This window comes from Crotalus tigris, unplaced genomic scaffold, assembly GCF_016545835.1.
Source record: "Crotalus tigris isolate CLP2741 ecotype Arizona unplaced genomic scaffold, ASM1654583v1 scf7180000017987.690289119674:8195010, whole genome shotgun sequence".
NCBI classification, from domain to species: domain Eukaryota; kingdom Metazoa; phylum Chordata; class Lepidosauria; order Squamata; family Viperidae; genus Crotalus; species Crotalus tigris.
In genome coordinates, this window is record NW_024096758.1 from 5,925,504 (window position 1) to 6,153,289 (window position 227,786).

At 39.1% G+C, this 227,786-nt stretch overlaps 6 protein-coding genes across 9 annotated transcripts; 4 read left to right on the forward strand and 2 right to left on the reverse strand.

Moving 5' to 3' along the window:
* Positions 1-5,691: 5,691 nt before the first annotated feature.
* Positions 5,692-39,600, forward strand: SLC13A5 (solute carrier family 13 member 5). The gene is made up of 12 exons (XM_039346183.1): positions 5,692-6,058; positions 11,783-11,911; positions 12,729-12,865; positions 13,558-13,772; positions 19,925-20,087; positions 20,415-20,537; positions 22,476-22,688; positions 23,418-23,539; positions 24,272-24,390; positions 28,948-29,109; positions 36,021-36,158; positions 37,512-39,600. Exons 1-12 carry the CDS (start codon positions 5,945-5,947, stop codon positions 37,638-37,640), a joined length of 1,764 nt encoding a protein of 587 aa, XP_039202117.1. The 5' UTR covers positions 5,692-5,944; the 3' UTR covers positions 37,641-39,600.
* Positions 39,601-43,194: 3,594 nt separating this feature from the next.
* Positions 43,195-56,840, reverse strand: LOC120309199 (adenylyltransferase and sulfurtransferase MOCS3-like). The gene is made up of 3 exons (XM_039346184.1): positions 56,375-56,840; positions 45,368-45,476; positions 43,195-44,085 (listed from the first exon to the last, which is right to left on the reverse strand). Exons 1-3 carry the CDS (start codon positions 56,543-56,545, stop codon positions 43,799-43,801), a joined length of 567 nt encoding a protein of 188 aa, XP_039202118.1. The 5' UTR covers positions 56,546-56,840; the 3' UTR covers positions 43,195-43,798.
* A 2,957-nt stretch (positions 56,841-59,797) lies between these two features.
* On the forward strand, positions 59,798-62,874 carry MED31 (mediator complex subunit 31). The gene is made up of 4 exons (XM_039346185.1): positions 59,798-59,905; positions 60,911-60,988; positions 61,433-61,529; positions 62,380-62,874. Exons 1-4 carry the CDS (start codon positions 59,896-59,898, stop codon positions 62,579-62,581), a joined length of 387 nt encoding a protein of 128 aa, XP_039202119.1. The 5' UTR covers positions 59,798-59,895; the 3' UTR covers positions 62,582-62,874.
* A 3,041-nt stretch (positions 62,875-65,915) lies between these two features.
* TXNDC17 (thioredoxin domain containing 17) lies at positions 65,916-69,050 on the reverse strand. The gene is made up of 4 exons (XM_039346191.1): positions 68,858-69,050; positions 68,198-68,279; positions 66,864-66,939; positions 65,916-66,327 (listed from the first exon to the last, which is right to left on the reverse strand). The coding sequence occupies exons 1-4, from the start codon at positions 69,003-69,005 to the stop codon at positions 66,259-66,261; spliced, it is 375 nt and encodes a 124-aa protein (XP_039202125.1). The 5' UTR covers positions 69,006-69,050; the 3' UTR covers positions 65,916-66,258.
* Positions 69,051-69,185: 135 nt separating this feature from the next.
* KIAA0753 (KIAA0753 ortholog) lies at positions 69,186-85,866 on the forward strand. 4 transcript variants are annotated; one of them, XM_039346187.1, is made up of 16 exons: positions 69,186-70,352; positions 70,501-70,632; positions 71,632-72,208; positions 73,421-73,527; positions 73,793-73,855; positions 74,432-74,650; positions 75,493-75,661; positions 76,132-76,352; positions 76,565-76,734; positions 77,400-77,486; positions 78,861-78,939; positions 80,263-80,397; positions 81,228-81,306; positions 81,642-81,762; positions 82,737-82,949; positions 84,516-85,866. In XM_039346187.1, the coding sequence occupies exons 2-16, from the start codon at positions 70,540-70,542 to the stop codon at positions 84,631-84,633; spliced, it is 2,451 nt and encodes an 816-aa protein (XP_039202121.1). In that variant the 5' UTR covers positions 69,186-70,352; positions 70,501-70,539; the 3' UTR covers positions 84,634-85,866. The 4 variants fall into 4 exon arrangements, with proteins under 4 accessions (XP_039202121.1, XP_039202124.1, XP_039202122.1 ...); XM_039346190.1 differs by having other exon boundaries at positions 69,186-69,313; XM_039346188.1 differs by having other exon boundaries at positions 69,186-69,301; positions 70,095-70,632.
* A 13,550-nt stretch (positions 85,867-99,416) lies between these two features.
* Positions 99,417-227,180, forward strand: PITPNM3 (PITPNM family member 3). Its single transcript, XM_039346192.1, has 20 exons — positions 99,417-100,255; positions 154,649-154,735; positions 165,741-165,848; positions 181,156-181,203; positions 188,613-188,689; positions 189,520-189,755; positions 198,146-198,335; positions 200,624-200,743; positions 202,538-202,719; positions 203,547-203,719; positions 206,082-206,252; positions 206,984-207,169; positions 207,458-207,606; positions 207,978-208,094; positions 209,521-209,637; positions 210,681-210,829; positions 212,501-212,650; positions 218,028-218,211; positions 218,501-218,629; positions 219,664-227,180. Exons 1-20 carry the CDS (start codon positions 100,222-100,224, stop codon positions 219,970-219,972), a joined length of 2,916 nt encoding a protein of 971 aa, XP_039202126.1. The 5' UTR covers positions 99,417-100,221; the 3' UTR covers positions 219,973-227,180.
* Positions 227,181-227,786: the final 606 nt, after the last annotated feature.

Below are 227,786 nucleotides of genomic sequence, written 5' to 3' on the forward strand. Positions count from 1 at the left end.
CCCTCCAAACCGGCAGGAGAAAGACTGCCTACATTCGTATAGCCATCAGAAACTGCTGACAATGGAAGACAATAAGCACTAACAAGCAACCTTTCAGCAATATGGATGAAACTGGAGGAGACTCTATCCTCTCTTTATGACTTTAAGACTTCTTCCTGGAAAAAACTACCCAAAGCACCTCCCCGATGAGAGAGGGAAGGGGAATTTCCACCCCATTCCCTTAGGAAAAGAAAAGCGGCAAACTAATTACTTGGGGGAAACAGAGAAAATTACAAGATTAATTTGGAATTAATACACATATATGCAGTGGTGGGATTCAGCCAGTTCTCACTACTTCAGCAGAACCAGTAGCTAATTTTTTGTTGCCCAGGCCTAGAATGGACTTCTGGAAGTGGCATCCACACAGAGAATTGGTTGTTCACATATTTGAATCCCACATCTGCATATATGGCTTGGGGACTAAAAATGCTTTTGAGACTTTTTTTTAAAAAAAGATTTAAAAAGCTTATAAATTTGGATTTAAAAAGCTGGAAAATGTACTAATGACATCTAGTGGTGAATTACGGCACTACAATTTGTTATGCCTAAAGGAAACTTAGCCCAGATTTAGATAAGACTCTTACTGTCTGTCCTTGGAAACTTTCACTTTTGAAGACTGCAGCTGGGGAAAAAAAAACTTTTGGGCTGCTTATTGGTGTGGCAGAGATGATGAACTATTTTGAAACTGGCTTGCCTGAACTACGAATATAAATATTAACTGACTTTCAGACCTGGATTGTGGAACTATTTCCCTGCAGGAAAAATACACTTTATTGCTTGAGATGATGGAATACTTTGGATTACAAATCTTTGATTGATGAACAGTTTTTATTTTAAAGGCCACCTTCAAAAAATGAAATGGATGTCCCATTCTCAGCTTTAAATGGTAAAAAACCATCTCTAACACCTGTCCCCAAAATCTTCAGTTTGACATACCACCAAGAAAATATGGATGAAGATCAGAAATTCTCTCCATGTTAAAATCAATACAGGAGACTATTGCTTTAGCTCATGATGAGACTAGAAATAACACAAAGGGGATAAAAGAACAATTTTCTAATCTAAATTTACACACCCAGAACATGACTACAAAGAAGGAACTAGCAACCCAGAAAATAGAAGGAAAACTAGAGGAAGCAGATCCAAAGATTGAGGACCTAAAGGAAGGAACTAACTGATAGATTCAGACAACTGAAGAACTAGAAGATGGGGCGATAACATCGGAAATGGAAAAGACATCTTGCCAATCAAGAATTCAGGATATATATGACGAAAAGGAAGAAGAACTGATTGAATGGAAGATAGAGCTGTTAGGAGAACTGTGGGGAACTGGAGAAGGAGGGAGGCTGTTTAATGAATATCAATGGGTTCATTCTTCCAAAAATACTTTAACGAAATGGTCTTTCTTATTCCAAACAACATACACAAAAACAGAGGAAAAATTATTTGATGATTCAAATGCATTGATTTGGAAAGTTAGTTGGCAAAAGGAAAAAAGCCAGAATAAGACTGAAGAAAATAGAGGTTTTGATCCATTAGATGGGATATTATATTATTAACTAGATGTTTGAATATGATGGAGAATAGATAATTGCTAGAAATAGAAGTACTATCATAACTAGAAAGATAAGATTTGTAATTAGAATATTAGATTTTGGTATGAGAAGGGAAACAGGAAAATGCTAAGAAGTTTGAATATGGAAAGTTTTTGGTTACCCAAATATAACTTACTTTGAAATTATAAACAATAGAGACATTTTGAACACTGATGGGAAATTAAAATTTTTAAAAAAGCAAAATCAGGATACTGATTGGACATATGGATATTAAGTGCAAATGCAATTAAGATATGTTTTGGTTAGAAAAGTTATCTAAAACTGACCTTATTAATATTACGAGTAAAATGTAACAAAGATGTTGATATTCAATTGTATATTTATTAATAACAAAAAGAATTGTATTTGCCTAGTGTGGGAAAACAGGTACTACCAGAAGAAGATTTGATGGTGTAATATTGGATCTAGATTGAAGAAGTTAATATATATACCACTGAATTCCTAGGGGACCCAGACAACACGTTGTCTATTAAGTATTTGATTGTAAAACTAGAAAATTAATAAAATATTTATATGAAAAAAGAAATCAATCAATCAAACAAACAAACAAATAAATATAGGGGAGGGTGGTGAAGCTAAGGAAAGGAAGCAGGATGCTTCTGTACCCCAGAGCAGAACCACCTACAGGACAGAAAGAAAATTATTATTTTTTATCCAGGTCTGACCTCTTGATGGTGGGGAGGAGGCAGGAGTTCAGGTACAGGTGAAAATTAAGCCACCGTCTAGGCAACTTCCCAGCAGAGATCAGAAGGGGATTAAGGACGCTACTTGACACAAGTTATTCACCACCTTCCCTCCAGCTATGTGGAGAAGCCAGTTTTTCTGGTAACTATTGATGCCCGTATCTTTGATAACTCCCACATTGAGGGCATACATGTACACAAAGTGTTTCCTAGGGAGTCAGCCTGTGCCCTGAGTGAGCCACCCAGAGTTACTGATAGCCCTGTCACTTCTTGGCTTTCAAGCAAGAACAGCCAGACCTCTGAGCTCTCTAGTGCAACGGTCCCCAAGTAGAGAGTGCGAGGGAAATACATTTCTGATATATCTCCTCCTGGTAGATGGGAGCTTTTGTGCATAGTTCAGAAGGGTTCATGTATCTCATCTTCTCAAACATTTCACTGAGCTGACAGCTGTTTCATTAAAAACCCGGATCTTGGCTTGCAAAAAATCAGATTCTTCTGGCATCTAATTCAGTATCTCCAACCTTGCATAGCACCAGCTTTTTTCTTCAGCTGGGATTGATTGCACCAGGGTTTTTTGATGGCTACGCAGGTGTTTTCCTAATTACCTGTGATCCCTGCCAAAAAAAATAAAATAAAATCATAATTTACCTAAAGCTGCCTTACATCAAACCAGATCATTAATCCTTTTTCCATATTTCCTGGGGCTCAGAGGGGGATTCCCCATTTTTATAGGACATCAATTGTTTTCTTCCTCCTATTCTATAAAGAATATTGAAAGTTTGAAAGCTGTATTGCGTTGAAGTGCTGAAAGCATTATTAATCTTTCTTCACTTTTCACAATTTCTTTTCAGGGTATGCAGAAAAAGAAGAAGAAACTGTAAGGAAGAGAAAAGGAAATTAGCTAAATCTTGTTTTCTCCATTTTGTTTTTGCTCAAATTGATAAACAGTTTATCATATAAGTAAGCAATATGTAATACTGCATGCTGTATACAAGGCTGTTAAAAGAACAAGCATATGGAATATGGTGTAAATGTTCATACATGTACAAAATCATACAATCAATAAATATATGCACAATACTATATGCACAGTACTATAATATTTATTTCCTTCCCCATTAACTTATTGACATGATTTGCACTTACATGGCATCTTTTTCAGAGATTTGAAGGCTTTAATAAAACAGTTATATATAAAAAAGTGTTTGGCTATGGTTCTTTACCAGTCAGCCTATATAGTCAAGTGAGTTTGGAAGGATTTAAGGTTCACCCCCCCCCAATCCCATCAACCAAAGCTGTAGGAAATGGTGCAGAGAGATCCTAACCCTTCCCAATGTCTTCAATAGCTCTGATGGTGCAGAGTAGGATCACCATCTCTAGGCTGCAAACATCTTTAGGACCAGATGGCAGTAAAGCCATCACATTTCTTGTAGTCCTTTGCTTCCATGTTTAGTGGTTGTCCAAAAGTTTCTGACAAATGGCTGTAGCCAAGCCAAGGACCCCAAGAGTTATAGCAGAACATCCACACAGAAAAAAGGAAGAATTGACTAAGAATATGAGGGAACATGCAAACACTTAGCAGTTTTCCAATATCTAAGGGGCTCCCACACAGAAGCACCTGAAGGACAAGAAGCAACAGATGGAAACTAATTAGAGAGAATCAACCTAGAACACGGGTGTCAAACTGCTGACCTGTGGGCCAGTTTCATCATACCGAAGCCGCGCCCACCCCATTGCTGGTAATGTAAAAAGAATTGCGATACATCGCAACACGTCATGTGATGTGGCGAGTTTGACACCCGTGATCTAAAACTAAGAAGAAATTTCCTGACAGTTAGAACAATTAATCAGTAGAACCACCTGCCTCCAGAAGCTGTGAATGCTCCAATATTGGAAGTTTTTAAGAAGAGACTGGACAGCCATTTGTCTGAAATGGTATAGGGTTCCCTGCCTGAGCAGAGGTTGGATTAGAAGACCTCCAAGGTTCTTTCCAACTGTTATTATCATTATCATTATTAAAAAGAATGATTATAATGAGCCAACTCCAAGCCTCTGAAACATGTGGATTCTGGAGACTCTCAGCTGGTACAGAACGTGGGCTTCATCAATTTCATCGGCTCCAGAGACAGAAGCCCAGGTGTGTGGCTTTATTGCAGAGGCAGTGGCCCTGCAAAATGTGGATGACTGGGCACTGATCTAACAATCCTGATTCATAATTCCTTCCATCTTTAAGTTTTGTTTATTATTTATTTATCACATTTAGAAACCACCCATCTTCCTCATAGAGCAGGAGTGTCAAACTGCCAGTCACGTGGAAGCCGCGCCCACCTCATTGCTGGCAATGGCAAAACTGGCCCGATATGTTGTGCAACATCACGTAACATCATGAGTTTGACATGCCTGTCATAGAGGGATTCTGAGTCACGTACAAATAAAAACTTTTTGGGAAAAAATTAGTGTGGTCTTATTCTAGTTCTACCGAAGAGGAAGAGAAAGGGCAATGTGGTGGTAGAGGGAACAGAGGAGAGAAACTTAAGAGGACAGAGAGAAAACCAAGAGAGCAGGAAGGAATATCCTTCCCAGAGAAAAGCTGTACCCCACTAGGACCAGTTCAAAATGTAGGGCGAGGTGGCAGATGCACCTGCTGAGCTGAAGACTTCTGAGCAGGAGGAATTAATACAGGTAGTCCTCAACCGACAATTGGGCCCAAAATTTATGTTGTTAAGTGAGACATTTGTTAAGTGAGTTTTGCCCAGTTTACGACCTTTCTTGCCACAATTGTTAAGGGAATCACTGCAGTTCTCAAATTAGTGACATGGTTGTTAAACGAATCCGGTTTCCCTGCTGACTTTGCTTGTCAGAAGGTTGCAAAAGGAGATCACATGACTCCGGGACACTGAAACTGTCATAAATGTGAGTCAGTTGTCAAGCATCTGAACGTAAATCACATGACCATGGGGAGGCTGCGACAGTCATAAGTGTGAAAAATGGTCACCAGTAACTTTGTTCGGTGTCCTTGTAACTTTGAACAGTCACTAAATGAACTGTTGTAACTCGAGGACTACCTGTTCAAGACTGAGAAGCACGAGCGACCGTGGGCCCCTTTGGGAACATTCATTGGCCGGCTGGAGAGAAGGCCTCCTCCGAACGCATCCAGCCTGCAGTTGCGGCTGGTGCTGCCACCACGTGCGGCGCCCCCCCCCCCCGCTCGACGTTCTTCAGCTGTTCGGCCGTTTGTAGCGGCGACAGGCGGCCCGGCTGGGGAAATTCCATGTCTCCAGGACCGGCGAGGAACGTATGGAACTTTCCAGCCGTCGCCCTGGAAAGATTCGGGAAAAGCGGCAAGGCGGCAGGATATACAGCCGCGGGCGTCTGCTTCGAAGGGGAGCCGTTCAGACATTACGAGCGGGGCCCGCTGCCCATAGGAGAAGAGAAGGGTCCTGGCGGAGGTGGGAAGCGCAGCCTCCCGAGAGCGAGCCAGCGGGGGCCGGGCAGAGGGAGGGACCGGGGCCGGCGCCCAGGAGGAGCGCCGTTTAAAAGGCCCGGTCCGCAACCGGGAGGCTCTCTCGCCCGCCCCGTCTAAGCTGCTCCCCGCTTCTCCCGGCTATGGCTCCTGCGCTGCCGCCGTTCCTGCGCTCCCTGCTACGCTACAAGGACTTCGTCACGCTCTTCGGCACGCCGCTCGTCCTGCTGCCGCTGCCGCTTCTGATCGCCACCCCGGTAGGTCCGCGGTCGTTGCCGGAGGGAGGGAGGGAGGGAAGGAGGATCGGCGTTCGCCGGTGCCGGGGTCCCGTGCCGGAGACCCGAGAGCTCAGCGCCCTCTGCTCCCCTCCGAAACGCCCAGGCTGTTGGGACTCTCTCGGGACGGTTCTTCGACCCTTCCGACGATCCAGGGTTAATAGCGGGACCGGATACCGCCCGCCCGCGAGAAAGGGGCTCTTTCCTTAAACCAAATGGCCGTTGGCTTCTTGGCGGACGGGGATGACAGTTCTGAAGTGGACGAGAGAGGAGGGAGCGCCACCATCTCTCGGAAGAAACAAAGAAGAAGCGAGTGAACCTCTTCTTAACTCTTTTGCCGACGGTTTGCTGGAGAAACAGCGCAGACACCTTCTCCCCTCCTGGAGAAAAACGAAAGCTCGTGTAAAGTTGTTAAGGCAACCGGGACTGATGAACCTCCTTATTCCGCGAGTGGCCTCTTAAAAGTTGTGATAGATACACAGAGCTTCCAATGACAGCTACAGTCTATTTAAAAATACCTAGTTATGTGGTGAAAAGGGAGAGAGATATTTTTCCACCTTGTGTAGACCTAGTGTTAACACATAGGGAAGACACATTTTTGTTACCAGTAGCAATTGTTAAGAGGCAAAGAGGCATAATAAAAAAAGCTGGAGTTAAAGTAAGCATTGCAGAATACATTAGGTCTGTTCAGACAGCAGTCAAAGGAGCTAAGCACGGAACCTCTCTATACAAGAGCAGTCAGCTTCTGAGTACCTGAAGCTGGGCACTAAATCACTGGGGAATGTATCTTCTTCCTACCCTGAGTGTGAAATGCTTGGATCACTGAACAGGTTTGATAACAAATCTTTTAAGTCTGAGTGATCCAGCAGGAAGTCAGTGGATTTGGGTCTCTGTAGGCTCATATCTAATGACAGTAATAACATAAAGCTTTTCAGAGTATACCTCAGCCTTCTGTCATTCTTGTCCTGGTTTGGAATATTTAAAACGTCAGAAAAAGAGCAGAACTTCATTCAGAGATCCATTTTGGCTCTTCCTTATGCCCTAGTCCTCCACTTACAACAGTTCATTTAGTGACCATTTGAAGTTACAGTGGCACTGGAAAAAATTACATATGACTCTTTTTCATGCTTACGACCGTTTGCAGCATCACCAGGGTCATGTGGTCAAAATTCAGCTGCTTGGCAACTGACTCATATTTATGATGGTTGCAGTATCTTGCATTGGCGTGTCCCCTTTTGCAACTTCTGACAAGCAAAGTCAGTGGGGAAACCATTCACTTAACGAGGTTACTAGCCTATCACCTGCAGCGATTCACTTAACAACTGTGGCAAGAAAGGTCGTAAAATGGGGCAGAACGTACTTAACCATCTCACTTAGCGACAGAAATTTTGAGCTCACTTGTAGTTGCAAGCTGAGGACTATCTGTATCAGGTTGACAACCATTGTCAGGTGTTTTTATTTCTGGGCATCTGGAGGAAGTTTAGCTTTGGCCGGGCAAAGTTGCATCCTGTTTCAGCTCAGCAAAGGGTTCAAGGGGATTGAAAATGTCCTCCCCAAGGGATGGTTACCTCATTTAATGGGATAATAAGGCTTCTCAACTTTTAGCAGCTCCAAATGTGTGTGGACTTCAACTGGCTGGCTGGGGAATTCTGGGACATACAAGATGGAGAAACACTGGGACAGGGAAAGAGAGATATGTCAAGGATGACCAGTTTGGAGCAATTGGATAGAAGCCTTTTTCTCTTTTCTTACAGTATTAGAACTGACGTAAGGAAAAGATTGAAACACTAAATTCATAAATATTTGCCAAATTAAATCTTGTGCTCAGAGGCAGTCTACATCTAAATGCATGCTGTGTGGCTGGGGGTGGGGGCGGACAGGGGGTTGGGGGGCAGGGAAATAGACAAACAAGCAACAGGAGAGTTTGTCTATCTACAGCAATCCCAGGACAAGCCCTCTACATAAACACCGTGGTACCCTCTCCCCTAAGGCACACTTTAATGTCTGGATGTTGACATATTTCAAAAAAAGATTGTGATGCTGAGAATCAGGAAGGCATGTTTGTTTTTTTAAGTAATTCTGAGAAGTGGGAAAAGGTAGGTGGAGGTGATCGGCCAAATACTGAAATATTTACCAAAGTGAAAATTTTGGCCAAGCTCTTTGCACCATTGAAATGAAGTGTCGGTCTTATTAGGATTGCTTAAGCCAGGAGTCTTTAAACTTGGCCCTTTTATGACTTGTGAACTTCAACTCCCAGAAGTCCTCCATGCTGGCTGAGGAATTCTGGGAGCTGAAGTCCACAAGCCATAAAAGGACCAAGTTTGAAGACCCCTGGCTTAAGCAAAGAGCAGACTTCCAAATTCACACTGGCCCATTTGGGAACTCGGTGGGACTGTTATACTGGCCACCAGAGGAGAGAAAGACAGGTGGGCCACAACTTTACCAATCCCTCCAGACTGCAGCTTGGCTGCTTTGGCACATGGGGAAGGCTAATACAAAATATCCCGCCCATGAGTCCTTTGAGCGTCTGAATCTTCTGGTGATATTTTGCCTCTCACTCCACTGTGCAATACAGGTAGTCTTCAACTTAGGACCACAACTGACCCCAAAATTTCTGTTACTAAGTGAGACATTTTTCCCCATTTTACAACCTTTCTTGCCACAGTTGTTAAGGGAATCACTGCAGTTGATAAGTTAGTAACCTTGTTGTTAAGTGAACCTGGCTTCCCCTATTGACTTTGCTTGTCAGAAGGTCGCAAAAGTTGATCACAGGACCTTGGGACACAGCAACGGTCATAAGTATGAACCAGGTGCCAAGCATCTGAATTTTGATTACATGATCATGGGGATGCTTCAAAGGTCTTAACTATGAAAAATGGTCATATATCACTTTTTTCACTTTGAACGATCACTAAACAAAATGTTGTAAGTTGAGGATTACCTGTATTCGGTATTGGGTTGTGTTTGTTTCCTTAATAACTACCGTATTTTCCGCTGTATAAGACTATTTTCTAAAGCGCAGAAATCGGCGCCGAAGTCGGGGGTCGTCTTATATGCCAAGTTGTCTTATACGCCAGAAATTATGGTAGTTTCCGGTGGATAAGACAACTTTCTAGGCATGGAAATTGGCACCGAAGTCGGGGGTCGTCTTATATACCGAGTCGTCTTATACACCGGAAATTACGGTACTTCCAACTCTGCTACTCTACTCTACTCTACTCTACTCTACTCTACTCTACTCTACTCTACTCTACTCTACTCTACTCTACTACTTTGTGTTGCTGCAGAAAGCTGGTTTTTCTCATTCAAGTTACAACCATACATTTTTTTACAAGACAAATATGTGTTTCTTCCTTAATTTTTCTCAACATTGGCTTGTTTATTTCTAAGCCTCACTTGTCTCTTTGACCTCTAAATTAATTATTTGCTCTAAATAAGTAAGGAGTCTGTTTCTTCTAAGGGTGAGTAGGTGCAAGGGATTGAGATGCACAGAGATCTTCTTCTGCATGTGCACGTAGATCTTAGTGTACTCTTCTCCGGTACATGCAGAGGAAGCTGTTAACTGAATAATCTTCTAAATCAGCACTTCCCAAACTTTTTCCTTCATTACCCAAAACCACTTATCAGAAAGTCCTTTTTACCGCTTATCAGAAAGTCTTATTTAAATGTCCCTGTTGTGATTGGGTAATGGGTCCATGTGTCATTATTCAAAGAAAATACACTTTTACCCAACTTTGGGTAATTTACTTAGGTTTGAGAAGCACTGTTCTAGGTAGTGAAGTATAGATAAGATCTGCAAACATTTTACAAAGAAATCTTGAGAATCATTTGACATTTTCAGTTGACACTGTACAATGATTGAAATTTGCAGAACATATAGACCTTAAATCTGATTAACAATTGGATTGTTGGACCTATGTCTGTCCAAGAGAATCTGGAAATATAGGTAATCAGTTTGGTATCTTCCAAATATTTGTGGAAGTCCACATCCCTTTGCCATTGACTGGGGAATTTTAGTGTCAAGATACCTGAAGGGCATATGGTTGCTTGTCTACAGTGCAAGCAAAACAGAATTGAATAGAAGTGTCATAATATCTATTTTTTGCTTTAGTGGCAAAATTATGGAAGTCTATTTTGCACATGCAGAAACACCCAACCTTCCCCTCCAAGACAAACATTACATAGTAATTTCTAGACAAACATTAGGGCTGTTGGTTTGTAACAAATGTCTTATGTTACCTTAAAGGCAAATTACATTCTTTATCTTTAAGTTACTTTAAAGGCTGTGTGGCTATTACACAATAAATCTTTCCTCCCATTAGGCATGATAGGGTTAATATAAAATTCTAGTGCATTGGTGAAAATCACTTGTTTAGTCCAGAGAGAAATTTGCAAGTCTGGTAGGGCATGAATCCACTTGTTGCCCACAAGTAAGGCTTTATACCTGGTCATTTTGGACACAGGCAAATTAACAAGTATGAGCCATTGGCACCCAAGAGCTTTTAAGCACCACTTATACCCACTCAATTAGTCTTCCCACAAGAAAATTGACTTCACAAATTCCAGACTAGTTTACTCTCTCATCGGCAGTTTAATTTGGCATGTGTATGCAACATTACTTTAGTTGCTGAGCACTTAAATTGTGATTTAGCATCTTCATTCTGATTACAGGCAGGAACTTGTAGAGGTGGGGGAATCCCTTCTCTCCATGCACCAGAAATGGCTGATGAAATTTCTAGAGGAATAATCAGTTCTGTTCCTGATAGATGAGGATATCAGGACCGCTAATGGCTCCTGAAAAGTGACAGATTGCTTTATTTGCTTCTAGTACAACATCACAACCATGGCAACTTAAAGATATATGGATTTCAACTCCCAGAATTCCATACTCAGAAGGAAGTCCATACATCTTTAAGTTGCCAAGATTGAGAAACACTTCAAGTAGCTCTTAAGGGAACTAACTTATTTATCCTAGTCCAGTGATGGAGAACCTTTTAGAGACCTAGTGCCCAAACTGCAACCCAAAACCCATTTATGCATCATCGGGTGCCAGGTGGGTAATGGTAGACTGGGCGGGACTAAAAATTTCAATCAATTCCAACTTTGCAAGATCTTTTTTTTTTTTCCGTGAGAAGTTGAAATTGACTGATTGATTGAACCTTTTTTTTTTTTTTGCACAGGGCGGCAGAGGCCTAAAGCGAAAAGGTTTTATAAACCCAGCTGAAGGCCTAGGACTGGGGCGATGGCGCGCTTGCCCACAGAGAGGGCTCTGAGTGCCACCTCTGGCACCCGTGCCATTGGTTTGCCACCACTGTCCTAGTCTAAGAAGTTAGAGCAACTAAAACAGTGTCCCAAAAGCTCTCTCTCTCTCTCTCTCTCTCTCTCTCTCTCTCTCTCTCTCTCTCACACACACACACACACACACACATCAATTCTTTCTTTAGGGCAGGAATGTCCAATATCTTTTGGCTTGAAAGCAAACCAGGATTTGTGCATCATGTCATGAGCAGAAATAGACAAAGGCTGAAAAATGACTTGTGGATCAGGAATGTTGTGCTGGTGAGTTTTATGCCATAGGCTGCACTTTTTGCATCTGGGAATACATCCTAGATGCTCTTATGTCATAGCTTGTGATCCAGAGTTTAAAATGCTATAGATATTTATGTCAGCCTTTGTGTGTCTGAATGTATGCTTCCTTGCCCACAGGAGGCCAGATGTGGCTATGTGATCATTCTCATGGCTGTGTACTGGTGCACTGAGGTGATTCCTTTGGCTGTTACATCTCTCTTGCCAGTCATTTTATTCCCATTGTTTGGCATCCTGGAATCAAAAAAGGTAGGAGCAAAAGCAGTGATGGTAAAACTCTTTCCTTTATCACAGAGCTTTAGTTTGCACTTTCCTGATGAAATCAAGAACTGAATTTAGACAAACAAAATCCCATAATCTTCATCCGGCTGAAGGAAGTTGAGAAATATTGACTGTGTTCACACAAGACACTAAACCCTAAATGTGGATTAACAGAACACAACTGCTATGTTCAGTTGTTTGTTATGTTCAAGTAATATGTTATTCTTAAATCAGTAAATCATCACCACTTTAAAAAGTGGACTGATTCACACAGTATGCTAGGATGAGGGCTGGGGTGCCAACAAAATGCTGAAACAAGAATATTCAGCCTTATTTTAATCCAGTCTACTTTGTACAAATACAGCTGTCATGTACAGTTAGAAGTGAATAGGAAAAAAAGAGCAGAGGTGATAAGGGTGTCTGGACTAGTTTTGTACCATAGATTCTATAATGTTGGATCCCAAAATTGTCTATGAGTGTCCTAGAGATGTTTTTTAAAAAAAAGACAACTGGACTTTCTCCGTATTTTCTTTGAAAACGTTTCATTTCTCATCCAAGTGGTTTCTTTACTTCTGAACTATTCTGAAGAATAAAAAAGTTTCTTGGATGAGAAGCAAAACGGTCAAAAGTCCAGTTGCCTTTTGGAAAAAGCAGCTTTGGTTCCTACTTCTATATTAAAGCTTTCTTCCTTCTAACTCTAGAGGCAAGCTGTACCCTTACTGCTAAAGGGACGTGCATTCTGCTTGTGTCCATATGCTCATTGCCAGTGAGAATGCTACATTTGCCATCCTCTGTCCCTCTCCAGGTATGCATGCAGTACTTAAAGGACACAAATATGCTCTTTATTGGGGGCCTGATTGTGGCTGTGGCTGTAGAGCATTGGAACCTGCACAAGCGGATTGCGCTCAGGGTGTTGCTAATTGTTGGAGTGAAACCTGCACTGTAAGTAGTAACTCTTCTCTCCCTTCTCTCCCAAAGTTAGGCCAGGCTGGATTGAAGGCTATTAGGCAAAAATGGCACATTCATGTCTGGCGATTCTCCCCTTCTCCCCTCTTGAATATGCAGATGCTGGTTGTACTCAATCAGTCTTCTCCTTCTTGTGCCATATCCATTATCGGACGTTGGTGATCATGTTGGCGATCTTGTTTTTATCAGCAGCCGCACGAAAAAGTGCTGCTGAGTTTTGTCCAAACCAGTCCCTTAGATTTTGAAGCCACGATGTTCTTCTGCCTGGACCTCGTTTGCCTTCAATCTTTCCCTGGAGGATTAAACGGAGTATGCCGTATTTTTCTGGGTGTCGCATCACATGTCCGAAATATTCTAATTTTCGTTTTTTAATTGTTTTGATGATTTCCCTTGGCTTTCCCAGGTGGCTTATCACCTCCTCATTTCTGATCTTGTCAACCCAGCTTATACATAACACGTAACTCAATCAGTGCAAGGGGGAAATCCGTAGGTTTTCAGTCTGATCCCAAGGAGTTAATCCTCACTCAACAGATCAATAAGCTAACAGAGGCTCTAGCTCTTGGCAGCAAAAACCCAGATCACCACCAGTTGTTACCATGGAGGTCTAAATTTATATGTGGTGCTTTTAACTTATGAGATACTTTCTCCCTTACTGTGTATCTTTTCAGCCTGATGTTGGGATTTATGGGGGTTACGGCTTTCCTGTCCATGTGGATCAGCAACACAGCAACCACTGCCATGATGGTCCCCATCATCCAGGCTGTTCTAGACCAAATGAACACTTCAGAGCATGAGCTGACAGTCATGGAATCAGCTGCTGGGCACATCAACAATGCTGTTGAACTGGAAGGGAAGGTGGCCACGGGAGTCTCCTCAGTGCAAGGTGAGTGGATTCCCTCCCCAACAGATAGAAGAAAACAACATTTCTGAAATTCGTTTGGGATTTACATCCTGATTTAAGCTGCCAAAATGCTACATGAACTAAATAGGGGAAAGTGCAATGACACAGCTATGACATGGATGAGAGTAACTGAGAATCTTACGTTCTCTTAAAAATAAACAGATTTATCAGTTGGATGACATAAGTAGGGCCTAGAAGCTACTAAAGGCAAAAAAGTATTTTGTAGTGTGTATTCTTTGTACTTCCTGCTCTTTGGAGCCCCTTGTTATCTTGAGTTGGTTACATAAGTGCATTATATATGAAAATAAGTAGAAAATACAGAAAAACAATAAGAAAAGAAAAATGAGTAACATGAAACAAGAGAAGAAAAGAACAAGAACAAAGAAATCTTATAGAAAATAATTTTTAAATATAGCATTAAATCTTGATTACATATAGTAACATTAATCAAAGTTTTATTTAAACATTCACAAATAGAAATGCAAGTAATTAAATCAAATGATGCACAATTTTTCTATATATTTCCCATGTCCTACTCTTAATAAAACTATAATTCTTCAATATTGATAGATTACACTTCAACACAAACTTGAAAATCACATCCATGTCTTTAAAACATATTATTGTTCCTACAACCATATTCAGACTTATGGATAAAAGGTAGTTATTGGACAAGCTGATATCATATATATTAGTCCCCTTCATTATGTTATATTTTTAACATACTAACAACCTACTCTTTTTAAACATTCTTTAATTTTTAATCATTCTCCAATAAACATGAAAATATCTTTTATTGAATGAGTCTCATAAGATCCTAAGAAACCTACTTAATATTCTTTCAGACTCTTAGTCATTGATTTTTCAATATGGTACATTCTAACTTTTATTTCAGAGTTCTTGCAAATAATTAATAGTGCCCTAAATATGTTCTTTAATTATCCATTAAAGAAAACCCCATAGGTTTGGAATAATCCAAAACACTTTTCATTACTGATAATTAAGAATGTTTGATGTCACTAATATATTTGAACTAGACATGCTAATTTGTTACCTTATATACAGTTTGAAATATTTACATTTACAAATAAAAATATTTTAAATCTCTTTTTAAAATAATTCATGCAAATAAAACTCATTTTTTTTAGAAATATCTCTGGATATATTAGAACCAGTAAGTAGTTTATGAAATGGTTCATTTAACTGAGGAGTTTGAGAATTAAACTTCTTTATTATATCAATACATTTTGGCAAAAACATTCATATTGATCAGTAGAAACAGTACATCAACATATAGTAACTATGTATTTAGTTTTATACCCTTAATAAGACATAATAATCCCAATATTAAATTAAATATAAGAGAAAATAAAGAAAACTTTGATCAGCTTCATAAATCAGGTTGATAGTTGAGGTGATAATTCCATTTATATCAGTCTGGCTGAAGAATTGCACAATTACACTTTCATCCAATTAATTTGACTAAAACTTGTTTCAATAAATTTCAGCCTCACTATATCCAAGACCCTTTTCCATTGCTGATGACATTCTACTGCCATTTCCAATTTTTGTGAAGGTGCATAATTAATAATCAGTTAATACTCAACTATTAGGCTTGTTGCCCTTTTATAAAACCAGATTGTAGGGGTAGCTAAACAAAGATAATCTCATTTGTAATCTATGTGTAAGAATCAAAATTCTAGCATCAGCATGTAACTAAGAATTAGATAATGTGCACAATCAGTAGATTCTTTACCAGCTTTAAAAATTATTGATCCTCATTAAAATATATTGAAAAAAGTTTCTTAAAAAAGACTGTTATAAACCACCAAAAATATACAGTGGGAACAAATTTCAGTACTACAATTCAATAAAGTAAGCATGTTTTTTTTGTTATAGATTTAATAGTAGCTATTATTTCCTGAAGAAGTAAATGTGTAGCTAAATAACTGCGTGATTATATGTGATCTCTGGAAGAACAACATTATTCAAGAAGCAATTTCTGTCTTGGTTAACCTTTAACTGTAATAAGGTCAAATGTAAATAACAATAATAAAAAACTTGCTGATTTGTTAGTGTCATTATGTCATTTGCTTTTCAAATACTTAGCAGTGTAAATTAAATTGTTTCAATCAACAAACCAATAATTTTATCAGGGCACTCCCAATATCACCGGTGCAATTCAGTACAATTTTGGCTCCAGAAAGAGAATTGAATTTTAATTTGGCTAATGTAAAAACGTTTTGTACTTTTGCTGTAGGGTGTCTTGCAGTAATATATTCAAAGTTTCTTTAACCATTACCTAGATGCTCATTTTTAATTTTTTTTCCAGGAGTCATATACAATAATAGTAGCAGAACATATAAATATGATATTGAGTATGGTGTAATGATTAAACGGTGGAATTGGTACAGAGTGGATCCAAAGTCCCCCCCAGCCAAAGAATACTCTTGTTATGAAGGATTTAAAAATTGTCCCATACAAATAGTCCTCAGTTTATGACAATTGGGGCCATAATTTCTGTTCCTAAGCAAGGTAGTTGTTAAGCAAGTTGCATCTGATTTTACAATCGTTTTTTGCCATGGTTATTGGGCAAATCACTGCGGTAATTAAATCAATCATGCAGTTGTAAAAATCCCAGCTTCCCCCATTGACTTAGTTTGTGGGAAGTCAGCTGGGAAAGTTGCAAATACCATCACATGACTCCAAGATGCTGGAACCATCATCAATACATGCCATTGCTAAGCAACCAAATTCTGATCACGTGACTGTGGGAATGCTGCAATGGTTGTAAATGTGAGGACTGATCAGAATTTTTTTAAGTGCTGTTTTAACTTTGAACAGCCATTAAATAAATGGCTCTAAGTCAAGGACTATCTATATCAGTGATGGCGAACCTTTTAGAGACCGAGTGCCCAAACTGCAACCCAAAACCCACTTATGCATTATCGAGTGCCGGGTGGGCATGGCCCATTGGCGGGGCATGGCTGCAGTGGTAACGGCAGACTGAATGGGACTAAAAAGTTCAATCAATGAATTCCAACTTTGCAAGATCTTTTTTTTTTCCGCGAGAAGTTGAAATTGACTGATTGAACCTTTTTTTTTTGCACACGGCAGCAGAGGCCTAAAGCAAAAAGGTTTTATAAAACCCAGCTAAAGGCCTAGGACTGGGGCGACGGCACGCGTGCCGATAGAGAGGGCTCTGAGTGCTGCCTCTGGCACCCGTGCCATAGGTTCGCCACCACTGATCTATATCTAAAAAAATTAACCTTAAATTGTGAAAGCTACTAGCCTTTTCAATATACAATAATGGAATTTAATTGTAGTAGTATTACAGCCTAAGAAAAGATTGAAAAATTAATGAAAATATCTATCCATAACCATCAGATTCATAGCTAAATAAAGAAGATTTTTAAAACAGTTATATAAAATCTCTGGATGATGTTTAGTAGGGCCGTAGACATTAATGAATGCAATACAATTATTAGGCCATCTCATTAATGAGTGGAAGTGTTATAACTCTGTTTAGACTACTGCAACATGTTTACATAGGGGTGACTTTGAAAACAACTCAGAAGCTGCAGCTGATTCAAAACGCAGCATCTAATGACTAATGGGAGGAGTGGTGTTGCACCGATATTGCATGCTTGGTTTCCAAGCTAAATTCAAATTGCTGGGTTTAATTTACAAAGCCCTACAAGGCTCAACACCCTTGTATTTTTTCAAGATTGTCTTTCTCAAAGAATCAACATGTACTTTACCATAATCCCAGCAACGATAGCAGAAGGCCCCATTCCACCTGAAGTGAAAGGAAAGGGAGCTCAGAAATGTATCCATATCCCCTACCCATATACACACACAGGGGCTAGTTCATTTCAGCTCACCCTAACCCAATAAATTCACTGCAGTCTGCTGATCAAATAATTGCATCATCCCAGAAAGGTTTGACAATACCCACAATAGAGAAATGGATGCTGAAGATAATGGAACTTGTGGAGAGAGTTAAATTAACTTCTTTGATCAGACAAAAGACTGATTTTTTAAGACTTTTTACATGAAACAGGACTTTTTACATGAAATATAAAAAATGTAGTTTTGATGATCAGAATAAAAAACCTGGGTAACAGGAAAAAAGTGAGCCCTTTTAAATTATAATCATGAAGTAAGAGATAATTTTGTAATTGTACTTATATTTGTCACAATAGAGAACAGAAGCTTCTTTTTATTTCTTCTTTCTGCATTTTTTTCTTTTTTCTTTTTTCCTTCCTTCCTTTGATTCTTTATTCTGTATTAGTTTGTGTTCATTCTTATGTTCTTTGTAAAACTTTTAATTTTTTTTAAAAATTAATGCAAGGTTAAATAGACTATCCTGGAAAAAGAAAAAAAAATGGTTTAATTACTCTGGGTCTTGCTATTAAAAAAAAAAACCTCAATTAAACAACTTGTTCTTGTGCATTATCTGGAGGCAGATAGGAAAAAGCATGATTTTATTAGCATTTCATGTCAAAGATCCTTCTTACTGAGATAAGTGCAGGATATAGACCCATATTGTAGATCTGAAAAATCTAATCATAGCAAATGCTGTGAGTCTAATCTTGAATATCTTTATTTCATTTCAACATTGTTTCCACATTTATGACCTGTTGTTTCCCAGGATTTTTGAATACATTGTTCATGTGATTCAATAACTAAGGCTTTAAACTCTGCCATGTTCCTATCTGAGTCTTTACCTCATATCCAAGTTACTGTTTCAATTCATCCACTGAAATCCTGACTTGCATAAATTCAGTTATTCTAAAAGACTTTAACTCATCAACTCTAAACATAAAGTGCAATCCCAGGTTAGTTACATTATCCCTTGCTAATTTCTTTCGTAAAACGAATCGTTTTTTAACAGCTTCATGTCAGCCCTTTGAGGGGGAAGAAATCCTGGAATTTGCTTTATTAATATAGGCTCTGTTAACAGAATTTTGAAAGCCCAACAGAGTTTCTCCTTCCAACCTTGAATACATGGCTGGCTGGGGTATTCTGGGACCAAGTCCACATAGCCAAAAGTTGCCAAAGTTGAGAAACATTGCTCTTAAGATCAAAAAGAATCAAGACAAGGCAATCTTTCTTTTTCATACTTTCCTGTTGCCATCTTTGCATTCCTCTACCGCTCAATTCTGTGAAGATTTTCTTTTCACTCTGAAGTTGAGGGTATGTGTGGTTGGATCAATTTCTCTATCTTTTTGCCTTTGGACCCATAATTTATCATTATAGAGCAATCACATAAATGGAGATAAACAAAAGGTATTTTCTGCTTACTAATGCAGCAATAAAGCAGTCAAAGATAAGGAGACTAGTCACTGGAAAGGTCCCAAGCTGTGGTCCACCATTTCAGCCAGAAGAGGGAATAGCTCTTGGGCTTCTAACAAATTGGTCTCAAATATTATAGACCCTCCAAGCTTCTTTGGTTAGAGTGATATACTATGTTAAACCATGGTTTTGTTACCCATGCTTGCCTAAATAGGCCCCAATTGAATTCACACATTGTATCACAAGATTTGGTGATATAGAACGGAAATGCAATAAACGAAGAAACCAAAGTCTGTAGACTACAGCAGCTGGGTTTATACCACAGTATGGCTTACTGTAAATTTAGTCCCTATGGATTAATATATCAAGTATGTTGGAATTTTGGGGACAAAACCCATGAATCCAATTAAAATCTGAAACATTATATTTTAAATCTTTCTATTCAGCCAGCCAGTTCCCAACCTGTAAAGAACAATTGCCTGGGAACAGTTCTCACTGATGAAATTAAAGCAAAATGTTTGCTGGCAGAAGATATAATCATGTCTATTAGTGTAGATAGCTAAATACCCACCCACCTGTAAACTGCACAGACTAGATTAGCTATCGGTCATGCATAATGAAAGCTCCATGTTCAGAGAGAATACATTTCCAGATAGCAGATGTTTAGGATAGATAATGAAGAAACTATCTCTCTGGCTTTTGAACTTAGAGAGCAGGTATTGGGGCATAATTGAAAACTGTTCTTCTGCTGTTAATTTTCTGCCCTGCTGTTTCTTCTAAAGAAACAAGGGTGATATGTAGTAAGCTAAGCAGTGCTTATTTTTCTCCATCTGTAGGCAATGGATACCTTCCTGATGATTCTCGAGAGCAAGACAGAATAGCAAGGAAGCGTACAAACAAGGGAATGACCCTGTGTGTGTGTTATGCAGCAAGCATTGGCGGGACAGCCACCCTTACTGGGACAGGCCCTAACTTGGTCCTGAAAGGCCAGATGAATCAGTAAGTGCACTTATGACATATGATTTTTAAAACCTAAGTGGAAAATGGTTTTCCTTGTCTTGAGGACTCATTCCTTCCTCCTGGGATCCCAATTGAGGTTTTGTTTCATGTAATTGTCAACTGTCATTGAGAAATGCATTTTCCCAAGGTCATATGAAACATCCACCCAAATCTTCCCTTTTGTGAAAGAGGACACAATCTTTTTCATTGCTAGCACCCCAAATTATATGGGCTTCCCAGAGTTGACTGTCACCCATCCCAATCAGTATGCCATAGGCCACTAAATCAGGGCACAATCACATCTTTTTTTTTTCCTTTTGCAAACAGATTGTTTCCAAGGAATGATGACGTCATTAATTTTGCTTCCTGGTTTGGATTTGCTTTTCCCAATATGTTGTTGATGCTGATACTGGCCTGGTTTTGGCTTCAGTTTTCCTTTATGGGATTTAAGTAAGTGTTTGGGTGAATAAAAGAGTAATGTGTTGACAAATGTCTGCAGATTCTCAATCGTTCAGCTCATGGTTATGTCATGCTTTTTCTAAAAGGCAAATGGACTATCTTGGTTTTTTTCTTTGGAAACGTTTTGCTTGGGTGAAAAATGAAAACCTTTCAAAGAAAAAAAATGAAGAAAGTCCAGTTGTCTTTTGGAAAAAGTAGCTTTGGGATAATGTGTTGACAAATTAAGCAATTCAGCTTTGGGGAAAATTTTAGGGCCAGATTGATCTGTTCATGGGTTATTTTTCCTATTTGTCTTTTCCTCTGAACAAGGGACAATATGTGTGTGAGTGGGGAGTTCAGCTACGTTTGCACAATATACATAAATGAGTTAAAGATCCAGCAATCACATTTGCACAACATACTATTGTCGGTTAGTTTTAATGAAAACCTTAAAAAGTTATTAGTGGTTTAGGGTGTGGTGCAAATCTACAAATCAGTTAATTATGTAATTAGATTAAGCAGGTTATATGAATGTAGCCGAGATCCGTGAACTGAATGGAATCCCTGTTGGCTTATGCCAAGCCATCTCCTTTGCTTCTAGGCTGGGTTTTGTCCTCTATTGAGGCCTCCCAAACTGCAATGATAATTCCGAGACCATCTTATTTCTTTTTCCATACATTCACTTTTCCTCTCCACTCTTTCCTTTCTGTATCCTGACTGCCCCCTTCTTTTTGTGGCCTGGGCTTTTCTGGCTATGTCTCCTTTTCCTCTTGTTCACCTCTTTCCCTGTTCTGAATAAATTACCCAGTATGATCACATGACCTAACACACCTACCTCTGCTGGCTTGTCATTTCTTGTCCACATTTGTCCTTATCACTGCTGCTCAGTTCCTTTGCTTTGTTTATGTTATTCTATTTCTACCCACTGCAAGTAGAAATCTCAGAGGCGCACCACAAGGAAATAAAAAATGGCCATACTAAATACATAAACTAAGATAAACCAATATAAAAACCCATTAATCAATCATTGCTGTTCTCTTAATCACCACTCGGTGTCCAGAACAATTTCATTTTTAATAGTTTCTGGAAGGCTAGGAATAAGAGGGTAAGTGTGAGGTCTAGAGGGAGACAATCTGACAACATAGGAACAGCCTTTAAAAAGAAAAAAGAAAAAGTTGTGTGCATCTCAGCCCCTTTTATATTGCAATACAGATAGTCCTCAACTTATGGTCATAACTGAGCCCAAAATTTGTGTTGCTAAGTGAGACATTTGCTAAGTGAATTTTGCCCCATTTTATGACCTTTCTTGCCACTGTTGCTAAGTGAATCATTGTAGTGGTTAAGTTAACAACACAGTTGGTTTCCCTGTTGAACAGCTGAATCTGGTTTCCCCATTGGCTTGGCTTGTCAGAAGGTTGCAAAAGGTGACCCCAGGACACTGCAACCATGATAACTGTGAGTCAATTGCTAAGCATTTGAATTGTGATTGCACGATCGTGGGGATGCTGCAATAGTCATAAGTGTGAAAAATGGTCCTAAGTCACTTTTTTCAGTTCCGTTGTAACTTTGAACGGTCACTAGATGAACTGTTGTAAGTCGAGGACTACCTGTAATGAAGAACCACAAGCAGCTTCTCCTCAGATGTAGGCATCAGTGGGTCAGTTTTGGATGGCCATATAGTTACTTTGGGGCCAAAGACAGCATTCTGAATTGCATCTGGAAATCAATAGGGAATCAGCGTAAAGCCTGCAGCACCACCATAATATGCTTATGGCAACTCTTGGGCCATGGCTTCCTGGGCAGCTGAAGGTTTTGGGTGATCTTCAAAGGTAGCCCATGTAAATTACATAGATTAGTGCCAGAGAATGCTGACAACTGATCATGTCTCCTCTATCCCACTTGGCAAGAAAAGCCTGGCCAGCTAGATTGACCATTCACTTCTGCCTTCAGCTTTCGGAAAACCTGGGGTTGTGGAAGCCAAAAGACTGAGAAAGAGAAGGCTGCTCTTAACGTGCTGAAGGAGGAGTATCGAAAGTTGGGGCCCATCTCCTTTGCTGAAATCAGTGTCCTCATGGTTTTCACACTGCTGATTCTCCTCTGGTTCACCCGAGATCCAGGCTTCGTCCCAGGCTGGGCAACTTTTCTCTTCAATAAAGACAAAGAGTGAGTGGATATTACAACTGCCTTGCAAAGACAGAGTCTACCCTGAGAGAGCTTTGGGTGTCTTCCCAGATGGCACAGAGCTTATGATTGACAGGGAATCGGCAGAGCACTGCTGCTTTGCATATGTTGTAGACATAAATGTAAATTAGCAGCATGCAGTCCAGATAGAGGGAAAGCAGAGAACTGTAAACAGGCTTGCTGAAACTGAGGATTTATAGTACAATGATTAGCATGTAGCATTCTGTCACCCTGTACTGAGTTCAAATCTCTGCTTAGTTGTGAATAAACAGCTTGGGAAAACCCTGCTTCTCTCTGCAGGATGTTTCTGAGATAATCCAGTGGACATCATCCTAATCTATTTGGAGAGAGGTCAGGAGATAACACTGGACTCATGACAAATATTGATTTGAGTCAGTCATACAATTGATCTGGAAGTTGTTTATATTTCAAAGAAGTTGAAACACAGACATTAGGTTAATTGAGGCAGCTGAGGGAGATCTTATTGATTTGCTAAATCACTACCAAACAGAGCGCTGTACAAATACTCCACAAGAGCTTGAGGACTGAGCGATGGCGATCTTGATTCCCCTCATACAGAGTTACTTGTGCACACTTCAAGGTGTTCAGCAGCCGGGCCAAGGAAGGACGAACCTTTCCCACTTGTTGATTGGTTGCTTCAGGGGCCTCAGTTCTCAACTCTCCTTTATCTTTTTCTAAAATTCATTCCAGATATGTAACTGACGCCACTGTGGCCATTTTTGTGGCCCTACTGCTCTTCATTCTTCCTTCCACGAGGCCCAGATGTGGTTTCTGCAGCCAGAACAGCTGTGATTTGGAAGAAGCTGAGGAAGGTAAAGGATGAAAACCATCACTTTTTTTCCTGGAAACTTTCAGGCAGCTTATCTTCTCCCTTTGAACTACAGAAGAGTAGTCTGTTCTCAAGAAACAGGGCAGGAAGGAAGTTGTTCTTCAAGGGATGGAATCAGAAGGCTTTTGAGACCTAGGCTGCTGTGTGGTGCACCATGTTGCCACACTGAACGGAATGATCCTGTTCACATGGGGACATGAGTCATGCGGGGACTCAAAGTTGAAGATGCTTCAAAAATTTCTCAGAAGTGCTTCAGAACAAACATGGCAGGCTGAGGGGAAAAAAAAACACTGTTTTAATGCATAGAAGGGAGGTGTTGTCCTTGCTTGTGTGCAAAGCATTTCTTCCGAAGCATTTTTGAAATATACATATTCCCTACTGTCACAAGTATAATATGACTAGAATAAAAACCCAACCAGAATAAATTTAGGGAGGATTAATTTTAGTTCAAAAGGCTGAGAGATAAATATAAAATAGCTAGTCCTTTTGTGACTAGGCATCTATAAGGGAATGCTCTGATTGTATTAGAGGTGTCCCTGAAACATAACCAATGGATACCATTCTCCAGACTAGTTCAACAGTGGAGTGTAGACAAAACATGCATTCCTCAAAGGCATTAAGCCTTTGATCTACTTTCTTGAAAAGAAAGAAGTTGGTATTGGCAATAAAGTATTTCCTCCTCCCACACATCTAGCTTATCCTGCTCTTTCTACAGATATGAAGGAACCATTTTTCCCCGCTCCATTGCTGGATTGGAAAACTGTTCAGAAGAACTTGCCTTGGAATATTGTACTGCTGCTTGGAGGTGGCTTTGCTTTGGCCAGTGGAAGTGATGTAAGTCCTTGGCACTTGTTCCCTCTAATGCTTAGACTCATTTGCAAGAGGAATTCTGTTTGGCAACATTCATCATACAGTTAGGAAACCCAGTTCAGTTTACTTGCAAGGGTTGCACCTTACCCACATGGATCAGTGTAAAAAGGCAGAAACACTGGCTATATTATTACATGTTGCTTGCTTAATTGGTTTTTTGTGGTTTAACATATATTGCAAACTTAGTCCAATCTATGATGGAAATCTCATGCTTTAATTACCAGGTTGAGTGTTTCTTTTTCTTTTTGTGAACTCAGCCTTCTGAGCTCTTTTCCTATCCTGCTGTGCTGTGCTCATATAACACCGTGATTAAATTGACATGCTTTCTGTGTTTGCACAGAGTCCCACTTTCTATATTTCTACAATAATTGAGCCATAAAGTAACCAAACAGGTAGGGTTTGTAAATTGAGTTAAATCAAACAAACAGAATTAAAACTAACCATGCTTAGTATATTGTGTGAGTGCAGCTACCAAATTTTAATTGAATTGGTTAAAATGTGTTTAATTAAAAATTTGGCAGATGCACTCATGTAACATACTAAGCATGCTTAGTTGGAACTTGAACTTGGTTTTGTGAAGGTGTCGTTTATGCAATGGATGGACCCAGCCACTATGGTTTATAAATCATGCTTTATGTCTTAGTGTGATATATAAACTCAGCCATTGTAGCCTGTTCAGACTATGGTTAAACTAAAACACTGGTTCTGTCCATACACAATCCTGGTTATTTTTCAACTGATCTCTAAATTAGACTCTCCCAGTTATTCTGTTTGCATAAAATTTGCCCAGGATCCAAATGCAGCCCCATTGATGGCAACTGCTTCCAGGAACAGATTTTTTCTTAACAACAACATCTTCCCATGGACTGCACAATGCAGAGGATCAGATTATCAGGATTCTCCTCTGGTCTAATGTAGAGTTTTCAGTGAAGAGCTACCAATATGCCTCAAATGATTGCTCTATATCAGTGTTTCCCAAACGTGACAATTTTAAGGCATGTGGACTTCAACTCCCAGAATTCCACAGCCAGCAACGCTGGCTGTGGAATTCTGGGAGTTGAAGTCCACATGCCTTAAAATTGTCAAGTTTGGGAAACACTGCTCTATATCTATGGAGATACTTATGACTTGAACTCTTCAAGTGTTCTGGGAGTCTCTCAGGACCTGATTCTGTTCCCAGGCTTGAGATTAGGTTGTCTGCAGAGCCCCTGTTGAATTTTGGAGGATGTTACTTATGTAGTTCTTAAAATATTATAAATCAACCATATGGCCTCAAAATTCAAGGCATAAACAAACGAAGTATAATTTCTCTTCCTATTCATGAAGCCCCAATTCATGTTTGTAGGTAATACTGGGGCATCCTGGGCTTTAAATACAGTTCAGGAAAGTGAAATCCCAGCATCTTTCTCTTACAACGTAAGTTTTTAAGTCCTACATTTTCTGGAGAACCCTTGATTAGAAAACAAGTGATGTTGTGTGTAGCTGGGGCCAGCATACTGCCCTGATCAATTAGCACATTCTGCTTCACTTTTTCAAAAAACATGGTTGCTATTGCAACTGTGGCTGCTAACAGCAAACTACTCAGCACCGTGCATATGAGGTTCTGTGGGGTTCAGCAGGAGAGCTCCCCAGCCTGCTGCCTGGCACCAAACCAGAGTGCTTCTGGCTGAATGGCAGGCAGCTGCCGTTTGCATTCAGATGGCATCAGGGCTAGGAGAACTTGACCTAAATTTAGCTTTTGGGAAGCAGCATCTAATAGTTAGGCTGCAAGCTTTTTGGTTATTCAGCATGGTTCATCTGGCAACATTTTAAATTGTAGGTTTAATACAAAAATACCAGCCATTCAAACTGAGTGGTCAATGACTGTATGGAACAGGCTGCCCTTGTTCTCCCGAAAGAGCTTTGGCAGGAGAGAGAAACACAGGAGCCAGACAAAGAGGTTCCTGTGCCTCCCAGCCAGGCACATCCCTTCTTTTGGTGTTGGTGCCTTGCAGAGTATATGGGCACCCAAAAGATCTTGGTGCTCATATTCTGATGCATTTCAGGTTATAGTTGAGCTCTGGCTGACTAGAAGCAGACATCTGAGCTCTTTCTTCTATAGCTGGCAGATAAGTATTGCTGGTTACTCTCATAGCTTTAAGGTGAATAGGCAAGTTTTCCTGTGCACACCTCATGGATGTGAAAAGACTTGTGTGAGGATTTTATGTGGCTCCTGTGGGACTGAACATTGCTTCCTTTGTATATGTGAAGAATACATAAAAGTTGGGATTGTTGGTGAGACATGGGAAAGGATTCATGAGATTCTTTACTGACCTATGTTTGCCTAACACAGCACTTGCATTAGCCATCAAGTAAGCAGCTAGGATGAGGAAAATGATGCATGGAATAATAATGCATCCAATAGAATATCTGTAGATGTGAGTCAAACTGTGGAGTCCTTGCTGCTCTCTGAGCTTGGTTGTTTGTTTATAGATATTTCATTACTCAGCTAGATAACATCATGCACTGTTGATGTTATCTAAATGGATAATGAAACATCTGCAAGCAAACAACCAAGCTCAGAGAGCACCAAGGACTCCATAATGTTATATCCCAGTAGTGGCGAACCTATGGCATGAGTGCCAGAGGCAGCACTTGTAGCCCTCTCTGTGGGCACGCACACTGTCACCCCAGCTTTGCCTCCCCCCACAGCCCCCTCCTTACCAGCAGCCCCCCCTGCAGGAGAGTCACTCCGGGTGCGGCCCCCATGGAGTAGCGCAGCCAAGCACATGGCAGCTGGGCAGCAGATGTTGCTACAGGGTGTGGGCGGAGGGCATGGCCACCATGGTGCTGCAGGGCTGCCTCGGTGATCTGCGGCGGGCCATGGATGGCCCTGAGGCTGGGCGGCGTGAGGGCGGAGCATAGCGGGGGTGGGCATGCGGAACAGAGGTGGGCCGGGGGCGGTGCGGTTTTTGGGCACTTGGTCTCTAAAAGGTTCACCATCACTGTTATATCCTTAAGTATGTGGCTTAGAAATTAGCCCATTATTTTTCTAAAAAGCAGCTTTGTTATGGAGAGATGAGTAAATTCTGCAAATTATTTGTAAGAACAGTTTTGCTGGTTTAGAACTGAATTAAGTGTGTTAATTCAGTAATCAGGAATAATATATGTGTGAATGCAGCCATAGAATTGGAACCTTGGGCCAGTCACTTTCTCTCAACCCTAGGAAGGAGACAATGGGAAAACACTTGCCAGAAAAACTAAAGGGACTTGTCCAGGAAGTCTTCAAGATCAGACACAATTAAATGAAAGGGAAAATAACTCTCCAGCAAAGAGATCTCCCAGTACTGCCCAGAGTAAATTGGTTTTAGGAAATTTCTTTTGAGGATTATAAAAAATTGTGCTTTCCTGCAATTCCTATTACCTGGTTCTAGTCCTTCCATATCACCCTGCCAACAAAAGTGCGTATAGTCCAGGCCATGGTTTTCCCAGTTGCAATGTATGGCTGTGAAAGTTGGACCATAAGAAAGGCTGAGCGCCAAAGAATTGAGGCCTTTGAACTATGGTGCTGGAGAAGACTCCTGCGAGTCCCTTGGACTGCAAGGCGTTCAAACCGGTCAGTCCTAGAAGAGATCAACCCCGACTGCTCTTTAGCAGGCCAGATCCTGAAGTTGAAACTCAAGTACTTTGGCCACCTAATGAGAAGGAAGGATTCACTGGAGAAGAGCCTAATGCTGGGAAAGATTGAGGGCAATAGAAGAAGGGGCCGACAGAGAATGAGATGGCTGGATGGAGTCACTGAAGCAGTAGGTGTGAACTTAAATGGACTCCAGAAGATGGTAGAGGACAGGAAGACCTGGAGGAACGTTGTCCATGGGGTCGCGATGGGTTGGACACGACTTTGCAATTAACAACAACAACAAGTCCTTCCATCTGGGGTGGTAGAAAACAGGTATTCTTCTTCTGCTCCAGTGTGATTGATGTGAAAATCATCTGTTTTCTAGGCTAAACATATCATAGCCAGACAAGATTTCCACTATCCTGCTCTGAATATTGTATTATGATCTTTCTGATAGTCAGTGGTTGCTTGCATACCTACTTTACAGAGATATAATTTTTCTGAATTTGGAGGTTCCATTTTAACCTGAGGGAGAATGGTTGTTGATAAAAATCTCTCCACCATTAAGTAAAAGTTGACTTTTAGCTAGCTATGAGACTTATGTTTCACCTTTGCAGGGCGCAATCTTTTTTCATAGTGAAAGAGGAATATGCTTGGATTTGCCCTAGTTTACATTAAAATGGGTTGGGTAGATTGTGGTTCAGCGTATTGTAGCAACTCAGCCGCTATGATAATACGTTGTGTAAGTTAGGCCATCACATTAAGCCAAACATGACTTATTTATTTGGGCATATCATATTCCTAAATATAGCTATTCCATATGAAAAACCAAAATCTTGTGTATTACATGAATTCAATCTTTGTAATGTTTCTATTTTACAGGATCTTCTTTCTAACTCACTTTTTCTCCCTTTATCTACCAGGCTTCAGGGCTGTCCAAATGGCTGGGGAATCAGATGACACCACTGCATACCATTCCTCCCTGGGCCATTGTAATTATTCTCTGTATTGTCATTGCCATTTTCACCGAATGTACCAGTAATGTGGCCACAGCCACCCTCTTCCTTCCCGTCTTTGCATCATTGGTAAAGCTCTTTTCATGGCCTACATTTATTTTGAAGATTTTGTTTTGTAATGCATAATACAGCTATTCCACCCTGAATTAGCTGCTTGGGGGTCATCCCGTACTTTTTATAGGATCAGATTCAGTTTGGGGATACAACAGGTGATTCTTTTTCGATTAGTTGAAAGCAACAGGACCAAATGGATGATTTGTTGCTTTTATAACTTCATCAATGTACATAGTTATAAAGAAGATTACTAAAGTAACATACACACAATATTTCAATACAAGGAATAGGAAAGGAAGAAAGTAAATTCAAGGGTAAACAGCAGTAGAAGGTACATTTATTTCAGTTATGTATTTATAGCTATGTTCTTGCAATACATATATAATCAGATTTGTTACCTAGATAAGCCAACAGTTGCATTCCTACAGCAAGGCGGCCTTGGTTAATTTTGTTTTGATGTTATATCTTGTGTGAAATTTAGTTAGTTTATGGCTCAGTGTTTATGCAAATTCAGACAATGGGTTGGTTCAGAAACTAGGTGAAGCATGTTATGTGAACAAAACAGTGGAACAGAATGTTAGAATAGGGGATTGAGCCAGCATGACCATAAGAACAATAGCATTGTAAAGAAATTTGGAAGAACAAGGGAGTAAGGCAGATTTCAATGGAAGGTGTTATGTCCCGAGCCTTGCAAACGGCTCGGGCGTTTGCAGGCAGTCCCGGGCAGGTGCAAAGCTGCCCGGGACCAGACAGGCTGTCGCCAGCGCCGTGCGCATGCGCGGGTGCTGGCGCGGGAAAAGTAACCCATTTACCCGGGAGTTGCCTATATAAGAGGCTGTGAGGCGTTTGGGCTGAGCTGAAGCCATCTTCCTGTAAGCTGAACGCTGAATAAAAGAACCTGAGAACTCCAGCTGCTTCTCGTGTCTGTTTTCCCGCCAAGGACGCAACACTGGCGACGAAGGTGGGATGCCTTGCACTACCTGGAAAGGAAAAAGTGTAAGCTTACCCAAGGAGTCCTGAGCGGCGGAAGAGGAACGGTGTTGACTCAGCAGCTGCCCGCCAATCCAGTGCGCATTCGGGGGTAGGCTGGCTGATAGACCCGTCTCCTGAAGATCCGAAGATGGCGAAAATCGGAAGGCTTGCGGAATTCGACGTCTCACATCCAGAGCGGTGGGAGTCCTACGTATCCAGAATGGAGAACTACTTCAAGGCAAACCAAGTGAGGGAAGATAGCTTGAAGGCTGCCACCCTGCTTTGCGCTTGCGGCCAAGACGCCTTCGAAATCGCAGAAAACCTTGCAGCACCTGTTCCAGTAGAGTCTGTAAGCTACGCAGACCTGAAGAAGCTGCTGAAGGACCACTTCCACCCCAAGGTGTCCGTTATCTCATGGCGCCACACCTTCGAGCAGAGGGATCAACGGTCCGGGGAGTCAGCCAAGGAGTACATCGCCGCGTTACGGAAGGCCGCCAAGCCCTGCGAGTTCAAGGACCTCGAGGAACGACTGAGGGACCGATTCGTGTGCGGGTTGAGGCATCGAGAGCTACAACAGAGACTTTTCGCTAAGGAAGAATTATCCTTCCAAGACGCTTTAAGGGAAGCCACCGCGGAAGAAGCAGCAGGCGGCGCCGTCAAGAACATGCGGCCGATCAGAAGCAGTGCAGAGGGTGCGTCCGTGCACCAAGAAGACGTCCGACGAAACTCCGAGGAGGATCCGGACGAAGAAGTCGACCGTCTACACCCCGCGAAGGGAGAAAATCAGAAGGAAAGCTCTTCAGCTCCGCTCAAGTGCATCGGCTGTGGAGGTCGCCACAGGAGAACCGACTGCAAGTTCCGCTCCGCTACCTGCCGGGCATGCGGCAAACAAGGGCACATTGCAGCTGTGTGTCTGGGCCGACGAAAGGCACAACCTCAAGAAGAACGCCTGAAGGGTACCAGAGTCCCCAGCCAGAATAGGGTAGGTTTTTGCGCTTCGCGTAGAAACATTTGTAGGACAGGCACACACAAGCCCATGAAGAAAAAGCTGTCACTCAACGTGAAGCTACAAGGGGTTCCATTATCTATGGAACTAGACACAGGGTCTGCCCTTTCCATCATTTCATTGCATACATTTAGGAAGATTTGTTCCAGTAGTGGGACTAAGGCCAAGTTAAGGCCTTCTGATATTGTATTAACTGATTTTCAGAACTCAAGAGTGTGTGTTAAGGGGGAGGCCACCCTTAACGTGCAATACAAGAGTTTTGAAGGTCCACTAGACTTGTTAGTAGTAGGGGGTGAAAGAACGAGTCTCATAGGACTCGATTGGTTTGAGGCCCTGGGGATACACGTCACAGGACTCAACAGCTTACAAACACTCGACCTACAGGAAGTCTGCAAAGAATTTGCAGATGTTTTCAGCCCCCAGCTGGGCACATTCAAAGGACCACCTGTGTCCTTAAAGCTAGACCCCACTGTCACTCCCATTAGGATTAAAGCAAGAAGGGTCCCTTTTGCTTTAAAAAGTAAGATTGACACTGAATTAGACAAACTAATCCAACAAGGAATCCTAGAACCTGTTGATTCCAGCCCATGGGAGACCCCCATTGTCACGCCTCTAAAGGCAAATGGGGACATTCGCATTTGTGCTGATTACAAATGCACACTCAATAAGGCATTGCAGCAACATGCCTATCCTGTTCCTGTGGTCAGTCACATCCTGGCCTCTCTCAAGGGGGGGCGTGTTTTTGCAAAGCTTGACCTAGCTCAAGCATATCAACAGCTGCCTGTTGATAATGATGCTGCCATAGCTCAGACTATTGTGACCCACAGGGGAGCCTTTAAGGTAAAAAGGCTGCAGTTTGGAGTGAATGTCGCTCCTGGGATTTTCCAAAGCGTAATGGAAAACACACTACGAGGTATACCAGGGGTCTGCCCCTACTTTGACGATGTCTTGATTGCAGGAGACTCCACACACATTCTAGCTGAAAGGCTTAGGGCTGTCCTGTTAAGATTCAGGAAATCAGGCCTTAAGCTCAGAAAAGACAAATGCAAGATTGGGGTGCCTTCTACTGAATTTCTGGGATTCAAAATTGATGCTGCTGGGATTCATCCTGCTGAATCCAAACTAACTGCTATTTTAGAAGCACCCAGGCCAAAGTCTAAGGCCGAACTTCAGGCCTTCTTAGGCCTCCTGAATTTCTACAATTCTTTTCTTCCACATAAAGCTAGTGTAGCTGAGCCTCTTCACAGGCTACTAGACAAACAAGCTGTGTGGCTGTGGTCACAAGCACATGAGGCTTGCTTTAAAGAAGTCAAGGCCTTGCTCACTTCTAACAGTGTTCTTGCACATTTCAACGAGTCTCTCCCTGTGTGCATCGCTTGTGATGCATCCCCCTACGGGGTTGGAGCTGTCCTGAGTCACCTCAGGTCTGATGGAACTCAGGTTCCTATTGCATACTACTCCAGAACATTGTCTTCTGCCGAGCGCAACTACGCTCAGATAGACAGGGAGGCTCTGGCTGTTGTTGCTGGAATTAAAAAATTCCACGATTTTCTATATGGCAGGCATTTCACGGTCTTCACTGACCATAAGCCTCTGCTGGGACTGTTTACCACACGTAAGCAGACTCCCCACATCATTTCCCCTAGAATGCTTAGGTGGTCTATTTTTTTTGTCTGCATATGATTTTTCATTACTCCACAAGCCTGGGAAAGAAATGGGCCATGCTGATGGCCTCAGTAGGTTGCCTCTGCCAGTAGTAGAAGCTGACCCCGCGCCAGCTGTCAACATTCTATCAATCCAAGCCTTGCCCGAGCTTCCTCTTAGTGCCAGGGATGTTACCGCTGAAACAGGTACAGATCACACACTTTCACGTGTCCGCTCCTGGGTCCTGTCCGGGTGGCCTGAGCACTGCCCTAGTCCTGAGTTTCAGAGTTTCTGGTCCAAAAGGAACGAATTGTCCCTTTCTCAGGGTTGTTTGCTTTGGGGAAACAGAGTTGTCATTCCCACCTCAATGAGGACTAGGGTCTTAGAATCCCTCCACGAGGGTCATCCTGGCATTGTTCGCATGAAGGCTCTTGCACGCAGCCACTTGTGGTGGCCTGCTTTAGATAAAGATATTGAGGCTAAGGTACACGCATGCCACATGTGCCAACGATCTCGCCCAGAGATGCCCCAAGCTCCTGTGCATAAATGGGAGGAAACACAGTCCCCATGGTCTAGGGTGCACATTGACTACGCTGGGCCCTTTCAGGGCCAGTTCTTCTTGGTCCTTGTTGACAGCCATTCAAAATGGCTTGAGGTTGTGCCTGTCTCGTCCACCACCACTGCAAAGACTATTCAGGTACTGAGGGGGATTTTTGCTGCACACGGGCTGCCAGATGTCATTGTGTCTGACAACGGCCCTCAATTCACCTCCTCCGAATTCCAAGCTTTCTTACAGGCAAACCTGATTCGTCATGCCACATCTGCGCCTTTTCACCCATCCACCAACGGTATGGCTGAACGCATGGTGCGCATCGCAAAGGACGCCTTGAAGAGACTCACCTACGGGGACTGGCATCACAGGTTGGCTGACTTTCTCCTTTCTTATCGCACCACACCGTCCACTTCTACAGGGAGAAGTCCAGCTGAACTTCGTTGGGGGCGCCAACTTACTACGAGACTTGACCGGTTGCATCCGGACAGACTGCCTTCATCTACCTCACATCCTAGGGCACCTAGACAACTACTTGTGGGTGCCCCGGTTTGGGCTCGCAATTACGGGCCTGGTCATACATGGGTCCCCGCTTCTGTGTCCAGGATCACAGGTCCTCTCTCCTACGAGGTTGCCCTGGACAACGGTCGTGTCCTGCGTCGGCACATCGACCAACTCCGCTCTAGGCGGGACTTTTCTGCTGAAACTCCTGGGTCTTTTCCAGGGGGGGAGGGGGACCCTTTGGAGCAAAGGGAAGGGCAAGAGCTACTGCCCATCGCCACTGAGGGAGCCACAAACGGCTCGTCCCAAGGTTCTGCAATTGCTCCGAAAAGGAAGTCTTGGAGCTTACCCACACAACAGGCACTCACGCCTACTCCAGCCAGGGAGTTACCCCGGGGGCATACTCACTTTCCACACACAGCACACAGCACTCCAGCAACGGAGGATACCCGGGGGCATCCCAACAAATCATTCCCCGCAAGAGAGCTGGCACACAATGCCCAAGGTTGGCCTGACCTTACCCCAAATCCTACAGGGGGTCAAACATACACAGAGCTAGTCGAGGAACCAAGTCCCGACTACAACACCCCTAGCACAAATCAGGGGACACCTGAGTTTTGGGAGAGTACAGAAACCCACACGAGCCCAAACACAGAATGGGGTTCAGGGAATAGACAGCCTCCTGACAGGTCTTGGACTGACCTAGGGGGTTCTACAGAGACGCCCAGCAGTGGCTATCACTTCAAGGGGCCTGAGGGTCTACAGCTAGGTAGGACAACCAGGTCACAAAGCAACAGAAGCCCTGGCCTGACGAGCCCGGTGGGCAAGCAAGCAGGCCAGGCATCGGGCACAGTCCTTGGAAGACACCAGGGCACAGTAGAGAGAACAGGCTCATGCCTCCCTCCAGTCAGGGGACTTATGCCAGTAACCCAGAGCTAAGAAGGTCACAGAGAGCAAAGAAATCTCCTAAGTACCTAGAAGATTACATAACATTGTTGGCAAGACAAAAGCCAGTAAACAGTGGGAACACTGGGGAGCAAATTGTCGTGTAAAATAAATGTTGTATGTTGATAGTAGTTTTAGCCCGGGGGAAAGGGGTGTTATGTCCCGAGCCTTTGCAAACGGCTCGGGCGTTTGCAGGCAGTCCCGGGCAGGTGCAAAGCTGCCCGGGACCAGACAGGCTGTCGCCAGCGCCGTGCGCATGCGCGGGTGCTGGCGCGGGAAAAGTAACCCATTTACCCGGGAGTTGCCTATATAAGAGGCTGTGAGGCGTTTGGGCTGAGCTGAAGCCATCTTCCTGTAAGCTGAACGCTGAATAAAAGAACCTGAGAACTCCAGCTGCTTCTCGTGTCTGTTTTCCCGCCAAGGACGCAACAGAAGGGAAAATAAAACAGGACAGAAATATTGAGGGAGCTTTTGAATTGATGACTAAATATTTATGCTTATATTGATGACTAAATATTTATGCTCCATATTTTGTATATGGAGACAATCTTTCTCAGAGCAGTTGCCCTAAAGCAGTGTTTCCCAAACTTGACAATTTTAAGGCATGTGGACTTCAACTCCCAGAATTCCACAGCCAGCGTTGCTGGCTGTGGAATTCTGGGAGTTGAAGTCCTCATGCCTTAAAATTGTCAAGTTTGGGAAACACTGCCCTAAAGCATGCTTCATTTTTTTCAATACAATCTGATTACACTGTCAACTGCAGCAATGATTATTGTATGGGAAGAGTATGTGGGGGGAGGTATATTTTTGATGTAGAAATTGCTGGTATCAGGATTTCTTCCTAACTTGGAGAGAGGTCCATTGTTTTGAGTTGTGAGAAGAGCTATACTTGAATCACAACCTGTTGGAGAGTTGTTTAATATCATATGAATTCTGCCCAACAGCTTCTTATGCCAAGGCTATACTCTTATTGGACAACCTGTGCTTCTGAAATTGTTACGTTCTTTTTCTGGTGTGGCAGTCAAGAGACTAATATACATTAATGTGGTCCTTTAAGACACAGTTGATGTCATCAATCTTGACTCTTGTTTATAGCCTCTGAAAGGTATACAAAATGTTTGGCCAGTTCCATCAACTGTTTCCCTTACGTTATGTTTCTGCTCTGGAAGTGGTTTTAGAATGAATAGTGGGGGCCTCTAAAACATTTCTTTGCTGCTTCAGACCTGCATGTATTTCCACATGTCAGTTCAATACTATACATGTTTTTCTCTCTTCTTTCCCATTCCTTCTCTGTTTCTGTCTGTCTAGTCACAGTCCATTAAAGTCAGCCCTTTATACATCATGATTCCAGGCACTCTCAGTGCTTCGTTCGCCTTCATGCTCCCTGTGGCAACCCCTCCAAATGCCATTGTATTCTCATATGGCCATCTCCAAGTATCTGACATGGTAAGCTGGCAGTTTTGCTTTCAACTGAAAGCATCCGTATCCAAGTTTTTAAAAAGAAGGCAAGGTTTTGTTTTTAAAGAAGAGTTATTTCCAACATCCTGGGGGCCAACCCAAATATAAAAGCTGGAATTATTTATTTGATTGAAGGGGATTTAAGTTATAAAGTTTAAGCTGTAATTCTGTGTAAGCTTCCTTTGAGTTAGTAATTCTATAGTAACTTCAAGGATATATCCAACTGACAGGAATATAGAAATGAAGTCCTTTTTTCAGACTTTTCAGTCTAATTTTCATTCCTGGGATTTTTGCTGATCTTCCATGGAAATAAGCAACCAGATCTGACTTTTGTTTGATTTTCACTATCCGCCATGGTAAGATAGATGTTGTGGCGCCATTGCAATTGGGTTTAAATTGGCTCAAATAAAACAAATTTTTCATCCTGAACTTGCTTTCTTTTGGGAGTATATCTTTAGGCACACCACTCAAAGTGCTTATGTGTCTGTCAGAAACTCTACACACTTGTTGTATGCAGAGGCTCACACAACAGGCAGTTTCTATAAAGCTGGAGAATTTTTTCTTCTACTGGAATGTAGACTTAAATAAAAGTTCTGTTCTGAAAAAAATGGATTTACCCTCATTTTGAAATATAAAGCTAGAGTTTCAATTTGGTGTCCAAGTGTAAGCTTTGAAGCGTTCCTACTACTATTTTAGAACTATGTTGAAATACCACACTTTACTTTTTGTAAAGTAGGATATAAGTAAATTACTGTTAGCACCAGGAAGCTCAGTGACTGTTCAATGCTATATGCATTTTAACCCTCCTGTTTCCATAAAACTAGTGTTGTAACTTCCCCTTTGAAGGCAGAAAATTAATTAGGAAGAAGCAGTAACAGAATAGACCCAGAGCTCCCATCCTGTCCCATAGCAGCTTGTCCAGGCTATTCCTGCAAATCAGCAGCATTGGATTTTTTTTCTTTGGAATATAATAGGTTTATATTTCTGTTGATTTGAACAATCTTGCATAATAATGAGTATCAGTTAAATCTTGAGTCTATTTTGTATGTGAGAAATTCAGAAGGTCCGGTGTTACAATTCCCCCAGTGACAATGTTTTAAATGAGGGGGAGGCTGTTGGTGTTCATTTTGTTCTTTGGAATTTCCCAGAATATGCCAAAGGGGGGAGCAAAGGATACTTGTACATTGTATTCCTGGAACAGGGAGAATGGTGTGATTCCCTTCCAGTTATAAAAACATCACAATCTGACATTGCCTAATGACTCCTCCTCTTGCCTACTCTATGAAAGAGCCACAGAACCTTTGGACTGCTCATTGTTTTCTTTGTTTCTTTCTCCTCCAGGTTAAAGCTGGAATTATGATGAACATCATTGGAGTCCTTTGCGTAACTCTAGCCATCAACAGCTGGGGGCGTGCTATGTTCCAGTTAGACACTTTTCCATCATGGGCAAACGGCACCCTAGGGAAGTGAAAACAAAGCCAAAAGCATTCTGCACTTGTATGGACGTCCTGTTCCTTTCTTGCCCCAATTTTTTTCCTCAAACCTTAGTTAACCCACTGAGGTCCAATTTTTTTGTCCTGAGTTGGGGCAGACCACCTGGAAAGCATTCCAGCCACATTTAAATGTTTGTGCTGCTTCCAGAAGAATCTCTGAGCAAACATTTCAGTGGCATCTCCTGCAGCCAGTGCTTGCCTAGCTGTGTTTCCAAGCACACCAGGGACAGAATATGGGTTCTTTAGAGACAAAACATGGGGGCAAAAACTGCTATGTTTAAATATAGAAAGAAAGTGGCTTCAGAACAGACTAAACTTACAATCATTAAGGTAAAACTGGGAGTATGTCAAGCACAGGCCTGATTAATTCCCTATATTGTCTGCCTGCAAATTAACCATTTTACATGTGACTCCTGCTACCTGATTAACTCACTCAGGCCAATCTTATTTGGGGAGACACAGAAAATGCCTCAAGACAAGAAGAATGTCTTTTCCACACTGGCATGTTGATCTGGACTATATAGGCTAACAACAGTCTGCTGTGTTCTGATTTTGATAGTTCCCAGCCAGGCAGAAATGCAATTGTGTCTTCCCGTCCCATTTGCAGGCCCAGAGCTAGGCAGCTAGCAGAAGGGGATATGGGTGGACTGGGGTGGGCTTGAAAGTGTGGGAGTAAAAACAAAACAGCCAGAGTTAAATGCAGGTAGCTTAATATGTTTAATGTTATTTAAATTGCCTTAAAATCAGTGCAATACAATTTGCATTTTGTTCATCTGATAAACATACATTTAAAAATATCTCAGTACCTTTGAACTCAGTGGCTGGAAAGTAGCAGATCAGTGAGCTATTGGATAAAAACTTGCCTTGAGAAAAGAGGAAGAGAAGATCTTTAAAATGCTAGATAAATATTCATGTAAGCCATCCAGAGTATCCTCGTATATATAATATTTCCTCCCTTAAGTTAAAGTTCTTTTTGTTGGGCCTTTTGAGTATGAGAAGTATATGTTCCTTTGCAAGAGTCAGGAGGAGGGGCATTTGGAGGACAAATATATAAAGCAGACCTTTAAGTTATTTTTCTATAGTAGTTTGCCTGACTTTGAAAACTTGTAAAAATGAATGTCACAAAATAATAATTCTTTTTTAATTGATGAACTTTATTTGATGTTTTACCTTGCTGTCTTCAATCAGTATGAATGACTTTAAACTAATTTTTAATTCTTCAGTTAAAGATTCAATGATACTTAAATTTCCAATGTTGACAGATGTTTATGTGCCAAAGTTGAATAGTTTTGCTCTTGAGTAATGGATGGGCAGGAAACTCTGTGATTTGATTCATATATTCAGCCAAGCCATCACATGGTTTGCTTCGTGTCAACATAGCATGTTGGATAAATCTGGCTATTGTGGCTTAGCCTGCTGTGTAAATGCATGAACAGCCTTGTGATTCTTGAAATAGTTATTCTGCCCAACTTCACTAGTGATTACATGAAAAGGGGAAATGCATTGTCTTCTGAGGTAATAAGGACTGGAGATTTCTGGTCATATGACTCCTGAGAAGAGACCAAAGAATGATAGCTACCTCCTACTTTCCCCATTACATCTAGGTTCGGACTAACGTATCTCCTTATTCATTTTGTGATCTGGCACCATCACTTTACATGGTGCTCGAGGGAATAGAGGCTCTGTACTCTAAAGGGGAAGATCTAGTAGGATCCCAGCTCCTGGTCAGGGCTCTCAGTGTTTGTTAGTCCTCTTGAAAGAGTTTGTTCTTACAAGGAGTAATATAGGCCTACTTGTGATGGGTACTGTTCAATTGTTCATTTTTTAAAAATCTCTTTTTAAAGATTTTATCTTTCATGAGCTTGTAGCCAAGAGGTTGTTGTTCTAACTTAATTATAAAAAATAAAAGTGAGTATTATTAATGGTTTCACATCCCACGATGGTTCTTGTTATCTGTCTGTGCCATGCTGAGCTCTTTCAAACAGTAGCATAATATGCAGAAACAACTTTTCCTATCACCTGATAAAGAAAATAAATCCAAAATTGGGAACACTTCTGAAGGTGCAGCCACACAATTTCCTCTCTCCCTTCCCTTTTTTTCTGTTTGCTGCCAGTATCTAAGGGCTCTGTATAGGCCCTACTCCTACATGATTGCAGGAAAACCTAGAAAGCATTTAAACCATTACTATGATTCTATATTGTATCTCAGAATTTATATATAATAGGGGTAAGGGAAAAAGACTACAGGAGAAGTCAATGCTAGCTCTTAATTTTTCATAGATCTTCAAATAGCTAGGAGTGATGATAATGGGCTTCTCTGGAGGGTACATATAATATTTCATCCTTCCCAAGGAGTTGATCCAAGAGCAAGTGATTCTGACAACCTCTGTGAGGAAAGTCCTCTAAACCAGTGTATCTCAGTCCACATACTGTATCTTAAAATTGCTAAATTTGAGAAACATCGCTCTAATCCATCTGATAAAGCAACAGAAAATTGGGATGTCAGTTTCTTGCTAGGTCCTTTGGTTAATTCTAAAGGGTGCTTACAGAACTCAGTTCAACACACACACACACACACACAAAAGAGGCTGATACAAAGGGAAGAATGTCAATTCATGAGAGTCTTGTAAAACATACAAATACATGTACAATATATGAGGGATTTTTTTTTTATCACAATGGGTAATTCTGCCCTGACTGAAATGGAAGAAAGTTCCAGGTAACCAACATAAGTGTCATTTTCTTTAATATAGGCAGACATATCAACACATTCCATCAATTTGCCCTACAACCCTCTGGGGCACCTTCTATTCTTTGGGTTCAGTGCTCAAATTGCACCAATGTCTGGGAACACAGAACTAAAAGAATCTGAAATAGCTTCACATTATGAGAGATCTTGAGACCTGACCAAAGTTTGACAGTAATACCTTTATATAAATCTGTAGTGCAACAGTTGTAGGAATGCTGTGTACATAGCAGTATGCTTAAAAAAAAAATACTCTGAGCTATGAAAAATACAAAAAAAAGGGCAACCAAAACGGGATTAGAATTGCTCTCCATCTAGGAAAAACAATAGTATTTGGAAGTTTTTAGTGTATAAAGGTGGTGTGTAAAAGTGGGTGTTTCTCAACATTGCCAACTTTAGGTTGCCTAGACTTCCAATTCCCAGAATTCCCCAGCCAATAAATCTTTTAATATGGCTAGAGTGGTTTGGGACCTCTTTCCATTAGCTATCCAGCAAGGGTGAAGGATAACCAGATTCTTAAATATATATATAAAAAAGGCAAAAGGGTTTGTTGAACAAGAAAAACAGCATTTTTTTTGGATTGGTTAATATTGAAGATTCTGGCAGCCAAAGTCCAACCAAGCCAACTTAAGCCAAGACTGTTTCATTTTCACCCTTGCTATGAATGTTTGCCACACTAAAGTTCTTGTAGAAAAGTTTTGTTTGTATTGAAGCTTCCTTAAGAAATTTTCATTGCCCTTATTTCACATTATAGGTTGTTGCTAATTGTTATTACAGGTGCCACCCCAAAGTGTTCAATATAAAATACACAGGATGGTATCTTGTTCCAAAAGATCTACAGAAAAAGTTAGCAATAATCAAGCTTAGAATGTTGGGGAAAATGCACTGCTAAATGTTTAACTGACCTGGATTAGAATGTTCTATAGACCCAGCAGTGTCGTGATGTTTGTTATGTTCTTTTGATCAAATAAAATCAGAGCAGCATTTCTCAACCTTGGCAGCTTGAAAATATGTGGACTTTAACTCCCAGAATTCTCAAGCTGGGGAATTCATAGAGATGAAGTCCACACATCTTCAAGCTGCCAAAGTTGAAGAGGGACATTTCACACAGTGCAAAAAGTTAAAATTAACAGCACAATGCAGTAAGCTGAGATCTATTAAGAAGCAATTTTTCCCTAGAACTGCAAAGAGGAGGCAACAGGATGGGGCTAAAGAGAAAGCAGAAGCAGGAGAGAAGGCAGACCCAGAGCCAAAATCAGATTTGCAGAATATTTAGGTGATCAACAGTCCTCCTTTTCTGAGTTCTGTCCTCCCTTGAAAAGTATCCTCCTACATGTCCTCCTTTTCGATATTTGAAGACTAAACTGCAGGGCTTTTTTTTTTTCTCATAGAATGCTCAGAACGGCATTCCGGCACCTTTTTTGATGTTTTTTTTCAACTTTTGCATGAGGTGTGCTACTCCCCCTATTGGCTTTCAAAAGCCAATAGGAATTGCTGCTGAGCGCGCCAAAACACCTGGCCAGCAAACTTTGCACATGTAAGTTGTCTGCAGCAAAGGCAAATTGGCAGGAACTTTGCACCCCTCCCTGCTACCCAACTACACCATCTCTTAGTTAGTCCCGAAGATACCTGGAGGAGACTGGAGCAGCAACGCCATGGTAGCTTTCTCTTGATCTTCGGCCCTGCTAGGGCAATAATGGCTGAGGGTGCAAGAGGCAGGAGAGGTGGGGCTGCTGTGGGCGGGGGTGTGAGGGGCGGCAGTGGCTGGCTACCCCCCGTGTTGTGGGAGCCTGCTCTACATGGGGCTGCACAGGGTGGGCAGTGGTGCTGGCGGGGCGGCTGCAGGCGGGATGTGTTGATGGTGGGCTGCCCCCCCTGGGAGCCGTGGGGCCCGCTCTACACGGCGGGGCAGCAGTGCTGATGGGGCGGCTGGGGGCGGGGGCGTGGCATGTAAGTATAATTACAATATAAAATGTTATTGTTACAAATGTTTTTTATTATGCATTTATCATATTATAGTGTATTCTGTATTACTGCTGCAATGAATAAAATATTTCTTTTATTTATGATATTTTTTTCTTCAATTTATTTGTGTCCTCCTTTTCATTGTAAAAAAGTTGGTCACCTTAAGAATATACACTATTGAGTCAAGGTCAGGATAGCATGTTGTGACTACAGCTCAGGCCCAGGCAGGGGCAGGAAAAAAGTCAGTTTTAATACAAAAGAGACCCAGATTTAACTCAGTCCTGATCAATTATATTGTGCAAACACCAAAACATAATCAACTGTGTGGCAGTGTCAAAACCTTACCTAGTCAGTTGTCCAAAATGACCCCACAACTCATAACTGGAGATTGAGGCTGTATTCACAATTTTTTAAACTTAGTTACTAGAGTAACCTATTATCTAGGTTTGCAAAATAGAGAACCATAAATTATATGAGTTAAGTATTTATAGTAGCCTTAAGAAAATATTGTCTCATTTTATCACTGGTGTGAATCAAGGAGAACTGCTCGGGTTTTAAATTAGCGTTAAGATAGAATTATATATAACTGTATATATAACTGTATTGTATAGAAGAATATGTTTTACATAGAGATCAAGAATTATGTATTAATTATATATATCAAGAGGGACAAATCGTTAGGAATATTTATTTTGGAATGTCACATTATGTCCATCTTTGTTTTTAACTGTATTATAAGTAAAAAACTTTAAAAAAAGAAAAGAAAATATTGTCTCCAGAAGATTAAACAGGAAAAAAGATGCTAAGGCTGATACCAATATATGGCCATCACAAAACTGTGCTACTTTTAATGGTAATTTTTCAGCTGGACTATAAAAGGAAATTCTCCTTGACACAATTGCCAAACAAATTCTTTGAAAAATCTAAGTATTTTCACAATTCTTTAAATGAAAAAAATTATTTATTATAGAAGTACAGAAAAAGAAGTAAATTGCTGGCGTTCTCCTCACCAACAAACTGCTTTGAGAAATTATGATAAATTTAAAAACACAAGATTTTCACCCATCTAAGAATATTTTACATTAATAGGTTACAAGTGAGGGTTCTGTCATATTTTTCGAAATATTTTCTCAGGCATTTCAGAAGCAGCATCACGGAAGAGTTACAGAAAACTGAGCAAACAATAAGCATTACAAACTGGCTGAAAGTGCCTCATAAATTATTTTTTGGTGCAATTCTTTAACTATTTAATTCTGAAGTTTATGGAGTTGTGGCTATCTTGTGGATCACTTTTGGAATAATTAAATATAATTTAATATAATATAATTAAAATATAACATTTTAATATAATTAAAATATATTTTTGAGATCGAATGTTCAAATTGATTTCCTTGCTTGGAATATTTTTTTTTCCAAGACCATCTTTAAACCTTTTCTTTAGTTTCCACCTTGAACTCTGGCTCTAGGAGTTTTGCCCAGACTTCATTATAGGGATGCATTTTGGATGATGGTTTGTTATATTGGTCTATCATCCACCTCTTTTCAGAGGCCCATTTCACTAGACCTCCTTGAAGATTGTATATCATGGAAGAGGTAATGAAATTTTGATTTGTCTCACAGCACAAGTAGTCATTCAGGAGCTGAGCTGTCATAGATGATCGATAGCCCACAGTACAGTAGCAAACAATGTGTCTGTGACACTTTTCATATTCTGAAATGGAACAAAAATTAAAGTTTTACACAGATGCATATGTAGTATGATGGCTGTATATGATACATATCACATTGTTCTCTTTCTGTGTAATCAATGTTATGTATGACACAAAAAAGGGTATAAACAAGTAAGCCAAATAAATTAAAAGCATAAGAGAAAAACGAAGTTTTAAAAAGGAAAATATAGCTAAAACTAGTTTTCAGCAACAGCTTTCCTTATTTTTTTGTCCTTCAGTCCTCATTCATTCTCTCTGGCTTTTTCAAGCAGGCTAGACAAGAGCTAATTAAACAAACACACAGAAACCAGGAATACCTTATAAGGAAGTTTTATTTAAGAAAAGTTAAGAAGCCATTATGAAAGAATTCTGGCTGACTGCAGTTTATCAAATAGTAGTATTCAAATTATTTGGGTCTATTTCTGCTGGCTTTACAAAAAGGGCCAGAAGAAATTATTTTTAGGCAGACATATACTTTTCATCCATTTCTGAGTGTGGTCACAGTCTCATTTAATATCAGATTGTTTACTTTTGATCATGTGAGAACAATCCTAATTACTCACATTTATATTCATCACCCATTCAAAGTCTTCTTGTTTTACACACATATTTAAGTACTCCTCTCCCACTGAACATGCTGATCGACATTTTTAAAGCAAATGGTTTGATATAATAACTTGCTTGAGTCTAGGAACTGGGAAGTAAGGATAGACCAATATTTTCCAAAATAGACCCGGAAAGAATTAAAAGAAAGAGTGTGCTGTGAAAAACTAAAAAGGCCAACTTGGTTCGGGATCTTTTCCATCAATTGAGTAGAATTTGCAATGTCATATTCTTTCAATCCAAAATTGTTTGCAAAAGGAAACAAATGAGAGAGCAATGGAAAAAACATCTGTATATGACAGAATCATAAAAAATAAAAAGGAAAATATAGTGGATAATATTACTGTATTTAGAAACCCCAAGAGAGAGGGCAGAAACAGGACATTAGACCAACTGTTATAGAGCTAGAATAGCCTGATTCCTGGTCATAGCGTCTCAGTGAAAAAGAGAATATTCCAAGTCTTCCAACTCTGAGCCTTTTGTGTGATAGTGAATAAGTATGGCCTCTTAGAAATCTAGGAGTATCCAACAACGGAAGTCATGCATGATTTATTGGAAAAATTCAACTCTGCTTGATGAAGATTATCTCAACAGTTTTTAAGCATATCTCATGTCTTTAAACACTGGTCGAACCTGGTCCATTTGAAAACCTGCACAAAGTAGAACTTTTTTCCCCCATACCTTGTTTGAGCCATGCTTTGAAACTTTCCTTTACAGCATCAGTTTCAGGAGGAACTAAGATTGCTTCTGGCAAGTGGCTGACTTCAAATTCTGCTAGACTTCGAGTATCCTAAGGCAAAAGGAATAAGCAAAAAAAAATCTTGAAAGGATTGAGCAGAATCACCAAGGGAATTCCTATCCCATCTTTTTCCTGCTTTTGTGTTCCTTCCTGACAGCGGGATCACTGCCTGAGAAGACGGAATAAAGGAAAGACATGTCGTATCATAAGACTGGTTATTTTTTCTCCAAAGATACCCAGCTTCCAGTCTGCTTAAGTAAGGAGGTAACTCCGCAAAAATAGGCTAGTAGAAAATGGTTCCAAGACAATGGCAAAGCTTACAAATTATATATTATATTGGAAAGAGTACTTTTCAGATACCCTCATCCCCAGCTTTTTTTTTTTTTTTTGCAGATCACTGGATATCTGTTGTCAAAAATCAGTACTACAGTCTTTCATTTTCAGGTAGGAAAAATGTGATATAAACTATAAATAGCAATAATTTTAATAGTAGAAAGTACATAATAAAGCAGATAACCTGGTAATAGCTAAGAATAGGAGGGGAAAAAAAACTAATTCGAGTTATGCAAGACCAAGCCTTAAGAACAAATGCATACAAAGCCAGAATTGTGAAGACAGCCACTTCTGCAAAGAAGCTGAAGAAACTGTCAACCACCTGGTTAGCTGCTGCAAGAAGATGGCACAAACTGACTACAAACAAAAGCATGACAAAATAGTAACAATGATGGAATGAAATATTTGCAAGAAATACCATTTGCCTGCAACCAAGAACTGGTGGGACCACAAAGCAGAGAAATAGAAAATGAAGAAGCTAAAGTTCTCTAGACAAGCCCTACCACATAGCATCCCAGACTTATCAATTGTCAAAAAGAAAGACAAAAATATCTGGATAGTGGACACAGCAGAACCCAGAGGCAACAGAATAGAAGAGAAAGAAATGAAGAAAATTGCAAAATGCAAAGATCTGCAAATAAAAGTAGAATGACTGTAGCAAAAGAAAGCAAAGATAGTAATAATAGCAATAAACGCCTTGGTGCAATCACTTAAAATCAGCTGGAGCACCACTTGAATACCATCAGCATTGACAAAATCATCATCAATCACCTGCAAAAGGCAGCTTTACTTGGAACAGGTCATATCCTGTGATGACATACCTGAGATGGTGTGTTTAATATCATCAAACAACATTTGCCTATCCCAGGTCTTGGAAAGGATTTGATAGATGGATAAAAATGCCAAATCCAGTCTAAACATCTGGTTGACTGTGGGACCAATGTAATGATTTATTAAATATGTGCTGTGCAACTCTCAATGAGTCTGGGCAGCTCATAACAAAGAAATTATAATCAAGCCAATAAAACATAAAGATAGTAGATTATATTAAGAGAATTCAGTATAATTTTTTAAAAGAGTTCTATCTAAGCCCCCAGGAATTCTATTCCTGCTCTCAGACATAATGCAGTCCTGCTTACATTATATTATTGCTACATGTGTTGCTTCTTGTAATTTTATGCCTTCTTCTGCTTCTTCCTGTATCATTGCACCTGGAACCTAAAGAGAACAGGTTAAAAAGGGGCAGAAATGAAGCCTTTTGAACAGATTTTACTGGATATTGCTGACAGGGCTCTCTAATAAGGTGACCAACCGTTCTCCTTTAGGGAGGACAGTCCTCCTTTTGTGAGTTCTGTCCTCCCTCGAAAAGTGTCCTCCCACATGTCCTCCTTTTCAATATTTGAAAACTAATCTGCAGGACTTTTTTTCCCTCATAGAACGCTCAGGATGGCGTTCTGGCACCTTTTTTGATGGATTTTTTTTTCAACTTTTGCATGAGCTGTGCTACTCCTCCTATTGGCTTTCGAAAGCCAATAGGAATTGCTGCTAAGCGCGCCAAAACACCCGGCCGGCAAACTTTGCACATGTAAGTTGTCTGCAGCAAAGGCGAATTGGCAGGAACATTGCACCCCTCCCTGCTACCCAACTACACCATCTCCTAGTTAGTCGCGAAGATACCTGGAGGAGACTGGAGCAGCGATGCCACGGTAGCTTTTTCTTGATCTTCAGCCCTGCTAGGGCAATAATGGCTGTGGGCGCAAGAGGCAGGGGCAGCGGGGCTGCTGTGGGCGGGAGTATGGGGGCAGTGGTGGCTGGCTGCCCCCCATACTGTGGGAGCCGTGGGGCCTGCTCTACACGGGGCTGTGCAGGGTGGGCGGTGGTGCTGGCGGGGTGGCTGCAGATGGGGTGTGTTGACAGCAGGCTGCCCCCTGGGGCTGGAGCCGGCACAGCTGGTGCTTTGGGAGCCGTGGGGCCCGCTCTACACAGCGGGGCAGCAGTGCTGGCGGGGCGGCTGTGGGCGGGGGCGGGGTATGTAAGCATAATTACAATATAAAATGTTATTGTTACAAATGTTTTTTATTATGCATTTATCATATTATAGTGTATTCTGTATTATTGTTGCAATGAATAAAATGTTTCTTTTATTTACGATATTTTTTTCTTCAATTTATTTGTGTCCTCCTTTTCATTGTAAAAAAGTTGGGCACCTTACTATCAAGCAACTGATTAGGCTTGCCCAGAACTACAGCATTCAGTCTTGGAAGACATCGGTGGTGCCTGGGAGAATATGAAGGGTTCATTTTAGAAGAAGCAAAATCACCCAGCTGAATGGAGCACTGCTTTAAGGTTGTAAGATAGGAAGTCTCCCAGGTATTATCAGTGGCCCAGTTCAAAAAATCACTGAACTGGCTATGGTAGTAGATTGATAAAGCTTCAAAACTGGTACAAATTTGAGGGAGTAAGTTGTTCCTTTAACCTCAGATGGGTTTTTATAATGTGATCCATGCTTAACAATGAATGAATTTTCTTGGTTCATACCACATGCCAAACTTTCAAATGACCATCCAATGACCAAGATTGCATTTGTATCACCATGTTGGCTAAAATATAGTTGGCTAGTTGGGGATTCAAGATGTTGTGTGAACAGATGCTCTCTAATGCTTCATCTTCAGACTAAAAACTTAATTAAGGGATAGTAAATCATCTGACCGAAACAGTAGCTCAAGAAAGCAATTTAAGAAACTAGACTGTTGTACAATGGACTTTTTGTAAATTGTGCCTCATCACCTCTGTTCCTTATGACTCCCCAAAACAGAACTGGCAGAACATTCAGATCTCTAATCAAGTATGTTCCCTGCATCATTTCAGGCACCGCTTCTCTATGATCTTTCATCTGTTGATGTGTAATGACAGAGGAAGAGTAAATAAATTGCAGGCTACATCCCAGTTGTTATAAATAAGCATCTTGCATGCACACTCTGTTCTATGACCTGGCTGAATGTAATATTTTTTGGTGTTTCTACACATTTTATAGGACATGTGCTAAAAATATATTGGAAGATTTTTAGATAATCTTGAGAAAGCTGGTTACACCCTGTTCCACTTTAAATATTCACAGAAGCATATGTACAAGTGCACATATAATCACACATATGCCAGGAAAGTGACTTCCATCTACAGTAACCAACACCTTGCTCCAGGCATTTTGCTGCTGTGAACCATAGGAAAAACTTACAAGGAATGCTGCAGAAGACAGATTCTCCCACGATCAGAATAAAGTCACTGAGGCTTAACACACTAAGCCTAAATTAATGAAGTACAATTTCTGTATTCACATAACTATTGTGCCCAAATATATAAAAATATTATGGCTTAATGTAATGACCATGCTATGACAATGGCTAAATCATAAATTACCCAACCCCCTAGTCTAGCATCTGGCGGAAATCCTGATTGTGTGTGCTGTTTTTTTTGTACAATTGGCAATATCTCTGATAGTTTTGAAGACCAAAAATTAGCCACAGTGGAATTAGATTTGCAGAGTGCATATGAAATTCTGGAGGAAATACAGTGTATCAGACTCTGAGCACATTGTATGTAAATAGCTTCATGATTCTCCTGAAAAAAAATGGAAAGGGATTCATAGTCAAATTCTCTGGCTAACAGGATATCAAGAAAGCAGCTGGATCAGGTCTTATCAGAAAAAGACAAATTTTGTAATCAGTCACAAAGTTAGTCACGGTTTTGCTAACTAGGAAAAGAGTGAAAATCCTATGCAGTTCAAAAGTATGAGGAGATACCAATCCTGGTCTCACATAGAATGTTAATTTTATATATAGGGCATTTGTCAAAAAAGGAGACTGTATTTCAAAGCATAATAAATTGGGAATAAATGTCCTATTCTGACTGATATGACCAAACTTTCATATCTTATGTGATGCATAAGAAATGAGTAGAACTGAAATGAGTAGGCTGGTAGCAAAGGGCAGAGTATAATCCAAGCAGTCAAAATGGAAGAGAAGGACCACGGGAGACATGATAGCAGTGTTCCAATATTTGAGGGACTATCACAGAGAGGAGGGGATCAGCCTGTTTTCCAAAGCACGTGAAGGCCAGATAAGGAATAACGGATGGAAACTGATCAAGGAGAGATTCAATCTAGAGATAAGGAGAAATATTCTGACAGTGAGAACAATCAACCAATGGAACAGTTTGGCTTCAGAGATGGGGCTTTCATCACTGGAAGCTTTCAAGAAGAGACTGGACTCCCATCTGTCAGAAATGGTGTAGGGTCTCCTGCTTGAGCAGAGAGTTGAACTATATGGACCTATACAAGGTCCCTTCCAACTCTGTTATTCTGGTTATGGCATTTGACTTTACTCAGTTTTCATTTCTGTGAATACATTGGCAGGCAAAATGAATTACAGCATATATTGCATATTCTGTTTATTTTTCTTTGTATAATGCATCTTGATGAACACCTGGAAAGCAATAAAGGTAAGATTAAAAAAAACCCAGAGTTAAATTTGACTCACAAAGATAACATTGAACAAGTGGATTGTCATTTTCTTCTTCAAGGATCTCTTTTCAACTTAGCCAACCTTTAGTCAAAAATTCAGGGGGAGTCCTGTAGTTAGTTATCTAGCTAACATATTTTATTAAAAGACCATCAGACTCTTATTTTTTGTTGCCATGAACTAAAATAGCTTTCTTCTTTGCATATTTAGCCGCAAGAACCAACCTTCCTTCCTTCCTTCCTTCCTTCCTTCCTTCCTTCCTTCCTTCCTTCCTTCCTTCCTTCCTTCCAGAAATGGAATGGTTCCCAAATGGCTGCTACAGAAGGGAAGAATCTGAATTGCAGGCCTCCCTCACCTTGATTTCCACCTCTAGTCCATCCATGCTTCCTGATCCATCTCAGATCCACCCACTGCTAGATTTAAATATTTGATTTTTCTTTTCTTTTTTTCAAAATGGCTCCAGCTTTTGATTGGCAGGAATGAAATGCCAACATTTATTTTCTGTTTCACCGAAATCTTTTACAGGGCACTGACTTCTCATGTGAAAAAGAAATCAGAATTGAAAGTTAAGCTGTGGTTTACTCTCTCCTTTGAACCCAGAGGCTATGTTTACTGGGGAGGGATTCCATTCCTTTTGTTGTGATAATAATAGTTTGTTAACCACTAAAGCCTCTTGATATTTCATTTTTAACAAAAACTAAGAATAAGTCCATTTTAGAAGGTTTTGTATCTTGTTTCCTAAATGAACCAATAGATTGGGGAAGATTATAGATTGAAACATTTATAATAGCTCATTGTATAAAAATAAACAAAACCGCTACTAAAAAAAGTCCAGTTAGATATTTCAAGGCTGCTATTATAAAAGGAAGGTTTAAAAATAATGCAACAAAGGAATGTCAACTGAAGCTTTGCTATTTGGGCTTTGTGGTTAACCACAGGGTTGTGTTAACTTCTTTCGGCAAGAGAATCTGGTTCAGTAGGCAGAGTGCCATGCTATTTTTGATCTGCCCCCAAATTTAATATGGCTTTCACTGAGCCCTTTTTATGATACTTCTTATTTCAGGATGTTGTAAGGCTTTTGCTAGTTCTCCTACAGGCAACTAGAAGACATTTTCATCCCCTCCCTTCCCCCTTTTCATGTATTGGAACCTGCAGTTACATCTCATTCAAGTAAATTCAAGCAAGCCGGGCTAGGAACCTTACTGTGAAGAATTAGAATTAGAATAACAGTATTTGTATATCTGAAGAGGACTGTTTTAAATGTTCCATGAAGCAGATCATTTGCATGCTAGGATTTTGCCATAAGCTCTCAGTTACAGGTAGCACCATAAACATCAGGGAATGGGCTAGTGATGCATCACAGCTGCACTTGATAAGCAACATGTTCCTCCAGAAAGGACTTTGATGGGGTTATCACTTTGAAGGTAATGACTATAGGATGACTTTTGATGGCTAGCAAGACTGACAAGCTAACTCATCTGTCAAAACTTGCTCCAGGCTTTGCACAATGGTTTTGCAGACATGGGTTGAAAAGGGATTATAGGAGAGGCTGTGTGGTGAAATAGCTGCAGCACACATCCCTCCTTTCACATATTTCACCTGTCAATATTAAAGAAGCTAGCAGGGAAGTGTCCACCATGGGGCAAAGCATTTTGAGATAGATCTGATTTCACAACTGTCTGTATCTAAGATAGTTGCCTGTCCTTCTCCCACATCTGACTTGGAATCATGTGAACCCAAGAAATATATGGGAAGCCATTAAAGCAAAAATAGCAGTAGGAAGGAGGAAAACAGTAAATGAAGCTGACAAGTACAGGGAAATTTGAGAAATTACCAACAGAAACCTAGTAATGAACAAAAACATGACTGATATTGCAAATATGCAAATGAAATGCAATAAATGTCATTTCAGAATACTGTTAATGTGGCATTTTGATATATGTCCTTTCTTTTTGACAAATAAAATAATGGTGCTGAAAACTGACATTAATACAACAGTCTGGTGATATCCAATGTATTCAGAGGGCAAGAAATGAAAATAAGTTGTTGATGTATTGACAATGTAATGAGCCTTTTATTTAGATTTGCAGAGATGGTATAGCCATGCTGTAAATACTTTAGATATACAAAAATGGGAACAAATTCAGTATTTTACCAGTTGGTATTATTTTTTTTATTATTTTTTTCTCCAGATTATTAAAAACTTGGTGATATTTCTAGGACTATATCTTGCTTGGAAGAGATTAATATTTAAAACTGTATAGCACACAATACTGGGGATATTAAGAGGTGGTTGAAAATAAGACAGGTAGCATATACATTTAATAATACATTATGTGTGTGTGTGTGTGTGTGTGTGTGAATATATATGTAAGAATAAGAAAAATGTGATCACAGCTGTCATGAGAATCTGATTCTTTGGGATAACTCTAGTTTAAAATGGACAAAAAAAACTTTCTTTGGAAAACATTAATGAAAAATGAAATAGTTACCCGTAATCACTTAATTATTTAATATATTTTTAAAACTTTTAAGCTCCAGAGATCGCATTGGCAAAGGAGAACAAGGTGCTCTGCCTCTCAGCCTCCCTACAGAGTATAGGCTGTATGGCACAATCCCTGAAGCGGGAGCCATTTTGGGAGTGGCTATGATAAATTGTGGCCCTTCTGAAAGGGTGCCCACTTCTGGGAAGGATCCATGCAGCCTTCATTGTGTAGGAAGGCTGCATGGTGGAATGGCTGCTTCCAGAAAGAGATCTACAGCATTGGAAAGGTAAGTCAGTGACAGAGTGTGGGGAGGAGAATGTGAGATCTAGCAGGTTGGGAAGCAGGCCCAAGGCCTGCAGGGATTCCAAGAGGCTGGAAATGGAACATGGGGTTCCTCAAGAGTGGTGGAGACCTTGGAACACCCAAAGCAGGCTATGTGTGAACTGGGGACGCATTGCAGTGTGGGCCTGGGCCTGCAATAGGTTTCCCAGGCCTTACCCATTGCTGAGGTACCTGGGCCTTAATGACCCACCTGGTCACTTAATGACTGCATTGGGGAGAGCAGGAATTGGGGTTTGTAAAGCAAAGTGATTATGTGGACACCTCATATAATGAAATCATGACTTGCAACTCTAATGAAAAGACTGCATTACAGTTGTAAGTTGAAGACTATTTGTGTATGGAACTGCAAGGCCACTGCTTCCTTGATCATCTTACCCAGGAATATTTGAGGTTTGTCTATAATTACAGATATCCTCTGTGTACAATAAGGCCTTTTTCATTATAACAAAGTTTCCTTTAAGTAGGTGGGAATGGATCTGACACTTAAGGATGCTTATCTCCCTTAACCATGAGCTAAGCACAAACTGTCTGATTTAATCAGCTGGGTGGAGCAAGGATTGAGCAAGTGAGTACAACCCTGATACCCCAATTCTGAGTTATGTCTTGCTCAACTTTGTCCCTGAAGGGCAATTGTTCTCTGTGAGCTTTCTCAGTGTTATCTACCCTGCAACATGTTGATGAAAGAGACACTGCACACTATAGAAAAGCATCACTGGCATCTTTTGGGCAAACACAATTGTGATGGAATGTCTAACAGGTTCTGGGAAAGTGGAGGAGGAAATAGGACTATTGCAAAAGAGGCATCTCAGCATGGGGGGGGGGGGAAGTGTGAGAAAGAGGCTCAGAGTAACTCCTTCCTAATGCTAGGGATATGTTGAGCAGGTCAATTGCCCTGACAGGCTTTCAAGTTTCTATTTTGCTACTATTACGAATAAAAATATTTTTGAAAATCCTAGTGTTTCTTGTTTCCTGAGTTTGTCAGCCTTATAGAGCTTGTATCAATAGATATAAAGAAATAGTCCTTCTGCATCCCGTCACAGAATAGGATTTCACATGGGACTTACATATGTCTCACTTCATTTTTGATCTGACTTTCCAAGAGTTCCTCCACCTATGCTGCAGCTTCCACCTATCTGATTTTTTGCTCTGTGCTGCCAAAGGCATCTACTTAGCTCTGCTAGAGGGAAGAAGAAACATGTTACAAGGGCACTTACCCTAGTCATTTTTGTGTTCTATAGTTCAGCCAGTATCCAACAGTTTTACTAACAGACAAGATGGAAATTCTCAAACACTTAGATTTTTTGGCTGTTTCAGCTGTCTCAATTGTGGCAGAGATTTATGGCAGCCATCAATTCATGACAACAGAGTTATAGACAGATCTTTTAAATCACTGACTCCAGCTAAACAGGTAGTAAAGAACTACAGAGATGATCTGTGGGAGGCTAGGCAAAGACTATAGTTACAAAAAACATGCTTTAAGCCCAGGAAACAGTAAGTGTGAGAAAGAGCTTCATATTGACTACTCCCTAATTCACTGAGATATGGGCAAAGGCAGTCAGGTTTTCATGATTCTGTTCCTATAGTATAGCCTATGTCAACAAAGTATAATTCCAGGAAACATTTGGAGACTGTTTTCTGATCTGACTTATTTTAAAGGCCTAACATCAGTAAACCAAATCTAGCATGGGTTCTACTGCATGTGAGGGCCAGATAACAGTAGCTGCAAGTTCATGATGGCTCTGAAATCCCTCAAGACAAGCAAAATCTAGAATATTTCACCACCTTGCCAGAAGTCATTGTGGCTAATTTAAAAAAAAAAAAAGACAAGACTATGCAGTGGGATGTTAATGTTCCTGCCATCCAGCTAACCAGCAAAATCAGCAGACTATTGGATGGAACTTCTGATTAGTAAGATGCAGTTTCTATAGACTACCATCACACTACTAATCACAGAGTAATTCAGAGGAGCTGGTAGGGATTAATTCCTGCCACCCCTTCTCAGCTTTATTTTTATAATACATTTCAGGATGGTGGCACTTTTATTGAGAATGTTCTTGTGAATTTAGCCTGTTTGGAAAACTGCAGACTTAGATTTACATTCACATCCTCATGTGCAAAAGACTGCACTATGTCACATACAGATTATCCTTAGACTCTCCCATTGCTGAAGGTAAAAAACAATTTGTTTTTTAAATAGTAAAGTCTGTGGAGAGAAGATGGAAAACGAGGAGGCAGTCATTTTTCCCTGCAGACACTGATAAACATTTGGAATTTCTAAGAACCTGGAGAAGCTCAGAAAATTGAACTATTCGCTTCAGGAATGTAGAAATAAGTAAAATGTATAATCCAGACATTTGTATTAAGTTTTTTATTTCTATTTTCTGTGTTGTACTAAATCTTATTTCCTTTATTTTCCTGTACAAATTATTTTTGCTGTTCAATTGTTTTTCAGGTTATGTTGATAAAGATAACAATAATTTAGAAATCTGATCTGAACCTTCTTCCAGACTCTTTATAGTGATTTGGGGAATAGTAGCAGACCACTGCCCCCTTGTGATCTGTCTGGAGCATTACATTTTCTTTTGGAATCTTATGTTCTTCCATATTAAATGTTTATTTAAGCATTGTTTCAATTGTTTAATCAGCAGCTGACCTGGCATTAAAAAAATAATATATTTAGTTTGGAGGGCCTAAAGTTGTCAGCTGGATTCTTTGGTTAGATTGCCACTTGAAAGGAATTCCTTCCTTTCCTGCAAGAATAAGATTGCAGCCTCTCATGTATCTGGGCGCAGTGGTTAGAATGCAGTATTGCAGGCTGTCTCTGCCCACAGCTTGGAGTTCAATTCTGACGGGATCAAGGTTGACTCAGCCTTTCATCCTTTCAAGATCGGTAAAATGAGTACCCAGATTGTTGGGGGCAATAGGCTGACATTGTACACTAGCCAGAAAGTGCTATAAAGCACTACGGGCAGTATATACCTCTCTAAGTACTATTGCTATCTCTACTGCCAGTTACTCAAAGGTCCACTCTCTACATCTTCCTGACAATTTTTATATTGCTGGTATTTACAGAAATGACATGAATCAATCTGAAAAGAGAAAGGGTAGGAAAACCCTGAAGATTTGCCAACATAGTATTCCATGTGACATGGTGGTTTTATAGATCTATCAATTGATACAACCTAATGCCATTAATCTTATTAACATATTGGAAAACTTTCTGCATATCCAACCAAAAGGCAATGATTCAGCAAAGGAGAAAGCAACTTACAAGAAGGAGAAGCTCTCCTGGTTTATCTTCCATCCACTGCTGGAGGGTTTGTGTTGTTATTGACTTGACTCCTGGAAACCGTTCTTCAATCCATTTGATCACCAAAGGTCTCATTTCAGAGGGTTCCCTCAAACCTGAATCTTCAAGGTCTTTTAAAAATTGGTCAGCCATTGGCTTCTAAGTTTCACTAAGTGAGAACTTTCAGCTGTAAAAGTAAAAGTTGATTGCAAAAATTCTTGACAAAAATAGCTTGCAAACAATTTTGATAGCAAAGCGTATTTCTTTAGTCAATATATCTTTAAAATATGTTTAAAGTGGTATGTGTGTCTCTGCCTTTTGCTTCTCTTTCCCTACAAGCATTCAGAATTCGACTTCTGGATGAATAGTACACGAAACTTGAACAATGAAGAAAACACGATTGCAAAGGGAGGAGACACAGTCACGGCAAAAAGTTAACATTGCCTCCTGTTAACAAATGAAATCACTCTGCCCTTTGAACACTTGAAAACAAGAGGAGCCAAAGAGGAAAAAGGTGAGATCAAAAACAAGATGCATACTAAATTCTTCCATTATGAGTAGTGTCATGTCATTCCACTGATGTGCATATAATAGTCTAATTGCAGTTAACATATATAAAAACAAAGTTTTGTAACTTTTTTCCAGCTTTTTGTCAATCAGTCTCAAAAAAAACCCCTCTGGCTTCAACTGCTACAATTTTTTAAAATCTTCTGAATGAATGTATGTAATTGAATCCATTTTTCATCTTTTTATATGTCCACCAAGTATGGTAAAATGTCCCCACATTTCCTGTATAAATTTAAAGTACCTTTATACATTCTAGAATTTTTCCCCGATGACATATACCAGTGATGGTGAAACTTTTAGAGACCGAGTGCCCAAACTGCAACCCAAACCCCACTTATTTATCGCTGGGTGCCAGGTGGGCATGGCCCACTGGGTGGGCATGGCTGTGGTGGTCATGGCAGATTTGGGGGAGGGGTGGCCAAGGTGGGTGTGATCACCTCAATGTTGCTTGTGGGGAAGAATGTCTGTGGGGGCCAGGCAGGGTTGGAGATCCAAGGGCTGGCCTCTGTGTGCAGGGGCTGATGGTGTCAAGCAGCAGCTGCCCTGCCCCCTGCCTCACCTTTCCCTGTGACAATGGCACCCCCGCCTTGCCTTGCCTTGTGTCACCCTGCGGGACGAGCCTCCTGCCCACTACCTCACCTGCCAGAGACCCCCTGGATCTCCAACCCTGCCCTGCCCCCACATCTGTCCCTCCCCACGAGCAACATCGAGGTGATCATGCCCACCTTGGCCACACACCCCAAATCTGGGATGCATTTAGCCATGTGGGACCTCAGCAAGTTAGCGGGCAGCTGGTTGAAGAGGGACAATTGCCATCTCCTGGGCATGGTGCATGTGCCCAAAGAGAGGGCTCTGAGTGCCGCCTCTGGCACGCGTGCCATACGTTTGCCACCACTGACATATACTAACATCATTTTATAAAAATTTTTTTAAAGGTGATAATATAAACTTCATCCTTTTCAACCACATTCTCTCATTGTTCCATTTATATGTTGTAACCAAAAAATAATAATAATTAATTTGATCATACTTGTTTTTCTGTTTCAAATTTCAGTAGACGTTTATACATTTTAGAAATAACATGTTCATCATTTGTACATAGTTCTGTTTCGAACTCAGTCTTACAATGTTCAAAACCAAAAGCTATTTTATTTACTTTAAATCTTTCTAGTAAGTGTATGTAGGAAGACCATTGATAAGTATATTCTTCTAATGCCAAATCTTCTCTTGATTCTATTTTGCATTCTTCTTAAGTAAAATCTTGCGTGTCACCATAACTTAACTATTTATTTTTAATTATAATATTAATACTTTATTACCATTTGTAACATTCTTCCTCCAAAGATTAGAATGGCTCTGCTAGAAGCCTTTGAAGACCTATGTTGGGGTCCTGAGTATGTGTTTACTGCTTATATTAACAGCAATGGATATTAACATCTGTTGATTGCTATTTGTATTTAATTTGGTTTTTGTATTGTGTTTAAACTGTTCTAATTGTTTTATGACTATTTACTGATTTGAGATGGCTGGCTAAACAAATGGTATGAGTGAATGAACAAACAAAGAAATATAGAGGTGTTTCTGAGGAAAAAGAGCAAGAAAAAATTTCACATAGCAAAATGGAAAGCATTTTATTACTGTCTAGAACAGTGGTTCTTGACCTGGGCGATATTGCCCCCCAGGGGGCGATTTCATTTTTCAGGGTGGCGATGGAATGAAAAGGGGCGATGTGAGGGCGAAGGAAAAAAAAGGGGGCGATATGGGGGCGATGGAACAAGAAGTTTTGGGGACACTTTTGAGACTTTTTCGTACAGTGAATGGCTGTATATCTGTCGTACAAAAACATCAGATCACTCGCTATTAGTGGATTGAATTGTGTTTTCAAGTGTTCCTCCAGCTAGCTTCATACAGAACGCCGTACATATGTAAATACGCATTGCTTATCTTGATGCGTGTTGTGCAGCAGCCTCTACCCATACAGTGGCGCGCCATTAGCCAGAATATGGGAGATATGGGGAAAAAACTGGAAATAAATTATTTGCATCGATATGTCCTGATGAACAATTTTAAAGAAAACAAAAAAAGTGTTTGCATAAATTGAAGAATTATTTCCCATGTTGTGATTGAGAGGTTATGTTGGGGGAGGGGGGCGATGACAACTTCCTCATTGTCTCAAGGGGGCGATTCGTTCAAAAAGGTTAAGAACCACTGGTCTAGAATATGATTTAACTGTGGTCATGAGCTGGTCTTCAATTACACAAAGATGACATTTTAAAAATATTTTTTCAAACATATCATGTAAATCTGTTTTGTTACATTTACATAAATGTTAAAAATGTGTAAACACCCTACAATAAAGAATAAAAAACCTGTAAGGATCACAAGTTCCCAATTTATGCATTTTTTAAAAAATGTGGATGACAGAGATTGAATTACTGATCAGGCTCATATATTATACAGGATTATAAATTCATTTGCATAATTAAAAATTGTTAAATCACCACTGAGTGGAAGTGTCCAAGATGCTAAACTAAAACAAAATAATCCATATTAGGGCTTAGCCTTAGCACAGCGAATGGACGTAATATATCCAAGAGTCATGATTTGGGAGTGGTTAGAGGCATTTTATTCTATCATGAGGTTATCTTGGAATCGCTATGGTATAGCAGAAATATCTGTGAAGAGCCAGTGCGAATACTTCTATAAAACGCGTCTTTATTTAGCAAATGTGGCCATAGTTTAAATAGACAAAAAGGCTGATTTTTTAATGCCCTCATGGAGCTAGATATCAGCTTCTGGCATCACCGTTGCCTCGCAACGCGTCCTGACCTCCTCCGGGAATTTCCCAGAATGCATCGAGATGTGTTTGGAGGGCGCAGAACCGTCGCCGCGGCCGCCATCTTGGTGCGTGAGATCGGATTATTGTGTCCGCCACCATGGAGGGCGGTGAGTGGACGCGGCTCCGAGGAAATAACGGGAGGGGGAGAGGGAGGGGGGCTGTATTTCCTTTTTTAAAAGCCCTCTAAACAAATAATTGCCGTACCTCTTATATAATTGATATTAACTGAAAAGTCATTCCCATCATATAAGTTGATCTGTACAGATAAGTAAATGAAACTACCGTAAAAAGCATGGCAGCTTCCTTGCTCTTGATACGGAATAGCCCCTTGCTTGGACGACCGTAAAGGTAAATGAGGCGTGTCCTTGAAGGAGGAGGAATGAGCATTAAAACCCCCCAAGCATTTGCAGGAGCTGGGAGAGAAGTCTTGTCTTTGTGTTTTGCTGATTACACGAGAGCAGCCATCCTCCATCAGGTGGCCACCATATCTGTTGTTTTCCACGCGGCATGGTCAGCGATGTGAGTTGTGGTTCCAGTTTTTGAAAGATCAAAACAGATATATAAAAAGTTTGCACATCATCTGTAAAGCAGCTTCTTGGCTGTTCATACTTTAAAGGCATGCCAAGGCTCCTAAAGTGATTGGTAGTAGTTCATCTAGAATTAATCCCACCAATGTTTTGGAATTACAACTTGTAGATTTTCGTGACCTAAGTCCGTCATAGGATATGTAGTTTGAACTTGAAAAAGTGACTTTATACATTAAATAGCCAAAGGAAAACAATATTGTTCTCAGCAGGTTCCTGAGGAACTTCCATTAAAATAATTTTTCACATTGGTCTTGTGGTATATACCTTTCATTTGTTTTGAGTTTTATTAAATAGTATAACCAAATCTGATATGAGTCATTCAGATTGGCTTATATGTTAAATAGGATCTAAAAATGTTGGTATCAGAGATATTGCATATTTTCTGAGACTGATACAGGCTAAATCTTAAGAATCCAATTTTCCCCATTTCCTGCCCTAAGTGGTATAAAAACTAAACATTACCAGGTAGTTAATGCATGCAATATATATATTATATAATTCCACACTCCTTTATCTTTGTCCCAGATGATACTGGAAATCGACTTCGTTTCCAACTAGAACTGGAATTTGTGCAGTGTTTAGCAAATCCCAACTACCTCAATTGTAAGTATCTAAAATATAATATGAATCAGGATATCTTTATTGGTTTCTTCAAATCATAAAATCTAGACAGGAAATTATAGTACAAAATGTACAAAATTGAAAACAGTAAAATATATAGAAACTAACCAGAAATATAATGTGTGTTCCTAAGTAGGCCCAAATTCATAGGCAAAATATTTTAAAGTCAATGTCAAAGATGATGATTAGCTTGAACTTTGTTTGTTTGATTTGGCTAAAATCCGTATGGCAGGTTACAAATGGAAAAAAATGAATCAACAAAATTAAACATTTAATATTAGAAATGTTGAAATCAGAAAGCTGGACATTTGGTCAGGACTAGCTATATTGTTTTGTAGTTTATTGTGTGTCTTCATTTGAAAATAATCATTTGATACAGCACAAAGGATCAAATTTTAAGTAAATTTATTTTTGTATCTCTTTTAGTTCTTGCCCAGAGAGGATACTTCAAAGACAAAGCATTTGTAAATTATTTAAAATACTTGCTCTATTGGAAGGAACCAGAGTATGCCAGATACCTAAAGTAAGAATTATCATAATGTATATAACTCTTTGTACTAAGTTCATAAAACACATAGCATAAAACTGTATTTTTATGAAACAGTTGCCAGTCCCCTCTTCAGGAATCACCAAAACCCCTTGGAAAAATGGAGTAAAAATTATTATTCCCTCCTGTAGCTGGGTCTGTAAAAGGACAGATTTTCAAATACTTATGTGCAATTCTAGGGATTTGGCCAAGAGCAGAGTTACGGGCATATGATATCCCCAAATTATTTCAGAACCTGGAAGCGTGACCACTGGCTCTTTTCTAACTTACAATATTGATGAATACATGCATATGATCTCTCCATATTTACCACAGTAGCCTGACAAGTGGAATTGGAACTGAATTTTTTAGATTCATGCTGTCACAAAAGTTTTAAAAAGGAGAATACATTTTCAAATAATACATGCACCCCTTTAGGATTTCTGGAGAGACACAGATTGAAGTCTACTCTCAATCATTATGGGCTATCTTGGGCCAAAATTGTTGATAATTAGTTTTTGAATAAGAAATCTGGCTTGGTGAATCTTCATTTGTAAAGAACCAAAATGAATATTTCACAAGAAAATATAAGTGTTATAATTAAAAATTATATCTTGCTAACCAAAAACAAATGTTCTGAATGATGTGGAAATTTTATTTAATTGCAAAATAGTGTTATAATTAATTTTATTCACTAAATTTAATAGAAAACTGGCAATTTGCCTCAAATTAAGTGACTAGAATATTTATCGATTCCTTCCTATTTCTAGAATTCCCAATTTGTTGTCAAGAGTACTGGTAGCTTAGGAAAAGCATTAAAAAGTATCTTATATTTTTTATTATGAAGGTATCCCCAATGCCTGCATATGCTAGAGCTGCTCCAATATGAACATTTCCGTAAAGAACTAGTGAATGCGCAGTGTGCAAAATTTATTGATGAGCAACAGATACTACACTGGCAACACTATTCCCGCAAGCGGATGCGCCTCCAGCAGGCCCTTGCAGAACAGCAGCAGCAGCAACAGCAGAACAGCACCTCTGTCAAGTGAGCCATTAGGCACTACAAAAACTCCTTGCAAGGGCAGAAGGCACCTGTGGATTTAATCTGGGGAATTGATATCTGAAATGCCTTAGCACGGTGATGGTATTAGTAAAATGTTGCTTGTGGATGTTTAGCAGTTGTGGTTAGAAATTTCAGATTTGCCACAGACCAAACAAATGATTTCTTCAGGATGTAAGAGATTCTTATACTCTGATTTAAAGGCGTAGATGTGTTTCCTGATACTGTATAGCAGAAGAGTATTTTGGAACATTTACTGTGAAGTAAAAGTGGCTAAACATTTTTGTTGTATGCTAGTTTGTGGGTGTTAGTAAATGGTATTCTGGTTATCTCTAAGTCCGTAGGAATTAGTTTTGTAATTTTTGATCCAGTGATTTGGATGTAAAGCAAAAGCAATAACTGCAATAGATGGAAAAACATGTTCACTATAGTTCAGAGCATCACTCTTAGCCACGCAACTTGACTTGAGGTTTACTGGGTAGCCACCTGTCACGGATAGTTTGAATAGTTGTCCTACACACTAAAAAGCTGGACTAGATGATCCTTGTAATCTTTTCCAACTCTACAGTTAAGATGTAGCATATAGTGAAGAATTTCTTGCTTTTAAGGCAAATTTCCTTGAAAATTGATAGGAAAATTCTATATTTTAGATTTTCTATACTGACTTCAGGGAGACTTTGGTGTAATGTTGCCAGTAATAGTTGGCAAATGTTAGATGCAGTGTTTCTCAACCTTGACAATTTTAAGGCATGTGGACTTCAACTCCCAGAATTCCACAGCCAGCATTGCTGGCTGTGGAATTCTGGGAGTTGAAATCCACATGCCTTAAAATTGTCAAGGTTGAGAAACACTGTGTTAGAGCAGTGGTTCTCAACCTTTCTAATGCCGCGACCCCATAATACAATTCCCCATGTTGTGGTGACCCCCAACCACTTACACATCACCGGGTGCTAGGGGCGTGACCAAAGAAAAGGGGGAAAAAATGGCGGACAGCCTTGTTTGGCGACCCCCGTGAAATGATCGTTGGACCCCAAATGGGGTCCCGACCCACAGGTTGAGAACCACTGTGTTAGAGGAACCCAGCTTCCTTTAAACCTGATAGAGATAATTTAACAATAGATAATTTACATCCGGTGTTGGTATTCACTTTAGTAATTCCATTTGTTAATCTCAATGATTTTCCTTTGGTGTTTAAAGTCTGCCTCATGTCTATTAAGCAAATAGCAGTCATTTTCCTATAACCATCAGCATTCTAGCTCTCAGAAAATTATTTTTCTAAGTCATTTTCTTGGTCATTGTAAATGTGTAGAATAACTATACTTTCTCATCCTTGTCCTCATATTTCTTATGTTTGGGAGTTCATTAACTATTACAAGAATAGTAAGGAGGAAATAAGGGGTGTGACAGTAATTAACTCGAATAACATCTGCGGAGACCATGACTGGGGAAATTACAAAGAAAACAAGAGACAGTGTGTTGCAACGGGGCAATCAGAACAGAGTGGGGAAAGGGGAGGAGGGAGGGGTGCAACTAAACAAAGTAGGTGTAGCAATAAAACAGAAAAGGAGAGGGAGGATATTCTGTTAAACCCCGAATTTGGGAAAGAGAAAACACCCGATGACAGCTACACAAGCAAAAAATGCAGGAAAGCAATTATTGCTAGTAAGAAATCAGCAACTGAGAAACAGTCTATTGCATCAGGCCCAATGACAAGGTCTAGGAGCCGAGTGCAGACTCTGACCAATCTATAAAGAGGACTCTCCCACTGACCGGCATTTTGAGCCCTGATGATGTCAGCAGTTGCAGGCATTTTATTGGTTTTATTGTAATTTTATTAAATTTTACTAAATTCTTAAGCATGTTTTCTGAGGTTTTCGCGGGTGTTTGTATGTAGGTCTTTGGTTGTTCGGGTTTTCTCCCGCGTAAAATTGGAAGTGTCTTTGCGACGTTTCGACGAAAAAGCAAACCCAAAGCCACACCGATGATGAGGCACGACCACAAACCAGAAGCCAGACCACAGCTGCATCATTAGCCACTTTAAACCCCTCCAATCCATACATGAAGCAAACTGACACCCTCTATGAAGATGAGGCACGACCACGAACGCGAAGCCAAAAAATAGCAAGGCAGCCCAAAATCTTAAACCCCCCTGCATCTCAGACTAACCTGAGCACAACCAAACAGAACACTCCCCCAGCCAATCAGAGCACAGCCAACCCCCCACCCAATCAGAGCACAGCCACGCCCCTAACCAATCAGAACACACCTCCACCCAATCAGAACACAGCCAAGCTCCCACCCAATCAGTTCATACCCCCACTGGTAGTTAAAAGGAAGAAACAGCTAAGACCACACACTGCTCCTCGAAGCACGAAGCTGAAAGCACCAGCCTGAAGATGACGAATGGGACTTCGTCGAAACGTCGCCAAGACACTTCCAATTTTACGCGGGAGAAAACCCGAACAACCAAAGACCTATATATATATATATATATATATATATATATATATATATATATATATATATACACATATACACATATATACATATATATATATACACATATATACACATATACACACACACACACATCTATCTATCTATCTATCTATCTATCTATCTATCTATCTATCTATCTATCTATCTATCTATCTATCTATATCCATCCAAGAATATTGGTAAAAATGCGACTCCCAGGCATAATTATGAATAAAAGAATAAAATACGATCACCGGGAGGGTTAAAATAAGAATACTTTACTAAAAATATACTTATACTAAAAAGTTGCCAAGCTTTCGCTGTTGACACGACAAAGGAGGAAAGAGGTATACAATTGGGAAGGGATATTAACCCACAGTTAGTGGAACCCTATCCCCATCACAAGACACAAGAAAACATCAGATTGAATCCTCCCCCCGATACGGCAGGCGTTGGTATTATTGGAAGAGGAGGGGATGCAAGGTTACTAACGCCTCCAAAGACCAATAGTGGAGGGATAGGTAAGGGCATCCGAAGAGAAGAACATATCGTTATAGACACATCTTAGTTATCAGTTGGCCAATCAGGGCCAGTAACACGGTGTAGGAGCCGTGCGCAAACGTTACTTGAACCTACTTAAACCACCTTTATTATAATGGCCTTTTAGCCCTGACGATGCTGGGGAGTTCCCCCAGCGAAAGCTTGGCAACTTTTTAGTATAAGTATATTTTTAGTAAAGTATTCTTATTTTAACCCTCCCGGTGATCGTATTTTATTCTTTTATTCATATATATATCCATATATATTATTAATTATTCTAAGTAATGAAGCTATATCATTTACCCTTTGAAAGAAATTCAACAGTATTTATTGCTGTGGGTGTTCATTTAAAATGAATAAAATGATACAATGTCTGCAGAAGCCTGAAAAATATAATTTTCCAAAATATATTTGCCTTAGACATTGAAACTAAGGGAATCCATTCTAATCTTAAGAGTAGATAATCTCCAGCAAATGGGTTCATATAAACTAGCCGCAATTTTAACTGTCCATAGTGACAGTTAAACACAATCCATAGTGATTTTATTTAAATTTGTCAGCTTAGATTATAGATTTATTCATTGGCAGTTTGACATGATAATGGTTTCACCTAAAAGCGTTTCTCCTGCTGGTAATAGCTTAAGTTGCTTAGTCCTCTGTAAACAGCATTTGCACAAGATTAGCTTTAAAACAATCTTCTTCCACCAGTTTCTGAGGCTGAAAGAAAAGTCAGGATACATTATTACTTTTCTAAGTATGATAGAAGATCCAAATCCTTTGTAGAGACATTCCTGCCTATGTACTGTTAAATTGCTAAGTAACTTAATAACTACATGGCTTATTTTTGGATACATTTTTCCCAACTGCACTCTTTCCAATTTTTCTAGTGCTCCCACAATCCCTTTTTGGCCTGGACTTTTAGAAGACACAAAATTATATCTGCTAAATTACTCAGTTACCACAAATGAGAAATAGTTTATCCATTAAAACACCAATGGCTGGCTTTGTTTAAAAAATAACTCGTTGGACACTTGTGAGATTTAATTTTGTATAGACATATACAGGATTAGACCAATCTTTTGCAAACATAATTTCTTTATAATTTATAATTACAATTTATAATTTCAGTTGAGAGCAGTATATAAAGCCAGGCTTAAGAATGGAGAAGAAATATTTGGCAATTCTGCTAAGCACTACAGACTTTTAACCACATTTGATTCTTTCCAAACTAACTAGAAAATGTATATACTTACAGTTCCGTATTTGAGAAGTGTAGGCACACCAGTTAACTTAAGATTCTTCTTGAATTCGTTATTGGGATTTTTCCAGCTATGGAGAAATTAAAATAATGGTTTTATAGCTTATAGCTTAAATATACTTGAATGTTGGAAGAAAACCATTTTTTAAAATATTCTGTGTGGATAAATTTATAATAAATGGAAGTTCCCATATTTGACTGACTACTGAAAAAGGCAGATGTTGGTAAAAGTACATTACCCTTGATGTGATCCAGACAGATTTTTTTCCCTAACAGACCACATGAGTACAATGCACTCAACATCTTTTCAAACATTGCTGCATTTCAGAAAAAACAACTTTCAAGGTGGGGAAAAGGAAGTTTTTGCAAATGCACAAGACAGTTGCTATGTGTGGAAATCATATGAAAATAAACTATAGCCAATTGCAGCTCTGTTATAAATTTGCAATCTTTTAGATTCAAACAATTAAAGCATAACAGTTGGTCCAGAATGAAGTGGTATAAAAAACTATGGTTATGTATCAGCACCATACTTTCAGCTGCAATTCAAGATGCTGGGCATTAGCTACAAAACCCTACATAGTACAGGGCCTGGTTATTTTACGGCAGGCATGTCAAACTGCAAGTTTGACATGCCTGTTTTAGGGAGTGACTTTCTCCAACTTTCTGTAAAATCCAAATTCAACAGAACAGGTATGCTCAGATCCCATCTTTTAAGCAGTGCTATCTTATAAGACCCAGTAAATACCTGCTTGGTTGGGATACCTGCTGTTTACAATGGGTTTTTAAATACTCATTCCATTTCTAATTTTCGTGTGCTGTCCAAGTGAGTGGATAGACCTAGAAATTTATATAAATTAAATAAATTCTTGGCAGATACATCCTATTTGCTTTACTGTAAACCACTTAGAATCATGGAACAGTGACACTGGCAGCTATATAAATAATCAAATTTCAGAGTTCAAAATGGTAAAGTTCAGCTGATAAGAGCAGATCTGGCAGAGGGGAAAGCAAAGTATAAGCAGGAAATTATTGCAGAGTAGGATCTGATCCGAGTAGTTATTTGTCTCAAAATTGCGCTTAAACTAAAGCCAATATTTCTGCAACTTAAACTTAGAAGAAGTTCCTTTTAAGGTTTTTTTTTTTTTTTTGGCTGATGTTCGAGGACATTCTGCACATGGAAAGTTTTAAATATTTTTACTACATTAAGACCCTCATACAACTTGACAACAGACTAAAATGTTACATTTTTATGAACCATATGTACAATACTTGTTTGGTTGGCAGAACCAAAGTAGTTCTATCATCTTTCTGAAATACCTTACTTACTAGTCTCTGGGTCCTACTTGGCAGTAAATGAATATAGATCCATCTGGCAGGTTTGGGAGTTCAGCTCTTACAATGGGTTCAGCTAAAATAATAATAAAAGGATTAGCTTTCCAATGAGACCTTACAGCAAAAACACTAGTAATAGATTTTATACTGCAACTTTCATCTCTATGCCCTCCTGTCCAACATAGTACCCTCTCCCAGTTTCACTAGAACCTCCCTTGAACTGGTTCCCCCTCGTGCTAGTAACTCAGTGTTTCTCAACCTTGACAATTTTAAGGCATGTGGACTTCAACTCCCAGAATTCCACAGCCAGCAATGCTGGCTGTGGAATTCTGAGAGTTGAAGTCCACATGCCTTAAAACTGTCAAGGTTGAGAAACACTGTGCTAGTTCATAGCACACAGAGAGGTGTTTGTGTATGTGCATGGACTAATAGACTTCGCATTTCAAATGCCTCAAAAGACAACTTCAGACAACTTCTCAAGTAACCTTTTAAGGCAATTCACAAGCAACCATTTCACAAAAGAAATTAGAAATAGTTAAACTTAAGAACTTGTTGATCAAAACCCTTTGCAGATACATTTACAGTATCTGACTGCAGAGAAAAGGCGGTGGAGAAAGCCATGCGTATAAAATTATATAGAGAAAAGTTGACTACCTTTAACACAATCTGGGCACCAACTAATACCGCTGTTTGGATCTTTGTCACCGCTAAAATACACAAACACTTGGCCGCGCTTTTGTTCTTCGTGGGCAACCCGATCGAACTCATCGTATCCGTGCACAGAAATCTCTTCCCAACCCATGGTGGAATCTCGTGTCTCTGGAAGGGCGGAAGTGTGGAAAGGCGAAAGGGGAAAAGCAAGGACCACACCCCCCAGAGGATGGTGGCCGCCTGGGCCAAACACTTTCAAAAGAGTTTTCAGGATTGGATTGAGGGCGTTGCGAATTTTCCCGGCAGCTAATTGGCTATTATCGCCACCCGTTTTCCGCGAACTGTTTCAAGGCGTCTTTCAACGCGCCGGTTGCTAAGGAAGTAAGGAGAGGCGGGATCGGTTCGGCCTGTAGCAGACCTCTGCTATGGCTCTGTAGCCTTCTTCTGGTAATTCGTCAGGTTTGACCCGTGTTTTTTCTTGGAGAGAGAAGGGGAGGAAGAAAGGGAATCTCATCGTGATTTTTGCACCTATCTAGGTTAAATATAGCAACAGCAAAGATCCAGTCCTTGCAGCGGCTAACTAAATAAACATGTATTGGTGTGCGTGCTGCTCAGCGATAGATTGCATTGAGGAGTCGTTAGTGAGCTTGGTTACTTTCTTGCAGATGTTTCATTACCCAAACTAAACGTCTGCAAGAAACAACCAAGCTCATTTCAACTCCGAGCTTACACTATCGATAGATTGCACTATACAATCTTCCCCAATCCTGCTTATGACATTTGGGCGGTCATAAGCAGAACAAAAGTGGACCCAAGCTGGATCAAGTCTTCGTTAACTTTAAAAACCCCAGTGATTGTCAAAGTTTGGCATAACTATAAATGTTCCATATCAATCGTGATATTTCCTGATTTTTTTTCTGGAAGAATTTTCTACATCTGTGTGATGAATGATTTTATAGATTATTAAGAATTTTAAAAATATAATTAGCATTTTTATAAGTAATTGTAGCAGATGGTTAGGTACTTATAGTCAAATCTATTCTGTTTCTGGTTACAACTTTTTTTGCAAAAGGTTCCTCCTGTCTGTGTGTCTACCATGTTCTCAAAGTCTTTGTAAAGGAGAAGCAAACTGTAACTTGTTAGTGCCTTTGCTTAGTTACACCAATGATAGAATGATGGCAAATTAGCCTTATTATAAGAGGCTTTATTTCTGATATTTATCTCTATGTGTTTCTTTCAGATATTTAATATTGGAGACAAGCAGCATTTTTCTGCTGTTTTTTGAGAGACACCTGGCTATATAAGACTTACCTAAGAGTTTGTTCATAAGATTTGAATGGCTGCTCTTCTCACACAAAGTGATGCTGGATGGCATATAGTAAAACCAGTAATTAAAACATTCTACAAAAGCAATTGAAAAAACAGATAAAACCAAACCAAACAAAATGGTTCCATAATTTTTTAAAAAGATAACCTTAACACTTGTTTTCTAAGCATTGTAAGTGTTGATGAGTGAATTGCAATTCTAAGCATGCTCAGAAAATTAAAATTTTTGTGCCTAATTAAGTGAACAATAAGAGGGTCTTTCAGCTAAGAAAACAGAATGTGTTTATGCTAATGGTGGTTTAATATTTGGTGACTTTCAGTAACTTCATAAACAACAGGAGCTTGAGATTCTGGAAATTATGATGGAACTGCGAAAAGCAACTACAACCACTATTCCTATGGTATCCCACATACAACTGGCCAAAACTGATACAAAGCCCCCACAGATACAGGTATTGCACAACATCAGCATCTTCTGTGGATTTTACATGATGAAATGCTAACATGTAAATAAGCTTGCCAATATGTATTCTAGCATTGCCTACCTATCTTTTTTTTTTTAAAACAAACCAATGATGTGAGGGGTGCTGATTCTTAGAAACATATTTCATTTCCAAATTTTGGAAATGATAAATATTAACCTTAATATTAAAAAAATATTAAACTTAAATATTAATGGAAAATTAAAACGGGGGAAAATTCTTAAAAACATATTTCATGGAATTTGTGTTTTTAATACTAATGATCATAAATCCAGTAAGTAAAGTCCTGTTTGGATGTGTTTTATGTTTTCTGCTTTTAATATGTTTCATACAACCTCTTGCATTTTTCCATGTATGAATTGAGATATAATGCCTATTTAGATTGCTGGAGGTTCCTCAGAGGAATATGAGAGGAATCGTAGACCTTATGGCACACACTTGTCTTCTTTCCTTCCTTTTGCAGAACAATTATTCTTACTCTTCTAAAGTTAGTATAAAGCAGGGGGGTCAAACTGCTGGCCTGGGGGCCAGATGCATCATAGTGAAACCACGCCTACCCCATTGCTGGCAATGGCAAAAAAGTTGTGATATGTCGCGACACATCACATGACATTGCAAGTTTGACACCCCTGGTATAAGGTATATTTGGGCTATATAACTGTTCTTTCTGAGGAGACGTTAACAGATAATTACATTAGTATAAAGTAGATTAATTTTTAATTAACTAGTTTACTTTTTTAGTCAACTAGATTGGGAAATAATTTAAGATCCTTATTTTATGCTTGTACATAGAAACATGAGTAAGTATACTAGCATATATAGTGGTCTCCACTACCACTTTTAATCCTCACCACAACTCTGTTCAGTTGCCCAATGGAGTTTTTTTAGTTAAACAGAGATTTGCATTTGGGTGATTTTAATCCAATACTCACCTTGTACCACACTGCCTGTTTTAAATGTTTGAAACAGCTGCAGTTCAGCCGGAATGCTCCTGCATTGACTGAAAACCTGTCTATCCACTACACCAATCCCTGTCCAATTATCATAGAAAAGCTGAAACAGCCAGCAACTCAACAAAATCAAGGTGCTGGTGATGGAGCTGATCTAAGGGACTCTGTTGAATTCTCAGTTGTATCTGAAGAGAAGCTCAACCTGGCTGTTCAGTTGGCCAGAAGGGATGTGAAAAGGAAGCACCTGCAAGAGCAAGTGAAGCAGCATCTCGCCAAGATGAATAAGTGTCCTGTGGGATGCCGTTGGGGAAAGGAATCAGGGAATGCTGCAGTGTTGAAAGCATCTAAGTCCCACCCGAAATATGAACACCCGCTTAGTAACCCTTCTAAGATGGAGAGGAACAGTACTGGAGCAAAAGTCCTCCTTTGTGATCCAAGTCATGTCAAGTCAGAACCCGCTTTGTCTGATTCTCCCCCAACTCGGGATCCAGGACCTGGGCCCAAAAAAGAGGAAGACAAATGTGCCGTTGAAATCAGAAGGCTGCAAAAAGAGCTTCAGACTTACATTCAGAAAATTGAATTGCTAGCAACAAAAGGTAAGGGGGAAAGAGTTATAGTTATGATGTGGCCAAAATTTGATCATAGCTTTGTTTGGAAGTTAGACCACATGGCTGTCTTGAATGAAGATGTAATACAAAGAAGTAGAAGTGATACAGGTCACTCTCTTGGCCTAACAAGTTAGGTACTCGCATATAAGTCTTGTGATTGGTGATGCAGAAGAAGCTTCATTGACTTTGTCTGTTTCCCACTGAATGGAGGCTTTGAATTCAATGCAACCAGTACTCTTGTAGCAAGTCCTGAGAAGCAGGTAAAAAAATTAACCTTACAGGGAAAGAAAATTGTGGCAAGCTAACTGATAGCAAAGAACGATGAGTCTTTGTAATTGTTGTTCCTGACTTTCAGGACTTCGTTGTGTAAGTTCTCAAGTCTAAATGAGGCTTATAAAGAAGACTTGAGTAAGCATGAGGCTCTGTGCCTGCTATCCCGCCCATTTATCCTGCTAGCCATTTTCCAATTCAATATAAAGAAATGTTCGTAATAGTGCTTGACCAGAGATTATTTTTTGCCAATGTTGCTAACTAGAGTATGTGCACTTTGCAGCCAGATTCTCCCACAGACAGATTAGAGTCTTAAAATTATAGCCCATGTGTTGCATATCGTCCCCTTATTCATTTTCTGAAGTCTGCAATGATATTCTGCAGCACTGATCTTGGGGGAAAAAAGTATCAACACAGTAAGAAATCAAATATATGTGGCCAGACTGAAACTCTCTATTATGCAGTAATACAGTATGTCTTTAATTTAATAACTACATGCTTACTAGCATACTATGATACGTTCAGTTTCTTCATTTTTGCATCAATGTATGAAAAAGCTTCAGTGATCTCATGTGACATAATCTGAGTTTAAGCCCATTGGTTTTGAGGATAGTCATAAGCTGATTATTTGTACTGCAAGAATTAAAGAGAAATCAGTTTAAAAAGTCTACACTTGAGACAGTAAACTGAAGAACTGTCTGAAAATTACTGACTTCTCTTGTGTAGTCTGGATTTAAGCTGCTATTATGGGATATAGGGCATTTAATACAGTTTTTGAAACACTTTTTGATGGCTTTTGAGTGACACGGACATTTTTCTTCATTGTCTGTCCTCAATTGTAATTGTGTTATGTATTTCGTGTTTTCTACACCAAATTGTCTGTTCATAACTGAGCATAATCAACTGTTTTGCTAAACTTTTTTTTCCCAGAGAGAAGTGAAATATGTCTGGATCCTGAGGAAGAACGCCGGGTCCATATTCGGAGGCAGGAACAAACTGTGCGCTCTGCCCGAATGCTCTACGTGCTCCAGCAACAGGTCTGAACAAACTTTGGGAAGATATTTCAGACTCAAACTAGGGCAGGGGTAGGCAACCTTGGCTCTTTTATGACTCGTGGACTTCAACTCCCAGAATTCCTGAGCCAGCCATAAAAGAGCCAAGGTTGCCTACCCATGAACTAGGGAATCAAAACAAGGCAGCCTGAACCAGATAGCTTGGTTCGAAATGCAGATTTTATTATATGGACAGAGAGCTTTGCAAACTGCATTCTGTTGTTAATTTATTTGTTGCATTATCAAATAGGTAAAACAAATCCAAGAAGATCTGGAGAAGCTGAGTCCCCTTAAAATTAAACATACAAAGAAGGTGAGATGAAATTGCTTTACAAGTTTTTTTTGGGGGGGGGGAAACTGAGTGATGAGGGGAAAAGCTCATTTGGAGCCTTTGGAGCAGTGTTTCTCAACCTCAGCAACTTTTAAGACATGGCTGGGGAATTCTGGGAGTTGAAGTTCACCCATCTTACAGTTGCTGAGGTTGGAGCCTCCCTAAAGGTCCTTTTGGAGAATAGTTGGAAGCATGTGGATAACTTTTTAAACTTTGTGTTCAGTATGCTTTTCACTGAGCTGTGTGATCTTTCAGTCAGACCTGACGTTTGTACTTTGCGTATCATCATAGCAGTCTGATTTTGTGTATTCTATTACAGTCCTTCTTCTGATACAGACTAGAAATGCCTTCTCCAATCTTGGTGTCTTGGATTGTGTGGGCCTCAACCCTCAGAATTTTCCCCAGTACCCATTCTAGCTGGGGAGTTTAGGAAAATGAATCCATGTATCTGACCAAGCCGCCAAGGAACTAGTGTTTAAAGATCGGGCGGAATTGCTCTGGGTTCTTGACAAGAGATTACTTGATTCAAGCCAGAATTCTTTTTCCTTTGTGATGCAGTCACAAGCTATGGCCAAGTTGGCAGCAGCTCACAGAGGTGCCATCCGAGCTCTGCAGATGTTTGTCTCTCATTTTGCTGATCAGTCAGAGCAGCAGTCTGCTTCTGCGCATTGTAAAGAGCTGGGCAATCTCATCAGGCAGCTCTCTCTCTGTTCTGCTCGCCTTGAGATGGACTCATCCATTCCTGATATCATCATAGACCTGCTTCTACAAATTGAGGTCAGGAGAGAGTGAGTTTTTTCTTTGCCTGGCATCCAAGGCGGTGTATATAACTCTTCATGGGGAGGAACAGATTTCCATCATCCAGGGAAGGCACGATCCTTTGAACTAAGCGTTGAATAATGACATGTTTTAGCATTTGATCTCTAAGGAATGTGCCATTGCTCTTGAATTTCACATTTAATTGAGAATATGTTAAAGTTATATGCTACTAAAGCGCTTAGTAACTTTTAATTGGGTGAAATGGTGCATGGTGGGCAACCATTTTTGAACCAAGGAACCCAAAGAGGCTAGCTTGAGTCATGACTCTTGTGGAATTGGAAGTTGGCAAATTTTATATAACATTTTATGATAAAAATTATCATAAAACAGCTTATGACATAATGCAAAATGTCAGAAAACACTTCCTGTGTCGATATTTGACTGTGCTATATAGTTCATCGTGGGCTATTTTCAAGGCAGATACATTTCTGAATGTATCCCAACTTTCCAGTAAAGGCAGGACTGTCATTTTTGAAGGCATTGAGGAATATGATAAAGAGATATCTCTAAAAGGATGACTCAACAGATCATGGGTTGTCTAGGTTTTTAAAAAAAATGTATTTTGCCCATGGGATGAGAAATATAATTACATTATCTTAAAACCATCCCTAAATCTTGTAGCACATAGTGAGTATATTAGCTAGATAGTATTTTTCTTTTAATTTATTCAGAGGTCTTTTTATGTTTTGTCAATTAGGAAGGTTGAGCATCCACCTGAACTTTGCATCCTGTGGCATGGATTGTGGATGTTCAGTTTAAGATTTTTTGTATGTTTAATCTGATATAAATTGCTATGGCAGGACCTGGACTCTATGTTGTCCAAAAAGGAGTCTCCCAAGAAAGGACAGGAATGGTTCTCTACCTCTCAAGCTGATGCACCAAAAAGTACCAACAGATTGCCAAAAAAGCAAAAGAAATCTTGTGTGTTGGACCGAAAAAAGTCTTCAGTGGCTCGGAAACTTCTTCCCGGTGAGCCTTCTGGGTGTTGAGTTGGAAGAAGTTTGGGTAGTAATTCTTACAGATCTTGTTTGAATTTTCCCCCAGAAAAATTGTAGACCCAGATGAGTTTGGAGTTACTCATTGTAACTTAATCTCTGCTCCAGTTGGATGTTCAGAATTGAGGATGTTCAGAATTGAATACTTCAGATGACAATGCTAAGAGGAAAAAATGGTTATTTGGATGTTTATTATGTGACTCCTGCTTCCTCTTAAAATTATTCCCTCTGCTTCCTATCCCTAGGTCTTACTGTAATTAAGTCAAAGTATGTTCGCCTCTGTTTTTAGTATGTCTGTGCTGCATACTGTTTTTTCCTGTCCCCTATTTTAGATAGTAAGTGCCCTATGGTATGCAACTATTCTTACCCCTTCTTTGTAAAGTGTCATGGTCATATAATAAATCAATATACTGTGTGTAACATCGTTGTAACAAATTACTTTAGATGAATATCCAGAATCTGCAATCCTGTTACCACACAAGAAAATCAGTCACTGCAGCACAAGAGCCCAGAAAGACGTACTCCCCATTGAGCGAGGGGCAGTGGCACAGTGCAAGGGTGAGACCGTAGGGCGATCAGGACTTTTGAAAGCCGGCTCTGCTTCAGAACTGAAAGCAGGGACTCTGATGAAGAAGAGAGGAGGCTTGTTTTCCATTAGACCTCAGGTACACTTATATAATCATCAGCTATTCCTCCTCTTCCTTGTCTCTAAGCTTAATTTTAGGTGCTGTGAGACACACTTTCTTCCATGATGTAATGTCTTTTCTTCCAAAATTACAGTAATTGAAATAAAGGCTTTAATAGATGTTGTTGTGTAGAAAAACTGCTAAACGTGTCTGAAAACACATATTATTTTAATGTTTTTGTTTCTCTAAAGGGTAGTTGTCGACCTCCCAAAACAAAAACAGTGCAGCCTGTAGCCAAACAAGCTCGGTTTCTAGAGCCCACCTTTGCATTCCGGCTTAAGGAGACCAAACCACCCGTCCGAGATAATAGGGTCCCATGGATGCCTCCCAGTGTCAAGTCTCCCCTCCCCTCTGCTCTGCGGTAGGTTGACACCCTTGCAAGGGCAGTTGTTAGGGGTATAAACATCTACAGTGGGTAATGAGGGTTCATTTATGGCAAATGGCAATAGTTTATTCAAGTATAGCTTCTGGGATTGTATCTGGAGGTTGAAACATTCAGAGCTGCTGTGTACTAAGGTGGATCAGATATTTGTTGCATTTGGTTCAGTATAATCTTCATTCTGCAGAATTTCAGATGTTTTCAATGATCACCTAGTGATAATATGGAATGACCCTAGAACAGGGGTAGGCAACCTTGGCTCTTTTATGCTGGCTCAGGAATTCTGGGAGTTGAAGTCCACGAGTCATAAAAGAGCCAAGATTGCCTACCCCTGCCCTAGAACTATCTGAATGTAAGCTTAGTCATAGCCCTGTAATCACCACTTTTGAAATCCTTTAGTTACAGTAAAATAGCAACTGTCAACCTCTTCTGAGGAGGCCCTCTTGTTCTTTGGAGACACATTCCTGTCCCTCATTCTGGAATGCTTGAAGAAATATTTCATTCCCCAGCTGAAGTTTACAACAATGTCTATAATTAATTTATGATGTGGAAATTTATAATAGGTACCAGTGGGATTGCAAAAGCGATGATAAGCTTGCCTTGTCTTGTTATTTTTCTTCTCCCACTGAAATTCAACATTCTTGTAGGCACCTGGAGAAAAATCCTGAAAATACAGAGCCATCTCTGGAGATAGAGACCAAGGAACAAGAAATACCTGAGAAAGAAGTGCCCAGGTAAGCAGGAAAGGGAGGGTGGAAGGTTGTGGATTTTTAAATAGTTGCATTTTGGGAATCCACCCCCCCCTCTCCCTCTCTTCTTCCCTCCCTGTGCCTTCAAGTCAGTTTTTCATGCCTGGTCAAATTCTTGCAATTTTCTTGGCAAGTTTTTTTGGGAAGTGATTTGCCTTTGGCTCCTTCTAGGGCTGAGAAAGAATGACTGGGCCAAGGTCATTGAGTTGGCTTTGTGCCTAACATGGGAATAGAATATGCGGTCTCTCAGTTTTTATCCGGAGGCCTTAACCACTACACTAAGGTGGCTTTTTCTCATAGATATGGATTTTTTTTTCTTGGTCCCCAATAGATATCATTTGTCTTTCTAAATTTGGACTGAAGCCCATATGGAAGGACATTTACTTTGGAAAGAGATCTGAATTGGGCTTGGTTTCCTAGGCCAGTCTAGAATAGAGCAAGTAAAAGAAAACTAGCTATGGGGGAAAAAATGAAATGTGCCAATACCCTAGATTTTACATCCTGACCAAAAAGAAGCAATTGAGATGATTTTCCAAAATTATGAGAGAAAAGAAAAAACTCTGCTTTGTTTCCATCATTACTTGTTATTTATTAGTTGAACCTAAGAGGGCAGAGTAGAAGTACCTTAAAGGGCAGTCCCAATGGCTGTGTTTTCATGAAAAGCTGTGTGTATACATTTAGCATTTGTTGCTTTCTTTGAAAACTATATGTAAAATGAACTAAGTCCTTACACCTGCTTGGCACTTGACCTTGTCAGATGTCAAGAGTATAGCAAGATTTTGCAAGAATATTGCAACAGAAAAATCTCACCATCTTTCATTACTCCCAGGGGAATAAAATAAGATTTTGGATCCAAATAAACACCTGACATCATTATTTCATCTCTTTTGACTATGTTTGTTCTAGATTATAGTCTTTAGTACTAACCTGAATAGGAGCATAAGTGATGACCGAGGCATCGGTTGGGTTTTCACTTTTGGAAAAAGCTTCCAATTTCTGTGATTTCTGAGCTGTAGGAAGAAAGTGGAAGCTCCAGTTCCCTGGGTCTATTTCTCTTTTTTTGTGTATTCTTTTGCATTTGGTGAGGAAAGAATTAAAACCTGGGATATATTTGGCTGTTTCAGTCTTATCTCTCAGGAATGCATTAAACAAGGAATGCAAATGGGAAATATTTTAGGCTCTTCCATAGTATTATAAAAGCCTATGTTCTGAAAGGCGTATGCTTCAGAGTGCCCAGTCTGGAGAGATGCTGAATTATGCTGTCCTACCGTTATTTATGTGTGTTCTGTTAGTCGCATCTTTAAAAGATGACATGAGTCATCAGATTGTCACTGTCCTGTATTGTTTGAAAAATTTCAGGAACAATGGTGTTTCCCCAACAGAGAAGGTAGAGCAAGCTGATCCTGAGGATCTGGAGCTCCTCTTGGAAAAAGGACAGGTAGAGTATCACATTCTTCCTCTTTTCTTTTTGATTTTCTTGACATAATTCCTTGATGATAAAATGAAGAAATAGCACCCTCCTTTCTTTCCAGAACTTTTATTGAAGAGCACCCCAAGGCTGGATATTTCACATATGATGAACCTGACTCAACTCTTGCTTCCAAAGTCTTACCGCTTGTATCAGCCAGAACCTCAAATAAAATTGTTGCCTTGGCTAAATGCAAGAAGTAAGGCTTATAAGGCAACAACTGAGTCATGCTTATTAGAATTAATTGTTACATTAATTAGACTTATATCCTGCTTTTCACATGGGAGCACACACAGTTCAGCTAAAGTTTAGCTAGAGATGCTGTATGAATAAGGTTGCCAAGGCCTATGTTAAATGATCAGGCAGAAAAATGGCTAAAAAACAGTACAGAAAGTCAGCTGTCCAAAGTAGATGTTGAATGTGGTTATGGCTGAAAAGAAAGCTCCACTTTTGTAAATAAATGTGGCTTTCAGGTTAATTCTTTTTCTCAATTGCTTTGGATGCTATGTTGTCGAAATCCATCACACAATCACCTCCCCTCAGTTTTGAGCTTACTTGATTATTAAACAGTTTCACATTGGGCATCCAGTGCGTGATAATTTAAGCAAAAAGTGTCAGACTTTACAAAGTAATTAAAAAAAGTGCCAGACTTTTCTTCCTGCTTTCTTTTAAAACGGCTGTATGTTTAATCATCCCTATCTCCTAAACTAATTTAGCTTTGCAACCTTGCTCCAAGAGAGCATCTTGACAAAAAAAAGTTTTAAAGGAGTCTAAAGCCAAATAAATTTCACCTTAGAGACAAAATACTTCCACATAGTCATTTTTAGTTTTTTTCACTTTTAATATTCTGTAAGGCAAGAAGAAACAAAAATACAGGACAGTCACCCAGAACAATACATTTCGATGTTCAATCATAATTTTCACATAAGACTAAATTTAAAATAAGAGTATAAATTGTATAATTATGTTTTTTTGTTACAGCATCTATATGTGGAAATAATCGCTCTGGGGAGACTAGGCTGGTTCCCTCTGCTGGTTTTCCACAAGTCTTTACATTTTTTCGGAGCCTTCCCTTGATTTGAGTTGTTATCAGTTTTATTTTCTTCCAGTTTGTCCAGTTGTGTTTTTCTTTTCGTATGCAGTTGTTTTATATTACATTACATTACATTCTCTCTCTCTCCCTCTCCCTCTGTCTCTCTCTCTCTCTCTCTCTCTCTCTCTCTCTCCCTCCCTCTCCCTCTCTTTCTCTTTCTCTCTCTCCCTCCCTCTCCCTCTCTTTCTCTTTCTCTTTAGGATGCAACAAGCTTACCAGGTATTTCTTTGGAGGATTGCTATCTGGAACAGTGCAAGAAGATGGAACATGTGGCTCTTTCTGCACTCAGCATGTCTGATCTGGAGACAATGATGAAGAGGATGGAGGAAATAGAGGTACATTTATTTGTTGGTTGCTGACCTATGCCTGTGCATCAGGTAATTGAGCTTTGATGTCTCTCAGTGGTCAAGCACTTCAAGTATTGAGCTCAAGGAATATCATGAGACTCTGCCATATTTTGCTGCTATAGGAGCTGCATTTTGTCCTCCTTCAAGGGAAAAAAACAGCCTTTTTGATATGTGCCATCTGGCATTTTTGCACATGAGAAAAGTGGGGAGAAATACTACAGGCTGAAGTCTATGCTTTTGTCCATCTTCCTCTAATCTGATGCCACCCAGATGTGTTGGGGTTGGCATTTCCAAAATTCCTCAACCAGCATAGAGTGCCAACTGTGCAAAATTTGTGTCTTACAAACTGAGCTCTGCTCTCCTTTTCTGAAAATTCCTTGAGATTTCTGAGATACTCAAAATGTTAGAAATGTAGACATTCCATTCTGGGCAATATTCCCATTTTTCTTACCCCCATCCATTATCAAAATTTGATACCCAAATCAAACTCTTGGGCTATATGATTTTATATTTCTTTTGTATTTTTTTGTCTTTCTGTGGGCTGCCCAGAGCCCTGCAGGTTTGTAGCAGGACATTAATACGATATATTTTATTTATTGTATCCTGTACGAAAAGTATTGTATAAAAGTACTTTTTTTCAGAGAGAGTAAAGATAACTTCTCCCATCCTGAATTCTCCGTTAATTAAAGTTTCTCACTGCACAAAAGTAGAGCAGTTTGTTTTACTAGGAGTGTTTTAATCTGTCAGTCTCCCAGTCTCTCACCAACACAGTCAAACTATTTGTTGAGTAATATTGGGTTTATCTTTGTATATTGAAGCACTACCAAGAAGCTGTACGCAGACGATACAACCAGATTGCTTACGCTGATGTTGATTTCTGGGTCCAGGAGAGCAAAGGTGAGTTTCCAGTTTGGTTTTGGATTTTTAAGAAATAATAGCTGAGCAGTGAATGGTTCTCCCTCATTTTTCTGGTTGTGAATGTATATTTTTACATTCTTAATACGTGTATGTTGTAGAGATGAAGGAAACAGACATCTGGTTGATATTATGATGAAATCTTATGGATAAAAATTCTCATGATCAGCAAATAAATACTCCATAGTTTTCTCTTGGCTTATGTTTCTATAAAAATATGTTAAAAGAATGGGGAAGATAAAATCTGAAATACAGTGGGAGCTTGCCTACTCTGATGTTGGTGAGGTAATTCTTCTTCTGACAATTCCTTCTCCTAGAGGAAGAGTCTGTAGTGAAAGACCAACAACCTGGGGTTGTTCATCCCATCCAGATAACTAAACTAGATAATTACAAAGAGCCACAAGTAGCCATTGTGATGGAAAAACCCTTGGATGCCAGGTGAGTAAGAGATTTAACAGCTTACTGTGCTCAGCATCATCTTTGTTTATACTAAAAATGGATTTGCCCCGTTGGCTAGAATGGATAGCATGTTTGGGAATAATCAAATTATCAAGGCTTCACAGGATAGCAATAATATGAGTACTTCAGGAAAATAAAAGCGGGGAGGGCTTGAGGACTCAGTGGGAATTTGGTAGGTAGGAACACTAGTGCTAAATAGACTGAGGCAGTTCCATCTAGCCCACCATTTTGCTTCACATGATTCTTCAAAGAATTTATAAGCAGAGCAGAATTAAATCTTTCGACATGAACAAATGAATGAAAGTCGGAAGGTGGGCTGAAGTGAAAGAGAAGTAACTTTGCTTTCTTTGACTTTTCACCTTCTCACCAAAACTTGTTGGGCTTTATTGTTTTATTTGATTGTTCAGGAGATAGATGAGGTTTAGAATCAGTGGTTGAAGAGATTGGTTAGAAAGGAACAAGCACCTCCAGTTAAGGGACGTGAGCATTTAAATCAGTGTTTCTCAACCTTGACAATTTTAAGGCATGTAGACTTCAACTCCCAGAATTCCACAGCCAGCAATGCTGGCTGTGGAATTCTGGGAGTTGAAGTCCACATGCCTTAAAATTGTCAAGGTTGAGAAACACTGATTTAAATAAACTTGGGTGACAAAAGATGGTCTGTTTTAAGCTTAAATGAGCATGAGAAGAATAAGGAAGCAGGGGACTACAGAAAGAGTTAACAGCTGTACTTTGATGAGATCCTATTGTTTTTGCACTATGAATCTGATTTGGAAGATCCTAAATCCTCTGCATAGCAGGCCCAAGGAAAGAAATGGGGGAGAAGGCCATTGCCATCATGCCCAGCCTGTTTGCTTCGCATAGGTGTTGGTCATAACAGGACCATCTCAATGAAGTAGAGGCTTTTGGTCTGATCAAATTTTTCCTAACTCTGGTTGTATTTGTGCTTTCAGTGCTATTGATGAAGAGCTGTCAGAGCCCAGGAGTGGGACTCTGCAGTCTTTTACACATCGCATCCCCCCACAGAAAGAATCTGGCACTTTCCTCTCAGTACCGAAACGTGTTCTCCAAAGCCTCTGTGATTATGATGCCCGATACCAGCAGCACCTGAAGGGGATTTTCCTTGAGGAGGTGGGGCAGTTTAACCCTTGGAACATTGCAGAGAGGTATGGGGAATCTTGGTGTGCTTGCTTTCTTTGTATCTTATGGAGGGATTTGTTGTTTTTATTTCAAAAACCCATACTCCACTGTCAGAAAACAGAACAATGTTTTTCAAACTTTAAAATGTGTGGACTTCAGCTCCCAGACTTCCCTTGGCTGAGGAATTCTGGGAGTTGGAGTCCACACATCTTAAAAGTTGCTAAAGTTGAGAAACACCTGGTAGAGGTTGAAGACGATTGTGTTGTGCATCCTCTTAGAGCCACTAGGTGGCAGTCCATCTTCTGTTTTTCTGCCTTTGTTTTTCTCTGGCTCCTTTCACAATTTCCCAGTGGGGCAAAAAATAACTAGAATATTATTTAATTTTTGATTTGTCACATTAATTGCCTTCTTCTTGGATATCTTATTACCTTCCTTCACACTTCTGTTTCAGAGGCATTGTCAAGAGTAGCTGCTCTCAAAAGTTTTTATCTCCATTCCCAGTTGCCACGGCTAATGTTTTTGTCTTGTTTTCTACAAGCCCACCCTCAGTGGGACACATACCTGATTCATACATGTGCAGAATCCCTTTATAGTAGGGTTAGGGTTGTGGTGCACCAAGGGAGGGGTGAGGGAACAGTTCCACCAGGTGCAGGCAATAAGGAGATAAGACTAACAATGGGTGTCAAGTAGGGTTGCTGCTGCCAATGCCTTGATTAACTGTTTGATAGTTGGCAATGCACCTGTGACAGGACTAAATTTGCACCTTCAAGTCAGTTTTGACTCTTGGTGACTGCCTCCTGCAGTTTTCTTAGCAGCATTTTTCAGTGGCCCTCCAGTTCCTTCTTCCTAGTTGTAGGGAATAGTCTTGAGGGACAGGAGGAAGAACTAGTATCAAGACTATGGTCAAGAAAAAAAAATGATTCCAGAGTGGAACTGAGCCAGATTGGTCTAGTGCAGGGGTAGGCAACCTTGGCTCTTTTATGACTCGTGGACCTACCCCTGGTCTAGTGGTTAAGGCACCAATCTTAAAACCAGGAGACTGTGAGTTCTAGTCCTTCTTTAGCCATGAAAGTTGGCTGGCTGACTTTGGGCCAGTCATTCTCTCTCAGCCCAACTCATTTTACAGGGTTGTTGTTGTGGGAAAAATAGGAGTGGGAAGGAGTATGAGTTACATTCGCCTCCATGAGTTATTTATAAAAATAATAAAGGTGGAATTTAAAAATCTAAAAAAAAGCTGTGCAACATGAGGAAACATCTTATGCAACACTCTTTGTAGTTTTCACAGAGATGAAGAGAGGGAGGGATGAAGCATATTCATGCTTGAAAGATGCTGTTACGGTATCTTTATAATACTAAGTGACTTTGCTTTCCTGGTTTGATATATCTTGAAGGATTGACGCCAGGACTGAGGGGAGTGACTGAAGAGATAGGGAGGGAGGGAGGGAGGGAGGGAGGGGGAGGGAGAGAGAGAGAGAGAGAGAGAGAGAGAGAGAGATCCACATGCTGCTGCTTCTGGATCAGATTGTAGGATGTTGTAGAAGTTTGGAACTTAAGTCTTGGCTGTTGAGCTCCTTCCATTTCTTTCCTTTCAGCCTGGCAGAGGAGCTGACAGAGGAAGTGTTGACAGATGTCGCAGCTGAGCTCCATGGCTTCTGTGAGGACTATGCAGAAGCTGTCTTCACTTCAGAGTTTTTACAGGTGGCTGAGTAAGGGGCCTTTTGAAGAACACTGATAAACCGGGCCCTCCAATGAATACTGTTTGGCCAAAAGATTGAACCTGACAAAGACCAGTTCTCAGGAATGAAATTTGACAATTCATGTATTACTGTACTTTCTATGTTCCTTCTTGGGAAGGCTGGTACTGATGGGGAGCATTCACTCCAGAATCAACAAATAACGCTGGGAGAATTCTGATTCTTGAAAGCCTGAAAAAAACCTTCACTGTTCCTTTGAAGAGATGTTATGCATTCCAAAGCACCTTTTCCCCAATCATGTTCAAAGCATGCGCAGCCTTACTGTCCATTTCGTGATTCATTTGGGCTGAGTATTTGACAAATGATTCCCCTCCAAAGTTCTGTGTCTTATAGAAAGGGTCACTAGTTTCTTCGCTGAGTTCTTACAGTGGCAGCCATCTTACAAGGATGCTCATTACTCAAGGGCTGAATCCAGTTAGTTCAGGCAGTGACAGAAAATGCTAGCTTTGTATTGTGGAGAGCTCATTCTTAAGAGATATTGCAAGCTCAGCTCCTGGATTCTCTACTGCTGATGTTGATAACATAGTACCTCATTTTACAGTATTTCAGATAATGAAAAAAAGTAGGTGTCCAATACCTGAAAAAGTTGCTGACCTGAGATTCTACTCCAGTTTTTGTGAAAACGAATAAGGTACTTCTAAAATGTCCACGAATCTGTGAAAAATCTGCTTTTATCTTGTCAGTGGCTCATGTCAACATGGAGGTTTGGTGAATAATTTCCAATGGCCTCCATATTGCCAGGTTGAACTTTGGAAGTCATTTCTGTTTCCTTTCTGGCTCAACTTGATTTCAGTGAGCCTTGTTTACATTTTCTTGGGGTCGTGGATCAAATAATTATTTGGGGTTCCACTTGATCTTGATGTCTCTTCCTATTGGGATGCTCTCCTATCATTTGTGGTTAGTCTGCTGTATTTCACTGTATAGAAGGAAGAGTTATGCATGTATAGCACCGGTTTTAATCTGAATTGTCCCACTGAGAAACTACTTGAGGCTGAGACAATAGGGAGTTTCCTTAAGCCAGCTTCTTTTGAAAATAAAAAATTAAATATTTATTTTACTGTTGCTGTTTGACTAGCCATACTTATTTTGTATACAGTCCAAAGGGATTTGTACAATAAATCAATGCAATTCATACTTGATTACTTTGTTTTTGTACATATACATTATTAAACCAGCTTAATATTCTTAAATGTTCTGTGTAATGATTTTTTTCTAACTGCATTGTTTTGTCATTTGTATTTATAAAAAATTCTTAAAGAGGATGGTAGAAAGGCTTCAATCACTCTGTTGTACATATTATTAACTCATCAGTTTTGAGTAGTCTCAATGTGACCAAAGTGAGATTTTTTGGGGGGGGGGGACTGTTTGTGTTTACTTCTTCCTTGTATTGCTAATGCCTTACTAGAGGCTCACCAAGCATCCGCCATTTGTGGCTGCTGTAGACACAAAGCCTGGGACAGTGATGGCAAACCTTTTAGAGACCAAGTGCCAAAACCGCAACCCAAAACCCAATCATTTATTGCAAAGTGCCAGGGCCGCATCAGCATTGTGGTGCCCTCAGGGGAGGCGGGGGCCGTGGCCCACTAGGTGGGTGTAGCTGTGGTGGTCATGGTAGACTGAGTGGGCATGGCCAGGTTGGGCATGGCCAACTTGATGTTGCTTGGGGGGGATGCCTGTGGGGACTGGGCAGGATTGGGGGAGATCCAGAGGGTCTCTGGTGGATGGGGCAGTGGGCAGGACGCTCATCCTGCGGGGTGAGGCAGGGGGTAGGGCGGGGGTGCCATTGCTGTGGGGCAAGTTGAAGCAGGGGCAGCTGCTGCCTGACACCATCAGCCCCCGCACACAAAGACCAGCGAGCACATGGGGGCGTGCTCTACCACCTCTACTCAAGCTTGCTAACCAGCTGCTTCGCCTCCTTTCTGCTGGGTGGGGCTGCTGCTCCAGGCGCCAGCGGTGGCCTAATGGACTTGTACAAGATGGCGGCAGCAGCAGGTGTGCCCACAGAGAGGACTCTGTCACCTCTGGCACACATGCCATAGGTTTGCCATCACTGGCCTGGGACATCCTTGGCATTTCTGGCAGTGCTCAAGAGGCTGCAAATTAAGGGGAACTTTTTCTTTCCTTTGAAAGAGTCCAATGGGCAGTAGGCATTTCTTTTGAAAGGTGATGGTGAGGGCATCTATCAAAGAAGGAATTTCTAGGTGCATTTCTTCATATATCCTGCCCCCTGTAGATGGCAGCAAAGCAGAGAAGGGAATATTTTCCCCTTGAGAGATCAACTGAGTTTGAATTAGAATTGACTATCCGTATTCATGAATCTCAAAATATCTCTGCAACACCAGGTGGCTGGTATAATTAATAGGTGAAAACAGTAGCCGGAACCTGAGACATTGTTAGTAACATTACAGTTGCATCCCACACTTTATTTATAAAGCTGCCCAACTATGGAGTGCGTGAGTTTATTAAATTTATACACCATCTTTCTACATATATAAGCACTCAAAGCAAAATACAGATTACAAACCGTAAGGAAAATCAGTACCATCAAATTTAAAATGAGTAACATTAAAAACTATCTATAGCAGTGGTGGCGAACCTATGGCATGGGTGCCAGAGGCGGCACTCGGAGCCCTCTGTGGGCACATGTGCCATTGCCCCAGCCTCGCCTCCCCCCATGACCCCCTCCTCACCAGCAGCCCCCCTGGAGGAGTCGCTCCTGAGCGTGGCTTACACGGAGCAGCACAGCCAAGAACATGGCAGCCAGGCAGTGTAGACAAGACTGCCCTCATGCCCCATCGCGCACAGTTGATGCTGCAGGGCGTGGGCAGAGGGCGTGGCCACCATGGCGCTGCTGGGCTGTCTGGGCAATCTGGTGGGCCCTGGAGGCAGTGAGTGGCCCTGCGGGCAGGCGGGGTGGGGGATGGTGTGGGGGCGGAGCGGGGGTGGGGCCAGTTTTTGGGCAATTGGTCTCTAAAAGGTTCACCATCACTGATCTATAGCACAAAAAGGTTTGTTTTTGACATTTTCATAAACATTTGACAGGCTGAGGACCAAATATACTTTCTTGGAGACTGTACATTATAGTCAATCATTTAGAAGAAGGCTTTGTACATAATAGTTGGATTTCTGGCATTAGGGGCATCTTTCAAAGGGCCACTTCTAATCCAACAGTCATAGTAGGAGAAGGTGATTAGGTCTTAAACAATTTACGAGTTTAAAGATCAGTTGCAGCAATTGTGCCCAGTAGGCAACTGGCAACCAGCACAGTGCTTTCAATACAAGCATTAAGTGATCTTATAGTTAGCAGTCTGGCTCACTGCTTTATTTTTAATCAACAGCATCTTCACATTGTCTGGGTTTAATTTCATTTTATTTTCTCTCATCCAGTCTCTCTCCCAACTCATAATGGAGACTAGGCAATCAGGGTGTAGACTATTTCATTGAGTTGGATGGTATAGAGTTATAAGTATAGATATCATCACCAAAGCAGTTTCATTATGTATCTCATAATGGAGCGCCAACCCAAATTGCTCCAGATAATTATTTTCATACAAATGCATCTGAATCTCATAGACCACCAATGTCTTGATCAATTGTTCCAAGAAAAGAATATTTGACACTGGCTTATAATTACAACTTTTCCTGTGATAAAGAATTTTAAAATTCTCTCCCTGAAATTGGTGGAAACACATCCCACACTCTAAGTGGCTATAATTAACTTGGTTAATCATGTGTTAACCTACCATAGCCAATCTTTGTTGGAATCCTTAAAGGCTGTGGTTTCCCTACCTTGCGTACATATATCATTCAGATAAAAGAGCCAAGGTGGCGCAGCAGTTAGAGTGCAGTACTGCAGGCCACTTTAGCTGACTGTGTTCAGCAGGTCAGCGGTTCAAATCTTATCGGCTCAAGGTTGACTCAGCCTTCCATCCTTCCGGGGTAGGTAAAATGAGGACCCAGATTGCTTACTGGTGTACACTGCTTAGAGAGTGCTTGCACTTAAAGCAGTATATAAGTCTCATAAATAAATAAATAAATAAATTCACACCTGCATTATGCAGCTTGTGATAGATCAGGGATCTTCAAACTTGGCCCTTTTATGACTTGTGGACTTCAACTCCCAGAATTCCTCAGCCAGGCAATTGAAGTCTACAAGTCATAAAAGGGCCAAGTTTGAAGACCCCTGCTATGGAGTGTAGAGATAGTTGAGTGTGGATAGATGATGATCTAAAACAGTGATTCTCAACCTTTCTAATGCCGTGACCCCATAATACAGTTCCCCATGTTGTGGTGACCCCCAAGTGGGTGTGGCCACCAATAAGAGGGAGTAGGACAGCTAGGGAAAAGGGAAAAAATGGCAGACAGCATGGTTTGGTGACCCCCGTGAAATGGTCATTCGACCCCAAATGGGGTCCCGACCCACAGGTTGAGAACCACTGATCTAAAATGAGCTAAATTAACTCTCCTCTTTTTGTCACCTTGTATTATACTAAGGTGGAACAATGTGTTTATCTCTAGCCAGCCATTTTCAATTACTCCAAATGCAGTATTATTACAATTTAATCCCCCTTTTTAGAAAGGAAGTGTTCTTTCTAGTCAAAAACATCTTCATCTATTAGAATGGGAAATTTAGCTATTGATCATTGGGTCTCATGTCTACCCAGCTGTTCTAGGCCCACCTCTGATACAGTAAGGTTGACCTGGAATGAAATATCTTCCTATTCATTCTGGGATTATTTTGTTCATTAGTCATGCTTGCAAATGAATCTATTATTCTGATATGGCTTTATTTTAAAGCTGTTCTTTAGCCATGCTCTGAATGTGTTTATACAAGTGACATTTTACTCAAGGCTGCTGATAGGTTACGTCAAGCTCTAGGTATCCCTCCATATTTTGTTTCAGAATAATTCAGGTACTATTTCAACAATATATTTTCACTCATCATTTTAGCATCATCACAGTTTGCTATGAACACCTAAGGCCAGTTATATGACAGGGCAGGATGGGAGCTGAACAATCTCCCAACAAATTTCAGGTATCATATTTTATAGACAATTTTATAGACATTGAGCCTTACTTGGGGAGCCTGAGAGCACAAACCTTTGTAGGGAGCCCTGGCCAAGATTATTGGATCAGGATTTGGAGTTTCTTTGAAACCTCTAGAATATGCACTGAAGCAGAAGGATAAACAAAGTTCATTTCTTCATGCTGCACCTTTGGGCTGTAATAATTGGGGTTTCCAGTAGTGTACTAAGTAACAGCACTTCTACTGACTGCTGTTCTTTTAAATTTCCATTTGCTTTAGCAACAATCAAAAAGCTGTGCATTCTGCTGGAGAAAGGCTGTTCAGGGAGAAATAAAGAGGGCTGGTATATTGGAAAGGCTAATTTAGTAAAAGCAGGAATGATTCATCAGCCTACAAAGATGTTTTCTCTTGTAGCTGTCACATTTCTATTTTTTGGCAGATAGCTTTAGAAGTAAAAACAAGCCAATGAACTATCTAGATTGTGACTGCAAAGGTCATGATAAGCCATGGCTAAAACTATGGTAGCTGTAATTCCTAGCCCAAGAACAAACCTTGACTTCTAATAACTTGCATGCATAATACAACAACAAACAATAATCTAGGTTTGTCTAGGTATCTAGCCATGTTTGGTGTATTTAAGTGGCTAAGTTCATCTATTATGCCTATGCCATAATCTACCTTGTTGAATTTGGCATGTGATGTGTGAATAAAGTGTGGTTTATTCCATAACTAAGTTAGAATAGTTAAGCATGTCTTCTTAACTATGTCTGAACTCAGTCACTGAACATCAATTAGCAATGAGGTTTGTGGGATTTTTCTGCACTTCCATGAGAGATAAACCTAATTTATAAATAATATGTCACAAAAGCTAAATAGAGCTTCCATGCTCAAAGACACTTTACTTCTTGATGTAAATAAATGCGTATCATTGCTGGGAAAAACTACTACAGGTAGTCCTTGAGCTACGAACACAATTGAGCCCAAAATTTATGTTGCTAACATTTGTTATGTTATGCCCCATTTTATAACCTTTCTTGCCCCAGTTGTTAAGCGAATCATTGCATTTGTTAAGTTAGTAACATGGTTGCTGAGTGAATCTGGATTCCCCATTGACTTTGCTTCTCAGAAGATCTCAAAAGCTGATTACACGACCCCAGGACACCGCAACCCTCACGAATATGGACCAGTTGCCAAGCGTCTGAATTCTGAACATGTGACCATTGGGATGCTGCAATGGCTGTAAGGGTGAAAAATGGTCATGTCTCTTTTTTCAGTGCCGTTGTAACTTTGAACTGTCACCAAGTGAACTGTTGTAAGTCAAGGACTACCTGTACTTGTGGCCTTCCTGGAAATAAGGTTCGTTATCTGGGTCAACATCATTGGCCCAGATAAATCAGGAAAGTTGCTCTTTATCTGATAGATTATAGACATGTTTCAGCAATTGTTTTTACATATGCTCCTTATGCGTATCTAACAAATGATGGCAAGGAGCAACTTGCACAACTTCAAAGAACAGTTGTATTCTTTTTTGTGAGTGATGAAAAAAACAGGAATGGAGCTGATGCCCAAGAGAAGCAACCATGCTTGATAAGGATGGAAACCCACTGGTACGAATCTACCAGACAGGGCAACTTTCATGTGTTCAAACCAAGACTCTGGAGTCAAAGCATCTACTGGAGGCTTTGAAAAAATAACTGAAGATCAGGCTGGTATCTCAGGGAGAAAAGGGGCAACCCCAGCCTGCAGGGACACTGCTTCCTCTGATGAATGGAACTGTACAGGAAGCCGTGGCAAGGATATCAGAAGGCTTCAGCCCAAGCAGCCAGAAGGTTTACACAGTACACAAAGCTGTAATGCATTTTGACTTAGTATGCCATATGAGCTTAACTGTTCGGAATTGTAATGTCTGGTTTATGGCGTAATGTAGTAGGTTACTCTTCAGTTGTGCTATTTTTCAGTAAACCATCTCTATACACAATTTGTTTAGCAATCTGGATTAGGTCAGGGTTACTCAATCTTTTTTTTTTTAAACAAGTTTTATTGGTTTTTTTATTTTACAAACAAGTGCTTAAGAAACACGTGGTGGCAGGGCAGGGCAATCAATTGTCCACAAAACAGAGTCATACTCATAAAGTTCAGATTAAATCATTAAAAACCCCTCTCTTTTCCCTCTAATGACATATTATATTCAAATTGATATATTTCAATACAAATAAATCAATCCTAACAATTCTCAATCTTTCATCCAAATAAATCCACAAATCCAAATCCTGTATTAAGCTTAGCTATTTCAATTACTATATTCCATATTTCTAATCTAAATACATAATTAACACATCTCCCCATTACCTTTTTCCTTAACATATTCAATAAATATTTATTAATATAATTTCACTTTATAATCTAACAATCAATCCCTCAATATCTGTATCAAATTACTTTAACCTCCTCCCAAAATTACTATATCCAAAACATATTAATACATAGACAAACTTATTATTAAGTTCAAACCTTTAATTAATTTTTATTCAATCTAACATCTTATTTAACTGTCTTAAGCCATAAATCAAACCATATCTAATAAGCCTTTTAAACCCATTACATAAAGCCTTAAGTCATACTCTTAAATCTTATTCTAGCTTTCCTTTTATGCCAAACAGGTTTCCGTAACAAGGCTTCTATATCAATGAACAAGTCACTTTTTATGCATTGTAGTATCCTTTGAATCAAACAGAGACGTCCTCTTTTCTGTTTTAGAGACCTAGCTCCTTTGTAAGTAATCCCTTGTTGTTTTGAAAAGTCAAATCTCCATGTTTGAAACTGTTGAATAGCAGGCTCAATTATGTCCAACTTTGTAGATGATAGTTGTTTATCCAAGCTACCATAGTTCTCAATTCGTTGGGGTTAGTCTGTCCATTTCTGTTGGTTTTAGGGTTGTAAGTGGTTTAACTGCAGTCCTTTTTAGTTCCTCAGAGATCTCATCAACATGCATATGAAGTAGAATGGAATCTTCTTTACCTTTAGTCAATCCCGCTTCTGTTGTTTTTTGATCTATAAAGTGCTCAGATAGAGTCTGGAAGTCAATTTGTAAATTCAAAGCAGAACTTCTGTTTTTTATTTCCATAGTAAATTTTTTTATTTGCAAACATATTTCATCAGTAGCTTCGTAAAATTTTTCCAGTATAAGTTTATAGTCAAGTTGAACCAAGGGTTGCTCCATTTCAAAGATAATTAGAAACAGTCTGTATCATTTAGTAGAGGCTGTGTTCAAGGAACATTCAATCAGTGTTTACTCCCACTAGTACAGCTGTTAATTTTCTTAGTATTTTTCCTTTTATGGTAATCTAAAAGTCAAGGTCAATCTCACCATAAGAAAAAAGAGAAAGTTGCAATTTTAACTTTTTCCACAAGGTGTCCTCAGTACATTGTAAAATCTTCTCCCAGAGACCAGGAATCTCATAAACAAGATCAGGAAACACAGAAAAAAAGAGAATTCAAGTCCAATAGCAGATTCAATATTTAAAAAATTTTCCAAGACCCCAAAGTGAAGAGAAAAAAAATAACTTTAAATTAATTCAGTCCATTTAAGCTTCTTTTTCCCACACTCACAAATGCCGCTTTCTTAGAGTAGGGAAATCATTTCAAAGGTGCTTTTTACAGGCACAAAAAAAAAAAAAAACCAAGAGAGGGAGAAAAAAAAAGTCTCACCCGGCTCAGCCACGGTGGTTCCTGTGCTTAGATGTTCTTCTGACTTCTGGTTACAGTGGCAAGATGAATGGCCATTTCCACCGTCAGCCCAAAGGTCTACTGGCAGGGGAGAATCAGCTGCCTCGCACAGCTGCGAGTGTCGCGATCCAGAACTGGAAGTCAGGGTTGCTCAATCTTGACAACCATCTCAACCTTGAATTCTGGGAGTTGGAGACCACACATCTTAAAAGTTGTCAAGGTTGAGAAATATGGATTAGACTAATGGACGGGTTCATACCTCTCATTAAACTATAATTTGTTTTAACTGTGACTTACTGACTAAGCTAAAATGCATGTTAGAGCTCAGTTAGTGAATGAGGGATTCTGGCTTGCCTTGGTGTACTTATCAGAGTAGCAGAGGAGGAATACAGAGATTCTAACCAACTTCCATCAACAGACAGCTATCATTAGAAATAAGAGGAAACAAAATTTCCCTTTTCAGAGAAACTGGAAATACAAAAGAGTACAAAGAGCTTCATTACTGACTGGGTATAAATTCTAAACTACCATTCCCGCCTGCCAAGAAATAATATGGCTAACATTTCCTGGATTGTGATAATATAGTTTTTAGCCGTGTTTGTCCTTGTCACTGTAAGAGCTTAATAAGGACAAGGCTCATACAGCCTGCTAAGCCACAGCCAACAAATCTATGTTATGTCTTAGCACAGAACGTAAACCTAGCCTACAGCCAACTGACCTCTACGTGCAATGTTCTTCAGCAAAAGACAGATGGAGGAAAGCCGATAAATGAGTAGGCATCTGTTTTTGTCTTCCCCACCCATTTTGCAGTTGAACATTACTGCAGGTCTTGTATTAGCCAAAAAAGTTAATACAATCCTTGATTGTATAAACAGAGGCATAGTATTAAAATCACATGAAATATTAGTACCGCTCTATAACCTTAGTAAGACCACCTTGAATACTGCATCCGGTTTTGGTCACCACATTACAAAAAAGACGTTGAGACTTTGGAAAAAGTACAGAGAAGAGCAACTAAGATGATTAAAGGCCTGGAGACTAAAACATATGAAGAACGGGTGCAGGATTTGGGAATGGCCAGTCTGGAGAAAAGAAGGACTAGGGGGACATGATAGCACTATTCCAGTATTTAAGGGACTGCCACAAAGAAGAGGGGTCAACTTTTTTTCCAAAGCACCAGAGGGCAGGACAAGAAGCAAGGGATGGAATCTAATCAAGGAGAGAAGCAACCTGAAACTAAGGAGAAACTTCAAAACGGTGGGAACAATTAACCAGTGGAACAGCTTGCCTTCAGAAGTTGAGGGTTCTTCAATGAATGGAGGTTTTTAAGAACAGACTGGACAGACACTTTTCTGAAATGGTACTGGGTCTCCTGCTTGAGCAGGGGTTGGACTACAAGACCTCCAAGGTCCCTTCCAGTTCTATTCTGAATTGGCTTATCTGCTGGTGTTAAGATGGGCATCATTAGAAAGGACTTCTGTTCAGAACCCAGGTATGGTTTTGTTCTCTGGTACCAGGTTTCATGCTGCTACTGTACTTATCAGGAATTGTCCTTCCAAAGAAGGAAGATTTCATGTGAAGTATTTGTAGCCTAAAACTGTAAGGAAGATAGACAAACCCAGTTTAGGCTACAAGGCATTCTGAAGCATCTTACTTGAGAGATCCTATTTTTTATGCATGCTCTGACCTTACTGGGAATGTAAGGAGAAAACAATTGTAATATTGTTTACTCTGCAGCCAGTTTCAAAGGATGCCGTGATTGATAGTATTGAAAGTGTCTGAAGGATTAACCAGCACAAGGTTGGACTGATCATACCCATCCTAGATCTGCCAAAGGTCATTGAAAGCATGACCAATGGTCTCCTTGGGCTGAAATCTGACTGAAATGGGACAAGAATCTGCTTCCTGCCAAATTCCCTCCAACTTCTGTCAGCTCATTTCCCCAACAAATGGAGGCCATTTCTGCAAATAAACACTTTTCTCATGAAAGCCTTTCAGATCCTTTCAAATATGCCCCTTGCCCTAAAAGACTGCCTACCCTGAAATCAAATCAACCAGGATTTATCAACATTTGCCTCTGCCTATCAAAAGTCCAAGGAAATCTTTATTTAACAGTCCATTCAGAGAGACGTGATGTCCTTTCTGAACATCCATTAAGATGAAATTATATCATTCATGTTGTTTTACATTATTTGTATCATGATGTCAAAATGCAAATTAAATAAATTACATAATGCATTATTTGCATCATACAAAAATGACACAGTTTGCATCACTGCATAATGGCATTACACGTATGTAAATTGACTCAACCAATGTAATTTCTGTCATTTGCATAATTATGCCATTACAGAAAGAGCTGCAAATAAAGTCAATTAACAAAGGTTTTTTTTTTTTTAATTGTGTCATCTGAGCTACATTGGATGCAGTGAATATGTTTGTTATTCAGGAGAGATGTCTGAATAAAAAATTTGTCCATTGCATTGCATCTGAATTCTAAATGAGGATCTATTAATTCCAGGTTTCACTATCTTTTGAGGGGCATTTAGCAACTCACTGTTTCTGGATCTTGCTTTCAGATATTATTCATTCTGATCTATCCCTGTAAGTGGAGTACAGGATAGATTCAGCCTGAAGATTAAGCAGAAACACAATAAATAGCCTGCAAATTTTCAAATATGTCTGTAGTCACACAGAAAATGGAGAGTCTTCTGTTGGGCAACAGAAGTTAGGATTAGAATCATTATAATGACTATATAAGGAAATTATAAGGAAAATTATAAAGAAAAAAGATTGTGCCAATACTGTTAGGAGAAACTTTCTAACATTAGGAACTGTTTGACAATAAATCAGAATGTCTCAAGAGGTGGTGATTTAAGCGATTCCTTTAAGCGAATGTCCATGTGTCCTTTTTTAGGGTCAAGACTATCTTAGCATTGTAAATCCTGTGTGGAGCAAGGAGTGGTGATGGTGACTGGACTTCCAGAGATCATTTTCAGGCCTTAGGATTCAACCCCAATTTTTCCAAGGACATTTTGTCCCCTTTCATCTGGGTTTGGTTCTAAATTTTGTAGAGGGCAGCCATTGCTGTTGACAGTTTCAATGGTATAAATTACTAAATATTTCCTGTGCATGCTTTTCTTTTTCTTTAGAAAGCTACATAAAATGCAGCAGTGAAAGTCAGGGCTTTCAGAATTGATTATTTCTTTATGGCAGTAAAAATGGTTAGGCTTTAATAATCAAATTAATGGGTGTCAATCACAACAATTGTGGGAAAGCCAACAAATGATTCTATGAACTGCTGGTGCTGTGAAACCATGGGTTGGTGCCACAAAAGAAACTTGTGCCATGTTTAAAGCATTTTGCCTGAGTAAGGGCTTTTGATCTAGTAACAGTGGAGTGGAAACAGGATGGAAAGATATATGAGGAATCAATTTCTCAAGGACATGCACAGTCAAGTTAATTTCACTCAAAAGTCCACAAAGCACTATGATAAGGTTTGGTTCTGGGGGGAGGGGAATTACTGAAGGAGAATGGGCATGAAAATATGAAATATTACATAGCACAGAACGTGTTAGAAGGGGAGCCATTTTATGGCTGGGGAATATGCATCTCAGGGGTTGTATATCTGTTCTGATGTTGCCTCCAGTTTCTACAGTAGTTGCAAATGGCAAGATTTCACATTCTATTTTAGCTTTTAAAACAGAATGTGGGGTCCTTGGTGCTCTCTGAGTTAAGTAGTTTTCTTGCAGAAATTTCATTATCAAACTAGGTTACATCTTCAGTGCTAAAAGGGAGTAAGGCTTACTTTTATTTTTATATACTAGTGGTTTCCCATCAGTATTGGGTGTAAACTTGATGATCCCTTGATTAGGCTATTCTTTACTGTTAACTTGTTTGTCTGCATTGGTAGATACTCCATTGGAGCATTGTTTACTTCTCGATTGTTAAGTCTAGTGTAAAGCTTGGTGCTAATCTTTGCTCCTCTGTGTGTTGGTTGCTAGTGAGGAGGTGTTTTGATCTTTTTGTTTCCTTTTTGGCTTTTTGATTGTCTCTTTTGAATGACATGTTGGTGTTGTTTATCTATATTTGTCTGTTGATGGTCGATTTGTCTGAGTGCCAGGCTTTCAGGAATTCTCTAGTGTTTTGGGACTTGGCCTGATCTAGGATGCTGACAGTTTCATAGTTGAAATTATGGTTAAGTCTATCCATGAGTTGTGAAGTTAAGGAGTTGTCATCATGTCTTGACTGCTAGATGGTGTTCATGAATACGCACTGCTAGTCTTCTGCCTGTTTGTCCTACATACTGGCTGTTATAGTCCTTACATTGAATGTTGTAGATGATGCCTGTTTTTTTTTTTTTCTTTGAGGGCTGCTGGATCTTTTGGTTTGGACCTAGCCAGGTCTCCAAACTTTATTGCAAGTGGGTACTCTGCTTTTCCCATGACATAATCAACCAACCTCAAAGTCACTGGAAGGCCTTTATGCTGGCATGAAGCTGCCCATGAAGGCCCATAAGAAAAAAATTCTTACTCGGAAAAATAATGCCCATGACCTGGACATACAGAAACAACAAAGCATGTGCTTCTCTAGTGCCTGTATTACAGACATTTTCGTACTAGCCTCATCTCACCATTATTATATAAATATTCAGGGCACACAGGACACTTGCATACCTCCCTACTGCTTGCAGAAACTAATTCTGTTATAACATATAATGTTGCTAGGTTCTGCGCAGCAGTGCCTAAAATCCATCCGATGATGATCTGTGCCTCAGACCAGCCTTAATGAGCATTTAATTTGTTGGGCAAGAGTGTTTTGTATTGTGATAGATTTAGTTAGTCATATATTAACTTTTATGTTCCCTTGTATTTCTTGTTTTAATTTTAATAGATATTTTTATTTTTCATATATTTTAGCCTTTTAAAATGTATTTTGAATGCTTTTTAATCTTGTATACCTTTTGTTTTTATACTTTTTAGCTTTTTTAAAATTATTGTTTGTATTACATTTTCTTTATGCTGGTCTATGACCATAATAAAGATCTGGTGGAATGTAATCACAATTTCAGCAAACTAAACATTCTGGATTCAACCCTAGCAGTTCACACTGAAACAGAATCTAGTATCAAAGAGTATCAGAGTCTCTGTCTAAGACTTTGGAGAGCCATTGATGGTGAGAACAGAGGATAATAGATGGGACCATCAGTTTTCTGCGTTTCTTTCTGAAATCTGGGTCTAACTGCCTACCCACCTAGTAGGCAGAGACAGAGCAGAAGAAAATGTAAGTTTTCCTCTCTCCAGTGTGCATGAACTGTGCATCCTTCCCTATCGGTTATCCTCCAACTTTGTGGGTACAAGTCCCAGATTTTTCAGCCAAGGACCATGTGTTGTGGGGGGCCTGTTGAAAGTTGTGCCATTGCAACTGGACCTCCCCTCCCCCTCCCTCATCCCCAGGAAAGGCTGGCTCCACCAGTGAATTCAGACAGGTAACAGGTGCAGCCCATGTTATTTTATGGAGGGCAGAAAGACAGGACCTCCTAGTCTGTAACTTGAAGGGAAGGCTAAAGCACTGACCTTTATGAGCTTGGAAGGGGATATCCCCGCCAGCATACAGGTAGTCCTTGACTTACAAGTTTCTTTAGTGACCATTCGAAGTTATAACAGCACTGAAAAAAGTGACTTATGATCATTTTTCACACTTACGACTGCTGCAGCATCTCCATGGTCATGTGATCAAATTCAGATGCTTGGCAACTGAGTCATATTTCTGATGGTTGCAGTGTTCCAGGATCATGGGATCACCTTTTATGACCTTCTGACAAGCAGTCAATGGGAAAGCCAGCCTCACTTAACAACTGGGTTACTAATTTAACCAATGCAGTGACTCATTTAATAACTGTGTCAAAAAAAGGTAGTAAAATGGGGAAATTCACTTAACAAATGTCTCGCTTAGCAACATAAATTTTGGCCTCAATTGTGATCCTAAGTCAAAGATTACCTGTATCTTTAATTTCAACAACCCAGATTCCTTGGGATTTCCTACAGCAAGGGTATTGCCATAATTCCAGAACTGGAAAGATAAATGCATTGAGTTCATTCACACAACACAACATGGTTACTGAATTTGCCCGTACTGTGAGTTTGCACAATATACCGCTGTCTAACTGTCTTATAACCTGATCACTTCCCATTCCAGCCAAGCTTAACATATCAAACGAACACAGCCATCGCTAAATTTTCTTTCAAGCCGGTTGTGCAGACATCCCTTTGAGAATGCGCTCTGTACATGCTCAGGACCTCCTTCTTGCTCTGGACACGGAAGATCCTCCCATCGAGTTTGGTCTCAACGACGCGTGGGGCAGAGTGAGAAGAGCCGCTGCGAGGGCGCCGATCCCTCTTCCGGCCCTCCGCCGGTGCTTTGCCACAGGGGCGTGACAGCGGGTGCAGCTTCTCCAACTCAAGGTTTCTGCCTGGCTGCGCGGCGGCTCAACCTGCAGCTGCTGCAGCAGCCCTGCGCCACCGGGAGGGTGCCGTCAGTTTGGGGCCTCGGCTCGGGGTGGGTCGGCAGCCCCTCCCCAGCCGCTTAAGGAGACCTCTCCCCTCCCCGCGAATTGGCGGCTGTGCCTTTAAAGGAAGGGGGGCGGCGGTGCGAACAGCAGCAGCTCCTCCAGCGCTGAGCGGGAGCCTCTGTCAGGCCGGGGATCGAGACGCAGTTTCTCCGCTGGAGACGGCGCGCAAGCGGCCAGGAGAGGCGAACGGGGAGGCGCTGCGCTGGACAGCATAAGAGGCGATGGCGACCGACCCGCCGCCGCCGCCGCGCCCAGGTGAGCTTTTGCGGCGCAGCTTCTGGTTCCCTCGCACGTGCCCCGTCTCCGCCTCGCGGAGCGGCAGCTCGGTAGCCGAGGCGTTGCCGAAAGGGTGGGTGGCGAGATGTTCCCGAGCACGTGCAGAGCGCTATGGATCAGGAGCGGCGCGCGGGAAGGGGGTCTTTCCCCGCGAGAGTTCCGCGGCCTTGGGGATTCTTCACCCTCCGCGCCAAAGCTGGGGCAGGGCGCCTTGTCGGCAGTCTGCGAAAGCGGCGCGCCCTACTTCGAGTAGTTGGAGCCTTGGTCGCGTTCCGTCTCTTTCGAATCCCTCTGGATTCCATTGCGGCTCTTGTTCTCGGCCTCTAAATGCGAGGACTCTGAACATGTATGGAGTGCTTTTCTGCTGTTGTGGCAGGAAGGTGCAGTTCCTCTGTTGCTTACTCCTGTATACTGTATATTGGTCTATTCAGCAGACTGCGCCACCTGCTTCAAATACAAATAACAGAGTGAGACACCTTTTAAATTTCTTGGGGTCTCGGTAAAGCCCGCTGCTTTCATAGGCATTGTCCTGGCACGTCATCCTGCGGGGTCAAGGGAATTTATTGAAGTTGGAAACCTGGATCTTACTCCCCTATCACTTTCCCAGGTGCAATTCTTGCTCTGGTTGGGCTTCCTTCCGAGGGAAGTTGAGGAAGGTTGATAGCTTTTTCTGACACTTGAATTTATTAATAGGCAGGTTAAGCAGAACAGAATGCATATTATAACTTTGCCAGGGAACTGGCAAATCCACTGACCCTTTATCACAGCTTTCCAGAGAGTAAAATAGCACCCCTGTGAATGCATAGCGCTGTCAAGTCTCGGGATGAGACCTGGATGTTTTTAGCTGGGACAGAAAGGTTCTCCATTGCAGTCTTTTGTATGGCAGTGGAGAGAAGAATTGTGAGCAATCTGACAATTAGCCAGGAAAAAAGAAAAAAAAAACCAATTTTTGCCAGAATTATTACTGCAATCCCCAACAATATTTAATAATAATTCTTCTGTGGCCAAGTTTCCAGTTTTGTAACACCTGTATGACATGTGTCTCTATTAACCTCCATCTACTTTTGCTAGTGTTTGGCTTCACGTTTAAATGGTAAAATAAGCACTTTGTTCTCCAGGGTATGTGTGTTCAGTTTCAGATTACTAGGAAAGGAAGGCAAGAGGAAACCACATCCCCACCGCTCCATACAAACATGGGTTGCAAAAGAGAATGACGTTCCCTCCCCGTCCGAAATTTGTTGATTTCCCCCCTTGCTCAGGAGGTGTGTTTAGGATTGACAGAAATATACAGAGAACCAGGTCTTTCTGCCTTGCCAACTGGGATTTCATTGCATGATGCCCAGCTTTGCCATGACAACTCTGATTCTGTAACATGCTCACTTCCCTCCAGGTATCTTCTACAACATTCCATCTATTCTGTGGCTCTACTTTGGTTCCTTTTGAATTTGGAAATGTTCAGATGAGGTAGAATGGAGCCCAAGCTGACTGGCTTCTAAGGGTCTTCATCTCCTGATGCCTGATGCAAAAGTGAATGGGGTTGCCTTTATAACTAATGTTTCATTATTTTATCCCACTTCCTATGCATTAGAATTTTTAAAAGTAGTGCCATTTCTGGGTTTGCTGTTCCTTAAATGCCACATGAAAAGTTAAGGTACCTAAGTGATATATATTGCTTATTTTGCAAGCTAAGAACAGCGCAGTAAAATATAGGTGTTTCCGAAATGGGAATTCACAATAGCTGAAAGCTCTTTGGTTTTCTTTTCAGAAAGCACCACCTGGCCCTTGGATGCTTTGGGCAAACCTTGGCAAGAGTTATCACTTAAATTAACTAAGCTGACTTCCATCTATTTCTTTGCCCTTTGACAGGCTGGGTTTACTTCCCTGTCCTCTGATGGACATTTCATTCCAAAGGCATGCAAGGTTCTGATCACTAACTGATCGTCCATTTGTAGTAATTAAAGTGAGCTGATCTGCAAGAAAGATTTTTGCAAACTAAAGCTCCAAAATACAGAAAGTCCTCAACTTACAACAGCTTCAAAGTTCCAATAGCACTGGAAAAACTTACTTATGACCATTTTTCACTCTTGCCACGCATGCAGCATCCCTGTGGTCATGTGATCAAAATTTAGATGCTGGGCAACTGGTTCATCTTACGATGGTTGCAGTGTCCCGGCTCATGTGATTATCTTTTCTGACTTTCTGACAAACAAAGTCAATGGGGAGAAGCCAGATTCACTTAACAACCCGGTTACTAACTTAATGGCAGTAATTCGCTCAACATCTGTGACAAGAAAGATCATAAAATGGGGCAAAACTCACTTAACAACTGTCTCACTTAGCAACAGAAATATGGGCTCAATTGTGGTCATTCGCTGAAGACTACCTGTAATAGTTTGGATGTTCCAGTCTCTCTCGTTCAGAGATGTCAACAGTCTCTATGACTTTGGGAAGATTGTATCTCAGCTGTAGCCCCCTACGTCTACCCTGGAACTGGGAAACTGAGGCAGCAAATAAATTACCCAGATATACAAAGAATTCTGTAGTGAGCAACTGAATAAGAGCACTGGGCTTACATTTAAAGCAGGAGGCATGTGAATATAAGGAAAGTGCTCGGATTTGGCATTAATGGTGTTATAAGAAAGCTGGCTTTTCTTTCTCTTTTAATCAGTCTGTCTCCGCCCCTGATTATGGCTTTCCTTTTAGGACATCGCTGTAGGAGCTAAAATGGAAGACACTTCCTCCAACAAGTGACAATGCTGTAGAAGGGTGTTCATGTGTGATATCACCGAGACACTGGCAATAAGGGGCAATTAAAGTTTCTTATGTCTTTAGTATTGTAGCAAAAATCTTTAATATGTTACTTGTTGGAGGCTAAAATTCTCACCGGCTCAAGGTTGACTCAGCCTTCCATCCTTCCGAGGTCAGTAAAATGAGGACCCAGATTGTTGGGGGCAATAGGCTGACTCTGTAAACTGCTTAGCGAGGGCTGTAAAACACTGTGAAGCTGTACATAAGTCTAAGTGCCATTGCTAAAGCTGGCTGTTTGACCTGTAAAACAATAAAGGGAAACAGAAAGATATTAGCCAAGGTACTTTCCTATTGCCATTTTATGAATCATTCCTTTTTTTAAAAAAAATCTGCCTTAAAGATACTTTTACTCCCTTTTCTGGACTAGATCATATAGCTGTCTTAACATCTGTTTCAAAGTGAAGCAAGCATCTCCCAGTTTTGTTCAGAAAATGCTAAGGAGATGAACCTCAAGAGTTTGCACAATTTCTGATGGATTTTCTTGGTTTCTTGCTGAGGACTTCAGAAAAGTCTCAGGAGAGTCTTTATATAATGGGTTTTGCTTTGACCTCGCAGAACAGGAAAAACAACTTGAGCTTTTAGTTTTTCTAGGAGAAACAGGAAGGCAGAATCTGCCTGGTCTTGAAGGATGTCTGGCATCCACCACTGGGTTGGTTCCAGTTGGAGGCCAGGGTTTGATTTTTTTTTCACTTCATATGGACAGGAGTGACCTCTTCCTCTTTCCATAACTAACTGCCACTAATATTGATTGCTGAAATCTTTGAGGAGAGGAGAGGAGATTGCTGAAATCTTTGAGGCATAGTGCTGAGTATATCATTTGGATAGGCAATGATTTGATTGTATACTGCACCAGGAAATACATGGGCTAGAAAATAAAAATTAAAACATGACTTCCATATGGTTGCCTTGAAAACTCATGAATATGTCCCTGAAGTTATCTGGGGTCAAATTCTAGTTAGAAGGTTTCTTTAGCTACATATGCATAGCAGCAGCTGAAAAAATTAATCACTGTGGCTGGGAATTTAGAATTCATAATGTTCATGTTCATAATAGCACATGGGAATCTGCTCCAGAATGTTTGCAAGAGTCAGGTGTCGGAGGCATGACTTTCTCAAACATCCTGGAAATTATAATGCTCTAAAATATATTCTAAAATGTTCTGCACTTTCAGGAAACTGCAGCAAAATTCTTGTGGCTTCTATTCCAGCTGCTACTTAAGAATAAATTCTGGGCTTAGTTAGCATTTCCCCTCATCAAGTTGGAGGAAGATGGGTATGTATTTCATTTTTTTCTTCCAGCATATGGGAGAATTAAAAGCTAAATATTGTACTTCTGATAATCAAAGTACTAATATCAGTTTGTCACACATTGCCTTAACAGAGTCAATCTGCTTATTGTTATGCTTGATGTGTGAATCAGATCTTTCCAGTTTATAAACTTGGATCCATGGCACAACAGTCATGTTTCTATGAGCTGTAAAGTATGACTTAATGCTAGCTGTATTTAAAACATCTACCTAGCATATACAGCATCCCCTGTGTCAGGTTTAGCAGTGTTCCTGATTGGTGAGATATATTTTAGATCATAGTCATTTAATTGTTTTAATTTGCTTTATTGGTATTTTTTTTTTCTTTAATGATTTTGTATGCTGCCCAGATTCTCAAGTTTGAATTGGGTGGATATATACTGTAAATGTTCTAAATTTTGGCTGGCCATGGTTTGTTAGCCTCTTTTCTTTTTTGTAGACATCTCTACAACTTGGTGCTTGTTGCTGTTGCTTCTCCTCCTTCATGATTATATTTTTTTAAAGCTCACAGTTGCCCAAGATCTCACAATCACATGAAAGAGGTAGGAAAACACTAGTTTTTCCCAGTCTGTTTTCAGAATAAAACTCTTACTGCACTTCAGTGGGAGTGAGAGCTGAAATAGAAGCATGAAAAAGATAGATACCACTGTGGGAATAACATTACAATCAATTAGTCCTGAACCCCATCTTATTTGCCTAGTGACATAGGCTCCTTAATTGTAACTTTGGCATTAGTGCAACCTCACATCTGGAAATGTTGTTTAAAGTAAGCTAAACTGCATTAAGCTTTGGTTAGTTTGGCTGGGTATTTCTGGATAAACAAATACAACTGATCTATTCATATGTTATGCCCATCAATCATATTATGGCTTAATGTGATGGTCTGGGTTATATGCTTAGAGAATGGCTTGAGTCCCACAACATGACACTATTTATATCTATTTAAGCTTAATGTAGCTTGTTATGTTCACTCAGCCATTCTCTGGGCATGCACAACCATATTAACTAGTTGGATCCATGGATGGGACTTAGACAGCTGAGCAATATAAATTACCTTATTGGGCAAACGCAACCAAACATATGAAACGCTAGCCTCTCTGGTTAAAGCCATCATGTGTTAGTCCAATGTGTGAACTCAGTTAATAATGGGAAAATCCTTTGCTGCTGAAACTCCAATGAGATTGAAACCCTCGTCTTTTGGAAGGGAGTGAGATGAAGGCCGGTTTGAGCAGAGTAGTGTTAGGGAGCCCGGCATGCTATCTCCAAGGCTGTTATTAACAGCAAGCAACAACATGGATTAGCCTAAGCAGCTTTAATTGAATCAGGGAAATTAACTTGTGGTATGACAGCTATCTGGCTTAATTGTTGAAGATCAGGTGTGAACCTCTGAAAATGTATTCATTTTTAGTTAAAAGACACAGAACTACACTGCATTAAAAAAAAAACACCTGGAAGCAAAGCAGCTGTTTGTGGGGTAATTATGGGTTTCTCAAGCAATATCCTTGTTTACAATCTCATCTTCAGGCTGTGGATGTGTGTTGGCATCTGAAGGAGAGAACTTCATTATTAGCAATTTGGGGAAGGGGCATCTTTCCTAATAAAGGACCAGCATTGTGGTTATAGCACTGGAGAGGATGAAGTATTCCATGTATACATTTCTCCTTGTTCCCATTATTTTTGAAAAGGAAGCAAGTAAGAGAAGAAACCACTAGATATGAACTTGGGAGAATAGCCTTGATCTTCTAAGGCATTTCTAAGCATTTTGTTTTTCCTAAAGGATGAAGATTGGCTTCTCCCAAGAGGTTCTGCTTTGTATTTGTCTGTTTTGGAAGAAAATCCAAAGAAAAAGAAACATACATATCTCTTTGGACAGATATGTGTTTTTTTTCACCTGTTTTTTCTTGTGGAGTAAAATTGTTGGGTAGAAAGTCCCAGCTGATAGCATTGCTAATACATGGATAGTGAGCAGCTTTGGCTTTTCGCTATATGTGGTGCAATAAAACATAGATAAGCCCAAACTGATTTGATACAGATGAGAGAGTTTGTGGAGAAGCAACCCTAAGGAGTTTCTTTACTGACAGGATCAGACTTCTGGGCTGGATCGGCACAAATATTGGTTTATCTTAATGAAGCTAAATTGTTGCATTTGTATATTAGAGTTTTATAGAACCTGCTCGGCCCAAACCGAGCAAACTACATGATGACTTAATGCAATCTATAAAAACTCATGAAGACTTGGGATCATACTAGACTAAGCTAAAATGAGGTTGGATGTTGGTAATCCAATGTCAAGGTTCCGATAGACAAGACCAAATAAATCAGAACTCCGAGGCTTGAAACGTCCTCAAAGAACATGTTTATTGGTCACATAGTATTGGCATGGTCAAAAGTGAAACCAAGTCTCAAGTCCCCTCCAAAATAAAACAATGGATAAAGGCTGGTTGGATGATCTTTTAATTTTGATTCTGACATCATTTGGACTTTCCATGGGGTGGGATATAGAGGCAAAGCAAAAGGCAATGGCAATATTTTAGGTACTTGCTGGAAATGTAGTTTCTCTAGGAAGGTATAGCGTTGTTACCTGTAGATTGTAGTTCAGTGTTGGTAGATATGTGTACTTTTTATGCAGATGAATCATACTTTCTTAGATTCTGCTGTTGAATTATAATAAGTATTTCTGGGACAGATGTTATATGTACTACTGTCAAATACAGATTGTGTTTACTCATCTTGCTGAGCTGTTATTTGTTTAATTATGACTAAATCACAATTGCCTGGATTTATACATTATGTTAAACTATAAACCATGATTCATAAATTACAACAGCAGATTTGCACAACATAGCCAAAATCCAAGAAGCCACATTGTGCTTTGGGGTGTGCCGTACAATAGAACACAGGTGTGAGAATTCAGAAAATTATTTCCAAACAAGCTAAAGAGGCCAGTCTTCTGGTAGGTTGGTTTGTTGTTGTTTTTTGCCCCAGATGCCCTTTTATTTATTTGCCTTCCAACTTGCCCTAGCCATTCTAGGAAGTTTACATATGGTTAAAAACATAAACACAAAGGAATCAAAAACCAAACACACCAATATCCAATACAGAAAATCGAGACCAACTACAGCACTCACATTCAGCTCATTATCATTTCTAGACAGGATCATCCAACACTTTGGAAAGTGCCTGCACAAAAACAGGATTGCTCGTTTAATCAGTCAAACTTTAATATGGCTAAATCAAGTTTTCAGGTCCTTATGAGAGGCCATCTGACTCTCAGGTAGGATGCTGTTCCACAGGGCAGGCTCTGTGATAGAAAGGGCATACTACCTAGGTTCCATAGATCAGGGCTTTTCAATCTTTTTACCGATTGTACCACTTTTAGGATATGGCAATATTCGAGTACCACCTAGCAAGGTGTCAAAAACTTGATGACCCAAAAAAAAAAAACCTGTTCAAAGTTGCAATTGCACTGAAATGACTTATGACCATTTTTCACACTTATGACCATTGCAGCATGCCCAGGGTCATGTGATTTATATTTGGATGCTTGGCAACTGATTCATATTTATAATGGTCACAGTGTTCCAGGGTCATGTGATCCCCTTCTGCAACCTTTTGACAAGCAAAGTCAATGGCAGAGCTGCTGGTGGCCAAGTGCTAAGGCAGGACTTCCTTTCCTCCCTCCCTCCCCTGCCTCCCTTTTTCTCATTCCCATCTCCTTCTGAAGGAAGAATTTGAACCCCCCCCCCCATATTTTCCCTCTTCCATATATTGATCAAACAAGGAAAGGCCTCCAGAGACAGAAAAGAAAAGCTGCTGAGTGAACTAGTTTAAAAAGGCACATTCCCCTTTAAGAATTATCTACTGGCTAGAAAGGAAAGTAAGGAGCGCAGCCGGCGCACTTAAGGAAGAAAAAAAAATGTAAGTACTGGCTGCCAGCTAAGGCAGCCTCCCCAAATGGCTCCATTCATAAGTAAAGGAATGCAACAGGCAAAATCCATTCAGGAGAAAAATACTTCGAAATCCCTTGCAGCAAAACTTACAGCTAACAATAGCAGAGCAATAGAAGCTAACACCAGCCATCAGCCATCAGCCAAATAGAAATGGCCAAACACTCCTTAAGAACACAAAGCCCTCATTGCACAAGTCCCAGAACTTCAAAGTCACAAAAGCACATAAGAATCCTTCCACTCTCCATCTCCTTCCCTCTTCCGTGCCTCACCTCCAGCCATTGCTGCCTTTTTTCACTCCTCTTGGAGGGCGATCCCTCCCCCGCTGCATTTCTTGCCTGTTTGCTGCTGCCGGCACAGGTGGCTGCCACAGCAGTTGTAGATCGGCTCATGGCCAGCCTGCTTGATCTCCTCTCCTCTCCCCTCCCCTCCCCCTCCTTCTTCTTCTCCTCCTGTGCAGCTGACTCTGCCTCCTCCCAAGGCTGCTGCTTTTTCTCTCTCTCCCTCTCCTGCCCAAACTGCCTCCTTTTATAGGCTCTCCTGTCTCCACCTCCCTCCTCCTTTCTCATGGGGGAGGGTGAGCCAGAAGTGAGCCTGGGGACTTTGCAGCTCCAGAGGACTTTCTCACTGCAAGTCCTTGTCTGTGCTGGCTCTTTCCCTCCCCCACTACACTTGGCTAGGCAGGGCTGCGTACCACCTGCCACTCATTAATGTACCACAAGTGGTACACGTACCACTAGTTGAAAAGCCCTGCCATAGATGATACTGTCTCATAGACAGCATCTGAAACATGCCCATTATATTCAGTCACATAGGATAAACAGACATATTGTAGAAAGGCAGTCTTGCACACAACTGCATGGAGGTCTTCCAGCTTGATGACTCATGTTTTGAATTACACCAGGTAGCCTATAAGAAAGCCAGGGCAGCTTGTAATGTTGCAGATAATTTGATTATCTACCATCAAGCTATCATTGATTCTTAACCACATAGATTTTCTCCATGATGATCTGTCCTTAACCAGATCTTTCAGAACTTCCAACATACACTCATCATTCCTGTAACTCAGGGGTGTCAAATTGCCGGCCCACGGGCCGGTCGCATCACTGGGAAACTGCACCTACCCATTGCCGGCAATGGGGAAAAAGCTCTGATACGTTGTGCAACGTCACATGATGTCGCGAGTTTGACATGTCTGCTGTAACTGATTCTATCCATCTTATCCCACAGTGCACTCATAACTATCTGCACAACTGTATTTTAAACCAATTGCAGCTCCCAAGTGGTCTTCAAGCAACTCTGTGTGTAGTGTATTGCATTAGTGCAAATGGGAGGTGACCAAGGCATAAGCAACCATGAGCAGGGTCTCTTCATTCAGGAAGATGCATAGTTTGCATACAAGATGGATGTGTAAAGTGGACCTGCTGGTCATGGCTGCTATCTGCAGGAGCCATGGAGGTCTGCTGGGGTGTGTCTGTGTGCAATCACATTCAGAACAAAGATGGAAATTACCCAGAACCAGTGAACCTCAAAACCCACAATCACTTAGTGTTGCTCAATTAAACTGAAGCTTGATCTTTCCCATCCAGTTCCTCACAGTGCTGGATTTTATCATTACCTCTCTTCCCCTCTTCCTGTTGTCAGTTACTAATGAATTTGATTGTTTCGCACTTGATTTGGGTTCTCGTTGCTTTTCTTTCATTTTTTATTATTGTTAGATTTAGAGCAACATATCTATGAGCTGTAGTTTGTGTGGCTTCTGTGAATGATACGCAGTTGAAAATACATGCAAATGTTACGCAGATTTGCAAAGTAACATGTGAACCTTAAGAGCAGATAGGAGCTGAAATGAGGCAATGCTGTATTTTTCAGAGGCAGGAGAGACTTCCCCATTCTCAGATACCTTCTGTAAGACTACTTGAGAACATCATCAGGGTAAATTAACCTCAACCCTTTCAGAAGAACCTTGTCCCTGGAGTGAACTGGTTGAACAGAAGCTCATTCATAACAATCCTTTTTTGATAGATTGGATGGCTTAATAGGGAAATTGCACATTTAGCCAAAGATATTAATCACACAGCAAGGCATTTAACATCTACATTTTAAGCAGTATCCCTGCAAGAGATGCAAAATTTGAGCTGAACAAACACATACAGAGATTTCTGTCTTAACCAGGGAGGCCAGAGGTATTTATCCACATTTTGTGACTGTTGCTCACTTTTGTAAGCATTACCTGTCATTTGTTCAGCTGATGTTCTTGTCAGGTTGTCTCTTCCAACATTGACCAAAATTCAGAATGACTATGCAAGGTTGGCTGTGCAGCATTGAGTCAAGAATTAAAAAAAATGGGTGAACACCTTAGCCATGTCTGTAAAAAAAGCAGTGAAAAAATATGGCAAGGGATGTAGATGATTGTAAGCATAGATAATATTTCACTTCTCCCCACTACAAAAAGGGAGTCCTGTTTTCAAATATTATCCAGTGCCTTCTAACAAGAGCAAAAAAACCTCCCTCTTCCTTCCTTGGTGAATGGCCGCAAAGCTGCTGGGAGAGTCACCCTGGCTCTGGTTGGGCTCTGATTTTGGCCCCTGTGGCCTTTAAGGAGGGAGGGGCAGGACAAGAGTTGCACTGGCTGCTTCACTGAGTGGTGAGTGAGCAGTTTCCATGACAACAAAGGCTACTCTGAGATCTTCACAAGCCAGCCTTGCTTACTTTGGGGGGGGGAGAAAGAGGAGGAAAAGGAGAGTTTCAGCATTTTTCCGAAAAGTTGGGATTTTCCTCTCTGAATCATAAAGAGAAGGGTCTAACCAGTGGTTAAATGGAGGCAATGTGAAGGAATTTGAAGCTTTTTGTGTCTCCAGACAACTCTTTGTGAAGGTAGGCAATCATGGTCTTTACCTCAGAAAGTGTTAGGAGAGTGAAATGTAGAGGGAGGTGGACTCTGTCTATCACCATTACAGTATATCTCTGAAGGATACAAACTCCAAGAGAAAACAAAGACAGTGACTTTGATTTTGGTTCCCTCCTTTGCTCCAGGAACACCTAGGGAAAAGAGTGCTTACAGTGGACATTGTTTTTTTTTTTAAAAAAAGTAGACAAACTTGATATAATCACTTATTTATTTATTTATTTATTTATGAGACTTATATACCGCTTTAAGTGCAAGCACTCTCTAAGCGGTGTACACCGGTAAGCAATGTGTGTGTATATGTATGTATGTGTGTGTGTGTGTGTGTGTGTGTATATATATATATATATATATATATATGTTTTCTGAGGTTTTCGCGGGTATTTGTATGTAGGTCTTTGATTGTTCGGGTTTTCTCCCACGTAAAATTGGAAGTGTCTTGGTGACGTTTCGACGAAGTCCCATTCGTCATCTTCAGGCTGGTGTTTTCAGCTTCGTGCTTCGAGGAGCACGAAGCTGAAAACACGACCCAACAATCTGGGTCCTCATTTTACCTACCTCGGAAGGATGGAAGGCTGAGTCAACCTTGAGCCGGTGAGATTTGAACCGCTGATCTGCTGAACACAGTCAGCTAAAGTGGCCTGCAGTACTGCACTCTAACTGCTGCGCCACCTCGGCTCTTAGAGAAACAGAATGCTTGGGAACCGTCCACTGCAGTGCTTTAGAACATAGAATATCATCAGAGTTGGAAGGGACTTGTCCTCATTGTCAGGAAAATCTTTATCTATGGATGTCCTGCATTATGTAGGAGACCAGATGATCTGTAACTTCCCCCTCCCAAATGTTTTTGATTCTGCTAGTTAACAATGTAGCCTTTTGAATTAAATAGGGAATAATGTTGAGAGGAAAGTGTTGAAATTAAAGTCGAGTTAATCAGCGACCTGGAAGCGACTAAAATATTATTGATGCACATTCAAATGTCTGACATATTTAATTCAGAGTATTCCTTTTATTTTTCTAGGGAGTTGGGGTAAATTTGAAAGAGGTATAACTGCTTGTGATGCATCTTCTGTCCTGTTGTCACTTCTAGGTAAAAAGCATTCACAAGGGGTTTTTTTTTTTTTACACATACATTTCTTTTAAAAATGCCAAGTTTTGATAAAAAGTGACAGTGAGAAATGAAGTTTTTCCAAAAAAATGTTGTCTTTAGTATTTGGAGAATTTTCTTTGTCCCTGTGTTTTATGTCAAATAAAATTTGCAAGTTTTTTTAACCATGCCATAAAGGTGTAAAATGTAAATAATTATTTAACAAGGAAGAAGTATCTCCATTTAAACTTAAAGGGGTAAAATGTTGCCTATCTCCAATTTTGGCTGAGCTCTAGGCCAAATCATCTAGACGCTTTCTCATTCTCTATGAGTTATATTAATAAGCCATTAAGATGGCTTTATTTAATTCCCTTCAGCGTGGTGGTGAAACTGGATGTGATGTTGAAATGTGTTTTGTGGTGGAGGGAATCCTTGGCTCTCTGTGGTCCAAGCTGTAACTCATCTGGTGTGGATGCTCTGAGTTTTCAGAAGGCACAGAAAGATGATTGTCACTATAAATAGAATGCACAATTTAACAGGAAAAGTAGAATCAATACTGTACAGTTGAATGATCTGCAGCTTGATTGGCTTTGATGATGAAGTATCTCTGTTCTTTCTCTATCCAGATTATGTAAAAACAGACTGTCCAAAAAGCAAAGAAGGAGAAAAAGGGGTGGAGGAGGATAGTTGGGACTTTACAGGGAAGAAAAGAGGATGCCCCTGAAAAATTCAAGGAGAGGAGTAATTTTGTTAACTGAGGTTCTTTTACCCTGACTGCCATATAAAATTGGATTTTTGCCATTAAATATCTGTTAAATATCCAAATTACTGTGCTTTCTGCTCTCTGCAGCAACAGGGGAGAAGCATATCTTTCTGTGGTAGTTGCCCGCTCAGACCTAATATTGTACATAATCCTTTTGTACCATGCTGCTGCAGCTATAAGCCAAAAGGACTGCTGTGTTTCTTTTTGCTACCATAGCACCCAGAGTTTGATAGGTGAAACCCTGCAGCTGCCCTTGTTTTCATCGATTATTGGCTTCTTGGCTTTGACACAAGTTGTGATGTTTAAACAGCATATGCTACATAAGCTTGGTTCTCCAGGAGAGAGGGAGAGAAAGAATGAGAATGATTGAGAATACTCCTGGAAAAATAAATATTTTTCAGGGTGTTAGAAAGTTTTGTTGTCATGGCTTAATGCCTGTTGAATTTGGCTTCTGCCTGGGTTACCTGCAGTCCTTATTGGCACAAATGCTTAATGAGACTCTTGACTGCAAATAGGACTTGAACTTTTCAAAGTATGTGCAGTGACCTTCTTTTCTAATACAGACTAATTTGTATCTCTTATGAAAGCTGTCTGTGCTTTTGAGTTGCAAAAGAGTTCACGCAAGAAAGATGTTGTGGTACCTTCTATAAAGGGAAGGTGGGCTTAGCCCATATAATAATAATAATAATAATAATAATAATAATAATAATAATAATAATAATAATAACAACAACAACAACAACAATGGTGCATTGGAAGATCTGCAAAAAATATCATTTGTCTGTAAGCAAAAACTGGTGGGATCATAAAATAGAGAAAGTCATAGAAAATGATAAAATTAAACTGCTCTGGGACTTCAGAATTCAAACAGACAAGCACCTGAAACATAACACCCCAGACTTAACAATGGTCGATAAGAAAGACAAAAAAGTCTGGATAGTGGACGTGGCAGTGCCTGGAGACAGCAGAATAGACGAGAAAGAACTGGAGAAGATAACAAAATACAAAGACCTACAAATAGAAATAGAAAGACTGTGGCAAAAGCAAGCAAGGTAGTACCAATAGTAATAGGCTCCTTAGGTGCAATCCCAAAACAACTGGAGCACCACTTGAACACCATTGGCATTGACAAATTCGCTATCAGTCAATTGCAAAAGGCGGCCTTATTAGGAACTGCTTCCATCCTGCGACGATATCTGTAATACCATCAAACATCCACATCTGCCTATCCCAGATCCTGGGTAAGGACTCGATAGGTAGACAAAATGCCAAATCCAGTCTGAACATCTGGCTGACTGTGCGATGATCGATAATAATAATAATAATAATAATAATAATAATAATAGTAAAGTTGGAAGGGATCTTGGAGGTCATCTAGTCCAACCCCCTGCTCAGGCAGGAAACACTATACCATTTCAGACATTTGCCATTCATTTCAGAGAAGCTTCAACTGAGAATTCCAAAGCTCGTCCCCAGAAGGATTGCTCCCTATCTAACTCTTTGCTTTGCAGCAATGCAAATGTTCCCCTTAGTTATGGGCAATCGGGTTTCTATTTGGTTTGGTTTATGGCTGTGGCTATCTTATAGCAGAGTACCAATGATAGCATTTTTTTTAAGCTGCTGTCTCAGGTTTCTGATCTTCATTAAGCTTTTTTTAATTCTTTGGCCAGAGGCAAAATATTTTATTCCAGATAAGTCAGGACAAATTATGTAGCATAGTAGGAAAACTCTAACCTGAGGAAACTTATGTATGGCAGATGAGAGGTGCAAATGACTTATGAAACTTTTGCTAATGGAGATCCCATTCCATGTTATATTTGAGAAGCATATGAGTGGAAAGTCTGTAGATGGCGTGAATGATTGCCAATTTCTTTTCATAGATATGTTTGAACTCTCCAGAAAATAGTATTTTCTCACTGCAAACTGGAACTTCCTTTGTAATTCAGTCTTGTTGATACCCTTCCATACATTGTTGATTGCTCTTTTGAACCTGTATTTCTGCAGTTCCCACACAAAATTATCATGGGCTTATTTCCTATATGACTCTAGCATTCAGTTTGTTGACAATCTGTTGATGCTCATATTTAGGAAGTTAGTGATGCTTTTTCACTTTCTAAACCTGCCAGTTCCTATTTCACTGACTTTGGGATCTTCAGTGGCTGCAGACTCTAATCTATATTTAAATGTACTGGTGATGGCTCTGTTCCCTGTCTTTGTAGAATTAGGCAAAAGCTTTATACTTTCTTTATTGTTTTGTCTTTTATGTTTAGTTTACTATTCTATACATTTCTGATGTTCTTGTGCATGGATCAGGTATTGATTCAAAGTCACAAACTCAAAGCAACAGACAGGCTCAATTCATATAGTATGTTAGAATCAGATCAAATTAGATGGAGTGGTTCGAACCTTAATCATTTGGGGGAATGTAAGCCATTAATATAAGTCATCCTTAGCTTTATTAGTTTCTGAATAGCTTGTTGTATGAACTTAGCAATTGTGTGTGTGTGGGGGGGGTTACATCCTGATTTAAGTATCAGAGAGTTATATGAATCCAGACAGCAGCTTCTGGAGTAGTGAATCCTCTGCTTAGGTAGAATAAATATATACTGTAGCTACATACCTGAAAGTTCAGTCTTTTTATTAGCCATTGCTTTATCTTGCCCTAGCCTTGCTACTCATCCTCTTGATATACATGGCACCTACTTCAGTGGTAGTTCAGTCTGCTTCATCCCTTACTCTGATTGGACTGATGGAATAGACATTTCTCTGAAATGGTCTAAGGACTCCTGCTTGAGCAGGGGGATGAACTAGAAGACCTCCAAGGTCCCTTCCAATTCTATTACTCTGTTATTTTCTGGACCAGCTCTGGAGTTTGAGCTGAAATGTTTATGTATTCAGCCATCTCCATAGAAGAACCAGGTCTGTGTGCAGTTGATTGGCAGTAATCAGCCTTTGGATCAACCAGGCTACCTTGCCTTATAAACTTGCTACAGAACATACTTTGTTTTCTTATGTTGATAGCATGTCAGACTATAATGTGTTCATTGTACTTCTTTGTGAGTATGCCATGTAGTCTTATCTTGCATTAGACTGTTTTATCTGCACTAAGTATTTTCTACTCCAACTAGCTTCAGGCAAAGGAAAGTTTTCTCATTTTGCTACAATGGCTTTGATTTTTCTCTCTCAAAAGGCAGGATCCAGGTAGAATTCGTTCCTCTCAGCAAAAGGATAAAGGCTGTATACCTGCATACACCCAGTCACAACACAAACAGCCTTTTTCTACCTTATCCCCATGTTACTTTCATGTAATTTTCAGCTCATGAGTGAGATGCTTTTAAGTTATCTCTAGCTTTACTAATGTTAAAATAATATTTTCCCCCTTACCTCAATAATATAAGCAGCTTCAAGATGCATCCAATCAAATCACTTGACTTAGCAGGCAACTCAGATGACTGGCAGTGATGAAGCAGAATTTTATAAGCAGGATAAGGATCAGCAAAATGGGACAGTAAATGTCATGTTAATAAATGTTTCTGCCAACCAAAGTATCGGTAAATAGCACTAATTTTCTTTTGGGAATGACCTATCAGTTCCCTTATAGCAGAGGTCCGTAACCTTTTGGGCACCAGGGACTGGTTACGTGGAGAGGAGTTTTTCTGTGGACCGGAGGCTGCGTGGTTTTGTGTGCTGCCTGCATCCTTGGATGGGTTTTCCTGTTTTGTGCGGACCAGTTGCTGGCATGCCATGGGCTGGTACTGGTCCATGGACCAGGGGTTGGGGACCCCTGCCTTATAGAATCAATGGGAGATGAAAGCAATGGTAGATTTCCCATAGCTGCAGCTTATTTGTTTATTCTGAAGAGCTGAAGGGCTAGGGTGGGTTCACTGAGTTCCCCATCTTGCCCTCTTTCTTTTCCCAAGTTTAGCTTTGTTGTTTTTGTTAACAGCATATTGTTCCACATTGTTTGGTGTATTCTGAATTGCCCAGAATTGTTTGGAGTCAAACAGCATCAAGTCATTCAGTCAATCAAATAGTCTCTCACAGTAGACCAATGGAGCTTTCAGATTTATAGTATGTGAATTGGTGCAGAAGAATGGCTGAAAATGTTGACTTTCTGGATCTTGCAAGGTTTGGACTGCAGTGACTGGGCAGAAACCCTTGTAAGGCTGTTGGTTGAGAAGTTCTGATCTTTGGCTTAATTGTCAAGTATTAATAAAGCACAACTCAGTTCTCTTACTCCTTTTTTGTTTGCTACCCCCTCTCCCCTTCCTCTCTGAAATTGTAGCAAAGTTGCATGCACGGTTCCCAAATTAGTGTCTGATATCACCCTGGAACTTGACATGCTGTGGAACGCAGCTAGCTGGCTTGCGTCAGCAGAAGCTCATTGGCATTCTCTCTGGTGCTTTCCTTCTCATCAGCATGCGCAGCAAGTCTCTGCTTGGGTTATTTTTAGGCTTCCAAGTTTTAGCCAAATTAAGATTCTTCATTTTCTCCTACCTCTATGGTTGTGCTTACAAGTCTAGTACATGAAGATTATATGCTTGGTAATAAGGTCTGCGAAATGACCTTTAGTTGGGCTCACTGAGGCTGAAATCAACTTGAAATGTCAGTTCATTGCTTTGGAATTATTGATCATGTGCAGAGTGCGTTTCTCCTCATAATTGCAGAATTTGATGGAAGAATAACTACTCCCTTCCTTTTTAGAAACCATGCCTTGATTGAATGCTGTTTTCTTATGCAAAAAAGAAAAAGGTTATGATGCTAAATCAGTCTGCATGGAAAAAAGGGACGCTTGTCTGAGAGAGATATAAACTGGAGCATGGTGAGAGGTTTGTTCTTTTTATCCTTTCTAACAAACAGAACGTTGGACAGAAAATAAGTAATGGGATTTGCAAGTCTGTCGGTCCATCTATCTGCCTGCCTGCCTGCTCATCTCTCTGGGTGTCAGCAAGATAATGCTGCAAAAACTGAACAAAACAGGACCAAATTTGGTATGGTAAAGAAACCAGCCCCCCCCCCAAAAGATTTTAAAAGGGCTGGGTCTAGTTATGTGCTGCACACACAAAAAAACACCATTGAAGTGTTGTTGACAGCTCCACTCTAAGCCTCTGCTCCATCGTGCTGACAGGACCCAAGTGGAGAACATTTTCTCAGTGCACAGATACACAGATGCACCCTAAGAGGAACAGCAGACTCATTTACAACACATTAATTTGTTACTCAGAAGAAAGTACAGGTGCCTCCTATGGTTACTTCTGGTAAAGGGAGTGGAAAGAATTCAAGAAGACATGCTCCGCATGCTTTTCCTAACCTGTTTATTCTTGCCAATTCAATGGAATGCTGGAACGTAATTATTAAATAGGCTTAGGGTTTTGTCTTTTTTCCCCCTCTGTGCTAGTATACATTTTTGAAATCTGATCAGACGAGACAAAATTTGTTTGGGAGGGAAAGGAGAAATTTACAAAAGAGAGATCATGTTTGGTAAGGCATAAGGTTAGGCCAGGGCCTTCAGAGGAAAACATTCCCCTCCCCCACACACACCCCAAACCCTCCAATGCTCCTATGGAGAGGCCTTTGGACGGTGACCTGGAATGATGGCGGTGAGAACACATTTTAAGCTCCCTCCTCATTAGACCCAGAACAGCCCATGTGCAGTCCCTCCCCATGTTTTTCACCTACATAGTAAACCTATAGCTGCTGGTAGCAAGTTGGTTGGAAGAAACTCGAGAAACTATGTTCTGCATGATTTCCTTAACTTGTTAGTGTAATGAAACAAACATAAAGCCCACATCAAACTGCCCTTAGTTTATTATCTGCACTGTAAGTTCAGTCTAATTGAGTGTTGGTGACTGCAGGGCTCTTTTTGGGTGGGGGGGTTCTAATTCCATCTTTATTATTTTTATAGATAATTCAGGGTGGCGAACATACCTAATACTCCTTCCTCCTCCTAGTTTCCTCAGAGCAACAACCCTTTGAAGTGAGTTGGGCTGAGAGAGAGTGACTGGCCCAAAGTCACCTAGACGGCTTTCAAGCCAAAGTTTGCGGAAGTGGGATGGTAAATTTCAGGGCATATGATTATTTCAGATAGGAAAATACATACTTGCTTCACGCAGTAGATCTTTGTACAGTTAGAACCTGAAAGGCTCTTGAAATAAATAAAATGCATGTATGTTAACAACGGTGTTTCTTTCAGTTGCTCATCCATTGTTTCCAATAAATGTGCCATTTAAATGCAAGTAAGTCCAAACAAAAGACACTGTTTCACGTATGACATGCTGTTTTTCCCCCTTGTTATTAAGAATCTTACCAAAACAATAACCACCCTTTCTCTACTTTGATAACTTTTTTCATTGCCTTGAAATTGTACTTGTTTCACATCACTAATCTGGCTATTTTTTTCCCCCGAGTATCAAATGCTTTGTATGCTGTCCAGAGGAAATAATGGAGAACTACAGTAATAATATTTTTCAAAGGTTTTTGGATAGGCTTTTATTTCAGAGTCTTTTAACTAGCTATCTGGTTATAATGGCAAGGCTGGAAACAGGCAAATCTTGTGACCCTCTTTTTGTCTCTAGAAATAATTCTGCGGGGGCTTCTGAGAGCGCAGCTGACGTGCATGATTCTTGTTCCTCTGTTTGGGTGTGAATAGGCTTCTTGTTTTGTCATTTGTCGGTTTTGTCTGATTTAGTATCCTGCAGGATTCTGTAGAAGCACAGTGCACCCCATGTGGCAAACAGGAAGCATGAGAAGGCAGCAACTCATTAAAACAATCTAACTGAGCTTCTGCAAACATTTGAGTATTTGGAACAGAAGGTGTTAGTGTGCCATTTGGTTAGGCTAAGCCAAATGGCAACCCCCCACTCAAGAGATGGTTTTGAACAGCATGCTTGCAAAATTGCAATCATATTATCATAGAGCTGGATGAAATGGAGGTCTTTTAGTTCGATACTCTGCCCATAGCAGTAATCCTCAGACCATCTCAGACAAATGGCTATTTGCTTAAAAACCACCAGTGATGGAGCATCCACAACTCTAGGAGGGACATTATTCCATTGCTTAATAACTCTCATCAGAAAATACTTCCTTATTTTGAGATTGGGTCCCTTAATCTCAAAATAAGCGAGAGCTTGTGATCAGAGACAAATTTCTTGTGTGTCCAATCACACTTGGCAAATAAAGCTATTCTATTCTATTCTATTCTATTCTATTCTATTCCATTCCATTCCATTCCATTCCATTCCATTCCATTCCATTCCACTCCACTCCACTCCACGTAACACCCACTGATTCTTGTCTTCACTATGGCAAATCTACATCCTCTTCCCTGTGATAGCCCTTCAGTTATTAGAAAACTGCTACTGTGTCTTCTCTTGGCCTTCACTTATTTTGACTGAACATAATTCCTTTAACTATTCTTAAGATGGCCATGGCCATCTTTGTTGCTTTTCTCTGCATTCTTTCCAATTGCTCAGCATTCTTCTCATACTGTGAGGACCAAAACTGGGCCCTGTATTCCTGGTGCAGTCTGATCAATACAGTGTAGAATGGAGCTGCCATTTTCTTTGATCTCACCATTATACCTTTGTTGATGTAGCCCAAGACTGCACTGTTTTTTTTAGCAGTTGTAGCACACTGCTGGCTCAAGCTTAAGCTGTGGTCTACCAGGCCACCCATATCCTTCTCAAAAGTATTGCCTACCTATATTATACTTGTATATCTGGTTTTTCATACTGAAATGCAGAACCTTTCATTTCTCACCTTTTAACTGCATTTGGTTGGATAGGGCCCAATATTCAAGTCTATAAAGATCCTTTGAACCTTGAGCTTCTCTTCTGGGGTGTTAATAATTCTCTCCCCCCAAGTTTGTGACATTTGCAGATTTACTGAACATCCTTTCTATCCCTTTGTCTAAGTCATTTATAAAGAATTGAAGAGAAGAGAGCCCAGGGCAGTATCCTAAATTTCCCATTGCATTTCCCCCTCAATGTAGAGATATGTCTATTAAGAATTGCTAGCTTGAGAGAAAATCTACTTCTTTTTTTTTTGCTTGCAGTAACCTTCTCACTTCCCAGAAGATTTAGGAATATGCAATTTATAGTATACCAATAAGAGTTAAAATCCAGCATGTTGTAGGATCCTAGCCACTTTCATATCTTCTATGGATCAGGCTATTATATAGTATATCTAGCAGAAGTACTGTGGGAGCATCTCAGTTGTGTTTTGTTAGCTTTGTTTTAGATCTAGCATATTATGTGACACAATCAGTAAAGTTGGACACAGCCCAGTGAAGGGTCTGCAATGAACAGGAACTATATAAGACATGGTAATCTTGCACATATCTTGTTCATCTTGTTCAGTTATACATTGAAAAACATCCTGGGGAATCATGTCCTATGGGGAATCACTTCAACCTATGTTTGGAATTTCAAATTACTAACTTGTGGTTTTAAAAATTTGTGTCAATTTGGCAGCATTGTTGATTTTCGCTGGTTGAGTTGAGGATTTATTTTAGGAGGATTAAGGAGCACAGGCTGGTGGATTAATAGGTGAGATGAACAGACAGGAGCAAAATTCTCCTCAAAGTAGTTGTTTTGTCTAAAAACTGATACTAAGTTGAGGGGATAGTTGATGCACAATTTACCACACTTTTTTGAGGTAACTTCTCCATCTTACATATGGCTCTTATAGATGTTATCATATTTACTCCAAAAAGAATGTGCTGGCTTTATGCATTTATTTTTTTCCTCTACTATTTCCCAGGCTGCGGAATTCTAGGAGTTGACATCTAGACATCTTAAAATTGCTGAGGTTGAGAAACACCACTGTATTCTGTTTTACAGTTTGAGGAAACAGCAGTTTCTCACACTCTAGTTTATTGAAGTCAATAAAATGTTCTGAAAGGAGAGGCAAGGTACTTCTGGAAAGGAACAGAGAGATTGTTTCTTATTGCCCAAATGAGAAAAGGCAGATGTATATTAAGAAATGATCCTTTCAATGGGAAGATTATTCCTGATTGCAGAATAATCTTCCCAATAATCTTCTGGAGCCCATTGCATTGCAATGCTGAAGGAGCACTTATTCTAATCCCTGAGAAATCTTAGATATGAGCAAGGAACTAATAGTCTGGAGATGGGCAAGATTTATCCCTGGAGTAAGAAAAATGGATGATTGTGGACTTGATCTGTGGAATGCAGTCCTTCATCTTGTGGGTTAGTGTGTGAATCACCCTGGGAAAAATGTTAGATTTGATTAGAGCCATGGTGGCATAGTGGTTAGAATGTGGCATTGCAGGCTGACTCTGCTCATTGCCAGCTATTTGATCCTGACTGGTTCAAGGTTGAATCAGCCACCCATCCTTCCAAGGTTAGTAAAATGAGGACTAGATTGTTGGGGGCAATAAGCTGACTCTGTAAGCGCTGCTTAGAAAGTGCTGTAAAACACTATCAAGTGATATATAAGTCTAAGTGCTATTGCTATTATCAGGTAGTTTGTGAGTAGCTACCAAAGCATATTTAGATTGTTGGGTTTATCAGAAATAAATCATATCAGCTTAACATGATTTTAATAGGTAATGGCTTGTCCTATCATAAAAACATTCTGTTCTCTGTATCCCATTTTCAGCAATGCGTGAAAAATACTTGAATGGTACAGGTTGTACCTAAGCCATGTGTTATTCAGCTATTCTATAAATGTCTTTATAAAGGAGATGCTAATGTTAACTACAGGGTGCATTCTGAATTAAGGTCAGAATGACCTTGACAGGTTACACACTGGGAGATAACCAGAGTTAGTTGAAGGTACTGTGTTTTCTAAATAAAAAAAATTGGTACTCTCTTATTTCAATTTCAGGAGTAATTGGATTGATTCTTGTGATTGTTATTATTTATATTTTTAAAAAAGAAAAAATAGGAAACAAGCACAAAGGCATTAATTTTTTATAAACTAAACAAGTTCATTATGCATGTATATTTATATCTTGGTATATAATAAATGTTAAAATTTGTCAGTTCCTTTAACAATGAGAAATTAGAAATTAAAATGTTAGTATCTCCAGTTCAGACTGTTAAGTACAATAGTCCTTTCAGTGGATAGAGTGCTTGATCAAATATAGAAAGAGATAGACTCTTCAGCTCATTATATACCCGATGGAGCATAAGTATCCTTCCAATCTTGTAAAATCAACTTCTTTGTAACCATAAAATATGCAATTTCATTGTCTTCCTGTTAGTTTCCAAACAATTGGTTTCCAATTAAAAAAAAGAATCTACAAGAAACCAACCAGTCTTTCAGTCCATTTGAATTGGTAATTGAATTCTACTTCAACCCTAGTGATGAACTAAAGGCAAAACTTGAGCTTGATTCCTAATTACTATAATGTGATTTTCCTGGCAGTAGTTGCCAGTAACATTTTGGTCCCTCATCCCAATATCAACCAAGGCTGACTGCATAGCTTCTGAAATGAACCAAAGTCAGCTAGGCTTGCCCAAACCACTTCTGGTGGACACAGAAAATATAAGGAGGAATTTGTTGAGCATCTGAGAGAAGAAATCCTGGAATTTGTTCCCAGTTGGAATCCAAACATGGAGTGGATCCATTAGCGATGCCCAGGGAGCAGACTTACCTAATTATCTGGGAACAGTTTGACCCCGTTGGACCTGGGGAAGTGGACAGGTTCCTCAGGGCTGTTACATAATGCAACTACATATTTATTAAATCTTTGCCCCTCCTGGTTGGTAAAAGCCTCCAAGAGGGTGACTTGCAGCTGTGTCCAAGCAGTAATTAATGCATTCCCTGCAGGAGGGGGCATTTCTGGGACCTTAAGAAACGTTCACTGGATCCCATCTGCCAGAACATTTTCTATTCAGTTTTCCACCTCCCCTTTTTAGGGAAAATGGTGGAAGAAATGATTGTGCTGCAACTTCAGAAGATCCTAGATGAAATGGATTGTCTGGAATCCTTTCAGTTGGGTTTTAGGTATGGTTATGCGACAGAGACAGCATTGGTAGCACTTGTAGATGATCACTGGCAGGAACAGGATGGGAATAGTGCATCCATCCATGGTCTTCTTGATGTCTTGTTTGTGTTTGATACCATAGTATCCTTTTGGGCCAATTGCAAGAGCTGGGGCTGGGTGACTCATCTTGTGCTGGTTCAGCTCTTCTTTTCAAGGCAGGTCTCAATCGGTATTGTAGAGAGTGAGAAGTCCAGTCCATGGCCGCTCCCTTATGGTGGGCTTGGTGTTATCTCCACTCTTTTTTAATATCTACATGAAACTGCTGGGTGAGATCATCCAACATTATGGGGTGAGTTATCATTAATATGCAAATGATAGCAAACTTTACATCTCCATCTTTGGTGATCCAAGTGATGCTATAGCTGCCCTCTTATGGTGCTTGGAACCCTGGTAAGACAGAGTGGCTTTGGGTTCAAGGTTCTCCTAGACTTGTGACTCCTGCTCAAAGAGCAGGTGGCAGTCGTGGTGAGGAGAGCCTTTGTGCAACTTCATGTGTGTGCCAAATGCACCCTTTCCTGGATTGTGACCCCTGCGCCCAGTCACTCATGCTATGGTCACCTCCCAGTTGGATTCCTGCAATATGCTCTACATGGGGTTACTTTTGAAGAGTATTCACAAGCTACAACTGGTACAGAACACAATAGCGAGGACGGTTCTGGAGGCCCCTTTAGTGACACATGTGACACTACTGTTATGAGAGCAGCACTGGCTACCAGCTTGCTTCTGGATCCAATTCAAGGTGTGAATTCAAGCCCTTTATGGCATGGATCCAGGGTATCCTGATGGAATTAGCCTGCTCCACTCATTCCAGTGTCCTACTTTGGATCCCATTGGCTGGCAGGGACCAGGAGAAGAGTCTTTTCTCCTGTGCCCCTCTTGTCTGGAAAAGTCTTCTGCTGGATGTGATGTCCAGTCCCACATTCCTAGCCTTCCAGAAGAATCTAAAAACGTTGCTCTGCACTTGACCTAGAGCCCAGACATGGGGCCTTCTATGTTGGGGGTGGTTTACCGGGTAGAGAAAATCTCCACCCCCAGGCTGCCCATTGTCTTGGTTTTTAGCTTTTTTATTCAATCTTTTCTATTTAATTTTAATTATTTTCTAATAATTTATATTTTATTATATTCTGAGCCATGCAGAGTCACTGTCTCAGTGAGACGGGTAGCACAGAAATTAAACAAACAAATAAATAAGGAAAATATTTGATGGAAAATACAAGCAAGCAGTTTCTGGTTAAATGATATGAGAAACTCTGTAACTGTGTGAATTGTATGTCAACGGAACAAACTATTTAAAAAGTTGTGGTAAGTTATTATAACTGTATCCTGTACTACAAAGCTTGCATTCTCTGTGTGGCTAGATTAGATTACCTTTAAGGTATTTTTGACCATATTATTTATATAATTTAATTATGCAGCCAAACTAACTCCTGTACACAGAAAATGATTGCATAAGAAATGGTTCTAGCCTGGCCTTTTCTTTTCCAATGTGTGGTAATACCTCTGAGTGGATAATTTCAATTTTGTGAGTCCCACAGATGCTGCTGTAAGTGGTAATATGTAGATATGATCCAAATTCCTAAAGGTTTATTGTTCTGAACTATAGCAGTATAATACTCAAAAAACCATCTCGCTTGTCTCTAGAGCAGCGGTTCTCAACCTGTGGGTCGGGACCCCATTTGGGGTCGAATGACCATTTCACGGGGATCGCCAAACAAGGCTGTCTGCAATTTTTCCCCCTTTTCTTTGGCCATGCCCCTGGCACCCGGTGATGTATAAGTGGTTGGGGGTCACCACAACATGGGGAACTGTATTATGGGGTCACAGCATTAGAAAGGTTGAGAACCACTGCTCTAGAGAGCATATCCCCAAATTATATTGGTGTTGGCAAGAGCTAAAATTGATTTACTGTGTTTGAAAAAATACCAAGATCAATAGAAGATTGATTGTGTTTAGCAAGAATTGAAAGAGAACAGAGCTTTAACCAAAGAATGCCTTCAGAGATTGGTTTAAATCCTTGTAAACCTTTGGATTCATTTTCTGAGTATTTGAAGATGTAATCCTGTAGCCTTTTACCTTCTTCAAAATTCTTGAAGATGTATGTAATCCCTTACCTTTTGGATTCTATTTTGTTTTCTTCAGAAAGATTATAGGTCATGTTGTCTGACTTCCCGCCATCTTGTACCATAGTAATTATATGAATTGTTCTGTGCTTTTCTACCTGGTTTTGTGATAAAAATAAAATTGGTCAGCCTACTAGGAGAATTTAAGGGAATAGAAAAAACTTTGAATGGCTTTTAGTACTGTCGCCAATAGTATCTTTCTGGGTTGATTTGTGAAGTTGGGCTTTGATCCTTTCTTGAGGAAAGGAGTCAGAAATTGTTTATCCTGGGGCGGGGGGGGGAGTTCAATGTTGGGAGAACTTTGGGATTCCCTCAAGATTTTCCTTTTTCTTTCCTTATCCTTCCCTCACTGCAGTTTCATATCTACATTAAAACCACTAGGGCAAATAAGCCAGTTAGCTGATCTAAGTTCTCATTAATATGATTGGCTAAGCTCAGGAGGAGGTTGGGGTTGGGTTACAAGCAAAGGATTAATTTAGTTATTATTTGCATAACATTTATTTATCAAATTTAGAAACTGCTCATTTCCCTCACAGAGGGATTCTGGGTGAGGTACAAATAAAATGTTAAAAACACAAAAACTGAATATAAAAATTTAAAATAGAGATAAGCGTAGTAAAACTCAACATTAAAAATTAATTAAAAGACGAGAGGAGGGCCCTCATGGCCACAGCTCCTGCTGCGTGCTCCTCTATGAGCCCCAAGCGAGATGGCAAGACGCAGGTCTTCAGGTATTTTTGAAAGGCCAGGAGAGTCGGGGCCCACCTCGCCTCTGGAGGGAGAAGGCTCCAAAGGACAGGGGCAACAATAGAGAAGGCTCTCTTCCTGGGCCTTTAGCTGACAGGGTCAGCAACATCTCGAAGTGAGATGGGTGGCAAGCAAATTAATACATACAAGTTACCTATGGAATCATCTTTGTCCCATCACAACATCCGTCTGTCCTACCCAGTAGATAGGTAAGATATGTATGTATGTATACATATCATACACATATATACATACATACATATCTTCCCGGCCTACAGACTGTTGTGATGGGGCAAAGATGATTCTATAGGTAACCGGGGGCCCTGGCATTTAAGACTTTAAAGAGATCATAACCAACACTTTCAATTTGATCCGGAAAGAAACCAGCCTCTAATGCAACTCACACAGCAGAGATGTTATATGTGCTGTTTTTTGGGCGTCCAAGATTGCTCAAGCAGCTGCATTTTGTACCAGCTAAAGCTTCTGGATTGTTTTCAGTGTAGAGCACATTGGAATAGAGTAGAGTAGAGTAGAGCTGGAAGGGACCTTGGAGGTCTTCTAGTCCAGCCCCCTGCTCAAGCAGGAGAACCTATACCATCTCAGACAGGTAATTGTCCAGTCTCTTCTTGAAAATTTCCAGTGATGGAGTGCCCACAATTTCTGAGGGTAAGCTATTCCACTGGTTAATTGTCCTCACTGTCAGGAAGTTTCTCCTTAATTCCAGGTTGCTTCTCTCTTTGATCAATTTCCAACCATTGTTTCTTGTCCTTCCCTCTGGTGTTCTGGTGAATAACCTGACCCCCTCTGCCTTGTGGCAGCCCCTCACATACTGGAATACTGCTATTATGTCTTCCCTATTTCTTCTTTTCTTTAGACTAGCCAAACCCAAGTTACGCAGCCGTTCTTTGTATGTTTTGGTCTCCAGGCCTTTGATCATCTTAGTTGCTCTTCTCTGAATTTTTTCCAAACTCTCAACATCTTTTTTGTGATATGGTGACCGAAATTGGCTGCAGTATTCGAGGTGTGGTCTTATGAGAGCTTTATAAAGCGGTACTAATACCTCGTGTGATCTTGATTCTATGCCTCTGTTTATACAACCCAGGATTGTATTAGCTTTTTTGGTTGCTGCTGCACACTGCTGGCTCAGAGTTAAGTGATCGTCCACTAGGACTCCAAGATCCATCTCACAATAATTGTTTTTAAGCCAGGTCTAAGCCAAGCCAATAGGTAATGAAGTACCACAACAGAAAAAAAAACCTAATTTAAACTATAGTGAACTAGGAACTGGTCTTGGCATTGATTTGGGGCTGCAAGTATGACCTCAGGCATACTTATGATTGTTCTGTTTGAAGGTATTTGGTAGCTGGTTGATCTGACAGCTGCATTTCTGTTTGGAACAATTACAGATACTTGATACATCCATAGTGTAGACTCTTGCAAGGTGCTGACTGACTGAATTCACACAACACAAAGTGGAGTTAGGTAGTTTGCAGTTTAGCATGTTGCAGGAGCTCAGCTGTTAACTGTTACAATAAATTAACTGAACATATCACATTATACCATAATACGTTTTTTTTGTTTGCACCTAGCATGTTGTATGAACATAACAATGGCCCTCGGGTTTATGGTTTAGTATATTGTGTGACTCAGGACACTGTAGTGGAGAGAAGTTTTGAGAAGCAGGAACCTAGAGCTCCATCCAGAAGAAAATAAGGGGTTGTACACTTTTTTTAAATGCCTACTGAAGGAGATATGTGTGTGTGGGAAAAAGGTCAGAAAAAAGAATTTCCCTGATATAGCCTTTCTCTGGTCACTCACCTAGAAATTCTTTGGGGCAAATTTCCTCCTGTCTGGCTCTTTAGAGGACTATATGCTGGTTTGCATGGTGTTAGAGTGAAGTTAAAGTTGGGTTTGGGGATCTGGATATTTTGCATAGGGTGCCTATTAGGATTCTAGGAAAATAACTCTTAAGGCATGTTTTCAAACCATAAGTCATGTGCTGATGACTTGCACCTTCCCTTGTGCAATATATTTCCGTTGTGGGCAAAGTGTCCCTTCTATTTCCCTGTTACTCAATCCTCTCTTTTTAAGTTGACTAAAATTATCTGCATGTGGAAGATAATGCCACCATATAGCAGAACCTGAGCAAAACCCATTCCTTGGTTCAAGAGGCTATTCTCCCATGCTAAGAATTTAGCAAATATTCTTTGCCCATCCCACAAAAGAGCATTCACTCTCACTTGTTGGTTATAATATTTTGCCATTTTCACTGTTAAAAGACTGAACACATCCCTGCACAAATGACACACTGCACCTGTTTGTTGGAAGAAAAAGAAACAGGCTCTTTTGTCCTTCTATTCAGCATGGTCAGCCAACTTAATATTGTATTTTCCAACCTATTCTTACACCAGGGTGCTCTTAGCCCACAGGTCACTGGATATCTCCAAGCACATTGCTAATTTCACTGCATTGGCCATCACTATCAGATGTCCAGCTGTCAAACAGCTTTGGTAAATACAGTATCTTTTTATTTGTCTACAGCTGTCAGGTATCTATAATACATTTTATTGTTCCCTATATTGTTTGCTTTTTTTAATTGTAAAAATAAATTAATCAGTAATCAGTCAATGGGGGATAAATTTTTAATGTCAGATCTGGAGGAGTTGAAAGGTATGAAGTTCTACCATCCTATTTCATTGTTTTTGTAGTCAAACTGTACTGTGGTTATCTGTCATGATGATGCAATTTATGATGTTCTTCTGTAATATTGTAGTAGAATTTTTGCAATATGCTGCATAGCCCTTTAAGGATGAGATTTGCTCAAAAGTGACAGAACTCTGAAATGTGTTGGGAAATAAACTAGGAGTCAATGCAATTGTTATAACAGCCTTTTAAAAATCTTTCATTATTATGCAGGCAGGTAGTTGCTTCCCTCTGAGTATCTGATAAAAGAGGACATAATTTTGTGAAATCTTTGAGGTTTTCAAAGCACATTGCCTCTTCATGGTGGTTATTGTTGCGTGTCACAAAAGTAGTTGGAAAAAGATATTTGGGAAGATTATTAACACATTTTCAATGAATTATTTTCAGTTGTTCTAGGTAATTCTAAATGTAGCTTGACCTCTTCAATGTCAGTGCAAATGTCATGTTTTCTTAAAATTCTCAAAAGCGGATGATACTAAAGAGATGGTAATCATATTGGTTATCTGAATCTTTTTAAAATTTGGTCTTATTAAGAGGCAGGCTAGAATGAAAGTTAAGTTCTCTTCTCCATTTTGTTGCTAGGTTGGTATACTAGCATTGTATTCCTTGTAATAGGGAGTTTAGCATCTGGACTTTTAAACAAAGCTTGTCAGTAAAATTAATCCTTGTGACTTTTGTTTGACTATTCTGTACTGGAAGAAAAAGCATTTGGCCTTTATCACTCCTTCACCATGATTCCAAAATTGTTGGTGGGCCATTGAAAGGAATTTGTCTGGATGTTAACTTATGTTTGTGTGCAGCTGGTTATTTGTGGAGCAGACCCAATTGAGATGACCGAGACATCATTTTGCTTAGTTATCCATGATTGTTTTGAGCCAGTGAGTCCTGAGGAAGCACACCGGCTTCTCTGTACCTTAAGTCCAGCATGGTGTGGACTGGATCTCTGTCCCTCCTGATTAATAAAAAGAAGGTAATAGGGGCTGGATATTTGAAGTGGTAATACATCCTTGGGCGAGAAGCATTTCTTGATAGTTTTGAAAGAGGCACAGATGTATTCCTTTCTCAAGAGGCCAACTCTTGGTCCAGCTATTGCAGATAACTACCCTGTGTTTAACCTTCTCTTTCAAAAAAAGCTGGTAGAGTAGGTAATGAGTGCACAGCTACAGAGACTTCTGGAAGAAATGGATTATCTTGATCCTTGTCAGTAAAGATTCAGGTCTGAGTAAAGTACCAAACCACATTGATCTCCTAGCTTGATGGCCTCTAGTAAGACTGGAATAGGAAGAGTCTAATTGTCTTGCACTCGTTTGACTTGTTAGCAGTCTTTGGTACCATCCACCATGGTATCCTTTTAGAGCAGCTGCAAAATTTAGGAGGGAAGCCATGATACTTTGGTGGCTTTGCTCCTTGAGTTGTCAAATGTAGACAGTGGAAGGAGATGTTGAACCATGGCTACTGAACTGCATGGCTCAGTCCTTTACTTCACATTGTTAATAACTGCATGAAGCCTCTGGATGATGCCACAGGTCAGCATGGTTTCCTTTCCTTCAACAATGAGCTTGGCACAAGAGTTTCAGTAACTAACTTTTCCTGACCTGTAGCCTTAATAGGATCTTGCTTGTATTGTAATTGTGGAAAATATAATTTGCATATTTGTGGCTGTGGCTTTGAGTGATACAGGTAATTTATCATAGAGAGTGATGCTATAACACTTTAGTCCTTGAATCTAAAAATGGGCATTAGTTTCTATGTGCAATGTCAAGTGCTCCTCCCTGAATATATAATTATTTTTTAAAAACAAGAAAATATGCAGTAGAAAGCCAGAGTGATTTCTATTAGCTCTGGTACCTATGACAATCCATGTATTGATGATAGCTGTAGAATATATATTGAGAAGTAGAATTTCTCAAAGGAGGAATACTAAAAATGTAAAGAAACAACAGCCACCTGATTATATAGCACATGAGTAGCATAAAACAGTATTTCCATTAAGATTTGGAAAGAGTGGGAAAATCTATTGAGTTTAATTCAAGAGGGTATAAGATGCAGACAACAGCTTTAACTGTCACAAATCAATGAACTGTTTAAAGTAGCTTTAATCTTAGTTTATAAGAAAGATTTTTTTACTAGCTATCGTTTGTTGAGTGTTTGGAAATCTTCAGCTTAGTTCAAACCTGCCATTAGGAACCTGATGCTAGCCTTGTGACCTTTTTCCATCATTTTCAAGATGGGCTTTTGGGATGCACATATATATATAATTTGTTTTATCTTGGAATGGTTTATCCAGTAGCTGAAATTTGGAACTTTCTGAATCATTCATTTCTTGGTAGACAGCACTGCCAAAGCATTAATCCTCTGACAAATGGTACAGAAAATTGTTCTATTTAGGGCTAAGAATATTTGTTCTCCTTAAACCCTTATCATAGGAGAAATGACAAAGATCTTTAATGACTTCATGATAAATTCCAAATTTGACAAGAAAATTGTCCAAAAGGAATATACAGTAGGTATGCAAAGGTATCCTTGCAGCTGCTGAATACTGATCTCTTGTGCACAATGGAAAACTCTTTAGTCAATATTTCTTTAGCATTGAGTAGGCCTGTATACCCATTACATATTGGGAACAAACTTCTTTTATTACTGTTGCACTAAGAAGAAGACTATTTATGCAATTATAACATCACAATATTTGAGGAAATTTAACTCAAGGTTCTGTTCATTTTTCATCTGAATAGGTGAAGTTTTTGAGGCAATGCAGAAAACAAGCTTCTTTGAAATTTCTGACCAAATTGTTAACATTACAATATAAATATTCACTTAAGTTGAAAATATCCATAATTAGCATTTGCTTGTGGCGCCATGACAGCAAATACTAAAACTCGGTGTTTGCAATGAAAAAACACTTGGAATCACAGATTATATGTTATTAAACTTCAGCGCTCTGAAATTTAAATAATTTCTTTTCAACATTAATTCACTATTCATGTGTTTAAAGTTTCAGAATGTCTCAAGAGGTATCATTTCACAATCTTCTCAAGGAATGTCTTCCTTTTTCTGCTGCAGACATAGAAAGCTGGAAATTAAAAAAGAAGAATATTCTGCATTTACCTGTAACTCTACTTATTTCAATGGATGTTAATGAGACTTGAATATATAGTAAATTCTGGGTTGCTTGCAGATTCTCTTCTGTTTTTCTATGTGTTCATGAAACCCCCATGCTTACTTGAATACAGCCCTGAGTTTCTGCTGTTAGTTTTATGGGGGAAAACTGGGCAATTGAGTAAGATCCTTTACTGGGTTTGATTTCTGGTGACTTTATGAATGTATCCATGTAGCTTTGTTGGCAGCAATACAAAAATGGTTTTTATCTATTATTGAGACGTGTTTTAAAATTCTCCAGTCTAGACTTAACATCCCTACTATTCCCTGGAGGTTTCCCATTTGAGCATTAATCAATCCCAAGTGTGCATAGTTTTCAAGCTCAAGTCAGTTAAATGATGCCATCATCTGCTGAGGTTCTGTAGTGAAGCAAAATTATAGCACAGATTCCAGCTTGAGAATCTTTCCCTTATGTGAATCCATAGAAATGTTTCAATGTAATTTTTTTTCAGCCAGTGTAATGAAAAAATAGTATAGATTGGCCGAGAGTTCAGACATTTGTAGAGCCAGTAACTTCAGTGGCCGTGAAAAGGGTGCTGTCCAACTGCTATTTATATTTTTAGTCCATTTTTCCTCCCAAAAGAGTCAAGATTGGTATGCAAAGAATGCAAAACAAGACAATTTACAAACAATAAAAATAGTTATTAAAGAAGAAAAGCAATCAAAACAAATTTTCTTCATGGAACAATCATAAACTATGACACTGGAAGTCCTCTGAATACTAGCCATCCATAGATGAAGTTGTGTGAATGAGTTCAGGGACGGTACAATCTATGAAAACCACATGATCCCAAGATGCTGCAAGAGTTGGTAATACATGCCAGTTGCCAAACATCCTAATTTTGATCACATGACTGGGGCTACTGCAACTATGTGACCACTGTATAAGGAAATGCATTGTCAGGCCTCAAAAACTTAGAATTCTTTTAAGAAGATTTTTTTATTGTTCCTCACCTATAGATAGAATCTTGCCAAAGCAAACTACCCTAATAAAACATACACTCTGGGAACTATTAAGAAGGCGCCATCTTCACCCTCTTTCTCTCACACAAACTATGTAAACTGAGTTGTCTCTTGTTCCTTTGGAATGCACTCCCTCCCTCCTGGGAATCAGACTACATTCCATTACAAGACCTGAGAGTGTGAAACTTATTATAATGATATGTTGTACAGTTGGAATCAAATTAAGTTGCAGTATACTCTAAGGCAATGATGGCGAACCTTTTAGAAACCGAGTGCCCAAACTGCAACCCAAAATCCATTTATTTATCGCAAAGTGCCAACATGGCAATTTAACCTGAATACTGAGGTTTTAGGGTTAGGGTTAGGGTTAGGATTAGGGTTAGGGTTTACATTAGGGTTAGGGTTAGGATTAGGGTTAGGGTTTACATTAGGATTAGGGTTAGGGTTAGGGTTAGGGTTTAGTCTAAGGAAATCTAAGGCAATTTCACAAAAGTAAATCCTATTCAGATGTATAAATTTAAACTATGTAATTCCTAACAGTTCCAATACTAAGTTGAGAATTGAGAGTTTAAGGTCACGTATCTGGAGTCAAACCTGTATATTGTGGAATATACGGTTGGGGGTATATGATTGGGGAAGGTTGGTTGTAGGAATGAAATGGGATTGAAGCTGGCTTGTCTTTGGACGAAGAATTGGCTCCATTCTCCTAAGCCCTGTTTAACCTGACAGTAGGGAACCCATTTTGTAACAGGGTCTTTGTTTTCCTGCATATAACTATTTTTAACATTTTATTTTCATTTGTAAAAAAGGATATTATTATATCAGTGTTCTTATTTGAACCAAAGGTGCTTTTCAAAAGGCAACTGGACTTTCTTGGATGAGAACTGAAACATTTTCAAGGAAAAAACCAAGGAAGTCCAATTGCCTTTTGAAAAGCACCTTTGGGACAACTGTGACCTCGATGATTGAGAATCTCCATAGACATTCTTATTTGAAGTTTCATGATAAAAATCAAGAAAGATTGTCCAGTTTGTTCCACATTCTTCATGCTTTTCTCTACATAATGTATAATGTGTTACAATAAGACATTTCATAACTTAGCAAAAGGTTTTTTTTTTGTTTTGTTTTTTAAAAAGCAACTTTCTTTGCTTCTCTAATTTATTCCTTTAAGTATTTGGCCATTGTTTCATCAGTCAAATTACTAAACCTGTTTTGGGCAAATGTATTTTATTTTTCCTTTTTTTGGTATAGTTGAAAAATGAGAGTTTTTCTGATAAAAGAAGACATTAATACATACCTTCCTTCCTTATAGATTTGGATAAAGAATGAACAGTTATAGATGCTAATTAATAAATCTGATTTTGTCAAAAATAGAGATAACTTTTTTGCTGTTCTGGTAGGATGTAGCTTAAGTCCACTATGAAATAACATATGCCAATGTGCGTTATCTCCTTTTCTGCATTCAGGGAATAAGCACTTCAGGAATTCAAATGAATTGGGGAAATTTACTCCAATGTACATTTCCCTTTGCTGCCGAGGCTCCGCTCTGTTAGGTTGACAGGCTGCTATTTCCTTGAATACAAAGGGGTACATTATAAATAACTTCAAAGCACTTAACCTAAGAAGTGGAGTGTCATGGTAAGTTCCTAGGGGAGCAATAGAGAAGAGCTAGAGTTTTATCAGAAACTGGGTTTTGAATTAAAGTGCAACAAAGGTATTTTAATTCTTAAACTATAAATACTATCCCAGAGGAAAACAAAAAACAGCTGGCATAAGATTACGTAGTGGACCAGTTTCTGCGATCAATAGTACATATATTTCTATCTCCAAACCTGAGAATAAGACTAAATGGATGGAGAATTGATTTATGAAATGTTAAGCACGGACTTGAGTCCCAGAAGTTTGGATGATTCTGAAATTTTAGGTGCATATTTTCTGCTCTTAGCAACTCCAGATCAGGGTGTGGAATAGGACCAGTTGAGCCACCATTTAACCTTAACACGAGAACATGGAATGTGGACTTTGTGTCACAAATACACCTTTCTAATACCAGGATTATATGGTGCCTGCTAATTCTTTAAAATTCTGTTAATGTAGCTTTCTCAAGACAGACATAGTTGTAGCATATGCAGGCCTTGGCAAGTATCCCAAAAATGACTTTTTGGATAGTTTGGAGGCAGCTACCCAGTTAATTGGCAAAGCAATCTAATTAATTAGCTTAATATAGACAATACCATCCATTGTCAGTATGTAGTCAAAACACTGTAAACTGGAAACTTTATTTCCATTAGAGTGGGGAACAAAGAAGCACTGAGCTGATGCTTGCACAGAAAAGGTGTGCACTTTTTTTGTTGTTCCTATTTTGGATTAGCTTATTTTTTAAAAAAAGCTTTTGTCCCCATTCTCCTCTCATCATACACTTGCATCTGCTTATCAAGAAAGGAAATGTGGATGAATTTGGTTGAACTGCTGCTCTTTTATAATGACCACAAACAGATTCATTAGATTATGAAAAGATTGAAAAGAAACCATTTTACTCCATTACTCCTTCTTTTCTCCATGTACTTGTAGCGTTACCCCCTCAGAGGTTGCCAAAACCCAGGCCCTCCCAGCCCTGCTCCCCTCCGTCGTGCTCTGCAGCTGCGCTCTCAAGGTGTTAGTGAAGTGTCTTTTCTAGCAGAAGCTCACACGAAGTGAGGAGGTGGCAGGCTCTCGTTGTCAAGGGGGGGGGGCTTTCAGGAACAAAGATGACCAGCCCCTAGCCCCAATAGTCATTGCGTGACGGTGTTTAACAGCCCCAGGCAGTCATAGCAACAATAGTCAATGATTTCACAGTGACCGCTTGGAAACAAGTGGGGTGGGGAAAAACCCAGCTCCAGGCAGCGATAGGAACACGAACAAAGGTAGTCAGCGTTCTGCAGTAACAGCTCGCCCCGCAAGGGCAACTTCCCACAATGTGTATAACTTGCACAAGTAACAATAGTCAAAGTTTGGATGGCCGCTAGTCTCCAAAGCAGTAACGACCAGCCTCTCCTTCTCTTCTGTTGTCGCTTGCAGTCTCAGATCTCGTTGGTGTCAAAACCCCTCCCCCTTTCCTTTATTGTTAAAATCTGAATTTAACAACCCCAGCAACTTTCTCTCTCCTCACTCTCTCTCTTGCCCCCACCACGAAAGAAAGCAGTAAAATTCCACCTTCTCACCCTCACTCTCTCCTTCCCTCTCCCTCACCAGGAACTTGGTGGGACAGAGAAAAGGGGTGGATCTGAACTATGGAGGTCGAAGCAAAACAAACATAGTATCCTGGGATGGATTCCTAGATTGAGGCTGGCCATGTAAAGAGTGATGGGAAAGTGGGCAGGCAGCAGGGGAGAAAGGGAGTGGGAAATGGGGCTAAAACCCAACAATCATCAAGCTTTAAAGTCATAAAGACATGGCAATAAACTGTAGAAAGAATGGGTGAAAGATGGGTGAAAATTAAGTTACAGGGAGTATAAAGAAAATTGCATATCCATGTTTAGTAACTTTTTAAATTCAGCCTAAAAGTTATTATCTACCTATGCTGTGTTGTAGCTGGAGAGCCTTAAGGCAAGTATGATCCAAGCATCTTGGAAAACTGTGCTGAGCTTTGGCAGTGAGTCCAAGAGCAATCAAGTACAGATACAGAAGAGGGATAGAAAGGATATAAAGCAGGGGTCTTCAAACTTGGCCCTTTTATGACTTGTGGACTTCAACTCCCAGAATTCCTTAGCCAGCATGCCTGGCTGACGAATTCTGGGAGTTGAAGTCTACAAGTCATAAAAGGGCCAAATTTGAAGATCCCTGATACAAAGAAAAAATGGAAATAGAGAGCAACAGAAGTGAGGATATGGGGGAGGAATTGGAGAGCCAGGAAAACGAGAGGGAAAAATATAACATTATCCACAATATAGATGGGGGGTGGGAGAGATTTTTCTTTTCTTTCCTCATAAAGTTAGAATTCAAGATCACATATTAAACTAAATATAGGAAGATACAGGACTGATGTGGTGAGCTGTTGCTCATGACTCTGAACAACATTTGTTTCTACCATACTTATTGATGCAAGGCAGAGTTAAATTCACGGCCAGCGCTTGTGGCAACGGAAGTTATTATAAGAAATTCTTTAAGCTCATGGAGGGTCGGGATATAAATAGTGGCCAGGTGGCTTTAATCTTTATCCATCTCGTGTGTCACTGCTATGAGATGAGCAGCTTTATAAATCATTTAAATAAATGAATATATGGCCTATATTAGTGGTTACTTGTTTTACCTTCTGGTTCACAACCAGCATACCTTAAACATCTGTTGTTTGGAATCGACTAAAGAAGACTGTTGGTCATGTGACATAGTATTGTGGACTATATGGGTCTATGGCCTAACCCAGTGAGTTTCTTCTTATCTTTATATAAGAGTGCAGGATACGCATAGACACAGAAGGTGGGGGAATTTGGCAGAGGGTTTTTGGAAATAAGTAAACAATCCTAAACATTTACCGGTAGCTCTTTTTAGATACAGTATTTAGATGAGGACATTCAGATTCTAACATCCAACTTTCTCTGGCAATACTGAGCACATATGATAATCCTATTGTGCTAGAAAAACATTTTTTAAATGCTTTTCTTTCCTCTTCCCAGATCAAGAGTCTGATATTAAATCTAAAGATGAGTGACAAAACCAGTATCTTGCAGGGTCATGGAGACAAGAACTCAACAGTTTCAGGACACAGCTGGTTAAGAGCAGTTGTTTGTCTTTGGTGAAGGAAGCGGAGAGCTGGACTCACGTACTGGATGCCACCAGACCTCCTCATATTGCTTTTCCATTTGCATCATTTTTGGATGACTTTGAATGCTTTCAGACAATAGCTCCCCATAGATGACTACCTTTTCACTGATTATTCCGCTGTTTTCCAAGTTGTCTGAATAACCACAGTGGAGAGAGGAGGGAATGTAGGGGGAAATTGTCCTCCCCATAATTTTATTCCCAGTCCTGCTAATCAGATGATCAAGAACACAAGTAAACAACAGCAAAGAGAAGTCTTGTTCCATTGGTACAAAGGAGCTCTCTCAGCTCACCCTCATACATTAGCTATGTATACCTGAGTGCATGTACAAGGCAGGATGGATGGGACAAATGTAGATGAATGTATATAACACACACATAGAGAGAAAATGGATGGATGGATGGATATGATAGGATCTAAATGGAGAGATATAAGGCTATATACTGTAAGAGTTGAATGCATGTTTTTCCGATTTTAATATTAGCTCTGTGAATAGGAGTTCATCTAATTGCTTTTGTATGCATGTCCTTCTCTAGGTTGAGAGATTGTGACAAAATCAATTGGTCATCTCTATTTTTTCATCTTTTCCAACCCCAATGACTGTGTTTACAAGGTTTAATTTGGTTACTATGTTTACCTTTTTTAGATTTCAACAATACCCCGAACCACAAAAATATCTAGCCAGGGTGAATGCTAAATGTGTGCAAATATAGTCTTTAATCTTTAACTGACCTGTTTACATGAGTTGTATGTACACTAGCAATTATTCCTGACAGTGTTGAGGAAGAGCAATTAATATATTGACTATGTACTTCTTTATGAGAGGGACTAGTTGAGAAATAACTGTTTTTGCCTAGAAGACACGAATATTATCCAATACCATCATATTCAATCAATTTCAAAGACTAGATTGAAAAGTTGTGGTGCTCTTCTTGAAAGCAGAGAGGGTTGTGGAATTAAAGATTGCATTCCAAAGTTTGAAACCATATGACTCATGAATAGATTTCTGAAAGGAAGATTATATCTTTTGCTGACCTTGGGTTACTAAGTAGTCCCAACACTTTACAATACATCTGGAAAACAAGCACAGATCTTTCAACAAAGGGAAACGGCTCTATACTTTACATAAATTTTATACCGTACACTTTTTGAAGACAACTCCACATAGAATATATTTTGGTATTCTGAATGCTCATCTCTGAGTAATACTGTATCACATTTATTCTATCAGTACTGTTTTCTTTCATAATTATTCAAAAACTGTATTCAAGAAATAAAGCATCTTTTGCAATAGCTGAAATGGTCAGTCCTATGTAATCTCTCTTGTATAGCATATCCAGCGCATCAGGAGGCATCTCATCAGGAAACATTCCTCCTAAGCTTCATGAAGTTTTGTGCATTGTTTGGCTAGAAAAGAGTAGGCTGTGGATAATATGAAAACCTTTTTCTCTTCCACCTCCTACCCTCCCCACACACCTAATCCCCATGGCTGCTATAAAATCATCAGTTTATGAAAACTAAACTTTGAATTTGAGTGAAACCTAACAGGGAGGCTTTTTTTTTAATGCTAACCAGCGGAAAAGATGCAATATTAGAAAAATGTCCTCTTTATTGTTCTCTCGCTGTAGAAGAGAAAAGCAAGTGGATTTAAGCTTTCCATGCAATGAATGCTTGTTGAAGGAGAAAACAACTTTGAATGCCTGATAAAAGGTTTCATTTCATCAAACAGTGATGTGATTCTCAAGAAAGCTGCTAATGGTTTCTCTTTATGTGTCTGTCTCTCTTTCTGTGTGTGAATGAGTAAGAGATAGTGTATATGTGTGCGCAGCTGGGCTCTGCAGCTGAAATGCCTTACATGAGATGTGTGTGTGTGTGTGTGTGTGGGAGGGAGAGAGAGTATATTCTTCCCGTTTTTCTGCAGATACATTTTCCACCACACAGCTCAGGATGCCAAAGCTTTGAGTGATGCTCTTGTAGACCACTAATTGTCCTCAGTGTTCATTCTCTTTAGCTCTGGCTTGTGATTAGTTACAGGCAAAGGAAAAATGTTGTGGTAGCCTAGCAACTGGTAGGCTAGGAAACTATATTTCACTGGAACTAAAGTGGAGTTAAAAGGTACTTCTAGGAGTACCTTCTATGGAGGGAAAAACTGGTGGTCTTGTTTGAAAGTCAGAAGTAGATCCAGGTCTCTGGCCATATTGCTTAAATTCTATAATGCTCTTTGAAGAAATTTGTTGCTAATAGTCAACAGACTGGCATCAACACTCTAGACATTTTCCAGAGTATTGTCCTCTGTCCTGTGATTCACTGACATGGTACCCATGTTTTCACCTTTGGCTAGGTTCTCAAAGTAAACTATGGTTAAACAAACCATGACTTAGCACAGACTACCTCTAAATTTGGGGAAGACTTGCTGTAGGTCATGGGGACCATGGAACAGCAGTATTTGGCCTTAAAAGCCAAGGATTCAGCTACACAAACTTTTTCTGATCTTTAATAAAAAGCAGACAGGTGACCCATGGCTTCCTATTCCAGACCAATAATGTCTTCAGAACTGAATGTAGGCAGATACCCTGAGCCTCTTAATTATTTGGACTATCCAAAAATGCAGCAAGCTTATCTAATTTTAATGAAAGTGAAGCAAAAAACAATCAATCTACAGTTCTTGGACATTTTTTTGTGATTGGTGGTGATTAATTATGTGCCATCAAGTTGATCTCAACTATTAGTGACTACATAGATGGATTTTCTCAAAGAGGATTTGTTTCCAATTTGGTCCATTTTCATTTGTGTATCTATCACCAGTGTAATTGAATCCATCCAGCTTACAGTACTGCTGGTGTCCTTTTCTTCTTTTCTCTTCCATCTTTCCAGGCATTATAGACTTTCCTAGAGAGAGAAGTATATCCAAAATATGATAATATGAACTGATAATTTGTGCAAACACTTGAGATCATTTGGGTGAGAACTCTGGGTTGATTTGCTTAAGGACTATCTGTGATATTCTCAGGAGTCTTCTCTAAGACCAAAGTTCAGAAGCAACACTACACTTGATATTCTGCTTCTTCAAAATCCAACTTTTGCTTCTAAAAGGTGTTGGTTGGTAGGTATAATTTGTTGTAGTTTTTTTTCTTGGACCTCAGAGAATATTAGCAGTGTTGTGATGTATGTAAGTGAAAGACGAATATTTCAGTCCTGAGAACAGTGGAGATAATTAATTAACTCATGGCTTTCTCCCCCCACAACAAGATTGACTTAATTAAGTAGCTGAATATATCCATACATACCTGATTACACTATTTATTTTCAAGTTAATAATATGTTGAAAGTGGAATAAAAAGCATGGAAAAGGAATAAGTAATAGAAATATTAAGAAAAGAGAAAAGAAAATATAACTTACCAGATAGGCCTATAGATATTGTATGATTGCCACAATCCATTGTGTTTTTGATCAATCAAGAACTTTTTGATTAGAAAAAGAACATGTATGTATATTAGGAAACTAGTTCTAATTTTATCCATGCCATATGCATCATTCCTTGCTAATGATGAAGACAGCCCTATTCAGCTGGGGCAAGTACATGAAATGTATTCACATACATTAATACAAACATGCCAAGCTCATTTAATGTTAAATTTGATTATGTTTCTATGCCATAGCAGGCAATGCAAAATGAGCCCATTTGATTAATGTATATTTTAGTGCATTGTGCAACCCCCAAAATATGATTAATTAATGCATGTCACATGAACATTGTCATTTAGTATCCTTAAAAGTAGAACATGTGCAAATAGCATTGCTGAATATCAGTGAGTTTGCCAGGGGTTCTTTAAGGAATACAAAGTTCACGTAGAAGGTTACCTGCAACCCATGGGTGAGTTAGCTATTCCTTATTAATAAATATAAATTCAGTAAAATTACCCAAATATATTAGTCACCAGTCCAATGCCTGCTGTTAAGCCCAAGTATCTGAAAAAAAAGTCCTTTTCCATTCGTTTCATATTTTTAAGAAGTTTTTTTCTGTCTGAATGGGATGAGAAGAACCCTTTTGCCTTTTACTTGGAGCTACTGAGCCAGCATGACACATGTAATGTGCCTGTGAAGTGAGAACTCTCTGACAGACATCTCCCTGTGGGATCTGAGGGCAGTAATTGATTTTCAGTAATTGGGCTGAGTGGGATGACTATCATTAAAGAGTGAGTGAGTGAGTGATTGAGAGAGAGGGAGGGAGGGAGAGAGAGAGAGAGAGTGAAGTTATGCTTGACTTGGGAGAGATGAAATGGGCATATAATTGAAGTAATTTTAGTCATGCACCTTGATCAGAGCATGCTTGATGTTGCAGCTGCAATCTAGGCAACAGATACAGGTAGTCCTCAACTTACAACAATTCATTTAGCGACCATTAAGTTATAATGGCATTGAAAAATGGGACTTATGACTGTTTTTCACACTTACGAACTTTGAAACATCCCCATGATCATGTGATCAAAATTCAAATGCTTGGCAATTGGTTCATGACCGTTGCTGTGTCCCAAGGTCATGTGATCACTTTTGTGACCTTCTCACAAGCAAAATCAATGGGGAAGCCAGATTCACTTAACAGCTGGGTTGCTAACTTAGTAACTACAGAGATTCCCTTAACAACTGTGGCAAGAAAGGTTGTAAAATGGGGCAAAACTCACTTAACAAATGTCTCATTTAACAACAGAAATTTTGGGCTCAATTGTCATTATAAGTTGAGGACTACCTGTACTTTTTCTTCCGTGAGTAAATCAGTCTTGTGGATCTGATGCTTGGATGAATGGCCACCTTCACGCAGGTTTGAATAAGCCAGGACATTTTTGGAATCCAAAATTTCCAATGATAGATAACATCTAAACTTGGCATTCTTTCAGTACAGCTATTTTGTCTGCTAATTTCAGACTGCATCCTCCACAATCCATTAAAACGGGCTTCTGTTCCCTTAATTTATTTTAGCTACCTATTTTACAGTGAAGCTGGTTAAATGATATGCCTCACCATTTCAGATCATGCTGAATCAAGTCTGAGAACAGTATCCTCTTCCTTTTCAGAACAACAATGTGTTTGGGGGAGAGAAATGGAGTGATGGGAGCAGATGGGAATGAAGCCCCATCTGGAGTTTTCTGTTTCTATATAAGAAAATGTGACCAATTTTTATTGAGAGTTATAGAGAAAATGAATTTTGGGGATAAATTTTTGTATCCTCTTAAGGCTATATATCAACAACAATCGGCACAAATTATAATTAATGGGGGATTAACAGAAGCATTTAAAATTGAAAAGGGTACAAGAGAGGGATGTCCATTATCCCCATTGTTATTTGTTTTAACAATGGAGATTTTACTTATTAAAATTCGTGAATCACCTACAATAAAGGGAATAAAAATAAATAAGAATGATTTAGGTTGAGAGCTTTTGCCAATGATTTGGTTGTGACATTATCTCAACCGATAGATTCAGTAAGGGATTTGGTGGAAATCATAACCCAGTATGGGAAAGTCTCTGGTTTTAAGGTAAATAACAATAAGACTAAAATACTACCGAAAAATATGTCTATGAAGGAAAAGGATATGTTAGCTAAATTAACAGGTTTTGAAATAGTGAAAAAGGTTAAATATTTGGGAGTATACATTACAGCTTCTAATGTTAAATTGTACAAAAATAATTATGAGACATTATGGGTAAAAGTGCAAAAGGATTTAAATGATTGGAAAAAAACTACAGTTATCTTTGCTGGGGAGAATCTCAGTGGTCAAAATCAATGTTCTTCCAAAGTTTCTTTTTTTGTTTCAAATGATACCTATTTTGAAAAAAGATGCCAACTTGGAGGAATGGCAGAAGGGTATTAACAAGTTTAAGAGCCGAGGTGGCGCAGCAGTTAGAGTGCAGTACTGCAGGTCACTTTAGCTGACTGTTCAGCAGGTCAGTGGTTCAAATCTCACCGGCTCAAGGTTAACTCAGCCTTCAATCCTTCCGAGGTAAGTAAAATGAGGACCCAGATTGTTGGGCGCAATGTAAATATATATATACATTGCTTACTGGTGTACACCACTTAGAGAGTGCTTGCACTTAAAGCGGTATATAAGTCTCATAAATAAATAAATAAATAAATATTTGGGCAGGGAAAAAACCAAGAGTTAAGTTTAAGACTATACAAGATGCACGGGAAAGAGGAGGACTTAAGGCGCCTAATTTAAAATTGTATTATGATGCGGTGGCTTTAAAATTGATTAGTGATTGGCTTAACTTAACAAATAAAAATATACTTCTTCTTGAGGGGTGGGATTTATTATATGGATGGCATGCATATTTAATTTATAATAAAAAAGTAGATCAGGTTTTTAAATCTCATATTTTAAGAAACGCTTTATTACGTGTCTGGAAGAAGTATTATTATAGGTTAAACTATAAAATTCCAATTTGGAGGATTCCTGGACACGCGATAGAGGGGGTATCTAGGGGTGTGAATTTGGATAGGATTTCTTATAAGAAATTACTTAGTTTGGTAGGGAAGGATTTGCAATTAAAATCTTTAGCTGAGTTGAAGCAAGAAAATATTGTACACTCTTGGTTCCAATATAATCAATTGTTAGTTAGGTGGAGTTTAGATCAAAAGGTTGGTATCACTTTAGAGGACGTGAATTTGGTAAAACAGATTAAAGATCAAACTCGAGCCCATATAAAGAGAATTTATAATGTTTTAATAGAATTGGATTCTGAAACGGAGTTAGTTAAAGACTGTATGGTAAAATGGGCTCAAAATATTCAAGAGCCGATTCTATTGGACACATGGGAGACAATTTGGGTTAGAAATGTAAAATTTACTCAAGCTCAAAATTTAAGAGAAAATTTTATAAAATGTTTTATAGGTGGCATTTGGATCCTCAAAAGCTGTCCTGTATGTATCCTAATTTACAGCCCAAATGTTGGAGATGTGGAAGCTTAGATGCAATTTATTTTCATATTTGTTGGACTTGTAGAAATATAAAAGCTTTTTGGATTAAGATTTGGTGGAACATTCAAAAATTTTTTAAGAGAAAGATAAAGTTTATGCTACAATTATTTTTGTTAGGTGTTATTGTAGATTTTGATGTTAAAGAAATTAATTTGATGTTGAATCTTACAACAGCTGCAAGATTATTGGTGGGGCAATATTGGAAGAAAGATTCTTTGCCTACTATGGAAGAATGGATACTCAAGGTGTCTAATTTAGCAGAAATGGCAAAAATCTCCACTTATTTGAAGGACTATTCACAAGAAAGATATATTTCGGTTTGGAGAAGATGGATAGATTATATTCAGAATAAATATGAGACTAAAAAGTATTATCTAGCTTATGAGTAAATTTTAGATTATTATTAATAGTTTAGTATGGTTGAATTTATATTAGTTTTAGTATTATGGTTTAATTATATTATTATTTTCGTTTTTAATTTGTTAATATTTATCTTGAAAAGGAGTTAAAGTATGTTATGGTTTTGATTGCTAGTACAGTTGGGTAATGTTAGTTAGATTATCATTGTTTATTTGTAACCCTGTAATCAGCTCTGGGAAGTGGGGGAGGGGGGGAGGGATTTGGGATATATATTGTATAAAATCTTTAAAACTTTTAATAAAAAAAGAAAGAAAACGTGACCAATTCTGTAGTGCTGTATAGAAAAAAATTCTATTTATTGTCTTAGTAGAAGCTATTTAATGTCATGTCAGTTTAGAAATATAACATGCAATAACTTTGTAGGCACCAAAATACAATTGGTTGTTTTTTCTGTAGAAGAGAAATAGATGATTTATTGCAATTTTTAACATTTTTAAAAAGCCAGTAATAGCGAGTAGACCAGGGAGAAATGCCATATCTCAGTGTTTCTCAATCTTGGCTACTTGAAGGAATGTGGACTTCCATTCCCAAAATTTCCCAGCCAGCATAGCTGATTGAGAAATTATTATTATTATTATTATTATTATTATTATTATTATTATTATTAATAGTAAAGTTGGAAGGGACCTTGGAGATCATCTAGTCCAACCCCCTGCTCAGGCAGGAAACCTTATACCATTTCGGACAAATCGCTGTCCAGTCTCTTCTTAAAAACTTCCAGTATTGGAGCATTCACCGCTTCTGGAGGCAGGTTGTTCCACTGGTTAATTGTTCTAACTGTCAGGAAGTTTTTCCTTAGTTCTAGGTTGTTTCTCTCCTTGACTAGTTTCCATCCATTGCTTCTTGCCCTGCCCTCAGGCGCTTTGGAGAATAGCTTGACTCCCTCTTCTTTGTGGCAGCCCCTGAGATATTGGAACACTGCTATCATGTCCCCCCTCGTCCTTCTCTTCATTAAACTAGATATTCCCAATTCCAGCAACCGTTCCTTATATGTTTTAGCCTCCAGACCTCTAATCATCTTTGTTGTTCTTCTCTGTACTCTTTCTAAAGTCTAAAATCTTTTTTACATTGTGGTGACCAAAACTGGGAGTTGAAATCCACATACCGTACCTTCAAGTAGCCAAGGTTGAAAAGCACTGCCATATTTAATAAGTCTGGAGTCAGAGCTTGGAAGAGGAATTGAATTTTTAGCTTTAGTTTCCTCGGTGAGTGGGGAGCTCAGTTTGTGAGATATCCATGGGTGCTATTTTGACTCTGTGAACAGTGGGAAGATAAGTAGTACTGTTTAAATCTTTTTTCTATTTTTTTTCTTCACTTATGGTTGGGATAGGACTACTCCATCCCTGAAACAGTGTTAGAGATGCAGCTTAAGGCTAAATGTAGGGTGGAAATGCCAAGTTACAGTCCTGCCATTAAAATGCTTTCCTTCTTTTGATGTGGTATTTTTTTCCCACTAGTTTAGACCTCCTGGTAAAAGCCTCTTGGGGGACCCCCCCAGGGGTCTTAGGGCCACACTCGAAGAAACACTACTCTAAAGATGGGGATTGTTAGTGAGTCTGAGAACACTGTTACAAATTCCAGGGATCTCCTCTTTGCAAAATCAATTTCTACTTTATCAGATAGTCTCTTGATGTCCAACCTACAACACCAAATCAATGAAATCAATTTTCCTCACAACAGCAACCCTATGAGGTGGATAGGGCTGAGAGAGAGTGACTAGCCCAAAATCACCCCGTGGCTTTCATGCCTAACAGAGGAAGGCTGCAATTCTCTTGTCTCATGATTTCTAGCCAACCACAACTACACTGAATTGTAGTAGTAATTGTCCTTATCCCAAGGACATGGTCATTTGGCATTTGGGGGAAATGGAATTGAGGGATTGGCATTAAAAACTGAAGCCAGACTTTCCTTCCTTCCTCACTTCGTTGTGTGCAATCCATTCTGCCTTCCCACCCACTCATTATTCCCTTTGGCTGTTTTTATCTTGCTTTTCCTTCTGGCTGCCAGTTCTTCCCAGGTGTTCCACCAGTTTGGCTTAATTAAAATCAAAGTCTGGCTTTCCATTCAATAAACCATTTGTGGCTGATTTAATTTTTATGAATTAATAAGGTGTTTTGCTGCCGCATTTTCATTTTTTTTAAAAGGGAGGCATTTGATGCTTGGAATTGCTGCCAATCTATCCACAAAGATGGTCAGTATGCTATTTTGGCACATGGGAGAGATTAAAGAAATTTTTGTTAAGTTTTGCATTGTGGGATATCTACTCTATATGTGTTTAGCAAATAAGCTGTGCTTCTTAATTGCTATTTCCTCTTTTCCCAGTGAAAGTGCTAGGATTTCAGTAAAAGTATTTGAAAATGGCTGTCAGATTAGACCAGGGGTGTCAAACTGCCGGCCCATGGGCCGGGTGCATCACGCTGAAACCGTGCCCACCCCATTGCCGGCAATGGGGAAAAAGTCACAATACATCGCAACACATCACGTGATGTTGCGAGTTTGACACCCCTGAATTAGACAAAGGTCTTCCAAGTGTGGAGTTTCTTAGTCATGACATCCTTTCTTGTTTCTCCAGTTTTGATGGTATAAAGTCTCTTTATGTAGATCATATTGTATTATTTTCTTTTGTTTGCAATATTTGTTTTTAGATTAACATGAAATAAAGCAACTTCAATTTTAACAATCATCAGTTAAAAAGAAAGAAAAGAAAAGCACCCAAAAACATGTTGGTTGATTTAATTTTATTATTGAAGATTTATGCACAATAATACAATGTTTATGTATCTTTGGAAACAGATGGGAGAGAAACATATATAATACATGCTTCTTAGGAGAATGCTTCCCACTGGTCCAGAATGCTAACAAAAAGGATCAGTTCCCTACAGGAATTAATCTTTAAAATTTTGGGACTTCTGGACAGTCTTCATTTTGTATTATAACCATTCACAGTTAGCCTTACCCTTCACATTTATGGCAATGTCACTTTCATTAGGAAAGATAATTAGAAATGTTAGCATTTTGTCTGTAGAACAGGCAGCATGTTTTTAAGATAGCTAGAAATATATACCGGTAAGCCCTATGCCAACTTGATTTGCACATTTCTCCTTCTTTGCCAGTTTTCCTGATACAGAAAACTTGGTATAGTGAGGGCATCCTGCTGCTACCAGCTCCTTCCCTATATAGGGAGCCAAATTATCTACAAGTCTGAAGAAATCCAAGTTTGCATGTTGTTCATCCTTGTCATGGTTGAGTTTTGATAACACAGTGTTTGGCCAATTGGCTGCAGTTTTTTGTAAAAGCAAGCTGTTGTCATGAGAAAATAGTGATGGGCCCATTCTTTGCCTATAAACAGTAGATACCATTCATGAAAATGATACCAAGAGACATTTGCTTTGTGAAGCCATCATGTCTTCCCAGGAGGAGATAAAAGACTCAGTGGAAATGCAAATGGGATATGAAATAACATTGAGAAACCTCATCAGATGCATACCTTATATAGAAGGAAAACTGAAAAGGGCAAATTATTCCCTCCCCCCCCCATGAAATTCTTTTTCATTTCAGCATCAAGGCCAAAGATTGCCTCTTTTGATCTTCTGCAGAGAAGAATTGGATCTATTTTTGGATATACCAAACTTTGCTAGCATCATGAGTGCTTTTGTCACAGATATGTTCTTGTGTGAAGAAGAATAATTATTTATATAGCACCGTCTCTATTCATGGAGCTTTACCATGTCCCATGAAAAGCTTATAAGCTAAAATTTGAGAAAGTAAGTAAAAGAAAAAGCGAGTAAATGAAATTCAATAAAGTAGAGCTGGGGAAAGCCAATAGCATAGCAACATGTATTTATTCAATTGCATGTCCTCAAGTTATTTTTTTAAGAGAATTTTATTCCATTGGAACCACTGAGTCTAGTAAGCTTGGATAAGAGTAGCAAAATAGGAAATTCCAGATTAACAGGATCTGTTTAGCCCATTTTCACAACCAGATGTGAAACCTAACTGCAATTAATCCCAGCTGTGGATGATTACTGAGACTTGAGTAAGAATAGAGGAGGATTCTAATTTTTTTTCCCTCTGCTTAAGTACTAAAGAAATAATTCTTCTATTGATGGTGTTTGCTTTGGGGGTGGATCACATCAGGGCCAGTGGAATCTAAACAAAAAACATTTTAGATGCAGATTTTCCTTGGAATTTAAGCAGGGAGGAAAATGTTGAATCCCAGTAAGTGTCAGCTATGTCCATATTGCATTTTTTTTTTAAAAAATAGTGTGTTAAGTAAACGGATCTTTTACTACCGCAGCCTGAGTGATATAGTCTGCAGCTTGAAAATAAAGGCTCACAAAATTGCTTTCTTTAAGGTAAAGATGAAATGTAAAAGAACATCCTTTAAGCCCTAAACATTTATCTTAATAATACCTAGTGCTCAGTTAGCAGATTTTTGTCACTTTTTGTAGATTAATTTGAAAGGCTATTTGTGTGTCTGGGAACACTTAGCATTAAATGGATTTTATTTAATGTAGCCAAGCTGTTAGCATTTTCCAGGTTCTGTATCTTCAAAGCCATCAAGATATTGGCTTCATATCTGTAACATTCATTAGCTTTAATTGGATATTTTAAATTTATAAAATCATAGCCTACAGTATTTATATTAAATGGGTTCTGCAGGAGAAATTAGAGAGGAATTAGTTGGTAGCAAAGTATAGCTGAATGATTAATCATTAGATGTGTATGCCAATATATGTTTGGGTATGAAAAGCAGAAGAAAACAGCAAATGATTAGCATTGACCTACAAGCATGTAAGCCCAATTTGACTCATGAGTTTCTTCACTGTATTTGTAGAATTGGGAGCGTAGTAACATTTTGGAATAATCAGCTTAATATATTCTGCACTCTGGCTAGAATCTATTATTAAGGGTTATCTTGAATGAGAAACCATCTATCAATAAGATCTTTAAAAAAAAAAGATGTTCAGCAATTGAGCCTTCTGCCCACAGAGCATGTGCTTTGTCACTGAGTGAAGATCTTTGGACAGAACTATAGTTAGTTATTAGAGGAAGAGGCCCACAAGAATCACACAAATTTGAAATAAACATACAAAGGCAGTCTGTGACCTGTAATATCATGAACAGGATACAACAACCTCTCTAGAAGCCATCTTCACCCAGAGTGTGACTCTTGTCCTATTATATACTTGTTTGTTAATTATGTAGCTTGTCATCAGTTTGAAAGGCTCCCATAGTGTAGGCCTCTGAGGAGTCAGTGATGGAAAGGGCAAATAATGACACATAATGGCATGATACAAATGATACCTCATGATACTTATATTAGATTTTGTGATGTCATACCATTTATGCAATAATTATGGATATATTGCCATTTTAATGTCATTGTTACTTAGTATAGATCAGGGGTCTTCAAACTGGCCCCTTTTATGACTTGTGGCTGAGGAATTCTGGGAGTTGAAGTCCACAAGTCATAAAAGAGGCCAGTTTGAAGACCCCTGGTATAGATGTTGCCGCACTGCAATTATAGACTAATAAAAATGACAACTAAAGGAAAAAGTGAAGTGTTGGGGAAAATAGAGATAAATTAGGCACCAGTGCAGAGTGATCTAAGAGCGTAGTTTAGCTCAAAAGAGAAGCAACAGTAAGAGAAGATCCCTTTCTTCTCCTGTGCTTATTCATAGGCTGTTGGTACAGGTAGGTTAGGTCACCCTGATCTATCTGTTTGAGGCAACATTAAGAGGAAATAGCACTTCTTACCAAATTGATGCAATTTCGAAAAAAAGGAAAAAAATCTTAAAGAAAAAGGAAAAAAATACATTTGTCCATGAACTTCCTCATTGGGCCTCTTGTGTCAGCATAACATTGCCCAAGCATTTGGGCTGAGAGACTTTAGAATATGTCATAAGTCCATTCCTTATTGCCATTTCATATCTGTCTACTTGAAGTATTACAGTACCATTTTGTCAGTGTCTCTGATGTTCTGATGATGAATTTCATTGAGAAAGGTATATTTCTTGGAATGGGAAAGAGAAAAGCTAGCACACACTTCATCTTCATTCATCCATCAATGGATCAAGAGCTCTTGGGAGATTGCATCCAGGTTTTCCCGAAAATATATAATGGCCTGTTTACAGTGTTTTTTTTTTGTTTATTTGCATCAGAAGCATCACAATTAAAATAAGGCATACTATACAACATAAAATATAAGATTAAAATATGTACAAGTCAAACAATCTTGTGTTTGCTGTGTTCTGTCGTGCTGCCGTGAATCCTCAAATGTACACTGGTCAGGGCAGAAAGGGTAGGTATACATATGTGTTGTTGTGTTCATGTTTACAGTGGTAAGAAAAAGGCAGATGCAAAGAATCTGTTTTGCACTTTATTGCTTCCAGTTGCCCTGGGACTGGAGAGCCACACTGCACCTCCATCCATCTGCCACACCAACTCTGGCCCCATCTATCATCCAAACAAGGAACAATTGCCACAACTTTCTATTTAAGCAAGAGCTTCAGGAAGTTAAAACCAGCCCAGACTGAACTATGTATAAATGCCACCTTGCTGCTTACTATTTCATTTTGGCCTTGAACAATCAATCTGACTCTTCTTCTTTTCCTACCATTTCTCATCTCCCATGTGCCTTGTCTTTTTTGACTTTAAGCCTCAGGGCAGGTCCAGCTCAGTATCTTTTTTTATGACTTGAGTCATTTTGGCACACAAAACTGCTTGAAAAACAGGACATAAAATGAACAATATGTCAGTGTTTGAGGGTTCTTCAGAATGCTATGTGTCTGAGAAGCAAATCTGTAATGTAGCATGGCATCCAAAATCTGCAAGTGATCTGGGCAGTCCTTTATCTCAGGAATGGAGGTGTGTCAACCAGTATGATGTTTTCCCAAGGCTGAAGTTAAAGTTTATTGAACTTGCCCTCAATTTAAGTGCTATCACCTGAATTAAATATAATCTGACAAAGTCAGATCCTACGGCTTCTGCCAGCAAAGGAAAATGAACATTGTAGTTCCCAAGTTTTAGGGTAATACAATAGGTCAGCTTCACTTTCCCCCCTGTTCCAGGGTGGGTTATTCAGAGTTCCTCTTAATTTGTCCCCTCCAAATTACTCTTGATGTTTAATTCCTTTATCTCCAGTGTCATCAGATTTCTGATTGCAGAGGCACAATAGCAATGAGAAGTTCCCAAACAAAAAAGCAATGAATGGAAACTAATCAAGGAGAGAAGCAACCTAGAACTAAGGAGAAATTTCCTGACAGTTAGAACAATTAATCAGTGGAACAACCTCCTCCAGAAGCTGTGAATGTTCCAACACTGCAAGTTTTTAAGAAGAGACTGGACAGCCATTTGTCTGAAATGGTATAGGGTTACTGCCTGAGCAAGGGGTTAGACTAGATGACCTCCAAGGTCCCTTCCAACTACTACTACTACTACTACTACTACTACTACTACTACTACTACTACTACTACTACTACTCCTTTTGTGAAGATGGGAACCACATCAGCTGTTTTCCAGTCCTCTGGTAGTTCCCCAGTGCTCCAGGATTTTTGAAAAATATAGTTCAGTGGTTCTGAGATCACATCTGCCAGTTCCTTCAGAACTCTGGGATGTAGTCCGTCAGGTCCCAGTGATTTATCTTCATCAAGATCAGAGAGATGTTCTTTTACTATTTTTTTTGTTTATTTTAGCTTTTATTTCTAGTCTGTCTTTTTCAGTTATGGTTTTGGTGGGTTTGGTTATAATTTATTTTTGCATGAAGACCTATGCAAAGAATGAGTTTAGGTAGCTCTGCTTTCTCTCTGCTGCCTGTTAGTTCCTTGCTATCTTCTCTCTTTAGTGGAACAACTGTTTCCTTGATTTTTTTTCTTGTTTGACAACAGTAGTTTTTAAAAATGTATGTATTTGAATTTATTAGCCACCCAACTTCAGTAGACTCACACATAATAATGTGTATTTTAAAACTGCTGACTGAAAGATAGAAGGTTTTTTGGTGGAACATTCAGAAGATTTTTAATAGAAAGATAAAGTTTACACCACAGTTGTTTTTGTTAGGTATTATTGAAGATTGTGATATTAAAGAAACTATTTTAACGTTGAATCTTATTACGGCGGCAAGGTTATTGGTTGGGCAATATTGGAGGAAAGATTCTTTACCTACCATAGAAGAATGGTTGTTTAAAGTTTCTAATTTAGCAGAAATGGCCAAGGTTTCTGCCTATTTGAAAGATCATTCACAAGAAAGATACATCTCGGTGTGGAGAAGATGGATAAATTTTGTACAGAATAAATATGGGATTAGAAAGTATTATTTAGTTTTTGATTAACTTATAGTTTAAACTGGAAGTTGTTTGTATTTGAGTTAAAGTATTTTAGGAATTTGGTTATTGGTATAGTTGGATAAGCTTAGTTAAAATTTGTTTGCTTATTTTTTTTTTAACCCTGTAATCAGCTCTGGGAAGTGAGGGTGGGAGGGTTGGGGTGGGGGGGGGAAGGGTGGGAGGGTTATTGTATTGTTATAATAAATTTGTATAAAACTTTTCAATAAAAAAAAAGATGGAAGGTTTTAAATACGCAGAATGTTTGGCTGGACTCCCATCTTGGAATCCTCTGTTTGCTAATACTGCATTTCTCCCCTTTTTCAGTTGGATTGCACAAGTTTGGCTCTCAGTGGCCCATGGAAGGCATCGACTCTGTGGAAAGCTCTGATGATGAATTCTTCGATGCACGAGGTTTGTAATCCTTCTTCATTGGTTCTGAGCTGTCAAATTTTCAGGGAGGTTAACAAGCATGGTCTACATGTAAGATTTACATTTATGTCTAGCTTTCTTAAAATGTTAACTCTACAGTTTTATTCTCCTTTTAGGGCTTTATTAAAAACTATTCCTGTAGATCAGCTTTGGGTCAACACTGCTAACATCGGATGTTCTTGCTTTGACAACAGATGGAAATGTAGCCATCTTTTCCCTTTCCCTTTTAGAGTTAGTTGATGTTGGGAGGGGGGATGTGGATGAGAGTCCAGCTAGTCATAACAATAATAACTCAGCCATGGGAATCAAGGTTATTGCGTCCAGAGCTGATAAAGATTTGGAGAGCTGGGGAGAAAGCCAGTGCTTCAAGCTAATTGGGGAATGTGATTTATGACTGTTAATTGGAGGAAGGAATTGTGCTTTGCTACTTTGTGCCCAGGGGAGGGGAATTCAGGTTTTGGCTTTAACTATGTAGTGCCAATATTTGTTTCTCGAATAAAAGATTCTTTAAGATAAACAATGCCTCAAAGTTCTTTTAAAGAGTTTCATCTGTCGGAACCATGACACTTAGCAGAAAAGAATTTGTAATGTACTTGGAGAATCTCTCCCCAGGGGGTAATTTATGGGTAATTTGTTTTTTTTTTAAGAAGGGAACAGGAAGGTGCTGTAACCACTGGTGATCTGAAATTGAGTAACTGGGGTGTTTCATTTCGGAGAGGATTGTCTATCTGCATGGAATAGGTAATATTTGTATCTAAAGTTAAAATATGTTGGACGTGTTGCTCCAAATTAAGAGCAAGACAGTACAGATTTTCTGTCATATTGAATACACATTTCTTGAGATAGGTTGGGTAAATTTTTGCTTGTTGCTTGTTACAGCTTCCCCTCCTTGATCAATTTGCTCAGGGGCTGAGATTTGATGTTGTGCCAAAAGTAGACTCTGGACTTTGTGTGGATAACTCACATACTATAGTTTAGGTTAGCTAAAAATAAAGTGAGGAGAAAATTACAATGCATTCTTCTCTGCAATTTTGTTTTTGCTTGACAGAGAGAAACAAAAATGCCCTTTTCAAAGCAGGCATAAGCTCTTAGATCAAAGCCTGCTCTGGAACATCTCAACATGCTCAAAAAGTATGCCACTGTTTTGTTAGTAGAAGGCTTTTTTTGGACATTTAACAAATTGTTTTACCTTGATTTTCTGCCATATATGTAAAGGGTCCGTCTATTTAAAACCTAGTATTTTGGAAGGCTTTGGGATGACAGATGATGCCAGCTTACATCATTTATCAAAAGTTTTGTGTATATCTCTTTAATTAACTTTTCTGCTGCTTGCATTAATTTAATTGGCATTTCTGTGGTGGAATTTATTATTGCATGATCATCCATGTATGAAGGGAGGTGGCATTTTGGTCTGATTGTACTTTGAATGATCTTAGTGAAGTCATGGCATGGGGAAAAATTGTACTTTGAGAAGTGTTTTTTTTCTCAGATCTTAGAAATTGCTAAATTAATTGCTTGCTCAAATGTTATGACTTGGAACTTATTTTGGAACCTTGCAGACTTTATAGCAACAAACTGTGCCCAAAGATAATGAATATTTGCAGCCAAAAGAACTTTAATGGACTGTTTGTTTTCTTTTATTTATCTATTTTAGAACCTATTTATTTCCTGACTTCCTCCATGTAAATGGTATGGTTCAATTAAACTTAGGTCCACCTTAATCACTTCAATTAATTCTAGATCCTCTAAATTTAACAGTAGATATGTTGTCTTCTCAACTGAGGCTGGCCTTAGGAGAAACTATGGGCTCTAGTGGAGATGAAAAGCTCACAATAAACTAAAATCAAAACTATGGTTTTCTCAGAGGATTTATTTGCTGCAAATATTGATGATAGGAAATAATGTAGATCTAGTTTCATCCTTCAAATATTTTGGCATACTATTTTTACACTATGGAAGTGGGAGTGGAAAAATGATCTGCTAAAGCTTTTTGTGACTTCATATGTTTTCTGATCACTGTTCTCTTCTTTGATATTACTGCTGAAAAAACAGGCAGCTGCTATTTTTGAGGTTCCATTTAAAGCATGAATGGTATATGTCCTCAGACATATGTTTTAACAGAGATTCTCCATAGCAACCACAGGTACGTGGTGACAGGACCAAAGTCAATATTGTTATTTTCAGAGACTCTCTTCTTTTAAAATATTATTAGTAAAACCTGGGTTGGTCTAGATTCTCATTGATTTAATGCTCTAATATATATATGCACTGTCTATTAGAGCAGTGGTTCTCAACCTGTGGGTCGGGACCCCATTTGGGGTCGAATGACCATTTCACGGGGGTCGCCAAACAAGGCTGTCCGCCATTTTTCCCCCCTTTTCTTTGGCCACACCCCTGGCACCCGGTGATGTATAAGTGGTTGGGGTCACCACAACATGGGGAACTGTATTATGGGGTCGCGGCATTAGAAAGGTTGAGAACCACTGTATTAGAGCATGAAATCAGTGAGTATCTAGAGCATTAAATCTGTAACTCACAGCAGAAACAAAATGCACAGCGAGAACAGTCACAGCTTTAGATTAAAATCTTCAATAGAGAAAACACAATAAGAAGCCTTCTTTTTTCTCCTGATAAATGCACTGCTTGAAAGTTATAATGTGAACTTTAAAGGAAGCTGCTGCAGAAACAAGCAGGAGCTTCTCTTAAAGTGCAAATGTCAATTTTTGAGTAAACATGCATGTTTTTTTTTTTTTAAAAAAATCCAGTTTACCTTAGTGTCTACATTATTAGGCAGAATTCCAGTTTGGCAGATTTGAAAAAAAAAAACCTGTAGAACATTTCACTATTTGTCTGCAGAAAATGCATATATAAAATAAGTAAGTTGAATGTAGTACTTAAGGAGATTATGTAATAAAAAGCAAGTTTTTTTATTTTTTAAACAAAAGAAACTCTGAGCCAAGAATGAAAGTGGATTGAATATGAAAGAGTGGGATAGATATGTATGTAGTGTGTGGACATCTTCTAAATTAGTTTTGTGGTTTCATCGTGTCTTGGTAACAACTGACATACATTGCATTGTCTGTAAATATTCTTAATGCAGATTATATTGCTTTTTATTTAAAAAGTGTATACTTTTTGAAATAAATTTTCATAATGGTAACATTTAAAAATCAAAACTATCACAGTTTCAAATTTTGTACCAAATTCAACACTGTAGTGTCAGTTTTATTTAGACTGTTTTTGTTTGGGGAGAAATAGAATGTAATTGACTTGAGAATGCTAGTCTCTATTTTGTTAGAAGTAAAATCCTCAGGCATCCCCTGATTAATTTCTTCTGCCAAAATTATTTTATAGTCTTTAAACCCCCCCCCCCCGAACTATGGCTGTGAAGGAGTTAAATTTCTCCTTCTCTGGACAGGCCTAACCATAGTTTCAACTAGGAAACTGTAAGCATTGTAGATCAAGCCAAGTCCAAAAAATCTTAGAGAATTCCTGGAAGCCTGAAACTCACCATCAACAGGCTCATAGAGCTAAACAATATCTATATGCCAACCGAAAAGCCAAAAAGAAAACAAAAGAACCAGAACAGCAATGAACACTTAGATCAGTGATGGCGAACCTTTTAGACACCGAGTGCCCAAAACCCGCCTCGCCTGCCCCCGCTCCACCCCTGCCCCGCCCGTGCCGCCGTCCGCCTACACGGCCACCTACCGCCTTCACGGCCTGCCACAGCAGATTGCCCAGGCAGCCCTGCAGCGCCATGGCAGCCACGCCCTGCGCCCGCACTCCGCAGCATCATCTGCATGCAACAAGGCACAAGAGCAAGTCTTGTCCCTGCTGCCCAGCTGCCATGTCTTTGGCTGCATTGCTCTGTACGGGCCGCGCCTGGGGGCAACTCTCCTCCAGGGGGCTGCTGGTGAGGAGGGGGCCATGGGAGGAGGTGGGGCTGGGGCGACAGTGCATGTGCCCACAGAGAAGGCTCTGCGTGCCGCCTCTGGCATACATACCATAGGTTCGCCACCACTGACCTAGATGAGCACAGATTAACATAGATTAAGATTAACACTAAATTAACAATCAAGAAGTAAACAATATCCTAATCAAGGAACCACCATCTCAGACAAACAAGCTAATAGTAAACAACACCCCAATCAAGGAACCATCAAGATCACTCCCAAAGTCTGATACATGAACATGTTGGAAGATATGAGATGTTCAAGAGACCAGTGGGATTTTTAGAAGCATCTAGTTAAGCCTTGTGAGAAGAGAGATTCTGGTTTAAAAGAGTTTGGGCAAGTTGGTATCCTACACATATTTTGAGCAACAGTCCCTTTAATTTCTGTCTATTGATCATACAGACTGAGGTTTATAAGAATTGAAACTATCCGAAGGGCACCCAGTGGATTACTCCAAGAGGATCTATCTTGACCTGATCTTCAGGGCTGTTCGTATTATTGAAGCATGGAATACAGCAATTTTATAAATACGCTTCCTCAGTGAATGAATGAATCGACAGCAGATGGCTCCTCTTGATTTGATTTCTGTTTGATGTATTTTATACACAATGAATGGCAATGTGCTTGATAAACGGAAAGGCTTTGTTTAGGAACTCTTGATGTAAATACTTTTATTTCAGAATTTTCCTTCCCTTGGTTATTCTAAAAGAAAAGAAGGGAGTCTTACAGGTTCCACTCTACACTATGCTTTACACTGTTGAGGATTTAACGGAGGACAGCCTTGTAATTGGGCCTCATGCAGGTTTTCTAAATTGGAACAAAACCAGCTTCCATGTTTGCAATGGGTCTTGAGAAGCCATAATTAGTTTCAGACCAGATGATTTGCTCTGGATAGATCACATCCTTGTCCACAAAAAGTGTTCAGGCTTCTGTCTGATTTCAGGGAGCAGTAGAAGCAGTCAACCACTATTTATCACCTGTGACAGGTTTAATGGGGAAAAATAAACTGCAGCTTCATCTAAACAAAAAAAATATTTTTGATGGGTGAGTAATCTGACTCAGGTATGGTTATGCAGCCTGTCGTGGATGAGGCTGCAGTCCTGTTGGAAGATTATGTTAACAATTTGGGAATGCAAATTGGTTCTTTTGGATGACAAAAATAGTAAAAGCGAGGACTTCCGGTGGATCTGCGTTGGGCGATGGCGGCTACTTTGTAGCCGTCCTCCTGGGTAAGTGTAATGAACCGCTATGAACAGCAGACATCAGCTGTTCAGCGGTTCAAAATCCCCCTCCCGGGCAAAGGGGGGGGGCAGAGGGTAGTCTGAATAGTGGTAGAGCCTCTTATGTACCCCCAATTTTTCTTTTTTGGGGGTGACAGAGTGCTCCCACGGAGTTCAGACTGTCTCCGCTTCCCAGCTGCTTTTGTCCTTGGGACAAAACAAGCCCTCGCAACCACCTCCGCGTTTAAAGTGATTTAGTGGTTTTTTTTTAAGAAGCGGACAGAGTTGTTTAGAGGATTTATTTTTTTGCTTTCCTTGACTTTACATGTATTTTAAATTTAAAGGTTTATTCTTTTGTTATAGTCTTTCTTTTTATTTTTTGCTTTTTGCTGAAAGGGAAAGTAAAATGGCGATCGGCAGACTTTCTAGTGTTTTTTTTTTTCGGGAAGCTAGAATGGCGATCGGCTTTTTTACCTTCTCTTTTTTTTCTTTCTTCTTTTTAAGGACTGGATGGATTTTAGAGTATTATTAATTTTTGTTGTTTAATTTTCTAAACATTATTGTTTTGGTTTGATTTTTTGTTTTGCTTTTTGTATTTTTAAAAGGCAGGCATTTTGTTTCCCCCCCCCCTTCTTTTTTTCACTTTAACGATTGGAGTGTATATTCTAATTTCTTTTATTGATTTATTTTTCGCCTTTTTCGATTTTATTTTAAATCCAAAGGTTTATTGTTTTGTTTACAGTCTTTTTTTTCTACTATTTGCTTTTTTGTTGAAAGAGAAAGTAAATGGCGATCGGGAGACCTTCTAGCGTTTTTCTCTTTTTTTTTTTGGGGAAGCTAGAGTGGCGATCGGTTTTTTTTACTTTCTCCTTTTTTTTTTCTTTTTAATGAATTGGATGGATTTTAGAAGTATTATTATTGTTTTGGTTTGATTTGTTGCTTTGTCTCTTGTATTTTTAAAGGGCAGGCATTCTGGTTTTGGTCTGATTTTTTGTTTTGCTTTTTGTATTTTTAAAAGGCAGGCATTTTGGTTTTTCTTCCCTTTTTTTTTCTCACTTTAACGATTGGAGTGTATATTTTAACTTTTTGTTTTGGTTTGATTTGTGGTTTTGTCTCTTGTATTTTTAAAGGGCAGGCATTCTGGTTTTTTCCCTCCTCTTTTCCTTCTTTTTTTTCATTTTAATGATTGGAGTGTATATTTTAATTTTTTTTATTTTTTTTTTCTTCTTTTCTAACTCCCTTTTTTATTTTTTTATTTTTCTCATTATTTTAAAGATTTTCCTTTGAGGGAGTTATGATTTTCTTTTGAAGGAATTTTTGTAATTTTTAAGAAGGAGTAAAGTTTTTTTTTTAAGATGGCTCCAAAGCGTCCACTGAATTTCACAGTTCCTAAATCTTCTGTGGCTCAGCCAACAACTGTGAAGGATATGCAACAAATGATGGAAAATTTTACAATTCAAATTAGGGCAGAAATGAAAAAGATTTTGGAAGAAAATAATAAGATTTTGAGGCAAGACATAGTTTTGGCTCTAAAAGGAGTTGCTTCTGTTCTTGAAAAGTTGAATTCCCATGTGGAAGAAGTAGCTGAAAAAGTGGAATTAATGGAGGGGAAAATTGAAAGTATGGAAAAAGAAATGGAAAACGAGATTCTTATGCTTCAATATGGTCAAATGGAATACGCCTTAAGAATTAGGGGCTTGGAAGAGTCCTTGCAAGAAGATCTGAAAGAGATGGTTGCAAAGGACTTTGCTGTAATTTTGAATAAAGAAAAAGAAGGAATACTTAGTGAAATTGAAAAACTATTTAGAGTTAACTCTGCGGTGGCAGTACAAAAGAATTTGCCAAGAGATGTGGTAATTTACTTTGGGAAGAAATCTTTACGCAATGAAATTATACAAGCTTTTTATAAGAAGAGATTTCAAATTGCTTCACAAGATGTTATAATTTTAAAGGAGATCCCATCTAAAATTTTAAGAAGAAGAAAGGAGTTTGCCTTTTTAGCAAATGAACTTAAAATGAGACGAATTTCGTTTAGATGGGATGTTCCGATTGGAATGGTGGTGAATTACCTGGGAATATGTTACAGACTTAATACTGTTTCTCAAGCAAAAGATTTTTATACTTCAGTATTGGGGGTATGTTCATCTCCATCTATTAAGTTCAAGACTTTGGAAGAAATGGATGTAGAATTACAGTTTGAAGACTCTAAAATTGGGCAACCCCTGTTTAAGAGATCTCAACATGTTCAGATTGAGGAGCAGGAGACAACTTGTGTAGCACAAAACTGTAAAGAAAAGCAGCAACTGAAGAAGAGTAATGAAATTTCACACCTAGTGATTGCTGAATCTGTGGGAGAAGCAAGACCCATAAATCCTTTGGAGCAATCTTCAAGGATGGAAGGGTCATCTGAGATGAAAAAGGGGAAATTCCAGCCTGAGGGGCGTCAACAAGTTGAGAGGAAGGGGCAGAGGAAAATCTGTGCAACGTATAATTGTAAAGAAAAAGACCAACAGAATAAGGAGATTAAGGAATCCCCACATGTACTGGTTTCTGAGTCGTTGGGAGACTCAGAAAATTTGGAGCAGCTTTTGAGGACAGATCCTAAAGCATTTGTTTTAAGCTTTATGACAAAAATGGACAATCGAGGCTGACAATAATAATATCAGTATGATAATGAATGGAGAATGAAAATGGACAATTGAGATTGATAAGGACTGGGGTTTTTGTGGTTGCAACTTGTTACTGATGAAGATTTGAATATCTATTGTGTTTATGGTGGATGGAATTTCCTATAGTGTTTTTTGAGGGTGGAATTTGCTATAAACTGTCTACTTTGGATGGAATCTGATAAGATTTAAATGAGTATAAAGGTGTCTTGTTTTTTTTTTCCTTTTTTAAGTTTAAGTAATGTATAAATTTGTGTTTTGGGGGAGTTTATGAAAATGATAATAATATTTTTGATATTAGAAGGATTGGAGTATATTACAATGTGTTTAGTGTTTTGGGCGGGATTTTTAATGTTTAAAGTTTTAAGTAATGTTTAGATTTGTGTTTTTGATTGACTATAATTTGTTTGTTCTAATGTTTCAAGTTTTGATTGTTTAAATTTGTGTTTTGGAGGGACTATAACTCGTTTAACTAAATCTATTTAGATTTGTTTATGATTTATGCTGACTTTATATTGTAGTTATAGATGTTTAAAGAAAGCAGTGCTTAAAATTGTGTCTTGGAAGAAACTTATGTAGAAGGATGGATAATATTATAAGTAAGATTAGAAGATTTTTAGAGTATATTATAATGTGTTTATTATTATTTTCTAGAAATAATTCATTTAATTTAAGGTTCTTAGGATTGTTTAGGATTTATAGGTGTCTTAAGTTTTATATGTGTTTTAAGTTCTTTTTCTTTTTTTTCTTTTGAAACATTTTGGATAAGCCTGTAATCAACTCTGGGAGGTTCAGGGGAGGGTTAGGGAGGTTTGGGGAGTTGGGGGAGGGTCTGGGTAGGTGGGCGGGTTTGGGGAGGGGATTTATTTTGTAAAATGTTAAAAATTCTCAATAAAAAAAAAAAAAAAAAAAAAAAAAAAGAAAAAAATAGTAAAAGCAAAGCTTTTTAAAAGCTTTTGTTGGGCCTCTATTAATAACTAATAAATCCAGAGCTTACCTCCATATATGCCTTAGTTACTTCCAGAGTAGAACATAGAATAATAGAGTTGGGAGGGACCTTGGATGTCATCTAGTGGTCCAACCCCTAAATTACTATAATCATACTACAGCATGTGAGAATGGCCTTCTCCTTACAAGCCCCCAGAAACTCCCACAAATGCAAATAATTACAGGATACTGTCTAGGGCTAGGCACATAAACCTATCTCACAACTGTTTTGTTGATTATAAATTTGCTTCACTTTTTTCCGTGCTCAGCTCAAATGGTTGGCATTAACATGTAAAACTTTCATTATGTATGCTCAACTCTGGACAGCTCAAAGGAGGTCTTTCTTCTCACAAACTTCTCCTGTCATTATCCAGATCTCTACTTTTTATCTTGCAACTTAGGCTACATTCATGTGACACTTTTATCCAAGTCAAATTAAAAATGTAAACATTTGTACAACATGTGCTTAATTGCTAGTAACTTCGATTAACTCCTTTCAGAGAATATGTACGTGAACCAGGTTTAAAATCTGGGGTACACCCAGCCTGTCTGGTTATTTGGCAGTGCAATAAATTCTGCAAATCCAGAAAATGTTTTAATTCAGTAAGCAGATTCAGTATGCTGGGTGAATGCAGACACTGTGAATTACAGTGGGCAGCTCCTGTCAGTCGGTGTTAAATGGTTGGCAAAATGATTATTTAAAATTTCCTTTGGATGAATATTTTTCTAATTTGTTTTAATTTTTTTCTTTTTCAACTTTAGTCTCTAAAAATTATTGCTAATACTGCTTGCATAAGTTAGGATATTTCTCTTACTATTAGAATAATGCTTATGTAAATGTGTTTTAAATGTGTACCTGAATTTTTCTGGAAATAAGATGGGATGTAAAGTATTTAAAACAAACAAATAGGTGAGGGGGTTATTGTTTGTAATTGCATACCATTTTACAAGGGGGCGATGGCTCAGTGGTTAAAGATGCTGAGCTTGTCACATGGAAAGTTGACAGCCCAGGTTCAAGACCTGGGTGCCGTGCGATGAAGTGAGCTCCCATTGTTTGCCCCAGCTCCTGCCCACCTAGCAGTTGGAAAGTGTGCAAATGTGAGAATTTATCACTTCGGTGGGAAGGTAACAGCTTTCCCTGCCCCTTGGCATATAGTTATGCCATATCACCACAGAAATGTCTTTGGACAATGCTGTGGCTCCCTCAGCTAAGAAATGGAGATGAGCACTGCCTGTAGAGTTTGAATTGACTGGACAGGGGAAACCTTTACCATTTTACTGGAGTCCATAAGTAGTGATTATATATTTTCAATTTGCTTGGGTTTGTCCTGAAGATAGTGGGACATGTAGCCTATACCATCCATTTGCCTAAATTCAACACCTTCCCATTTAAAGTGTACATATGTGGGAATTTCTGTTTTCCAGGCAGTAGCAATTAAACTCTCTCTGTATTTTGTAGCAATTGAACTCCTTATAAACATTTGTACCTGCTTAACTAGCAAATTGTTTCAGTGCTTGGAGTCTGATTTTTTGTATAGTCATTGCATCAATAATCCAAACCCTTTAGGGATAGACAATTTACATCTGCCTTCTATAAGCACACAACAAGTGCTAATGAGTCTTGGTTGCTGAAGGCTGCTCTGCAGTCCAGTCCTCTGAGTAAGTCATTAGTTAAGCTAGATGGCAACTGTTCTTAGTTCTGCTAAGAAATGGGGGACAGCCAAGTCTTGGTAAGAAAGGAGGGATGATAAATAATATGTGAGGTCATATTGTGAGTGGGAAGCAATTGTTGGCAACAACTAGGGCAGTAATTTAGTATCAGGAGATCAGCAAGGAAGGTGCTGTGTCATTCAAAAATAGCACATATAAATGTTCACTATTCACATGGAATATCTACCCTTTAGCTATTATCATCGTGCTCTGCCTAGATTTGATATACTGATGGAATATAAGTACTGGAAATAAAAGAGATGTATTAAACTATAGACAGGTATATTATATGAGGCATATGTCCTTGCAAAGCTCTCTGGAAAACCTGGGTATTTTCCATTTAGGCTGATTTTGCTTTCTGTTGATTGTCAATGAAGTAATCCTGCCTCTGCTTTGAATCTAGGCCATTATTGAAATTACATGGTTGTTTTTTCCCCCTCTTTTATAGAGGAGGTGGCTGAAGGGAAGAATGCCATTCTTCTGGGGATGAGCCAGTGGAATTCCAATGACTTGGTGGAGCAGATCGAGACAATTGGAAAGTTGGATGAAAATCAAGGTACAAGTTTGGTTTAACCTGCATCTAAATGAATGGGTGCTATCTGGTTTTTATTATGTAGTGCGGCACAATTTGGGACTGAAATATAGCAATCCTGTCCGCAGCCTATGGTCAGATAACTTACATCACTTGGCAAGAATATTTTTGATGGCCTTCTGAAAAGGATAGGACAACCTTACAGAGAAAAAAAATTCAGCCATGGACTATCCTCTCTTCCATGTAACTACTAACAGGCTTCCATTCTGGGGAACCAGTCCATATGCACACTAGGAGAAGAAATGGCTAGCTCTGGCATGCCTTTCCACTTATTTTCACTGAGACTTCATATTCATGTATATATTAGATTATATTGCCAATGGGCATTGCTTGCCCTAAGGCTGAAAAAAACTTTGTGAGAAGGAAGAGGATTGACTTATACTTCTGATTTAAATGAGGTTTAGAGACAGATTGTACAAATATGGAGAAGCTCACTTGGTCAAATATGGAGAAACTCTGTTATTCTTTATTCTGTTATTTTGATTTACTAAAAGAATTCTGCAAGTAATTGTGATGAGCACACAGCTTATAAGACATAGGCAACAGCAAGGAAAATCATAAGCATAAGAGTACACCTAAATGCAGATAATAAGAGCCAGATGCGATTTTGCTCTGTATTTGACAACTTCAGACTGGCTGGGAAAGATTGAAGCAGAGATAGAGGAAGAAGCAAGGAAGCACCGGGCAGCTGTTTGAAAGGGCAAGATATAAATTAGGAGGTAGGCGTAAAGTCGTGCAAACCAATAATAATGTTTCTATAGTATTGTTTTACTTTGTTGCTTGCCACACAAAAAAATTAAACAAATTGAATTCATTAATAAATAAATAATAAAAGTCCTCAAGAATCCTCATTATCTTCAAACTTATTGGTGCTGGTTGGTTCTGGTTCATCCTCATTTTGGTTAGTTCAGATTAGAGCTCCCTCCCTTTGTCCATTTTAGGATTGGCTCCTCCAAACGGTGTTTTCATTTTTGGACCTCTGTGATTGTTAAAAAAGGATGACCCACTTTGGCATTCCAAGTGTCAATCAATGCCCTCTTGATCTGACCCTAGTAGGTCCCTTACTTATATTAGCCAGGTTCCTTATATCCAGGAGTTAGTATTACCAATATATTTATGTTCACAAGAAGGATACAAATATAAATAGAACACATTTTAATTGGATTCTTTTCTGTAAAACCACTGGGATGATAATAACATTCAACCAGTGTTGATTGCTATGATACAGTATTCAGCAGAGATCATTCAAAGCTAATCAATCCAGGTTTCATTCTAGTACCAGAGGAAAAAATATACATCAAATAGCATTTAAGTACAGTCAACATTTGTGGACATAAAGAAAAATCAAATAGAGTGGCGATATAAATATTGTAGCAATATAAAGCAGTATGTATCAAATACAACCAGGTTTATCTGGTGAAACTTTCGCTTTGTTATGCAGAGCAGTTAGAAACTAAATCATATTTGCAAAGCTTGACTGGAAACAAAAGTTGTACTCGTGCTATGTTTTATCATTAGTTTAAATAAAAAGAGGAAAAACTCGTTTTGCACTGTCTTTTAGTCAAATCCTCTGAACCTTTAAACACCCCTTGTGCAATTTTTCTAATTAATATTTTAGTTATTTAAAAATATGAGTTTAGAAAAAGAAATTGACAAAAAAATATCCAGGATAGTAGGAATACAAATTTTTGTTTGAATTGACATATATTTAAACTATTTACTTTTTTTTTTTTTTTTTTTTTTTTTTTATTAAAATTTTTATAAATTTTAAAAAAAAAAAACAATACAGAACAAAAAAACAACATATACAAAAGAAAAAATTAAACATACATATAAAAAAAACCCCCACCCCCACACCTCCCAAAAACCCTCCCTTCCCCCCCCTGAGGCTTACCAGAGCAGAATATAGGCTTAGGAAAATAATAATAATAAAAAAAAAAAAAAAAATAAAAATAAAAATTAAATTAAAAACCTTTATATTATATATATTAACAAAAGATATCTATAATATATATAAAAATAGAAAAACTTATGAAAAAGCTACAGAATATTTTGTCATACCCAATCGTAATTGCTAATTTTATCCATTTGTCCCAGATAGCAAAAAACTTTCTTGGTTTGTTTGCTTTAAGAAAGCCGAAAATCTTTGCCATTCTGCCAGATAAGCTACTTTTAAGAAACCATTCTGCAATGTAGGCAAAGATTCATCTTCAAATATGTCCAATAACAGCTCGCGGCTGTGATCAAGTTTAACAATCAATACAACCTCCTTGTATTCACAATCTGTAAACAATACCTAACAAAATATTGAGGAGTAAATTTTACCCTCTTCTAAAATCTCTGGATATTCCACCATATTTTGATCCAAATGCTTTTATCATCTATTACATGACCACCAAATATGATAATAGGAAGCATCCTTATAACCACATCTCCAACATTTAGGTTGCACGTCAGGGTACATGTAAGACATTTTTTGTGGATCAAGGTGCCATCTATAAAACATTTTATAAAAATTCTCCCTTAGATTCTGTGCTTGAGTAAATTTGACATTTCTCACCCAAATAGTTTCCCAGGTGTCCAATGAAACTGGCTCACAAAAGTTCTGCGCCCATCTAATCATACAATCTTTAATTAGTTCCGTTTCTGAGTCCAATTCAACTAAAACCCCATAAATTCTCTTAATGTGGGTTTGTCTTTGATCCTTCAGTTGCTTAATAAGATTTTCATCTTCTCTAAGAAAACCCAACTTACAATCCATCTTCCATCTATCTAGTAGTTGCCTATATTGGAACCAAGAATAAGTAAAATTTTCTTGTGCTAATTCTTCCCGTGATTTTAATTGCCAGTTTTGTCCATCCCATTTAAGTAACTGTCTGTAAGACACCATATCCATTTTAACCCCTCTTTTTATTCCGTCTATCGCATGCCAAGGTATAGCCCATAATGGTACTTTAAAATCACTTTTATAATATTTTCTCCAAATCCTAAGTAAAGAAATTCTTAAAATATGAGATTTAAAAGCCCAATCTATTTTTTTATTAAATATTAAATAGGCATGCCACCCATAAAGTAAATTTGCATAATTTTGAACTTAACCCTTGGTTTTTTCCCTGCCCAAATAAATTTATTGAGACCCTTCTGCCACTCATTTAAATTAATCTCATTTTTCAAAATTGGTAACATTTTAAACAAAAAAAGAAACTTGGGTAGAATATTCATTTTTATCACTGCAATTCTTCCCATGAGGGATAATTGCAGCTTTTCCCAGTTCTTCAAGTCTTTCTGTACCCCGACCAACAACCTTTCATAATTGTTTTTAAATAATTTTGCATTAGAAACAGACAGCATCACCCCCAAATATTTTACCTTATTAACAATCTCAAAACCCGTCGAGTTAACCAAAATCTGCTTCTCCTGACTCGACAAATTTTTAGGTAAAATTTTAGTCTTATTTACATTAATCTTAAAACCAGAGACCAAACCATAATGGTGAATCAACTGTAATAAGTTTACTACAGAATAATCAGGTTGCGACAAAGTAACAACCAAGTCATCCGCAAAAGCTCTCACCTTATATTCTTTTTTATTAACATATATTCCTTTAATTTCCTGAGACTCTCGAATTTTAATCAATAATATTTCCAATGTTAAAACAAACAACAATGGCGATAAAGGACGCCCCTGTCTAGTACCTTTCTCTATTGTGAAAACCTCCGACAAACCTCCATTAACAATAAGTTGTGCTGTTTGTTTTTGATATATTACCTTAAGGGCTTGTTATATGTTTTCACCAAAATTCATTTCTTCCATTACTCTTAGCATAAAATGCCAATTCAGTTGGTCAAATGCTTTTTCAGCATCTAAAAATATGAGCCCTGCAGGAACTTGGTTGTTCTTATCTAAGTATTCTAATAAGTTAATAATTTGTCTAACATTGTTTTTCATATATCTTCCTGTTATAAACCCTGATTGATCTTTATGCACAAGATGATGCACCACCCTCATAAGCCTATTTACCAAAATTTTTACAAATATCTTATAATCCACGTTTAAATGAGATATAGGCCTATAGTTTTTTGGTAAAGTAAGATCTTGATCCTCCTTTGGAATCAATGATATAAAAGCACTACGCCATGAAGGAGGAATCTCTAAACCCTGTAAGATACCATTAAAAAGATCATTAAATGGTTGGATCATCTCCTCCATTAAAGCTTTATAATAAACAGCTGTTAACCCATCCGTACCCGGTGCTTTCCCTAATTTCAATTGTTGAATTGCTGAGGCGATTTCCTCCATAGTAATTAAACCATTAATTTCATATTTCTGATCCTCAGTCAGTTTAGGAAAACTTGCCTCAGCTAAATATTTATTTATATCTAACAGTTGTACATTAGTAGATTTGTATAGGATTTGATAATAATCCAAAAAAGATTTTTTAATTAATTCCTTCTGAGAAACTAGTTTACCCTTATAATTTATTTTCTCTATTATTCTCAGACTCTGTTTCTTTCTTAATTGATAAGCCAACCATCTCCCCGGCTTATTAGCATTACAAAATGTATTTTGTTTCATAAATAATAAATTGGTTGCAGCTTGATCTGCTATCAACATATTAAATTGTGACCTTAATAACTTTACAGTTTCTTTAGTACTTTCATCAGAAGGATTTAGAATCAAAGCCCTTTCTTTTAGTTTAATTTCATCTTCAAGTTCTCTACGTTTCTGAGTCTGATTTCGCTTATAAAAATTATTCATTTTTATCAAAACACCGCGCATAAATGCTTTACCTGCATCCCATACCATTGACCTTGAAGTCCCCTGATACATATTCAAAGCAAAATAGTCCTTTAAACACTCCTTTAGTTTTTGAACATTCTTCTCTTGTCTAAACAAATTTTCATTAACTCTCAAGGATCTTCTTTCCTCTTTCTCTTGAATCAACTCCATCCAAACTGGACTATGATCCGTCAGTGATCTAGGAAAAATCTTTACATTCTTTACTTTATTATACAAATCCGTGGTAATCAAGAAAAAGTCAATTCTTGAAAAAGATTGGTGTCTGTCAGAAAAAAAAAGTAAAGTCTCTCTCCTCTTGATTACGTTCCCGCCAATAGTCCCTTAATTCCCAGTCTTCTTTCATATCAAAAAAGGCTTTAGGTAGCCTTGCTTGTTTAAGAAAAGGAGAGGAACCTTTCTTATCCCTTTGTGTATCTAAGACACCATTCCAATCACCCATGAATACCACCGATCTATAATCAAGCAAAGTTATTTTTTGGTGTAACTGTTTATAAAATTGTTCCTGTTGTTGATTTGGAGCATAAAGTCCAACTATAAGTACTTTCTTACCATAAATACCAAGTTCAATCATCACATATCTCCCCTGGGGATCTGATTCTACCAGACAAGCTGGCAGGTTTTGTTTGACATATATAACAACTCCCCCTTTCTTCCCAGGTGCAGGAGATATAAAATGAGATCCCAAACGAGCATTAACTAAATATTTCTGATCTTTAAGTAGAATATGAGTTTCCTGTAAACAAATAACATCATTGGTATGTTGCTTCAAATAATAAAAGATTTTTTTCCGTGTCTGAGGAGAATTCAATCCATTAACATTCCAGGTCAAAAACTTTGCCATCTCCCTTGGCACGCAGCCTGGAGAAGACACCATCAAGATCTGAAAGAGCTGCATGTGTTGCATAACTCTTGGGTCTTGCTCCTCCCACCGGCGGTGATGCATTTCCAGAAGAATTCTCTTTGGACTCTTTTTTACGTTGCTCCTTCTCTTTACGCTTGTAAGCTGCGCGAGTCATCCTCTGCTCTTTAACCTCCATCTGGCGTTGCCTTTCAGCTTGTATCATCCCAGCGGAAACCAAATCTAATGCCTCAGATTGCTGCTCGACTTCCTTGCCACTCGGAGATTTCTGACCAAATGAAGTTGAGCCTGCACCCAGGACCGAAGTATAAAACTCTCTAGCTTTGTCAACTGTATTCAATCTGTAACGTATCCCCGCATGGCTCAAAACAATACCCATCGGAATTTCCCATCTAAATGGCATCTGTCTAGCTTTAAGCTCATTGGTTAAGAAAGCAAAGTCTTTCCTGCTTCTTAGAATTTTTGATGGGATTTCCTTTAGAATGATGACATCTTGGGCAGCAATCTGAAATCTTTTGTTGTAAAAAGCTTGTATAATCTCATTCCGCAGGGACTTCTTTGTAAAATAAATCACCACATCTCTAGGCAAATTCTTCTGCTTAGCAATCCAGGAGTTGAGTCTATAAATTTTTTCCACTTCTCTCTGTAATTCTCCTTTATCCATATCCAAAGCCAGCGCCAGATCACTAAGAACCACATCCATCAAATCTTGATTCATATCTTCCTTGAGGCCTCTAATCCTCAGAGCATACTCCATTTGTCTGTATTGAAACATCAAAATATCTTCGTGTGAGGAGTCCACCTTCCTTTCCACGTCTTGAATTTTGTCATCTAAAGAGTCAACTTTGTCTTCCACTTCCTCAAGCCTTGCATCGAGCTTAACCACCACAGGAGCCAAACCTGAAACAGCTGCCAGTATATCTTGTCGTAATTCATTATTATTTTCTTGCAATTTAGACTTAATCCCCGTTATCTCTTCTTTGAGATCAGATTTAATTTCTGATTTAATCTGTGAAACAAATTGAGTCATTTCCTCTCTCATTTGAACTACAATCTCTCCCATTATGCCTCTAACCTCTTGCACTGAAAGTCCAGGTAGAGGAGGGGAGGGTGGTGGCTGAGACGGTGGTGCATGTTTAGATTGTTGTTGTAGCTGTGCAGTGGAAGTTATAGGAGAAGAAATAACCTTGGGTACTGAGGAAGGCTGCTGCCTCTTTGAAGCCATTTTAAAAAGCACAATTGTCACTTCCCTTTCCCCTCCAGCCAAAAAGGGAGGAGGAAAAAAAGAAAAAAAGAATTTTTAAAAAGAGACAAACTATAATAATTAAAAGTCCAGAATAAATCCCAAGAATAAGTAATAAAAGAGCAAACAATTCAAAAAAAAAAATTCTAAGCCAAAAGCAAAAGCAAAAGCAAAAAACAATCCTTAAAAAGGGAAAGTAAAACAAAAGAGAAAGGAAAAAAAAACTCCGACACTTTCAAAAAGCCATCTTAAGTCCTTTCACTAGTATAACAAAGAAAAGGAGGAAAAATAGTAAAAATCAAAAGATAAAAAAATAAACACCTAAAATATAAGAAAAAGTCCTTTAAACTGCTCCGTCCGTTTAAAAATTAATCACCAAAATGCTGTAAACACGGAGATAGAAGCGGCGGTTTCTTTTGCTTCCAAGGAAGCAAAAACAGCTGGGAGGCGGAGATCAGCAAGAGCTCCGAGGGAACACTCCTTTCACCCCCTATAGAAATAAATCCAGAGGGGGTTCAGGGGTTCTACCTCTACTCTTGCGTTCTCTATCCCTTCCCTTTGCCCGGGAAGGGATTTCCGAGCCGCGGGCCAGCTGATGCGCGCTGCGCTCCGCGGCTCTGACACTTCCCCAGCTGGACGGCTAAAAGCTAGCCGCCATCGCCGTCGCCTCCCACCGGAAGCTGAACTATTTACTTTTTTAAATTGTTCCATATTTCAACGCTTCAGATTTTCCAGTCTCTGTAAATCTGTACAAATTGGTTGGGAAAGGTTTTAAGAAAATGTTGAGGAAAGATACCAAATAGTATGTTTGTCCTCTTTAGTGTTCCTTCAAAGCATCTGGCTAACCACAGTTTGAGCGAAATACAAATTATACCCAGCCTCTTACTTGTTCACCGTACTTTTTCCAGCATTTTTTTCCTGTTCTTGAAATGGAAGGCAGAACTGTGTCCTTCCTTAATGGATTTTTATTCATTCTCAAGGGTGACCATTTCCACTAAATCTATTTGAAGAAGCTATGGGTAGGATGAGGAAAGACTCAGTTGGTTTGTGCAATAGTTTATACACACACACACATACACACACATATTAAATTGTTGGAAGAATGAATTTACCTGCTGAAGTTATATTAGGTAAATGTTACTGCTATGTTTATAAGTAGACTGGTATATATTACCATAATGGTAATTTTATAATATAAAATATAATTTCTGTAATTAAACAAAACTCCAAAGAAAAAGAAAGTGAGAAAAATGCAAAACTTTTGAATATTTTTTATAAAAATTGGGAAAAACACCAAACAATCTTTGTTTAGGAATCTTGCCTTTAGTTTTTCCTAAACTGAAGCAACACGACAAATTAAATCAGTTCTTGTAAACAGCTAAGTTTACTATTGCAAAGCACTAGGAAACTAAACTGCATGCTTCCGTGGTTCAGTGGTGCTTAACAATCTGGAAAATTGCATTGGTTAAAAGATTCACATAATCCAATTGCTATGAAAATACCCACAATTAGATTTATTCAAATATGCTATTTTCTAGCTAAATGAATCTTCATTCCTACAAATTATCCTTGCCTGTAGAAAGGTTCTGGATAAAATGCTTAGTCTGTGTTTTTTTTTTTTTTACTTTTTTGTTTATCATTTGATTTCTAATTTATTAGTTTTTGTCTTAGTGATTTATTTGGTTGGTTTTTTAAAAGTTGATATTCTGTGCACAAATAGATGTTTGCTTTTTTCCCCTACACCACTTATAAGCTGAGTGATGCAGTGGCCACATACCCAAACAGTGATTCAAACACAGCAAAATAGATAATTAGTGGGTGGGATTTGAGGGAGTATAACATGTTTTACAGCTGCTCTTGACAGTGATATGAAGGGCTGCCTTGCTTCCCTGCTAATTTATGTCAATCAACAGCCAATGATTCAGGGGGAGTTGAGAAAGATGCTGTCTGCATTCTGAGCATCTCTCCTCTTGACAGTGAGTAGGAAAATGCATTTAATCTGGCACTGAGCTGAACCATTCTATGGGAAATGAATAGACAGTTCTGAAAGGGGATTTTATATCTGATTTCTCTGAGGAATTGTGTCATTTCAGTGTATGTTCCATGAGACATTAAAAAAATATTTTAAATTGATTTTTTAACATTCTGTGTCTCATAAATCTTGTGTTATATTTGATTTATCAAAGTTCAACTGGAATTGACAGAATTGGTTCTTCCTTGCAGGGAATTGCAATATGTTAAAATATAGTCAGTTGCAGTTTTTTTGATCTGCTTGTGACCCATAAATTTTCCTTTCCAGTTTTCTGTATTCATAAGAGTCAGTTTGGTGAGTGTTAAGGCACCGAAGTAAAAACTAGGAGATTGTGAATTATAGTTCTGCCTTGGGCATACAACCAGCTGTGTGATCTTGAGCCAGTCACTTTCTCATCCATAGGAAAAAGGCAAGGGCAAACTCATGTGAGAATCTTGACAAAAAAACTGCAGAGACTTGTCCAGTCAGTTGCCAAGAATGAAGGCTTAAAGCAGGGGTATCAAACTGCTGGCCTGCAGGCTGGATGCATCATAGCGAAACCACGCTTAGCAAGAAAAGTCACAATACATCGCAACACATCATGTGACATTGCAAGTTTGACACCCCTGGTTTAAAGTATTATTTGAAGATGGAGTTACTTTAGTAGAGAAATTCTGCTTGCTAGCTACAAATTCTGGAAAGAAAGATAATAGGAAGAGCAGAGAGGTAAGATTAATAAAGGTACGTAAAGCTTTGAAGATTGTAGCATATTTTAGGGGCAAAATACTTTGTTAAAAGTAATAAAATATTTATGATTAGAGTAGTATCAATATTGATGATTTGATGCTAGCTATATGCATAGTTAAGAACATACGCAGTGCCTTTGCCTGACTGGACTTCTGGCCTACCTAATCCATCAGTCTGCTTTCACAGTGACCAACCTTCCAAGGCAGTCATGCTGCTATCAAGGCTAATAGCATAGAATCAACATGGAGTCTAAGGATTGTATTTATCCAGTTGCTCCTCACCAATAATCAAATATGCAAAGTTCTTGCTTTTCTATATTCATTTCAGGGAGTACAGTAATATTTTTGATGCTTTAGGTAGATTCTTTGTTGGACAAAGAGGGACCTTGGACAGCTCCCTTGCTTCTTTCCCCATCTAAAGAAGTGAAATTCTGTCATCTTCTGTCCGATAATCGATTGGTATAATTTGTCCAATACTCTACAGTACTGCTCTACATCTATGCAGAGATCTGGATTTAATGGCAACATTTCTTTCAGAGTATATATAGGCACAGATGTAGCTTTTGTTGGGCTTACCTTAAAACAACTGTACCTTTTCCTTTCTCATGAGATCCCAGGAAAAGACATTCTTGCCTTTCAGATCAAGATCTCTGCATGGTTCTAGTATCTATTCTGAGAACCAATCTAGATATACAGTTTGGTCTCCTAAGTGGGGAGGGCCTTTGTGCACATTATGGAAGAAAAACAGTTAGAGAGGTCCACATGTTTAATAGGGAAGTGGACAGCATACATATAATCCTTTCACACGAAGGAATTTTCAGAGCAATAAATCCAGTTGATCGTATGGATAAAATGAGTGAGTATTGTGAATTGGAGAATATATATTAAATCTAGGTTTGAAGAGACTGTCTTGCACTACCATACATGACAGCAGTATGTAAGGATTCCAGCTGCATCTAGAAAAACAGTGAAAAAACTAGTGTTAATAATGAGAGATCTTGAAGCCAATCTACTAAAAAATAGTTGTAGGATCTGTAGGCAATGAGACTGCAAGGGAGTTAGAATCCTTTTATGCAAAATATGGAGCATATTTATTTCCTGTTGCTGCATTTCCCATTCCTGCAGAAGCCAAGGTTAGAACTAAGGGATAAAAACTGCAAACTTCCTAACAGTATTTAACAATGGATCAATTTAACAATTGGGAAAGACACTGTTTCCTCAGTGGAGACTTTTAAGAAAATATTTGTCCAGAATACTCCAGTTGTATTTTGTACTGCAGATCTGTAACATATCAAGAAGTGGGCCCTGTATCTTTTAATTCTGTCCATCAACAGTTGGCTGAGTTGCTGCTAGGAATTGTTGCTTATTTCATAGGTTGTTCACCAATTAGTTGTTAGGAAGTGCTTTTTAATCAAATTAGTATATATTTTTGACTGCATTAACATGGTTAGCTAGAAGTGGAGCTTTTTGTTACAAGGTGATATATTTCTTGTTCCCACTTACTGGAAATAATGAAGGACATCTGGTCTCATAGTCTGTGAGCTTTATCTGAATGGTTATTTTGGTTAGTCTGAGCTTGGAATACCAATTAATGATGATATTTGCATTTAATAGTCTTTACATTTATGCTGTTTTGAGTTACTGCTCAGTTATTTTAAAGGATTACAAGCCATTATAACCCTTTTTAAAATATTATTTCCTAGAAGATTAAAATACGAGCAGCTGGAAATTCAGCAGAATCCACTGTAGTGCAATTTACAGGTGGGGTATGAGTGTATCTGTAAGGCATCCTGGTGATGATGTAGATTTCACAGAGAACTAAATTAATCCCTCTTGAAAACCTCCATTTTTTTTTCAGCTTGTGGCAGTTGCCACAAATACTTACATTAAAAGCCCTTTTAATCCCCCGAACAAAATTAATTTGCTTTAGTGTTCAGTCTGATTTTCAGTTTGAATGTTGGTGTTTTCATGGAATCTTCTGGTAGGCAACTCAGTATTTGCATTGCAGTTTTTTAATTGTCATTTAAAAAAAAATTGAAACCTTTTTAATTTAATGGATCAAAATATTTCACCTGATAAATATTCTATATAAATATAGAGTAGTGTACTCAACAATATATGTATATTATGACTTCCGGTTTGGGTTGCAGTGGCTGTAGGCACACGAAGAGGCTCTCTCTCTTCGTTACCTGCTTTTCCTCTGCCGGTAGACCCTTAACCGGGTTGAAAAGTCACCCTGGAGGGGTGACTACCGATGAGGAGGACTCTCGTTGATTGCGGGGGGAGGAGGCAGCTCCTTCCGCGGTCCGAGGCAGCTCCTCGGGGCCAATGGAGAGAAAGATCGGCCAGTAACATGGCCGATTATTTAGCTGCTCCAACTGAAAGTCAAAAGAACATCTAAGCATTAAGAAACCATCATGGATGATCCCGGTGAGATTTTTCCCTCTCTCCTTCTGCCTAACTACTCTCCTGTCAAAAGCCTTTTGGAATTACTTCCCTGCTTTGAAAGAGCTGCCTTTGTTTATCTGGGGAAAAGAGCTTTCCATAACAAAGGAAAAAACTTCTTATTGACTATTTTTACTTTTGGCTACTTGGGGGTCCTGGAAAAATCCTTGTCATAAAACTTTATCTTCTAAGCTGGAGAATAGTGTCTTCCTATGTTTTGGACTTACTTTTTTAAAGGGATAAATCTTTATTGTTTGAAAACAACAACAACAACTCTATGAGAAGCTGGAAAAGAGACTCCATAGCTCTGACTTTGCTAATCTCATTCTTGATGTCTGGAAGAGACTTTCATCTCAGACTTACTGAGGACATCTTGTGGAGAAATTTAATTGTAACTGTTTCTTGTTTGTGTTACTATTGAAAAGGAGAAATCATACTCACAACTCAACTGTAAACTCATATTGGAAAAAATTTATGAAGCTACTGAGGAAATATGTTCCCAAATAAGAGAGAGAACTGCAGAAATAATAAACAGAAATTTTACTGTGAATTTACAAACTGACCTTCAGACTCTACATGATTATTCTACAGACCAAAAAGCAACAGAAGAAGAATTAATTTACATACAACCTATGGAGACTTTGGATAACCAAAAAATGATTGTAACTAAACTATCTACAATTGCAAAACTAACAGAAATGGACTTAAAATTACAACTGTTGGAGAATTATGACAACCTTGATAATCAACTATTAATTATAAAATTGGATATGATTGAGTGTTTTATCCAGCAAACAGGAATCAGGCATCAAAAACAGAGGATGGGAGGTCTTTTACTGACCTAAATGATATTACAAGCAATAATGGGAGATCTATTTGCTGAAATAGAGGCTTTGTAATGGAAGCCTGCTTGCTTTAGGAAGAAAGCCAGAATAAGACTAAAAAGAGAAATTTAAAATTATATGTAATGGATTAAAAAGGTTTTGAGAAATATGTACTGATTTAAAGATTAAGATTTAGAGTTGAAAATTTGTGATTATTAGAATATATATGTTAAACAGAGTAAGAATGTATTTTCTTGAATAATATGTTTATTTGTAGGAAAATTGTTTCGTAATGGAATGAGAATAAGAATATGAAAGAGGCTTTTCGAAATTCAGATAGCTTTAACAACTAATTGAGTGTGTTAAGTTAGTAAGACGATGTTTTGTGTAATAATAGATGTGTTCTTTTTTTAGATATGATAATCAGTTGAATGAGATTTAAATGCTATTTGAAGTAATAAGAGAGCTCTCTGATAAAATCAATGGCTTATGAGATTATGAATTATAATATATCTGGATTAGTATTTTAAAAGGGATACCCAAGTGATAATACATTTATCTAAGGTTAAATTGGACTATGGTAATTGTAAATTAATAAAGCTCAAAACAGGATTAGGATTTATAGATAAGTAATATAGAAATGGATTATGTTAAATAGGTTATATCATTTGAGGGAAATAGAGAGGGAACATTTAATATATTTACTTGAGCTATTATATGATTTTGTTTTTTGAAGATTAACCACCTAACCACCATGGTGTGTTTTGAGCATTCTGTTGTAAAAGTTAAAAAACCAATAAAATTTATTTAAAAAAAAATAAAAAAATATGTGTATATTATGACAGCAGAGTATGGTAGCAATATTAATATTAATTAATTAATTAATATTAATGCATAGTTATAGGAGAAGGGCCTAATGCTGGGAAAGATTGAGGGCAATAGAAGAAGGGACAACAGAGAATAAGGTGGTTGGATGGAGTCACTGAAGCAGTAGGCGTGAACTTAAATGAACCGCAGAAGATAGTAGAGGCTGGGAAGACCTGGAGGAATGTTGTCCGTAGGGTCACGATGGGTCAGACACGACTTCACAATTAACAACAACAAAGCCGGGTAGTTTGCTTCCAATATGTGGAAGGTGGTACCAGTTCTGATTATTTTAAAGGGGGACTGAACAAAGAAATGGAGGATTGTGCCATCAGTGCCCAGAATTCTTCATGACTAAATCAGAGGTAGCGTATCTTAAATAGTAGCTGCTGGGATGCAACATTGAAAAGCACTACATTTTTTTCCTCCTGTAAATATTTGGGAGCTTCTCTGAATACATTGGACTGGCACTTGCAGGATACAGAAGGACTAGATGGGTTGTTGAAGAAATTGGAATAGTGGTACTATTCCCGATATTAATTACAGCTTTTAGAAATCTGGAAAAATGAAACAATATGTTCTTCTTTGGTCCACATTTTATATTTTACAACAATAGAATGGGTAATTTTTGATTCTTTCTATTTGTTGACAATATATTATTACAACAAGATGTTTTGATAAGCAATGATTTCTATATGCTTAATATATACAGTGCATATATTAGATGTTTTATATTGGTACATTTGGAATTCCCCCCTCCCTTTCCCCCCCAGGTTTGATTTGGGGGTTGTTTTGTATTTTATTGTCTTTTATATTTCATTGTTCTGTTTATTTCTGTATTTTTGTACTCTGTTTATTTTTGTAGTCTTGCTGCAAAGAAACCCCAAGAAATTTGGAGAAACCACACGATCTTAATCTACATGATTTATAAATTGGTGTTCAGTGATATGCTGCTTCTGTACTGGGAGGTGTCTTTGTGACTAATACCATCAATCATTCTATTTTCTGTTTATTTGTTTTTAAAGATCTACTAGCCAAGGATTGATATTTTGTGTCTGAATTACATTTAATTAGACATGGTGGAAAACAATTCTTTTTCCTGTTAGTTCAGATATTGTAGCTGATTCCAACAAGCTCTATAATGCACCCTGAATTCTAACATCAGGAGAGAAGAAGCAGAAATGTTTTCCTGTGCTTGCCCTTGGTTCACTATAAAACATATTGCAGTTATGCCTACCAAAGTAAATATAATTTTAAAGCCATTATCCATATATTGAGGCAGCTGAAAGGAAGCAGGGATGGAGGACAGATAGATGGAATTAGAGGAAGTCACAATGGTCCATCTTTAATGTGAGCTGAAAAAATGATTTTGGGTTTTGGGGTTGGGTGCTGATGGGTGATAAAACAGTTGAATGATTCTATAGAGAAACATAGGTACTTATAAATAAAATCTAACAGCTCTGTTTCTGTCTTTGACAGGTGAAGACCCCACTTTTTGCTCATCAGGTGTTCTACAGGAAAAGCAACGTGAGTCCTGAAGCTTTTAAAATGTACTCCCATATTTAAGATTTATTGTACTGTCTAAAACAGTGGTTCTCAACCTTTTTAATGCCGCAACCCCCAACCGGTCGTAAGTCGAGGACTACTCAACCGGTCGTAAGTCGAGGACTACTCAACTGGTGCAGCACCATTTGCAGAATGGGACTTTTGGCGGCTCAGCAGGGCAGAGACAGCCTGGACAATTCCTATTGGCTTTTGAAAGCCAATAGAATTAGACTCTATTCAAGAGAGTCTGTTCTATTGGCTTTCAAAAGCCAATAGAATAAAATGGAGTAGCACAGCTAAGGAAAAAGGGGAAAAAATGGTGGACTGCGTTGTTTGGCGACCCCCATGAAATGGTTGTTCGACCCCAAATGGGGTCTCGACCCACAGGTTGAGAACCACTGGTCTAAAAGTACAACAATAGGTAACTTTGAATCTCCCCTGACACTCATTAAAATATCAACATAATTGCTGGAGAGCTGGTTTTGTTTCCTTTCCAGCAATAATATTGATATTTTAATAATTACAAGCAAACAAGCAGTTATTCTGGCTACAGGTAGTTCTCGTTTAACAACCACTCATTCAGCAACTGTTTGAAGTTACAAAGGTGCTATATTCAAACTGTTCGAATACCCCTACAGTCATGTGATCATAACTGGCAACCAGCTTGTACATAGGAAGGTTGCAGTGTCCTGTGGTCACATGATCAACAAGCAAAGTCAAGCTGGTAGATAAGTCAACTCACACTATTCCCCCATCTGGCAACAGCCTGCCCTCACCCTTGCTCCACTTCTTCTATGCCTCATGGACCTCCTATGCTCCCTCTCCTGCCCACCAGCCACTACCCTTGGCCTTGCCAGACTCACATCTGCACCCCCTCGCCCAGCAGCAGCCTTTTATTTGCTTGCTGGCTTATTTGTAAACCATCTGAGACTTGCTTAACAACAGCAATAAGGAGTGCCAAGATTGCCTTCTTACACTTTTCAACCACATTGCTTAGTGATTGCTGGTCACAATTACAGTTGTTAACCAAAGATTACTGTAATTCATTAATGACAGAGAAGACATGCGGCTCAGTGCATAGTTTCCAGTGCATCTTGGTTCCAAGCTTGGTCCCCAGTATCTGAATTTTTTGTAGAAAAAAAGACTTTGGATGCGATGAGTTAGTAAGATATTTGGACACTGTTGCCAGTCAAGATAAATAGGACATGGGGAAAATGCTGCAGATTCAGAAGAAGACACTATTGCCTATGAACCCAAACAATGCCTTTCATTTTTCTCATCTAAATTGAAATAGATTTGACATGGCAGAAGGTAATAAAAACTCTTCCACTTTTCCAAAATTGTTTAGCTACACTAAACTAAGACTAGGTAATTAATTGAATTGAACTGAATTCACTGATAACTAAGGGCAAGTGAAAAAAATACAGGAAGCTAAAAATGGCATACCAGTTAATGAAATATTCTAAAGAGTTTTCTGTATTGAGTGTATTTATTCAGAATATTTACAAATGAAATGTGAGGTTAATGCAGTCATAAGAAAAACAGTGAATTTTACTGAAATGTGTTGGCCTTTCCTTAATTAATTTGCACCTCAAATGAGGATCATAATTTCCATGGGTTATCAGGAAACAGAAAATGGAAGAATGCTGTTATTCCAGATGCAATTATGATATTTGTGTAAAATATATGGGTTTAGTTTGGATAATGAAAAAGAATAGATGTTTCATCAAGATTTGATATGAAAGACATTGTCAGAATAAAAAGTCCAAGTAATGAACAGTTTCAGCTCACTTAATGTATGAGAAAGGGAAGCCAAGAAGCTATGAGAAGAAAAATTTCAAGAGGAGGAGATCCAAATGACTTTCAGAACAAGCTATATAGTAGCTTGACAGCTGGGGAAAGGAAAGACGAGAATTTTCCTAACCCCCTGTAACTTCAGTATTGTCAGATATAGCATCCTCTCCTTTGTTACTTTTGTGTGATCTCAACATGAAGATACTTTGTACTCAAATCAAGTAAGCCTACAAAATTTGCCCTCTTGCGTGGCATTTTCTTTTTTACAATCCTTTAGGATCTCAATCCTTTTCTAGTTTAAAACACTTTTATGACCACTTGCTAATAGGAAGCATATGCCAGCAGCTATGCATAAGTTTATTTCTCTGTAACAGATTTGTTATTATAAACAGCTAGCAACAGTGCAACAGATGGCAGAAAACTGACAACTTTTTATGGGAATGTGAAAATGGGAAGTGTCTCTTTTCCTTCTCTCCTTTTACTGAGATGGCACTTCCTCAGATGATGGCATTAAAAAAACAAAACAGATCTGAAAGGTGTTGAGGCCCAATTTTTCATTCCCTTGTGAGTCTGAATGTACTTAGTTGCTCTGATTAAATACAGCATTTTGGCAAATTCTTCAGGGATGAAAGATAAGCACATCTGACATTTTCCAGAACTACTTATGGACTCTGTCATTCTGCAGCCTTTTATAGTAGGCAGCATAAGCTTTCTCAGCCATTATTTCTTGCAATGCCAAATGTAAGCAAGGATAGCAAGTGATCTTTATTCTTCCTAGATGCAATGACTGGATCTACGTATTGCACTAAAGCATAGTTTGTTTAATTGTGATTCATTAAATGAAGTATAATTGGTTGCCTTCCTTCAAAATAATCTATACTATTATATCTTGCTTATTATAGTGCCTGAACCAGGCCAGTAAATAAATACTTGATAGGTTTCTGAAATCTGACTTATATCCTTCTCTAAAGAAGAGTCCACCTCATTCTTGTCTTTCTCCATATGTCCTCAGTGGAGGCAGCCAAGTTCATGTATCAAGACACATAGCTACAGATCCTCTGAAAACTTTAGTTTTCATTGCACAATCATATTTATATAATCCACCTCTTTCTTCCAGAATTTGGTAAGTATAGGACAGTGTAGAACAGTGATGGCGAACCTTTTAGAGACCGAGTGCCCCAAACCACCTCACCCCTGCCCTGCTCCCGCCTCTTGTTTTCTAAAAGTACCGAACAAGATTCCCCATATTGACCAAAACATACATAATTTCTACGTGGTTTTATGGCATCCATATGTGACTGAGTAGGTAGGAGCTTTCCAGCCTCAATTTTCTTTTTCAGTAAATATGCATAGCCAATTCTAAATTGTTCCTTCCAGGTAGTGTAAAATAAGGAAATGCATCAGAGTCTGAACAGTTTTTCATGTTGGGGATTGGTTTAGTCATTTGTTCCTTTGTAACACAGATTAGTTTTGTTTAACCAGAGAGTGAATAGCTGTTTTCCTTCTCTTCAATGGAAACCTTTGCTTTTACTCAGTTGAAATTCATCCAAATCTAATTGGGGGATTTTATTAAGGCAGAACTCCATAGGACAATTTTGTTGCCTGCAGCTTTATCAGTCCTAAAATCCTCTTCAATAATGGAAATATGCTACGTTTCAGCAGCTTAGATCATCCATCCATCCATCCATCCATCCATCCATTCAACTTTTATAGCCAAGTGACTTTACAATTCTTCTCCCTAGCAGAGATATTTTCTGGTAATGTTAGTAATGGAATACCTGGTCATCTATAATTTCATTAAAAGTTTGAGTGTCTAATTTCACCCTGGAATATTAAATTGGATCTCCACTTTCTGATTCAGTAGAGTCTCTCTTTTTTTGGCATGCCCCTGCAATTCAATTATCTGGTCTCTCGGACAGGTGGACATATATGACCCAGCAGTAATCATATTGGTTCCATATTGTGGTATGCACACTAGTGCTCATCTGATTGTTTAGATCAGAGGTCCCCAACCCCCGGTCCATGGACCAGTACCAGGCTGCAGCATACCAGCAACCGGTCTGCAGAAACAAGCAAAGCCCCATCCTTGGGATGCAGGCAGCACACAAAACCATGCACTCTCCAGTCCGTGGAAAAACCTCTCTCCACGGAACCGGTTCCTAGTGCCCAAAAGATTGGGGACCTCTGGTTTAGATTCTTTCAGGAAGCAAATGTAAGGCTTAGCTCCTTTTTGACAGAAATGGGATAAGGAGCTGACACTCAAGCCAAAAACGGTTGTGATTGGACATTAGGACAAACTTTACTATTTGATAGGGTAGTTGTACCTTGGACTCATTATTCCACCTTGATTGGCCAGAACACTGTAGGTATTAATAAAAGAATTTATGTAGTGAACCTGAATGAAGGGAGATTCAGGACATAACAAAAAAAAGAGCTTTTTCATTCAGGGTGCAATCTATGTAATTCACTGCACAATATGTGGTAATAACCACCTTCTCAATAGTCATTTGCATTCATAGCAGAAAGAGCTGTCAGTAGCTGCCAGTCATGATCTAGTATCAGAGACATATTTTAGTAAAGAGGACTGGAAGAAGTTATTGCTCTCATATCCTGCTTGTGGGATTCTCTGGGGGTTGTTAGCTGGCTACTTTGACAAAATAGGATGTAGGGCTAGACTGTCTTAGGCTGTGTGTCTTTTTTAATGATATTCATGAAGGTTACATTAATCAAGCCAATTCTTCTAATTTGTAAAAACGAAGTGAGATCTTTCCCTTACTTGATGAAGAACTGGGCAATGTTAGTATTAATATGTACTTTTTAAATGCAGCAATTTCAAGGGATATCTACAGCTCAGTCGTAATTTGGAGTTCATAACATCAGTCCTTATTCAAGAAAAAAAAAACTTAAAATAGAGCCGAGGTGGCGCAGCAGTTAGAGTGCAGTATTGCAGGCCACTTTAGCTGACTGTGTTCAGCAGGTCAGCGGTTCAAATCTCACCGGCTCAAGGTTGACTCAGCCTTCCATCCTTCCGGGGTAGGTAAAATGAGGACCCAGATTGTTGGGGGCAATGTAAATATATATATATACATTGCTTACTGGTGTACACCGCTTAGAGAGTGCTTGCACTTAAAGCGGTATATAAGTCTCATAAATAAATAAATAAAATAAATAAATAAAATATGATAATGAGGATAGACAAACACAGGTGTTTCCCTATGGAGAACCCTACCGCATACCTCTTCAAGTGTCTGTCCTCCCCTAAGCTTTGCTTTTCAAAACCTTTGGTGCTTTTTAAAAAAAATTTCATACAGTAGAACCCATCTGGAAAGTCAAAGAATTGCAAAGCAATTTTAGGAGAGGTAGGAGTAAAACAGAAGTTTTATGCCATTTTAAAGAGTAACAGATTTGGTACATCATAAACTTTTCTAGATCCATGAACGTTGTGATCATAGTATGTGGGTTAGATTTTAAAATGTCACAAGATTCTTGGTGGTAAATATAGATAGGAGAGTTCTTGGTAGATAGGATTTTCTATCATCTTGCTGTTTCTAACTTGTTTCAAAATATGTCCAATTTTCATGCAGATTTTTCTCAATTCTATATTGTTAAATTATACATCCAATCAACACCCACCCACCCCTTGCTATTTGAATAGTGAGCTATTATGTATGCTGAATGTCACCTTCTGTGCAGGATTTGATTTTTGCTTCCTTTGTTCCTATAGTTTGCTTAATGATGTAATTAGCATGAATTGCAGTAATAGCAGTATAAATAAGATTGCCAGGGAAAGCTGGTAAAAATCTGAAACCTCACCTGAAAAGTTCTTTTGAGTCCTGCTAAGCCTCAATTATAATTTTTCCTCATTAAAGCTTTTCTTTCAAATAGAAAAACATAATTTGCCATATAATCAGCTTTATTTCAGCAGGTAATGAATTTTTTCTGTTTTCTTTACACTCCTGCTCCCCACCCATTTACTAGCCCTTTCAATGGCTGTTTTTGATTACACTGCCATCTGTGCCTGGGACAATTTGAGTTTATTTATCACATTTGTAGACTGATTCTTTAAAAAGGACTTAGCATTTTCTGCTTTTTAAAAAAATTCTAATTTTTTATTTGAATCATCAGGAGTATCCCAGGGGATCAGACCTAAAGCCCCATTCAGAGTGATCAGTCCATTCTGTGTAGAGAGGGATAAAGTAGCAGAAACATCTTCAGAGCCATTATGGCTACTTGGTGGATAAAGAGATCATCTCCAACTGTGTAGTTCTGGCCAGGAAGGCTGAGGCCCAGACTTATGGTGTGATTTTGGATGCATTTGAACCAGTAACTCTTGAGAAAATGGGCAGGGTTCTCTGGGCTTTTAGTTTGGCCACCTAGTTATTGGACCAAGGAACCTCCTAGGTTTGAAAGCAGCTAAGGAGGTGATCTATGACTGAATGCTTTCGATGGTGTCAGCCTCTTTGAAGGAGAGGTGATATCCCTTCCTTGAAGAAAGCAATAATGCATCCCCTTCTTAAGAGGCCATATTTGAACCCAATGATTTTAAATAACTTCCCTCTTTTAAAGGAAGGTTGTTGAAAAGCCACTTGGTATGCAGTTGATGCAAACTCTGGAGGAAGCAGATTATCTATACTCGGTTGAGTTTCAGGATGGAATTTAGTATGGAGACTGACTTGGTTAAGCTTGTAGATTACCTGTGGTAGACTCAGGATAGAGATGGTGCATCCATCCTTATGCTTCTTGATTTCTAAGCAGCTTTAGGTACTGTTGACTATAGTATCCTTTGGGACCAGTTCTAAAAGGTGGGGTACCATTCTATGGTAGGAGTACTATTTTATGATAGTTCTCTTATTTCCTTGAGACCAGTTTCAGTCAATGTTGGTTGAGGAGAGGTTGCTCCTTAGGTCCTTTCTTTGTGGGATGCCACAGATTACAACTCTCTATCCTATTTTATTCAATATCTACATGAACTACTAAGCAAGGTCATTTGCTGGTTTGAAACAATAAAGCAATCAACACTATGGGCACTTTTGATAATAAATTGGTGACAACTGATGCTTTCAGATGAAGATTGTGAAGAAAGGTGGTTAACAGCAATACTATCAAAGCAGGGGAAGTCCAAGTTCAAACTGCATTTAGCTAAGTTCATTGCTTGACTTTCGGCTGGTCATTTTTTCTCAGCTTAACCTATTTTGTGGCTAGCTAGGATAAAATTAAGTGAGAAAGTGCTATGACTTGGTTTCCTGGAGAAAAAGGTAGGATATATATATCTCATGAATAAATAAAACACTGTTCCATAAAACAGGCACTCATGAATGGCCAGAGAAACTCTTCCATTCAATAACCAGTAGCATTTCCCAGTGGGTTTTTTTTTTTTTTTACAAGAACTCAGTTGAGGACAAGACAGAATGATTACTGTTGACTGGAAATGGGTGCCCTGGAATAGAGTCAGTTCACTGGCTGAGATGTCAGAATTACAAAACCATAGCTATATGGTTTTGTAATTCATATAAATAATGCAACAATCTGCTTCACAGCTGTTGTTAATTGAGACATTGAAAGCAAAAAGGTAATATTCCTCTTCTTTTATCTTTCAGGGGAGTTGTACAGAGCCTCCCTGAGGAAACATCGCTATCCTGCACAAGGCAGCATTGAAATCCATGAGGACACTGAGGTGAATTACTACCTGGATCATGCTTCAGGCAGCTTCTGCATCCACAGCAGGGATGCCCATCTGTGGCAACTTTAAGACCTGTGGAATTCAACTCCCAAAATAATGGCTGGGGAATTCTGGTAATTGAAGTCCACAGGTCTTAAAGTTGCTAAAGTAGGATACTCTTGATCTAATTACAATACAGTACTGAGATTTTTAGAATGTTTATTTATTCATCATATTTTTATACTACCCATCTCACTTCAATGGCTCTTAGGATTTTGCTACGAACATGCTCCAAAATCTCAGATGTTATAATGCATCAGGGGGGAAATTTTTTGATTCTCAGCAGTCAAAATTGTCTTTGACTCCAAAATTACATTTGCTAGGCTGTTATTTAGCTAACTTCTCTAATCACAACCTTCATCCATGTACTGGGATTTGATTCTGTTACTGAGAAAACAGAGCAGAGAGCCATCCATAGCTTTGTTATTTTTAATTTTAAACATTTTATTTATTTATCAGTCAATGATATTTATATAGCCATCCATCTCAGAAAAAAAGCAATTCTAGGCAGCACACAATAAAAACATTAATGATGGTTACAAATTATCTTTTAATCTATAGACTTGAGCTTTTTCTAATATGGCAAAATGTACTAGAAAATAATAAATCCCTCTCTGCAATGATCATATTTTCTACCCTCCACTTTCTATTGGGTGAGAGCCCATGAATAATCTAGGACATACTGATTCCCGATATCTGAATTTTGCTCTTTTTCTCATAAATGTAGCTTAAACAAGGCTGCCTTCTCCTCAAATCATTTGGTTTCTTTTTGTTTCCCTCTCTAGGAAGGAAGTCAGTTGTGCAACTGCAGAACACGTGTCCTGATTCTTGTCCTTCATGGGGGCAACATCCTAGATACTGGAACAGGGGAGCCCAGCAGCAAGATGGCTGATGTTAACACCTTCACATCTGTATTTGAAAAAGTGACCCAGGCCCACTTCCCTTCCTCACTCGGCCATATTGTAATCCGACTTGTTCCCTGTCCAGCTGTCTGCTCTGAAGCTTTCTCCCTCATGGCAAAGTGAGTTCTATTCCTGCCTTCTTAATTATCATATTACATATTTCAGTGAACTAGGAAATAGGCTTTCTCTGACATTTTTTGGGGAAGGAAATGAGATATACCTTTTGTTAAACTATTCTTCCTCCATGCGTATTTCCACCTGAGAAGTGGGGATAAGAACAGCTTGCCTTGTTAGCTACTATTGTGGAAGAAATACAAATTGTGAAGCATTGCTGGATTAGAAATGACAGATTGATAAACAGAAGAAATAGCAACAGTACTAAATAGTGACATTGTATATAAATGGGACTGTAAGAAAAGTTCTGTTTTCAACTGTGGCCACAGGTGGCTCAGGCTGTATTGGTTTATTCTTTTTTTTTTTAGTGCCTCTGGCTTTCTGAGATTCCTACAGGGAATTTTCTCAGCATAGTTACATGTATCTCAAACTATGAGCTGAGCTTTTGAAATAAAACATAAACCTCTGTAAAATAAAATATCACTGCTGAGAATAAAATTGCTGAATACTGTACTTCTGAGATTGGTTTAGGCAATATTTATTTTGTTCTGTGGGAAACTTGAAAAAACCAACCTTCTTAACATAAAGCCACCAGGTAGGAATGGTAGGGACAGTCCAGGGGATTGATATACACTGATAAATCCTTTCCAGAGAAAAGGAGGAACTTAGCAAAGGATTCAGTTCTATTTCATCTGGAGTGTCAGATCATCTGGGAACAGAAACACTGAGCTTTTCAGCCTCTTGTTCTTAAATGTGCTTTGTGCCCCCCCCCCTTAAAAACCCCATGTGTTTGCTTTCAACAAAAAGCAAGAACATGGGAGAAACTTAAGGTACTGGAATAATTCTTGGAACTACACATTAATTGATTCATGTTACATCCTTATACTGTATCTGATCATTTTAAATACTAACCCATATTTTGGATGGGCTCCCCTTTTCTTGTAGGGGTCCCTTTGCTCCCTCTTCCTCCCATAAAAGACTCAGTTTAAATCAGGATTTTCACTTCCCCTCCTCCAAGGGGAAAATATGGAAGCAAAATTCTTCAGCTCTTTGGAACAGGGAGAGCTAAATGCCTCTTTCTAATTGCAAAAGAATCTCTTCCAATTGTCTTCCTTGGGGGTAGGAGTATTCTAACTTCAGCTCACCAAAGGGGATCCAAAGACCTCAGCTAATTAGTAGTTCAGAATAGATTCTTCCCTCTCCCTCTTTTTCAGAGATAGAATGAGGAGCATACATCATGGAGATGGAAAACAATTGGAATTGGTACCCAGTTCTCAGAATGTTCCTCCAACATCTGTAAATCTAAACATTCAGAATAATTTTTTTCTTCTTATTCTTACCATACCAAGCCTGGCAGATAAAACTGTTCTGGGGATAAACATAGGGGAGATCTCCCCATATGGCAACTTGTGCCCTCAAAGAAAAGGTGGATAAGTATACATTAAGGTATCAGCTCTCAAAGATTGCACGTTGCACAATAAGCTCCCAGAAATGAGACATATGTAATAAAACCCTATAGCCGTAGAAATAAAATTTATGGCCATCTTTCTGTATCTTTGATAATTATAGACAATCTCTTCTTTGGCATGCAGATTTTTAAAGTTACTTTACATGGATCGTGTTTCCACCAAGACATTTGCTTTTGTACCTATTGCCAACTTACCAATTGAACTCTATGAAAGCAGAATAATAAACTCATGAGGGACACATGGAAATGTGTTAATTGCTCAGAAAAAAAGCTAGGGGAGGGAGACTGATGACCCCATGAATGCAGGGGGCTAAGGAATTAGTCAAGTGCCCTCTCCCTGCTGATTTTCAGGAAAGCTGAGGACATCAGTGATTCTCAGCAGGGGGAAGAAAATCTCTTGCTGATTAATTCCTTGCATGCTGAATGGCCTACAACCCAGATATTATAAGTGGAAAATGGAAACATTCTGTTTCTTTGCCGGGCAATAAATATTTCCTCCTACTTTGGTTCATATGAAAGTTCTGCTGATTAAATATATAAACAATTAGAGTGTTGGTTTTTGCATCAACTACGAAACAAATTCAGAAGCAGAATGAAAACGTTCTATTCTCCTACCTTCACTTCATTAGTTACAACAATATAATTGGCACTAAGTGAGCTGGCTCCTCTGTCAAAATATAGCTCCTGCCCTAATTGCTGTTTTCTTCTGTGTCTTTGGAGACATTAATTTAGTTAAACAGCATTGTAAATAAATAGCTTTCATCGTGTCATTCTGGAGATCCTCTGTGTTCAGAGATTGTAAAGTGGTCAGTATTACCGGTATGTCCCAGGTCAGTTTGACCAAAGGCCTGGAGAAAATGATGCTCTGCTAACTTCAGAGGGGAGAAACAGCATTTATATTCTGAAAACTATAAGGCTGCGGTCAACTGGAATTGAACCAAAACTGCTTCTTCTGTTTTTGTCTGTTTCATTGGCACTGTCTTTCTCTTACATTTGCCTTTCAATCTTGCTTTGTTTGCATTCATCAGCATCATGTAGTCAGATTCATTTTGTTGTTTATCTCTGTGACATCACCTGGTGACTATTCCCGGAGGGGGGGGGGAAGGAATAGGAGAAGGAAGAATTGATCCTGCACCAGCTAATACAGAGATAATGAATAGGATGTTAAACAAAACAAAACCATCTTTCTCTCCTTTGAAAAATGAATGTTTATCCTTCAGTTAAAACGAGACAATCTTCAGCAGAGCTATGCTATATATATAATTAAAGTGAGCAGATTGCCTTGAATGGGGAGTATCATCAGAGGAAGGTTCTTAGATAAGGAGACTCACAAGTTCCCAGACTCTATATAAACTTAATAAATTACTATTGCTGTTGTTATATTCCCCTACATTTGGAAACACTATCCAGGTTAAATGGAAACTTCAGTCCAACCTTCCTGGAGTATGTCAGATTGAAAAGAGCTATTAGGCTTGGAATTTCTTTGAATCTTTCTGTCTTTAAACCTCTGTCATTTACATGTTGAATATTCAGGAAAGGAAAGGAGTCTCTGCAGTTTTTACTTCGCTAGTTGCCAACTGCAGAGCGCGGTTGCTCATCTCCATGTCAAGGCCATGAGCCGGTGCTGTCTGAATACGTTTCCACAGTCATGTGGCCAGCATGACATTGCGGAGGACTGTTTTTTTCTCACCAAAGTGATATCTATTTATCTATTCATATTTGCATGCTTTCGAACTACCGGGTGGGCAGGAACTAGATGGGTGCTCACCTGTTATGCCACATTCGGGTCTTAAACCTGGGCTTGCTAGCTGACAAGCCCAGCGTCTTAACTGCTGAATCATCACACCACCCCATTGGATATTTAAAGCCAAAATAATTTCCAGACTATCCCAGAGTTCTTTTTTTGCTGTTTTCCAAAGAAAAATGTGCTTCCAAAAGGAGATAGCATAGACTGTGCTCCAACAAAAGCCAAGGACTCTGTTTCTAACCTTAAAGTGTCTTTGCTCATCAGTGTGTTATTAATGTAACACAGTCAGATTTTCCAAAGGTTGCTTCTGAATCTTCTAACTTAGCCTTTGTGGATAAATGTTCATAGGTCAGTTTCTTCTCTGTGTGTGTTTGAGGAAGCCCCTTTTCAAAACTCCCTAAATTAGTGTTTCTCGCCACATCTTAAGCAGTAGATGTGTGTATTCATTTAACCCTGCAGAGTTACATTTGGGAACATCTGCTCCAGCCCTCCAGCGTCTTCCTGGGAAGCCTGGCTGATGTCTTGCACAGTTTCTCTGATGAAGTAGAACAGTGGATTTGAATGTGCTCCTAACCGAGTCATTTCCCTTGTGAGTTGGCATAATATAATCAGGTGGAAAAAAGAAAACTACTTTGCAACTTTGGCCATTCTTTTGCAGCATGGAAGAGGGAAGTCTGGGCCTGATGCTGCAGGTCCCATCAACAGAGTTCTTCTCTCCCTTTTCTCCCTACCTGTAGTCATAAGGCATTCATAGATCCTGTATCCTCTTGAACCCGTCATATCCTTGGATGCTGGCTCTAGTTTTCACTCCCTTTCCTTCCTGCTGGCACACCTTTCCTTCTGCCCCCTACCAGGCCTTTACATTTCAAGGCAGTCCTTGGTTATTTCAGAATAAAGATGAAATGCTACTTTTGACCCCAGAATAGCAGAGGACAAATTAAGGCTCTGACTTGTAGACTGGGGACAAAATGAAGACAACATTGTGGGGGCACAAATACAATGGTCAGGTAATGATTGTGCTGTGGCTCAGTGCAACTGAGAAGGTCTTGGTTGAATTGGAATAGCCTTCCCAGAATGGCAGTTTTTGATAGTCTTGTGACTGCAACTCTCACATTTCCAGCCCTTTTCTGATTAAAAGGAGTTAGGTTAGAACCCGTATTTGGGAAGGAGTGTTATTGCTGGGAAGGGCTGTATTTTCCCCACTTTGAAATGTCTACCTGGAAGTCTAATTGCTAATTATTAACCTGTTTAATTAATAGACCAAATACATTTTAAATAATGTAGTTGTCCACCAAAACTTCACAGGGTTTTGAGCTACTGCCTGGTCATCGTTAACTGTAGGGATATTTTGCTTCTTGATAGATCTCAGCGAACTAGATTTCAACTGGTACATGCCTTGAACTACAGATGATATCTGAAAGTCCACTAATCATTGAGAGATTATCAGAATTACAATATTGACTATCAATTTATTGATAGAAAACAGGAAAGAGGTTTTGTAGCAGTAATTAAGCTTTTAAGCCGGGAACAATGTCCTACTGACATTGGTTAAGCCCCTTAATTATAAGGAAGAGGAAAGTGAAGGACATGGAGGAAGGACAGAAGACTAAAAGAAGTGGGAGGGAAGGAAAGTAAAATGGAGAAGATAGGAACAGGAAAGCAGCAGGTTTGCAAGGGTTGGAATGGAGAAAAAAGGGGAAAGCACTAAGAGCTACAGAGTTGAAGAAGGCTGAAATTCACATTGTTTCTTGAAATAAGCAAGCCAATCCGGCATGGTACAATTTTATAATATCTCTCATTTAATATTTAAAATAGTGGGGTGAAAAACAGTGCCCAGTGTTTATGAGCTGGATGGACATTGCTTGCACTGTACATTGGACAGAGGATCATTTCCCCTATAGAAGTTTGATATGGCTTTTTACTAGTTTCCTTGCTTCGGTCACTTGAGCTCATTTTCTCAATTGTAGCTTTTTATGCAAACCTGTGTCAGCAGCACGGGAGGCAGAGGGTTCCCGACAAGGTGCCTGACCAACTTTTCCTAATCTTGCTGCTCTACATTTTTGCTTTAGAGCAGTGTTTCTCAACCTTGACAATTTTAAGGCATGTGGACTTCAACTCCCAAAATTCCACAGCCAGCATTGCTGGCTGTGGAATTCTGGGAGTTGAAGTCCACATGCCTTAAAATTGTCAAGGTTGAGAAACACTGCTTTAGAGATTCCTGATCTGAAAGCAGGAATTGATGGTTATTTTTCTGGGCTGTCCTATCTTGTTTTATATCTTCCTTTGAGCTGTAACTTAAAATTCTTTTCTCGGCTCTGTAAAACTTTTCCCAAGTTCCAAGCCATGCAGCTGTTGTCTATGTTAGATGGAGAGGAGTAATATGAGTGGCTGAGCTCAAAAGAGCATTTTTCTGGAACCTTTGGCATCCTCTCCAGCTGAAAGCAGCTGATTGTGTACTCTCCAGAGCTTCCAATTGGAATGGGAAGGGATGCAACTCAGAATCTAGCATCTGTTGTATTCAGCAGCTCCCAATTAAAACACAGGACGTAGAATAACAGAGTTGGAAGGGGCCCTGGAGGTCTTCTGGTCCAACCCCCTGCTCAAGCAGGAGACCTATAGCATTTCAGACAGATGGCTGTCTAGTCTCTTCTTAAAAGCCTCCAAATTCTGAAGGCAAGACATTCCACTGGTTAAATGTTTTCACCATTAGGAATATTTTTCCTTAGTTCTAGGTTGCTTCTCTCCTTGATTAGTTCCATCCATTGCTTCTTGTCTTGCCTTCTGTTACTTTGGAAAATAGGTTGACCCCCTCCTCTTTGTGGCAGCCCTGAAATATTGGAACACTGCTATCATGTCTCCCCTTGTCCTTCTTTTCACTAGACTAGACTAGACTAGACATTCCCAATTCCTGCAACCTTTCTTCATGTTTTATCCTCCAGCCCCCTAATCATCTTTGTTGCTCTTCTCTGCACTCTTTTCAGAATCTCAATGTCTTTTTTATATTGTGGTGACCAAAACTGGATGCAGTATTCTAAGGGGGGCATCTTACTAAAGCTTTGTAAAGTGGTACTAATAGTACACATGAATTCAATTCAATCCCAGTGTCCAATATAGAGCTTGGAAACCTTGCAATCTTGTATAGCAGCAGCCAAGCTAAATGGTCTGGAATAGTACAAGGCAGCTTTCTCTATTGCTGTAGAGTAGACCCTGTTTGGACACCCAGAAGCCAAAATTATCCTCCACCCTATACAAGTGCTGGGCCACACTGCCTCCTTGTGGCATCTGATTGGTCATTCACAAAGTAAAGGTAATAGAAGAGAGACAGACGTGCTTTTCCGGGGAATAATAGTGAAGCAAAATATGTAAATTGAACGAAAGAAAAACCTTTAATTCTTGCAAAGCTGAGCAGCCTGCGAAATGCTTCTCTTTCTCCTTGACTTTTGCAGGGGTGGTGGTGGGGTATTCCTAGCCCTCTTTCACAGAGAGCCCGGTCTTACCATGATTGTTGAGAACTGATAGCTCATTATTTCCATAATGTTGATGTGGGTGCTTCTTAGGGGACCCACATTTTTATTGGTGAGTTTTGCACAGCCATGTGGGCAGGATTGTTCCCATCCTTTTTTCACCTGGAATTTGCACTGTGCTGACAAACAGAATGTATAAGATGTGTGAAGAGCAAGGAACAAAAGAATATACAATTAGCAAGTTTCTTTCACAACTACAGAAACTTCAAAACTGCTCATTTGCCCATGCCTCCATATTCTTTCACCTTTCCCGTTGTGTGTGTATGTGTGTGTGTTATATAACAATGTTTTGTCAAAAATTCTTAGCAATTAGTCTCCAAAAATTGTTCACACTAAGAGTAAACATCTTTCCTCCCTAATCATCAGCCTTACATCCCTAAGATGTAATGGCTGATGCAATAATTGCTTCCCTTCTCAATTTACTCAAAGTTGTTGGACTTCACCATCAGGCTTTCACTTTTTTTAAAAAAATAAATTTTCTTCTTTAACTACTTTCCCCTTATTTAGTGGGGCTGACATTTCTCTTGGAACAGCTGACAATTGAAACCAACTGGAGTGATCATTCCATGAAAAATAGTATGTATTAATGAAAAAAACAAACTAACAGTGGCAAACATAAGATCGCAATTAAATTTTACTTGCTGTTAAATCAAATGTCTTCCTCTTCCTAATTAAGGCTTTCATCAACTAATGAAAGACTATAATGAGAGTCTCTCCAAACAGTCAGTCCCATGTTTTGGTGTGATCATAAAAAAAGGCTTTCTCTTCTTAAGCTGTACAGTGTGGGACCATATCCAAGTTCTGTGTTGGACACTTGCCTCGTGATGACATCAAGCTAGTGCTGGAGTTTTTCTGTCAGAAATGCCAGTTCCCTTGAGATCTCAGGAATATGACTTTTCTTCCCCATACCTCTGCATCCAGAGAAATACTTGGGTCTCTGTCCTTCATTTTTAAGCTGGAGAGGCTAACTTCCTGCTGTATTGCCTCCTTCTACCTTGCATTCATCTGAGGATCATGAGCTCCTGACCAACTGTAGGTTAATAGGGCAAAGTGCATTAGGACTATAATGCAAGTTGAGTTTGTGGCATGATAAATCTTATTCACAGGGGTCAGGATACTGTCCATCTCAACTAGTACCCGGAAGATCCTCTCCATTAGTATGTAAGATGCAGGCAGAATGGTGTGCATGAGTGTAGGCAAGCTCTAAAGCAGAAACAGGCAAAGAGGCTGTAGACTGCTGGAAAGTTCAAGACGAGAGACCCAAGGAAACTGCCTGCTCTTTTAGAGGTAATTCCTTCCCTGTCCTAGAGGCCCGTAGACAGAATGGCAGTGATATGGGTGTGTCACGAGAGGATGGGCAACTTACTTGAGTTTGTATTTTTAAAAACAAATAGGTGCTTAACAAACATATTTATGAAAATGTACTATTTTCACACACAAAAAGTAACATTTCTTGTTTCCAGGAAATGGATGGTCTTCAAAGTATTTTTTCAAGAATTGGACTATTGGGGGTGACTCATGTCAGTTCAGTTGAATGTGTCCTGGTTCATCTTAAATTGCCGTCTCTTTTCTCCATCCTCACTGTAACCAACATTTATAATGCTCCTGCTCTTAATTGTGGATAATTTGCATTGCTGTCCCCTTCTTTTTCTTTAGCCTGAATCCTTACAGTTATGATGAGACATCTCTAAGTAGCAGTGAAGATCACATCCCGCTGGCTGCCTTGCCCTTGTTGGCGATCTCTTCTCCTCAGTACCAGAATGCAGTTGCCATGGTGATCAGCCGAGCCAACCAAGTTTATAATGAATTTCTTGGATCTCCTGATGGGGCAGGCTTTAATGGGCAGGTATAACCACTCTTATTCCTGCTAGAAAATCTAAAAGACATTGTTATATCAGTACCCTGAAACTGATAAAATTTCTTTTCCACAGGAGGTATATACTTCATTCTTTATTTCTTTAATCAGAAAATACTCCGCTGCTACTTGTAACAAAATAAGAAATTAAACAATATATCAGACTCCTAGTCCTTGCACTTTTGCCCCATGTATAATTTGCTTCTGAAACCTTAGTATTTGAAATAGATGGTATGAAGCTTGTGGACTGTTCTAAATGGAAAGGAAATCTATGTTTCAGACAGAGGCCACACTTATTTTTTTCAGTTTCTGAGGGCTACAGAGGCACGGTAGTAATAGAGTGCGGTCGTTTGAAAGAGTTGGGTGGATTTTTCCTCCTCTACCCCTGTCATTTCACTTCTTACAAATATTGGTGCTTGGAAAGCTTCAGGAAATAGATGTTGTCTCTTAAAAATTTTAACAGGCCTAACTTGCTGCTTAATTGTGAAATTTAAAAAAGGAAATCTCATGCTACCAAAATTAGTCTACCAGTTAAGGCACTAGGCTAGAAAGTGGGAGCCCATGAGTTCAAGTCTTGCCTTAGCCATGAAAGCGAGATGGGTGACTTTAGCCCAGTCAGTCTCAGCCCAACCCATCTCACAGTGTTCTTGAGGAGTAGATAGGAGGGGGAAGGTGTGTTGGATACGTTTGCCTCCTTGAGTTGTTCATGTAAGTAATAATGGTGGGAAAGAAATAAATACATAAAAATAAATAAATATGCTGGCTCAGACTTGGAGAATTCTAGAGACATGTAAACGGGGGATTGATGGACCATTTATAGTTACTCATATTGACGTTTTAAAGTTTATTCTATGTTTATTTCATGTTTCAACCAACCAACAAGCCTCAAATGGAAACTGTAGAAGATGTGATATTGAAAAATAGAGAGAAAAGAGGGGGGAAAATCAGTTCTTAAAGATAAACAGTTATTTTATGGTCAGATAGATGCAATTCAGAAAATAAGGGTCAGTCTGTTGGAGTGAGTTTTTCAGCATCTTACATTCTTCTTTTAGAGAAGAATGATCATCATCATCATCTCTGGAATTCTAACTTAACGATTCCTACAAAAATAATCCATTCTGTTTTCTTACAACATCGGCCATTCCTCCCAAGCCTCACCCTCCCCTCCAATATTCATTCTCAAAAAATGCAATAAAAACCATTTCCATGGAAAAAATTATTATGTGGAAGAGGAGATTAAATTTAATGAGGGGTCCTGCTAAGAAAGGAGGAAAAAATCTCCTTAACTTTCTTCAAAACCCTACAAGGAAGGGGAAAAAAACCCTATTCTTTCTTTTGTTCTACTCTTCTGTTGTACTAATAAATAGTGATGTACTTTGCAAAGTGCTAACACTAAATAAAGGCTTATTGCTTTATATGCCAGACTGGACTGTGGATTTAACTGGTTGAATTCTCCCAGAATCTTGGGAGGAAAGCAATAGAAAAAAAGATGTCTGGGGAACTAGAAGCAGGAGGATAAATTAGCATAATGGTGTAGTAGAAGCCTGCTTCTTCAGACTTGACCAAGTGGTAAAAAGGTAGACCTGAACCAATACTAAATTCTTTTATAATAAGTAAACAATAGTTGAAGTCGGTATGTTTATCTCCAGGGAAGTGGCTTGGAGGGAAGAATTAACCTTTCCTAAGATTGTCTCATTTATGTGATACTGATTATGCAGAAACCTGCCATATCAGCTTATTTTATTAATGCATCTGATATAAGTGAATACACACATTGAAAACTAACTATTTCTAGCATGGTAATTACAGGATATCTTGTCTCTCTGTAAGGAGCCATAGCCTATTGTAAGATCCTTCTTATGTTCATGTCTTTGCTGTATGACTGGAAGATTTGTGATCCATCTGTATCTGGCTTTAGATTCTTACCACACACTAGATCAGGGGTAGGCAACCTTGGCTCTTTTATGACTCGTGGACTTCAACTCCCAGAATTCCTGAGCCAGCTGGTGCAGGAATTTGGGGAGTTGAAGTCCATGAGTCATAAAAGAGCCAAGGTTGCCTACCCCTGCACTAGGTGATGCAAAAATATTAGAAGGTTTGCAAGGTGCCACCAGGATGCTGTGTGAACCAGGCAATCTTGTGAAGCCATAAAAATAGCCATGAAATAGTTTATTTTGTTAATCATAATATGGTATTTAACTATAACAACATAGGGCTCAAAGTGAACTTCTCTAATTGGACCAAATCATAAACTTGGTACTTCTTCTTGGGTCTTCCAGGTGTGCCTTGTGGGAGACTGTGTGGGAGGAATGTTGGGCTTCGATGCCATTTGTTATAGCACGGGACTAGCAGATGAAAGCCAAGTCAGCAGCAGAAGAGGCAGCACCAGCAGTGTTCAGGTATGCATAGGAGAATGTCAGAGAAGGCAACCACTGCATATTTTATCATCTACAATAGTAGTTTTGCTAACTGGAAAGCTGCAAACTATTTGGAATGCCTTGACAGAGAAATGGTATAAAACTCCTGTGAGCTTACTGTATAAGTGCACTATGCACCAATACAGGTGCATAGCAATCTTGTATGATTGATATGAAATATGAGCTAGCTAGCTAGTATGATTGATATGAAATATGAGCTAGAAGTCAAAAAAGCCAACGCAATCCTAGGTTGCATAAACATAGGAATAGAATCAAGATCACTTGAAGTCTCCCATTGGCATCCTTCAGTCTCGAGAGACTATGATATTGTGCTCTGGAAAGAGGTCCTAAGGCAATATCTGGTGTGGCTAAAAAGGGCAATTTGAGAATGGCAGTCCCTTCCACGCTGAGGACAAATACAATCTGTCCCTGTCCAGCCCCCAGATTTCGCTGGTTCCAGGACTGCCTCTTTGCCTCAGCCTGCCGCACAAGTGTCTCTTCAAATTGGAGAAGGCCATGCTGCGTCTTTAGCCTCCAGGCTGAACGATCAGAGGTCAAGGATTCCCAGCGGTTAATGTCCATTCCCAAGGCCTTTAGGTCCCTCTTGCAGATATCCTTATATCGCAGCTCAGGTCTCCCTCTGGGGCGCTTTCCCTGCACTAGTTCTCCATACAGGAGATCTTTCAGAATTCAACTATCAGCCATTCTCATGACATGCCCAAGCCAGCGTAGACGTCGCTGTTTCAATAGTGTATACATGCTAGAGATTTCAGCACATTATAGGACTGCGCTATTTGGGACTTTTTCATGCCAACTGATGCTGAGACAGCACATATGAAAAGTGTTCAGCTTTCTCTCCTGCCTTAGTAAGACCACACCTGGAACATTGCATCCAGTTTTGGCCACCACATTATAAAAAAGATGTTGAGATTCTGGAAAGAGTGCAGAATAGAGTAACAAAACTGATTAGGGGCTGGAGGCTAAAACATATGAAGAATAGTTGCAGGAACTGTGTTTGTCTAGACTAGTGAAAAAAAGGACTACGGGTGACATGATAGCAGTGTTCCAATATTTGAGGGGCTGTCTGAAAGAAGAGGAGATCAACCTATTTTCCAAAGCACCTTGAAGGCAAGACAAGAAGCAATGGATGAAAACTAATTAAGGAGAAGACCAACCTAGAACTAAGGCGAAATTTTCTGAGTGTGAGAACGATAAACCAGTGGAACAGCTTGCCTTCAAAAGTTGTGGATGATGGCTTTTAAGAAGAGACTGGACTACTTGTCTGAAATGGTAGAGGGTCTCCTGCTTGAGCAGGGAGTTGGATTAGTGACTTCCAACATCCCTTCCAACTACCGTATATGCCGGCATACAAGGCGACATGGCGTATAAGACGACCCCCGCCTTTGTCGCTGAGCCGCATTCCTAGAACGTCGTCTTATACGCCGGAAACTACCAGTATTTCTGGCGTATAAGACGACTCGGGGTATAAGATGACCCCCGTCTTTGGCGCCGATTTTAGCGCTTGCGGAAGTCGCCTTATACGCCGGCATATACAGTATGTTATTCTGGAATCTATTATTCTGTTATTGTTTTTCCCTCATTATCCAAAGACCCTAAATTTTGCCACAGATTTATGTTAGTTTTAAAACTAACTGCATGTGGTTGACTGCAGTAAACTTTGGAAATGAAAATTGTATCAATACTATAGCTTCTTCATGTGTATCATTATAATAATTTAAAATAAACAGACATATACATATTTTTTTCTTTTCCTAGGATAAACCTGTTTCAGCTGAAGATTCAAATCTAGAAGACCTCAAGCGCCTCAGCAAAAGTAATATTGATATCTCAGGAATAATGGAGAATGAAGAGTCCAGACAACCATTGCCTCGGAAGCAAAGTGATTGCTCCAATTATGACTGTGATAGCATAACAAACCATCATGTTTTCCTATCCAGGTAACTGGAAACCTTGCATGAAGAAAATGTTAGTTCAAGCAAGCAGGAGCAAGACTTAGTGTAAACTAAGCAGTGAGTAGATAATATCTGGTAGACTGTATGGCTTGGGCTTGGTACTTACTGTATCTACCGTCTCACTCAGGTTGCTTAAGAGTCCTTTTGAAAAACATACAAGTGAACTCTGGAGCCCCTCCCATGTGTGAGGCACCATGATGAAAGTAGATTTTCCAATTACTTCTCAGATAGTACATCATAATATTGCAGAGTTTTGTAAATTATACATAAGGCACAAACCTCGTAACTGAGGGAAAAATAGATGTTAGAAAGTTTATAGATTTTTAGTGCTGATAGTTCTACATTCATAAACTCTAGTTGCTGCCTTTATGTTTATTCATAAACTGAATTTTGTATTTGCAGGTATAAACTCTTCTTTCATTCTCATTTATTTGGGGTAGATTAGATAAAGGAAATCAGTCCTTTCCTCGGGACCGATGTTTTGGAACAAACTGATATCACACACTCACAAAAGTGCACACTCACAAACATAAACAAAAATCTTTTGCCTGCTTCCAAAATAAACAATCCAAAGGTCTCCTAGAAACTAAACTGATCTCCTGGTTGGTGAAAGTAAACCTGCTTCTCTCTGCCTCCTGTGTTGAAGTTTTGTCCAGAAATGCACCCATTCCCATTTTTATACATTGGTTCACTTGTCAATATGTTTACAACCCTTAAACATATTAGTCTTTATCTCGTTGATTTCAGCCTCAAGTTTATCATCACTGTGGAATGGAGCCATGTTGTTTCACTCTTCTTATTCTCTTTCCCAGCATCCACTCAACAATGCTGAATGAGGATGCAGAGTTTCCCCCAACGAACACTTCAAGCACGTTGGATGTTAATTTGGGGCGATTTGAATTTGAAGTCTCTGATTTCTTCCTCTTTGGTTCACCCCTTGGTTTGGTGCTGGCTATGCGGAGGACAGTCCTGCCCAGTCTGGAAGGTGAGTGTTGCCCATCAGCTAACAGATAGCTTACTCTTGGCTGCTTTCAGCCAAACTTTTATGTCCCCGAATAGAATGAGGATCAATTTGCTCAGATTGTCTCAAAAGAACACAAACTTCTTTGGGCAGAGTTTGTTTTTCTCTGTGCAGAGTATAGGAGGTTTACTGCTATTTTTCTGAAATTATTTTTGAAAAGGGTTTTTTTTCCGTAAAAAGTAGTAGATCCAACATCTCAAAATCCACAAATCTTACCAATTTTCAAAGCAGTGAAGGTCCTTCTCATGCTAATGCTTTTCTTCCCACCTTTTTACACTTGTTGTGTGCAGAATCAAGATTTCTAAAATAGTCCATTTTGTGGATTCTTGTCATTCAAGTTGAATATCTATTTTAAGAGGTCTTTTGAAACGAATAACAAGAATCAATCCATTACCAGTGGAAATCATTCACCAGTGGACCAATGCTTTAAACATTTAAACACTGAATTTTTATTTGGTTTATTAATCAGGTCTGGCAGAGCAGACATTTGGTGTAAAATGCCAGGCTTACTACAGCAATTAATACCATTGGATTGTTCTTTGTTTAGCCCTGGGGAAATTCTAATCTGATTTTCAAAGCACAGTTTCCTATTTAGTTTGCTATAACAGGTTTGATTAGTGATGAAACACAGATAGGCAGGTGCTGGAATTGTCTCTTTGTGAATGTTGAGTAATGATAACTTTGTCTTGCAAAGCAAATCTAGGCTAGGAATAATTTAGTTTTTGAACAAAACAGAGACATTAGGGAATGATAAAGGTTTTTTTCAAGGTCTAGTTTATCATGTTTATATATCTTCATTGTTATGAACAATTCCATTTTTATCAGTTTCACAGGATAGATAGGAAACTTGCAAGGTTAATTTTCTTGCTGATTATGTGTTTTTAAAGCTTGCTTTTAACAGAGATTCACCTTATTCAGGTCTCTTAGCAGTTCCATTTTTAGAAATCCAATACTTTCATTTTGTTATTGTGGAAATGCACAATCATTTATTTAAAAAGAATACTATAGCATAATAAAGCATGTTGATTAGTTAATATCAGTAGGATATGAGGGTAGTAGAACAATTCCTTTACTCTAAAAAAGAACAGTGGTTCAGAAAGCAATTAATTAAGGCTGTTAAGAACTCTGTAGAAAGAATTACAAGTTTAAACTGTTCAAATGCCTTCCATTTACACTGCTACAACGAAAGGCAAGTCATAAGGAGGCCAGAGTCTTATTCCCTTGCCCTAGGACAGGGGTAGGCAACCTTGGCCCATAAAAGAGCTAAGGTTGCCTACCTACCTACCCCTGCTCTAGGAGGTGAACTACCTCTGCAACCATAAAAAATGCAAATCAAAGAGTAGAAAAAGAAGAATCATACTTTCTACCCAATTTCTCGAAGAATGCACATTTCCTTCCCTGCATGGGTTCCTCTCCCCAACCTCACAATTATTATGCTACTATTCTGCAATTGTCTTCTCATTTCTTACTCAGTTATTTGGGTAAAGAAAAAAAAGATGGAAGAAGCAAATTAAAAATATAGAAAGACTGGAGCTAAACTGGTTATTATCTCTACAAAATTGTATAAAGGGGATATGGTGACTCCATCTTAAAAGTTTGATTAGAAATCTGGTTGAAGTCCTTTCTAGCTAGCTTGTGGGCAGAGAGGAAACAAAAGTATGTTTTTTAATTTGTTGGACTGGGATCTGAATGGGACCGTTATGTGTTTTCTGAATTGCAATATAACTTAGAGGCCATTCCAGTATTTTGAAGAGGAAGCATTGATATAAATAAATAACTAAATAAAGGTACAATAAATGTAAAATCTCCTTGTTCAAATAATGTATGAAGTATGGAATTTCTATTTGATATGTGTTTTAAATACCACATCGATCAAATTGTATCCATCGTGAAATCTAGCATATCAGGAGGTGGCTTGTTTCGGTATACTGGGCCTGATTTAAAGGAATTTTAAAAAACAAATCTTAAGAAAATATTTGATTCAATGATGGCTTGCTAAAGTGATTGAATGCAAAAGCTATTTTTTTAAAAAAAAAACAACCTAATTGCTTTGTTAACAGAATCCTCTTTACCAGTGGAAAGTACTGTATTCATTAATATATATTTGTTTAAAATGTGGGATGGGCTGGAAGGCAGAAGGCAGGATGTAGCTCAGAACTGACTCCATTGTTTCCAAAGTACTTGACTCTTCTGTGGGAATTTTATACCTTTGGAAATTCAATGACAAGTCTGTAACTCCTTGTATTTTCTTTTTGTGCTCTGTACTCTGAAGATACACTTAAACAGTTAATATTGACTGTGAGTCATCCTTTCTCCCTGTGTCTAGTCTGCCAAGTACATCCAGCCTGCAGCCAAGTTTACAGCCTCTTCTACTCAGCTGACCCCTCTGCCTCCAGACTGGAGCCATTATTAGAGAATAAATTCCACCTTCTGCCTCCCTGTACTGTACCAAGATACCAGAGGTACCCCTTAGGAGATGGAAGATCCCACCTCTTAGGTATTTATGTCTTTGGCTTGTGCAATTCACAATAGTCATATAGCCTGTCTACCAAGTATTTCCACATGCCTCAGCCGTCTAGACAATTATATAAAATGAACTTTACAGAGATGAATGAATAACAACTCTCTGCCAAGAATCAGCTTATGCTGTCTGTGGAATTTCAGGACACTCTCTCATGGTTTGCCCAGAACATGATATCATAGGGTTTTTTTCAATCTATGCACCCTTATCATCCAAGTTCGCCTCTAGTCAACATACAGCATATACATACATATTAAAAACTTATTGTCTTCCAGATGTGGACTTTAATTCTCATAATACCCTGGTTATCAGGATCTGGGATGAGCCTTCCTCTTTACTTGCAGCTCCTGTATTTCACCAAGATTGTGTTTCATGTATCCCAAAATTATGATACCAAAGTCCACTTGTTATTGTTTTAAAAAGGAAATGAATGTTTCATACTCCGTATTAATTGGCTTGCCTTTCTGAATGCGTGGTTCTTCTTTCTTGAGTTTGCTTATATAATATCTACGCCCATTAAAAAACATAAATGGCTGAAATATCAAATAAGATAGGGGGAAATTGCCTAAATGGCTTCATAGAGCTTAGTAGTCCTTCTGTGCCCAAATCCTTAAACTGATCAATACATCCGGTACTATTTTTCAGAAATTTTACTTGCAAAAAAAATATTTTTCCCTTATCTGATTCGGCTCTTTCTCACCTTACAGCTGATACACTCCAGTACCATAGCAGCCTGTTTGTTGAAGATAGTTGTGCAAAGTCACCCTTCATGCAAGAGACTTTGGCACTTCCAAATGCTGTACAAGGGAAAGTGCGAAGAGGGAGCCTGGGCAGCAGCAACAGTGAGAGCTCTGGCTCAACGGAGAGCTTATTGTCCAGCAGCATAGCAAACAGTGAGTGCAATTAGTTTTAACACTAGAAAGCCAATTTGGACTAGTAGTTATTGGTAGTTTTCTCCTTGTGAAGTCCTGCCTGCTTTGGGTTGGCTTACTGTTGGCAATTTGATGGAATAACTCAAGAAAAGCCTTTGTCAACAGCTACACTTAGCATTTGCCCCTGGACCTCCCTTCTGAGGAGTTCACTCTGCTCCCCCCCCCCCGGCTGATGTTATTCTCAGGTAGGATCTGGGGAGCTTCTGTGATGTGGAATAGACAAATGAAATGCCTGTTTGTTTTCCACAGTAACTTCCAAATGGTGGGGAGCCAAGCGAATAGATTACGTTTTGTACTGTCCAGATGTCCTCACAGCCTTTCCTACGGTGGCTTTGCCACATCTCTTCCATGCCAGCTACTGGGAATCAACAGACGTGGTTGCTTTCATTCTGAGACAGGTAACAATGTCTTCCTTGCGTGCTCTCCCTCTTTCTAGATCTGTGGATCAAAAATAACAATTCACATCTTGGCCACAAAACTGAATTGATGGCCTTGCGGGAAATCCCAGCCTCATTTAACTTATGCAGTTGCTGCATGGATAAAATTGGCAAGCCACACTTTCAGTGTAAGAGAAGGTGCAAATGCAGTTAAACTAATGAAATGCCAAAAAGATTTATGCAAATTTCCCCCGTAGATACAAACTTCTTGCAAGCAGTAAGCTTTTGTTCTAAACCTGTGCGGTACAGAGGTTCATTTATGCCATTATTTTGAACTTATTTGGCAAAATGACTATGCCAAGTGCAGTTCCCCTGTTTATGTTTCATTTCAGGTGATGAGGTTTGAAACCATCAGTGTCAAGGAAAGCAACAGTTTGGATCCGGTGACTCTCAGTCCTTCAAATCCCCGAGAAAAATGGCTGCGCAAAAGAACCCAAGTCAAGCTAAGGGTACAGGATTGGCTTTTATCCAATCCCTCTATATCTTAGCATTTTTCAGAGGAACCAAAGCCATTTTAAATCAGTTTTTAAAATAAAAAAAACAAGAGCAGCAGTGGTCGCTCCATCAAAATGGGTGATGCATTTCAGATTTGGTTTGATTTGTTGCTGCTTGATATTTTAGACAGGCTGCCTATGGGTTATATCTTTTTAATTGCTTTTATTATTTTGTATTTGTCCAACTGGTCTATGGGAGCAGAGGGCTATAATAAATTTTAATAACAACAACAGCAGTTGGTACAGAATTTGAAAGATAGGAAGTGATGAAAGTACTTTTTGTGGCCAGGTACGGTACTTTTTCAAAGGTGAAATATATGGCAAGAAAGCCAGAAGGGTTTCTGATCAACCTGTCTTGTTTAAAATATAAAAGCAGCAGTCAAAGCCTGAAATTGGTGCATATGAATCTCAGTGGAATTTTATTTTAATTTTTCAAAGGATTAAATTAAGGAAAGAGGTCCAGTTAGGTGTAGTGATTAAGGCACAAAGCTAGCCATGAGACCATCAATTTGTCCCAACTTAGGCAAAAAGCTAACTGAGTATCCTTGGACTAATCACTCTTAGTCCTAGGAAGCAGGCAATGGCAAACCACTTCCAAAATCTTGCCAAATTGTAGGAACCTGTCTAAAAGTCAGCATTGACACAAATGCACCTATATAAAGTTAAGGAAAAGATCAAGAAGGCTCATCCACATATCAACATGTAAGGGTTGAGTTGTTTCTCCTAATCTTAAAGGGTCTGTTCTTTCATACAATGCCTTGGTAAGGTCACACTTGGAATACTGCATCCAGTTTTGGTCACCACAATGTAAAAAAGATGTTGAGACTCTAGAAAGAGTACAGAGAAGAGCAACAAAAATGATTAGGGGACTGGAACCTAAAGCATATAAGGAACGGCTGCTAGAATTGGGTATGTCTAGTAGTTTAATGAAGAGAAGGACTAGGGATAACATGATAGCAGTGTTCCAATATCTCAGGGGCTGCCACAAAGAAGAGAGAGTCAAGCTATTCTCCAAAGCGCCTGAAGGCAGGACAAGAAGCAATGGGTGGAAACTAATCAAGGAGAGAAGCAACCTAGAACTAAGGAGAAACTTCCTGACAGTTAGAACAATTAACCAGTGGAACAACCTGCCTCCAGAAGCAGTGACTGCTCCAACACTGGAAGTTTTTAAGAAGAGACTGGACAGCCATGTGTCCAAAATGGTTTAGGGTTTCTTGCCTGAGCAGGAGGTTGGACTAGATGACCTCCAAGGTCCCTTCCAACTTTACTATTACTGTTACTACTATTATTATTATTTGTTCAAAAATAAATATATTTTTCTAGGTTGGGTAATGATTGTGATGATCCAATTGTTTCATTCCCTTCCTTGTTTCTTTTTCAGAATGTAACTTCAAACCACAGATCAAATGATATCATTGCTGCAGAAGATGGCCCTCAGTTGCTAGTTGGCCGGTTCATGTATGGACCACTTGACATGGTGGCTTTAACAGGAGAAAAGGTAACATTCCAAGGCCATCCTTCCCTCTCTCCCTCCTTCCCAGTAAGCCTAAGCCATTGAAGACATGTAAGCCCCCAAGAACATGAGAAGAGCCCTGTCAGACCATAAGCCCTTCTATAGTCGCTCATTCTCATATCAGCTGACCATATTTCAAACTTATAAACTAGGTATGAGTTCAATACCTTCTCTCTATTATTGCTTCTGATCCCATGGCCTGCAGTTTTCTGCAGACAAGATTTTTATAGCTTTTAATTATGCCCTTCTATATGAGAGGATGCTTGTAGGATCATTGAGTAAGATCATTGTTTTTTGTGCCCACGGTTGTCAACTCTTTTCAGAAACATTCCACAGAGTTTCAGGCAGCAAAGTATTTATTTCATTTAATCTACTGTCAAAAATATTTTAGTTAAAGGTGCTAGAGGGTGAATCTCACACATGAAGTATGTATTCTAGAATTATAGGAGGGACTAAGTTCATGCCCTACTCATTGCTAGAACTGCGACACCTTTAACTGGTGATTCAAATTTTTGTTCTGTTTTTTATGAGATAGTCCTACAGATATTTGAACATCGCTATTATTTTCCCTTTATTGTTTCTTCTTCAGGATAAACATGCTGTGTTCTTTCAGCTATTTCTCATTGGACTTTGGTTTCAAGGCCCCTCACCATCTGGATTGTCCTCATCTGGCATTGTCTTTCTTAAAATGTGGCACCTAGAATTGGACACATGCTTTAGCTGCAGACTGAACAGTACAGAGCAGCGAGCTTTTCTTGTACTTCTATTAAAACCGACTAAAATCGTCAGTGATGTCATGCTGCTGAAATAGCTACTAATCCTCAAAGCTTTTGCCATGATCAATGTTTTAGGCTTTAAGATGCTGCAAAGCTAGTTTTTTGTGAGACTAATATGATATCCCTCATGAACTTTGATGTTAACTGTGTATGTGTGTGGAGAGGAATTTGTTTGCCTAACCTAAACTTCTCTAATTACTGCATTTTAATTCCACAGAAGAATTTTACCACATGTTCTTTTTCGTCTTTCAGGTTGACATCTTTATCATAACTGAACCTTCCTCTGGACGCTGGGTCTATTTTGATACAGAAATCACCAATAGTAGTGGTAGAATCTCATATAACATCCCCAAAGACAAAAGACTTGCTGTGGGTGTCTATCCTATTAAAATGGTGGTCAGGTAAGTCTGGAAGAATATAAATACATTCTTAAATTATTGAGAGACTGAGGACTATGTCCTACTCTCATAAAATGTTAATCAAATTCTAGAGTTAAGAGTTTCTTACAACACAGGTACTTGAGGTTGGGGGAATTATTTATCACGAATGAAGGCAAATATACGTGGTCCCAGGATAATGTTGCTGGATCCAATCTGGGTCGGTCACTGGGACCAGAGGTTTTTGTCTTCTGAGCTTTCGGACACATGCTGGAGCCCATCTTCAGGGAACTTCTCTCTTAGCAGAGGGTGTGTTTTGGGCTGCTCTCTGTGTGTGGTATTTATATGGTGTCTGTTGTATGTGGCTTTTTAGATGTTCCCCGAGGATGGGCTCCAGCACGAGTCCAAAAGCTCAGAAGACTAAAACCTCTGGTCCCGATGACTGACCCAGATTGGATCCTGCAGAATTATTTATTTTCAACCATAATATGCTTATTTTAGGGATCATGCTCCGATTTTCATCTGTTTTCGTACCATACCATAATCATAGCAGAAAGCCTTGGCATCCAGTTTTACTGCTATATGGTCCAGAGCTGCAAAAATGGGACGAAATGGGACTTCTTGTAGCTTTGGGGGCACCAATTTGCCCATTGCTGTTGTAATGAATACAGAATTTTTATTACAGTATCTTAGAATACTTATAACTCATTGTTAGTTACTGTTATAAAGATAAACATCAACACGAACCACAGAAATCTAGAATCTTGCAATTGAAATTTGGTAATAAAAAATTCCTTTGGTATGCACGTCCTCGGGCTGATTCATTGGCAGAATGAACACATTGACAGATCACTGCGACCTGACATAGTCCATAGGCATTATGCTGATCCTGAGTTAAAACGCCTAATAAATCAGATCAGATAGATAAACTCAATAGAAATGATTTCATAACAAAACATATTAATAATAATAATAATAATAATAATAATAATAATAATAATATAAATATGTTTTGTTATGAAATCATTTCTATTGAGTTTATCTATCTGATCTGATTTAATCAGAAAGATTACTTGCATTCATGACGGTTGCTTCTGATAATACATCTCTGTTCATTCCTATAGGTGAAAAGAATGATGCTCTCTCCATACCATCTTTATAGTGGCACAGGGTCATCGGGTGACATCTGATGGCCCATGCTTCTTTCAGACAAAGACATTCCAATCTGGCTTGTGTCCAGGAAGTCTCCCAATGCCCTTTAGAAACTCCTCCCACTGACCCATTAACATGGGATGACTGACTAGCTAAAACTACATTTCCCATGAGCCATCTCTTAAGGCGACAGCACTTAACCCAATAAATGCCAGATATTCTAACATACAGATAAATGCTCTCTAGTTAGGGTTACATAGAGTTATATGATCCAGAACAGGCATGTCTCTCTCTTACAGCTGTTCCCCAACGATGGGACATGCAAACCTATGTGATCACAAAGGAAGATATGCTTGGATATTCTTCCTCTCTATTAAATCTTTCTTGGAATTTCTGTATCATTTGAGTAAGCTATGGCCACCGTTATAACTGAAAGGTTTTTTTTCTGAAGATTTTTTCTTCTGATCTCAACATAAGGCCATTTGAATAGATAGGATGGCTTTCTATTATGATATGTTTTCTGTGTTCCTTCATGGTCATCAGGGGAGATCAGAGTAATGCCATAAGCTACTTGACGGTCCTTCCTCGAGGAATGGAGTGTGTCGTCTTCAGCATTGATGGATCCTTCGCTGCCAGCGTCTCCATTATGGGCAGTGACCCTAAAGTCAGAGCCGGAGCAGTTGATGTTGTCAGGTAAAGGGCACCTCACAATTCTATTAAGTTTTAAATTTTGTTTATTTTATTAAATTTATTATAGCCACCTGTTCCAGCAGATTCTGGGTCGCTTATATCTGGGCTTTTCAACCTTTTCACCCATTGTACCACTTTTAGGATATGGCAACATCTGAGTACCACCAGTCGCCTAGCAAGGTGTCAAAAACTTGATGACCAAAAAACAAAAAGGAAAAAAGTGATAAAGTACAGGTAGTCCTCAACTTACAACAGTTCACTTATTGACTGTTCGAAGTTACAATGGCACTGAAAAAAATGCCCCCCAAGACACAGCTGAGCAAGACACCTGCCTGCCCGCCCGGCCGTGCTCTTCCTCCTGTCTGAGGTTTTCATTGTTGTGAGCATTTCTATTGAGGATTGGCAGCAGGGCTGGGGTGGGGGGTGTTTGGTTTTTATTCCCCCCCCCCGTCTGATGGGTGGTTGGAGCAGGTTTTGGTCACTTCACATGACCCTGGGACACTGTGACTGTCATAAATATGAATCAGTTGCCAAGCATCTGAATGTAAATCACAAGACCCTGGACATGCTGCAACATTCCAACTGATTGGCACTTCTTCTGGGCTCAGCAGAAGCACCAGGATCAGCGCCGAGCTCCAGCTGGAGTCTGACGCTGATCCTGGCGCTTCTGCTGAGCCCTGACAGCCCTGCAGCTCCAGCCATCTGTCTCTCAGGCTTGTGCGGTGCTGCCACCAGTTCAGCTCATTCCCCTCCCCCGCTACCACTTTTCTAGGATGTTCACGTACCACCTGCCAGGTGCCAATGTACCACAGGTGGTACCCGTACCACTGGTTGAAAAGCCCTGGCCTATATAAGAATACTAAATTAAAACAAGCCAGTTAAAACAATCACTATAAAACAGCATTACAATGCACACCCCGCCCAGCACATTTAACATCAGTCAGGTTTTAAGGACTTTTCAGAACAGCAAAAGAGAGGGGGTGTCTGTGTCTGGGGAGGGGGGGATGTTGTTCCAGAGAGAGAAGGCACACTTCCTTGGTCCCACAAGATGGCAGCCTTTAATAGAAGGGACCTGGAGTGCAACCACTCAGCCTGAATGTACCAGAGAAAGATGATCTCTCAGATAACCAAGTCCTATTCCATGTTGGGTTTAAAGCACCTTGAATTGTACCCAGAAGCCAAATGACAGCTAGTGTAGCAGTGGTGATACATGGGCACAATGAGAAGTGCCCATTACTGCTTGCACTGCTGCATTTTGAACCAGCTTCTGCCTGGTCTTCAAGGGCAGCCTTACGTATAGTGAAATACAGTAGTCCAGTCATGAGGTGAGTGACTGCCTGGACTGCCTCCTGGGTGAGGAAAGAGCATGACTAGCACATAAGATATATCGGCGCGAAGGCAAATTAGTCAATCCAAGTGGAAATAGCAAATGGCTTCCAGATAGAATTCCCGATTTGCTTTGGAAAGGCAGGCCCTTTTGTCTACCAATAAAGCAGTCAGGTGATAATCATTCCTGAATGAAAATATGCACTGGCATATTCCTATCAGTTGTGCCTTGGAAATATCTGCTTGTTACATTTTCACCACTTGATGGCAGGAGTGCTAGCCAAATAGCCCCAGGCAAAACTTCCAGGCTCCATGAAATAATATTAAACTGTGGAACTTTTTTCTTCAACTTGTATCTGCATTCAGAATTATGTTCCCTTGTCTCCATGATAAACCCCCAAACTCCCCCCCTTATATTTTCCTGTGATTCTCCCCCGTCACTAAATGGTCAAAACAGGAGTGACGCCACCTTGTGGGAGGAGGAGGAATTTCCTGCCTTTTTTTCCCCTCTTCAGTCCTGTGTTGACTGATAACACAGCTGCGGAGGTATTTGTTTAATTTTGTATTTTGACTATTTTAGAGTGTGCAACCATAACTTGTATGTATTTCCTCTCTCAAATGGCTGGGAACTTTGTTACTGAATTTTGTTCATAGGAGTCAGAGATTACTTTGTGGGGGCATAAAGAAATGGCAAGACCTACTTAGTCATAAACCATTCCTATGCTAAGCCATAAGCCATGTTTGATAAACCACAATAGTGGTTTCACATTCCAGGGTAAACCAAAACCAAACAGGTTTCTCAGTGGCATAAAACAAATTTAAAATCAAAACGTTAAGAATGGTTACAATAGCAATGAAAACAAATACATAAAACAAGAAGAATTAATAATATTAACAAATATAGGTATTCCTCAATTTACAACCATTCAGTGACTGTTTGAAGTTACAACAGCACTGAAAAAAGTTTTCCCCATGGTCACATGATCAAAATTTGGACTCTTGGCAACTAGCTCATATTTATGACAGTAGCAGTGCCCTGGGGTCGTATGATCCCCTGTAGCAAGCAAAGTCAATGGGGAAGGCAGATTCACTTAACAACCGTGTTACTAACTTAAGAACTGCAGTGATTCACTTAACAACCATGGCAAGAAAGGTCATAAATTGGGGCAAAACTCACTTAGCAACTGTCTTGCTTAGAAACAGAAATTTTGGGCTCAATTGTGGTTGTAAATCAAGGACTAACGGTAAAAGCAACCAGTAGAAGCCTGTATGAAAAAAAAAAGGCCCTGAGGGCCTTTTTAAAGCTTGTAAAGATGTCAGGCCCCTCAGAGAAAGTTTAGTCAAATCACCGCTTGCGGCATTGTAGGCAGATTTCCTCAGATGCTTTCAGTAAGGTTGGAGCTTCCTAAAAGGAGTTTTCTCAAATAATCTGGAATTAAGCATCATAAGGCTTTAAAGGCAATAATTTGCATTTTGCCTGGAAACAAATTGGCAGCTAGTGCAATGCTTTAAGTACAGGTGTAATATGGTCTCTTAGCATTATTTCCTAGGCACACCTGGCTGCTTAGTTGTGTAACAATTAAAACCTCCAGATGCTTAGACACAAAGGCAATGCCACATAGAACACATTAATGTGGTCAGGCCTGAATTTTACCATTGTGTGCACCACACTTTTAAGTCATCCTCTTCCAGAAAGGGGTCACAACCAAAACTTTAAGGCAGTCCTGTTTTTTTTTTTTTTTTTCCTCCCTTCAGTCTAGAAATTAGATTTGGCCAGAAGTTGCTCTAGACTGCCTACCTGCTCCTTCTGGGAGAATGTAATCCCATTCAGAACAGACAGGAATTATGGTCTCCTACAATAAATACTTGCATTTTCTCCAGATGCAGTTTTAGTCCCTTTTTCTCTCATTCAGCCCATTACTGGCTGTAGGCAAGCAACTCTGCAGAGAAATAATAATAATAAAGTTAGAAGGGACCTTGGAGGTCATCGAGTCCAACCCCCTGCTCAGGCAGAAAACCCTTGGCATTTCCTGAAGATGTAACAGAAAAGTAGAGTGTCATCAGCATACTAATGTCACTTATCTCCAAATCTTTGGTATAATAACCCTTAGCAGGTTCATGTAGATATTGATAAGCCTTGGAGACCAAATAGAATCCCAAGAGCTCCCATTTGCTTTAACAACTGTAGTGCTTCCATAGGCGGTCAGTGCTTTCACCAGAATGCTGAGAATAGCCTCATGCTGGAAGCTGCTTCTCTTTTAGGAGTGGATGCAATGTCCCACTGCATATAGAAAAGGAAGATCTTGCCCATGACTCAGCTTGCAATCTGTGACCCTCTCTTAAAGGACAGACAACTCTGAGCAACTCTGTTCAAGAAGCAGCACGCAAACTCTGTCCAAGGCAGAGTTTGTTGTCCTGTGGCTCCTATTTCTTAAATCTCAGTGATCATTCTAGTCTATCAAAATTGATAGTATCTATAGTCAAATAGAGAGCACAAAGAATCCACACCCTCTGTTGTTGCCCAAACAAAGATCATCAGGCCAGCCAATCCATAGCCTGCCCTGAAGCCAGTTTGAAATGCGTCATTATTTTATTGGATTTTATTTATCACATTATTATATTGCCATAAACAGAAAAACTTTTGGCAGTGTCATTAGAATAATCTGCTTCTTCCATGACTGGCTACAACTGATAAGCCAGCAGTCTCTCAATCCCTTTACCAAGCATGGTAGATTAGATACCAGCTTTTAATTGCCTGTCTTCTTAAGGGGAAAGCTGCTTAACAAATGATCTAGTTCTAGTAACTACCTTTTTTAAAATAAAGAGGCATCTGGCTTTGCCTCAGAAAGGCATGTATAATTGTAAGTAACATGTAATTACTAATATCATCTGGGTTAGAAGTTGGAAGTCAGGTTGTGCAAGGGTACAAAAAATATTGTTGCAACATGCTATCTACATCCTCTTATATTGCAAATCGAGGTTGATCCAGTTCAACTCTAGAGAAGGCACCCTCATAGATAACTCTCTATTAAAAAATACAGCATTCAGATAGCCTCAAATGAAAAATACCGTAACTTATTTGTAAAAAAACCCTAATTTAAAGTCTCTCTGAAGTTTCTGTAGTAGAACTGTGGGAGAAGGGAGGAGAATTCAGACCAAGGTGATTGGTAGATGCAATATATGTGGGGACAGAGGGGGAAGCTTCTTTGCTTTTTTTCCCCTCGTATTTTGGATCACTGTCTGCAGCTTTTGCAAATTATTTTTAATATGCTTTTTTTTAACTTTTTCATTAATATGCATAATTTATAAACTTTTACCTAAGAAGGAAAAAGATTAGAGCAGTGGCTGGGGAATTCTGGGAGTTGAGGTCCATATACTCGAGAAACACTGGATGTGAGAGAAAGTTGAAATTGAAAGTACTGTAATTGATAACATAGGGGTAAAAGACAGAACTAATTATTAAGAAGACTATATTAAATAATACACAGAACTGCAAATTTTGAAGGATAATTCATGTTTATTTTATTAATTGGTTCAGAATTATTTTTAAAATGCTATACATTTGCATTCAACTATAAGCTAAATAATTTTATCCCCCTATCTCTGACCGTTATGGCATGCTAATAACCATGGGACCTCAGCTCCTTACAACTTCATTTTCACAGCCATCATGTGCAATTCCATCCCTTCCCTCTTCCTAACCATCTTGTTTTTCCTCTATAGTTACCCAAAGTGCTTTTTCAAAAGGCATCTGGACTTTCTTTTTTTTTTTCCTTGAAGACATTTCACTTCTCACCCAAGAAGCTTCTTCAGAAGCGAAACGTCTTCAGGGAAAATCAAAGGAAGTCCAGCTGCCTTTTGAAAAAGAAAAAGTTGTCTTTGGGACAACTATGACCTGTCCTGGATGACTGAGAATCACTATAGACACCTCTATAGTTAATTTATCACATTTTGGTGTTGTTCCATTCTCACCCTCCCCTATGGGATTCTATCAGACAGAATAGTCATAAACTGTTTAATGATCCCAGCTGCTTTTCTCTTCTCTCTAACACAGGCATTGGCAAGATCTTGGCTACCTGATCATCTATATTACAGGACGTCCTGACATGCAGAAGCAACGTGTTGTCTCCTGGCTGTCTCAGCACAATTTCCCCCAAGGAATGATTTTCTTCTCTGATGGTCTTGTCCATGATCCTTTAAGACAGAAAACCATTTTTCTCCGGAATCTTGTGCAAGAGGTAATAGTTAGCTGATAGCCTTCTTCCTTGACCTTTCAGGAGCATTGAATGAGGAAGTTTTGAAGTTCGTTAATTAGACAATAATTAGTTGGATCAGATTCATGGCCAGGGACAGCCATAACATGTGAGCTAAGACTCCAATAATCCATAAGTTCATAGTTCAAATTCATGATTGCTAGTGATGCAGACTGATGGCATGGGTCAATTGGGGCATTAAAAATGGGAGCGATAGGCTATGGCTGGTATCATATTTTCATGGCTAACCTTTGACATTTTTCCCTTCCTCCAGTGCCACATCAAAATTTGTGCTGCATATGGCTCCATGAAGGACATTTCTGTGTATAATGTCCTGGGTCTTTCCCCCTCTCAGATTTACATTGTTGGACGACCAACAAAGAAATATCAGACACTGTGCCAGGTGATTTTTCTTTTTCTGAAAGATTTAAGGGACCTGGAAAATAAGAAAAGTCCTGGAGGCATTGTACAATCAACCTTTGTGAGATGAAATTTGTCTTCTGCAGCAGCAACAGCAAACCAGAGCACTTAGATTAGTCTTGTGTGCCTGTATGCTTCATATAGAAACATACTAAAAGATATGTGTACTGTCCTTACTTATGTCTTAGAATCATAGAATTGTGGAACTGGAAAGAATCACAGGGATCATCTCGTCTAGTGTTTCTCCAGACTGGTTGGGAAATTCTGGAAGTTAAAGTCCATACATTTTTAAATTGCTGAGGTTGAGAAACACTGATTTACTCCTACCCTCTGTGGTATACAAGGAAACTATGAAACCATTCTTGAAGAATAGGTGTTTCTTAAAAACCTCCAAAGAATTCCAAAACTTCATAAGTAGAAAGTTGCACTGTTGAACAGATAAGGACGATTAACCTTATATTTAAATACTGTAGCCTATCTGCTTCCCAATGGCTTCTAACTTATTCTGTTATGCACTCTAAATATGACTTTGGTTATGCCTACTAATGTTTGCTGATTTCAGAATCCTGCATTTTAAATAGATTAGCAGTCAATTAGATCAATTGATCAACTCTAATATTTAAGCATTTTCAGTATATAAACAGAATCAAGTAGTCTATCGGGTTTCCCTATTTTCCTCTAGCTAATCCCGAACTACCTAATGGGCCATGCCCACTTGGCACCCTGCATTCTGTGCATTTCTTACTACAAATGTAGACAAACATTACCTTCACCTGGAGAATCTAGTTTCCTGGCCAGTTACTTGGCACAAATTGTGTCTTAATCCTTATAGGTGGCTCCAAAGAAAGAGCCAGTTCATTGGTCTATTCTTGATTCACTTGTCCTAGGTTGGCTTTTAGTCTGGTTGGATGGTGTTTGGGGAGAAGAGCAGCAAAGCTTCTGCATTACATTACTCCCTTCCTTCATGCCATAGATGATGCTAAACATTGTCATGTTTGTTCTCCTTCTCTCCTCCAGTTTATCAGCGAAGGTTATGCAGCCCACTTGGCTTCCCTGGAGTTCAGCCTCCCTTCCCGGACTAAGAAGAACAACTCCCGCATGATCCTAAGGAAAGGCAGCTTTGGTCTTCATTCACAACCTGATTTCCTGCGCAAGAGGAATCACCTCCGGAGAACTATGTCTGTCCAGCAGCCTGACCCACCATCTTTGACCCCCAAGCCAGAGCGTGCCCAAAGCCAGCCTGAGTCAGATAAAGACCACGACCGGCATCTGCCCTCCATAGTGTGGATGAGAGGGGGGGTTCATAAGTTTGAGTCTGTCCCATAACAAGAGCTGGGATTGTACCACCAGGCCTCTGGCATCCTGCAAAGAGCTTGTAGGCGTTTGCTCTTTGAGTTGCACTTGGCAGCTTCATGGTTCAAAGTGATGGAGAGGATTGGAATTCACAAAGCTCTGGCAGCTTCTGTCTCCCCAGGGGAACTTTCTGTTTGTTCCTCTTGTTTGTATCCACTCATGAAACATTGAAAGTAGAGAAAATGATTTGCCCCAACCGTAAGAGGGTGATGCTGGACAGGCAAGTGAGCTTGTGTCTTAATGTTTACTTTGTAACAAAAAATGTGCAATAAAGTGGAGTGGGGAAGCTCCAGCTTATCTCAGTGAGAAAGGGCCTCACTGACAACCACATCTGTTTCTCGAAAAGGCAGCCTTCTGATGAGGCAGCAGTAACATCTGCAGTTCTTGGGGAAAATAAGAAACAAAGGGGGGGGGTGCCCATAGCAGTGCACTGGGGAATCTCTTGGGTGCCTTAAGCCCAATATCTTTTCATCCAGACAGCTCTATCACTGGCTCATCACCAGAGTAGGTCTCAATTTTACGTATTTAATAGAAGCATCTGTAGAGGCAACACGAATGTGGAAACCAGTGGTGAAAAAGTTGAGCCCTAGATTGAGTGTACGATTACTATTTTTTAGACATGACACCTATCTTCTGTTGGCCACACAATAGCATTTTTTGCTCTTTTTGCAGAAATCCTTAAGTTCTAAAAAAAACCTAAAGAGATCACCTGCATCCTTCTGCCACCACCATCATAACCCATAACCCATCATAACTGAAGCAACCTTCACTCCTGCTGCTCACAGTGTCTTATCCTATGTGTTGAACGTACTATTGAGCTTCAGGAGACATATTTGACTCTGTCCATATTCCCAATGCTTTAAGAGATCTGTCTGTTGCCATTTCTGAATAAAATATTTATCTCAAATGTTGAGAAGGCATCAGTTTTCCATATGAAGGGGTCCCATGTCAAAACCTGACATCTCCAGCTAGGCCTGGTAAATCCTTTAGAACTGCTGCTAGTCGATCTAGATGTAAAATGAGTTAATAGAGCAGTGAAGTGATTCAAAATAAGGAAGTTTATTTTGTTCCTATAAATGTATGTATGCATAACATACATACATTTCAGAAGTCTCTCACCTCTTTCTCCCACCATCAGATGCAGGGTAACTATATAAAGTGCAGAGTAAATGAAACTTCCATGCAACTCTTGAGAAACAGACTGAGAACTGTGTTCTGGGCCCAATCCACCTGACCACAGTGGAAGCTGAGCAATCCCACTCAGCCATAACTCTGTCACAAGAAAATACAATGGAAGAATGGCAGAGGGAACGAGTCAGAAGATGGCTAATGACATTGTACTACTAAATACTGGAATAGAGTACAATAGCCCATATTTCATAGCAGAAATAATAAGCAAAACATGCCTGTCATCAGTTCTCAGGCTTGACCAGAAAAGATAATAGCACGCAAGAATCTTACTGTGAATGGATTGAGTTTTTTTCTTTATTTGAAGTATATCAAAGATGGATGTTAGAAAGCAGATGGTTCCTACAATAATGAAAGGAGAATGAAATATGGCAAATTGCTTCATGGCTTAATTGTTGTACAATCCTGAGATTAACTATTTTCTTGCCTTTAATAATTCTGCTTTTGGTAATACAACAGTGTACCTTTCTTAAGCTGCAGCTACAAAATTCCTCAGAGAGTTGATCAAGGGCTTTGTTAAAAATTTAGTTATCACTGTCTGATGGCTAATGCAATCTTGATTTTTCCTGTATCTTCAAAGCCTTTTCTTCCTATGGGCATTTGCACCAGTTGCATTATTCTCCTTGCATAAAAATTTCTGTAGCAACTGCTCTTCACAGATTTTGAATCACTCTGGAATATACATCTGTTTGGCAGCTGAAGACTGCTTAGTTCCATCTATATCTGATAACCTGTACTGTTAGACTCCAACCGTATTAAATTATTACCAGTCTCTTAGCCTACTTTGGCTTCTCTTCCCCACGGGACATGATCTTTTTAAAACTATCTGCTTCCTCAGTTCTTCCCAGACTCAGGTTGTCAGCTTGAAGTACAGATAGAATATCTGAGTAATTATATGAGAGGATGACAGTCAGTGATTAACTTCTCCATTCTATCATAATGTCATGTCATCAAGAACAGGGTGGACATTTTTAACCTTTTCAGATTTAGGTTCATTCTGAGCTCATCAGATCATTTAATAACATTCCTTGCTTCTTCAGATGTTCAAATGGTCTCTTCCTTATTTTGCCATCTACAAATAGTTACCCATTAGTTCTCCAAGACATTATCCATAAATTTGAAACTGCTTTCTGATTGAGTGCACTGTTTAACCTTCATGATTTTGACAACATGGGAGCATAATTCTACTGTCACTAGCCAAGTGTGCATCACATTGGTTTATTTATCTATCAAATGCTGAGCAGCAAAGATGACAAGAGAAAAGAAGCAGGCAATGTAATTAAAACACCAACCCTCCAAGTTGACTTTGACTGATTTTGAGTACAGAAAGGGCAGGTGTTTTCTGCTTCTCTTATCTTACCATTCCAAAGCTTTGAATCTTACCACGCTGCTTCTTCATTTTATCTTTTGCTCCCCTGCATATAAAGAATGCCTCTTTAATCATTCTTTTTATTGTCTTTTTTCTGTTCTTGCATAGGTAGTAATAGCATATCTGCCAGAATTGTTAGATTCATACAATATATAGTTTTGATTGCTTATGCTGTATATCATCAAGTTGGTAGGTAAGCCTAAAATGGGTAATCTGCGATTAAGGCCTTTGTAAGAATTCACCTGTTAGTTTAACAACTGGTGGGAATTTGACCATAATGTTAACATGGCTTTCTTTCATAGTAATGTTCAAGGTAATCCAACTGCATTTAGTGTTTTTAGTGAACCCAGTCAATAATTAGCATCCCTTAGTCAATCAGATGGCATGAGTTTAAAAACCAAATTAGATGTAATCTACTGAGTAAGTTTGCTATTTTTTTAAAAAAAGATAGACATAGACTGTCTTCTCCAAGCAGTTGGGGATGCATCTTGGGAAATAGAGAGGCACTCTCCCTTTGTCTGCTTATTAGTCCAGGCCTCTGGATTAATATAAATGCTTCTACACAAGTCATATCAAATCTAGTTAATGAAACAAGTTAAGGTTGAAGAAGAATTCCCAATCATATTTTGCAAAAGTGCATCAGTCAGCAAAATGGGTGACATTATTGAGAGATTCTGCTATTACCTGGAGAAAAATAGAGAGTCTCCAGGGTGTTGTAGCAGAGTCCTTTATACCAGGTAATGCAGAGTTAAACACATCAGCTTTAGCTCATGTTTATAGTAAGGAACTATAGCCCCCAAATTGTAAGCTTGAATGCGGTGTAGTCCCCCATGCTTGTAGGAATGGGACAGCATAATTGCATCTTGATATGTGGCAAATCCATAAAGTGTGCAAATAATTTTGTAACTGAATTTAAATATAACCTGGTTTTGTACAGTGAGGTTTATTGGCACCTGAGAGATTTTAGCAAAACAAATTTGTTGATATTCTTCAAGTACTGTTTATTTAAAAATATACTCCTCTCTTATTCATCGCAGACCCTCACATTTAATAATGCTTCTCCTTCCACTGACTTAATTATTGCCTCAGGAGGTACTTCCAGGTTATTTATGTGATTCATTGTAAGCCTTGCTGTCCAAAAGTGGGACAAACAAGAATGTTCAGACATGACAATTAAGGGATCTCTATCAAAGAGCTCCTCCTTATCTCATTTTAGGCCTGAAGCTTTAAGACATGGAAATGCTGGCACTACATAAAACCAAGAATGTATTGTGTTGGCTGATATTTTCCATTCCTATGTAGGCTGCACCCACATCCTGTTACTTTTCTCTGTAGTTTTATAGGAGATTACCATGTTCTTCTGATACTTCTGAATTCATCCTGAAAAATGGAAGACTTGAAAAAGCAACTAGACAACAGGTTGCTTAAACAAGGTTGTGTTATGTTTTGTCGGAAGCAAATAGGATCAATGCATTCAGAATGGAAATTTGTAGGAAAACTGAAGATTTGGACAGTTCTAAAACAGTACAATAAAAAGGAAGGAACTCTTGTGGACTATCTTGGAATAGCAGTCTTGGTATTGGAATAATGGATGTTTGAACATACTTGGGTATTAGGACTGATCCTAAGTTACATCACTTTATGGATTTTGAATTCAATCTGTAAGAAACGATCTGTTGGATTCCCTAAAATTACTTCCATCTACCAGTATGTCTCTTTCTGAAAATAAATAGAAAGGAGATTCCCTTTCTCCCCATCCAGGACTGGGACAACCTTAACATTCTTAAATGCCTTGTTAACAGTTCCCTTTATGCTGCTCCCTCCTCCTATTTAAAAACTTGTTCTTTTTTTAAAAAAAACCAGTGAATAACAATGGTGGCTTGTTAAAATGTGTGTTGTTATGAGATGACATGTATATGGTTGTGCTGTGTGTGCATGTACACTGTGTTTCACATCAGTGCCATTGCTAACTTTGCATAGCAGAAGTTAACTTTTATATTACATGTTTTGTTCAAGGATTGGCTGTTCTGTTGTAGCATTGTGAAAAGACCTTTGACTCTGTTCTAGGTATGAGTAACACTGTTAATCCAAATCTGAGCTTTCACATTTAAGTAGCACTAAAGGAAATGTTGGTTGGAAGCCTCTGCTGATACTGAGAGGTGATCATTTTTGCTTGACCCAAATATTCTGTGGTGTGTCTTTTTTCTGAAGTAGTCTTTGAGTCCACTTGAATGTTCAAAGATAGACGTATCTTCTCATTCATTGGCATTTCCAGATCATTTCCTATTTTTATGACCTCGCTAGGTGGAAAACCACATCATCCATCGCATCATTTGAGTGCAGCGTCTTCTGTGTTGCACCAAGGTGGGGAGGCAGGGAAAAGAAGAATAGAAAATGATATTCAAATGGTGCTGGATGTGAATGTTTTGCCTGCTTTCTACACAGGGCACTTTTGCTTTGCAGGGTCTCCTTCCAATTAGCAGAACCATTATTGGGAGTGGTGGATGATTTCTACAAAGGCATTCTCTTGCAAAGTAAGACAAAATGGTTTTATAACAATATCAGGCAGCCATGTAGGCTGATTAAGGGTCATTGAAAATTGAGTTAATAAAAGCTCAATGCTGGGAGAAATTAACTATTTCACATTTTTTTTCTGCTCCCACCACTTGCATTGATTATTACTGTCTCCTATATTTGCCAAAAGAATGAACCCTTCAGACAGCAAAATGCTAGATACACAGTTTCTCCTATCCCTGTTATAAAGCTGGAACAGATTTGGTCCCTAAATTTCTTCCAAATTCTAAAGGGTTCTGCAACCTTCCAAAGAACCAGATACCCCAGAAAGCAGGATAAAAACCATTTGTGCACCACATTTGACATCATTTGCTATGCAAAATCTTTAATATTAATCTGCGAAAGTATTTAATACTTATATTTGATTTGTTTAAATTGTCTTGGAAAGATGACATGCAGTTGTTGGCCTATTAGATTTCATGTTAAAATGGCCCGAATCAAAATAATCTGAAGCATTAATAATTCTAAATATTTTCATATTTTTATTTTTTGAGATGATATTTCCAATGGTCAGGCCAGGTATGTTGGTTAATCTCTAGATACTTTAAATTTATACAAATCTTGGTTTAGTCAGTAGAGTGGTCATAGGCACAGCTGAGCAAAAGGTACGCCCTTTGCATATGGAGAAATCAATGCTTATTTGCCAGATTCAAATTTTTTTCCTGCCACTTTTCCAAGTCAACATATACCAGGCTGTTTTCTAATGGCCTTGGGAGGTACAATGACATAATTATTCCTCCAGGAACTCTGGCTTCTTTCCTTATCAGTTTTCACTCTTTACAATCATAATTACAAAATACAAAATGGCTTTGATCATTTTCCATCTAGAGATGAAAGGCAAAATTAGAAACCCCTTGTTTTCTGAGTTAATTATGAATATTGATTTCAGATCTAGTTATCAGCTCTTCCAAATGTGATTTAATCATTGAATTGGCTTTCTGTACTACAAATAAGTTAATTTCAAAGCTTTTTTAGGTTCTCAGCCCTGTGACCCATAGACTATGCTTTCCTGAATTGGCTGAGATGTTGATTTCAAACTCTCTTAAGATTGGTATCATATTGCTCTGTAGCTCTTGGAAAACCCTAAGGGTGAGATTTAGAGAACACTGGAATGGTTAAAGGGTGTAATTGGAAATACTGAAGTGCTTCAAGGCTTAAACTTTGAATTGCTAAATGTAGCAATACAGAGGATTATCAAGTATATAATGATGATGGATAGCCAGCTAAATCTTTATGGACGAGTCAGAGAGAGAAGGACTATGGTAAAAAGTAAGGAATTCTACCCTGCCTCAAAGCAACACACCAAATTGGCCTTGTTATTGTATTTGGAGTTGTTTTTTGTTAAAGAAAAAACAGCTTGGATTTGAAAGCTGCCATATATTTATACTTTTATTTATATGATTATTTTATTTATAGATCAAATTTGGAGATTGCCCATCTCCTTCACAGAATGACTTTTTAACACTGGGATGCCAAAGAATATGAGCTTTGACCTGAAAAATTGTTTGTTACAAGTCTGCATATGATAATGTGGTATTTTGAATTTTGGATAAACTCCAATAGCAGAGTGAGGGGTTGTTAGAATATTTTAATCACATACCCATCTCCAATGTACAGCTATGAATTTCTTATAGAGAAGCTTAAAAAGAGGGGGAGGGGGAAAGTGTTAACATTTTTTCAAATGGTATTTATTTTGTTTTCAGCAATTTTTAAAAGTTTTCTGACATAACATGATTTAATGTCAAATATCACACATTCTTTGCTTTTCAGTATATATCTTTTTAAATTCTTTCTTTGATGTGGGAGCATTTTTTGTTGCTCGGACCCACATTTTCTGATGAATTGTTTTAACACTCAGCACACCGATGAAATAAAGCACCAGACTTTCTTGTTTGAGACTAGTGTTTCTTACTGTGTATTTCCACATGTTCTACTGTGCATCTTTGGTTCATACACAAAAATAAATGTATTCATTCCTACTCTATACATAGTAGAAAAATCCATGACTGTACGCAAGCAGAAGAGGAAATAAAGCAATGTAACTTCTAAATCAAGCCGAGTTTTTAATTCTGCTACTACATGTCCTTCAAATCCCTTCCGTGATTTTGGATGAACAGATAGGGAAATGGAGGAATGGCCTGTATTCCATTCTATGGAATACCCTGCACATGATGGAGGTATGTGCGCTGTATTTATAAATAGGGAATGCCTATCTTAAGAGGGGAATAATTAGCCAAGCCATTCAAGGCTGAAGTTAATTAACCGTATTCACTCATTGTGTACATGCTATGGGAATTTTCATTGGGATTTATAAACCCTGTCTTTATGGCTTAGCAACAGGTAGAAAATATGGCACTGAAATTCCATGACAAAATGGCAGCTTTTCAGTGGCATTTTAGAGATTTTTTGCATTGAATTAATGTGCTGAGCCCCTGAGCTTTAAGCACCCATTTTGACTCTTCAAACTACCAAACTCCTGTCAAAATGTATGTTTTTAGCCTTCTTCATTAGATCCACCCCCTGTGATCCAGGGAAGCCAAAATGCTGTAATGTACATTCTTCTCAACTGCAGTTTGTTTAATACACTTTGTACAATGTATTAAACCCACTACTTATCTTAAATTGCAAATAACAGAAATAATTAAATTACCAAACT

Excerpts from the sequence above, each read along its gene's own strand:
- MED31 (XM_039346185.1), top strand. Across the intron at positions 60,989-61,432 it reads AAATCCCAACTACCTCAATT|TTCTTGCCCAGAGAGGATAC; the intron begins GTAAGTATCTAA and ends TATCTCTTTTAG. Across the intron at positions 61,530-62,379 it reads GAGTATGCCAGATACCTAAA|GTATCCCCAATGCCTGCATA; the intron begins GTAAGAATTATC and ends TTTATTATGAAG.
- TXNDC17 (XM_039346191.1), bottom strand. The coding sequence starts at position 69,005 with ATGGGTTGGGAAGAGATTTCTGTGCACGGATACGATGAGTTCGATCGG. Across the intron at positions 68,280-68,857 it reads GTGCCCAGATTGTGTTAAAG|CTGAACCCATTGTAAGAGCT; the intron begins GTAGTCAACTTT and ends TTATTATTTTAG. Across the intron at positions 66,940-68,197 it reads CAAGTAGGACCCAGAGACTA|CTGGAAAAATCCCAATAACG; the intron begins GTAAGTAAGGTA and ends ATTTCTCCATAG.
- LOC120309199 (XM_039346184.1), bottom strand. The coding sequence starts at position 56,545 with ATGGCTGACCAATTTTTAAAAGACCTTGAAGATTCAGGTTTGAGGGAA. Across the intron at positions 45,477-56,374 it reads CAGGAGAGCTTCTCCTTCTT|GATACTCGAAGTCTAGCAGA; the intron begins GTAAGTTGCTTT and ends CTTTTGCCTTAG. Across the intron at positions 44,086-45,367 it reads CAAAGCATGGCTCAAACAAG|AATATGAAAAGTGTCACAGA; the intron begins GTATGGGGGAAA and ends GTTCCATTTCAG.
- KIAA0753 (XM_039346187.1), top strand. The coding sequence starts at position 70,540 with ATGATGGAACTGCGAAAAGCAACTACAACCACTATTCCTATGGTATCC. Across the intron at positions 75,662-76,131 it reads GGCTCGGAAACTTCTTCCCG|ATGAATATCCAGAATCTGCA; the intron begins GTGAGCCTTCTG and ends AAATTACTTTAG. Across the intron at positions 81,307-81,641 it reads CTGGGTCCAGGAGAGCAAAG|AGGAAGAGTCTGTAGTGAAA; the intron begins GTGAGTTTCCAG and ends TCCTTCTCCTAG.
- SLC13A5 (XM_039346183.1), top strand. The coding sequence starts at position 5,945 with ATGGCTCCTGCGCTGCCGCCGTTCCTGCGCTCCCTGCTACGCTACAAG. Across the intron at positions 20,538-22,475 it reads TTTTCCTTTATGGGATTTAA|CTTTCGGAAAACCTGGGGTT; the intron begins GTAAGTGTTTGG and ends TTCTGCCTTCAG. Across the intron at positions 24,391-28,947 it reads CTTTGGCCAGTGGAAGTGAT|GCTTCAGGGCTGTCCAAATG; the intron begins GTAAGTCCTTGG and ends TTTATCTACCAG.
- PITPNM3 (XM_039346192.1), top strand. The coding sequence starts at position 100,222 with ATGGCGACCGACCCGCCGCCGCCGCCGCGCCCAG. Across the intron at positions 165,849-181,155 it reads AAAGTTGGATGAAAATCAAG|GTGAAGACCCCACTTTTTGC; the intron begins GTACAAGTTTGG and ends TGTCTTTGACAG. Across the intron at positions 206,253-206,983 it reads TGGAAGATCCCACCTCTTAG|CTGATACACTCCAGTACCAT; the intron begins GTATTTATGTCT and ends CTCACCTTACAG.